At 48.5% G+C, this 268,886-nt stretch overlaps 15 protein-coding genes and 1 long non-coding RNA gene across 55 annotated transcripts; 11 read left to right on the top strand and 5 right to left on the bottom strand.

Moving 5' to 3' along the window:
- MTMR14 (myotubularin related protein 14) lies at nucleotides 30,760-74,743 on the top strand. Of its 3 annotated transcripts, none has more exons than XM_013973422.2 (19): nucleotides 30,760-31,060; nucleotides 32,954-33,102; nucleotides 39,225-39,333; nucleotides 46,463-46,538; nucleotides 46,853-46,913; nucleotides 48,384-48,506; nucleotides 49,471-49,544; nucleotides 54,067-54,137; nucleotides 54,739-54,813; nucleotides 59,506-59,572; nucleotides 60,420-60,505; nucleotides 60,762-60,838; nucleotides 61,061-61,097; nucleotides 63,442-63,512; nucleotides 64,185-64,243; nucleotides 64,413-64,551; nucleotides 65,280-65,459; nucleotides 71,314-71,464; nucleotides 74,153-74,743. In XM_013973422.2, the coding sequence occupies exons 1-18, from the start codon at nucleotides 30,905-30,907 to the stop codon at nucleotides 71,444-71,446; spliced, it is 1,743 nt and encodes a 580-aa protein (XP_013828876.2). In that variant the 5' UTR covers nucleotides 30,760-30,904; the 3' UTR covers nucleotides 71,447-71,464; nucleotides 74,153-74,743. The 3 variants fall into 3 exon arrangements, with proteins under 3 accessions (XP_013828876.2, XP_013828874.2, XP_013828875.2); XM_013973420.2 differs by having other exon boundaries at nucleotides 71,309-71,464; XM_013973421.2 differs by lacking the exon at nucleotides 71,314-71,464.
- CPNE9 (copine family member 9) lies at nucleotides 75,925-95,958 on the top strand. 3 transcript variants are annotated; one of them, XM_018067038.1, is made up of 21 exons: nucleotides 76,020-76,285; nucleotides 76,804-76,844; nucleotides 76,991-77,037; nucleotides 77,133-77,236; nucleotides 77,675-77,711; nucleotides 77,930-77,932; nucleotides 78,205-78,281; nucleotides 81,877-81,940; nucleotides 82,055-82,158; nucleotides 82,353-82,457; nucleotides 84,171-84,212; nucleotides 84,532-84,607; nucleotides 84,717-84,770; nucleotides 85,207-85,268; nucleotides 85,981-86,027; nucleotides 87,188-87,369; nucleotides 87,610-87,737; nucleotides 92,153-92,255; nucleotides 92,937-92,994; nucleotides 93,361-93,434; nucleotides 95,557-95,958. In XM_018067038.1, the coding sequence occupies exons 1-21, from the start codon at nucleotides 76,218-76,220 to the stop codon at nucleotides 95,740-95,742; spliced, it is 1,662 nt and encodes a 553-aa protein (XP_017922527.1). In that variant the 5' UTR covers nucleotides 76,020-76,217; the 3' UTR covers nucleotides 95,743-95,958. The 3 variants fall into 3 exon arrangements, with proteins under 3 accessions (XP_017922529.1, XP_017922528.1, XP_017922527.1); XM_018067039.1 differs by lacking the exon at nucleotides 77,930-77,932 and having other exon boundaries at nucleotides 76,019-76,285; nucleotides 95,557-95,955; XM_018067040.1 differs by lacking the exons at nucleotides 87,610-87,737; nucleotides 92,937-92,994; nucleotides 93,361-93,434; nucleotides 95,557-95,958 and having other exon boundaries at nucleotides 75,925-76,285.
- On the top strand, nucleotides 98,008-113,640 carry BRPF1 (bromodomain and PHD finger containing 1). Of its 6 annotated transcripts, none has more exons than XM_018067035.1 (14): nucleotides 98,008-98,369; nucleotides 100,238-100,846; nucleotides 104,295-105,254; nucleotides 106,080-106,242; nucleotides 106,773-106,904; nucleotides 107,279-107,407; nucleotides 108,202-108,511; nucleotides 108,837-109,157; nucleotides 109,479-109,763; nucleotides 110,252-110,399; nucleotides 111,209-111,345; nucleotides 111,448-111,566; nucleotides 111,914-112,068; nucleotides 112,788-113,640. In XM_018067035.1, the coding sequence occupies exons 2-14, from the start codon at nucleotides 100,248-100,250 to the stop codon at nucleotides 112,969-112,971; spliced, it is 3,642 nt and encodes a 1,213-aa protein (XP_017922524.1). In that variant the 5' UTR covers nucleotides 98,008-98,369; nucleotides 100,238-100,247; the 3' UTR covers nucleotides 112,972-113,640. The 6 variants fall into 6 exon arrangements, with proteins under 6 accessions (XP_017922524.1, XP_005695688.2, XP_017922526.1 ...); XM_005695631.2 differs by having other exon boundaries at nucleotides 107,279-107,425; XM_018067037.1 differs by lacking the exon at nucleotides 109,479-109,763.
- OGG1 (8-oxoguanine DNA glycosylase) lies at nucleotides 114,704-120,866 on the top strand. 4 transcript variants are annotated; one of them, XM_018038319.1, is made up of 8 exons: nucleotides 114,704-114,877; nucleotides 115,634-115,741; nucleotides 116,049-116,296; nucleotides 116,841-117,020; nucleotides 118,729-118,910; nucleotides 119,948-120,098; nucleotides 120,262-120,311; nucleotides 120,536-120,866. In XM_018038319.1, exons 2-8 carry the CDS (start codon nucleotides 115,635-115,637, stop codon nucleotides 120,623-120,625), a joined length of 1,008 nt encoding a protein of 335 aa, XP_017893808.1. In that variant the 5' UTR covers nucleotides 114,704-114,877; nucleotide 115,634; the 3' UTR covers nucleotides 120,626-120,866. The 4 variants fall into 4 exon arrangements, with proteins under 4 accessions (XP_017893808.1, XP_017893807.1, XP_013828891.1 ...); XM_018038318.1 differs by lacking the exon at nucleotides 114,704-114,877 and adding an exon at nucleotides 114,884-115,354; XM_013973437.2 differs by lacking the exon at nucleotides 114,704-114,877 and having other exon boundaries at nucleotides 114,884-115,741.
- On the bottom strand, nucleotides 120,810-131,843 carry CAMK1 (calcium/calmodulin dependent protein kinase I). 3 transcript variants are annotated; one of them, XM_018038316.1, is made up of 12 exons: nucleotides 131,358-131,843; nucleotides 128,974-129,088; nucleotides 126,877-127,008; nucleotides 125,585-125,659; nucleotides 125,337-125,475; nucleotides 124,385-124,511; nucleotides 124,216-124,291; nucleotides 123,414-123,526; nucleotides 122,784-122,862; nucleotides 122,600-122,687; nucleotides 121,197-121,314; nucleotides 120,810-121,089 (listed from the first exon to the last, which is right to left on the bottom strand). In XM_018038316.1, the coding sequence occupies exons 2-12, from the start codon at nucleotides 129,054-129,056 to the stop codon at nucleotides 121,007-121,009; spliced, it is 1,113 nt and encodes a 370-aa protein (XP_017893805.1). In that variant the 5' UTR covers nucleotides 129,057-129,088; nucleotides 131,358-131,843; the 3' UTR covers nucleotides 120,810-121,006. The 3 variants fall into 3 exon arrangements, with proteins under 3 accessions (XP_017893805.1, XP_005695687.2, XP_017893806.1); XM_005695630.3 differs by lacking the exon at nucleotides 131,358-131,843 and adding an exon at nucleotides 131,231-131,312; XM_018038317.1 differs by lacking the exon at nucleotides 131,358-131,843 and adding an exon at nucleotides 131,148-131,164.
- Nucleotides 142,597-153,098, bottom strand: TADA3 (transcriptional adaptor 3). 5 transcript variants are annotated; one of them, XM_005695627.3, is made up of 10 exons: nucleotides 152,924-153,098; nucleotides 152,527-152,584; nucleotides 151,585-151,817; nucleotides 149,999-150,249; nucleotides 149,767-149,872; nucleotides 148,246-148,387; nucleotides 148,051-148,154; nucleotides 146,400-146,509; nucleotides 145,059-145,244; nucleotides 142,597-143,150 (listed from the first exon to the last, which is right to left on the bottom strand). In XM_005695627.3, the coding sequence occupies exons 3-10, from the start codon at nucleotides 151,789-151,791 to the stop codon at nucleotides 142,958-142,960; spliced, it is 1,299 nt and encodes a 432-aa protein (XP_005695684.1). In that variant the 5' UTR covers nucleotides 151,792-151,817; nucleotides 152,527-152,584; nucleotides 152,924-153,098; the 3' UTR covers nucleotides 142,597-142,957. The 5 variants fall into 5 exon arrangements, with proteins under 5 accessions (XP_005695684.1, XP_017922413.1, XP_017922415.1 ...); XM_018066924.1 differs by having other exon boundaries at nucleotides 152,838-153,054; XM_018066926.1 differs by having other exon boundaries at nucleotides 152,842-153,054.
- Nucleotides 153,259-163,085, top strand: ARPC4 (actin related protein 2/3 complex subunit 4). The gene is made up of 6 exons (XM_018066929.1): nucleotides 153,259-153,434; nucleotides 155,916-156,034; nucleotides 157,219-157,330; nucleotides 158,618-158,713; nucleotides 159,675-159,845; nucleotides 162,170-163,085. The coding sequence occupies exons 1-6, from the start codon at nucleotides 153,432-153,434 to the stop codon at nucleotides 162,173-162,175; spliced, it is 507 nt and encodes a 168-aa protein (XP_017922418.1). The 5' UTR covers nucleotides 153,259-153,431; the 3' UTR covers nucleotides 162,176-163,085.
- LOC102184009 (tubulin monoglycylase TTLL3) lies at nucleotides 166,019-187,956 on the top strand. The gene is given in 15 exon segments (XM_018066930.1): nucleotides 166,019-166,431; nucleotides 166,591-166,682; nucleotides 168,496-168,664; nucleotides 168,800-168,897; nucleotides 169,941-170,069; nucleotides 170,790-170,904; nucleotides 171,745-171,837; nucleotides 173,049-173,244; nucleotides 176,470-176,618; nucleotides 179,977-180,220; nucleotides 181,237-181,672; nucleotides 186,100-186,247; nucleotides 187,225-187,465; nucleotides 187,657-187,768; nucleotides 187,771-187,956. Coding segments are annotated over 15 exon segments (2,763 nt in total). The 5' UTR covers nucleotides 166,019-166,067; the 3' UTR covers nucleotides 187,948-187,956.
- On the bottom strand, nucleotides 188,812-198,328 carry RPUSD3 (RNA pseudouridylate synthase domain containing 3). The gene is given in 10 exon segments (XM_018066928.1): nucleotides 188,812-190,249; nucleotides 191,309-191,448; nucleotides 195,151-195,274; nucleotides 195,499-195,583; nucleotides 195,663-195,770; nucleotides 196,575-196,674; nucleotides 196,798-196,842; nucleotides 197,750-197,849; nucleotides 197,851-197,890; nucleotides 198,190-198,328. Coding segments are annotated over 10 exon segments (1,035 nt in total). The 5' UTR covers nucleotides 198,291-198,328; the 3' UTR covers nucleotides 188,812-190,057.
- Nucleotides 198,419-206,437, top strand: LOC108633373. Its single transcript, XR_001917038.1, has 3 exons — nucleotides 198,419-198,490; nucleotides 199,649-199,977; nucleotides 205,782-206,437. It is a non-coding gene; the product is annotated as an uncharacterized LOC108633373 (long non-coding RNA).
- CIDEC (cell death inducing DFFA like effector c) lies at nucleotides 203,817-213,876 on the bottom strand. 4 transcript variants are annotated; one of them, XM_005695622.3, is made up of 7 exons: nucleotides 213,836-213,876; nucleotides 213,015-213,100; nucleotides 211,221-211,298; nucleotides 210,185-210,338; nucleotides 207,440-207,598; nucleotides 207,171-207,355; nucleotides 203,817-204,373 (listed from the first exon to the last, which is right to left on the bottom strand). In XM_005695622.3, coding segments are annotated over exons 2-7 (741 nt in total). In that variant the 5' UTR covers nucleotides 213,017-213,100; nucleotides 213,836-213,876; the 3' UTR covers nucleotides 203,817-204,210. The 4 variants fall into 4 exon arrangements, with proteins under 4 accessions (XP_005695679.1, XP_017893935.1, XP_005695680.1 ...); XM_018038446.1 differs by lacking the exon at nucleotides 213,836-213,876 and having other exon boundaries at nucleotides 213,015-213,187; XM_005695623.3 differs by lacking the exons at nucleotides 213,015-213,100; nucleotides 213,836-213,876 and adding an exon at nucleotides 212,707-212,990.
- On the top strand, nucleotides 217,595-220,546 carry JAGN1 (jagunal homolog 1). The gene is made up of 2 exons (XM_005695621.3): nucleotides 217,595-217,839; nucleotides 219,602-220,546. Exons 1-2 carry the CDS (start codon nucleotides 217,751-217,753, stop codon nucleotides 220,062-220,064), a joined length of 552 nt encoding a protein of 183 aa, XP_005695678.1. The 5' UTR covers nucleotides 217,595-217,750; the 3' UTR covers nucleotides 220,065-220,546.
- Nucleotides 226,008-237,158, top strand: IL17RE (interleukin 17 receptor E). 5 transcript variants are annotated; one of them, XM_018066845.1, is made up of 16 exons: nucleotides 226,008-226,256; nucleotides 226,580-226,595; nucleotides 227,143-227,265; nucleotides 227,869-227,966; nucleotides 228,235-228,394; nucleotides 228,489-228,628; nucleotides 229,531-229,599; nucleotides 230,697-230,763; nucleotides 231,725-231,900; nucleotides 231,981-232,028; nucleotides 232,110-232,158; nucleotides 232,354-232,502; nucleotides 234,143-234,211; nucleotides 234,691-234,742; nucleotides 234,825-234,923; nucleotides 235,410-237,158. In XM_018066845.1, the coding sequence occupies exons 1-16, from the start codon at nucleotides 226,125-226,127 to the stop codon at nucleotides 235,964-235,966; spliced, it is 2,004 nt and encodes a 667-aa protein (XP_017922334.1). In that variant the 5' UTR covers nucleotides 226,008-226,124; the 3' UTR covers nucleotides 235,967-237,158. The 5 variants fall into 5 exon arrangements, with proteins under 5 accessions (XP_017922334.1, XP_017922333.1, XP_017922335.1 ...); XM_018066844.1 differs by having other exon boundaries at nucleotides 232,351-232,502; XM_018066846.1 differs by lacking the exon at nucleotides 227,143-227,265 and having other exon boundaries at nucleotides 232,351-232,502.
- Nucleotides 237,195-248,723, top strand: IL17RC (interleukin 17 receptor C). 13 transcript variants are annotated; one of them, XM_018066842.1, is made up of 19 exons: nucleotides 237,196-237,544; nucleotides 237,816-237,837; nucleotides 238,012-238,164; nucleotides 238,439-238,513; nucleotides 238,604-238,702; nucleotides 239,339-239,450; nucleotides 239,723-239,767; nucleotides 241,270-241,409; nucleotides 241,617-241,676; nucleotides 243,418-243,472; nucleotides 243,558-243,739; nucleotides 243,834-243,884; nucleotides 245,259-245,304; nucleotides 245,445-245,566; nucleotides 245,835-245,894; nucleotides 246,416-246,464; nucleotides 247,737-247,832; nucleotides 247,938-247,976; nucleotides 248,071-248,723. In XM_018066842.1, exons 3-19 carry the CDS (start codon nucleotides 238,108-238,110, stop codon nucleotides 248,697-248,699), a joined length of 1,917 nt encoding a protein of 638 aa, XP_017922331.1. In that variant the 5' UTR covers nucleotides 237,196-237,544; nucleotides 237,816-237,837; nucleotides 238,012-238,107; the 3' UTR covers nucleotides 248,700-248,723. The 13 variants fall into 13 exon arrangements, with proteins under 13 accessions (XP_017922327.1, XP_017922325.1, XP_017922320.1 ...); XM_018066834.1 differs by having other exon boundaries at nucleotides 238,604-238,713; XM_018066838.1 differs by having other exon boundaries at nucleotides 237,195-237,362; nucleotides 241,270-241,676.
- On the top strand, nucleotides 248,751-257,244 carry CRELD1 (cysteine rich with EGF like domains 1). Of its 3 annotated transcripts, none has more exons than XM_018066843.1 (11): nucleotides 248,751-248,984; nucleotides 249,508-249,700; nucleotides 249,940-250,022; nucleotides 252,697-252,807; nucleotides 253,110-253,201; nucleotides 253,873-254,049; nucleotides 254,134-254,229; nucleotides 255,151-255,234; nucleotides 255,416-255,511; nucleotides 255,690-255,824; nucleotides 256,215-256,578. In XM_018066843.1, exons 1-11 carry the CDS (start codon nucleotides 248,857-248,859, stop codon nucleotides 256,373-256,375), a joined length of 1,356 nt encoding a protein of 451 aa, XP_017922332.1. In that variant the 5' UTR covers nucleotides 248,751-248,856; the 3' UTR covers nucleotides 256,376-256,578. The 3 variants fall into 3 exon arrangements, with proteins under 3 accessions (XP_017922332.1, XP_005695677.2, XP_013828804.1); XM_005695620.2 differs by lacking the exon at nucleotides 256,215-256,578 and adding an exon at nucleotides 256,585-257,244 and having other exon boundaries at nucleotides 248,759-248,984; XM_013973350.2 differs by lacking the exon at nucleotides 256,215-256,578 and adding an exon at nucleotides 256,585-257,244 and having other exon boundaries at nucleotides 248,912-248,980.
- PRRT3 (proline rich transmembrane protein 3) lies at nucleotides 258,003-264,861 on the bottom strand. The gene is made up of 4 exons (XM_018066829.1): nucleotides 264,737-264,861; nucleotides 261,093-262,167; nucleotides 260,726-260,881; nucleotides 258,003-260,126 (listed from the first exon to the last, which is right to left on the bottom strand). The coding sequence occupies exons 1-4, from the start codon at nucleotides 264,803-264,805 to the stop codon at nucleotides 258,367-258,369; spliced, it is 3,060 nt and encodes a 1,019-aa protein (XP_017922318.1). The 5' UTR covers nucleotides 264,806-264,861; the 3' UTR covers nucleotides 258,003-258,366.

The following is a 268,886-nucleotide window of genomic DNA, read 5'->3' as shown; positions in this document are numbered from 1 at the left end:
CTGCCTGCCCCCAAATTCATACTTTCAAGTCCTAACTTCCAGTATCTCAGAAGGTGGCTATTTGGAAATACGGCCTTTAAAGAGGTGGTTCGGGTAAAGTGAGATGATATGAGTGGGCTCTAATCCAGTAACACAAGTGTCCTTATAAAAAGAGGAGTTGAGGACAGAGACTAGATGATGACCATGGGAACACAGAAAGGAAGCAGCTGTCTTCTGAGGGGCTTCAGAAGAAACCAAACTTGCTGACACCTTGATCGTGGGACTTCTAGCCTCCAGAACTGTGAGAAGATACATTTCTGTTGTTTAAGCCACCCAGCTTGTAGTATGTTATAATGGCAGCCCTAGCAAACTAATACAAATAGGTGCTATCTTACAGATGAGGACAGTGAGGTATGCCTGTATTACAGATGAGGACAGAGAAGTTAAATTACTTCCCCAAAGTCACACCTCTAGCAAGTGAAACAGCTGGGATTTATGTCGTGCCCACATTCTTAATTACTGTGCCCTATAGATAATTCTTGGAGAAGGCAATGGCACCCCACTCCAGTACTCTTGCCTGGAAAATCCCATGGACAGAGGAGCCTGTAGGCTGCAGTCCATGGGGTCGCAAAGAGTCCGACACGACTGAGCGACTTCACTTTCACTTTTCACTTTCATGCATTGGAGAAGGAAATGGCAACCCACTCCAGTGTTCTTGCCTGGAGAATCCCAGGAATGGTGGAGCCTGATGGGCTACCGTCCATGGGGTCGCACAGAGTCAGACACGACTGAAGCGACTTAGCAGCAGCAGCAGCACAGATAATTCTGTAGAGTGGGTTAAATTCTTCTCAACCACCCGGGTTTCCTTTTTATTTCCATATCATTTGGTTACTGACATCAGACCATCTGGATTCAAGTCTCAGTTTTTCATCCCTTGGATCATAGGCTGTAAGGATGCAGCCTTTAGGCTGTATATGGTCATGTTCACAGTTTCATGACAAAGCCAAGAGGATAAGCCAATGTGTCCTCAGAGAGATGCAGAGGTTCTTAATACTTTTAAGTGAAGTGAGTGAAAGTCACTCAGTCATGTCCAACTCTTTGCGACCCCATGGACTATTCAGTCCATGGAATTCTCCAGGCCAGAATACTGGAGTTGGTAGCCTTTCCCTTCTCCAGGGGATCTTCCCAACCTAGGGATGGAACCCAGGTTTCCCACATTGGAGACGGATTCTTTACCAGCTGAGCCACAAGGGAAGCCCCAATACTTTTAAGAGCCTATGGCAAAAGTTATGCCTGTCTTTCCATGGTTTTCTTGAATCCCACTCTTTTCTTTACAACAGTCTGAATTTGAGGGCAGGGAGGAGGGATACAGTTCAGCCAATAACACAAGCTCACAGGGTTATTGTGAAGATTAAATGAGGCAGCGTATTTAAAGCAATGATTAGGGGAGCTAGAATGTCTAATGTCTCTGAAAGAGTCCCTTTCTTTCTCTTTCCTCCCTCAAACTCTCACATTAAATCTTGCTCTTTGACTAGAGAAATCATTCATTACTTCAACCACTCAGCCAATAGGTATCAGTGGCACCTTTTATATGACAGGACCTTTGCTAGGCAGTGGAGACACATAGATGAGGAAGACCCAGTCCCTGCCCTGAAAGAACTCGCTATCTTGTCTCTCCTAGGAAGCAGATGGAGTAGAATAAGCATGACAGAAGTTCACTCAGAGATTTTCAGAGCCATGTGCAGGGGCTCACTGGAGCTGGAGTCTTGAATGAGTCACTTCAACTTTTGGAATCTCAGTGGTTTCATGAATGATTAAATAATGTGCTTTATACTTGAAGCAAACTAGAAGCGTAAAGAATTGTTCATTCAATAACAAAATGCTTTCACAGCTGTACTGTGTCTCTCCTGGGAAGTACGTGTCTTCTTCAGGACTCTTGTGTTGCAAATGACAGAGACCCAATAAAAACTGGCATAAGCACGAATAGGTTCCAGCATGATCCAGCAGTTCATGTGATGGGAATCATATCTCCCCATGAACCCTGCTTTCCCTTCTGCAGTTAGGTCCATGCCCAGGCAAAATATTCCTAAGCCATGGCAAGGTATGTCTGTTGTCTTTGTGATCAGAGAATATGGTCTCTGTGAAACTCAGACTTTGGAATTTGTGGAAGATCCATTTGAGGCCTAGTACATAGTTCATATTCATAAATGTGCTTGCAAAGAATGTGATTTCCTTGTTAATGGAAGGAAGTTCTTTCTACGTCTATTAGCTCAAGCCCTATTAATTGCATTGTTCACATTTTCTAGATCATTACTCTTTTTTTTTCTATCTACTTGATCCATTCATTTCTAGAAAAATATGTTAAAATCTCCCATTACACTTGACTAGGAAGGGAGATGAGAAATTTTTATGGATTGATGGTAATGTTCTGTGTCTTACCTGGAGTTTAGGTTACATAGATATATACATTTGTCAAAATTCAGCAAACATGCACTTAAGATTTGTGTGTTTCATTGGGTATAAAATTCACTACAAACGAAAAAATTGCAATCAGATAATCAACCTTTCAAATAAAGTCTTTGAAAAGTGACTGAATTTACTTTGAAATGCATACAAAACAAGATGGTATAATAAATGGATAGAAAAGTGCAGAGATTGATAGATATGTGAAGAAGCAAATGCAGAGTAAAAGTGTTATTGGTAGAACTAGACAGTAAGTATTCGGATGTATGCTCTAAGATTCTTCTAGCTTGTGGTACATTTAAAAGTTTTCATTAAAAAATATTGGGGAGGGAAATCTGCCATTGTGATTGATTTGCCAGTTTCTCTTTGTGAGTCTATTGATTTTTTGCGACATGTATTGAGACTAAGTTATTAGATGCATAATAGCTTTCTTTGACCAGTATTTTCCTTCTGTATATTCTTTTATCTTTAGTCTTTCTGTCATCATGTTTTTGGAGTGTCTTTTGTAAAAATCAAAAAGCTTCATAAAAAAATCTAATATGAAAGCTTCTGTCTCATAATAGGTAAACACTGATCTGTTTACATTTATCACAATTGTTGATCAATTTGAACTTATTTCTACCATCTAATTTTGTGTTTTTCCTTTACTATGCTTTTTCTATGATTTTTTTCTCCTTCCAAGACTTCTATTTTTTTTTTCAAGGTTTTTTCAACCATTTTTATTTTAATGGTTTCATTTTCTTTTTTCTTGGTTTTGCTTCTCCTGGTTTGGAAGATCTGTAATTCATACTTTTGTGAGACGTTTCTCAAGAGAATCCTCTTGGTTTTCAATACCAGAACATCATAGAGATTTCTTCTCTCTCAACACAATATTTTCTGGCCAATATTTAGATAAGAAAATTTTAAATTTACATCCCTAAAATTCAGCACACTGTTTTAAACAAAACTCAGTGTAGGAAATAGCTTAAGCTATATTCAAACCACTATTGATATAATATCAGAATTAAGTGTTCTTTGTAAATTGTGCCTCCACACCCACAAAAAGAATGTGTATCTCAAGATGTCTTTGGTGCGGAGAGAGAAATCAGTATATCAAGTTATTGCACACAAAGTTGTTGAAGCTGTTTGCTAACAGCAGTAGCATTTGTTTGGTCGTTAGGAAGCAGAGTTTTTCATTTTGCTTTTTGTGTAGTAAAATATACATAACAAAGTTTATTCTTTCAATGATTTTTAAGTGTTCACTCAGTGGCATCAAATACATCACAGTGTGCAACCATCAACGCTTCCATTTCTAGAACTTTTTAATCATCTCAAACTCTGTATCTATTAAACAATAACCCCTTATTTCCTCTGTGTCCCCCAGCCCCTGGTAACCTCTGTTCTACTTTCTGTCCATTAATTGGCCTATTCTAAGTATCTTATCTAAGTGGATACAATATTTGTCCTTTTGTATCTGACTTATTTCTCTTCGCATAATGTTTCCAAGGTTCATCCATGTTGAAGCCTGTGTCAAAGTTGTATTCTTTTCTCAGGTTACTGTTTCATTGTATTCTGTTTCTAAAGTTACTATATTATCCATTTATCAGTTGATGGACTTCTGTATTGTTTCCACTTTTGGACTATTGGGAATAATGCTGCTGTGAACATTGGTGTTTAAATATCCATTTGAGTCTCTGCTTTCAATTCTTTTGGCTGTATACCTATTAGTGAAATTGCTAGATCATATGGTAATCCTATGTTTATCTTCTTGAGAACCCACCAAACTGTTTCCATAGCAGCTGCACCATTTTACATTCCAACCAGCAATGCCAAGTGTTCTGATTTCTCCACATCCTTGCCAACACTTGTTATTTTCTATTTTGTTTTGTTTTGTTTTATTATAATTGTCATCCTACTTGGTATGAAGTGGTATCTCATTGTGGTTTTAATTTGCATTTCTCTAATGACTAGAGATGTTAAACATCTTTTCATGTGCTTATTGATGGTTCATACATCTTCTCTGAAGAAGTATCTATTCACATTCTTTCCTCATTTTTGGATTGGGATGATTGTTTGTTGTTGAGTTGTAGGAGTTCTTTATATTCTCCGAATATGAATCTCTTATCAGATATATGATTTGTAAATATTTTCTCCCATTCAGTGGTTTGTCTTTGCACTCTCTGGATAGTATCCTTTGATACGCAAATGTTTTAAATTTCGATGAAGTCTGATTTATCATTGTTTTCTTTTATTGCCTGTGCTTTTGTGTTATATCCAAGAAATTATTAACAAATACAATGTTGTGAAGCTTTTTCACTGTGTTTTTCTTAACAGTTTTATAGTTTTAGTTCATATGTTTAGGTCTTTGATCTATTTGAATTAGTTTTTGTATATGGTATAAGGTAAGGGTCAAACTTCCTTGTTTTGCATGTAACTATTCAGCTGTCCCAGCATCATTTATTGAAAAGACTGTCCTTTCCCCCATTGAGTGGTTTTGGCACCCTTGTTGAAAATCAGTTAGCCTATATGTGAGGCTTTAATTCTAGACTTTCTAGGCTATCGTCAATTCTATTCATCTGTATGTCTATCCTTACGGTAGTACTATGCTGTTTGAAGGAAATAGTGGTGTTAATCATATAAAATCTTAATACAATAGACTGTTGCTTATGGCAGGTGTTTCACTGTATTTTATTTATGTTTTAGGAAATTGTTTGGGTTTGGTGTTGACACATCATGCATTATAATTTTTCCCATTTAAAATAATAGGACCCACACTCCCTTCTGCTCTGTGCTTTCACATAGAATGTCTGATTTCTGACACAGATTACTAATGTTAAGCAAGAGATTCTTATATTTTATTTCTGTCCTTTGTTGGTTACCCCACATTTGTAAACAGAAATACTTAACATGATATCTTAAGTAAATTAAGATTTTTATACTCCTTCTATGCCCAAATGGATATTAGAATAATTTTAGCTTAAAATCATATTCTTCCATCTTTGTTGTTGTTGTCTATATATTTTTAGTCCCATCTTCTAGTTCATTTCAGTTCTGTTCAGTCGCTCAGTTGTGTCTGACTCTGTGACCCCTTGGACTGCAAGGAGATCCAACCAGTCCATCCTAAAGGAGATCAGTCCTGGGTGTTCTTTGGAAGGACTGATGCTGAAGCTGAAACTCAGATACTTTGGCCACCTCATGCGGTTCATGGGGTCACAAAGAGTCGGACATGACTGAGCGACTGAACTGAACTGATCCTATTGTTCTGGCACTGTTTATTGAAAAGACTATCTTTCCTCCTTTGAATAGCCTTTGCACCTTTGTCAAAAATCAACTGAATCACATTGAGATACCTCTTCACCACCACTAGGGTGCCTAAAATTAAAAAGAGAGACAATAAGTGTTGATGAGGATGGAAAAATTAGAATCCTCATACATGGGTAGTAAGAATACAAAATGGAAAACTATTTGGAAGTTTCTCAAAATGTTAAACATTGTGGCACCGTATGACCCAGGAATTCCATTCCTCACATAGGAGAACAGTGACTAAGTTACAGTCTTAGATCTTGACACAGGAAGGATATAAGAAACAGAAGTGATTGCTCCTGGGAAATTCTCGAAGACTAGCAAATGCTATAGAAACCTATTCCCACACTGCTTCTAACCTGACCATCTGGAGCTTAGTATACCCTAAATACATATCAGTTCAGTTCAGTTCAGTCGCTCAGTCGTGTCTGACTCTTTGTGACCCCATGAATCGCAGTACGCCAGGCCTCCCCGTCCATCACCAACTCTCAGAGTTCACCCAAACTCATGTCCATCGAGTTGGTGATGCCATCCAGCCAACTCATCCTCTGTCGTCCCCTTCTCCTCCTGCCCCCAATCCCTCCCAGCATCAGGGTCTTTTCCAGTGAGTCAACTCTTCACATGAGGTGTCAAAGTATTGGAGTTTCAGCTTCAGCATCATTCCTTCCAAAGAACACCCAGGATTGATCTCCTTTAGGATGGATTGACTGGATCTCCTTGCAGTCCAAGGGACTCTCAAGAGTCTTCTCCAACACCACAGTTCAAAAGCATCAGTTCTTCGGCGCTCAGCTTTCTTCACAGCCCAACTCTCACATCCATACATGACCACTGGAAAAACCATAGCCTTGACTAGACGGACCTTTGTTGGCAAGTGATGTCTCTGCTTTTGAATATACTATCTAGGTTGGTCATAACTTTCCTTCCAAGGAGTAAGTGTCTTTTAATTTCATGGCTGCAGTCACCATCTGCAGTGATTTTGGAGCCCCCCCAAAATAAAGTCTGACACTGTTTCCACTGTTTCCCTATCTATTTCCCATGAAGTGATGGGACCAGATGCCATGATCTTCGTTTTCTGAATGTTGAGCTTTAAGCCAACTTTTTCACTCTCCTCTTTCACTTTCATCAAGAGGCTTTTTAGTTCCTCTTCACTTTCTGCCATAAGTGTGGTGTCATCTGCATATTTAAGGTCATTGATATTTCTCCTGGCAATCTTGATTCCAGCTTGTGCTTCTTCCAGTCCAGTGTCTCTCATGATGTACTCTACATATAAGTTAAATAAGCAGGGTGACAATATACAGCCTTGACAGACTCCTTTTCCTATTTGGAACCAGTCTGTTGTTCCATGTCCAGTTCTGACTGTTGCTTCCTGACCTGCATATAGGTTTCTCAAGAGGCAGGTCAGGTGGTCTGGTATTCCCATCTCTTTCAGAATTTTTTACAGTTTAATACATATAGTTTATCTTAATTTGGGGACAAGTGAGTGTTCTTCATGTGTTCCAAGCTCAAGTCCTTCCTAAGAGAAATGAAAACATATGCACACACAAAAACTTGTGCATAAATGTTTGTAGTGGTGCTATTCATATTTTTGGCACAATAGCTAGAAAGTAGAAACAACCCTATCAACATATCTATCAATCAATGACTAGATACATAAAATGTGGTATAGCCATGCAATGAAATAGTATTCGGCCATAAAAAGGAATGAAATAATAATACATGCTACAACCAAATGGACTAATGGTATGCTAAGTGAAAAAAAAAAAAAACAGTCACAAAAGATCACTTATTGTGTGGCTCCATTTATATGAAATGTCCAGAATAGGCAAATCTATGGAGAAAAGTAGATTAGTGATTGCCTAAGGCTGGACTGTGGTGTTGGAGAAGACTCTTGAGAGTCCCTTGGACTGCAAGGAAATCCAACCAGTCCATTCTGAAAAAGATCAGTCCTGGGTGTTCATTGGAAGGACTGATGCTAAAGCTGAAACTCCAATACCTCATGTGAAGAGTTGACTCATTGGAAAAGACTCTGATGCTGGGACGGATTGGGGGCAGGAGGAGAAGGGGACGACAGAGGATGAGATAGCTGGATGGCATCACGGACCCAATGGATGTGAGTTTGAGTGGACTCCGGGAGTTGGTGATGGACAGGGAGGCCTGGCATGCTGCAATTCACGGGATCACAAAGAGCTGGACACGACTGAGTGACTGAACTGAACTGAAGGCTGGAGAAATGGGAGAATGAGGAGTAACTGTTAATGGGTATGGAGTTTCTTTTTGAAACTTTTCAAAGTTTTCATTTTGAGAAGATGAAAATATTCTAAACTTGGATTTTGGTAGTTTGCACAACTCTGTGAATATACTAATGTCATTGAATTATATATGGGTAAATGTTATGATGCGTGAATTATCTCAATAATATACTTTAAAAATATATTGGTGACGTATGTTTGTATCTTTTTCTTGTCTGTCCTTTCAACAATACCAGTTTGCCTTGACTACTGTAGCTTCATATTAAGGCTTGAAATTAGGTGGTACATGTCTTATAACTTTGTTCTTCTTTTGAATATTATTTTGACTTTTCTAGTTCCCTTACTTTTCAACATAATTGTTCTCATCAGAATGTTGATGTCTACCAAAATTCCTGCTGGAACTTTTAAATGGATTGGGTTGAATTTATAGATCTATTTAGGGATAATTGACATCTTAATAATATTGAGTCTTTTAATCCATGAACAAGGTATATTTTAACATTTTTCTGTTTTATTTCTTTCATCAATATTTTATAGTTTTCAACATATGAGTCTTACACAATTTTTGTTAAATTTATACCTATTTCATAGAGGGAGTTTGGTGCTCTTGTAAATGGTACTGTTTGCTACATTTCAGTTTCTGATTGCTCATTGCTGCTGCTAAGTAGCTTCAGTTGTGGCCAACTCCGTGAGACCCAATAGACAGCAGCCCACCAGGCTCCCCTGTCCCTGGGATTCTCCAGGCAAGAGCCCTGGAATGGGTTGCCATTTCCTTCTCCAATGCATGAAAAGTGAAAGTGAAGTCACTTCAATCATGTCCAACTCTTAGCGACCCCAGGGACTGCAGCCTACCAGGCTCCTCCGTCCATGGGATTTTCCAGGCAAGAGTACTGGAGTGGGGTGCCATTGCCTTCTCTGTCATTGCTACTATATATATATAAGTACAACTTATCTTTTTATATTGACCATCTATCGAGTTGCCTTGCTAAATTGTTTATCAAGTCTAGTAGTTTTTTAATAGATTTGTTGGGATTTTAATGAACATTGGATCAAAGAGGAAATCAAAAAGGAAATTTTTTGTTTTAATATTGGAACAAATGAAAATGGAAATCCAACATACCAAAATTATTAGATGCAGCAAAAGCAGTCCTAAGAAAGAAGTTACAGTGATAAATGACTACATTAAAAGTAACAAAAGATCTCTAAACAACTTAACTTTACACCTCAAAAAACTAGAAAAACAAGAACAAACTAGCCCAAAGTTAGCAGAAGGAAGGAGATGACAAGATCAAAGTAGAAATAAAATACTCAAAAAACAGTAGAAAAAAAAATCAGTGACACTGAGTTGTTTTTTTTTTTTTAAATAACAGAATTGACAAACATTAGCTAGACTTACTAAGAGAAAAAGAGACGACTCAAATAAAATTAGAAATGAAAGAGCAGATATTACAACTAATACTGCAGAAATGTAAAGGCTCGTAAGAGACTACTATGAACAATTATATGTCTACAAATTGGACAATCTGGAAAAAATGGATAAATTCCTAGAAACATACAATCTGCCAAGACTGAATGATGAAGAAACAGAAGACCTGAACAGACCAATAGTGAATAAGAAGATTGAATAAGTAATCAAAAATGTTCCAACAAAGAAAATGCCAGGACCAGTTGCCTTTATGGGTTAATTCTACCAAACATTTAAAGAAGAACTAATGCCCATCCTCCTCAAACTCTTCCAAAAAATTGAAAGGGCAGGAACACTCCCAAACTCATTTTATGAGTTTACTTACATGTAATGAGTTACGTTACTCTGATACCAAAGCTAAATAAGGATATTACAAGAAAAGAAAATGGCAGACCAATATCCCTGATGAATATGGATGCAAATATTCTCAACAAAATAAATACTAGCAAACTGAATTCAAAAGTTCATTAAAGGGCTCATACATCACGATGAAGTGATATTTATCTCTGGGAGATGGCAAAGACGGCTCAGTATATACAAACCAATAAATATATTATACCATATTAATGTAATAAAAGATCAAAACCATTTAATCATCTCAATAGATACTGAAAAAACATTTGACAGAATTCAACATCTTTGCATGATGAAATCTCTCAACAGATTTAGTATAGAAAAAACATACCTCAATGTAGTAAAAGCCATTTGTGACAAATTCATAGGTGACATAATACTCAATGGTGAACGGTTGTAGCAAAAATTAAGGGTTCTCAGGTTAACTTTGTAACTCCATAATGACAGTGAGGATTGAGATCTTTCCTCTCTGCAATCCATGTTTGTAATACTCTTTATTATGGTCCCAAGATGGCTGCAGCAGACATTGCCATGCCCAGAGTAGAGGAAGAAGGCTTTTCCTCTTACGCAACTCTTTCTACTAGGCAGGAGACTCTTCCCTAGAGTCCCTTTGCAAACTTGCCCTCAGATCCCATTGGCCAGGACTCAGTAACCTGCCTGTATCTTCAAGAGAGGCTGCAAAAGTGACTCTGAGCATGCTCCACTCTCTACATTGGGAAGTGAGCTCTTCCAGTGGTGAAGAAAGGACAAGTTGGAGTTGGAAATAGTTTTTCAGTAGGCAACATTTCCAAAGATTTCTAGGGGTGTACACCAGGAGAAAAAAAAGTTTGTTACCAACTCAGTCTACCATATTGACTGAAATTCAGTATTATTTTTATAATTAGAATAAAATAGGGCTTAAAACTCTGAAACAAGAATTCCAATCATTTCACACAGATGAGTTCCTGCAAACTACCTCTGCTGCAGACCATGGTGTGTACCTTGACCTGTGAGTGAAATCAGTCTTTAACTCAAGGGAGCTGAAACTTCCAGATCATTAACTTCTTTTCAAAAAAATCAAAACTTCTATAAGCTTCCTTATAGCTGATACCTTATGAAGAAAGTGATAATTTACTTTAAAGAAATATTGAGGAGTCAAACTAGTTATTTTTTTCATTTGCAATATAAACTTAACAGCTATAGTTTAATTATGTATAAGATGGACATTTCCAGTAAATGGATTATGTTGAGTTCCCAGGCCTTGGTGACATCACACTGCTTCTCTTCTCTAAATGTCTCTTCTACTTGCCTATGAAAGATAATTCTTATCCCTATAAACAGCCAATGTTGGTTTTTCTCTGAAGTGTCTAATGTCCTGTTTTGAAAAAAATGACCAAAGAGCTATGTAACTAAAAAAAAAAACCAAAAAACCAAAGGTAAATTTTGGTTTACTAATTAAAAAAAAAAAATCCCAACTATTTTAACTAACCTCCCAGCCTCCCAGCCATCCTCCCTAGCAAGAAACCCAACCGATTTAGAAAGCCTAGTTGATTTTAATGTCATTTAGTGCAACAGGAAAAAACAAAGAAAGCATTTGTTCTTGATTCCATGTGTTGGGTCTTTGTAACACATATTGCCGTCAATCTTCATGATGACCAATGTGATAGATGCTCGTGTCCTCACTTTACAGATGAGGAAACTGAGACTTACAGGATAGAAGTGCCTTGCTTGGGAATTTCCTGGTAGTCTATTCACTGCCAGGCCCAGGGTTTGATCCGTAGTCCGGGAACTGAGATCCTGTGCACTGTGGCAGAAAGAAAACAAAAATGCCTTGCTTGAGGTTACACTGCCTGGAAAGCCACCCCAGCCAGGACTGCCTGATTCAATAGTCGATGCATTTTTCTTTGGGGATTCTTCCTCCTCTTTCCCCACCCCAGTTACTTGTAAGGATAGATTTGACACTCAAAAATGGAATTTCCCAGACTTCCTCTGGGCCAAAAAAGTCCATCTTGAAGTCAGAAATCATCATAGTGGGACTTGTTATTAAATAATCCACCAGACAGGTCCTTGATTGGCAACTCTACCTAGAATCTCTCTTGGAATACCATTTAGCTATATTAAATTGAGAGCTTAAGTTAGTCCGAATGAAGAGTTAATTCCCTCTCTGATTCAGGCAGCTGTCCTGGTAGTGAGGTCCACTGGAAACTCAGCATCCTGGTTCAGATTTTCAGCAGATGAGATTCCAGAAGAGCAGGCTTTCCCAGAGCATCTTAACTCTTCTTCCTCAGCACTCTACTGAATTGCTCTTTACCATCTGTCTTTCCTACAGTCTTCCCTTGTGGCTCAGTAAAGAATCTGCCTGCCACTGTAGGATACATGGGTTCTAATCCCTGGGTTGGAAAGATCCCTAGAAAAGGGAATGGCAACCCACTCCAGTATTCTTGCCTGGAGAATTCCATGGACAGAGAAGCTTGGTGGGCTGCACAGTCCATGGAGTCACAAAGAGTAAGACTTGACTGAGCGACTAACACTTTCCCTAGAGGACAGTGAATAGCGAAGCTCAAAGATCCACTACTGACTCCCAGACCCTGCATAGTGCCTAAAGTATAGTAGCACTCTATACAAACTTGGTTAGTTAGTTGACTGATTAACAAATCATCAAAAGTACTAGTGTTCTTCTCCTACCACACTGGTAGGAATGTAAGTTGGTGCAGCCACTGTGGAAAACAGTATGGAGGTTCCTCAGAAAACTGAAAATATGAGATTTCCTTGGTGGTCCAGTGATTAAGACTCCCTGCTTCCACTGCAGAAGGCACAGCTTTGGTCCCTGGTTGGGGAACCAAGATCCTGTATGCTGTGTTGCATGGCCAAAAAATTAAAAATAGAATTACCATATGACCTAGCAGTCCCACTCCTGGGCATATATTCAGACAGAACTACAGTTCAAAAAGATACATGCACCTCTGTGTTCATAGCAGAGACGTGGACTACTCACAATAGCCAAGACATGGAAACAACATAATGTCCATCGACTAATGCACAGATAAAGGAGATGAGGTACATATATACAATGGAATACAGATGTATATATAATGGAATGCTACTCAGGCATAAAAAAGAAGAAGATAATGCCATTAGCAGCAACATGGATACAACTATAGATTATCATAGTATGTGAAGTAGTTCAGAAGGAGAAAGACAAATACCATATGTATCATTTATATGTGGAATCTAAAATATAATACAAATGAACTTATCTACAAAACAGACTCACAAACAGAACAGATTTGTGTTATGTAGGGTAGGAGAGGGATGGGATAGGAATTTGGGGTTGGCAGATGCAAACTATTATATATGAAATGGATAAATAGCAAGATCCTCCTGTATAGCACAGGGAACTATTTCAATATTCTGTGATAAACCGTAATGGAAAAGAATATAAAAAAGAAAGCTCAATAGTATATATGAAGTAGTTCCATTATTTGTAAGTGACTCAATGTAAAGCAGAAATTAACACTAAGATTGTAAGACTGACATGACCCCTACTACTCTGCTCTAGCCTCCCTTACCTGGGTAATCATAGTCTACTAGTTCTCAATCTGAATTGTCCTTCTATTCCAAACAGACTACAAGACCCTTAACAACAGTCTTCCAAGTTGGTGACCTTATAACTGCAACAGTTCCAAGGCCAGAAATATAAAACAGGGGGCATCCTCCATTGCACCCTCTTAGAGGTCTATCATCAAGTCATTGGCCCAGAATTTGATGTCTCTACTGCAGTCAGTTGGGAGACTGGGAGAATGTCTTTGAAAGTTTGTCAAATCCTTCCACACTGTCTCGAATGCTCCTGTTGTAGCCCCGTGTTCCAGGAAACAAACTCACTCAGAAGGACGATGCAGATAGTGAAGTGCAGTTTATCACACCGACTGGCCCAAGGCAGAGTCTCCTCTTAGCCAAGGACCCCGACTAGTTTTTGTGAAAACCTTATATACCCTAAGTGTACATGTTCAAACGCACCTCCCCTAATTCTCTGAAACTAGTCTGAACAAAGGAAAAGAAAGATATAATCAAAGTTAAGCCATGATTCATATGCCTTAAACCCGTGATTTGTATGCCTTAAGCCTAGGTAGTTAACAGTGGACAATTATCAATAGGCCTGTGGTCATACCCCAATAAGCATAATAGAATTTATGATTCTCTCTGGTTACACAGATAATTAGAGTATTCTTTTAGGTGATGGAGAGTCTAGATACGAGCCCTGGGGCTCTTCCATTGGGGGCAGTGGGGGGTGGTCTGGTTTTCCAGTTGGTATGTCATTTCCATAAATACTGGGCATATAGCTCAAAGTCCACAGTCCGGCCCAAGATGGAGTCCTGCTTTCAAGTTGGAGCTTTTTCTGTTTCCTCCTTCATTCCCCACTCTTGGTGCTCTTAACTCATAGTATGAGCATCACTCATAGGAATATATTGCACCCTGGCTCTCCAACCGCCAATCTGGGAGAACGACATCAACCTTTGGGTTACAAAGTTGATAATACATTGTAAAATGCAAGGTCCACAGAACAGAACTATCAAGGCAACTATAACAATGGTAAACTAATTTTCCGCCAATCACACTTCACCCAAGATAGTACCAAAGTCCAGAAAGGGATGTTTTTATTTGACATTGTTTTTACCTGTTTTTTTCATGACATCTAAAGCAGCTGATACATTGTCAGATAAATCAGGAATATATACACAACATTCAATCTTAATTATAGCACAGGTCCCTCCTTGAGCAGCTGTGAGCATGTCCAAAACCATTTTAATTTGAATTACCGCTTCTGTTACTTTTATGAAACTGGTGTTTACATAATATGTAACCCCGTGACCCAAGGCTATTGACTGTAGGTCTGGCAAGAGCAGGGAGAGATTATGATTGTATCCCAGAAAAGAGTAGAGTGGTTTAAAGTCTCCTTGGCAGAGCGGTGACAGCCACCAGGGAAGTCTACCCATCACAGACAGAGGCATAGCCCCACATACACAACAGTTGGAGGTATTGTGGAAGTTGGCATGTCGATGAGGTTGATCATGCGGCTTCATCCTGAAGGGGCTCGTCCGGGATCTTCTTTTCCTTCTTCTTAAGGATGGTCTTAGTCTCTCAAGGGTCACTGGGGTCCCTCTGTGCAATCCACTCAGCATTTTCTGGGTCTGCTCTCTTCACCCTGGTATGATGAATCCAAGGGGCAATACCTGCAACTTTAACTGCTGTAGGGGTAGTTAGAATAATATAAGGGCCCTTCCACCAAGGGGCTAGCATGTCATGTTTTCAGTCTTTGACCCATGCTTAGTCACCAAGTGTAAACTGATGAATCTGTTCCCCAAGGGGGAACGGCACCCTTTCTTGTACAAACTTAGTTACCCAATTTATTACCTTACCCAGTTTCATCTGCTGTGAAATCCCATCCCCACTTACCTGAGTCAAATTTGTTGACACCTGTTTTATTATGGGAGGGGGCCTCCCATACACAATTTCATATGGAGAATAGCCTTGGGACCGTGGGGTCATCCTGAGTCTGAGGAGAGCCGTCGGAAGCAAGTCCACCCAGAAGCAGTCAATCTCTATGATCCATTTGGAGAGTCTCTTTAAATGTCTAGTTGGTTTATTCCACCATCCCAGAACTCTGGGCCTATATGCAGTGTGCAGTTTCCATTTGATGTTTAAAGTTTTGTTTACTTGTACTAAATCAGCTACGAAAGTCAGGCCATTGTCTGATCCAATGCTGGTAGGAAATCCAAATCTGGGAACTATTTTCCTAAGCAGGCACCAGGCTACTTTTGAAGCTTTTTCAGTCCAGGTAGGAAAAGCTTCTACCCATCCCGAGAACGTATATATCATGACCAGCAGGTAACGGTAGTGTTGGTGAGGTTTCATTTCAGTGAAGTCCACTTCCAGGTGTTCAAAGGGCAGTGTGCCTTTTAGCTGAATCCCCAGAGATTTCTGTTTGTGCCAGAGGCAGCATTGACCTGTGAGCAGGCAGTACAGTTCTGCAGGACAGATTCTGTCCTGCATAGGGAAGAGAGGCAGGGAACCAGGAAATATTTTCGAATTAGTTCTTCCAGTTTATCGTGGCCTAGGTGGGTTGCTTGGTGTGTTTGGCCTATCAGAATGGGTGCCAGCTCCTCCGGTACCAATAATTGGCCACTTGGCAATTCCCACCATCCCTTTTCAGTCTTGATGGCCCCTTCTGCTTTGACTAGTTGGTTGTGGGCTTCAGTGTATTTTAGAGTCCAGCGTTAACTCAGGCAGCTCCACCAATACGAGAGCTTTAATAGGAGCTTCACTTGTCACCCCCAAGCCCTCGGCTGCTTGTTTAGCAGTCTTATCAGCCACTCTGTTTCCCCAAGCCGGCGGGGGGGTGGTATCCTCTTTTTTATGTCCTCGGCAGTGTATGACTGCAACCCTTTCTGGTTCCCAGGCAGCATCTAATAGGGTCTTAATTTCTTCCTTATTTAATATCTTTTTCACTAGCTGTCAAAAGGCCTCTCTCCTTATACAGAGCCCTGTGTACATATATTGTGGCAAAAGCATACCTGGAGTCTGTGTAAATGTTTGTCTTCTTATCTTTTGACAGCTGGAGGGCCTGGATTAGAGCATATAGTTCGGCCCATTGAGCAGACCAGTGTGATGGCAGAGAGCTAGCCTCAACGATGGTTTCTTCCGTGACTACTGCATATCCTGACAGTCATTGTCCTTGTTTCACCAGGCTGATGCCATTGGTGTGCAGGACCAAATCTGGGTCTGGGACTGGCTGGTCTCTCAAGTCAGGTCTGCTGGTATATTTCCTGCAATCATGTGAGGGCCCACCTTCTCCCACAGGAAGGAGGGTGGCCAGATTCAGGGCCTGACAAGGCTCAATAGTAACATGGGGGTTTTCACATAACAGTCCCTGGTACTGAGTAATCCAGGATGTTGACAGCCATTTATGGGAGTCCCCTCGCAGGAGAGTGTTGACCTCATGTGCAACGTTCATGATCAAATCTTGGCCCAAAGTCAGTTTGGTTGCCCCCCGGACCAATAAGGCAACTACAACAACTGCCTGCAAGCATCCCAGCCACCCAGTGGCAATATTGTCCAGCCATTTCGGGATAAAGCCACGGGTCTGTCCCATGTCCCCATAGTCTGGGACAACACTCCCGTAAGCCACCTTGTCCTTTTCAGTCAGGTAAAGAATAAACAGTCTGTATAGGTCTGGCAGGCCCAAGGCAGGTGCTGATGTAATTGTACTGCGTTTGAGTTCTATTACCAGTGGGACTTGTTTTGAAAGCCTGGGGTTGAGGGCGGGTGGGAGGTTGTCTTCCTCCCAGACCTCAGGGAATTGTTGAGTTAGCTCTCATTCTCTCAACGGTTTAGTCTGTCTGGTTTCCCTTCTGGGAGATCGTGTAACCTCCATTCATCTTGAGGGGTTACCGAGAGGAAGAGTAAATAGGTGGTTGATCCCACTCGAAGAGTGGGTCTTTCGTGGCAGGGAAGGTCACTTGTGCCTCCAATTTAGCAAGTCTCTTCCCAACAAAGGTACTGGGCATTCAGGGATGTATAAAAATTCATGAGTCACTTGGTGTCTCCCCATCTGACATTTTCGGGATAGGCCTGAGACACAAAGCCTGCATTTATCACCATCTGAGACACAGCAGCCTCTGGATCTATTGGCGTATAAAGTCTACAGGCCTCGCACAGTCTTTCGTAGAACTCAGAGGGTGATTCGGTTTCCCTTTGAATCACTTTGGAGAGTTTTGCCATACTCATAGGTTTTCGGGGGCCCCCTCTTGAGGCCTTGTAAAATAGCTGCCCAATATCTCTCCAGGTGGCCCCTCCCTTCCTCTGTGTTACAGTCCCAGTTGGGCCTCTCATCGGGGGTGGCTAGTTCTGCCCACTGCTGTAGGTTTGCAGTACCCTTAGGTGCCATTTCTCTTAACCATTTTCTGACCTCAGTTAGGATCCTGTGTCTTTGCCAGTTTAATATATCTGTAGAGGAAAATAATAATAGGCTACAGGAGGCTGATGGTAGTGCCCACATGAATCCTGAACCGGAGGCTCTCTGAGGGGCATCTGTAGTGGGGTTCTTTCCCCCTGTTCCTTGGCGGAGCACAGCCTCTGTCTAATTCCTGTGTTTTCTTTCCCCTCTCCATCAGTACTCACCGAGAGAGGTGGATACAATCTAGGAGGTCCAGCTGAGATGGAATTCTGAGGGCGTTGACCAGAGGTCTTCATCGCTGGGATCAGAGCCTGCCGAAATGGCGGCTCTACGGACTCCGGGAGAGCTGGCGGAGGACAGCGGCTGCTGCAGACTTCACCTGGCCCTGGATTCAGCAATAAGGCGGCCTCCAGTCCTGGTAGAGCACTGGGAGGCAGGCACGTCATTATCCAGTATGGGGAGGGGTCAGGTCACTGCCGTCCAAATCCTGTAAAATTACCTTTTTTATCATCAGTCAATTTTTGCGCCATTAGTATTTTTCCCTTTCCCTTCTGGATACAGAACCTTGTCCAAGCAGGAGGGTCTAGAGCTAACCCTAGCCATGAGTCAATATATGGATATTGATCTGGGTGTCCTGGCTCTCCTGTGACTACTGTATACACTGCTTCTGCTATTTTTAAGTTCACGGTGTTCTCTGGTGGCCGTCCTACTCCCACACGGGGCCATTCGACCTCACAGAGTATGTGGAGGCGGTTAGGAATCATCTTCACCCCAAAGTTTCCTCCAAATCCCTTCTTTAAAATTTTAATCATGCACTCCAATACAGTTGCCTTAGATTCACTTCTCCCCATCTTGCTTACCTTCTCGGACCTTCTTCTAGAAGAAGACGACCTTTTTGTTCTGTCTATGAAGTTCTCAGTACCCTATGTACTTCTGATATTTCCACTCAATGAAACAGTTAAATTGCCATTCTGTCTCCTTGCTAATTGGGGTGAGAAAAGCCTTACCTGCTAGATCCCAGACGGAGAAGGAGGATCGGCGTGTCTTCCCCTGCCGGTCAGCACGGCTGAACCAGAACACCACACGGTCCAAGACTGTTTCTCCCTTAACTTTTAAAGTCCATTCTGCCTTGGTGGACTTGATCAGGTGCAGAAGAAAACACAGATGGGTTAAATATCCCACGTCCTAGGCCATCTCCGGAAAAGTTAATTCATACTCACTTACGTATTCCCCTCCTTCTAGCCTGACAATTCCGAGGGGGTCATGAATTTCACAGCAGATGGGACACCTCCTGGGGGAGGGTAGAATCCGAGCACACAAGGACTAAGTTTCTTCTCCTAAAAATCCCCTGGCGATTGCTTGGTAATAATTTTCCCCAAGATGGCATGGACACCACCTCCTAAATGACCTTCACAAATTTCCTTCCTAAGCCGTAAGATGCTCGTCGACCTGTGTACCAAGCAATCGCTGCCATCTGTCTATTCCAGTCTCCTGTGGGTCCGTGCCCCTTGTAGTCCCTCCCAGGGGAGTGATCAGGCCCCCTCTTCTACCCCACTAGGTGGGTTCCTCCTCACCTGAGCGCTCAGTTTGCTTGCTGCCGTTCACTACCTGCCAAAGTGAAGAAACTGGGCGTTGAAAGGCTGAATTCTTCCAGAGGGTCGAGGCGCTTTCCCCTCTCTAGGAGATTCAAGCCACAAAGCCTCAGGGTGGCCTCAAATGAGACCTGTCTCCTCAAAGTGAGGCATTTCCCGGCCAATGCACCAAATGTTGTAGCCACGCGTTCCAGGAAACAAACTCACTCAGAAAGATAATGCAGATAGTGGAGTGCAGTTTATTACACTGGCGGGCCCAAGGCAGAGTCTCCTCTTAGCCAAGGACCCCAACTAGGTTTTGTGAAAACCTTATATTCCCTAAGTGTACACGTTCAAACGCACCTCCCCAAATTCTCTGAAACTAGTCTGAACAAAGGTAAAGAAAGATACAATCAAAGTTAAGCTGTGATTCATATGCCTTAAGCCCAGGTAGTTAACAGTGGACAATTATCAATAGGCCTGTGGTCATACCCCAATAAGCATAATAGAATTTATGATTCTATTTGGTTACACAGATAATTAGTGTATTCTTTTAGGCAATGGAGAGTCTGGATACAAGCCCTGGGGCCCTTCCATTGGGTGAGAGGGGTCTGGTTTTCCAGTTGGTATGTCATTTCCATAAATACTGGGCATATAGCTCAAAGTCCACAGTCTGGCCCAAGATGGAGCCTGTTCTGTCTGTTTCCTCCTTCACTCCCACATTTAACCTTGAAGGATGACCCCTATCTCAGCCCCTCCCACGGGTTGGTGGGACTCTAAGGGGTTTTCTGGTAAACTGCTACCAGTTATTTCCTTAAAAAGCCAAAGGGAAACTAAATTTGAAATTAACGGAAAACTATGTCAGATTTTTGTAGATACCTGGAATGCACTCTCTAAATTTCACTTGCTCTGGAGCCTGAAGATGGGCTGCTGGGAAAACTGGCAGAAGCCTGAGAAAAGTGAAGATCAGTGTCAGCCTCCCTGGATCTCTGTAGTGCCTGGTTGAGGGAGGAAGGCATGATGCTCTTGTGAACTGGTTTCTGGGTACCAATTGGTTATCAGTCCTTTCTTTCTTATTGCTATTGTTTTCTTGTCTGTTTAGTTTTGTGTCTTTAGATCTCGGTTCAGGTTTCTGCCTGCCTGGGGCGTGCAGGTTGCATCACTCACATTTGCAGGTTGGGGGCCCCAAAATTAGGCTGGACCAAAAAATGTGGGTCAGATATGGTCCTACTGACTGTTGCCAAGGTGTCACCTGCCATATGAACAAACAAAGGATGTTGTTGTTCAGTCACTAAGTCGTGTCCGACTCTTTGTGACCCCATGGACTGCAGCACACCAGGCCTCCCTGTCCTCTCTATCTCCCAGAGTTTGCTCAAACTCATGTCCATTGAGTCGGTGATGCCATCCAACCATCTCATCGTCTGTCTTCCCCTTCTCTTCCTGTCTTCAATATTTCCGAGCATCAGGGTCTTTTCCAATGAGTCAGTTCTTCGCATCAGGTGGCCAAAGTATTGGAGTTTCAGCTTCAGCATAAGTCCTTCCAATGAATATTCAGAACTGATTTCCTTTAGTATGGACTGGTTTGATCTCCTTGCTGTCCAAGTGACTCTCAAACGTCCTTTCCAACACCACAGTGCAAAAGCATCAATTCTTCCACGTTCAGCTTTCTTTATAATCCAACTCTCACATCCATACACGACTACTGGAAAAACCATAGCCCTGACTAAATGGACCTTTATTGGCAAAGTGATGTCTCTGTTTTTTAATATGGTGTCTAGGCTTGTCATAGCTTTTCTTCTAAGGAGCAAGCATCTTTTAATTTCATGGCTGCAGTCACCATCCACAGTGATTTTGGAGCCCTTTCTCTTTTTCTTGGGTTCCAAAGGATGTAGCTGCCATCAAGCCAGAAGCCAAGGCAGCCAAGGTGAGGGGGGTGGGGGGGTGGGGGGATTCCAAAAACAGCTCTAAATTTAGAACATAGGAATCTCTTGATTATTTGAACATCTTATCCCTGGTACAAAGAAGCAAATAAAGTAGTTGGGTGGGTGGGTGAGCCTGTGATGTCATTCAGGTTACAACGCAAGTCTTGGAGAAATTGAAGACAACTGTAGAACTGGACATGGAACAACAGACTGGTTCCAAATAGGAAAAGGAGTACGTCAAGGCTGTATATTGTCACCCTGCCTATTTAACTTATATGCACAGTACATCATGAAAAACGCTGGACTGGAAGAAACACAAGCTGGAATCAAGATTGCCGGGAGAAATATCCATAACCTCAGATATGCAGATGTCATGACCCTAATGGCAGAAAGTGAAGAGGAACTGAAGAGCCTCTTGATGAAAGTGAAAGAGGAGAGTGAAAAAGTTGGCTTAAAGCTCAACATTCAGAAAACGAAGATCATGACATCCAGTCCCATCACTTCAAATAGATGGGGAAACAGTGGAAACAGTGTCAGACTTTATTTTGGGGGGCTCCAAAATCACTGCAGATGGTGATTGCAGCCATGAAATTAAAAGAGGCTTACTCCTTGGAAGAAAAGTTATGGTCAACCTAGATAGCATATTCAAAAGCAGAGACATTACCTTGCCGACTAAGGTCTGTCTAGTCAAGGCTATGGTTTTTCCTGTGGTCATGTATGGATGTGAAAGTTGGACTGTGAAGAAGGCCGAAGAATTGATGCTTTTGAACTGTGGTGTTGGAGAAGACTCTTGAGAGTCCCTTGGGCTGCACGGAGATCCAACCAGTCCATTCTGAAGGAGATCAGCCCTGGGATTTCTTTGGAAGGAATGATGCTAAAGCTGAAACTCCAATACTTTGGCCACCTCATGCGAAGAGTTGACTCATTGGAAAAGACTCTGATGCTGGGAGGGATTGGGGGCAGGAGGAGAAGGGGAGGACAGAGGATGAGATGGCTGGATGGAATCACTGACTCGATGGACATGAGTCTGAATGAACTCCAGGAGTTGATGATGGACAGGGAGGCCTGGCGTGCTGCGATTCATGGGGGCGCAAAGAGTTGGACACTACTGAACGACTGAACTGAACTGTCCTTTATTTTCAGAGAAGGTGATGGCACCCCACTCCAGTACTCTTGCCTGGAAAATCCCATGGACGGAGGAGCCTGGTAAGCTGCAGTCCATGGGGTCGTGAAGAGTCGGACACAACTGAGCAACTTCAATTTCTCTTTTCACTTTCATGCATTGAAGAAGGAAATGGCAACCCACTCCATTGTTCTTGCCTGGAGAATCCCAGGGCCGGGGGAGCCTGCTGGGCTGCCGTCTATGGGGTCACACAGAGTCGGACACAACTGAAGCGACTTAGCAGCAGCAGCAGCAGCAGCAGCAGTCCTTTATTTTGCTTCCCAGGTGCTACTAGTGGTAAAGAACCTGCCTGCAATGCAGGAGACATAATGAGACATGAGTTCAATCCTGGGTTGGGAAGATCCCCTGGAGGAGGGCCTGGCAACCCACTCCAGTATTCTTGCTTGGGGAAGTCCATGGACAGGCCCCAGTACATGGGGTTGCAAAGAGTAGGACACAACTGAGTGACTTTCACTTCACTTCACTTCTATTTAATTGGCTTAAAGAAATGAAATATTTATATAAACCAAGTATATTCTCAGAAATATAGAAACTAATTCAAATATTTCTCAAGGTCACATGATCTAGGGTAATCCTGACGGGGGAAGCTAGTTTAAATTTGCTGGTTTGTTTAAAACAGGCATGTATTTAGAGTTATTCACAATAAATACAACTCAGACATACAACTTTATTCCACATAGGATTACTAAAAGTCAAATAAGTGCCTGTCACCTGTTAAAGATTTTGTTAGCCAAAAAGATAACCAAAGATGATGGTCAGTTTAATGTTTCACAAAATTTTCATGAATAATCCAAATATAATTGTTAAAAACAAGAAAATTAAATAGATGTAAGTAAAAGTTTACAAATGAACTTTTTCTTTTCTCTTTTTTTCTTTTTTGACTGTGCAGCTCCACTTATAGGATTTAGTTTCCCAACCAAGGATTGAACCCCAGCCAGGGCAATGAAAGAGTCCTAACCACTGGACTGCCAGGGAACTCCCTACAAATGAAATTTTCAACAATAATTACGCTTTATGGTAGGTCTGGCATCTTTGGTGGTTCAATGGTAAAGAATCTTCCAGCCATTGCAGGAGATGTGGGTTTGATCCCTGGGTATGAAAGAGTCCCTGAAGAGGGAAATAGCAACCCACTCCAGTATTCTTGCTTGGGAAGTCCCATGGACAGAGTAGCCTGGAAGGCTATAGTCCATAAGGTCACGAAAGAGTTGGACACGACTTAGCGACTAAACAACAATGGTATGTCTACTTAAAAACAGTTTCCAAAATCTTTTTGGACAACTTGAAACCCTGAAGTTATACTGAGTTGAGTTAAATGATAGATATTCACTGCATATCTAGATCATTTCCAAATATGATACAATACTGAAACATTAACTTCTGGACATAGGTTTATCCACTTTGGCTTCCTTTACAGAGGAGCTAAAGATACTTGGTTTTGTTAATAAATGTGTTTTGTGCCACAATGAAAAATTTATTATGAGGAAGAATAACTTTCAGAAATTGTAAAATATATTTATAAGTTTACCAGTCCACAAAATACTAATGTAACAGATTGCTTACTTCTTAGTTTTCAATAGGAATTAAGAATGCTAAAACATATGCATAATTTAAATTACTGGAAATAATATAAGGAACATCTTTATAAAAGGAAAGTAGTATGTGTTTATAGGTGAGGAAAGGTACCTTTTAAATAATCTGCCTGGAAAGCAAAGATTTTGTGTCTTACCAAAATAATTTACTGTACTTCATGTTATCTTTATCTTAAGGAAACTCTCAATATTTTTTATCAATGAAAAATTTTATTTAGCTCAAATAAAATCAGACATGGAGCCCATTGCTTATTGAACCAAACCAGCACTGTCTTATCAGCTACAAGAGGGCTTTTTCACTTGATTTTTATTTTTCCAATTTGCCTGACAGTCCAACGAAGTTATCAAAATAAAAAGTAACTTCTCTTTATCAAACCACAAATAATTCATTATTCTATTCTATAATGTAATTGGAACTTAATGCCAGCCACCCTCCTTTTGCCAACTGTACAAAAAATTTTAACTTATTGTCAAATGCTGTTTTATTTATAATGTGTACTTAGATTATAACATTTTAGTTACTAGAGTTATCGTACTTAAATTTGACAGTTTTTAACAACAGCACTGCAAAATTATTAAAGAATGATAGGCACTAGAGGCCAATTATTTTAGACTATGCTTTTGATGAAGAGAAAGAACTCTAAAATTATATGTAATGCCAAAAAATAAACACTTTTGATATGTCAAGGTTTTCGAGATTATTAGCAGTTTTATTTTTTCTCAAAAGCCTAGTCATATTTTTTTTAATAAATCTTTTTTTTTTCAGGCTGCTTGCCACTTTATTTTTTAATTGAAGGGCAATTGCTTTACAGAATTTTGTTGTTTTCTGTCAAACATCAACAAGAAAAGTATGGAATGCTTCATGAATTTGCATATCATCCTTGCACAGGGGCCATGCTAATCTTCTCTGTATTGTTCTAATTTAGTATATGTGCTGCCAAGGCACGCACAAAAGCCTAGTCCTATTTTTTAAGACAGTTAATCTGCAAATAAAAAACCCTGAATATTAAAAGACTAAGGGTTTAGGGTTTTTACAACCCTGTAACTTTCTGTGCTTGCCTTCAAAGTCTTTACATGTTACTTTGGTTGAATGAATATTTTCAACAAATTTACCCAAAATCAAATTCTAAATTAATTTTTTTTGACCTGGAACCAACTCTGGGATTTTCCAAAGGACCCCTAGAATATTTATTCTCTGTCCTTGTAAAAAGAAAAATGTTAAGCTAATTAGGCTTATTTGATATGTTAAATTACAAAGGAAACACTGCCAAGTGATATTTAGCTTATCTTTGTGCTGCTGTTGCTAAGTCACTTCAGTCGTGTCCGACTCTGTGCGACCCCATAGACGGCAGCCCACTAGGCACCTCTGTCCCTGGGATTCTCCAGGCAAGAATACTGGAGTGGGTAGTACATTATTAGCCTAAGTGTTCCAGGAATTATAAACTTTCTATAAATCTGATATGCCTTCTATAAAGTTATCAGCCATAATTCTAGTTATTTTCTTAAAAATATTGGGTGTCACAGAAATAATCAAATTCCTTTGTTGATTCCATTGTAATGAACTCTCATCAGATCTACAGTCGTGGGCATTTTACAGTCCTTTGTCATTTACAGGCATTTCCTTTTTTACTTTGTTGCTTTTACAAAGATGAGATTCCTGGAGAGGACTTTATGGAGTGTTCTTGACCTCTATCATCACTGTCGAATTACAGGGTGTCACAACTTGGGTACACAGTATTTCACAACTGAAGAAGACCCCACCTAACACCCAGCCCTGTGTAAATGTGGAGACCTCAAAATCCAATAGACTATGGAGAGAAGTAGGCAACATTGAGGTAGACTGCTTTCTTCCAAGAAGTCAAATTAAGAATGTTTCTTTCCATTCCTCCTTTCTTCCTTTACCATCTTTTTTCAAATTCTTACATGATTCTTCTCTCCACCTATTTTTGCCTTGCTCTAGCCTGAAACGATAATTGTTCACATGTCTCGGGTCATTACAAAGAAGGGTAAACTGACTCTTGGACTGGCTTTGATGCTGGTGATCTTGTCCTTTCTGGCTGCCATAAACTTCTCCCTGATTTCCAACACCCCTGTTTCTCTGGAACAAGCTCACTGCATAAACATTTCTGGGGAAGGGGGACATAGTTACACAAAATATATAAACAAGTCAACTGGTTTAAAGACGTCCCCAGTTTTCTAGCTGGATTGGATCATGGGGACCCTGGCTCAGGAGTACTCTCCAAACCATGACTATTGTTTTGTTTCTAGTAATTATTATTGCATCCCTAATAATCTGGGGTCTCCCAAAGTTTTAAATGCACGTAGGGAGCCACTGATCAGCCAACAGATGGTTTCTCTCTGACTGAAAGGACAAAAAGAGAATAGAAGAATGGAACCAGCTCCAAGACATCACCTGACATCATCTCTTGTGACTACTACACTGAGAACAGAAGAGGCAAGGGCGACTGAGGGTCATGCTAGTACTGGCACTTTTTAAACATTTTTATTTATTTAATTTTTGGCTGCCCTGGATCTTCATTGCTATGTGTGGCCTTTCTCCAGTTGCAGTGAACCAGGGCTGCACTCAAGCTGCAATGCGTGGGCTTCTGATCGTGGTGGCTTCTCTTGTTGCAAAGCACAAGCTCTAGGGCATGTGGGCTCAGTAGTTGTGGCCCATGGGCTTAGCTGCCCTGCAGCACATGAGATCTTCTTGGACCAGGGATCAAACCCACGTCTCCCACACTGGAAGACAGACTCTTAACCACTGAATCAGCAGGTAAGTCCAGTACTGATATTTTTGACCAAACCTTGTGAACGGTCAAGAGGATGAAAGAGGGAGAGTTACTTCCCTGGTGGCTCAGATGATGAAGAATCTGCCTGCAGTGCAGGAAACCCGAGCTGCATTCCTGGATCAGGAAGATCCCCTGGAGAAGGGCATGGCAACCCACTCCAGTATTCTTGGTTGGGGAATCCCATGGACAGAGGTGGGCTACAGTCCATGGGGTCACAAAGAGTTGGACACGACTGAGCAACTAACACTGACATAAATTTGTATGAAAAATACTGGAACCACTCCTGCCCAGGGTGCCAGAGCAACAGACCAGAACTCAGTAACTTTGGTGTCTCTATTAGTGTTCTGCTTGACCAGAAACACAGTATATCTACTCAGCCAATCCCCAAACACTTAGCCAGCCCTGGGCTCTATACTTACTTCATGGTTTTTCATTCATTTTCTATTTTTCCCTTCCTTGTTCTTTATTCTTTAGTTTCAGCCCCATTCTGCAGTTTTTTAGATCCTTGGGAACAAACACTTGTCACTTCATGAAGAATTAGAGTATATTTAACACTTACATTTTCTTCCTCAATCTTTTTTTTTTTTTTTGACCTGCTGCTCAACTTGTGGGATCTCAGCTCCTAGACTAGGGATTGAACTTGGGTGATGGCAGTGAAAGCATGGAATCCTAACCACTAGGCCACCAGGGAATGCCCCTTAATCATTTTTTTTTTTAACATTACTACTGTGGGCAAGAATCCCTTAGAAGAAATGGAGTAGCCATCATAGTCAACAAAAGAGTCTGAAATGCAGTACTTGGATGCAATCTCAAAAACAACAGAATGATCCCTGTTCATTTCCAAGGCAAACCATTCAATATCACAGTAATCCAAGCCTATGCCCCGACCAGTAATGCTGAAGAAGCTGAAGTTGAACGGTTCTATGAAGACCTACAAGACTTTCTAGAACTAACACCCCCCAAAAGATGTCCTTTTCATCATAGGGGACTGGAATGCAAAAGTAGGAGTCAGGAAATACCTGGAGTAACAGGTTAATTTGGCCTTGGAGTACAGAATGAAGCAGGGCAAAGGCTAAAAGAGTTTTGCCAAGAGAATGCACTGGTCATAGCAAACACCCTCTTCCAACCACACAAGAAAAGACTCTATACCTGGACATCACCAGATGGTCAATACCGAAATCAGATTGATTATATTCTCTGCAGCCCAAGATGGAGAAGCTCTATACAATCAGCAAAAACAAGGATGGGAGCTGACTGTGGCAGTTCATGTGACCATGGACTCCTTATTGCCAAATTCTGACTTAAAGAAAGTAGGGAAAACCACTAGACCATTCAGGTGTGACCTAAATCAAATCCCTTACAATTATACAGTGGAAGTGACAAATAGATTCCAGGAATTAGATCTGATGGACAGTGTCTGAAGAACTATAGAGGGAGGTTTGTGACATTGTACAGGAGGCAGGGATAAGACCATCCCCAAGGAAAAGAAATGCAAAAAGGCAAAATGGTTGTCTGAAGAGGCCTTACAAAAGGCTGTGAATAGAAGAGAAGCGAAAGGCAAAGGAAAAAAGGAAAGATATACCCATTTGAATGCAGAGTTCCAAAGAATAGCAAGGAGAGATAAGAAAGCCTTCCTCAGTCATCAGTGCAAAGAAATAGAGGAAAACGATAGAATGCGAAAGTCTAGAAATCTCTTCAAGAAAGCTAGAGATACCAAGGGAACATTTCATGCAAAGATGGGCACAATAAAGGACAGAAATGGTATGGACCTAACAGAAGCAGAAGATATTAAGAAGAGGTGGCAAGAAAACACAGAAGAACTATATAAAAAAGATCTTCAGAACCCAGATAATCACGATGGTGTGATCACCCAACTAGACCCTACATCCTGGAATGCAGAGTCAAGTGGGCCTTAGGAAGCATCACTACTAACAAAGCTAGCGGAGGTGATGGAATTCCAGTTGAGCTATTTCTAATCCTAAAAGGTGATGCTGTGAAAGTGCTGCACTCAATATACCAGCAAATTTGGAAAACTCAGCAGTGGCCACAGGACTGGAAAATGTCAGTTTTCATTCCAGTCCCAAAGAAAGACAATGCCAAAGAGTGCTCAAACTACCACACAATTGCACTTGTCTCATATGCTAGTAAAGTAACGCTCAAAATTCTCCAAGCCAGGCTTCAACAGTATGTGAACTGTGAACTTCCAGATGTTCAAGCTGGTTTTGGAAAAAGCAGAGGAACCAGAGATCAAATTGCCAACATCCATTGGATCATCAAAAAAGCAAGCGAGTTCCAGAAAAACATCTAAATCTGCTTTATTGACTATGCCAAAGCCTTTGACTGTGTGGACCACAACAAACTATGGAAAAATTCTTAAAGAGATGGGAATACCAGACCATCTGACCTGCCTCTTGAAAAACCTGTATGCAGGTCAGGAAGCAACAGTTAGAACTGGACATGGAACAACAGACTGGTTCCAAATAGGGAAAGGAATATGTCAAGGCTGTATATTGTCATCCTGCTTATTCAACATATATGCAGAGTACATCATGAGAAACGCTGGACTGGATGAAGAACAAGCTGGAATCAAGATTACCAGGAGAAATATCAATAACCTCAGATATGCAGATGACACCACACTTATGGCAGAAAGTGAAGAACTAAAGAGCCTCTTGATGAACGTGAAAGAGGAGACTGAAAAAGCTGGCTGAAAGCTCAACATTCAGAAAACTAATATCATGGTCCCATCACTTCATGGCAAATAAATGGGAAAACAGTGGGAGACTTTATTTTGGGGGGGTTCCAAAATCACTGCAGGTGGTGACTACAGCCATTAAATTAAAAGACTCTTGCTCCTTGAAAGAAAAGCTATGACCAACCTAGACAGCATATTCAAAAGCAGAGACATTACTTTGCCAACAAAGGTCGGTCTAGTCAAGGCTATGGTTTTTCCAGTAGTCATGTATGGATGTGAGAGTTGGACTATAAAGAAAGCTGAGCGCTGAAGAATTGATGCTTTTGAACTGTGGTGTTGGAGAAGGCTCTTGAGAGTCCCTTGGACAGCAAGTAGATCCAACCAGTCCATCCTAAAGGAAATCAGTCTGGAATATTCACTGGAAAGACTGATGCTGAAGCTGAAACTCCAATACTTTGGCCCCCTGATGCGAAGATCTGACTCATTTGAAAAGACCCTGATGCTGGGAAAGATTGAAGGCGGGAGGAGAAGGGGACGACAGAGGATGAGATAGTTGGATGGCATCTGACTCAATGGACATGAGTTTGAATAAAGCCCAGGAGCTGGTGATGGACACGGAGGCCTGGTGTGGTACAGTCCCTGGGGTCGCAGAGTCGGACACGACTGAGTGAACTGAACTGGACAGTACTAATCTGTTATAAATACTGAAGTAGTCACAGATTAAATAATGAGATGTGCTTTAAAACAATCCTATTGGATGGGGAAAGATTGACTAAACAGATTGATAGTATTTATTGTTGACACGAGCTAATGTATACATGAGGGTTCATTATATATTCTCTCCACTTCTGTGAATGTTTGAAACGGTCTGTGAAAAAAAAAAATATGGGGCTTCTTAATCACAGAATTTCAAGCCAGTCATGATCCGCACCCCCTCCCTTTTCCCCCAATAAATTGGGTTGACTATTGCAGCATCCTCCTCTCTCTGTAATGGTTCGTTCCACTCTTCCGCGGTCTTTCCGTGGTTCTTTCCTCCTAGTTCCCGTGCTGTCCACCTCCCCCCACGCAGTCCACCTCCCCCCACGCAGTCCCAATGGTTTAGCCTGGCTTCCCGGAGGAAACCCCGTGGGGCGGAGCAGGAGGTTTCCGCGAGTGGCCGCAGTCCCCTCCTCGGAGACCACTTGGACCGCTCCGCGTCGGGAGTGGGCGGGTAATCTTGGGGCAAGACGCGAGTCTTGGGCTCCGATTGGTCAGTGCCGTAGTAAACATCCGTCTCGGTGGGGCGGGGCCGGAAGTGGAAGGCGAAGGCGGCGGCTGAGACGGCTGTGGAGATTCCGGGCTTGTACTTGGAACCTGCAGGTGCCATGTGCCGGGTTGAGCCACGCTGAGGGGGCCGCGGGGCGCTGAAGGGGACGGGAGGCTGGGCCATGGCTGGCGCTCGGGCCGCCGCTGCTGCCTCGGCGGGGTCCTCGGCTTCTTCGGGCAGCCCACAGCCACAGGAGCCAGGACTCGGGGAGCTGCTGGAGGAGTTCTCCCGGACTCAGTACAGGGCCAAAGACTGCAGTGGGACGGGCGGCTCTAAGGTGAGTACGGAGCAGCAGTGAGCAGAAAGAGAAGGTCCCTGCCTTGGGAAGTAACTGAGGAAAGGCTGAGGTCAGGGGTGAGAGGACGGAGAGAGGGAAGTTACCAGGGTCTGGACTTTGAAAGGAGGAACTGGGGTCAGAGTGAACCAAGGAAGGAAGACATTTTGGTTTGAGACAGAAAGGTTGGAGGTCAGGGATCAGCCCTGAGAGACCGTGTTCAAAGATTAGAGAGGGGGAGCTGAAGGGTGGGGATAATTCTCTTGCATCAGGTATGGGGACAAAGGCCCTCAAGTCTAGACTTTTTAAAGGCTAGAGGATTTCTGCAAGTCAGATAGAGATTAGAGTGAAGGGGCTGGAGGGGTGGTGCAGAATGGAGCAGAGGTAAGCCGAGTTGTGTTGCCTCCTGAAACAGTCTCAGCATGACTTAGAATTAGATCCATCCCTTTCCTTCTCGCGTAGAGTAGGAAGACAGCCCACACTTTCTATTCCTTTATCAAAAGCAAGTCTTAGTTCTTCTGTTTTTCTACCCTTGGGATTCCCTTCAGTCTCTTTATTGCTAGACCTGGAAAGTTTCCAGTCTGGTCACGCCATTTCCATCTTAGGCACTGCCTGGCAGTCTGATGGGAATCTTGCTGACCCTACCATCTTTCATTCCTCACGTGGTTTTGGCAGGTTTAGCATCAGGTTTTCCAATGGAATTCTCTTCCATGCAGGGCCATGAAACTCTGGTTTGGCTCCGGACCATCAGCATCACCTGGGGTGTTTATTAAAAATAAAGCTTCCTTGGTCCCACCCAGTCCTACTGAGTTAGAATTTCTGAGGTTGGGAACCTGGAATTTGTAATTTTTAATAGGCTTCTTAATGATGTTCATGTCCCTTGCAATTTGAGGATTCCTCATTCCTGTAAGTTTTTCCCACCCCATTGATCTTTTGGGTGGTTACAGGTTCAGTGGTTTTCCTGGGCCTCTTCATTTTACACACCCATGAAGATCAGTGTTGTAAAAAGTTATGTCTGACTTTAACTCCAGCTGGCCTTAAACTTTCTGATCTTTTGTAGGTTTGTTGAGATGTTACAGGTTTTCTGCCCTTCTTCTAGGGGGTCTTTCCCAAAATGAGCAAAATAAGAGCAGTTTTAAGGGAGCTGTTCCTTCTATTTCATAAGCAAATTGTAAGGAGACACCTTTGTCTGCAGCTTCTACTCATTACACTAATTAGAGCTTCTAGGTACTGTTCTATGACTGGAGAATTAAGAAGCATCTGGAGCCAAAGGAAGATAATATTTTGATGCTGGTTAAAATAACCTAGAGCAAAGGTTCTTAATACTTAGGGGCTGTGGACCCCTTTGAGAATTTTGTGAAAGGTGTAATCCTCTTTGGATGCCTAAGAAACACAGTTTCACCACAACATTGAGGGCTTCAGAGTCCCTCCCTGCCCCCACCAAAGTTTATTACATGGGTTCATGAACTACACATTTAGGGCCTATGACCTAGCAACAGGTCTCTTCCTTGTATTGAATTATAATTATAGAGGGAACGGTTATTCCCGGAGATTTCTCCAGGGCTGCTGCTGTTGTTGTTGCTAAGTCGCTTCAGTCATGTCCGACTCTGTGCGACCCCATAGACGGCAGCCTACCACGCTCCCCCGTCCCTGGGATTCTCCAGGCAAGAGTACTGGAGTGGGTTGCCATTTCCTTCTCCAGTGCATGAAAATGAAAAGTGAAAGTGAAGTCACTCAGTCATGTCTGACTCTCAGTGACCCCATGGACTGCAGCCCACCAGGCTCCTCCATCCGTGGGATTTTCCAGGCAAGAGTGCTGGAGTGGGGTGCAGGCAGGACCCACCTAATTCTCAATCCCAGAATCTTCTTTATGTTCATATCTCCTCTTCTGTGCAGGTTGAACGCATTGAGAAGAAGTGTCTGGAGCTGTTTGGCCGAGACTACTGTTACAGCGTGATCCAGAATGTGAATGGGGATATCTGCGGCCACTACCCACAGCACATCGTGTTCCTGGAGTATGAGAGTTCGGAGAAGGAGAAAGACACGTGAGCATCATGTCACCAAGGCATGCCCTTCTGGGAAGGCCTTGACATCTCATCCCCAGGGTCAGGAAAGTCTGTCGTTGGGCAAGACAGACTCGCTTTTCCCAGATGTTAAGCCTTTTTGGCATCCTGATAGCACAGCATAGAAGAAGCAGCTGAAAGTCACAGTCCTGGTCTCCTGTCTTACTCCCACCCTATCGGTCATTGTCCTAAGACAGCTGACGTCATGCCCCACCTCCCTAAACCTCAGTGTTTCCTTTTTATAAGAGTGAGTGGGAGGTGTGCTTTGTGGACATGCTTAAGGGCACATACATGCATAGAGCTTAAAAGCCTGAGGTCAGTGTACTTGCTGGCTGCATCGCTAACTTGGGCAAGTTGTTGAACTGCTTTGGCTCTTAGTTTCCTCATCAGTTCCTATCTCTATTTAGAAAAGTGACTAGTGCAATCCCTGGTGATAAATGGGACTATTCCAAGCTCGATGTGTGTGTTCTAAGAGTTAGAAATAAGTGCTGCTATTTATTGAGGACCTACCAAAGCCTGGGTGCTTTCCTGTGAGGTAACAGTTCACCGGGTACTACTGACACAGAGCACCCAGCACAGGATGCAGCCCGTAGGCAGTAAGTAAACGGTAGCAGTTGTTGAACACTGATAAGTAATCACGCTTATTACTTATAAAGCTTATAAGAAATAAGAAGTACTTATAAGAGGCTTATAAGGCTCTAGGAAGTGCTTTATGTTGATCTCAAAGTTTGTTCTGCTAGACTTCCTGCTTGCTGTTGATTTTAAGGGAATTCCAGGAGGTGTTGCCAACAGTATCTGAAACCCTGGCCCCAGGGAAGCACTGTTATGAGAAGGGCTACAGTAGAGTCATTCTACGGGGTGTAGCAGGCCATCATTGCTCACAGCACTGCTCAGAGCTCACTGGCTAGAGATTCTGAGTCCTGGGCTCCAGAGCCACTGAATCAAAATCGCGGCATAACAAGATTGCCCATACATACATAGAGGTTGGAGAAGTGCTGCTGTAGACAAGTTGGGGAGAAAGGTAGATCCTGCATGGTGTGTGAGTGTTTGGGGAGACCCTGTGGTGGAGATGCCTTTCAGCTGGAATTGCACAGACAAGTAGAAATGTCCCTTAAATGTCCCTAGTTAGGGGCTAGCTTGTATAAGGTCTTGATCGTTGGTCCAAGGAGTGCGGACTTGTGGGTGTTAGTGGTTATTGGGCTAGTACCCTCTGAGCACTCATTGAAATCACAGATTCCAGGGGCCCTAAATCAGAATTTCTACATCACAGAGAGCTTCCTAGACGACTCCTTTGCTATAACCTGGAACCACAGGGAGCCAGAGAGGGCTTAGACAAATTTGTTCATGTGTAAGATGTGAGACATATAAGTGTGCCCTCTAACCAGGTCGAGGTGGAGTTCCCTGAGAAAAAGGAACTTACTGGGGGAATTAATTGTATGTAGATCATAGCACGTGTATGCCTGCCTCTTCTTTCTATCACTGCCAGGAAGCTCCCACTTTGCCTAGCAGAGTCTCTCCTTCCAGGCCAGGACCACCACAGTATATCGCTAACCCTAGTGGAGTTATAATCTGTTTTTACTTTTCACTTCTTGCAAGGCCTCAAAGTGATACTAAGTGGGCCATGTCTTAAAGAGAAGGGAATATGTGCATGTGTGGGTGAGAAGAAACAGAACTTTTTGCTTCTTTACATGCCTGGATTTGGTGTTACTATGACACTAGTTAGACTGAGTTGCACAGGGTAGAACTGGATTCAGGAAGTGGTTTGGTTCTATTAATCCACCTCCCCAGTTTAGCCCATCATCTGGGAAGAGAAGCCTGGATGGGCGTCTCTGAATGGCCAAGACATGTGTTTGTCAGCAAGACAAACTGCTGCCATGGGACACATCTCAGGGATCTAGTTGGAGACCCTGCCAGAGATATGAAATCCTTACCTTTAGGTCTGGTTGGTAACACAGACCAATAAATGAGCAATGATCGTAACAAAGGCCAGAATTAGGGCAGGTATAGGTGAGGCATTGGGAGATAGAGTTAAATTCCTGCACTTGATAATTCCTACTGGTGTATGAGCGTAGGATAGGGGGCTTCCCTCATACCACTGATTTTCAGACACCAGCTGTGTGTTCTACAATTCAACTCAACTCTGACACCATCTACCCAGAGATAGCTTCAGATCTTACAGGCTAAGGGCTCAGTCCCACAAGACAAACATAAATACATAGACCACTTTCATTCCTTCAGATAAAATTATCGTGTCAGACACAGCCCAGTGCTTAGCATGGTAAGAGAAAGATCCTAAGGCCAAGAAAAAATAAAAATAAAAACAGGAACCACTGAGAACAGAAACTGAGTTGGTTCTTTGAGTAGGGGACCCAGGACAATAAAGCACCAGGTAGCCTAATGAAAAAAATGTGCTTTCCTCCACATAAGACTGCCCAGAGCCCTGAGGATGGAAATGCTGGTGTGTTCTCTCCTTCGGTTCTGTGGAGCATTTGTTGAATGGAAGTATTCAGCCTGGGAGACTCAAATGCAATTTGAAGGGGTTTAGAGCTGCTGGTGTGAGCCCAGAGTCAGTTAAAGCAGATGGTGCTGGGACTTCCGGGCTCCCAGTACAGGGGGCCTGGGTTTAATCCCTGGTCTGGGAACTAGGTTTTGCATGCCATAACTAAAGATCCCACATACCTCAATTAAGACCTGATGAAGTCAGATAAATAAAAATAATTTTTTTTTTTAACTCAGCAGATAGTGCTGATCTCATCTGTGCAAATGACCTGGGGCCACCAAAAGGTGGGAGGAAGACTAATGTAAGCAGTACTACATGTATTTTGTTTTATATTCTCTTGGCATCTGAGTTTAATTAGGCAGTTATTTTGTACTCAGTTACCTTTTTATTTCACAGAGTGAGGGGAAGGTGGTAGAACTTGGTGGTAGAACTTCCAGGGAGCCATGTTTTTTCTGGGGCCTGACTAATTGGCCTGTGCAGCTTCTCTGAGAACTCAGCTGGAAAAGAGTCTGCCTGCAATGCAGGAGACCCTGGTTTGATTCCTAGGTTGGAAAGATCCCCTGGAAAAGAGATAGGCTACCCACTCTAGTATTCTTGGGCTTCCCTCATGGCTTAGATGGTAAAGAATCCACCTGCAATGCGGGTGACCTGGGTTCCATCCCTGGATTGGGAAGATCCCCTGGAGGAAGGCATGGCAACCCCCTCCAGTATTCTTACCTGGAGAATCCCATGGACAGGGGAGCCTGGCAGGCTACAGTACATGTGATCGCAGAGTCGGAGATAACTGAGCAACAAGCACAGCACTCTGTATGTACCGTGAAGAGGCACTCCAGCCTTCTTCCTTCCTTCAGAAAAGAAAAAAATCTTGGTCGTAAAAATAACATGGGGACTTCCCTTGTGGTCCAGTGGTTAAAACTCTTGAGCTTCCACTGCAGGGGCCACTTACTCCCTGGTCAGGGAGCTAAGATCCTGCATGCTGCACAGTGCAGCTAAAAAAACAGAAAGAAAAGAGAAAAGGAGTCTTATGTAGTCACTTCTCTATTTGAATTATAGTAAAGATGTAATAAATTTGTGATTTAAAACAAAATGCTTAATAAAACTGGGGAAAAAGTCTTAAATCATACCTTACAGAAACATACACCATGGAAAGTTTAAGTCCTCTTCCTTTAACTTCTTATTTTCTTTCTACAGTCACCAAACTGTTGGGCCAAGTTATTTTTTTATTATTAGTTTTTTTTATGCTTCCTGTACCTGCTTTCTCTAACCTGTATCCCCAGATAAGAGGATTTTTTCAGTGATTATTTCTTCAAATAATTTTTCTCTCCCTCTCTCTCTTCTCTTTCTAAGACCCATATAATGCAAATGTTAGTACATTTGATGTTGTCTTAGCGGTCTCTTAAGCTCCTCTCATTAAAAAATTTTTCTTGCTGTACTCTTTGGGTGATTTTTATTTTTTATTTTACTGTCTTTCAGATTGCTCATCTGTTCTTCTGTATCACCTGATTTGATATTGATTCTCTCTACTGTATTTTTTATTTCAGTTATCCTATTATTCAAATCTGATTGATTCTTATTTTTCTGTCTCTTTTTTTTTTTCCTCTCTTTTGGATTGGAGAATAATTGCTTTACAGTGTTCCAGTGGTCTTTGCTTTACATCAGTGCAAATCAGTCATAATTATATATGATGGCGCTAGTGGTAAAAATGGCACCCCACTCCAGTCCTCTTGCCTGGAAAATCCCATGGACGGAGGAGCCTGGTAGGCTGCAGTCCAAAGGGTCGCTAAGAGTTGGACATGACTGAGCAACTTCACTTTCATTTTTCACTTTCATGCATTGGGGAAGGAAATGGCAACCCACTCCAGTGTTCTTGCCTGGAGAATCCCAGGGACAGGGGAGCCTGGTGGGCTGCCGTCTCTGGGGTCGCACAGAGTCGGACACGACTGAAGTGGCTTAGCAGCAGCAGTGGTAAAAAGCCTGCCTGCCAATGCAGGAGACATAAGAGATGCTGATTTAGTCCCTTGGTGGGAAAGATGCCCTGGAGGAGGAAATGGCAATCTGCTCCAATATTCTTGCCTAGAGAATGCCATTGACAGGAGCCTGGTGGGCTACAGTCCATGCGGTCACGAAGAGTCAGGCATGACTGAAGTAACTTCACACACGTGCATGCACAAACATATATATATATACACATATATCCCCTCTCTCTTGAGCCTTTCTTCACTTCTGCATTCCACCCCTCTAGATCGTCATAGAGTCCCAGGCTGTGCTCGCTGTGTTATATAGCAGCTTCCCGCTTGTTATCGTTACGCATGATAGTATATATATGTCAATGCTGCTTTCTCAGTTTGTCCTACACTCTCCTTCCTGCTGTTTCCACCAGATCGTTCTCTATGTCTGTGTCTCCATTTCTTCTCTGTAAATAGGTTCATCAGAACAATTTTTCTAGACTCCATGTATCAGGTTTTTATTTGAAGACCTTGTTTTAACTTCAGTTTCAAATCCTCACTTGATAGTAGTTATTGTATTAGTAACTGGCTTGAGACTATATCTATGAAGGCTACTAAGAAAGCAGCAGTGTTTTCAGAAGACTATTTTTATTAATGCCAACAGAATTTAGATATGCTTAAAAAGGTACCACTGGTATTTAGGAGTCACTGAACTTACTCATTCTGAAACAGTTATTTGTGTGCACATGTCATACAATGACACTAGCAGGACTGGGATGTAGGAGGGATGACGCCCTCTTGGACTCGGCCTGGAAACTCAACCCTTGTAAGAAAGGAGCTTAACTATCTTCCTTCCTTTTCTTCCATTACTCTGCATAGCCGGGAGAGCTTCCCACTGTTGAACTTCCTGCCTCCTGTTTCTCTTAGAACCAGAAGTTCTACTGGCTGATATGGAGCCTTTTGTTAAGAATCGTGGGTGAATCTGTGACAGTAGACCCTTATTTTAAGGGTCTGCTATAGGTGTGACTTGCTTAAACTCATTTCCAAATGTGTTTTTGTGTGTGTGTCCTAGAAGCTCCCTTAGCAAAGCTGGGTGTGTTAACTTCCATGCTTCTCAAGGCCACAAATAGCTTCTCTTTCACCACCTTTGCTCCAGCATTCCCTGCCCTGTGGACATTTTAGACTGTTAGTGTTGGTTGAAATGTTGATGATGTATCAGAGGCTCATAACCATGTGGAATGTGAACTTCATCATATCCTGCCCTCTGAAAGATCACAAAGATGGCCCCATTATTGCCATAGAGGGTCCCCAACATATTTGTCCTACTTTTGGAGTGAAAAACTGAGCACCCTAGATATAATCAACATTCAGTTTGCTTCCTGTGTTTCTTCATTTTCAGTACCATGTCTTCAGAGTAGCTCACTTTTTTGTTTTGATCTTAAAGGGTTTGAAATCAGGATGATTTCAGTTTTAGTACCTATAATCTGGCTTTTTTTTTTTTTTCTTTTCTTGAAAGCTTAAAATGTCTGTGATCTAGAATTTAGGAATCTGAGCATTTATTCAATTTGAAATGAATATTTACACACACACACCCCTAGCATGGGTTACACAGTACTCATGCACAAGCAGCCTGACCTACCTCTCTTGCCTTGTGTTAGGTTTCAGAGCACTGTGCAGGTGACCAAATTGCAGGATCTCGTCAACCGCAGCAAGACAGCCAGGTGCAGAGGACGGTTTGTCTGCCCAGTGATCCTGTTCAAGGGCAAGGTAAGACCTCCCCATAGCCTCTCTCTCCCTCCCTTGGAGGTACCTGGCTTAATGCAGAGTGTACAGTTGTCTCAGCAGTGGCCACAGGACTGGAAAAGGTCAGTTTTTATTCCAATCCCAAAGAAAGGCAATGCCAAAGAATGCTCAAACTACCGAACAATTGCACTCATCTCACATGCTGGTAAAGTAATGCTCAAAATTCTCCAAGGCAGGCTTCACCAGTACATGAACTGAACTTCCAGATGTTCAAGCTGGTTTTAGAAAAAGCAGAGGAACCACAGATCAAATTGCCAACATCCATTGGATCATCAAAAAAGCAAGCGAGTTCCAGAAAAACATCTAAATCTGCTTTATTGACTATGCCAAAGCCTTTGACTGTGTGGACCACAACAAACTATGGAAAAATTCTTAGAGAGATGGGAATACCAGACCACCTGATCTGCCTCTTGAGAAACCTATATGCAGGTCAGGAAGCAAGTTAGAACTGGACATGGAACAACAGACTGGTTCCAAATAGGAAAAGCAGTGCATCAAGGCTGTATATTGTCACCCTGCTTATTTAACTTCTATGCAGAGTATATCATGAGAAACACTGGGCTAGAAGAAGCACAAGCTGGAATTAAGATTGCCAGGAGAAATATCAATAACCTCAGATGCAGATGGCACCACCCTTATGTCAGAAAGTGAAGAAGAACTAAAGAGCCTCTTGATGAACGTGAAAGAGGAGACTGAAAAAGCTGGCTTAAAACTCAACATTCAGGACCATAATATCATGGTCCTATCACTTCATGGCAAATAAATGGGGAAGCAGTGTCAGACTTTATTTTTGGGGGCTTCAAAATCACTGCAGATGGTAACTGCAGCCATGAAATTAAAAGACAGTTACTCCTTGGAAGGAAAGTTATGACCAACCTAGACAGCATATTAAAAAGCAGAGACATTACTTTGCCAACAAAAGCCTGTCTAGTCAAGGCTATGGTTTTTCCAGTAGTCATGTATGGATGTGAAAGTTGGACTATAATGAAAGCTGAGTGCAAAAGAATTGATGCTTTTGAACTGTGGTGTTGGAGAAGACTCTTGAGAGTTCCTTGGACTGCAAGTAGATCCAACCAGTCCATCCTGAAGGAAATCAGTCTTGAATATTCATTGGAAGGACTGATGTTGAAGCTGAAACTCCCAGTACTTTGGCCACCTGATGTGAAGAGCTGACTTATTGGAAAAGACCCTGATGCTGGGAGAGATTGAAGGCGGGAGAAGGAGACGATGGAGAATGAGATGATCAGATGGCATCCGACTCAATGGACATGAGTTTGAGTAATCTCCAGAAGTTAGTGATGGACAGGGAGGCCTGGTGTGCAGCAGTCCATGGGGTCACAAAGAGTCGGACAATGACTGAGCGACTGAACTGAACTAAACTGACAGTTGTCTTGTTGCCAGGCAAGTTTGTGTGGTTAACGGGTGCCTGCTGTGGTGGGAAGCAGGCCAGAGAATCAAACCAATTCCAATACCACTTTTTTCAAGGGTGACTCTAGGTAGGAAAGGGATGGTCACAGCGGAGGACTCCACCCTATGTCCTGGAGCCCTGCTGGCTAGGTTCTGATCGCAGCTCTGCTGCTTCCTGGCTGTGCAAGACCTCCATTTCCTCCTCTGTCAAATGGGAAAAATAATCATGCTTGCATCACAAGTTTATGAATAGATTAGATCAGATAAGTTGTTTGTCCATTCTTTCAGTAGAGTAATTTACCAAGTATTTATTGAATATGTATCATATTCCAGCCTTAAGGTACCTCAGCATATATGATAAACAAAAATTCACACCCTTATCAAGCTTATATTCTATTGAATGTTGTTAATTCGGTACCCAAATAGGGTCTCATTTCACCTATTTTTATAATCCCATTTTGCAGATGAAATGAAGGCTCAAAGTGGTTAAATAACTTACCCAAGTTTATACAACTTGAGAGCTGAGATTTCTGCAAAACGCCCTCAAGTTACTATACTGTAGCTTGGCGTCACATAATGTGGTATCAGAGGAACCCACTAAAGATGGGCAGTGGTGTGGACTGACAGGCATGGCCTCATTAAGTGAGTGGGACTAGGCTACAAGCTTTGGAAGAAGAGTGGGAGGGTATTCCAGGCAGGTGCCTGCCTGGGGGCGTACAGTGAGGCAGGCATGAGAAAGGCTGGGAGACGACCTGATGGGAGTGAGGTAGGTGGCGGAGCTGAGGATGGAAGGGGCTGAATGCAGGAGGCTGGATGCTGGCTGAGGTGTTTGCATTTGCCAGACAAGCCTCTGTGATTTCTGGGCAGGGAAATATAGGATACAGATATCATTTTGAGAAAGGCTAATCTAGTAGAAGCAGACCAATAGCTTGGAGGAGGGGAGGAGAACAGAAATGTCTGCCCTCTCTTCTGTTCATCTGGTAGGTGCCTGCGTGTGCTGTGGTCCTGGCGCCTCTGGGACTTTAGTCCATTCTCCCGGCATGCAGGCAAGGGCTGGGGCACAGCAGTGCGAAACAGAAATGCTAGCCTGATTCCTCTCCTTTTGTGCCTTCATGTGACAGGAGGAGATAGGAAAGGAGAAGCAGCCACAGACTTTCATAGGGTAGGTCTGTTTCTTCTCCTCTGCTTTTCTTTTGTAAATGGAAGCAGGGCGAATGTGACAGGTGAGTCAGGAAGCCGCAGACTTCATAGGGTTGGTCTGTTTTAGGGGAAAGTATGTCTGGGAGTGAAGTTCCAGAAATTGATCATCTTAAAACTTTTATTCCCACTTCCCCTTTGGAAAATTTCATGTTGCTCTAAGCTCTGACAACTCCAGTTTAGATAACTGCTATGTGGATCGTAGTATTTGTCACTAGAAATTATGTAGGAAATACTCAAACCAGTACTTCCCACAGTGTGTTCCATAGAACAGTAGTTTAAGGATATGCTTGTGCGAAGCGTTCCCTCTCAAATAAGATTGAGAGACATCGCACCCTAGATTCACCCTGACCCCTGAGCTCCAGATTCAGGAGGTACATTGGCAAGTGTACGTCAGTGTAGGAAAGGCTCTAAAAAGTCCTGAAGCAGAGGAATCTGTGTGGTGTTGTCCTTTCTCACTCTGCAGACCTTGAGACAGGAGTTTCCAGAATGCACTTGGGAAATTGCAGTGAGACTGAGAGAAAGAGCCCCAAGGCAACACATTTCAGAGGGAGGGTGAAGAGTTGGAGGGATGATTTTTTTATTTTTGCCATACCCCAAGGCTTGTGGGAGGATCAACCCTAGGCCTTGATGGACAGTGAAAGCATGAGTGCCCTAACTGCTGGACTGCCAGCAAATTCCTTTTGCGGGGGCAAGGGTGGTATTATTTTGAGGAGGCTTTGACACTAAGGGCTTTACCATTCATCCTGCTTTCTTCTCCCTTTGCACCTTCTTGTCTGTTGATGTGATCCCATTGTGTTCCCTGTAGCTTCCCCTGACTGAGTCGTGTTCACTGGCTTAATACCTACTTACATACATTTTATTCCTATTGTGTTTGGAAGTCTGCTGTCTCCTCTCTGCCGTAATCCCTATGAGGACAGAAGCTGTGTCTTATTACTGCTATCCTCCCAGTGTCTAGCAGCTGCCTACCCAGCTGGTATGGGCAGGCTCTCTAGGAAGACACTACTCTTGGGTTACACAGTAGTGGGCTCTGTGCTGGGTTCTAGGAGGACAGGTGACTGAGACAGTCCTGTCACCCTGGAGCTCAGTGAGTGGGGAAGGCAGAGCTATGAACTTGAGGATCAAGAGATGGGGAAGAACAGGAGAGGGTCTTCTGTTGTGAGGTGGGCATCTTGTTCTCAGGTGGGTCTCCCAGCAGGCCCTAATGAGTTTGGTGACAGCAGCATTTGCTGTCAACATACTCAGCCAAGCTGGGCCGGGGAATGTATGCTCAGAAGTGCCGACTTCCTGCTTCCTTCCAAACTCAGTCCATTGTGGCTAGTGCAGCTTAGGAACTAAACGTCTGATTTTGTTTCATTTCAATTAATTTCCATTTTCTAATTGAAGCAGTGTAGAATTTTTTTTTTTTTTTAGTTTTTTATTTTTTTAATTTTAGAATCTTTAATTCTTACTAGAATTTTTTTTGATTAAACAATTTTCTTTTGAGGTAGGACTACATTACCCTTTAAACACTGAAAATAAAGCATCCTACTTGCGATGTGCTGTAATTATAAAATACGTATTGGATTTTGAGGACTTAATCCCAAAAATGTAAAATATTAATAATTTTAAAAGTGATTATATGTTGACATAGTAATATCTTGGGACATACAGGCTTAAATAAGATATATTATTTATTTTTTAATAAAACTCAGTTCAAGCATTTAAGAATAAGCTGTTCTCATGTGCCATTTTCTCCCCCATCACTTGTATCTGGTTTCTAGGCAATTAAAATTGGAACAGCTCCTCTTTCTCTCTGTTTCCTCCCTTAAGAAATGGGGAGCAGAGATCAGCTGCTTTTATTCTGCGTGCCAAAGTTGGTACTACATTTACAAATCCTACAGAGCCATCTTCCTCATGGGACATTAGAGGCCACTCCTAATTAGGTAAAAGGATAGCTTTCAGAGTGTATCCTGCTTTTTCAGTCAAGAGCTAAGCTTGAAGTACGGAAATGGTGTGCTGTGCACTGGAGCCGTGAAGCCCAGGAGCAAGGTCAGGCGTGGACCCACCCATGGGCTACAGCTTCCCCCAGACTCCAGCTTTTGGGACCTTCCTGTGGAGGTTGGTGGTTCACTTGGGAAGCCAGCTAGCTCGCCCATCCTTCTCCACCTTATGAGTCCCCTGGGCTGGGTGTGGCTGCCTCTGAGACCAAAAAGACAGGGACAGGTTGAGGGGATTTGGGGAAATTGGGGAGCAGAAAGAAGAATCTGAGCCTTGAAAAGAGCTCAGAGCTCAGCAGCTCAAGAGGGGATGTGTGTCTGCCTGAAAAAGATTTAAAAGAAATAATGGAAAGAAGAGTGAGATTTGGTGCCGCAGCTTGGATGATGGGGGAGGGAGACATGGTAACATGTGCTGTTCAAACTCAAACAACTACCCCCACCCCTGACTTGTTTGCTCATGAATCAGACCTCCCCCAATACCATTGTAATCTTGAGGGTCCTCAACCTGAAAATGGACACTCCGTTGCTGCAACTCCTAATTACTGGGCTGGTCTCTTCTGAGTAGAGGATGTTATTTGAGGCTGGAGAGGGATCTGTGGATGGACTTGGAGATATAAGTAAACTCTGGCATGTACATTTTTATCCGGAGACAGTTTGTCATTATGATCAGATTTGCAAAATCCTTTTGGACCCAGAGAAAGTGAAACATTCCCCCGTAGAGTGCGTCGTCCTCAGGCTAGCAGGACTCTCTGCCCAAGCCCTTCTTTACAGGCTTCCAGGACAGCCCTACCTCAAGTGCGTTCTGCCCCCAGCACTGGAAAAGCACCCCCCGGATTTTAGCAGGTTGCTTTTCTATCATTTGCCCCCTGTCCTAAGCTGCCAGTGATGACCTGCCAGTTCCTACCATGCCCCTTTCCTGTAGCAGCAATAGGTGGAGAAGGAGACGCCCTCTGGCAATATTCTGCAATCTTCCAGGGACCCTCCTTATACTGCCAGGCTGCATGACTCATTCGGAAATGTCCCCCCCAGCCCCCAGTTTAATCTCCCAGCCTGTAGCTAAACCCTGGGGTCACCAGATCCCAGATACCTCTTCCCATTCCCCCACCCCTCTTGGAACTCATCAAACACGATTTATAAAGATTCAGCCTTAGAATCAGATAGTGAGAGGCTTCCCTGGCGGTCTAGTGGTTAAAAATGTGCAGTGCAATGCAGTGGATGTGGGTTCAGTCCCTGGTCGGGAAGTTGAAATCCCACACGCTGCAAAGCAACTGAGACCTAACACAGCCAAATAAACTTAAAAAAAAAAAAATTAGATAATGAAGTTCACACCTGTTGCCTGGTTTCTAGAATTCTAGCTCTTGTAATGCTACTTCAGTGATGAGCAAAGAGTAAAAGCATAGTTAAGCACAGTTACAGTTACTACATTCCTTTAGTACGTAGGAGAGAGAAGGTAAAATTTCTTTAAAAAAAAGCCCCCAAACATTTCTCCCTTAATTGACTCTCCTGCTCCAAAGGTTTCCCTTCCCTGTGCTAAGCAGTTGCAGTGACAGCACAGAAGCTCCGGAGGGATGTGGGCTCGGTCAGATCCCTGCTTATTCCTCACTGTGGTACCTCAGGCCCTACTTCATCTCCCTGCACCTGTTGCTCTTTTCATCTGTGAAGCAGCAGCAGTGCCTGCCCCCAGCCACACTTGCCTTAAGCGCTTGTGAAAACCCGGTGGAAAGGTGGTGTTTGTGTTTCACTGACATGCTGACATACACATGTGATAATCTCCAGGTCTTACCCCAAGTAAGACCACTTATATGTGACAGCCACTGAGTCTACCCATTACCATTAGTGACACTCTGGTGCCTCTCGTTTGGGGGAGAGAACCGCTTGACAGAGGCTGTAGGTTAAAATCTAGGCTTGCTTCAGAGAGACTGCTGTCACAGTGGCCCTGATGCTGAGACTTTGGGCAGTGCTCTTGCACCCATTTCACTGGTCTGGAATGATCAGAAGAGTTCCAGGGCTTCCCCCTACTGTGTGCACTTCAGAAAATCTCCTGACTGTTGGTCAGAGGGTACAAACTTCCAGTTGCAAGATGAATAAGATTTGTGGATCTGATGTACAGCATGGTGGTTATAGTTAATAATACTGTTATGTACCTGAAAGTTGTAGAGAGAGATGGTCTTAAATGTTTCTACCACACAAAAAAAGAAATGGTAATTATGTGACCTGATGCAGGTGTTAGCTAACTCTGTGGTGGTAATGGTTTTGCAGTATGTTAGTGATCTTGCCTGAAGAATCCCAGGGATGGCGGAGCTTGGTGGGCTGCCGTCTATGGGGTTGCACAGAGTCGGACACGACTGAAGTGACGCAGCAGCAGCAGCAGCACTGATACAAATCGGCATGTTGTGCACCTTAAACTTACACAATGTCATGGGTCAATTGTATCTCAAGAAAGCAGGGAAAAGTAGAACCAAAAAACTCCAGAAAACCATCTGACCCTGAAAATGTGGTTTCTCTCCCAGCACATTTGCAGGTCAGCCACACTGGCTGGATGGGGGGAGCTGTATGGACGCACTGGCTACAACTATATTTTCTCAGGTGAGCGTTGAGCTGCAGCCTCTGTGACTAAGAACAGGAGCCCAGTCATGAAGAACAGCTACCCAGGGCCACAACGGTCGTGGTGATTATGGGGTGGGCAGCAACCTGGGGCAGGGGCAAGGGCGTCTAGAGCCCTTCCTCTCATCACCTGAGAAGATGCTTGTGGTGAGAAGAATGCCAGGCATGTGGAACATCAGGTCCTGGGAGAGGGAGGAGCATGGTCCTTGGGGTGGAACCAGGGGTAGACTGGTTAAGCAGCCCTTGCATGGAGCCCCTGCCATGGCCCAAGTGCTGACCACAGTTTCCTCCCACAGGGGGTGCAGACGACGCCTGGGCAGATGCAGAGGATCTCACGGAGGAGGACTATGCTCTTCGGTCAGTGCCAGGCAGTTACGGGTCTGGGCATGGGTGAGGGGCAGGTATCTGACCAGTGATGGCCATTTTCTACTGATGGCCTTGACATCATCAGTGGTCCAGGTGAGTGGATTGGCTTCCTTCGTCCACATCCCTGAAACAGAGTTGTTGAAGTCCACCGCATAGCCTCACCCGCAGCTGACTTTATGAACTGCCTGAGCAGTTTGTCTTTATCCTGGCTGCTCACAAGGACCCCAGGAAGAGTGCCCCAGTCCTGGGGTTCCTGGCACTGCAGGCCCAAGACATGGCGCAGACATCTGTGTGTCTTCAAGCCCTGTGGTTTCCAGGATGTTGATGTCCAGCCTACCAGGTGATGCTGGACACACCTGGCCTGAGGACTGTGGTCAACACATTGGAGATGCGGACACCAGAAGTTCCACAGCTGTGTGATTGGTGCCATAAGGGAGTACAGCATAGGAGTGCTTTAGGTCCCCTGAGAGGGAGGGAGGGGGCTGGCTCCCACTCTCCCTACCTCCTTTCTAAATACTTTTTAGAAAATGACAGTAATGGTATTTTGGAAAAGCTCCTTTGCATGGTCTGTGCCACATGGAAAATCTTTAACTGGCGTCAGGCATCTCTGGAATGCACATCAGCACCCTAGTCAGATCAGCTGCCCAAAATCTCGGCTTGGAGCTTGAAAAAGCATCTCGCTGTGCCCAGCTTCTGCCTGCTGGTTCCACGAGCAGTGGCTCTGGCTTGCACACAGGAATGTTTGGCTCTTCCCCCGAGATCAGACGACCTCTGCTCCAGCCAGGCCAACCTCCACATCGCGCACTGTTCTCGGCGAGGCATCTGCTGGGTTCAGCATAGCGGTGGGCATTAAAAAAATAAATTAACGGTGACTGTTTATTTGTTCTACTTTTGCCTTTATCTCTATGACTGATCAGAAGGCAGCCTAGGGATTAGGAAAATTTCATCTTTCTCCTTGCTTCAGAGGCCGCCTAAGCAGAGGGAATTCACTTGCTAGTATTTCACAATCAGTTGATAAAATAGCTCTAAAAAGTCCATCTCCCAATGAGAATTCCAATCTGTTACATTTTGAGCAAGTCATATGGCTAAAAATGGTCATAAATGGGGGAGAGGGAGGAGGGTAGAGAGAGAGAAACTCTAATGGAAGCTCAGAGACTCGATCAGCCACCAGCCTGCTGCTTTTTAGAACTTGGAGATTATCTTGAGTCTTCTGGCTTAATGTCAAGCAGTACCAGAAAGCCCTTTCCTGCCCCAGCTGCATATTGCTTCTCTTTGAAATGTGTCCCAGAGAGCAGGATAATCTCTTAGAAAGTCACCTTCCCTCACCTTCACTGGGACCGCTGTCCCGTCTGGCCTTCCCAGCCTCCCTCTCCTGGAGAAGGGAAACAAGTGCTCCTGTAGCACCTAGACTTCCGGAAATGGATACTCAGTGCAGCTTCTCTCTCTGGCCGTCTGTTTCAGAAGTTCCGAAACACATCTCTTTGATAAGGTCAGAGGCTATGACATCAAGCTGCTCCGGTACCTGTCAGTCAAGTACATCTGTGACCTGATGGTGGAGAACAAGAAGGTGAAGTTTGGCATGAAGTGAGTGCAGGGCACCCCCTCCAAGTGGGTGGAGGCCATGTGTTCAGAGGCTCGTGGGCTCAGGGATGGTGCAAAGCAGTCACCAGGGCGCACTGGGTGCCAGGCCTTGAGCATCCTCTCCCTGTATCCTCACACAGCCCTCGCTGTGAGGAGGTTCTTGTATCCCCCTCATGCAGGGGAGAAACAAGCCAGAGAGGGTAAGTCACTTGCTTGGGGGAGTCCAATAAGCACCAAGGGAGCCACCAACGTCTTGTGTACTCTGCTGCCGCTCTGCCATCTCTGGTGGATTAGCATCTCTTTTAAAGTGGATCCAAAAAAACAGGGTGGATCCAGAAAATCAGTATTCACTCAATTTTTATATCCCGTATGGACCACATTTTCACAGGACAAAGAAATGAGAAAAAATGGAGCCTGGGTTGGGGTGATGAATTTGGGAAATTTTCCCAAAGTGTAGCTTGTTTATTTTTATAATACTGACCTTTAATTATGCCATGTTTATCTTAGAAAATAAGCCACGCTGAGGCTAAGTTACAGCTCAGCTCTCTGTAGGTCCCCCTGCCCCTCCGTCATCTGTCAGAGTAGTCCTCCGTCTCTCAAATGCTGCTGGGGAGCATCCTCAGCCGATGCTGGAGAAGACAGTGGAGAGGAGAGTCCCCCTTGGGGCCCCTCCTCAACAGTGTCTGTGCTTCCTTCACCTGGGAGGCTTATACAGATTGTGGTTCTGTGGCTTTATGTCCCATCGCAGGTGCTGTGGTATCAGGGAGAGTCAGTGCTCTCACCTGGTGACTTCGGGTAGGCAGCACAGAGGTCCCATTCTTAACTGTTCAAAGTCAGCCTGACAGAAGGGCCTCATCCCAACTCTGAGAGGTTCTATAGCAGGAGGCTTATCTGAGCTGTGGTGATGCCTGTGGGGAATGGCACACATGGGCTGTGGTGCCGTAATACGTTGTGTCCTGTCTTGTAGTGTCACCTCCTCCGAGAAGGTGGACAAAGCCCAGCGATATGCCGACTTCACTCTCCTCTCCATCCCGTATCCAGGTAGGGGCTCCTTCCAGGGTCCGGTCAGGGGACAGGCTTCCCAGGACTGGGGCTCCGAAGGCCACCTGCAGGCCCTGGCCACTTAGGTGCTCAGGTGCCCTGGAGCTCCCCAATAGCATACACTGTTGCTCAGTGTAGGACAGTGTGGTTCCCGGTCCGTGGCTCTCAGCTCTGGGTAGGACACTGTCCTGGCAGGGCTTTGCCCTGGGAGGGGCCTAGGGATGGAGTCTGGACTCACACCCACCCTGCTGTACCCTTGAGCGAGTTCCTTCACCGTGCCAGTCCCAGGTTTTCTCAAGCATCATGGAAGTCGGTGAGGCTTAGCTCAGGGTCTTCTCGGATTAGGTGAAGTCAGGTTGATCAGCGTGCTCTGTGCCACTAACGTGCTGTTCTTGGGGTCAGCCACCAGTCGTGCTGTTCTGGCTGTTACTGTGGTGACGTAAGCACTCTGTTCTCAGTTGTACGTGGTTGGTGGCCTCGTCACGTTGCAGAGTGCTGTGATGAGCATGCAGCTGGCTACATGTGTCTCTGGCACAGACTGTATGTAATCTGTAGCCAGGGCAGCGTTCTCTGCACTGCATGGGTCCATTGGTAGCATTGTAGCCTTCTAGCAACACCTGCTTGTTTAGGGAGGTATGAGAGCCCTAACCTCAGTGCCAGACTTTGTGAACAGACAGCAAAAAGTGAACTCGTTGTCCTTAAAACCTCTCTCCTGCTCCTCAACACTAGCCCTGCCTTCAGTCCTCTGCTGGATCTTGTCTCTTCATCTTGGATCCATAGGGCCAATGGCAAGAGCAGACTGGTGACCCCAGATTGCTGTCAAGCCACAGGCCTTCTCTTTAGAAGCTCAGGTTCATCTGGTGCCTGGTGGGCAGAGGGTATCCTCATCAGTGTGAGCCGGTGGTACCTGAACCATGACCCCCGGTGGCCTGGCCTCCATCACTCTGGCCTCCGTCAGGGACTCTCCTTCCTAATCTCTGCCAGCTCAGCATTTGGTGGCTTGTAGGGCTGGACGTGCATCTCAGCTGCAGCACCATGTCCTTGAACAAGTCCCCTAACCCTTCCGAGGATAAATGAGGATAACGCTGTTTATTTCTGGTTGATGTGCCAGGTCCAGCCCTGACAGGTGCTCGCTGACACTGGGCCGAGTGATGGGTGTGTGGGAGGAAAGGCTTGTTTTGGCCAGCTGCTGAACCATTAACAGTGATGCCTGGGCTCGGCAACATCAGAGCTGTCAAGAAGATGTCCCACCTGGGGGTCTACATGAGGGCTTCCGTAGTGTAGTTTTCAGGTTGGTTTTCAGACCAGGCTCCCCACTCTCAGGAGATGCTTTGGGGTCCGCAGACTGAAGTACTCTGCCTAATGGGAAAGCTCTGTGTTGGCTGAGGACCCAGGTGTCAGCTTTCTGTATTTGTATTCAGGTTCTCAGTAGGACTTGGTTTAGAAAAAATTGTTTTGTGCCAGAACAGTGGCACAATATCCTTTCTGCTGTCATTGGGCAACTTGTTATAAGACTCCTGAAACTAACACCATTTGACCCAGTTATTCATTAGGCTGTAATCCAGCCAGCCTGGGCCTGCAGATGTTCATCATGTGAGTTTTATTTTTTTGGCCACACAGCATGTTAGTTCCCCAAGCAGAGATTGAACCCATGCCCCTGCATTGGAAGGCAGAGTCTTAACCAATGGACCGCCAAGGGAGGTCCTTCATCACGTCCATTTATACCCAGCCCAACATGGGTAATATTTTCTTTAATCAGAATAATGATTATGTAAATAACAGCGCAGCCACCCATAGTATTGTAGAATGAGATACTACACAGTAATAGAAAAATGCTTAAGGTGCTCATAATAAGCACAATACAAAATGAAATAGTAAAATCTCAACTGTGTGAGAGGAAAAGTACTTATATAAAGGATAAGAAAGAAATATGCCAGAATGGTAAGATGATACTATCTATCTCTGAATTTTTTTCTCTTTTCTTCCCAGAATATCATGGACTGGATCTGATAGTTGTGCATGTGTTGAGGGGAGAGTAAGGGGGGTGGGTAATCAATAAAAATTCAGAAGCCTGGGGTCGGGGAGATGCCATGTGAGGGCACAGGAGAAGCACCTTTTACTTCCTGTGCTTATGTTCTTGAATTTCCTCACCTGCCTGTATTCATAACAAAATTAACATTAGCCAGACCAAGTCCTGAAATGCACTCTGCTGCCATTTCGGGGGTCTCCGTTGAGCCCTCTGATGAGTTTGAAGCCCAGACAGGAACTGTGGTGGTATCAGTTCTCTGTCAGACTAACTTAGGCTTCGACTGGCCCTTGAAAATGAGAAGTGTTCTGGGAGCACTTCCCTCAGGCCCCAAAATAGACAGGGCCGAAAACTCCCCAGCACAAGTCTTATTTGTTTCCTTCTCGAGTGAGCGCCTGCTCTCACTTCACTTTTGGTGCCATTCCTTTGCCTCTCAATAGGCTTAGAAGCCTATTGAGGTAATGAATGTCAGGCCTTGCCCTGGGTACCAAGGTTGTTTTAATTCCCTCCATTTCTCACAGTCAGTTGCTCCTGTATCACACGTTGCTTAAGAGCTGGGCCTGGAGCCTGCGGTTTTGATTTGAGCGCTTAAGTCTAAGAAAGCAGAGCACTTCATGGGAGCTCTGAGGAATAATTGGTGTCTCTTCTAAACCTAGGCTGATAAGCTCAGGGCCTCTGTCTGATATTTATATTTCTTCTTTCTCCCAGTGAGGCACCTAGGAATAGGCTGAAGTGTTAGGGCTGAGTATTGTGGCTTGACTTCCCTGTCTACAGAGGGGCCTGGGGACTTAGAGTGAATGAGGGCAGAGGTGGGGGGTGGGTAAGAGCCACGTCTCGGACACAGCGGCTCGGTCTCCAGACTTCCCCCAACCAGAGGAACCTTTCCTTTGTTCCCGGGAGTGACCTCAGGCTGAGGGTGGCCCGAGGAGCTGGAGAGTCCCCTGGGAATGTTGATGGCCTGTGGCTGCCTTGACAGAATTCAGGCAGTTATTCTGTTGTCTTTGGGGACCTCCTCAGACTTGGACCTGTGGCCAAAGGCTTGTGTCCTTCAGAGTTTGTGTTGGCTCTGGCAGAGGACCTGAGAGGAAACCAGGAAGTTCCCCGCCAACCCCCCGGCCCTGGCCGCCCTGGCCGTGTGGTGAGGGCAGGCCTCATTCCACCTGGATCGAGCTGCAGGGCTGCACTGGGGCTCTTGCTTCGGCTTCAGCAGGAAGGTGGCACTGCTATGCTGTCTCCTGAGGGCCGTCAGTGCTCTGCCAGCTGTTTCCTGTGTATTATTTCATCTCGTCCTTAACCACTTCACAGATGAGAAAGTCAAGGCTGAGAGATGTTAACTTGTTCACGGTCCCAGAGCTAAGCTAAAGGCTGAGGTAGGAGGCTGGCAACGTTGGCAAGGCCCTTTTCACTCGTTTTCTCTCGTTTCCTGAGGTCTTAACTTGATGGTGTTTCTTACAGCGTTTCACTTGTCAAGATGGGCGTGTGTCTGGAGCACCTGTGCCGTTCACTGCCCATGGTCCTTTCCTGCATGTTACAATGCTCGGTCCTCACTGAAAGCCTGTGGGCCTGCTATAGGCAGACCTCGTTTTACTGCTCTTCAATTCACTACTGTTTACATATTGCATCTTTTATAAACAGAATGTTTGTGGGAACCCTGCGTCAAGTCTGTTGGTACCGTTTTTCCAGCATTTGTGTACTTCATGTCTCTGTGTCCCGTTTTGATAGCTTTCACAGTACTTCCAAATGTTTCATCATTGCTACACTTGTTATGGTAATGAGCTATCAGCAGTCTCTGACTTTACTGTTCCAGCTCATTGTAGGCCTAGATTTTGGTCAGCAATTTTAAGGAATAAAGCCTTTTTTTTGGCCACACCACGTGGCTTGTAGGTTCTTGGTTCCCCAACCAGTTGTTGAGCCGGGCCCACAGCAGTACTCTTGAGTCCTAGCCACTGAACCTCCAGGAAATTCCCTCAAGTATTTTTTATATTTAAGGTATATTGGTTTTTTAAGACATCATGTAATCTCACATTTAATAGACTATAATACAGTGTAAGCATGGCTTTAATATGTACTGGGAAACCAAAAGATTCACATGGCTTACGTTATTGCAGTATTTGTTTTATTGGAGTAGTAGCAGGGTGATCTTATGTGACTAGATAAGTTGCTGAGAAAGTGCTGCCATGGTTCAAATTGTATGCCACGCTTTTGTTCTCTGATTATTGGCACTTCAGGGGCATATAGAACAGAGGAACTGGAAATGAAAGGAGAGGTGACCAGCAGCCAGTGAGCACAGATGGAGAGAGAGACGTGTGCAGGCAGGCGGCACCTTGTCAGGAAGGGTCTGTGACTGGAAACCAGAGGCGCATTGGAGGTGCCCGCCCGCCCAGTCCAGTCCCCACTTGTGTCGGCTGGTGGCCACTTCCGTCCTCTGGCGCCCAGGGGCGTCTCAGGACTCTGGGCCAGGAAGGGTGATGGTGTAACTCTGCCCTTCTTTTCCAGGCTGTGAATTTTTCAAGGAATATAAGGATCGGGATTACATGGCTGAAGGGCTCATTTTTAACTGGAAGCAGGTATGAACAGTACCAGTTGTCAGCTTGGGTCTTCTGTTCCTTTGTGAAGGGAAACCAGCTAGAAAATTTTGAGGAGAAAACAGCTACCCTTTTCATTTCTTTTCTCTTCCCTGAATGAGTCTCATTTTTTTTCTCTCCCTCTTCTTCTTAGATATACATGTTTAAACTCTTATCACATACTGTTTTCTCTCCCCCTTTAGTTTCTCCCTTTCTTTAAAAAAGTTTTCAGGGACAGGGTAGGAGAAGTGCTTCATCTTTGCTCCACCACCTCCTGTGGGAAGAAGGGGGCAGCCTTCTGGTCCTCCCCAGTGGGTGGGAGCAGCCCAGGAGCTGCTGGAGGCTGAATCCAGTCCATCACCTCCGTCTCAGCAGCAAACACTCAAATGGCCAACTGGAAACTCCACTTGGCAGCAATATCTGGTCCCTTTGATTTTTCAAGCTTTCTCTTTCAGGCTGGCACAGGCATCTGGCTTAGAGAAGGCGAGCACTGTCAGGGGGACACGCTGCCTGCCCATGATAGCGACAACTTCAGGGCCTCCGCCTGTCACCATAGCGTCTCCTGGTGGCCAGCCTGTGTCTCACAGTGTCTTTCTGTCCCCAGGACTACGTCGATGCCCCTCTGAGCATCCCTGACTTCCTGACTTGCTCTCTGAATATTGACTGGAGCCAGTATCAGGTGAGGGGACCCCTGGTGCCCAGCCCACAAGCCCCTCAGGCAGAGGTCTGAAGGCCTGGCTCGCCTCCAACCTCTGACAGCCTAGGAAAGGAGGAGCTGCTAGTCTCTCTGACTCTCTCTCCTGATTTGCTCTTGGCCCAGAAAATCAAAGCTTTCTGAACATGACTCACTGAAAGATTTGCATCCACCAGGGGGTTCTGTTTCCAGAGGAGGACTGCATGGAGTTTGCTTTTCCAGCTCTGGGACTTAGTGACTTTTTTCATTTTACCTTTTAAATGCGTGTTCCATCAGAGGAAGTGCAGCGCTCCCTGACCTGATTTGCTCATAGAAACCTGAAAATTATTTCCATTGTGCGTCTCTCTTATTACTGTCTGCCGTGGAAGGGGCACCAATCTTACTGGATGAACCCATCTGTCTACCACGTCTGACCCACACTGTATAAGCCCATGGCCCATTAGCAGTCTCCTTGCCACCTGCTTCAGCCAGGACAGGGAGCCTCATTCTGCCCACTGCCTTCCCCACACCTATTCCCTCTGCCTGGCTGCCCCCTCCCCCAGGCTCCTTTTGTCTGGCTGACACCATGCCTTCAGGATTTGGCTTGAGTGTCCGTTCCAAGAAGACTTGCCTGATGTGCCTCCTGTCCCCATCCCTGGGGAGTTGGATGCTTGCGTTACATTCCCATTAATCCCTGGGCTTGTCTCTCTTGGAGTTTTCCACTGAGCTCTAGTTACTGATTTATGATAGAGCTGCTTCCCCATCTTCTGTAGACTGAACACCAGGAGGATGGGGAACCACGGCTTGTGCATCCTAGAACTGAAAATGGCCTGGAGCCAGAAGGCTGAGCCCCTGAGTACCCAGAAAACATCCTGCTTCCGTCCTCTTTTCATCTGCTCCCGGGTCTGGACAGTTCCCATTCAGCCTTGAGATCTCCCTCTCCCAGAGGCCCAGCCCCCCCTGTTATGCAGCTCTGTGTTCCAGTATCACCTTGGACTTTGTTATCCTAGTAGCAGATGGTCTGTAAAGGCAGAGGCCATGCTTACCCTGTTTTTTTCTTATATATGTGCCCCCGGATACAAGGCAGATGCTCCATAACTATTGACATGAGCCAGTTATAGGGGTGTTGGGTCTTCCCTGTGTAGGTGTTTTTGCAAGAGAGGCGACTTCAGAAGGAGAGCCGATAGGTTGTTTGTTGTGTCTCAGAAAGATGGAACAAGCTGAGGAGCCTTGTTCCCTACTGTCAGGCCCCAGTCTGTCCCTAGACAGGTGGCATGGCCAGAGAAAGCGGCAGGCCTCCTCTTGAATCTGCTGTGTGCAGAGGCCTCGAGTAGGCCCCACCTAGCTACCACCGCTCTCTCTGCTGGCACCGTTCTTTGCCCTTGTGCATACAGATCTGAGAACCACTTCCTCACCAAATTCCCTATAACTGTACATCAATGCTGTCTACTATGTTGACGGTATTGATGCTGCCAAGAAAGTCTGTCTTTCTGGGAAGGGTCCCTTGTATGTGGAGTTGTGTTTAGTGGATAGAGGCCCTGAGTGTGAGCTCCTTTGGCTGTTCTCAAGGGGCTCTGTGACCTTGAGCAAGTGACCTCACTTCCCTCTGAAAGCAGAATTGACAGCACCTGTTACAGAGTTGTGGCGAGGTTCAGATATGATCACTGCATGAAAGTGTCCTGTTAATGGAAATGCCGGACCAATTTAGTGATGATGATTGGGGGCGACTCCTGGCTTACTAACTCGGGAGTAAGCGCTCATAAAGCCCCAGGCACGAGGGTAGGGGGCAGGTTCCCCCAGCTCTGCCTGCTCTCTGGTGTTGCTCAGCCAGTTGGCCTCACTGTGCTTTGCCATCCTCTTCCTCAGCCAGGTCCTTTCAGCCCCTGCGCTGACTCTTCAGCTCCCAGGTCCACCCATCACCACTCCCTTCACCCTCTGCCAGGCCACCCAGGCCTCACTAGGCGATCCGCACCTACAGTCTTTCCCAAGTGTCCAGTCATGTGGACACCTGAAAAGCTGCCCAAAATGGAATTGTCAAAACCCGGAGCACCCCCAGGCCCTCTACCATTTACCCAGATGCTCAAACTCAGAATGTTGGAGATGGTGGCTCTTATCCCTCACATTGATGGCTAGTTCCCATCAGTTCTCTAAGTCTCTGCCCCAGGGATTTTCTCCAGTCCTTCCTGCTTCCGTCTCATGTCACTGGCCTAATACAGGCTACCATCATCTAATGGCTGAGAGTGGGGCCACACTGAGGGGCAGCCAACTGGAAGTAAGGAACGTAAAGCATGTGAACAGGGCCTGGCAGAGAGCAGTACTTAGGTGACAGGCCAAGATTGTCATTGTCACTCCATCCTTCCAAATTCCATCTGACTTTTCCTGTTATCCTCAGAAGTCCAAGGACTCTCACGTGGTCCACCAGTTCCACGTGGCCCAAGCTTGTTGTGGTGACTCATTGGCTCTCCCCTCCCTCTCTTCCAGCCACCCTGGCCATCTTCCTTAGGGAAGATGCTCTCCAGCTTTGCACATGCTGTTCTCTATGCCAGAAATACTGGGTGCTTTCCTTAAACCCTTTTCTCACATGCATGTCACCATCTCTTAAAAGCCTTACCTAATGGTCCCCGAGGATCGGGCTAGGCTCACCTCCCATTACATGGTTCCACAGCATCTTACAGGGCTTCTTTAGTCAGCACACCTGCAGCAGTTCACTTTGGCTTCTGTTCCCTGCAGCCCCAAGAGCTGGGGTTATTGTGTTCACTGCTATGTCCCAGGGCCAGGCCCACAGTGGTGTCCACAGCAGTGGTCCCAGCGCGCGAGGAGCAGTGCTGCCCTCTGAGTAGCCAAATGGAATCTCCTAGAGCTCTGCTCTTTCATTCTGTGCCCAAAGACCCCTTCCAGTGGCTGCTTCTCCTCACACAGACCCCTGACCATGAACAGGCAGTGAAGGAACTTTCCAAGGGTACCTCCTAGTCCCTAAGCACTAAGCCTTATAGATGCAGAGCCCTCATTGGACTTGGTCTAGGAGAAGAGACAACACATAATTTTCATCTGCGTAGTAAGATTATTGGCCAGTGGCTACAGAAGACTCTGTATGTAGATAATGGGGCTGGGCCTTTGAAGGATGAGTAGGAGTTTGCCAGGCAGGGGAGACTACTCCAGGCATACAGATGTAAGCCAGATATGTGGTACTCGGCTTTGCACCTGGAGGCTTTTTCACGACACACATGGAGTGAATCAGAAATGAGTGTAGATTTTCATGCATTTCCAGGGTCCTCTTCGCATTCTGTACTCTCGTTAGACATTCATTTCTTCACTCTAGTATCTGAGGAAATAGACATCACAGTGTAGCGTGTGACTGACCACAGGCCTGGGTCCAGACCCCAGCTCAGCTTAGCTGTGTGACCTTAGGCTTCCGCCAACCCAGTGCTCCCCAGGCTAGGTTCCTGCCCCCGTCCTAGGCGCCATGGCCAGTAGCATCTGCTGCCACTCCCTGGTCATTGGTGTCCCCTTCAAACAGCTGCTGTGGTTGGGGGCCCCTGCAGGCTCGTCCTTGGTGGCCCCCTGCCCTCTCCTGGCTGCCGCAGCCCTCCCCCCACCCATCCAAGCACCCCGAGCATCTGCCGCAAGTCTCCTGCCTCTCCTGCTCTTTCTCCCCTGGGACTCACAGTGAGGAGGAGATCTGTGGACAGTGGTGTGTCTGACACGTTGAACCAGACAAGCAGAGAGACCCCCAAGCTGCCATGGGTAATAACTTTATTAATGTGGCGCTGCAGCAGCTTTCTCTGGAGCCACTGAAAGTGGGTCAGGACTCTCCAGGGTCTGTGGGAGGGTCAGGTAAATGAGCCTGTTTTGAATTCCTGGGAAAACCATTCCAATTACAGGTGCTGTGTTCACCTTCCCTGTGGGAGCACTCTTGCCGGCATTCACCGCAGCCTCTCTGCACAGCCCAGACACTGAGAAGTAGTTGTGTTGAGAGGCTGTCCCCAGCTCGGGGGGCGGGGCCCACAGAACTGGGTCAGGCCCCTCCATGGAGTTCCAGACTCCAAAGTGGGCTATTTCTCAGAGCATCTGGTTTAGACCTTTTGCTTGGGCTAGAACAGAGGTTCCAATCTCTAATAAGCTTTTGCTTATTTTTTTATCTCCTACCTCATGGGTCTCCTGTTTTAAAAGTTTTGTCTGCCAGACTGCATTTGTTATTCATTGAAAGACAGTATAGTGAGTAGCAGTAAAAAAAGCGATTGATGAGAAGGCTGATATTTTCCTTAGTTTCTATGATATAATGGCAGATGAAGTAGCTCTTGCTGTTTGATGACAATGGCCACAGGCTCGAGGTTCTTTGTTGACTTCTGTTAATTCCCTGGACAGCTGTGCGTGGAGCCCAGGACACAGAGGAGGTTAATATCCAGCTATTGCTAGTGGGTGTGGGGGTGTGGGTTGCCCGGGCCTCTGCATGGCTCCCCTTCCTCGCTCTCACTTTGGGTGAGAGCACACTGAGGGAGGGGCCCATGGGAAAGGGTGCAGGGAAATGTGGGGAATGAAGTCACAGAGAATCTGGGGTTTGGGCCTGTGACCATGAACCTGCGGTACTTTTTGCCCCAAAATAACTTTTATTGGTCTTTTATTTTTTAAATATTGTATAAATTCCCATTCTGAGTTAATACCTTTTCCTGGAATCCTTTTTTTTTTCTTTTCCAACAGAGTTGGGACCTGGTGCAACAAACACAAAACTACCTGAAACTGCTGCTTTCCATAATTAACAATGATGGTGAGTCTGCCTCGGCCTGCCTCAAGCCAGTGGATGTTCGGGGTGTTCCCAGGTCTTGACAGCACCAGTGTGTGATTATTGGAACCTTTTGCTCTATGGGAGAAGGATATGGGGATTCGCTTATCATTGGCCGATTTATTCCATGTTCTCAAAACCCTAGAAAACAAAATTATGAACTTCCTACAGTCTGAAGTACACACAGGGTGTCCTACACTGGCTCAGCTGGCCTTTGAGCTTTGAACCTCAGCCTTTTGTGTGGGGCTACAGTGGCCTCTTCCCATTCAGAAAGTTGAGAGAAAGTCAGTCTTGGCTTCTTCTTGGTCACACACAAGCCCATGGCAGGCCTGTTCTCTGGATGGTGCTCCAGCTGGTCTGACTGTTTTGGTTGAATGAGCCCATGATGCCCAGTGTCCTGGGGCAGTCTGAGTGACTTCTCCTTATCAGTCAGGACTTGTGTGAGGTTGCACTTGCTTGAGCAATATAACCAAGAAGCCCCAAGAGCAGAGCCAGGAGACAAAGAGCAGAAACAGTCTCTCCTTGTCTCATATCCATTGTTTAGTTAGCTCAAAACCAGCAGTCATTTCAGACTTGTCTCCTGCCGCCTTGAATCCTCCATAAGAGAGACACGGTCTCTGTCCCAGAGCTCACACTCATTGTCTCCATTTGGGTCAAGTGCCCATCCTTAAACTGTGGTGGGGTTGGTGGGACATCCCATGCCTGCACCTGGGGCTAGGCTGTGGTTCTGAGGTAGCCTGGATATCACCCTAGACCTGGGCGGTGACACATCCCCTTCTCATCAGCTTGTGTTTGCTTTTCTCCTGGGCCACCTGTCCTGTGTCCTGCGTAGATGACAGCGGGCTGCTGGTACACTGTATCTCAGGCTGGGACCGGACCCCTCTCTTCATCTCTCTCCTGCGCCTTTCCTTGTGGGCTGTGAGTACACATGGGCTGGGCTGAGGGTCAGGGAGCCTTCAGGGCCTTCCAGGGTCTACTTTTGGGGAGCGCTGAGCCTATCCCCAGAAGCAGAGAGGATTTGGCCTGAGGGACCTCAGGTGTCCAGAGCAGGAGATGTGAAGTTTGACCATATTCCTGGGCTGTGGGGCAGCCTGGTGGTTGGGGTTCTATGGGTGTGGTTCAGCCCTTGAGGCCAGGAGGGGGCCTCTCTCTGATCTGGACACGTCTCTTCCAGGACGGGCTCATCCACACGTCCCTGAAGCCCACTGAAATCCTCTACCTCACAGTGGCCTACGACTGGTTCCTCTTTGGGTGAGCCTTCGGGGGACGGACAGCAGGCCGTGGGATGGGGGCAGTGTGTGCGTGGGTGTGGGGGCTCCTGTGACAGGGTCGAAGGTGAAGACAGTCCCACCCCCTTGGGAAGACGGGAGGCGCTGGTCAGGCCCACTGAGGCTGTGAGGCCGGTGCCACGGGCTCTCCCCGTCCTCCTGCCTGCACGCTGCTGGCTTTGACTTCCTTGCCTTCTTGTTTCAGGCACATGTTGGTAGATCGACTCAGCAAAGGAGAGGAGGTGGGTACTGCTCACAGTCCACGAGCATGTGTCAGGGCTCCACAAGCTCTGGCTCCTATACTCCCAAGAGGGACAGGATGACGGTCTGTTCAGTGCCCACACTTTGGGGGCAGCTCTTTGCCTGGTGTGTGCTGGGGCTGGGCAGCGTGGCAGGAAGAAATCCAGCCCAGCAGTCCCCCACGCTGCACCTCAGTCTCCCGCTCTCTCAGGAAGGACAGTTACCTGTGACCTTCCTGTGTCAGTCCTTCTCCCCTCTTTCTCTGCCATCCTTTTTACGGCTGACTTTGTTTTCTGCACTCAGCTTTGGAAGCAATTTACAAGTCGTTCGTGTGCCCCTCACCCTTACAGCTGAAACCCAGAAGCTCTTCCCTGTCCTCTGTCTTCATCACACCCAGTCGGCAACTTTAAGCCCTGGGGCCGTCCGTGCAAGCAGAGGCCTGCCTGCCCCTCACCACTGGCCCAGGCCCAGTCAGGGGCCCTGGGTCCCTTCCTGTCTGGGCACTGTCCCTCCTTCCTCCTCTGTGCCCTGTCCACACAGCATCCTTTTTGTAGCCTTCGCCGTGTTACTCTTTTTTCACCCTGTTTTCCCTACACGCAGACCTAGAGTCAGACTTGAGTGTGAACCCTAGTTGTGCCACCTATACCTGGGTGATCTTGGAAAGTGTTATTAACCTGGAGTCTCCTGGTGTCCGTCCTGCCGCCTCACAAGGAGAACGAGTCCAGATGCCCAGCGTGGGAGTTGCACACAGTGCTGTCTCTCTCCACACCCCCACCCCCCATTTTCCTGAAGCATCCTCCTCCCCTCCTGAGGCTCCCTCTTTCTGGGATCTTATCTTGTGCCTTCTTCTTTTGTTCCTCCCTCTCAGCTGCTCCTCTCCCCTTGTAAATCTCTTCTGAGCACTTATCGCATCTGCCAGAACTGCAGAGCTCATAAGCCTGTTCCTCAGAGGCCTCTGTGAACTCTGTCAGAGGCGGTGACTTTGGCACGGAAAGCTGCACACACAATCCCTTGCAGCCTCTCGTTTTGAAACTTGCCGGGTGCTGATGCCGCAGAACCTATTGCCTGCCCACCGCCGTGCTGTCCCTCACCAGCAGATTTCACCTCAGAGACTGGGTAGGGGATGCAGCTGAGCCCAGTGGGTTCTGGATTCAAACCCTGGCTATGTCTCAGCATAAACAAGAGGGTCTCCTCAGCCAGGAGGGCAGGCAGAAGGTGGGCTTTTCTCTTAGCACCCCCTTCCCTACCTCCTAGTTCACACACTCAAATTACCCATACTTTAAAAACATGCAAAGGGCTAGGACCTGTTAAACAGCATTCTGTACCCTTCCTTTGCCTTTGAGATTCTCTGAGTGCATTAGCATATTAAAATCTGAAAAGTCTGTAATGAAAACATCTGTTTCATTTTATGTAACAGGGAATTTCCTGGCAGTCCAGTGGTTAGAACTCTGTGCTCAGGATTCCATGCCTTCGTTGCTGAGGGCCTAGTGTCAATCCTTGGTCAGGGAACTAAAATCCCACAAGCCAAAAAAAAAAGAAATTATGTAACAAAGTTTTCAAACTGGACTGACCTTGGCACCTTCCCTCCTCTTTTTGAGGAAATCTTACCAGGCTCTGGGATACTCTGTAGGTGTTTCTCCCAAGTGACGGGTGGATGGACCACACCTTTCAGAATCACTGCAGAGACAGAGCATTGTGTGCACTTTGCAGAGGCCCGATGGATGTGGGTGCTGGCTGGAAGGAAAGAGAGCCTTTGCCTACAGAGACGGGGATGTGGATGTGGGGCCAGAATTGAGGGCCTCCCCCTGCCTTGACCTGCCTCAGACTTCATCCTGACCCTGGTCTCTGAGCAGTGCAATCTATGGGCCTGAACCAAACTGTTTCTGTGTATTTCCCCTACGAAATCTGATTCCTTACCCTTCCGTGGTATTCCTGCTGTGTCTTGAGGCCTCCAGATCCTCTCTCTCCCAGCTGTCCTTCCCTGTGACCCTCTCTCCATGGTATTCTCAGGAGAGACTGAGGGGGAGAAGCGGCTGTTATCTTCATCCTTTTCAGTAGCTTGAGAACACATGTGTTGAACTTGAAGATGGTCTTGTGTTCTCAGGAAGGAAACATAGTCCCTTCCTTCCTTGCCCAGCCCCGGCATGCCTGCCCGAACTGCTACGCCCTCTCTAGCACCCATTCTGTTTCCACACCAGAATATCTGACAGGGTCCCCATAGTGGGGCTGCTGTCTGGCAGGGGTGACCAGGGTCGTTGGCTGCCCTCTGGGAGTCTAGCCACCTAGATCCTTCTCCCTGGGGAAGACTATCTTCTCATGTGTGCTGCTTTTTTGTCTGTTTCTTAGATTTTTTTCTTCTGCTTCAATTTTTTGAAGCATATCATCTCTGAGGAGTTCTCTGCTCTGAAGACACAGAGGTAAGGAGAGACCTGCTCTTGCTGAAGGCAGGTGTACTGGGAGGGGCCGTGCTAGGGCAGGTGGTCTTGCTTGCCATCTTCTCCCCACCCTGCTTCCCTGCATGCTGGGCAGGCTGGCCTTCCGTCCCTGCCTTCCCTCTAAGGGCAGGTAGGGATAACTGGGGAGGGCCAGAGGATGAAGAGGCTCATCTTGTGACTAGGGGTGCAGGGCTCGTTGCTGGAGGAAGGGATGGGGAGACCCCCAAGCTGCCCTTGCCATCACCTCTGAGGCCAAAGTTCTCCTCCCTGAGTTGCTGCAGAGGTGTGTCTGTGCAGCCCCCCACCACAGAGCAGAGTCTGCTCCCAGTTTGGCACACACAGGGGTCTTGGCCTGGTGATTGCTTTAGGACCCCTGTGAGGGTTGGTGTCTGTGCCGTGTTCCCTCACCTTCCAAATCCAGGCCCCTAATGTGTTGAGCCAGACTTGGCCTCTGAGGGGCCATGCTGACAGGCAGGAAGCAGGCTTTGCTGGTCTCCCAGAAGTGGGCCTTGGCCTTTTACAACAGGCTAGGTAGGACCTGTCTCCATGAGTTTCCACTGAGCTGGAGCTTCTTTTCCAGGTGGGCAGCATAGTGGGAGACAAAGGATACCCCCAGTCCAATCTGGAGCTCACTGTTCTGGCTTCTGTTTATAGGAGGAAGAGTTTGCCAGCTCGGGATGCAGGCTTCACCGTGGAAGATATCTGCATGCTGAGTGAGTCATGGGCCCCAGCAGACTTTCTCTATGCATCTTTCTGGGTATGGACCACAGAGGGATTGTTTGTTCTAGAATCTTCTGTCCCCGGTCGTATGGCATAGAGGAGGTGGGGAATCCCTCATAGGAGAAGATAATGTGCTAACTGATGGTCCTGGCCTCTTTTCAGGACGGAAGGACCGTGGCAGCACCACCAGCCTTGGCAGTGACTTCTCTCTAGTCATGGAGAGCTCCCCAGGAGCCGCCGGGAGCTTCACCTATGAGACCGTGGAGCTGGTCCCTGCAGGAGCACAGACTCAGGCAGCTTGGTGAGGGCCAGGCTGGCACTGAGCTTGCTAACAGCTGGCAGCCAGGGCTCCAGCTCCAGGGAGCCCCAGGAACAAAGGGGCCCCAACAGTAGGCCTGAGAGCTCAGCTACCTGCCCTGCTGTCTCCGCTGGGCCTCAGAGGCCAGCCATCTGGCTGGGGAGGGATGCTGCCACACTGGCCCAAGAGCATCAAGGGCCAGTGCTCTCCGTGGGACAAAGGAAGAAGCTGCAGGGCTGGGCAGACGGGGTGGGGTGAGGGGAGGGTGTTAAAGGAACTTCATGGGGGCACTCCCTTGTATCAATTGCCTGGGAGGTAAGGCCAAGCTTAGAAAAAGAAAAAAGTACTGAGTACGAAATGAAGGTTGCTGATCGGGAGCTCATTTGAGGTTCAGCTCCTTTGAGAAGCAGATGACTTTTCTCCCTGGACAAAGGGCTCGAGATTTTGTACAACACTTGGAGGGAGGGGCAGTCCTTAAAACTGTTAGTTCAGAATCTGTTGCCCAGCATGTGCACTGAGGCCAGTAGGTCAGTGTGTGTGAACGGCATAGTCCCTCTGTGAAGACCCAGCTCTCGCGGCCCATGGCTAAGCCCAAGGGAGTGCTGGGTGTGCCCACTCCCATGTGGCATTTTTCCAGTGGAAGTAAAAACTGGGCCCAGAGACTCAGCTCAGGTGAGCAGAGGGTGGGCCTGAGGTGGCCTTTCACCAGCAGCCCTGTCTTCACACCACAGGAGGAAGAGCCACTCCTCCTCTCCACAGAGCATGCTCTGGAACCGGCCACAGCCCTCCGAGGACCGCCTGCCTCCCCACCAGGGACTGGTGGAAGCCAAGTCCTCCAGCTCCTCGTCTTCGAACCATTCTGACAACTTTTTCAGGATGGGTAGCAGTCCCCTGGAGGTCCCCAAGCCCAGGTGAGGAGCTCCAAAGTTCTTCCCTCTTGATAAGGCTGGAGTGTGGGATTCCAGGGCACATGGCCTGGTAGGTGGTACATCCAGGAGACCAGAGGGGATTGACAGATTTGCAGGCTCACCCACTTTAGGAGGTACAGAGTGAAAGCAGGTTCACGGAGCAGTCTGAGACTCCTCCTTCCTGAAGCCCTGGCCGATGGGGAGTCGAGAATGTGGGGCAGTTGCGATGTGATGGGCAGGGAGTTGGGGCTGCCACCACCTGCTGCCTTTGCTAGGTCTCAGCCCCTGTGAATGCCACATTCTGATTAAAGAGATGGAGCTGGATCCTCTTGAGTTGCTTCTGGTTCTCCCATTCCTTGTCTGAATTGGTGGGCCATGGAAGAGAATGGCCAGTAGGGCGTCAGGCTAGGTGTGTGTAGCTGGTGCAAACCTCACAAGACTGTACACCCAGCAGGAGAGCATCTCAGCCAGGACGGACAGGTGGGCCTGGAATGTGCTGCAGAAATCATGTTTCTCTGGTGAGATTAAAGCTGAGCACCGGGCAGGCTTAGGATTGAGGGATGGCCTGCCATTTGGGGAAAGGATTTCCTCACTGACCTCATACCTTCCATGTCATAGCCAGGGAAGAAACCCTGTGATTTATTTTGTTTTCTAAAGCCTTGAGAATGTCTGGTTCATCTGGAAAGAACAAAGCAGTGTGAGACTGAAGAGGTCCCCTTAACAAATGCCAGGGAGAAAAGACCTTTAGCAGAAAGATCATAAGTGTTAAAGTCCACTCCAGAGTCGCCCAGCTTTGTCAGGTTTTCCAGAATTTCAGGTCTTTCCTTGTAGCAGACATGTTACCAAAGAGGAAACTGAGCCCAAAGGTGGCAAACTTATTATATAAGGAAAGACCTGAAACTTTGGAAAATCTCTTTCCTTCGCCATCCTCTGGTTTTTCCTTTCTGGGCAAAGACAGACAATGGAGGGAGGTGGGGAAGAGCATCCTCCCCTCGCAGGCTGAGCGGGTCAGCTCTAGGCGAGTAGGAGCTGCACTGTCCAGAGGAGTCACCTAAAGGTGAGCCCTTCAATTTTGAGCACCGCCATGTCAGCCAGTGCTGTAGCTGAGTCTGGTAAGCAAAGGCCACAACCCCTCTATCCCCACGGGTTGGTGGAAGCAGCTGAGCAGAGGTGGCACCCAGCAGATAAGCCCCCTAGCTGTGCTCGCTCGCATCCTTGGTGCCGCCCCATGTCCGTGTCAGCTTTCCTCAGGGCTGCTGTGGGGCTGCTGTGGCACGGTGTGACCCTCTTGCAGGCTGGAGCTCCTGTTCACCATCCCTCCTTTTCTGCCTGTGCAACATTGCTGGACAACTAGGAAGGAAACCAGAAGATTCCCCTAGTCTCCTGGGTCCTCCTGGTCTTAAGTGTCCACTTGTTAGGGCTCCCCTACTGAGGCAGCACCCCACCACTCGCCTTAGCTCTTAATCATTTTCTTCTTCCTGACATTCATTCCAATTTTGTGGTCATTTCCCTCTCTCCCCGGTGGTTATCCACCTGCACTGGGCTCAAATGCTATGGCTGGTCCAGGATGGTCCAGAAGGCTGAGGAGAATCAGGGGTGTCCTCCTGACTTGGGACCCTGTGAACTGGGGCCTGGTGGAGGAGGCTGGAATAACTGGTCCAAAATGGGGCACAAGGCCTTGGAGAGGCATGGGGTGGACTGCTGTGTGGTTTCTGATGGCTCTGCTGGGCTGTTCTGGCAGTGCTTGCTTGTAGCCAGGCTGGACTGGCTACAGGCTGGGCTAGGAGACAGGGTTCCTGATTGGATGCTTGTTTGCCAGGGGTCTTGAAAGACTAGATTCTGATTTAGAGCATTCTAATTATAATTATATATCTCCATTAACATGAAAATTAATTTAGTCCTTCTTATCTTAAAGTGCCTAAGGGATCCTGTCATTAGCTTTCCTGCTACTCTTAGGTAACAGTAACCAATCAGCTTTTTAATGCAGCGGGAGGAACTGTGTGGAAAGCTATGTGTGACAGCTGAAATTCCCCTAATAATATGAATTCTCTGGGTTTCATATGCTGCAGAGTCCTAAATTCTACCAGTGTATCTCTTTTTTTTCATTAATTTTTTTTTGTTTTTAATTGGAGGATAGTTACTTTGCAGTGCTGTGCTGGTGTCTCCCATACTGCCATGTGTGAGCCAGCTGTAAGTGTACACCAGGCTGAGCTCCCTGTGTGATACGGCAGCTTGCCACTAGCTGCCTGTTTTACATGTGGTAATGTATGTGTTTCAGTGTTAGTCTCTCAGTTCATCCCACCCTCTCCTCCCCACCCACCCCCCACCATGTCCATATTAGCATATCTCCTTTAAGGTAGGACTGCTGGCAAAGAAATTGGGGGAGCTTTGTCCAAAGTTAAGAAATAGGTGTCGGGTTAGTAAGAAGGTTCTGTGGGGTGCTGATTCTTATCCAGTCCCAACCCCATACCCCTCACTGGCAAGACTGGTGGCCCTTTTGTGTCCTTAGTTGTCACTACAGTAGCTTCTGAGTTGTGTTTCTGGACCACTGTTAAATCTCTCATCATCTGCAGGGCTGGGCTGGCAAGAGGCAGGACGCCTCCCTGAGGCCTGGTCAGTAAGGTGCCCCTCTCCGTATGGTCTTGGTCTCTGCTCCAGGGTCAGACATCCCGGGGGCCGGGGATTGCTAGCACTGTACATGCCTAGGGTGGGAGGATGCTATCACTGAGCCCAGCTGGAGGCCAAGCTTCCTGAAGAGCAGATGAACTTGCCTGAGTGACATCCAGCAGCCTGGTTGAATAGCTGAGTGACAACATAGGCACCAACTCTGCTACCCAGATAGCTGCCCCTCCCCCATCCTTCCCCACCTACTGACTGCTTGTTACAAGCAATGTGCTGTGTTCCCAGCTGTGTTTAATGAGGTGGGAAAACCAGGTTGCTTTCTGTGACACACAGGGTTCCTGTCCCATGTTTGATGGGTTCTCGCTTGGGGCTACAGGTCCAGACCAGGGATGAGTGGTGAGGAGCGTTAAGGCATTGCCAGCTTGAGACTGAGATGGATAAGAGAAAACTTGGAGCCTCAAAAAACTTCTCCTTGGGTTGCTGCATGAATGCAGAGGTCCCTGGTTCACACACATAGACACACATAGCAATGCTTGAAGTCCAGGCTGGGGGAAACTTAATGATCTTTCAAATCTGATAAATCTTGTCCTAGCTGTTGATGAGGTCAAACACTTCCCTTCTGAGCTCATTTTTTTCATCCCATCGTTAAAGTAGGAATAGTGATCTTTGTCTTCATGAGTTTGGGTTTAAGTGAGGTGACCTTAGAAGCACTGTCAGCTCTACCATTTTCCAGTTTGAGGATGGCTTGGCCCGATGTCCCCTCCAGTCCTGTAGGTAGATGGGTGGAAGTGGATGCTGTGTGTGTACTTGAGTTAAGGTGTAGGGCAGAAGGGCATGGGGCTTATTAAAGCTGCTTGTATTACCTGTGCACTAGGGGTAACTTGAAGGTTTTCCCTCCTTTCACTTGGCAGGTGCAGTTTCTTCCTTCTGGTGACTGTTTCCTGTCATCTTTAGGGTGTCCCCTCTTGCCAGCTAATTTAAATTGGCACTTAGGAGCACCTCTGTGCTTCGTACAGCTCCTTGCTCTCAAACCCAGAAACTCAGTGGTTATGTTACTTTGCAACCCTTTCTTTGACAAAAGCCTCAAATAGAAAGGTTCATTTGGAGCCTGTGTACTCAACTCTTGGAAAAGATGCAGAAGATGGTTGGCTGCTTGCTGAGATTACTTTGTGACCCCTGGGATCATGCGTCCTGTTGCTATTTATGCTGCCTACTCCATGCCACAGCTGTCCCCTGGCTGCTTCAAGCATGGCTCTTGCCTGGTGCTGCTGCCTGCTGGACAGGGCAAGTACAGGGAAGGCAGCCTTAGAAGACCAGGAGCCCTTGCTAGGAACCTGTCTGTAAGCACATTCTACCTGGCTGTCTTTTTCCCATTGGAAATGTGAGTCTGTGATAGCCCTGGGGAGTGGAGTTAGGAACGTGGAAACCCTCACGTTCCCTGTTCTGGAAGTCCCTCATCCTCCCCAGCCTCCTCTACTTCACGTTAGTTTCGTTCCCTCAACACTTTGCTGTTTAACAACTGTTTTCCCAAAAACTGGAAAAGAATGTCTATCTTAAACTTGGAGCAATAGATGAGGTTTGTGGAGCCAGGCTGACCTCAAGAGGGGTTGCACCAACATGAGAACCCCATCATGACCCAGAGGAGGCACAGGACCGGCCCCCAACTGTGGCCTGCAGCTTGCTCTTATGTGTAGTCAGCTGTTTGATTTATAAACGGTTAAGGATCACCAAAGATGCAGCATCTGGCCATCAAGCATCTCCACCTAGGAAGAAGAAAGCCTGCTCCATCATCGCCAGGGCTTCCGGCAGGCAGCCCATCCTGTCCTCATCCACGTCCTGTTGCCACACACCTCCAGGGTAAACCAGGAGCAAGGAATATGGCAAGTCTCTGTTGCAGGAGATTCCATCTGTTTTCCCTGGTCTCAAGGTGATTCTGTTGTATGACAAATCTGTAATCAAACTTGGCTCTAAAAAATAAAAATCTCTTCTTGTACTCACTGACTGTATTGGAGCCTTGGGCGAGTGTCTTCCTCTGCCCGGGCTGCCATTTCCCTGCCTCTAAGATGAAGATGGCTTAGGATCAGCAGAGATGTAGCGCTGGCCAGAGCTGCACTCAGTTTGGCCACTGCTTGCAGATAAAGCTGGCCTGGGGACCCGGGGGTGCTGTCACCTCAGTCTAGGAGCCCTCTACACCAGCCAGCTCGGTGGGCCAAGGTCAGTTCATTTTTCAGTTCTCCACTCCCTATACCACAATTCATGCTTCTGCTCTGTTTCTGGGTCCCTCAGGAACACCTGCTGTTCTTGAATTAAAGGATAAAGGGTCAGGCATCAAACATGATATACCTCTGGGGACAGGGACCTGGTGTCACTGATGGAAGGGCCTTGTTTGATGTTTCCCCATCTCCTCCCCTCCTCCCCCACAAGCTGGGCCACTGTCCATAGACAGCAGAGAAGGCTTGGCTGTGAGTGGGGAGCTGGTGGCAGTGGTATATTCCCAGTGCAGCTTTCCTTTCCCCGCATCCTGCAAACCTCTATTTGAAAAAGGTCTGATGAAGCTGTCAAGTTGGCTGCCGGATTCATCCCTCCCCTCTGGGCATACAGTGAGTTTGCTGGGTTGATGCTTGTGAATACAAACTTTGGCTCCTGGAAGGCACTGCAGAGGAAGAGGGTGGGGCTCAGGGCACCCAACTATGTCACCACGTCCACCATCCCCAGGAGACTCCTCTTCTCATCTCTTTGATAGGACCTCAGTGATCCTGGGCTCCGCGTTGCCCACCCTGCCATTCTCCGTGCCAGGAGTGTGAGGTGATCCTGCCTCGCTGGCTCCTGGAGCATTCAGTCTTGCTCCCCTCCTTGTGGTGCTGTTGAGATCTTGCTTGTTTTGTCAAGCAGAGCAGGCATGCGCTGGTCCCTGGCTTTGGTTGCTTGCTCACCTTTGTCACCATGCTTTGCTCTTGTTCTTTTGTTCCTATAAATCTTTGCATGAAGTATTTATCCTCACAGCTAAGCCTCCCTTATGGTCTTGACTCTTCTTTCTTGGTCATAAGCTGTGCAGCAGTTTTTGCACTTTGGGAGAAAGTGGTTGACTCTACAGATGCTCTTCCAGTAGGCCCCTGTGGCCAGGTCCCAGGGCCACCATAGCCCTACCCCAACCCCGACTCTTCCAGGGCCTCCCCTGTCAGGCATATGACTGACTACATCATCTCCCCTCTCTCTCCTCTTTGCCCCAGATCAGTGGACCATCCCCTGCCCGGATCCTCTCTCTCCACAGACTTTGGCAGCTGGCAGATGGTAACAGGCTGTGGCAGTATTCAGGAACGGGCTGTCCTGCACACAGACTCCTCTCTCCCTTTCAGCTTCCCGGATGAGCTCCCTAACAATTGTCTGTAAGTGTCTTGCTTGAGAAGACAGGATGCCCCTTCCCCCGCCTGTGTCAGAAGCTGGCAAGCAGTCGAGTGCTGGCCAGGAATGAGGTGGCAGCTGGCCCGAGGGAGCTGGCCTGGGCTCCCTGCCCCTCCTGAATGTCTCCACTAAGTATACCTCACTGGTCCTGCACCCTGAGGTGTGAAGGGGGCTGATGGGCTGCTCAGGAAGGGTGCTGGAATGTGTTCACTCTCCCCGGCCTTGGAAACCCATCCATGGATGTCTTGGGGCACACCCTTAGGGAAAGCTGGCTGGACTCTAACTATAGAAGATGCTATTTCAGTCCAAGGCTTTGCCTGACATGAGAATCCTTTGAAAGCGGAACAGTGGGGTAGTGAAGGTAGGTGTATGGTGGAGACAGAGCCAGAATGGAGCTGGGTTAGCCCAAGGGCTGTGCTCCCAAGCAGAACCGAGGGTTCCTTGCTGTTCCCTGCCCCCTTTTGTCATCTGCTTTTGCCTCTGGTCAGGAAAGAAAATTGGACGGGAATACTAAAGCCCACGCCTGTAAACTCCTCTCCCTTCAAGGCTCCAGTACTGGGCCTCCAACTCAAGCAGTACATCTACTTGAGCAGCTGCCTCTCAGGCTGCCCTGCCCCCTTCCTGCTCTGCTGTTTGACGGATGTCAGATGGCAGGGAGCCTCCGGTGGCCTGGGGAGCAGGATCTGCTTCTTGACTGTGGCTGCCTGAGGACCTTCAACTCCCTGCCCACTACTGCCCCCGACATGGACTGAATGAACTTCAGGTGCTGGGTGGTCGTCACCACCTTCAGGATCAGCTCATACCCTCCAGTGCTGACAGGTTGGAGGCAGGTTGCCTTTGGGAGCTGAGACGGATTCTGCCTAGGGCAGGCAGGGGCCAGACCTTGGGATTCCCGGATGATCCTCACAAGCCCTGGCCTTGCAGCTCAGGAGTAGCCCAAGGACTTCAAAGGCCTCTAGGGCTTGGCACAGCTTTCTCTATAGCCACTCCCTTAAGCCAGAAATAAGATCTCTTAGAAAAATTAGATATAGTTCTCTTCGTGTTTCTGTAGGCTCTTGCTGTTTAGAGCTGGAGGAAGCTGACATCTCTGCCCCTGCATAATAGCACCCTCACTTACCTGGCATTAGCCGCTGAAATGGGCAGCTTCAGCCCTGGATCCTGTAATTAATGCCTTAGGTAGTTCTCTGTGCTCCTAGCCATTCCTCAGGTTCTGGGTGGTTCCCAGAGGAGGGCTAGGTTCTCCATGATCCCATGGCCTCTGAGATTGCAGGGTGGGCATGGGCTCAACGTTGATCACTGGTGAGATCACATAGTATGTTGGTTCAGTGCTTTGGCTTTGGTGTCTGAAAGAAATTGAATCCAAATCTCAGCTGTTAGGTTTACAAGTTCTGTCTTGGGGTTGAACCCTTGACTGCGGTGAGCCTGCTAGCTCATGTCTTGAGAGGGAATGACACTGTAGTAGCTCTGCCCACCTTGTGTCCTCAAGCAGATCACATATCCTCTCTGGGCTCCAGGTATCTTGTTTCTAAAAAAGGTTGTGATCTTTCCCCTTTCTGCCTCCCAAAATAGGGGGCAGTGAGAATGGACCTTCAGATAGTCCCTGTGAATATGAACTACTACTCTGAATTTCTCCTGGTTATATGCTCTAAGGGAAAGCTAAAGAGGCACACATGGTCTCCAGCCTATGTGAAAACTAATTAGGAAGTAAAGAAGATCTAGGGCCACGAATCTCCCCCACTTGCCAAGAGAGACTTGGGAGTTGTTCATGGTATTGCAGGAGTCCAGGACCAGCCTCATTTCTTTGTGCTGCCGCTACAGTTATTTGACTTTTCTTCACCCTAGAACCTGCTGCTACTTCTGCTATTGCTGGTATTTCTCTCACACACACACATATAAGCACACATACACACCCCCCACTCCCACCAGTCTGCTTTTCCTGGGTCTGCTGCCTCCATACTTAAGCCCTGGACTGTCATTTATCCTCATACTTCCATGGGCTCCCCAGGCCCCAGGTACAAGTCATTTGGGCTTGGGAACTGGGGATATTGCTGCTGCTTCTGGCAGACTCACAGGAGGAATTACCCAGGCGTTGGTCTCTTAGGGGAAATTTTGGAGGGAGTTGGTGTTCAGGGCTGGTCTTGCTGCTTAGGTGGATAGGAACATGAGGGCTCATCTCATGTAGGTCTGTGACTTTTTCCCTAATTCCATCCCTCCTGCCCCTAGACTTTACAACTTTGAGTCCAGAGGTTGTGTGGTTGGTACCTCAGCCATTTTCTATGACTGACCCTTCAGGTTATCAGATAGCCTCATGTGAAATTCACACTTTTTGTTACCCTTCTTGACTTGTGATAAGTGCCTGTAGAGGCCAGGAAAGGAAAAGCAGATAGAATCAGAACGGAAATCCTGCTAGAAAAGCCAGCCCCTTCCTAGACATTTCCCTGGGGACTGCAGTGACTAAAGGTGAGGGCTCTGGCCTCTCCAGGTAGAAACAGCAGCCTGAGGGAGAGTTTAAGATGGGAACAGGACTGAACCACAAGGGCAACATGGCCAGGGGCAGATGCTGGCCTTGTACTGGCAAATGCAGAAGGATAGGCAGTGAGGGGTAAGGATGAGGATGATGGACCCTGCCCCGGGATAATGCATTAATTCTCTCTTTCCCTCCCTCCCCACAGACTTACAGCCCTGAGTGAACGGGAGACCCGGCTACAGGAGGTGCGCTCAGCCTTCTTGGCTGCGTATAGCAGCACAGTGGGGCTCCGTGCAGCAGCCCCCAGTCCCTCTGGTGCCATCGGTGGCCTGCTGGAGCAGTTTGTCCGTGGCGTTGGACTCCGGGGCACCAGCAGCAGCACCTTATGAAGCAGCCAGCCCACGACAGCTTCCTGATCCTCTCTCACCTGAGCGGAATCAAAGCCATGCCCAGCCAAGGGGTGCTTCAAGGTCGAGGGGAAACTTCCCTTCACCATCACGCACATGGCAGCCCTGAAGCTGAGCAGGACCGAGGATGGGGTTCTCCCACCCCCAGCTTCCTGACTGGTGTCTGCCGACCCACTTGTCACTGCCTCCCACCCATCTTAGTCTTTGCCAGGATTCCTGTCAACTCAGAACTGTGTAGCGTTTCCCTGGGGCTTTGGGGGAGGCTGAGACTTCACAAAAGACCTCCACTTTCCATTCTTGTCTCCTGGGGAGGAGGGGTCACCTGCACTGAAAATGAGGCAGTTTTAACACAGATCACAAAATGAAATCAAAGTCTTTTTGAACAGCTATTTTCTTGCATCATTTGGTTGCTGTCTTTGTGGAGTTAATTAGAAGGTTCTCACTTTCCTTCCTTTTGCTAGAAGAAGGGGTTATTATAGGGGGGATGGAGGAACATAGGAAGCAGGAAGAGATTGGAGACTTGGATATGCCTCTTAATTCATGAGCCATGAGAGTATCCAGTGATATGGCAGCACATAGCAACAGGCTGTTAAGGTGGGAATAGTGGCCCTCAGGCCTGAATGGGCCCCAGTCACTTGGGGAGCCTGTTTATTCATGCAGATTTCCAGGGCTGCCTGAAAGTTAGGACTTGAAGTTGCTGAGATCTTCATTAAACTGGGAAAAGGGGTAGGGGGAATCTTTATTTTTGTTTGTTTTTTGGCCATGCCCTGGGATATTAGTTCCCTGGCTGGGGACTGAACCTGCACCCTCGGCAGTAAAAGCATGGGGATTCCTAACCATTGGACCACCAGGGAATTCCCAAGTAATCTTTATTATTAAAAGTTCAGCAGACAGTCTGGTTCTGGTACAGGTGACCTACAGGCCCTGCATTCGGTGAGGGATTGGCTTCCAGGGCCTTGAAGGCAGTAGGTAATATGGGAAGGGTGAACCTGGCTGACCACCACCCTCATTTACTGTGTGATCTGCAGTGAGTTGCATCCTCACAGAGTGTGTCTTCATCTCTAACACCATGAAGTCATGTGGGTTCAAAGCCATGGACGAAAGGTTTTGCACAGTGCACCATTTACTGACCTCTGACTCAACACAGAAGAGGTCATTAGTGTGAATGCCCAGAAGAGGGAAATAATACCAATGAACACTTTTTGAGTATTTACTGTGTATAATCCCCTATGTTAAATCCTGTTTGTAGGTTATCTTGATGAAATTTTACAACACCCCAAGTCTGTGCTATTATGGCCGTTCTTACCAGTGAACTGACTGAGCCAATGAGATGTTGAGTAACTTGCCCAAGGTCACACAGCTAATGAGAGCAAATGTGTAACTACTATTCAGGGACTGAGGAAGGGCGGGAGTTGCAAGGGGAAGAAGCAGATTGTTGAGGGTGCAGCTCAGGAAGAGCAATCTACCCCAGTGCCCACTAGGTATCCGGGGCCGGTCAGCATCGTGGACAGCTCTCGTAGGGGCAGGCCTGGCTCTCTCCTCGGGGAGATGCACTGGGAGGACTCTCCCACCTAGTGAGTTGGAGTTCTGATCCCGTGTAAGGTTCCTGGCCTACTGGAGGCTGCTCCAATGGGGTGGGGGCCCCCCGCGGGGCCGGGCGGGGCTGCATTGCCATCTGGAGCCGCTGCGCGGCTGGCCACAGTGAAGGCGCCGAGCAGCCAGAGCGCACGCAGGGCTGGAGGGAGCGCAGCCTCCGCCGCCACCGCCGCGGCGGCACATGGGCCGGCCCCGCCGCCGCCGCCGCCGCCGCCCCTAGCAGACCCCGTCTCGCAGCCTCCCGCAGCTCCGGCCACCCGACCAGCCATGTCTTTCAGCGGAGCCTCCGAGTGCAGCGTCCCGGCCACCAAGATTGAAATTACCGTGTCCTGCCGGTGAGCGGGCCGTACCGGGGAGGGCTTAGGCATTGCCCCAGCACCACCCAGCTCAGGGGCTCAGCGCAAGCAGGGGGTAGACCCCAGGAGAAGAAGCATCGGGGCCGGGGAAAATCGCGGATGCAGACTCAGGGGAGTTGCTAACGGACGCGGGGAGGGGGTTTCCTTGAATAGCCCCAACCACAAAAGAGGGCTCAGCCTGCGGCTTGAAGGGATGGGTCGCGGGGATCCAGTAGGATCTGCGCCCCAGGAGGGTAAAGTTCTAGGGGGTTACCCTCTTTCCTGGGCCCTTGGAGGCAGTCTGGACGCGTCCAGTCCGCAGAGAAACAGCTCTAGGACTGAGATTTCCGGTGTTGTCCAGGGTGCTGATAACGCGGGCCCCCAGGAGGGTGTAGTTACAGGGGAGGGAGGTGTGATCTGAACCCCGTGCCTCCCTAGGTGCCCACCTCTGGGTAGGGTACCGGCAGTGGGCTCCAGAATGATCCACTCGCTGTCCGTCTGTTTGTCTCTTTCTCTAGCAACCTGCTGGACCTCGACACCTTCTCCAAGTCCGACCCCAGTAGGCGGCACCAGGGTCGGGAGGGAGGGAACTTGGGGTCTGAGAGCACCTGAGGGGCGAGGGGAGGCGGGGGGGTGGGGGCGAGAGGGAGGCGGGCCGACCTGACGTCCTTCCCTCCCCGCCCCCGCTCCCGCTCCCGCCTGCAGTGGTGGTGCTTTACACGCAGAGCCGGGCCAGCCAGGAGTGGCGGGAGGTAAGTCCTGGAACCCTCACCCAGTCCACCGCCGTGCCTGGGAAGCACCTGCCCCCTTTAGCAGCCCCCGTGCTGATTGTCCACTCCCCATTTAGTTCGGACGGACCGAGGTGATCGACAACACACTGAACCCAGACTTCGTGCGCAAATTCGTCCTCGACTACTTCTTTGAGGAAAAGCAAAATCTGCGCTTCGATGTGTGAGCCCCGCCCAGAAACCTGGCTTGGACCTCCCCCAACCTGGATCCGCCCCCCAGCGGGCCCCCGACCTGGCTCCACCCCCAGGCCCAGTTCAGTGGCACTTTGAAGGACTCCTCTCTAGGCTTAGCGCCGCCCCCAAGTCTAGGTTGGCCACTCCCCAGGCCTAGTCCTGCTGACAACCCTTCTCCTTAATTGGCTCCCCCCCTTTCTAAGTCCCACCTCTGAGGTGACCCTACCCCCAGCAGGCCCCGGACTTGACCTTGCCCAGGTCAGACTCCTTCTGACCCCGACTCCTGCCCAAAGGAGGTCCAGGTTGAATTCCGGTACAAGACTGCCCCACCCTCCACCCACAATTTTAACCTGGACTCGAAATCGGACCCCTTTTCCAGGCTCTCTCCCACCATCCCCGCCCCATGTTGGTCCCACTTTCTTCCCAGGTACAACGTCGACTCCAAAACCAACATCTCCAAACCGGTGAGCTACCGTTCCCTCACGGGCAGGCTGGGCACACAGGCGGCGCTCACTGTGTGTTAAACGACCCTCCTTAGAACCCTCCTACCCCTCAAACCCGACTCGACCTTCTGCCCCGAACCTGCCCTCCCTGCCCTCCTCTCCTGTTCCTGCCTCGGTTTCCCGCCTGTGCCTCTTACTCACTGCTACTCTTCCTTCTCGACTGCTGCTGGGACCCTCAGAAGGTGAGGCTGAATGGGGCTGGGCGGGGTCAGCGTGTGTGGTGTGTGAAAGGTGAGGGGTGGGATGGTATCTTGGCAGGGTAGAGGCAGAGGGCTCCAGATGTCAGGACCAAGAAAGGGCGGCTTGTCTGGGGACCCCGTCCCTCCTCTAAAGCCCTGGCTGGGTGGTTCCACTGCCTCCAGTCGCAGTGGTTAGTGCAGCAGCAGCACCAGGGCTGGGCTGGGACTGCACCACCAGTCGCGCCTGTCCTTGCTGACTCTGTATCCCTGTGCAGGATTTCCTGGGCCAAGCGTTCCTGGCCCTGGGAGAGGTGATCGGAGGCCAGGGCAGCCGAGTTGAGCGACCCCTCACGTGAGCTGAACCTGAAGGGGAAAGGGCGGGGGCGGGCCTCCGATTTCTCCTAAAGATGCAGCTGACTCTAGCTGGGAGGCTGGGATTCCCCTGGTCAGGTGCCTTCAATGGCTCCCATCACCTCCTGGGAAAATTCAATTTTCAGGGCTTTGCTCAAGTTACTCTCAGCCCTGACGTATCTCCTCTCTCTCTCATTCTCTGTCCTCACTCTTTTTCTGAATCTGATTCAACCTTTAAGGTTCACTTCCAAGTCTTCCTCACTAAATCAAGTTCTCTGGAATTTACATTACATTCACACTAAATATTTATTAGTACATTTTGTATGCTATACCCTGGGCTGGGTACCAAGGATTTATCCATTCCACAAACACTACTGGGCATATACTCTATGTAAGCCACTGTTCAAATGGCTTGGGTTGCAGTGGTGAACGAAACAAAGGCTCCTGCCCTCAGGGAGCTTATGTAACAGAAGAGGGAGAGAAATAGTACAAAACTGAAATAATAAATAAGTAAATTACATAATGTGCTAGAAGACACGAAGTGCTGTGGAATGAAAGTAGAACAGAATTAGAGTGACCGGAAGTGCAGGGTGATGGGTGTTGCAGAATTCTACAGAAGGGTTGAGGAGGCCTCATGGAGAGGTAACTTCGGAGCAATAATCTGAAGAAAGTAAGGGAGTGAGCTGTGCTGATATCTGGAGGAGGAATGTTCCAGGAGAGGAAACTGCCTGTGCAGAAGCCTAATGTGTTCAAAGAGCATCACAGAGGCCAGTGTGGGTGGAACTGGGTGAGCAGCAGGGAGAAAGGAGGAGGGGAGCTCGGTGGATTCACGGTTAGGGCCCGGGAGCCACTGTGAGGACTTTAGTTTTTACTCTGAGTTGAGAGTCAGTGGAGGGTTCTGAGCAGATGAATGCTCTAACTTGCTTTCAAAGGTTGCTGCTCGGTTGAGACTACATCTTGGGTGGGCAAAAGTAGAAGTAATCCATGGTGCCAGCAGTGAAGGAGGGGAGAATTAGTTAGATTCTGGATATAAATTGAAGATGGAGCAGCAGATTCCTGTCAGACTGAATATGGACATGAGCAAATAAGAGGAGTCAAGGATGACACCAAGGCCTTTGGCCTGAACAAGTGGAAAGATGGAGTTGCCATAGAGATGACTTTTTTTTTTAGGTGAGGGAGGAGTAAGTTGTGGGAGGAAGTCAATGAGGAGTTCAGTATGACGTACTGAATTTCATAAATTTTTATTAGACAAGTAGATGTGTCAAATAGGCAATAAGAAACATAAATCTTCCACGCTCTTCAAGGACACGAGACTAGATGAGATCACTAAGGGACTGAGGAGAGAGAGAGAAGACGAAAGACCAAAACTCCATGAGTTGGAGCTAGGAAGGGAGACTGAGAAGGAGCATTAATGAAATGGGGGGATAACCGAGAGTGGGTGGTGCTGTCCTGGAAGCAAAAGACATGCATCAATGACAAGAGAGTGGCTGATCATGTCAGATGCTGCTGCAGTCGAGGACGGTGAGGGTTTGGACCTGGATATTGGGTTTAGCAAGATGTCAGTTGCTGGGGACTCTGCTTGTCAGAGTTTTGAAGAAGAGGTTTGGATAACAGCCTGGTTGGGAGATTTAGAAGAGAATGGAAGAGAGAAATGGCAATTAGGAATCTTTCAAGGAATTTTCCTGCAAAGAGGAGAAGAGAAAAGGAGGGGTGGCTGGAGAGAGAAGTGAGATCAAGAAGAGGTTTGTAATATTTTAACCTGAAAAAATTTGTATCACATTGTATGTTGATGGGAATGATCTAGTAGAATCTGAAAATCTGACATAATACCAAGAGGGAAAGAACTTCCCTGGTGGTCCGGTGGTTAAGACTGTGTGTGTCCAGTGCAGAGGGTGTGGTTTTGTCCCTGATCGGGGAACTAAGATCCCACATGCCTAATGGCATGATCAAAAAGAAGGGGGGACAGTTGCTGGAGCGATGTCTCTGCACAGGCAAGAGGGAGGGTGTGGAATGTAGCACACGGGAGGGATAAATAGGCACATGGTAGTCATTTATAGCAACGGTAGGAAGGCCTCGTGTGGGAGAAGATACTGGAGGCAGGGTAGGTGTGTGGTGGGTCTGTGGACAGTGTCTTCTGGTTGCTTCAGCTTTGTCAGTGAAGTAGGAAACAAGGTCATTGGCTGAGAGTGAGGACGGAGGAGGAGGCTTTTTGGGCTGAGGAGAGAGGAGGAGGAGTACAAGTGCCATCTCACACCCAGCACTGGAGAGTGAAGGGACTCAGTGCACAGCATGATTAAGGACCTTCTTGAGGTTTGTGGTCACACATCTAAAATGAAGCCAATTAGCCTGAGTGTGGGTTTTCCTCTGGCCATATCCAGTTGCACAGGTGTGGTATGGGTTAGGCAGAGAATTGGATTTAACTCAGGCTGTGGTTCTGCCAAATAAGTAGACAGAAGTGAGAGAAGGGCTAGGGGAAAGGAGTAGGCTGGAAGGGAATGATTATTATAGTCCAGAGTGACTGGAGGTCACACTGGGTGAGGAGATGAGGGAGAAAATTAAGGAGAGAAAGAGCAGTGAGAAGGCAGTAGCATCAGTGACTCGCTTCTGGGTATGCCGGTGGAGACGCTGCACTCATTACTCGCTATCTTTTTAAAGCACAGAGAGTCAGAGATCAAAAAAGCCAATAAAATGGTTCAAATTCTCATATTAAAGATGACAAACATCACATGGCAAGTTGGAATCAAAACTTGAACTGAGAATACTCCCAACTTAGCTTCCTCTCTGTCACACTTTGGCTCTCCCAGAGTTTAGGGTTGGCAGGCCCATATCCACAAGGCCTCTGACTGCTTGGAGACCCAAAGCAAGTTGGGGATGGGTGTCCAGGCATATGCAAGTGTCTCTTCTTGGATCAGAAGAGGATAAGGCTGCCCTGGTCTTTTAGATCTCACTCTTCACAACCTTCTGAAAGCACAGCATCTTTGACCTAACAAACCAGTCGTTCTGCCCCAGATTTGGGTAGAAATTGCTGCCCCTCATTCAGGACTGTTGCATCACATCACGCTCTACTTGCCTATTGGCCTGGACATCCCACCTGCCCCTGGAAACTCCCTAAAGGCAGGGTCTAACAGAGCTGGAAGGTGCCAACTGGCCAAATTGTACCTAGAACAATGCCTGGCATATACCAGAGTCTGCTTTGAGAAACAGAACCACCTTCATATCTACCAAGCTTACCAACTGCTTTTTATTCCATGCATTCATTCTAATCTTTTCACAACCCTAAGAGGTAGACAAGATTCCCATTACATAAAGAGAAAACCAAGGGCCCAAGGAAAAGGAAGACAACTTGCCAAGAACTCTAAATCCTGTCTTTCCCATGCTACCATTATGAGATGTCTGCACAGGCTAAATTAACCCCTTCCTTCCAGACCAGAGACCCTCCCCAGTCCAAGTCAGGTCCTACCCCACCAGAGACAGAAACACTCGGGACAGTCAGTAAATGACAGATTGAATCCCCTGGCCTACCCAATCCCCGATTGGCCACCCCAATCGTTGTTTCCTACTCTCCCCCCTCACAAAGAGGCTTTTTCTGCTTCCAGGGGTGTACCAGGCAAGAAGTGTGGGACCATATTGCTGACTGCAGAGGAGCTTAGCAATTGTCGGGTCAGTAAGGGCCACATGCTAGACCCAGGAGGCTCTCTTCTCTCCCCAAACTCCCGTTAGTGGGCTGTCTGTCTGGGGGCAATTTGAGTGTCAATAGTCCAACTTCATCCACAGGATATTGCCACCATGCAGCTGTGTGCAAACAAGCTGGACAAGAAGGACTTCTTTGGGAAATCAGACCCCTTCCTTGTGTTCTACAGGAGCAATGAGGATGGCACGTGAGTCACTGCTCCCACTATTGCTGTGGGCCCATTAGGGCTCTTAGGCTGGGACATCTTAGACTCTATCAGGACCTGAGCCCAGAATTCACTTAAGGCAGCGCCCAATATGTGCTTAAACCACGCATATCAGGCCCTGTCTCTGGGCTCAGTCCTACCCCAAAGGCAGGATCCAGTCCTCTTGTCTTCTCCAGGTTCACCATCTGCCACAAGACAGAGGTTGTGAAAAACACACTGAATCCTGTATGGCAGCCCTTCAGCATCCCTGTGCGGGCCTTGTGCAATGGAGACTATGACAGGTCTGCGTCTATATAAGCTAAGGAGTAAGGGGACAAGGGTGTGAGAGTGGGGTTCTTGGGCTGAAGAATGAAGGTAGAAGTGCCATAAAAGTGTTGGAGGATCCTGCTCAGTGAGACAGTTTTGGACATGGATATGGGTGCATGGGAAGGCATATGGATAGCCACATGGATGAATAGGTGGATGGACAGATGGATGGGTGGATGGATGAGTGTATGAAAGGGCAAATGAATAAGTGAATGAGCAGATACATGGATAGATAATCAGATGAATGGATAAACTGGGAATGAATAGATGGGTATGTGGATGGGTGAATAAGAAGACTGGTGGGTGGGATGGATGAATGGATAGCAGATGAATGAGTGAGTGGACTGCTGGGTGGACTAGTGGATGGGTAGATGATGGATGGATTAATGGATGGATGGCTAAATGCTTGAGAGGCTGGATGGGTATATGAAAGATTGGAGGTTGCTTGGAGAGGCAGATGGGTGACTGAAAAAGCAGGAGGATAAGCAGGTGGAATGACTGGTACATTAATAGACAGACAGATGAACGGGTGGTAGAGGGAATGGATGGGTGAGTGTAAAGCAGATGGACAGGCTGACCATATAAATTCACAAGTGGGCAGTATGAAGGTAGGTAAGTGGGCCCATAAGTAGATGGTTATGTAGACGAATGGATGATTAGATGGACAAATACCAGATGGCTGAGTGTTTGGTTGGGTAGATGCGTGGAGATACAGATGGATGCTTGTATCTATCAGTGAGTCATTGAAGGGCTGGATGTATAGTTATATGGGTGATAGAGTTTAATAAGTAATTGAATGGTAAGTTTATATGGGTAAAAGGGTGACTAGATGGCAGGATGGATGGTTGAATGAACTGCCACATAGATCAGTGGCCATTTGAGATGACTTAGGCATAGCTGTTAAGAACATGGTCTTTGGAACCAGGATGTCAGAGTTTAAATCTCAGCTCAGCAATTTACTTGTTATGGTCCTTAGTCAAGTTACTGGTTTTGGGGGCCTCAGTTTCCTTATTCAAAAGTAATAATAGTATTAATACTGCTTTATAGAGTGCTTGTTAAATCAGTCGGTGCAAGTACTGAGAACAATGCCTGGAATACGTGTGTGTGTATTATGCCTGGAACAATGCCTGGAATAGTTGTGTCTGACTGTGACCCTCTGCTCTACAGCCAACCAGGCTCCTCTGTCCGTGGGATTTTTCAGACAAGAATACTGGAGTGGGTTGCCATCTCCTACTCTAAGGGGTCTTCCTGACCCAGGGATCAGATCCACATCTCCTGCATTACATGTGGTCTTTACCTTTCGAGCCATCAGGGAAGCAATGGAATTCCCTGGTGGTACAGTGGTTAGGACTCTGCATTTTCACTGCTGAGGGCCTGGGTTCAGTTCCTGGTAAGGGAAGCAAGATCCCACAAGCCATGCAGCATGGCCAAAGTATTTTTTAAAAATCAGTAGTAAAGAATAGTAATAAAGAGCGGCAGCAGAAGTAATAGTGATAGTGTCAGTAGATAGTTGGGTACATTCGTGGACTGATGAAGGGATAAGACAGATGGGAGGAAGGTTGATAGAAGGACAAACGGATGAATGGAAGGATGATCTGTGTATAGGCAAGATCATCTTGACTATGATGGGTGGGGTTGTCTCAGATTTATCCTGCAAACCGAGCCTATGTTTATCTCCAACATTTCAGAACGGTGAAGATTGACGTGTACGACTGGGACCGGGATGGAAGGTAGAACTGCCCTCTCCTAGAATTAAGCCAAACAGTTCCCTGAAATATGTAGCACACTCACCAGGAGCCCCAGAGTAGCCTTGGGAGCCAGAGAGGGTGACGACAGATGCCAGGACCTTGAACACAACTGGCCCCCTCAGTTGTCTCTCTGGGACACCATCTCTTCCCTTCTTTTCCTCTTAGGTTGGTCTCTCTTCTGACCCAAGGCCCAGTGCCTGGCAGACCAAGTAGGGGCAGGGGATAGTGAGGATAAAAGACTGGTTTCAGGGGTGGCTGCAAGCCAGCAGCAGTCGCTTACCTGCCCCTGGCCTCGTTGCAGCCACGACTTCATCGGTGAGTTCACCACCAGCTACCGAGAGCTGAGCAAGGCCCAGAACCAGTTCACAGTGTATGAGGTGAGAGCTCAGCCCCACCCAGGTTTCCCAGGCCGCCACCCCAGGTGTGCTCAGCCCCGTGCTTCCCTTCCTCTATGTCCCACCGTCACCACTACCTTACTTCACTCAGGTACTTAACCCTCGGAAGAAATGTAAGAAGAAGAAATATGTCAACTCGGGAACTGTGAGTACTACCGAGAGCTCTGGCCCTCTGTAGATCCTTCTGTTTCTGTCCCCAGAATGGGGACACACAGCATGACCACCCGGTGAGGGTGTGGGAGAGCTATGGGTGCAGACTACTTGCACATAGTGATGTTGGATACAAGGTGGCACCATTTCAGTTTTCCTTTTGTTTCTTTTTTTTCTTGTTTTTCCTCTCACCTAAGAAAATTTGTTTGATCTCTAATCTTTTGCAGGTTTTTCTGTGGTGGTGAGGTGGGGGGTGGGTATTTCATGATTTAATATACTTTTGGAAATCCAAGTATGTTTCTGATGGCTTCCCCCTTTGCCCTTTCAGAAATTGGACAGGGTGGGTCAGGGGCTGGAGTCGAGTGCCTCTTTCCCTTTCTCTAGCCCAACCGTCCTTCCCAAGTAGCAGGGCTGCCTCTTCTGTCCCACAGGTGACGCTGCTCTCCTTTTCTGTGGACTCTGAATTCACTTTTGTCGATTACATCAAGGGAGGGTGAGTCAAAGCCAAGCTCCGGACTAAAAGTCCAGCAATGAGTTTCTCCCAGTTCTGAGCCTCAGTTTTACTCCTCATTAATGGTCAGGATCTGATGAGATCGTGAAAACAAACTTGAAAACACTTGGCAGACTATAAAGTACAGGGTGCTGTCCACCGTAGTTCTCTCCATAGGGCTGCCTTTCAGCCCTAGCTTCCAGCCCCCCTGGGGAGATGACAGACCAGTGGTCTCCCGTAGCCTTACTGGAGCCCTGACAGAAGATATGGCGAGGCAAGAGGGAGAGGCCAAGAGAGAAGAAAAAGATAAGCAGGCTGTAGGGGATATTCTCTTTGGTTTAGTGGATGCAAGCAGACCTCAGTAAGGTACTTTTCTTCTCTAAACTTGATTTTAATGTAAAATGGAGATGTTAATTGCTACTTCAGGACTATAGTAAGGGTTAAACTATGCATATTATGTCATGAGGTAGGCATTTAGGGATGAATGGGGCATGTGGGAACACACTCCCCAAAGTGTGTTCCATGGGCCAGCAGCATCTGCCTCACTTGGGATTTTGTTAGAAATGTAGAATCTCAGGCTCCACCCAGACCATCCAGATCATAATTTGCTTTTTAACACAATTCCCAGGTGATTCAGATGCATACAAGTGTTTGAGAAATCCTGGTATAGTAAGTATTAGTCCCTCATTTCTCAATCCATCTATTTCCCCAACAGGACACAGTTGAACTTCACAGTAGCCATTGACTTCACAGCTTCCAATGGTGAGGCATGGATGGGGGAACAGGGTGTGGAGGGATTCTAAAGAAGTCATTAGGGATGGGCCTGAATTAAAACCTGGGAATAAAAGTTAACCGATCCAGGAAGCCCAGGCTTGAGGCAAGGCCCAGTCAGGCTAATACTGGGGCAGGAGTGTTGTGGGGGTAATGGTGGGAGAGAGTACAGAAAAGCAAGTGGGTAAATGGATCAAAAAAAAATCGAAAAGATAAATAGCTCTAGATAGCTTGAGAAGTGGATGAGTAAATGAATGGATGGGAGGGAACAGAAGTATACTAACAGATGAATATGTAAATGAGTGAATAACTGTGTGGGTAGCTAGATGAATAGAGTGGACAAATGGGTCTGAGTGAGTACAATAGGCTGAAGAGGTGGATGCATGAACTGGCATGTGGGTGGGCAAATGGACAGGTGTTTCAATTGGGGAAATAGATGAGTGGAGAGGTGGATGGATCCATATGAGGACAGACAGACAGGTGAATGAATGGAATGGACAGAGAGGGATGAATGAATGAGTAGATGGACAAAAGAATGTGGTTATATGGACAGATGGGAAAGAAAGGGAAATGGCAGGTGAGCAAGTAGATAGATGGCAGGCTGGCTGGCTGGATGCACAGGTGGGTGGCTAGCTGGATAAGAGGATGGAGAAGCAGATGGATAGAGATGAATAGGTAGATGGATTTATGGCCAGTGGAAGGGTGAGTAGATGTATGAGCAGGTGGATGAACTGATGGATAGATATAGGGGTTGATACATGGATAGTTTGAAAATGAACATTTGGATGACTCAGTAAAATAAAAAGGAATACATGGGTAAAGAGGCTTCTCTGGGGGCTCAGTGGTAAAGAACCTGCCTGCCAATACAGGTGACCTGGGTTCGATCCCTGGGTTGGGAAGATCCCCTGGAGAAGAGAATGGCGACCCACTCCATTGTTCTTCCCTGGAGAATTCCATGGACAGAGGAGCCTGGCGGACTACAGTCCATGGGGTCATGAAAGAGTCAGACACGACTTAGAGACAAAACACCAACAACATCTTGGGTTAAGAGTGGATGAATGGATAGGCAGCACATAGATGCACACAAAGACAGGCAGGTGAGCAGACAGATCATCAACTGACCCTGAGGTGGGGCTCCTGTTTCCCTACAGGGAATCCCCTGCAGCCCACCTCCCTGCACTACATGAGTCCTTATCAGCTCAGCGCCTATGCCATGGCCCTCAAGGCAGTGGGAGAAATCATCCAGGACTACGACAGTGACAAGCTCTTCCCAGCTTATGGCTTTGGTGCCAAGCTCCCTCCAGAGGGACGGATCTCCCACCAGTTCCCCCTGGTACGGTATGGGCCAGAGCCTAGACCCCACACTCTGGAATCTGGCCCACCCAAGTGGACAAAATTCTTCTACTTAGGTTTTCTTCTAAGGGTCAAGGACATGCAGAAGAGCAGGATCTAGGGGAGAGTGGCAGAGCAAGGAGGGGAGCTGGGCTGGAGTCTGGAGGGGCGTATGAAAGAGAGTGGTGGAGAAAGGCAAGAGTGAGCTGGGATCAGTCCAGCAGGGCATCTTCCCTGACAGAACAACAATGATGAGGACCCCAACTGCGCGGGCATTGAGGGTGTGCTGGAGAGCTACTTCCAAAGCCTGCGCACAGTGCAGCTCTACGGGCCCACCTACTTCGCCCCTGTCATCAACCAGGTGGCCAGGTAAGGAAACTGGATGCACCTGGGGGAAATTAAGGGGACCAGATAAGGGATTGACTTCCCAAGGATAGTGAATTTAGGCTTTGGGGAGAGGTTGAAGGTTTCAGTGTTGGCCAAGCTCTGGTATAAAGAGGTTACATCAGGCCTTATTCTAAGGTAGAAAGAGTGTCAGTGAACTGCCCCAACCCTACTTCCTGGGAACAACAAACCAGGCCTCAAGTGTGAGGAAGAGAGAAGGACCTACAGAACAGTGGATAAGGAACAAGCTTTGGCATCAAACCTGGGAGTGACCCCTAGGTCCACCACTCACTAACCTCATCTGACCTGAAGCAACTTAACTTCAAGAATACTTAGCACAGTGTCTGGCCCATAGTCAGTGCTCATGGTAGATTAAAATGAGCTCAAGTTGTAGATTAACAATGGAAGAGTAACTTCTAAAAACAGAAGAGTAACTCCAAATTTTCAGAATAAAAACACAAAGCAAAGAAAATCTAACTTACATATCAAATGATTTTTAATGCAAATAAAATAAAATGACTGAACTAAAACCAAACATATGTCAATGAACTTAAGTTGGATAAATTCACCTATTAAAAAGTTTCTCTGATTGGATAAAAAATAATAATTCTACTATATGCTAAGGGCTTCCCTGATAGCTCAGTTGGTAAAGAATCCACCTGAGACCTCGGTTTGATTCTTGGGTCAGGAAGATCCCCTGGAGAAGGGAAAAGCTACCCACTCCAGTATTCTGGCCTGGAGAATTCCATGGACTCTATGGGGTTGCAAACAGCTGGCCACAACTGAGTGACTTTCATATACATACTATATGCTAAATAGAAGAGACCCATGTAAAACAAAATACCTCAGAAAACTTGAAAGTAAAAAGATGAAACAAACAAACAAAAAATAATAAAAGTGGAAGGATTTCAGGGAGATATATATATCCAGAGACTCCCCTTTCCTCTAATAAAGATTAGTTTATCTTCTAATTCATCATGAGATAATAGTTTCTTTAATTACAAAAATAATGTAACATTGCTGTTGAAATTTTAAGGATGAAGAAATTAAATAAGAAATGACCCAGAAAATGGCCCATGAGAATGTGAAGATACATATATATATAATACACATATATATATAATATATATATAGTTAATGATAATCTTTTCCTTATGCAGCCATAATGGCAGTCAAATTTGATGTAACATTTCACTACTGATCTTTTCACTTCATAATGGAACCTGAACACATTTTCTTTTGTTATTGATATTAAACAGACTTAAATATTATCTTGGGCAAATTAGCTGATTCACTCATTCATTTCCTGATTCGATGAACCTTCCATAAAGCAAAATGTAGCATGAATGTGGGCTGTAGAGCTAGACTAAGTTAATACACCCAATCTACTACTTACAGCTGTGTCACTTTGGGCAAGACTCTTAACCTCTCTGTGTCTGTTTCCTCAACTGTAAATGAGGATAATAGTAGCTACATCATAGGGCTGTTGTGAGGACTAACTTAATATTCATCAAGCACATAGAACAGTGCCTGCCACATGGTAAGTGCTATGGGTGTAAGCTATTACTGTTACTATTATTATCACTATTACTATTCAAAGGGCATCTGCGTGTGCTCAGATATCTGCTGGGACACTGGAGACTCAGATGAATCAGATCTAGTCTCTGCCTTTGAGATCTCCCGCCTTGGCGCAGGAGACAGAAATATAAATAAATCATTACCTTCTACAGGCCAGAGCTTCCCAAACTTTTCCAGCAAGTCGCCTGTTGGCAAAGGCAAACAACTGCTTCCCCTAGGGGAAACTGGGGGCCCAGTTGAAAGCAGCCAACCTGAAAATGTCTTTGAAATCCCCGTATTTTATCTTAACAATTCATGCAAATTTTATATGCTTCTGACATTGTGTCCATATTTGCTATAATTTAAGGCGTGGGGAGGTGTGTTTTAAGTATACTTAGAGTCATCTAGCTTTATCCACCAGACCATATAGTGTAATGGGTGCTTCAAGTATCCTGTGACCTTGGGTTCCCCTTGGCATACATGTTGGTACACTCATGGGTGTAAGGACTCATGAAGGGCAGACAATCCATCTTGGTGGGTGGCATCCAAGAGACCCAAGACAGCCTAGTTGTGGAGGGACCTGACTGCTTGGCTGGGTGCAGAGGGCGAACTGGACTTTTATCAGAGGAAGATGTGCAGAGCAGGCCTGGCAGCAGGAACTGCATGTGAAGAGTGCAGAGGCATGAAGGGGCAAGCTCGGTAGACAGTGAACCGTACACCTAGATCAGAATGTGCACCGTGCATGGAGGAGGCCAAAGAGCAGGCGAGAATGAAGCCTAGAGGCATTAAGAGCTCAGGCTTTAGGCTTAGTCGGTCAGGTGTGGACTGGGGCCCCAGCTTCACCACCCCTTTGGAATGTTGTTACTCACACCTGTAAACTTCACTTTGGAATAACAAATGTGCTCACCTCATAGAATGGTAGCGAGGATTCAATCAGATCACGTATGTCAAGTGTGCAGCCATGATTCTGATGACCACAGATGCCTCTTCGTTTTCTGCCATCCCACAGCCAAGTGGGGCGCCGACTGGCTTTCCCCAGCCTGTAACCCAGCTCCAGGTCTAAATGGCCTTGGGAGTGCCAGGCTTCTGCAGGGAGCCACGATGTGCCTCCCAAGTCCCCAAACCCTTCCACGCCCCTCAATGCTCCTGCTCACAAATCCCTTTCTGAAGAGGCCCTTACCCGTTGCTCTGACCTCCTCTCTCTTCTGTAGTCCTACCTGCATCTCCTAGAACACGCTCTCTCTTGGTTTGCACATGCCATTCCTTCTCTCTGGATCATCTTCCCTTTACCCTCCCGTCCTCCCCCGACCCCACCTCTACCTCCAGCTCCTCCTGGCTAACTCCTACTCAGTTTTCAGGTCTTAGGTTAGATGTCATGTCCTCAAAGCCCTCGCCTCACTGCATCGTCGTGCTGTAAGCATCCATCTCCCCCCAGGACAACATCCAATTCTCTGCTGCAGGCTCAGCACCAAACTTGGTGCCTGACCCACAGCAGGTGTGCAGTGATTATATGCAGAATGAGTGAGTGACAGGAAACGGTGCCAGCCCAAGCCTATGAAGAGGCTGCAGCCAGAGAAGAGCAAAGGCTGCTAGGGAGGATCATGGCCCACTCCCACCCTGGGCCCTGGGCAAAAGGAACTGTAGCTGTTTGAATTCTCCACTCTCACTGTGCTTTCCTCTGGATTTTTTATATCAAGCTTAGATATCAGCATTGTCCGATAGAACTCTCTGCAGTGATGGATGCAATGATGGAGATGTTCTGTATCTTGTGATATCCTGTATGGTAGCTCCCAGCCACATACAGATAGTGAGCACCTGGAGTGTTGCTAGGGTGAACAAGGAACTGAGATAATTTTATTTAATTAATTTATATAAATTTCCATAGGACCTGGGGGCTGCCTTACTGGATAGTACAGCTCCATCCTTTCCAATCCTCACAGGGTTTGAGACTGGAAGTCAAGAGACCAAGTCTGCCATGGCCTTTGTGCTGTCTGAGGTCTTGTTTCTCTTATGTATAAAATAAGGGGACTGGACTCAATGACTTCTGAACTCATTTCAGATCAAAAAATCTTGGGAGTCAAAGACTGGTAGTGAGAGAAGGAAAAAGACTCTGGGAGCAGCTGTTAGACTGGCTGAGGACCCAGAAGCCTAGGCAATGGGATGTGATGAGCAGAAGGGAGAAGGAAGGAGGAGAAATGGGTGAGAGATGGGAGAAAGAAGGCCTTCAGTCTTTGGTCTTGTTCTTGTATAAACACCAAGATCATTCTAGGGTCAACAAAGTCCTGGGTGATCTGGGCCCCACCCCATTTCGATCATATGGTCCATGCTGCTCCCCTCACTTTCTGGTCTCCAGACAGGGTAGATTTCCTCTGGTCTCATTACAGGGACTTTGTCCACGCTGTTCCTTCTGTCTGGAATGACCTCCCCCTCCCCTTCACTTAGCCTCCTCTCCCTCCTCTTCTCCTTCATCCTCAAACATTGTTTCCTTAAAGAAGTCTTCATTGACCTGGGCCACGTCACGATCCCTTAGATGCTCTCCTCACAAATGCTATCCTATAGCTATTTCTGTGATTCCTGGTTCAGTGTCCACTCTCAAGAGGACTGGGGGGACTGTTGCTTTCTCACAATGCCTAACAGAGTAGCTACCATAGTAAATGCTCTGTGAGTGTCACTGGAGGGACGGTAGGAGGGGCAGGCAGCCAGCTCTGGGGAAGGAGCATGAGCTTCCGAAGCCCCAGTGCTTGTCCTCTGCTTACAGGGCCGGCTGTGGAAGTTTTAGGGGTAGACATTCCTTTGGACTCTCTGGGCTTTCAGCTGAATTCTGATCTTAGCTTCTTCCCCAGGGCTGCAGCCAAGATCTCTGATGGTTCCCAGTACTATGTTCTGCTCATCATCACTGATGGGGTCATCTCTGACATGACACAGACAAAGGAGGCCATTGTCAGTGTAAGTCTGTGGAGGGTTTGGTAGGAAGAGGTCACTGTTAATAACTGTCCAGGGATTGAGATTTTGCCCTACATGCAAGCTAACAAGTCAGGCTGCCAATTTCATGGATGCTCGCAGTGGACACAAGACTTCTGGATCAAAAGCAAAGGTGTGTGGGACTTCGCTGGTAGTCCAGTGGTTAAGACTCAACACTTCCACTGCAGGGGGCATGAGTTCAATCCCTGGTCGAGGAGTTGAGATTCCACATGCCACTATTCCCAGCAATAGCAACAGCTCAACTATCAGCATTGGCTCTGATTCACTAAGTCCCACTTCCCAGAAGATAATGTGCCAAGGGCCAGATGACCAGTGGGTTGTATTATAGAACACAAACCCTGAGTGTAGAAAACCTGAGCCTTTTATCATGGGCAGTAAGCATGCCTGCCCTTTGTTCCAGCATGAGACATTTTATCGTACTAGACAGTAAACAAACCTGCCCTTTGCTGTATAGGAAGACCCTGTATCTTTCAAGGCTGTTACATATACAGACATACTTGAAAAGATAGTCCGGCACAAAGAGAAATCAGTGCCTCTGCTTGTAAGATGTGCCGAAATATTATACACAGAGAGAATTGTCCCCCAACAGTCACTTCCCTTGCTATGGCTGCTCACCCCAACCATTTACCCTCTTTCCCCTCACAGGCCTCATCACTGCCCATGTCTATCATTATTGTCGGTGTGGGACCAGCCATGTTTGAAGGTGAGTAAGATGGGGAGTTTTCATGAGTGGGACCAAGAACTGGGGAAAACAGAGAAGGATCTGGGAACCCAGGCCTGTCTCATAGAGAAGATAAGATGGATGCCTGTGTCAGACCTTGGCCAAGTCAGACCTTCTCTGAACCATTTCCTCATTATAACTGAGGTTGTTGATACAATTACTTCCCTCCTGGGCTTCCTAGGATGATGGAATGCATGGGAGGGAATAATAACTCCATTACAATGCCTAATATTTGTAGGACTTTGATACAACCAGTCTCTTGATGACTCCAAAGGGGAGCGAAGAGGCAGAGGGCAGCATGGCTTGTTGTGGGAAAGGCCAATCAGCTGAGGGGTGTCTTTTCTGCAGCTATGGAAGAGCTGGACGGTGATGATGTGCGCGTGTCCTCTCGGGGACGCTATGCCGAGCGCGACATCGTTCAGGTAGACCTGATGTCATGAGGTCAAAAGGAAGTCATGGTGTCAAAGGCATGGTGGGAAGGAGGGGCTAAGTTAGCAGCCATTCCCCTTTACTGCCTTCCTTTTATTTTTTTCCAATTTTTATTTACTTATTGGCTCTGCTGGGTCTTCATTGCTGCATGTGGGGCTTTCTCAAATTTGTGCGAGTGGAGGCTACTCTCTAGTTGAGGTGTGTGAGCTTCTCTTTTTCTGGAGGCCGGGCTCTGTGACCCGTGGCCTCTAGACTGTGGGCTCAGTAGTTGTGACGCAAGGTCTTAGGTGCCTCAGGGCATGTGGGATCTTCCTGGACCAGGGATTGAACCTGTGTCCCCTGCATTGGCAGGTGGATTCTTAACCACTGGACCACCAGGGAAGTCCCTTTACTACCTTCTTAATCACTTACCTTTCTTCCCTTCACTCTTTCAGCCTTCCTACATTCATTCAACAAATTCTTTTTGAGAAACAGGCAGGTTGCTGCAGCCATGGTGGATTCATAGTGTAAGAGATCCCCAAGGCACCTGCCCTCTAGTGGAGGCTGCCAATAATAATGGCACAGTTCATTAGATTGTGCTAAGTGCTCCAGAGGGACAGTAAACGCCACAGTGACAGTCTGTAACTGGGATCTGATTAGGCAGGATTGTCAGAGAAGGCTACTATGAGGAAATGACATTGGAACTGAAATCTAAAGCAAGGTATAAGCATAACAGGCAGAGAAGCAGCAGGTGAGAAGGCCCTTAGGTTCAAAATAGCTGGCCCAATCATAGAGAAGGCAAGAGGCCCAGGTGGCAGGATCACAGCAGTGAGTGGAAGAGGAAGGCAAGGCCCTGCCAGTCATGGTGAAGTTTGGGTCTTTGTTCTAAGATTATTAGAAAGCTCTTGAAGGATTTTAGACAGAGAAGTGAGATGGTCAGTCTCGCATTTTGAGACATGCAGAGAGGCTGCAGGAGTGCGGACTGCAGCAGGACGAGGGAGAAGGCAGGGAGCTCTGTTAGTGAGGAAGCCTTCGAAGTAGTCCAGGGATTTGGATGGGAACAGGAACGGTGAGGATGGAGAGGAGAAACAGGTTCAAAAGACAATTTAAGAAAAAATGTATGAGAATTGACTACTTGATTAAATGGTGATAGGGAGTCAGGGCGGCTTCAAGAATGATTCTTAGTTTCCTAGACTGAGCCCCTGGTGAGTGATAGTCTCACTTGCTGGGAAAGGAAAGGCTGGAGGAGGGGCAGATTTGGCAGAAAAGCCTAGAATTCAGCTGTAAACACATTGGACTTGAGTTATCTAAGATGAACGAAAGGGGATGTGATACAGGCAACCAAGTTGTGACTCTGGGCCTTACAGAAAAGAAGGTAGGGATGGATGTATAAATGTAGGAGTTATCAGGGAACAGGGTTGTGTTTTTTTTTTTAATTGAAATACAGTCGATTTACAATACAGTGTTAATTTCAGGTATGCAGAATAGTGATTCAGTGCTTTTAGTTTATACTCCATTTAAAGTTATTACAAGATAAAAGTTACAATACCCTGTTATACAGTTTATCCTTCTTGCTTATTTATTTTGTCTATATTAAGTTTGTACATCTTAATCCAGGGAACAGTTTGTAAATGTGTTGAAAGTGTATGAAATCACCCAGGAAGAGAATTGAGAATGAAAAGGCATCAGATTTAGGGATTAGGCAGACCTAGAGCATTGGGGTTGGTGCAGGGAGGCATCCAGAAAGGTAGAGAAAATCTAGAAGAATGTAATGTGTCAAGAGTGGGAAGTGTTCAGGAAGATCATGGTGAAATGTAATGGAAAGCTCAAGGGGAGTCAGCAAGATGCCTGACAATCATTGCCTGCTGGACTGATTGGGGAACATGGTGCTGTTGACTTCATTAGCAAGAGCAGTTTCAGTAGACTGCATGAAGCCAGATTAGAGTGGTTTGAGGGTGAATAGAAGGTGGAAAAAAAAGTGGGTGGGGAGAAAGCAAATGTAGAAATTTACTCTAGATAAGGTGGGAAAGAGAGTGATACTTAGAGATGTTAGGGGTCAAAGAGGAAGCCTCCGTCCTGCCACCTTCCCCAGTCCTCTCTCTCCTGGCCACCCACATCTGATCGTGCCTGTCACAGTTCGTCCCATTCCGAGACTATGTCGACCGGTCGGGGAACCAGGTGCTGAGCATGGCCCGACTTGCCAAGGATGTGCTGGCGGAGATCCCAGAGCAGCTACTGTCCTATATGCGCACCAGAGACATCCAGCCTCGCCCGCCACCCCCTGCCACCCCCAGCCCAATGCCAGCTCCAAAGCATCCCTAAATAGCCCACCTAACCAATGCCCAGCAGTCTGCCCGCCTGCCCACCCATTGCTTCTGCTCAAAATCAGAGGCACCTGGAACCTTGGACTTCATTGGGAGGGCAGCTTGGAGGATCAGTATTGGCTGGTCGAGCTCTCTGCCCCATCACCCACAGAAGGGCCTGGCACTGTCACCGCCTCCCTGCCTCTTGCCAATAATAAAGCTGATCTTTACTCCACTTCTGTCTCATGGGTCTTGGGGAGGGAGGCTGGGACGCCCAGGGTCTGGGACACACGAAGAAAAAGATGGAGCAAGGACAGCTTCAGCTAGGGATCATCCCCAAGCTAACACACATCCATCTAACCCTTCTTCAGATATTCTTCAAATACTTTAAGAAACAAGTGAATCTTCATGTGTGTACGTTTTTCCTGAGGAGAGGCCCATAGCTTTTATCAGATTCCAAAAGGGTTTCTTGACCTCAAAAGGGGTCAGCTTTAAGATGATTCTGTATAAATCTGCTCTAATCCGTCTAGTTCAAGTTTTTTTGAGTGAGGATAATTTTAAAAGCTGATATTTTCTTTGAGTGAAGTGAAGTCACTCAGTAGTGTCTGACTCTTTGCGACCCCATGGACTGTAGCCTACTATCCTCCTCTGTCCATGGGATTTTCCAGGCAAGAGTACTGGAGTAGGTTGCCATTTCCTTCTCCAGAGGATCTTCCTGACCCAGGGGTCGAACCCAGGTCTCCCGCACTGTAGGCAGATGCTTTACCATCTGAGCCACCAGGGAAGTCCCATTTTTTTTTCTTTTGAGTATTCGCTACATATCCGACATTGATAAGTAATTTACATGCATCATCCTATTTAATCCTCACAGCAATCCTGTGAGACAAGCACTGTTTTATCTTTTGCACATGAAGAATCTGAGGCTCAGAGAGGTTAAGTCACTTATTGAACAGAACCCAACAGTTTGGCTCCAGACGCCAAGATGTTAACCAGCAAACCTCTTCCTGGAGTGTCAATTTTATTAGGATGTTTAGGGGAAGACATTGTATATGAAAACATATACTTTATAGTGGGTCAAATGCAAAGTTTATACTAAGATAAATTACAAGTTTCCAGATGTTTTAGGCTTTGCCCCAGAACCCTGGCAGACCCTTTCACGCTCCCCATTGATGGCAAAACTGGACAGGCTAGCAACAAGTACTGTTTTACAAGTAGACTCTTCTTGGCACCCAAGTTCTCAAAAGCCCACCAAAACTGACAATAGAGTTGTCCAGGTCAGCTTTACAAATACGTAATACGAGATAGGAAGAATTAAACAAATTGCCCAAGTTCACATGGCTATAAGTGACCCAGTCACATTAAAAGTTGCTGTTTTGACATCATGAAGCCTTTCCCCTACTACCTACAAGGTTCCGTCCAGCATCTGAATCTTATTTTACTTACACAATTTTACACCCAACCAGCATTTTGCACCGCCCCCAATCAGGCGGCTACTTTCAGATCCACATCTTTCCTCCAGCCCTGCCCTTTTACCTTTTCCAAGCCCCGCCCTTTCCCTTCAGCCTCGCCTGGCTTTTCCCAGCTCTATCCTCTCCCCAGCCCAGCTCCAAGTTCCAGGCCCATCCAAAGCCCCGCCCTTTCTTTTCCGAGGCCCCCTCTTCTGTTTAGTCCCACCCCTCACCCCCGGTTCAGTCCCTATTCTCCTTACTGGGGCCAGCTTTACAGATGGCCCCGCCCACTCCCCGCAAACCCCGCCCCGTAGATTGGTTTATTCTCTTCCAGCCCCGCCCCGCCCCTACCCATAACTCCCGGTGCCCCTTAGGCTGCAGTCCGCGTCCCTCTTGCTCCTGGCCCTGCCCCCAGCCCCGCCCCGAGGCTCCGGCCCCGCCTCGCCGCCTTCCTCGGAGACCAAAGCCAGGTCCCTACCGCAGCCGCGGCGCCAGCAGGAGGGAGGGAGGCGGGGGGAGAGGCAGAGGGGGAAGGGAGAAGGGCGGGCTCCTTACGCCCAGTCCCGCGCTCACCGTCCGTGCCGGCAGATTCGCTACAAACGGCCTGACCACTCCGGATCCCGAGTATCGCAACTTCTGTCTCCAGAAACTCAACTCTAAGATGGAGGCGCTAGAAAAGCCCTGTAAGGTGTCCAGGGGCCCTTCCGAATCCCAGAGAATGGCCTCTCGAACCTCAGCGGGCGGGCGGGGATCTGTGGCGAAAGTGCAGCTCGGCAGCGCCGCGGCGCCAAGTTTACCCTGCGCAGACGCCGTCGCCGCTGCTGCTGCCGCCGCCGCTGCCACTGCCTTTGCCGCCAGCGTCTCCGCCGCCGCCGTCCCCGCGCTGCCTCCGGGAGCCTCCATTGTTCCGGCGGCGCCGGGTCCCGAGACCCGGCAACCTAGGGGCCTTCGAAAGGGGCGGCGGCCGCCGGAATTGAGACGCTCGGGCGCCGGCGGGACTGGGAGCGGCAGGGGTCAGCGCGGGAATCCCAGGGAGCCGGGCCAGAGCGTGGGGCGGCAGGGGGTCGGGGTGGCGTGGTCTGCAGTCTCCGGAATTGGGGCTCTCCCTCCCCGCCCCGTCTTTCCCCGCCGGCCTCCTTAAGTGGGGTCGGAGCCCCGGCGGGCGTCCCCGGCGATGAGCCCGGACTCGAGGTGGCCGGTGAGTACGAGCCAGGGACCAGGGCGGGAGTGGCAAGTCGGGAAGGGGTAGGCTAGTTTCGTGGGGCACGCACTGAAACTGCCCGGCCCGAGGGTCGGGCCACTCTAGCTAGAAGAACTGACAGTGCCTTCGCCCCCAGCCCGCATCCCTGGGCAACAGTGTATCCCTTCGGGGCTGCCTGGGTCATTGGCAGAAGGAGAGCCTAGTTCAACTTGTACACTTTGATCAAGGGGAAACGTCGCCGCATCCGGGAGAGGGCTGCGGGCACCGCCTGGGCCTGGTCTGATCCCTCTGGCCTCCGCCCCCTACTTCCTCCAGTCCCCTGAGAGCCTTGGGCAGATGCGGTCGTCATACCCCAGGGCCTGGGGCCCTCCCCACGGACTTTCGGGTCTAAGTTTCCGTGTCTCTTCTCTGTGCATCTGCTGCTGAGTCCCAGCGGAACGTTTGCCGGGGGCTCTGTGCTGCTTAGGGAGCTAGGGCAGCAGAGTTGCAGCCTTCACCAGGGACTCATTGAAACAGTAGAGTTTGTTTGTGCTTCTGATTGGTTTGTTCAAAGATAGCCACAGGTAGGAAGTAAGGGCAGTTTAAGTAGTTTTAATGAAATGGCAATCAGGGCCTTGGACAGAGTGGCTAGAGCTGTTCACTGGCTGGGTTAAGTCACAGGAGAAGAACTCTTGTTAGTCAGGGAGCTCAGGGTGGCTTTGTTTGGAATGGTGCCCAGCCCATGGTTAAATTGTTGAATTCAGCTAGGCCTGGAGAAATTGGGGCAGTCTCTGACCAAGCTGGGCTTCCTGGGGGCTGGTGCCATCTGCTGTCTCCACTCACCCAGGAACACTGGAGAGAAGGAAGGGAGGGCTCTAAGGACCAGCGTGGAGCTGAGTGCGCTGGACTGCCATGCTCCTGTTTGTACTCTTAAGGCCTGGTGGCATCCCCAGAGCTAGGGCATAGGCTTACCCCAGAGGCCTCAGAAAGTCACCGATTCTTTCTGTCATCCATTTATTTCTGTTGGAGTCCAGGACCAAATGATTTTGGCCACCGATTCAAACTTCTGCATGGGCTGACACTAGCCTTCATCCATCTCAGTCCCTAATCTGGTGATCCCTTCATTTAGCTATTCATTCAACAAATTATTTATTCATTTGCCAAAACAATATTGCATGCCAGGTTCTGGGGCTATGAAAGTAGGTAGGCTCTGGTGTCTGCACTGTACAGCTCCCAGTCTAGTGGAAGGAGAGAGAGAACTTTCAGTGTGGTGAGTGCTGTGGTGGAGGTGAGGATGAAATGCTGTGGAAACACAGCTCTCTGTGAGATAGACGAAGAAATCATAACAGAAGTGACATTTGAGCCATGTTTTGAAGAATGAGTAGGAGCTCACTAATCAGGGAGGGTGGAAGGCATTCTAAATAGAGATCATTTTGGGGGAATGAGAGCTGGTAACATTCAGAGAATGGCAAGTTGCCCTGTTTAGACAGAAATACAGCTATAACTGGTGAAAAGAAGGATCTAGAAAGGAAGACTAAGGCCACAGAATGAAAGGAACACCCTGACTGTCATCATAAGGAATGTGGATATTATCCTGAAATCAGTGGGGGGCATCAGGAGGCTTCTAATCAAAACACTGATATGATTAATGCTACTTGGTAGAAAGACCATTATGGATACATTTATGTGAGAAAAAGCTAGAACTGAGACATAGGGCAGGATGATCAGACAGGAGGTAATAATGCCAAGACCATGGCCATGGTGTGGACGAGATGGCATTTGGATCTGCTTTAGAGGCTGGCTGGCCAGGACCCTTAGGGAAAGGGAGGGCTGGAGAGAGCGGAGTGGGTGGCCCGGGCCTACGCTAACTGATCTGTACATTCTAGATGTGACAGCATGGGGGTGGACTTTGACGTGAAGACTTTCTGCCACAACCTGCGGGCAACTAAGCCACCCTATGAGTGCCCCGTGGAGACCTGCCGCAAGGTCTACAAGAGTTACAGTGGTATTGAGTACCATCTGTACCACTATGACCATGACAACCCACCGCCCCCACAGCAGACTCCACTCCGAAAGCACAAGAAGAAGGGGCGCCAGTCACGCCCAGCCAACAAGCAGTCACCCAGCCCCTCAGAGGTATCCCAGTCACCCAGCCGTGAGGTGATGAGTTACGCACAGGCCCAGCGCATGGTGGAAGTGGACTTGCACGGCCGCGTGCACCGCATCAGCATCTTTGACAACCTGGATGTGGTGTCTGAGGATGAGGAGGCCCCCGAGGAGGCGCCTGAGAACGGCAGCAATAAGGAGAACACTGAGACACCGGCCGCTACTCCCAAGTCAGGCAAGCATAAGAACAAGGAGAAACGCAAGGACTCCAACCATCACCACCACCACAATGCTTCTGCGAGCACCACTCCCAAGCTGCCAGAGGTGGTCTACCGGGAGTTGGAGCAGGATACCCCCGATGCCCCGCCCCGGCCAACTTCCTATTACCGGTAAGGCCACCTCCGCCTCCCAACTCTGGAAAACTGGTCAAGCAGGGCTTAGGAGCCAAAGACAGGTGACAAGCAACAGATAGGAAATGGCAGAGGTAAAGCATAGCAGCAACACACTGGCCCTGCCAAGGCAGACATGCCCCAGCTAGCGGTGATGGCTGTTCCTGTACACTGCCACAAGCTGGACCCTGCCCTGGGCGCTTTATAGCCATTCTCTTATCTTATTCTCACAACTCGCTCAGGTAGGTTTTGTTCACAGGTGAGGAAACCACAGTCCAGAAGAAGGACCAGACTTATGAGTAGTCACGTGCCAGTAGATAGCTGAACTGGGATTCAAACCCATATTCCTCTGACTCCAGAGTGGCTACAGTATCAAAGGGTCCCATCTGTTGTTCTTGACCCTTTCTACTCCATCACTGTGACCTTGGGAAAGGCATCTCTTAGGCTTTTGGTGTTCCAGTGACGCCATCTGCAGTGCAGATATAATTTTCCTCTGCTAGCCTCAATGTGGAAGACTAGGGACACTGACTTCATAGAGTCCTAAAAGCTGTTTGTAAATCTGTATAAGTAATTTCCCCATTACTTGTCCAGTTATTATCACCTATCCTTTAGCATGCAGAAGCAGTGTTTTCATCACCTATGTTTCACACTCCTCTAAGAACCCTTTTATTTCATTTAACTGTTTCTTGGTATCCCACTTCCTTCCAAAAATTTGTCACAGTGGCTCCTAATAAAAATCACAGTCAAAAGGCTAAATTTCTTTCAACGTGAGGTAAAAAAAATGGAGTGGGGGAAGTATGGTGGTGAAACTACATTCAGAAACCCTAGCTAAAGGATGGAACAAACACCAAGTGTGAGACTTCTTTCTGAGAGTCTTGGCATCCAAGTCAAAGAGGGCACTTTGGTGAGGCAGTTAAGCAGCTGTCTTTGGTATCAGCTAATCAGAAGGCCTGATCTCTGACAAGGACTTAGAAAGGTTTTAATGTGAAAGGTAGTTTTTACCAAATGTAGGTACTAAATCTCAGTTCTTTACAAGCAGATTTTGGGGAACTCAAGTGGTTTTCTTTCCTTTCACCCCTGTCCACATGCCAGCCTGTCTTTTCCTCCTCTCTTCCATCCTTCCATCTGTCCAGCCCAGCTCCATGTCCTTCTGGCTTTTCACTGTCTCTCTTATCTGTTAGTGCTCACTGCCATGCCCACCTCCCAACACACAGACTCCTCTCCGGGGCTGCCCTCTCCCCTCATGATTCTTCAGCACTCTCTGCTCCCTTAGGCAGCACAGCTTAGCTCCTGCTCATTTTCTTCATCCTTCCACTCAGAGTCACTCTTTCCTCCTGTGGATCAGATCTGTTCTCCAGGCAGCAGCTCTCAGCTGGTCCCCTACAATCAGTTGGGAGGTGTGTTGCATGTAATTTGTTACTACTCTTAGCAGAACTGCCTGTTTTGGAAATGATTTACTTTTTATGTAAATGTGACAAGATTCGAGGTCATCTCTCTAACAACACCACTGGCTCTTGCTCCCATCTGATAAACTTTCTCAAGGGGGAGAGGGAGGGTGGAGTGTCAGCTGGCGCATCAGGAATCGCACATGACACGCAGCCTACCGTATCTGCGCCACAGCCTGTAATCTGAGTACTGTGGGCGTGTGCTGTGCACCATCACGTAATGTTACGCGTGTCAGGGCAGAGAAGAGGTTGAGAGCTGGTGCCAAGGCCTGGAATGGGCCAGATGGTTCACACTAGCCCTGAGCCACACCCTTTCTCAAGGATGAAGATGTTGCAGTCACCTTGGGGACGAGGTGAAGGGCTAAGCAAGAAGGTGCTTCTGACAGACACAGCACTTTAGTCTGTCCTCCCTTCCACTCTCAAAATGTCCTTCAGGTGAACAACACTGACTGCCTCTTTCTGTGTGGTTAATCAGATATGGTCCTTGCCTCTATCCACGTAGTGCAGGGGTTAAGACACAAAAACAGTTATAATGCAAGACAGGGTCGGGCAGAGCTATACCAAAGCTAATAATCAAGCTAACATTTATTGAGTACTTGCTCCAGGTACGTTTCTGAGCACTTTACCTATATTAACTCATCTAATGTTCCCAACAGCTGTGTGAAAGAGGTTCAAGTTAGTATCCCCACTTTACAGATGTGGAAACCAAGACCCTGAGAGGTTAGCTCACTTGCCTGCTGTCACCCAGAGCACAGCTCTGGAGCCTATGCTTGCCTGGCCTGCTGTGGCTTGCAGAGTTGCATTTTCCTTATGGAGAGCAGAGTGGAGGCCTGGGAACTAACATTTATCTAGGGCCTGCTACGTACCACTTGATTCAGCCCATTCATTTTTAATTAATTGCATTTAATTCTGACGCCTTAGGAAATGAAGGGTATTCTCCTCATTCTCTCATCAATAAAACTGAGGTTTAGGAAAGAGCAGGGATGTCCTGGATGTCCTACAGTAACAGAGCCAGGACCTAACTGACTGTTAGGTGTGTGTCCAGGTGTGTTAGAGGCCAAAGCTGTGTTCTTTGCTGTCGTTGCTCCCTGTAGCTTTACATAGCAGAGTCAGGCCACCTGGAGTGCGCACGGCAGGGGAGTGGGGAGCCTGCTCTGTACCCCAGGTGCCTGGAGCTGCCCCTGGCTGCAGTCCCGCGGGCCCAGTGAGTGCTGTGGAGTGGAGTTTGAATCCTAGGTCTGCCACTTCCTGGTTGTGTGAACCACCTGTGTGGGGCACTTAACTTCCCAAAGCTTCCGGTTTCCTCCTCTATAAAGTGAGGGCAAGAAGAACATTGACCCAAGGACTGTGGGGAAGATAACTGTGATGACTTAGCACAATGCCCGGTCATAGTAAATGCTCAGTAAATATTAGCTATCCTGACTGTTACCTCCCAAGGCTTTCCAGAGAGCAAAGAGTACCTAGATTCTGAGGGAGCCCTGAGCTGCTGCTGCACCAGCTGAGAGAAGACCTACAGCAGCTCCATTCAGGATACAGCCAGCTGGTACTCAAACAAATGTAAATTGGCAAGTGAAAACCGAGGACCTTCCTGCCCCTGACTCTTTGTGCCGTCACCCAGACCACAGCAATCAGGGGTCCTAGCCGCCCCATCCTTCTCCCTTCAGGATCTTGCTGAGCCTCTGCATCTCAAAGGAGGCAGTGTGGCAGCTAGGACTTGAGCTTTGAGCTCGGCATGCCTTGGTTCACATCCCAGCTCTTCCACTTTCTCACAAGAGAGCTGGGCCAGGTGAATTCACTGCCCCAAACGTTAGGTTTCCTTTTCGGCACAACAAGAATGATGACAGGCCTTATGGTGCCTGGAGTAAAGGTGAGGCTAGAATGAGACAACATATACATCAAGGCACGGGCCTGGAACAGGGTGAGTGCTCCACAGATGTAACCCACGTTCTGTAAGGGAGGGAAATCCCAACCTTCTGATGCCGAGCTGCCTGTGTGCACTGCAGGTATATTGAGAAGTCGGCGGAGGAGCTGGATGAGGAGGTTGAGTACGACATGGATGAGGAGGACTACATCTGGCTAGATATCATGAACGAGCGGCGGAAGACGGAGGGCGTGAGTCCCATTCCGCAGGAGATCTTTGAGTACTTAATGGACCGGCTGGAGAAGGAGTCGTACTTTGAGAGCCACAATAAAGGCGACCCCAATGCGCTCGTAGACGAGGATGCTGTGTGCTGTATCTGCAATGACGGCGAGTGCCAGAACAGCAACGTCATCCTTTTCTGCGACATGTGCAACCTGGCGGTGCACCAGGAGTGCTACGGTGTCCCCTACATCCCCGAGGGCCAGTGGCTGTGCCGCCGCTGCCTGCAGTCACCCTCCCGCGCTGTGGACTGCGCCCTGTGCCCCAACAAGGGTGGTGCCTTCAAGCAGACAGATGATGGGCGCTGGGCCCATGTGGTGTGTGCCCTTTGGATCCCCGAGGTCTGCTTTGCCAACACAGTCTTCCTGGAGCCCATTGACAGCATTGAGCACATCCCGCCCGCGCGCTGGAAGCTGACCTGCTACATTTGCAAACAGCGAGGCTCAGGGGCCTGCATCCAGTGCCATAAGGCCAACTGCTACACGGCCTTCCACGTGACGTGTGCCCAACAGGCTGGCCTTTACATGAAGATGGAGCCTGTGCGGGAGACGGGTGCCAATGGCACCTCCTTCAGCGTCCGCAAGACCGCCTACTGCGACATCCACACACCCCCAGGTTCAGCGCGTCGCCTGCCTGCCCTGTCCCACAGTGAAGGGGAGGAGGAGGAGGAGGAGGAAGAAGATGAGGGTAAGAGTTGGAGCTCAGAGAAGGTCAAGAAGGCCAAGGCCAAGTCCCGGATCAAGATGAAGAAGGCGCGGAAGATCCTGGCAGAGAAACGGGCAGCGGCCCCTATGGTGTCTGTGCCTTGCATTCCACCACACAGGTACGGGGGAGCAGATGGGCGGGCCGGGCAGGGAAGAAGCCCTGTTGGAGACCGGCAGTCCCCTGAGTGGAGGGAGAGGCTTGGGCTGTCTTCCTGTCAGGAGCTCCCTAGAGGTGGTGGTGGTTTTTAGTATCTAAAGAGATTAGCTCTAGCAGGTCACCTGACTTTTACGTTAGGAACCAGAGACTTCAGCTCTTCTCTGACCAACTTGGCAGGTGTATTTGAAACTGCCCTCCATATTGCTGGGGTGGTGTAAGTTAGGAAGTAAGACGATGGAGTAGCCACCAGCCACAGTGGAAGAAATAGTCTGACTCTGAAGGGAGAACAGAATGGAAAAGAGGGAAGGAAATGCTCAAGGAATTGTGTTATGGCCACAGATGAGGGCTGTGAGCATCAGTTACTTTTTACTCTCTCTTCTGCTACCTAGACAATTTCCTGTAGTTGACTGCTGTGTTACAGTACTTCATCTTAAAACCTTCCCAGGCTCAGCCCGAGTTGGGTGTCCCAGGGTCAGTTAGTACTCAGGGCTGCAGTGACAATAAGCAGGCTGCAGTGACAATAAGCAGTCTTCAGGGCCAGGCTCGCTCACCCACCCTGTGAACAGGGTTAGTACTGGGAGCTTGGCTTCCTGTCTCCTGAGGTGCCCTTGACAGCCAGCTGTGTTTGTTCTTCTTTGCCCTAGCCCAGTGTCACAGGCCTTCTTGACAATAGATTTATTCCCTATTCAGCCCCACTCAGAAACCCTCATGGGCCAAAGACCCCTGTTCTTTGTGAGAAAATCAGAGCCCAAGAGGTTTTTCTTCTCTTTGCTCTCCTGTTTCCCAGGCTCAGTAAAATCACTAACCGCCTGACCATCCAAAGGAAGAGCCAGTTCATGCAGAGACTGCACAGCTATTGGACGCTGAAGAGGCAGTCGCGGAATGGGGTCCCGCTGCTGCGTCGCCTACAGACCCACCTGCAATCTCAGAGGAACTGTGACCAAGTCGGGGTACTATGTCAGATTCCCTGTGGGCTCTGGAAACTAATGCCAGGGGGTCGAGGGCAGAGATTTTTCATTGGTTTGTTTTTCTGTACCATCCAGCATGTGGGATCTCAGTTCCCCAACCAGGGATCGAACCCGTGCTCCCTGCATTGGAAGCACAGAGTCTTAACCACTGGACCACCAGGGAGGTCCTGAGAATAGAGATTTGCGACTGCAGTTTCCAATCCCTGAGGGCTTGGGCTGTTTGTTCCTTTAAACTAGACCTCAAATCAGGCTAAGGATGAGATCCTTACACATTCTCCTTCAGGCATTATTCCTTGTGTTCATCCTTTCATTCACAACAAGCATATACAGAGTACCAACTCCACTGGGCTCAACAGCCACAGTGGGTTGCAGAGCTCCCGCTTTGGCTGGTAAGCCTACCAAGCGATCACTGTGCTCCCAGCTTTGGTTTTCTTGCCCTTGACCCAAGTTTCCTGGGCTCTTGTTGCCTCTGGCTCTCTCATCATCTCCTGATCCCCCTTTTGCCTCTTCAGAGAGATTCCGAGGATAAGAACTGGGCCCTCAAAGAACAGCTTAAGTCCTGGCAGCGGCTTCGGCATGACCTGGAGCGAGCACGGCTGCTGGTGGAGCTGATTCGCAAGCGGGAGAAACTCAAAAGGGAGACGGTGAGTGCTCCTCAACCAGCTCTTTTTTACAGTGGAGAAAACAGACCCAGGAAAACAGAAAACACAGAAAAGTATGTGTCCCCTGGCCAGGAAGCAACAGAGCTAATGTGAGAGTAAGGTAACCTGGAGCTCAGTTTGCTCTCAGGCTCTTCAGAAGCAGAATGTCACAGGAGAGTTTTATGAATGGACTCCTAAGTGATGTGATGCAGGTAGCTGGTGCTGGATGTTCAAGGAAGGGGAAGTCCACGGTAGTGAAGTGCACCCAGTGTGGGGTAGGAAGGAAGGCGAGTTCCCACGCCAGCTACAGCTACCTCCCCAGACCTCTCCGCCAGGGACCAGCCTCGGCCTGGCTGACAGGCTTTTATGTGTGCCAGATCAAGGTCCAGCAGATCGCCATGGAGATGCAGCTGACCCCCTTTCTCATCCTCCTTCGAAAAACCTTGGAGCAGCTCCAGGAGAAGGACACGGGCAACATCTTCAGCGAGCCGGTCCCTCTGTCTGAGGTAACCGAATTGGACGAAGTAAGAATCCCTTCCCCTCACTCCACCTTCTTTCTGTTCCTCTCCCAGATGGACCCTTGCCGCAGGTCTGGGCCAGGGGCTAGGAGGGGACCATGAAGAGAGGGGCTGGTGGCTCTGGGGCTCCGGGATGAACCGGAACCACAGGCATCACCTGGACTCTGTCTTGTCCCTGTCGTACCTCAAGGGCCCAGAATGGGAGGCAGTCTGCACTCCTTCCCCAGAGGCAGGGACTGAGTCTGCCAAGTGAATAAGCCCAGGGCAGGAAGACACTTTCCGGGTGCTGAACCCTAGAACGGAGAATTTAGAAGGCTCAGCACCTAAAGAACCATCTCTGAAGCCCTAGGTCCTGACTGGCAGACTCTTCTCTCTAAAAGGTATAAAATGAGAGACCTGAGGCAGCTGCCTCCTTATATGGCTTACTGATAAGTAAAAAGAGCTATAGGAATGCAGGGTGGTGTTACTTCCAGAGGCTCCCCCTAGCCATTTTGGTATTAAAACCTCATGTGGCTCTAGGATTCGGCTGTAATTGCACTGCTGTTTTCCAAGCAAGGAAAAGAAGGCCCAGGGAGGCTAAGAGGCTTGCCAAGGTCACACAGCTTGTGACTACTAAAGTCCAGACTAAAATCCAGCTTTCTTTTCCCCTGTGCTGTATGCCTGCCTCTGACTGTAGTAGGAGGAGGTTGCTGGATGCATTTCAAGGGAGGTTGTTAGGAACAGGGGTTCAGGGGGAATGAGGAACATACCTCCACTTAGCTACACCTCCCGTGTTCTCCCAGGTACCTGACTACCTCGACCACATCAAAAAGCCTATGGACTTTTTCACCATGAAGCAGAACTTGGAGGCTTACCGCTACCTGAACTTTGATGATTTTGAGGAGGACTTCAACCTCATCGTCAGCAACTGCCTCAAGTATAATGCCAAGGATACCATCTTCTACCGGGCAGCAGTGCGGCTCCGTGAGCAGGGTGGCGCGGTGCTCCGCCAGGCCCGGCGCCAGGCAGAAAAAATGGGCATTGACTTTGAGACGGGCATGCATATCCCCCACAGCCTGACTGGAGACGAAGCCCCACACCACACCGAAGATGGTGGGTGATAAGTCACACATACACGTAGAGGCCAATGCCAGGGATGAACAGCTTTCCAAAAGTCCCCTCCTGGGAGCAGGCAGTATAGGCAGGAAGCAGCTAGTCTGAGCAGTGGCACGCTAGCCCCAGGAATGCTCTCGAAGCCAGACTTGGTGAATGGAGAGCAATCCCCGCCTTTCTGCATCTTGGTGCTACTGTTTTACAGCCGCTCCCGGTGAGAAGCGCAGGGGAGAAGAGTGACTTTCTGGTTGCCTGCCCAGGTTCACGGGGCCCAGAGGGCTGCCCTGAGACTGACCTCTCATCCCCTGTTCCCACCCCCCTGCAGCAGAGGAAGAGCGGCTGGTCCTGCTAGAGAACCAGAAGCACCTGCCAGTGGAAGAGCAGCTAAAGTTGCTGCTTGAACGGCTGGATGAGGTGAACTCCAGCAAGCAGAGCGTGGGCCGCTCTCGGCGCGCCAAGATGATCAAGAAAGAGATGACAGCGCTGCGGAGGAAGCTTGCCCACCAGCGGGAGACTGGACGGGATGGGCCTGAACGACACGGCCCCTCCAGCCGGGGCAGCCTGACACCCCACCCAGCGGCCTGTGACAAGGACGGGCAGACAGACAGTGCCGCCGAGGAGAGCAGCAGCCAGGAGACAAGCAAAGGTCTGAACCCCATGGCATGATGGACCCCAAGGCCAGCCAGACTTGGACTCTGCAGCACACACTCAGCCCCTGCCAGCCCCCCAGGCAGAGGTCCCTCCTACTCAGCCAGCTGTACTTTCTCCCTCCTTCCCCTTTCAGGGGCCTCTTAGCTGCCTCTCTGGCTATTTGTGTGAGAGACAGTGTTCCCAACTCCCTGCCCCCCAAACGATCTCCCCTACTCTAGCTGAAGTTATGTCCTATATCCCCAGGGCCTACTGTAGACAGATGCCCTTCCCACTTCAGGCCCCTCACCGACTCTCCTTCTCTCTTTCTCTGCTCCAGGCCTGGGTCCCAACATGTCCTCAACCCCCGCACTTGAGGTGGGCAGGAGAACCTCAGTTCTGTTCTCCAAAAAGAACCCGAAGACAGCTGGACCGCCCAAGAGGCCGGGCCGGCCCCCCAAAAACCGGGAGAGCCAGATGACCCCCAGCCACGGAGGCAGTCCTGTGGGGCCCCCCCAGCTCCCCATCATGGGCTCCCTACGTCAGCGCAAGCGGGGTAGGAGCCCTCGGCCCAGTTCGAGTTCAGACAGCGACAGTGATAAATCCACAGAAGACCCCCCAATGGGTGAGCCTCACCATCACCCAGCCCCTCCAATAGAGTGAGCGAAGCTGCCATCCTTCCCAGTATAACTCCCACCTAGCCCTTCATTTGCCCATAATATATCAGAGCTAGAAGGGCCCTTAGGAAGTCTGTCATTCAACCCCCTCACTTTATAGATGGGGAACCCGAAGCCCAGAGCCACTAACCCACCCAGATTCCCATCCAGGGTGCCCTGCATTTTATCACTTCACCTTTCCTCTTCTCATTCTCCTTGGGGAATCTCCTTTAAGCCACTGTGTCCTAAGGCTAGTAACTGCCAAGGGAAGTGCAAGGGGTGGGGCAGGGCTGTGGCCAGCTGTGGTGGACACTGCCCAGAGCTGGCTCTGCTGGCCGAGGTTGGAGGAATTTTCCAGCACAGAATGGAAAGCCAAGCTCTGAGTCCCCCCCAGTAGATCTCTGATCTGCATCTTACTGACTGATTCCTTCCCTCCCGCCCCCCACCCACAACCAAGACTTACCAGCCAATGGCTTCAGCGGTGGAAACCAGCCAGTAAAGAAGAGTTTCTTGGTGTATCGTAACGACTGCAGCCTTCCTCGGAGCAGCTCAGACTCGGAATCCAGCAGCAGTAGCAGCAGCAGTGCTGCCTCCGACCGGACCAGGTACCAGCCCTCTTGGTTTAAACCTGCCTCCAGGATGGCCTTCCAAATTTCCCTGTGAGGAGTCTGGTGGCAGCCACCTCCATCTAGATTAAGATGGCTCAGACCAAAGGTTCTCTGCAAAATAAATAGAACAGATGAGACTGTCACCATAATGAAATAGAGGGGACCATCCTTGGTTAAGTTCATGCTTTAGAACAGAGGGCTTCCCTGGTAGCTCAGATGGTAAAGAATCCACCTGCAATGTGAGAGGCCCGGGTTCGATCCCTGGGTCAGAAAGATCCCCTGGAAAAGGGAATGGCAACCCACTCCAGTATTCTTGCCTAGGAAATCCCACTGACAGAGAAGCCTGGCAGGCTACAGTCCATGGGGTTGCAAAGAATTGGACATGATTGAGCAACTAACACTTTCACTTTTCACTTAGAACAGAGTGCATAAACTGATTCGTGGTGACCTGGATTTGACTTACAGACATATTTTGTTTGGCCAGCATGATATTAAAAAAAAAAAAAAAAAAAAAAACCCAGAAGTGGCACATAAAATTTCCAGTTTCTGTATTCCCTTTAAAAATCAGACCTAGCATTTCTGGCCACTGTTGCCTTAAGATAGGGCATACACTCATCACTACTGCTGTATCCAGCCCACTTCAGTCAGATCACCCCCAAATCCCTGAGGGCACTTGAGTCTGAAATTATTCAATTAGCCTCTGCTTTCCAAAAGTCTTAGACCACTTAGGGGCCAAGAGAAGACACCCACCATGCCATTCCCCACTCTTGTCCTCCTCTTGAGTTGAGCATCCCTTTTGTCCACAGTACAACGCCTTCAAAACAAGGCCGGGGCAAGCCCTCCTTCTCTCGGGGCACATTCCCAGAGGACAGCAGTGAAGATACCTCAGGCACTGAGAATGAGGCCTACTCCGTGGGCACTGGCCGCGGCGTGGGCCACAGCAGTAAGTACGCCCACCCAAAGCCAGGGATGCTGGGGGCCTGGTGTCAGGGCCTTGCCAGACCCCTGGCTGCTGATCCGTCCCCTCTCTCCCATTCCTGTGAAGTTGTAAGGAAGAGTCTGGGCCGGGGAGCTGGCTGGCTATCAGAGGATGAGGATTCCCCTCTGGACGCTCTGGACCTGGTGTGGGCCAAATGCCGAGGGTATCCATCGTACCCAGCTCTGGTAGGCTTTTGCTTTTCTCGTCATACCCCTTGTCTTCCAGCCCCAAGACATACACTCAAAAGCAGCAGACCTCCTACTCTCTGCTGAGCTGCAGAGCACACTAGTCTTTAGCAGATAATCACTTAGAGGTCCCTCGTTAGTTTCTCCATCTGTCCCTTTCTCTTCCCTTTACCTCTTGGGCTCAGAAATAGTTCAGCGTGGGAAGAAGCTGAGGGTCAGCCCTGCAACCCTAGTTAGATGATTATGTTTTTCTGTCCCCACTTTAGAGGTAGTCTCCAAATTCTTAGATAGGGTAAGCCTGGGGGAAGGAGGAGACTGAACTAACCAAGGTCTTATTACACCCTTAGATCATTGATCCAAAGATGCCCCGGGAAGGTATGTTCCACCATGGGGTTCCCATCCCTGTGCCCCCATTGGAGGTGCTGAAACTTGGAGAACAGATGACCCAAGAAGCCCGAGAGCATCTCTACCTCGTCCTCTTCTTTGACAACAAGAGAACTTGGTAAGGAAGGAGGGGAGCAGTCGATGTGACTCAGAGCCACAGACGCAGCCCCGGCTCCTGAAGGCAGGCTGCCAGGAAACTCCAGCACTGCCGCCTGGGCAATCATAAATCAGTGGGGGAGGGACTTAGATCGCTGAGCAAAAGGGTTGTGTTGACCAAGAGTCTGAGAGACTGAGTGGGTAGCAGCTGACAAACAGCTGTAGCTAGAAAACAGGACCACGAGTGACTGTGAAAAATGTAGGGGTGGCTCCGCACCCAGACTAAGGTGGCTTCTAGATTTAGTTTTCCCACCTCTGCCTCCATGGTGACAAGATGTGGGGAATAGAGCAGACATAATCACTGGGTCTCTGCATCCCTGTTCTGTCACACTTACAAGTGTAGTCCTTTGTTGTTGTTGTTTCTAATGTCAGTTAAGTCTGCCTGGAGCCCATGGGACAAGGTATCTATTTCAGGCTAGGTCAGGGCTTCTTTTTGCACTCATAAATGTCCTGTGGTTATCCCCCAGTGTGACTGTCAACTGGGCTATTTTCATCACTAGCCTGTGAGCAGTTCCTGGAGGGCAGGGACTGCATCTCTGGGTTTCTGTAACTCCCACCAGAGCCTGGCTCAGAATGGGCACTTAGGAGTTTCTGAAGGAAGCAACAAGTGAGGGAGGCTGGTTCTTGTTGCCCTCCCTAGAGATAAGAGATGACTTACTTGATCCTTGTCTCATCCTACAGGCAGTGGCTGCCCAGGACTAAGCTGGTTCCTCTGGGCGTGAACCAGGACCTTGACAAGGAGAAGATGCTGGAGGGCCGGAAATCTAACATCCGCAAGTCAGTTCAGATAGCCTACCACAGGGCCCTGCAGCACCGCAGCAAGGTGCAGGGCGAGCAGAGCAGCGAGACCAGCGACAGCGACTGATGCTGCCCAGCGCAGCCCAGCCTTCAGTGCCCTGCCGCCTTTCTCCTCCCCTTGGCTCACTGTCCTGGAGTGGCACCGGCCTCTGCACTGACTCATTCCTGGTCTTGGGGCCAGTCTCAGGGGAAGCTGGGTGGGGGAGGTCCCTCCCGCCCTGAGTGCAGCTGGACTGTACAGAACACTCCAAGGGCCCCTGGGGGCTCTGCGCAATGAGAGGGGAGGTCCCACAGGCCAGAAAGCTCCAGAGACCTCACGGCATTGTAGCTCAGGGTGGTGGGCCCAGGTTAGGACACTGTGTAAAACAGGCCATCCCACCACCCCTGCCTACTCGTGCCGGGAGAATCCCTAACTGCCTAGTGGCCTGAGGCCCCTGAGGTGGTGTGGTGAGCGGGCATCCGCCCAGCCTAGCAGTGGGACTGATGTCTGTCCAGCCCGGAAGAGGGGCACTAGGTGACCCCCCTCCCCTGCTGTTGTAAATAATGTAATTAGTGGAGAATTTAAATTATTCTCATTTGTAACTGCGTTTCCGGGTCGCGCCAGAGTCATTTGGTACTAAAAAAAAAAAGACTGGGGCCTGTCCCCACTTCCCTTCTTCCCATAGATTCCCCCACCTTTCAAACTGGTTTGTATTTATTTCAAAGGAAGAAAATATATTGATTCTTAGAAAATAAATGGTCTGTTTGGAATTCTTGGTTCTTGCCTTCTGCCAGGGCAAAGGGATGAAAAGGGAAGCTCTATCCCTCAGGGATGGGAAATAATTGGGCTCAAGTGGTTGCTGGCTGTTGCATTTGTAAGACAAAGATACTATGACAGCTCCCATTCCCCAAGTATGTCACTGAGTGGTAGACTGTGCTGAAACACCTTAAGATCCACACTTTTGTATAATCCTTGCAATAACTATGGGGAAAGTTAATAGGATAGTTAATTCCATAAAGACACCAAGGTTTAGAAAAATTATGTAACTTGCCTAAGTTCCCACAACTAGGAAGTTGCAGAGCTAGAATTTGAATAAAAGCCTGTCTGCAAAGCAGGTTCTGTAACTAGTATGCCAATCTGCTGGAAGGAAAGAGTTTAGTGCCCATGCCTTCTTGAACTACAGATGCTTCAAGTCCTTTGCCAGTTGGATGGTCCAAATACTTCTTCAGAGTCAATATAGCTGTGACCTTCCCCTGTTTAGCTAGGGACTAGGCAGGAATATGGAGTGACACTTCATTCATTCCTCACCTTGACACCTCTTCAGACTGAAACATTTACTGGAGGAATGCCCTCTTCAGTGCTAGGCATCTGAGGGCTGGTGTCCCACGGAAGAGAGAAGCACAGGAAGCAGCCCCAGGGTCTTGTGACTAGTGAGCAGTGGGCTGAAATGCCCCCAGGTTTACAGCCCTCTGCTAGATACTGTGTGGGAGAGACAGACAAATCAGCTGCCAGTCTGTCCCTTAAGGAATCTGCAGACTGATCATTGAGATACAGTAACCAAGAGTCACTATGCTAGAAGGGGAGAAACCGTCGAAACACAGTTCTTGTCTCTGGTTTTTGTGTCTTTCTCCAGGAGGGAGGTTTTGCCACATCTTTCCTGGACTAGGCAGCCGGCCCTGGCAACGGGGCTGCCCTGGGGCCACAGAGTTGGTGGTCCTAAGGCCTCTCTGGAGGCTCACAGAGGCCCCTTTCGGTAGGGCTTTCAGGTGGCGGGTGACGCCAGATGGGGCAGTCTGCGCAGAATCCCAGGAGGCAGGCCTCAGATGAGGAAGTCAGTGAGGCCTAAGGTTGCTCGGTGTCGAGGCTCTGGGACAAGCCTTTGGAGGGCAGAAACTCAAGAGAGCGAGGGAGTAGGCAGATTCCTCGGGATCCAGACGCTGTAGAGACATCTCGGGCTCGGCTGGCCCGGAGCTACGATCCGGCACGATTCTCGGTGAGGGAGGAGTTCAGGGTAGCCAGACTGATGAAGGTGAGGATCAGCCCGAAGAGGCTCGTTGAGAAAGGCCCCAAGGATGCCGGGGGACAGCACTTGGTTCTGCGGGCAGGTAGGCCCTGAGGCATCGCAGGGCTCTGAGGAAAGCAGGCGGTGAGGACTGTGGCTTGAGGGCGCACTGTGCGTCTTGGCAGCGGAGCGCTGGGATGGGACGCGCCGGCGTGCCGAGTGCAGACAAATCCCACAGAGGAAAGGCCAACAGCGGGCAGCGAGCCCAGCTCGCACCAACCGCTGCGGCGCCTAGAAAGGCCCGCCCCCTCCCCTCCACGCCCGATTCTCATTGGCGCCTCCCAACTCTCTGCGGATTGGTTACCTCTGGGTCCAATTAGCCTGGCCTGAGCCCTCCTTCCGGTGAGAGAGACATCGGCCCCCAGAGAAAGCGGAAGAGCGCGCAAGCGCGCGCTTCACAAAGTCAAGGTAGCTTGAGGGGCTGGGTTTGCGTGCCCAAAGGCTATGAAGTGCGGGAGACAGAGTGAAAGGGAAAAAGCGTTGAGAGAGCAGAGCCTGCGGGGAGTGGAGAAATTAAATAAAACTGCGGGCCTTAAATTAAGAGGCTAGGATTTGGTGGGTGAGGCCTTGAGGGGCGTGGTCTGTGGGGCCAGGTCTTTTGACAGGTAGAGCCCCTTCCGAGTGGGCAGGACCATCGAGGGGCGGGTACTGACTGGAAATGTCAGTGGTCTCCCTTCTGCTGGGTAGCATGGGCCATCGCACTCTAGCCTCCTTCCCGGCCCTATGGGCCTCCATCCCCTGTCCACGCTCTGAGCTGCGCCTGGACCTGGTTCTGGCTTCTGGACAGTCTTTCCGGTGAGTGACCCTGAGTCTTGGCTCCTCAGCACCGCAGGCCCTGGGTGCAAAGGAACGTTGGGGGTGAAGGAAGGGTACCAAAGAGACCGAAGCACGAGTGGTGATCCTGTTAACTCCTTTATAAGGTGGAAAAGCCTGCGCGGTGCTGTTGCGAGAATTACATAGTATAATTGGTGTAAAAGAAAGCACTTGTGTTTTGCAGTTCGTGAGTCAGTTTTGTATGTGAAGCAGTTATAGGATAGGAGGGCCCCAAAGGGTGCAGAAAGGGGCATTGAGTGCTAGGGCTGCCATATGCCTGGGAGCGCAGGTGGAGGGAGCAAAGCCCTGCGCACTGGAGTGGCGTGCTGGCCGACCAGGTATGGACCCTGACCCAGACTGAGGAGCATCTTTACTGCACTGTGTACCGAGGGGACAAGGGCAGGGTTGGCAGGCCCACACTGGAAGAGCTAAAGGCCGTGCAACAGTACTTCCAGCTGGATGTCAGCCTTGCTCCACTGTATCACCATTGGAGTTCCGTGGACCCCCACTTTAAAGAGGTGGCTCAGAAATTCAAGGGTGAGTACAGAGCCTGAGGCAGAGGTTGGGTTGCTTGTGATTTGGTTAAGTTACTCGGTTTCACCATCTGTAAAGAGATTATATTTATCTGAGAATTTTATGAGGATTAAAGAAGATAATACATATAAAGTGCCTAGAATAGTGCCTGACACACAGTAATTATTATTACTACTGTTAATGTCCTGCTGGCAACCATAGTGAAGTGACAGGGATATTGAGCCAAATCCTGGCTGTGTGATCTGGGGCTGGTGACATCGTTCATTCTGTAAATGTTGCAGAGCATCATCTATGTGACTGGGAATACCACAGTGAACGAAACAAATCCCCAACCTTGTACTGCTTACATTGTGCGTTATTTGTCTGTGGAATGGGATAACACAAACCTCACAAGGTGCTACAAAGAATGAGAGCTCCAGTGTTACTGTCTTTAACAACACTGTCCCTTATTCCCCTAGGATCCCATTGGAGCCTAGGATCTGAGGGTAAGAAGAGGTCACTACCAACAGCAGGTGATTTCTCATTTCCCTACCTTTCTGGTCCCCAGGTGTGCGACTCCTGCGACTGGACCCCATCGAATGCCTTTTCTCTTTCATCTGTTCCTCCAACAACAACATTGCTCGCATCACTGGCATAGTGGAACGGCTCTGCCAGACCTTTGGACCTCGGCTCATCCAGCTTGATGATGTCACCTACCATGGCTTCCCCAGCTTGCAGGCCCTGGCTGGTGAGTAGCTGGGTCCCTGGCTCCAGGCCTTACAACCGCTTTCAGGGTCTGTTGAGTTCTCCCCTGATGCCTTTCTTCCATCTCAACGCTTTCTGCCTTTTTAAATACTGCTCTCATCCAGAACCACCCTGCCTGGTCTGGTCAGCCCCAGTTATACCTCATCTTCCTTGTCCCTGAATTGTCAGCACTTCAGTGGTCTGTGCTTTTTGCCCATGAGTTCAATGGCTCATCAGAAGACATCTATATACAGTGTACAGTAGTTTGGGCTTAAGATACATGTTCTAGAGATAGCCTCCCTGGGACTGAATTTCAACTCTGGCACTTGACTTCTGTCTATATGACCTTGAGCTCATTATATAGCCTCTCTGTGCCTCAGGTTCTTAATCCATTGAATGGGATAACAATAGCTCCAACCTGTCAGAGTTTCAAGAGGGTTGAGTAAAAGAATGCACACGGTGCACCTAGCATAGTGTTTGGCATACAGGAAGTAAGCAGAAAATTCAAATTATTATCTCTGCTGTGAACCCAACAATTCTGCATCCAAAAACACACATGTTCTTCATGGGAGCGCTGTGAGGGATGTATTTTACAGAGGCAAGTACATCAGTTGGCAGATGTGAGAACAAGCTGGAAAAAGTGCTTAGTGCCTGCATAGCAAAGACACAGCCCCCGCTAGAGAAAACAGAATGTTTTGGGTGCTTAGAAAGCCCATCTTGGGTCTCAGCTCCCAGCTTAGTTGTCATAATACCTCTGGGAATTCATTCACTTCTCCAAGCTTCTCTTGTTTGTGGAATAGGAATGACAGTTTCTATCCAGAAGGGTTTGAGGCATGAATAAGGCAGTCGTGAGGTAGTGCAGTGCAGTGGGTTAAGAGCACCGGCTTGGTGTCCTAGACCTCAGTGCAAGGTCCCATCTGTGTCCTTTCTTGAGCAAGTTACTTAATCTCCTCTAAGCACTCATTTTCTTCATCTGTAAAGTGGGAAGAACAGTAGTATTGTCATCAAGGTCCTTGAGAAAAGCATGTAATAGAAACTGCTACTGTTATTATGACTATTACTTTATTTATTTTTTAGATTATTTGTCTGCTCTGGGTCTTCATTGCTATGCATGGGCTTTCTCTAGTTGTGGCAAGCAGGGCCTACTCTTCATTGGGGTGGTTGGGCTTCTTATTGCGGTGGCTTCTCTTATTGTGGAGCACAGGCTCTAGGACTCGTGGACTTCAGTAGCTGCAGCTCTAGAGCACAGGCTCAGTCGTGTGGCACACAGGTTTAGTTCCTCTGAGGCATGTGAGATCTTTTAGGACCAGGGGTTGAACCCATGTCCCCTGCATTGGCAGGTAGACTCAACCACTAGACCACCAGGGAAGTCCTATGTATTATTTTAGATCATGAATGTGAATTCATAAATTCACACCCTTTGGAAAGGTTAAAGAACTCAACTGAGGAGTTCTTCCACTAGCAAGTCCTTCTCAATCCCTGCTCCAGTGCACAGCACATAGTGCTCAGAAAACATTTGTAGAGGGGCAGAACCCAGGCTTCACTCTTTCCTTTGTATATGCAAGTGTCCTGGGGTCTCCCAGAGGATGGCAAGGTAGGAGAAGGGTACTTAGGAAAAGCATACGTGTCATTTACAGGGCTCACACACTAGCCTGGTGACAGGAAGGATTTGAGAATGTCTGACTCCTGTTCTCCTCCTCACTCCCCCACAGGGCCAGAGGTGGAAGCTCAGCTCAGGAACCTGGGCCTGGGGTACCGTGCCCGCTTTGTGAGTGCCAGTGCCCGAGCCATCCTGGAAGAACGGGGTGGACTTCCCTGGCTGCAGCAGCTGCGCAAGGCCCCCTATGAGGAGGCTCACAAGGCCCTCTGCACCCTGCCTGGAGTAGGCACCAAGGTGAGGCCCGGCGTTGGGAGGGGGGCAGGTAGAAGCTACTCTCACTCCCCATGCAGAGAGTAGCAGAGGAGGAGACAAGGCAGTCCTGAGAGCTGGGTGTGGGCTTGGCTTCTGGAGGCAGAGTGGGAGGGAGAAAGGATACCAGCAGATGTTTTATTAGAGAAAATGTAGAATGCAGAAAGTGTATAAAAGACATTGCTCTTTGAATGCATTTTTAGAAAAACCATTTGTCCAGGTACATACGTACACTGCTGTATGTGTGCAGAAACTTCTGAAAGGAATCATAGGGAACTCAATAGTGGTTACCTTTTGGAAGACAAATAAGATGTTTCCAACTTTTTTTTTTAAACACCGTACTGTGTGACATGCAAGATCTTAGTTCCCTGACCAAGGATTGAACCCATTCTCCCTGCATTGGGAGCTCAGAGTCTTAACCTCTGGATCACCAGGGAAGCTTTCCACTTTTCATTTTGTTCTTCCCTTAAAATTATATGTACTTACAGAACTTTTAAAAAAATTTTATTAAAGGATAATTGCTTTACAGAATTTTGGGGTTTTTAATTTTTTTTATTAAAGGATAATAGACCTTCTTGTTTAATATCAAGAATGGTTAGGTATCAGAAAGATGATTGGGAATTTGGTATTTATTGTTTTATTTTTTATATTTCTCTGTACTTTAAAAATAAATTTTTATTTAAATTACTCTTTTTAATGGGCTCTGAACTCCAGCCTAACATTAAATCTTGGTTCTGAGTCTCCCTATCTGTGTAACTTTGTCCAAATCACTTCACCTTCAGGACTTGTTTTCTTGTCTACAATAAACCTTCTTCTCAGGTTATGATGAAACTGGCACACATAAGATGTTTACCCAGTAGCACTCTTGTCACAGCTGTTTTTTAAATTATTAATAGAAAATACAGTAAGAGTGTCCTCAGAGTGGAGAAGGAAGCATTTGGCTTTGGGACTAGAAGCAGGTTGCTGACTGGACCCTGCCATTCCTTTGTGGCTTACTGTGGCTTACTCTTTGTCTGTCAAAGGTGGCTGACTGCATCTGCCTAATGGCACTGGAGAAACCCCAGGCTGTGCCCGTGGATGTCCACGTGTGGCAGATTGCCCAGCGTGACTACAGCTGGCACCCCACCACCAGCCATGCCAAGGGCCCGAGCCCCCAGGCCAACAAGGAACTGGGTAAGGAGAAAGAGTGGGATGTCAGGGCTGGTATGTGTGGGCTGAGGTGGTAGAAATACACTCTCCCTAAAACCCCACCCTTGTGGACAGAGAGCACAAGGGGCCATTTAACATCACCTCACCACTTCTGGTTTAGGTAATTTTTTTTTTTTTTTTGGTTTAGGTAACTTTTTCCGGAACCTGTGGGGACCTTATGCTGGCTGGGCCCAAGCAGTGAGTGTACCTAGGCTTCCCCTCCAACTCCAGCCCAGACCCCATATGACTTCTCCCTGGCCCTGACCTATTTTCTTCTGCCTCCATTGCTGTCCCAGTCGAGCCTAAAGGACTCTCTACCCCAGCCCTGCCACCCATGAGCCCTTACAGCTCCCCACACTGCCCCACCAGTCCTGACTGCAGTGTGCCCTCTCCCCACTCAGACTCCCACCCCTCTTCCCCAGGTGCTGTTCAGCGCTGATTTGCGCCAACTCCAGCGAGCTCAGGAGCCACCAGCAAAGCGCAGAAAAAGGTGCACAGGGCCGGAAGGCTAGGTGGGGGCACAGAGAAAGGGATTCCCCAAACACCCCTCCCTACTGCTCCCTCCTACTCTCACCCGTCCAGTCTCATGTTGGAAAGGGGACTTCCTATAGCTATCTCAGGGGCCAGACACCCTCAAATCAAGCAGTTTGCACAACCATGTGGGGTATAGGTTGTCTGAGGAGACAGAGCTGCCTGTGGTTTTAATCTCTTATCTTTATTGTAAGAAGGAACAATAAAATAGAAATATTTGTATGGAAAATGCAGTGGAGGGGTGATACGGAAAGGGGTGTGGAGGGGGTGGGGCAGGGTACCTCCCCAGTTCAGGGAGGGAGGGAGAGTAGGCCATCCCCAACCCTTCCTGCATAGCAGATCCTGACCCTGGATCCAGGCCCCTAGAGCTGGGGGTGCAGAGAGGGGGACAGTTCTGGGCTGGGCTCCACACAGCAGTCACGACAGCAGCAGCCAGCCACCGGCCCTACATGGGAAGAGAGAGCAGAGCTGATCACAGGAGCAGACCCTCCACTCCAGCCTGGGCCACTCTCCATGGACCTCCCATGCCCTTGCACAGAGCCCTCTTCTCACCCCCGGCTGCTGGTGCCAGGAGCTCCCCACGACTCGCTGTCTGTCCCTGCCCCTCCTGGCTGGTGCCCAGCTGTAGCTTCCTCATGTGCCGCACCACGGCTGTGGCATTGAAGGCTTGCTGTGGAGAAAGGCAGAAGAAGGGACTTTTGAGAGAGTAGGAGATCGTGGGGCAGGGTCTGTTGGTAGAATTCTTAATAGCAGTTCTGTTATTTTCATTCAAGTGATATTGGTTGATCCCCAAAACCCCCTGAAACCTCTACAAGACTTCATTATATTCAGTCACATTATATAGTTACACACACATACACACACGTATAAAATATATGTAGATGTATAATTTTTCATATAATTCACATTCACATAATAGTAAACACTTTGTATAGCATTGTGTGTCAGGTAGTGTTCTAAACACTTATCATAATAGATCATTTAATCTTCCTGAAAGTCTTTGAGGTGGGCAGTATTAGTGTCAGCACTGTCAAAGGAGGAAAACAGGCACAGAGAGGTTAAATGACCTGCACAGCTGTATGTGTATCATTCTCTATTCAACCTGTCCACTGAAATGCCCCTTGAATTTACCATGTCCTAAATCAAAATCTCCCCCAAAACAAGTTTCTGGCCCCAGGATCTCCATCTAAGTGATGGCACCATCATCCACCTTGTCCCCAACCAAAGTCTTGGGCGAGCCCTGGTCACCCCCGCTCTCTTCCAGTATCCATTCTAACATCACTTCTTGTTGGTTCTGCCTCCCAAACAACTCCTGGTCCAGTGTTCTCTGTTCACACTGTCACTGCTCTGATTCAAGCCCTCACTGTCTCCTGACCGCATCTCTGCCACAGTCCCCTAAAGGGTCTCCCAGCCTTCACTCTGCCTTTAAGCATCTTGAGAGCCCCTTGTAAAGGTCAGGTTTCAGCTGAAAATCCTGCCGGAGCTCCTCAGCATCCTCACCATCAAGTCAGTGCTCTACTGTGGGACCCAAGCCCCCAGGCAGCCTGGCCCTAACCTGTCTTCAGCCCAGTTTCCTGCCTGCAGCCCCTTCAGTCCTGCCAGGCACTGCCCAGATGGCTGTACTTTCTTCTTCTGGGCCTTTGCACCCTGGTTCCCTCGGCCTCAGACCTTATCCTGCTGTGCCAGACTAATTCCTACTCAGCTCTCAGGCCTGACCAGTCTGTCAGGCCATGACCACTTTAGGCCCCTTCCAGGACCCCATAACTTGGATTATGTCTCCTTGAGAAGAATACACTGTTCTCCCTCTGGTCTTGAAGATCAGGGACCATCACCGGAATAAAGTAGGTGTCACAGCATTGCATGAATGAATGAGACCCTTCAGTAAGCATCCCTGAGCATTTACTGTGTGCCCCACTTGGTGTGAGCTGGAGGCTAGATGGGGGTCGTGGGCTCACCTTCCACTTGCTTTTGGCAAAGTTCTTCTTGATCTGCTCGCTCACGGACTGGTGAATATTCTTATCTAGGGCAGTATCTCCTGCAATCCTAGGACAGGTGTGTATAGAGGGCTGTCGGTGAAGGAAGAGGCAGGCCTAGGGACCCCAGACCCCATCCTAGCCCAAGGCTTGTGGGAGCTCTCACCAGGGGTGCTGCAAGGCCTGCTCACAGGTGAACCTCTTCTCTGGATCCTTCTCCATCAAGTGCTGGATGAAGTCTTTGGCTGAGCCCCCCAGACAAGAGCAAAGACAGCATGGCGGTGCCTGAGAACACCCCCAAGATAGAACCCCCCCCCTCAGGTCTGGCCTGGCATCAAAGCCAGATCTGTCCATGCACTGCCCCACACCACCTGTACTCTTTCTCTAAGTCCCCCGACCCAACCCAGCTCTCCAGCTTTCTCCCTTAAGAATAACTTGTTCTTAGAGAAGATTCACACTGACGTGTAAATGATCAATAATGCCTTCACAGCTTTGCTGCCTAACTGGAGGCACAAAAGGACAGATGAAAACATTAGTGGTGTTGTTTTAGGTACTAGGAAGTCAGTGTGGGGAGGTAGTCTGAAATATACTATGTCTGACCAGGGGCCAGGCAGAGAAAAGCATCCAGGGTGAGGTGTCTGGTCTTAAAGACAGTGCTTAATCTGGGGCTGGGGAATCTGGTGAAGCGAAGAGACCTTCCCTAACTCCCACTCTGCAACCCCCACTCCCCCTCACCCAAGCAGATGAAGCAGGGACTGGAGGTAGGATCAGGGGATGAAAGCAAAGCCCCAAATACCAGAGTCAGAGATGTCGTCCCAGTAAGGAGAGTCAAACTCGTACTCGGCCTTCAAAATCTGTTCAAAGAGTTTGGCATCATTCTCGTCATAGAAGGGAGGATAACCACAGAGCCTGGGCAGGGAGAAACTCATTCTCATTTCTACCGTCAGTGTACACACTGGCTTCCAGAGGGAGCTTTGGTGCGATGTTGAGGTTCAGACAGGACCCCGAGGAAGGAGTTCCCCTTCTACAAAGTGGGGAAATCTAGCTTTCTGCCTTGCTCACTCCTGTCCGACTCCACCGGCTTTCTATTCTGTATTGTGCCACCATCTGTCGTTCCTCAGGGCCTTCGCGCTTGCTCTGTGCTCTCTCTAAGCCACTCTCCCCGAACACTTTGAGTGTCTGGCTCCATCACTTCATTCTGGATGCCACTCATGCCACCTCCTCAGAGCGGCTCCTGACCTCCTTATCTAAAACAGCATCCATCCCATCTCCCTACCTTGCTTTATTTTTCTTCATACATGTCTCACCACTTGCCATTATTTTACAGGTTTATTTACTTGTTTATTTTCTGTCTCCTCTGCTACTAGCATGTCTGCTCCCTGAGGGCAAGCACTTTGTCGTTTTTGTTCTCTGCTAAATCCTCAGCGCTTGGCCACAGTGGTCAGAAACATAGTCTCTATTGAGTGAAATAATACAGTCATTAACTGGTAGAGATAAATATGGATGGCAGGAAGGAAGAAATAGCACAGAGGAAAAAGAGAGCAAAGTAGGGGAGAGAAGTCCAGAGCCACATCCATAACAGCCAGGCCCCCACTCACAGGATATAGGCGATGACCCCGATGGACCAGCAATCCACGGCCTTGCTGTAGGGCTTCTGGGCCAGCACCTCAGGGGCTATGGAGGGAAGGGGACACGGTGTTGACAAATCTCTGCCCGGCAGCTCCCGCTTCTTCCCTGCCCACAGCGCCAGACCAGGGCCCTCCGCACCCACGTATCCTGGGGTCCCACAGGCCGTGGAGAGCACACTGCTGGGGTCTTCCATCTTGGAGAGGCCAAAGTCGGAGATCATGATCTTAGAGTCTTCATCCAGGCTGTAGTACAGCAGATTCTCTGGCTTGGAGGGCGGGAGGGAGGAAAAGGAAAGTTGGAAATGGCCAGAGGCTAACAGAAGCTTCTGCCTCCATAAACACCCCAATGAGCCCCCCTCCCCAAAAGCCACTGTAGTTTTACAGCTACCATCTTGGTTGGAGGCACAAGAAACTCAGGGAAGTTCTCAAGGAAGTTAGAAGTTCCAAAAAGGACAAGGACCTCGGGAGTCTGGGGGGGGCGGAATCTCCTATAAACCTCAGGTATGTATTGTGAAGCCCTGAAGAATTTTTGAGCACCTACTGTATGCCAGATCCTGTGCTGTGCTTCATTTCAGTTCATCCTTACCACATCCCTGCCAGGCCACTGTGAATAATCCCTCTTTACAGATGAGTAAACGGATGCCTTGAGAGGCAAAGTGACTTGCAGTTGGGGATCTATAGTTAGGGAGTGGCTAGGCCAGAATTCAAAGTCAGCTCTATTTCACCCCAGTGCTCTCCTCCTAAAACAGAGTGTGATGTACCACCAAACATGCACCTCATCATCATCTCTGAGGTGTAGGGCTTTGGGGGTTTCTGGCTGTCTTCTTTGTGTTTTGCTGTCATCCAAGTTTTCTACAAAGAGCAAGTGGGAGTTTTATTATCAGAAAAAACCTAAGATGTTACTGAGATAATCACCTTTGTGTTCATTTGAGTTTCAGAACTGGAATGGGGAGGAAGCAGTTTAGGGCTTAAGAGGTCAGACAGAAAGGCAAGGCTTAGCAAGGGGGTGAGAGGTACCCAAGGTCACAGTGGGGAGTTTGCAGAGGTCCCACTCTTGGGTGCCCTAGCTTCCCACACATCTTCATACCCACCTTGAGGTCTCGGTGTACGATGCCCAGGTCGTGTAGGTACTTGACAGCATCCAGCACCTGGAAGATGAGGCGGCTGGCATCCCGTTCCGTGTAGAAGCCTTTTTCCACAATTCGGTCAAACAGCTCACCGCCTGACACCCTGCAGCCAGGGACAGGGCAGTCTGGCCAAGAGAGCAGTGGATGCAGAGAGACCAGGGAGGGGGCAGCAGGGACGGGTGTGAGAAAGGGGTTGACACAAGGCCACTCACAGCTGCATGATGAGATAGAGGTGTCCCCCACTCTCGTAGATGTCATCCAGGGCTACAATGTTGGGGTGCTTGATCCTGAAAGGAGAAATGAGGTGGTTCAGAGCCGAGGACAGTTCAGCCACCTCCCTACCCTCATCTTAAGGAAGCACTGCCTGCAAACCAGGGCAGGATGAGCCAAAGATCTGGGTCCCAAAGGGAAAAGCTGCTTTACCATGATGTGTTATAGTGTCACGGAGGTTAACACTGGGCTCTGGCATCTCACAGACCTGAGTCCTCATTTGCCTCTGCCATGTGCTATTGAGGGCAAGTCTCACCTCACAGTGCTGACTACTATAGGATTTTAACACTTGTCTGGGTTTATAAATTTGCCAGCCTCTCCCACCAGCATGTCATTTCTACAAGACCGGCAGCTTTATCTTGCTGACCACTGTTCCTCCACACCTAGTGCAGACTGAATACTCACTAATATTCACTGAATTGAGTAACCTCTCCAGACCTCAGTTTTTTAAAATCTGTATTATGAAGCCAGTGATAGTACTTCCCTCCAAGTACTGAGGTGAGGATCACGTGAAGAAATGCAGGGAAGAATCTTGGCACAGTGCCTGGCGCACAGTGCCTGGCACACAGTAAACACTCCAGAAATGAACCAATGATGGTGAGTGAATTTGATGGAAGGCTTGGCTCTGCCACAGACTTGCTGTGTGACCTTAGGCAAGTCCTTTGTCCTCTCTGGGCCTCAGTCTTCCCAACCCAGTGGTAGAAATGATTATTTTGTCCCTGCTCAGGGTGGTGAGAAAGCTCAGGTGGGAGGCTCGAAGTGGAGATTCTATATGAGCTTTCCAGTGGGAACAGCAGGTTTCCCATCAGCATGAGGAGTTCAGAGACCATCTGGTTGTTGTCAGGGTATCAGCAGATGGGTGTTTTTAAACTTGTGAGGTGGTGTAATACGTGAGGCAACTTGAGGTAGGTCTAGAGATAGCATCAGCAGAGATACATGGGTTCAAGACGTGTTCAAGGATTGACCTTTAGATATGACTGGACATTAAACCATTGTAAAGAAGCAGTGGCATGTTAATCACATCAGTCGTGTTTGCTCTCGTGCCAGGCACTTGAAGTAAAGGACCTCTAATCCCCCCCACATCCTACCAAGTGGAGATAATTACCCCTATTTACAAATGAGCAGTTTGAGGCTCAGAGAGGTTAGGTGATTTGCCCAAAGCAGAGAGAGGAGGGGAGTGGGATGGGTCAAGGCAGGGTTAACCCACAGCAGGAACAGAATTTGCTCCACGCACTTGTGTAGGACAGCGATCTCGTTCTCCATGCTGCCCTCCTTGCCCTCCAGAGCCTTCTTGGCGATACATTTGATGGCTACCAGCTTCTGAGTCCTCTTATCTTCTGCCAGGATGACCTCAGAGAAGGCTCCTCTGCGGGGAGAGGGGATTCATGAGATGGAGAGCAGGAACCTCAGCTTGCCTCCAGCCTCTCCATCCCCCTATGGGTTACATGACCATCCCCAGGACAAGGAGGTGGAATGAGCCTCCCTCTATCACCCGTTCACCTCTGGTGCCAGAGGTGCCCCAGCCCCTCCCTGGCCACAGTAACTGGGTCCTGTGATGTGATGTAAGCCAGGTTACTGGCACTTTGAGAATGAGGTGTTCTTTCCTGCTAAGTTGGTAGGATGTAAGCCTGGAGCTAATGGTGGTCATCTTTGCCACCACTTGGGGAGAGCCTGCTTGAGAATGAAACCAACACAAAGGAAATCAGAGCAGAGAAACAGTCAAAGACAGTTTCCTAATAATATCATGTGAGCCCCTGTATCCCATACCTGAAGTTTACTCCCTAGGCTTTTTGATTATGTGCATGACTGATTCATTCCTTTTTCTGCAAAAGCCAATTTGAGTCATGGCTTATTTAACACCCTTTAGAACCATGAAGAACATCAGCATCACCTGCTAGCTTTTCAGAACTGTGGAATCTTGGGCCCCACCTTAGACCTACTAAAATCAGAAGCTGCATTTTAACCAGATCCAATACTTAGGCCACCTAATGCAAAGAGCCAACTCACTGGAAAAGACCCTGATGCTGGGAAAGGATTGAAGGCAAAAGGAGAAGGGGGCAGCGGAGGATGAGATGGTTCGACAACATCACCAACTCAATGGAGGTGAATATGAGCAAACTCCAGGAGATAGTGGAGGACAGAGGAGCCTGGCAGGCTACCTACAGTCCATATAGGGTCACAAAGAATCAGACATGACTTAGAGACTGAACAACAGGTGATGTGTATGTTCACTGAAGTTTGAGAAGCAGTGCTTTTGAAGTCTTAGAAAGGAGCATACTCATTTTCACTAAAGTTCACTGGTTAAGGAATGAGTGTTGACTAGTGCTCTCTAGAACTATTTGCTTTTCCTGGGATAAGTCATAGTCAATGAACAGCATCTCATGGTGAAATCTCAATCATCAGACTAACTAGTGACTACAATAGCCTCATTGCAGGCTTCCAGTCTTGTCCCTCTTCAATGTACCCTCTATACTGTGGCCAGAATGACTATCCTGAATTGCAAATCTGCCACAAAGTCTTAAATGTTACCCTGTGGCTCATGAGATTACTTCCAGCCTCTATATCTTGGCTTCGAGGCCTTACCTGACCTGTTCCTCTCTTTCCTCAGTGTCTTCCACTCTTCCCCCAGCCTCTGATTATAAGCTCCACCAGACTCTGTCTCTTTCCACACATAACATACCTCTGAGCCTTTGTTTATGCCATTCCTCCTGCCTGGAATGCCTTCTCCCTGTCTGACAAGTACTCTCCTACCCATCCTTCAATCCCCAGCTCTAATGCCCCCTTCTCCAGAAAGTTATTCCCCACACAGAAGCCGCTGCTCTCTGGGCTCAACAAGTCCTCTTTTGCGAACTTAGCTAGAGCACAGCACACACCCGGTTGTCATTTTCCGTGGGTCTGTCTCCCTCACAGGTTTGGGATCAACTTGAGGGGCAGAGATCAGGTTTGAGTTATTTTTGGATTCTCACCATGGAGAACAGAGCCATGCCCAGCTTCAGTTCCAAAACCTAGGCCAGAACCCCCAGTTCTTGGCAGTCAGTTTAAAAAACTGGCTCCTTCATTCTCGCCTACTTTCTTGTCACAGGAACCCAGAGCAAGAACAGCCTCTGTTCCACCCCGTCAGCCAGAAGTGAAAACTCCGGGCCACTCGGGCCATACAAGGCCACCACAGGGCCTGGGATGTAGGAAACAGGAAGCAGTGATCAACTGGCCAGAGGAAGCACCACCCTGGACCCAGCCTCCCTAGCCAGGCAGGCCCACGAGTGAGGACCCGCCGCACCCTACCCCCCAGCTCAGGGACAGCTCCCCCTTCTCTCCTGCCACGGAGACTCACGTTCCCAGAACATCTCGGAAGTCGTAAATGTCTCTAATGTCCTCCGCCTGCTTCCAGCTGGGGCCTTCCACTGCCCCCGGCATGGCCCACTGCCCTCCGGCCACAGCCAGGGCTCCTGGGAAAGGGAATCGAAGAAGACTCAGCAGGGCTCAGACTTAGCGAAGTCTGGGGAACTTAGCAAAGGCCCCATTGAGCATGCAGTTATTCATCCTTGATTCATTCATTTGACAAAATCATCCAACATTCATTCACAGGCCATTTGTTCATTCAGCAACATCCATTCATTATATCCTTAAGCCTAGAGGAAAATCCTTCAGGTGGCAGCAAAATTCTTTATTCAATAAAGTCACTCATTCAGCTCACCTCCCAATTTCTCCCTCTCTAAATCCAAACACACGAGGGGATACTGAACTCTAGGAGGACAGCAAAGAAGACCCCAGAACAATTTGTAGAAACACACAGCCCCGGAGAATCCCCTGTCCCCAGAACCGGGAATGTCACTGCCCCACCCTGGGAATCTCTGGGGTGTCTCCTCTCCCTCCTCCTCCTCCCTTGCCAAGCCTCTCGGAAATCAGGTTTCCGGCAGCCTGGGCTTCCAGCAATATCTCAGCCACGTTTTTAAATAGCTCCTTCTGCACTGTTACCACAGCAACAGCAGGCACAGCTGGAGTTACCCAGGCCTCCCGTTACCCCTCTCAGTCCTGACTCCCCATCTGGGTCCCAGCAGCCTGAGAAAGGGTCCCCCCCTAACCTGTCCCCTACTGGCTTCATCTCAGCCTGATCCAGCCTATACTTTTACTCTCTTGAGCCCTTTGTCACAACCAGCAGTAGCGGGTAAGCACTCTCTCCCCAGTTATCAGATGGGGAATGGGGAGCTGAAGTTGGAGATGGATAGGATTTGGTTGGAGATGGACAGCTGCCCAATGAGGCCCCAGCTAAGCTTGCTGAAAGCAAAGGCCTTGGAGGGCACTGCAGGCAGACTAGGACCCATCCAGAAAACACAGCTTCTCAATGCCATCATAAGCCCACGGAAAGGGAGGTCAAAACTCAGCCCAGTGTGCTGTGTGACCTCAGGGAGGGCACTTTCCTTCTCTGTTTCTTCTGCTGGAAAAAGAGGGGAAGGTGCCCTAACTAGAGCCCATGGTATGAGAGTCCAATCTGGATGAGACTTTGTTCCAGGGGGCCTGACCACTCATCCCAGGGGCAGAAACTTCTAGGAAAAGAGACTTGATGGTAAGCTTCAGAGGGCAGGATTTTAAAATCCATTTGGAGGCCTGGCCGAAAAAAAAAAAAACAACCAAACTGACAGTTCCATACATATCCCTGCACCAAGACCCACCCACAACCCTGAAACCAGACACCTGCCCCCAGATCCACACACTCCATCTCCAGATGAGTCTCTGATCACACATGTACACCTAGACATCAGCCCACATCAACTCACCCCCCCAGACACCCTCACACCCAGACATCCTTCCCACACCCCAAAACACATCCACACACACCAGGACAAGATGACACCCAGACAGAACAGATACACACACACATACCTACCTCACCTGTATACCAGACACCCTGGATTCCACACACCTATCACCCTGCAGCTCCTGCACACCCTGTTCAGTGGCTCAAATCATGTCTGACTCTTGTGACCCCATGGACTGTAGCCCACCAGGCTCCTCTCTCCATGGGATTTCCCAGCCAAGAATACTTGAGTGGGTTGCCATTTCCTTTTCCAGGGGATTTTTCCCACCCAGGGATTGATCCTGTGTCTCCTGCTTGGCAGGCGAATTCTTTACCACTAAGCTACCACAGAAGCCCTCCTATACACTCTAGAAGCTCTTAAACTCCAAAATCTTATACATCTAACTCCAAACATCCTCAGGACACAACTATATACCCCCCAACTCTGACTCACTACCCGTTGAGCCAGACCCCAGCACACACAACACTTGGATACAGTCTGTAACAAAAACACGGATTCCCAGACATCCCCACCCAGACGGATACCCTACACACCAACATGCCTGCAACTTCACATTTGATCCACTTGCCTGTGCTAAGACATTCGCACACCCCAATACGGCCGCCACACATCTGTACCTCCAAATGCCCAGTCCTTCCACACTCAGGCCCAGCTGAAGGCAGACACATACACACACATCCCTCCTCACCTTCCCCTTTTACCCGCTCAGTTTCCCACTGGCCACCTGGCACCTGCTGGGCCTGGGGCAGAGCTGGGGAAGAAAGGCCCTACCCTGCCCAAGTAGAGTCCAGCACGCCCAGGCACCCCCTCCCATCTTTGGGAGAGGGTACCCAGCGGATGGGGGTCCCGCCGCCCTCTGGCGCCCAGGGTCGTGGGCGGGGCGGCTCCGGGGCGGTACCTGCGGCTGCCCCGCCGCGGGGCTGGCTGGGAGGCCCGACTTGGCTGGGGCCGAGCTCCGGCCGCCGTCCGCCGCTGCTGCGCTCCTGGCCCGCCAGCCCGCTCTCTCACTGGGGCTCGGTTCGGGCTCCGCTGGCTCCCTCCTCCCGCCTGCGGCTCTGATGTCAATGGAGGAGGAGCCTGCGGCGGAGGGACTGGGGAGGTGAGGCCCCGCTCCGGGGCTGAGGAAGGGGCGCCCGGGGCGGGGTGGGCGCGCGGAGGAGCCCCTCAGTTCAGTCAGAGCATCCGCTGGACTCGTTCTGTCTTTCGTTTCCCGCCGGGGTCCCCGTTTCGCAAAAGGAACCACTGAGGCATAGGGAGATGAAGGGTTCAGAATCAATTGGTCAGAAGCAGAGCTGAATTCGAACCCAAGTCTGTCCGATGCCGGAAGCTGACCTTTTCCACCCTGTCTCTAGAAGTTTCTTTCAGACCAGTTCTGTGAGCTTCCTTAGGGTTGAGCTCTGTCCTCCTCCCCTCCCCGCCACTCCCCACCCCTCCCCACCCAGCCCCGGGAATTAGTCCCTGGGAAGGGCTTGGGAGACTGATGGGAGTGGAGGAATGGGGCCGTAAGGAAAGGCCCACGCAAAAGTAAGCAATGAAGAGAACAGAGGCAGTCGTAGGCTGGGGGCCGCATTCTACTGGCGGGAAAACTAAAAGATCCTTCTCTGAGGAAGAGCTGATGCTCTAATTCCCTACACCTGCCAGGCAGAACAGGTGTGGTGCCCGGAGGGCCTGGGGCGGGGAGGGAAGGGGGAGGAGGGAGAGTTAAATCAGGATCCTGGGGGAAGGCGGCCAAAGAGGATCACGTGATGGGGCCGGCGCTTGGGGCCCGTGGCTCAGGGCCAGGTTGGGGAGGGGAAGCCCGAAACCGCTCCGGGCCGGCAGGCAGGGGGCCAAAGGACCTGACTGACGTCATCTTGTGCAAGGCCTTCCTTGGGAAGACGGTGGGGCGGGGAGGAGCAACTCCCAGGAAGTAGGGGTGGGCCTGGACAGGAGCCAGCCTGAAGGCCCCCGACTCCACCTCCATCACGACTGAGTGCTACCCCGAACTTTTGAATTCCCGCTTTTTCCATCTGGAAATGGGGAGTTGTGCGTTAGTCACTCAGCCAGTCGTGTCCGACTCTTTTTGATCCCATGATTTGTAGCCCGCCAGGCTCCTCTGTCCATGGAATTCTCCAAAGAATACTGAAGTTGGTAGCCATTCCTTTCTTCAGGGGATCTTCCCCACCCAGAGATGGAAGCCAGGTCTCCTGCATTGCAGGCAGATTCTTTACTGTCTCAGCCATGGGGAGAGGAGGAGGCTTAACCCCAAGTCAGTTTCAACTGGCTTTTCCCTCTCTTATCCTCAAGACTGTGTTCTAGGGTAGTCAGTTTGTTATGCCTATTTTACAGGTGAGAAAGGAAGATGGCTGAGGTTTCTAGGACGACTTAACCTGGGTCACACTTTGTCTCCCTGAGTCTCACTTTCTCCATTTGGAATATGGGAATATTGATGACTGACTCAGAGTTCTCCCAAGAATTCTATGAGCTGATGAATGTGAAGTGCCTGGAATACCATTGGGATTTAAAATATGACAGCTAAAATTTACTTTTACTTTAGTATAAACAGAGGCTAAGAGAAGGGACCTGATTTGTCTGGGAATAGGGGCCTAAGTGGCAACTTCCTTTCCCTATATCTCCTTTCCACTGGTTAGATTCTTTCACTTGTCAAGTGACAGAATACCCAGTTAAGCCAGCTTCACCAAAAAGAAACCTAGGGCTTAACATAGCTGAGGCAAGGCTAAAGGAAGAACACCATGGCTCAGCGTCTGAGACTGGAACTGGAGACACAGTACTTGTAGGATTTGCTTCCTCTCATCTCTCCTTGTCTTGATTTTTCTTTACATTTTGGTTTCCTTTCCTCTGCAGAGTGATTTCCTCTGGCTGGAAGCAAGCATGGTGTGACAGCCCCATCTTTTCAACTGAACCCAGCAAAAGAGGAGCTACACCCGGTTTCGTGTATCAGTCTCAGGGAAGGACTATGATGGGCTCTGCTGAACTGACACGCCTATGCCTTTACCCCTGAACCTGTTGGCAGAGGATTAAGGTACTTACAGGGTAAATGTACTGTCATGGGCAACTCCACCAGAGTCACAAGGAGTGAAGACGGCTATATTGCCCAAAGGAATAGCAGTGCTGGGCAGGCACAACCAAAATCCATCCCAGTCCTGCTCCCATCAGAAAAAAAATCAAGTTAATATGTTTTGTTTCTTACTCCTCCAGACTTTTTATAATGTGTATACATATACCCATTTACTCCTATAGCCCCCATCTCCAATGAGCCCCCATATTCAATGAGCATATTTCAAGGTACTAAAAAAGTAAGTCAAGGAAAGTAAAAATATATGGAAAAAAGAAAAGAAAAAAGTAAAGGAAGTAACTCCCTTCTCTCCTTTGTAACTGAAAAAGGACAAAACAGCTCAGACATCGCCATCAGTTCTTGAATCCAACAGAAAATTAACCGTTAGATGTGTGGTCTTTTGAGATTAGAGAAAAATGGAAGAAATCACAAGGAAAAGATGGACAGGCTTATGTACAAACATAACAACCTTTTTTGTTGAGGTATAGTTGATTTACAGTGTGTTCATTTCTGCTGTACAGCAAACTGATTTAGTTCAGTTCAGTTGCTCAGTCATGTCCAACTCTTTGCGACCCCATGGACTGCAGCACGCCAGGCTTCCCTGTCCATCACCAACTCCCGGAGCTTACTCAAACTCACATCCATTGAGTTGGTGATGCCATCCAACCATCTCATCCTTTGTCGTCCCCTTCTCCTCCTGCCTTCAATCTTTCCCAGCATCAGAGTCTTTTCCAGTGAGTCAGCTCTTTCCATCAGGTGGCCAAAGTATTGGAGTTTCAGCTTCAGTGTCAGTCCTTCCAATGAATATTCAGGACTGATTTTTTCTTTAGGATGGACTGGTTGGATCTCCTTGAAGTCCAAGGTACTCTCAAGAGTCTTCTCCAACACCACAGTTCAAAAGCATCAATTCTTCAGCACTCAGCTTTCTTTGTAGTCTAACTCTCACGTACACACATGACTACTGGGAAAACCTTATATGTATACATACACACACACATATATATATATATATTCTTTTTTATATCCTTTTCCATTATTTTTATATTCTTATCCATTTTATCATAGGATACTAAATACAGTTCTCTGTGCTATACAGTAGGACCTTGCTGTTTATCCATTCTATACATAATAACTTACATCTGCTAACCCCAGCCTCCACTCCACCCTTCCCCTCCCTGCCTCCCCCTTGGCAACCACGTCTGTACCCTGTGTCCGTGAATCTGTTTCTGTTTCATAGATAGGTTCATTTGTGTCATATTTTATTTATTTATTTATTGGCTGTGCTGTGGCACAGTTTGCATGATTTTAGTTCCCGACCAGGGTTTGAACCTGAACCACAGCAGTGAAAGTGCCAGTTCCTAACCACTGGACCAGGGAATGACCAGGAAATTCCCTGTGTCATATTTTAGATTCTACCTATAAGTGATACCATACGTATTTGTCCTTCTTGGTCTTAATTAACTTACTGTAACAATCTCTAGTTGCATCCATGTTGCTGCAAATAGCATTATTTTGTTCTTTTTATGGCTGAATAGTATTCCATTGTATATATGTACCATGTCTTCTTTATCCATTCATCTGTTGTTGGACATTTAGCTCGTTTGCATGTCTTGGCTATTGTGAATGGTGACATAGGGATGCATGTATCTTTTGGGATTAGCTTTTCATCTGGGTATATGCTCAGGAGTGGGATTTCTGCATCTTACGGTAATTCTATTTTTAGTTTTCTGAGGACCTTCCATATTTTTTCCATAGTAGCTGTACCAGCTTATTTTGGAGGTTCACTTTTGTCCACATCCTCTCCAAAATTTATTATTTGTAGAGTTTTAATGATGGCCATTCTGACCGGAATGAGGTAGTACCTTGTAGTTTTTATTGTATTTCTCTAATAATAAGAGATGTTGAGCATCTTTTCATGTGCCTGTTGACCATCTGTATTTCTTTTTTGGGAAAATGTCTATTTAGGTCTTCTGCTCATTTTTCAATTGGATTGTTTTTTGTTGTTGAGTTGCATGAGCTGTTTGTATATGTTGGAAATTAAGCCCTTGTCAGTTGCATCACAATTATAAAAACATTCTTAACCTCTGTTGTTGGAAACAAACAAACCCAAAACTCTACCTTATTCCAAGAGCATAGCTAACAGTAAAAGGCAAACTTCCAACTGAGGAAATGTTTTAGTGACAATGGATTAATATTTCTATTATGTAAAGAATACACGAAATTGATAACTAAGAACCCAATAAATGGTCAAAGGAGACAGACAAGACACAATGAACATGGAATATTCTCTACCTTGAAAGTAGTCAAGGAAGTACAGATTAAAAGAAGAAACCATTTATAGCTGATGTTAGTGTGAGCAATGGGTACTTCAGTATTTCTGGTGGAAAAATAACTTGCTAAAAATCTTTCTTTTGGAAAGCAATTTGGCAGTACGCATCAAAAGCTTAAATAATGTCCAGCCTTTTGACCCAGGAATTTCTTTTCTGGGAATCAATTTCAGGGAAATAATCCTAAATTAGGGCAATGGCAAACCACTCCAGTACTCTTGGCTGGAAAATCCCATGGATGGAGGAGCCTGGTAGGCTGCAGTCCACGGGGTTGCGAAGAGTCGGGCACGACTGAGCTACTTCACTTTCACTTTTCACTTTCATGCACTGGAGAAGGAAATGGCAACCCACTCCAGTATTCTTGCCTGGAGAATCCCAGGGACAGGGGAGCCTGGTGGGCTGCCGTCTATGGGGTCGCACAGAGTCAGGCACGACTGAAGCGACTTAGCAGCAACAACAGCAGCAGTGCAAAGCTATACGCTCCAAGATGTTTGAAGAAATATTTTTATAACAACAAAATTTAGAAGAAATTACCACGAAGAGAATGACTAAAACATAGAAGGTACATCTCCCAGATGTACTACTTCACAGCTTGTAAATTGATGGTTACTGCAGCCTACTTAAGAGAGTTTTCCTCTCCTTTTCTAGACATTAGGTCCCCAAGGACAGCACTTTCAATATTATTTCTCCTTCCATTCTTGAAGGCCCACAAGTTCTAGTCGAGCCCCACATTTGGGGTTTTCCCTCTGCCTCTGTGGTGCCTACCCCTATTTTCTCACTCAGGAACAGCCTATCTTTAGAGGCTCAGAGGTCCATCTACTGTTTACCAGATCTCACTAATTTCTCTTGGCTAACACAGGCACATTCTAGGGCACATATTCTTGGCCTTTCGCTGATTCTCATCCCACAGTACCTACAATTTTGTATGTGATGGTGCTGGCCAGCCCAGAGAGGGACGTTTAGAATAAGGCCTCTAAGGTCTAAGACTTGGCTTACAACACTGGCTCACCACCAGCTATCTGATCTGGCCCTTCTCCTTTCTGTATCCTAGTTTCCTCATCTGTAAAATAAAGGTAATAGTATCGCCTGCTCTGACATAGGGTTGTTGAGAGGAGCAAATTCATGTACTGTGCTTGGCACCACCCTAGCTTGGGGGTCCCTTGCATAACCATTGTCCCAGAGTTGTTTTAACAATATGTCCTGAGCTTTCATCAGAGGGTGTGATAAGAAATCACCATGTGAAACTCAGTCTCCTTTTCCTGTCAAATTTATGGAGAATATTATCTACATATGACTCTAGTTGAGAAATTTCACCAGCATGACAAATTATTAGAATTTTTGTCAGTAAAACTGGGAGATGCCCTTTACTCTGATATCAAATGTTGTGAGACTGATGCATCATATTTCCATTTTTCACCTTAGCTTCCAGGAAGCTTAGAGCTAAATCTAATGGTTAATGACCATGACTCCATTAAACCAGAAGGGCTTAACTTTATGAAACTCATTAGACACACCCTCAGTTATGTTTTCCCAAATTCTTTTGAAAAAGAAAGAGACGAAGGGAAGAGAAGGAAGCAGGTATACTTTGAAAAGAGGGCTTGGCATGCCACTTACTTTATCAACTAGAACATAGGTTTGGTTTCCCTAGGAGACACCCAAAATAATTGTGACTTAAAATAGAAATGTATAACAATCTGGTTACAGCAGTCTCAGGCTGGTACCATGACTACAGGTAAGAGGAACCCTAGCTTTTTGTCTTTTTACTCACCTGTTTCTATGTTGTCTTGGACCACATGTTTTGAGAAGCGTGGCCACCATGCCTCATCCCAGCCATGGGGAGAAGGGAACATGGAGGGCACACCCCTTGGGACTCAAGACCTCATAGTAACACACATCTCTTCCACTCACATCTGTCAGCCAAAACTTGATCACATGATCATACCTAATTGCAAAGGAAGCTAGGATATTTAGTCTTTCAGATGCACATGTCCAGCTAAAGATCAGGAGTTCTATTACTATAGAAGAAAGGGAGAATATATTTGGGAGGACATCTGCCAGTTTCTGCAATATCCTCCATCTCAGATGTGTTTCTCTGCACACAATTGCACTCCTGTCTGCTGCCGGTTCACCCTCACCCTTTCTTTTCAGTGCAGCCTCCCTGCTGCTATCAGAGTACTTCCCATTTTAGAGTGCTGTTATGGCACTCCCCTGTTCGCAAACCACCCCTGACTCCCTAGTGCCTAGAAGAGTGATGCCCAGACTAAAATGCATCAGGAATCGCCTCAGGGCCTGCTGAAACAGACATCTGGGCCCCCCCCTGGAGCCCTGCTGATTGGGTAGATCTGGACTCTGAGAATTTGCATCTTTATTAAGTTCCCAGATGATGCTGATGTTGCTGGTTCAGGAACCACATTTTGAGAACAACCACTGACCTTAGGAATAAAACCAGTGAACCTTAACCTGCCGTTCAAAGTCTGTCCCAGCCTGGTCTCAACCTACTTTCCACCTCATCTCTCATCTTTCCCTCCCCCTCCACACATCCAGGGCTCCAGTCACACTGAAGTTCTCACCTCTCTCTAAGCAAACCAGCTGTTCGCACCTCTGTGCCTTGCTGTTCCTTTTGTCTGGAGTGTCTTCTGACCCGCAACTTCCTTTCCACATTCTCCCTGACCCTCTAAATGAAATGGAAGTGTTAACTGCTCAGTTGTGTCCGACTCTTTGTGCCCTCTTGGACTGTAGCCTGCCAGGCTCCTCTGTCCATGGAATTCTCCAGACAAGAATACTGGAGAGGGTTCCCTTCTCCAGGGGATCTTCCCTGACCCAGGGATCAAACCTGGGTCTCCCAACATGGCAGGCAGATTCTTTACTGTCTGAGCCACCAGGGAAGCCCTCTGACCCTCTGAGCTGTTATAAACCAGTCTCTGTCCCAAGTCCGTGCAGATTTTATACATTCTTCTATCTTCTTTTATTGACTTGTGTTTTGGTTGTCTGCTCAGCTGCCTCCCATTGTCACCCACATAGTTTTTAGCCAGGGTAACGGGATCACTGAGTAAGGAAACAAAAATATGATTGAGGAAATAGAGGCAAGTAGATGGAGCGATCGGAGAAGGCAATGCCAACCCACTCCAGTACTCTTGCCTGGAAAATCCCATGGGCGGAGGAGCCCTGCTAGGCTGCAGTCCACGGGGTTGCGAAGAGTCGGGCATGACTGAGCGACTTCACTTTCACTTTTCACTTTCCTACATTGGAGAAGGAAATGGTAACCCACTCCAGCGTTCTTGCCTGGATAATCCCAGGGACAGGGGAGCCTGGTGGGCTGCCGTCTGTGGGGTTGCACAGAGTTGGACACGACTGAAGTGACTTAGCAGCAGCAGCAGCAGCAGATGGAGCGATAAATGTTTTTATGAAGTGAATAAAGAGAAAAGGCAATGAGTGAATTAATACATGAACAAGTGAATTATGGTCTGTTTATGCTTAGTTCTCTCCTTTGAGTCCTGAGCCACTCATCAGGAAAGGAATTAATTCTCTGACCATTTTTCCACAAACTTCCAGCCATTGCCTCCTTCTTTTTTTTCTTTAGCTACACCCTGTGGCTTACAAGATCTCAGGTCCCCCGTTAGCAATTGAACCCTGAGGTCACAGCTGTGAAAGCCCAGAATCCTAACCACTAGGCCACCAGGGAATTCCTCATTGCTTCCTTCTTAGCAGAAGTCACGTGCGACCTTGCATCCCCCAGTTAGTTCCCCAGAGTGCTCAGGAGCTAAGAAGGCCTGGCGACCCACGCTAGGTCATGGGTGGGTTAAGCCCACCTACGCCAGGGCTTAACCTCTACCCAATCCTGTTCTCACTCACCCTGGTGTTTCTGAAAGTTAGTTGTAAGGCACTAGGGACTCAGGGTAAACAATGTTAGTGGATGATTTTCTGGGCCAACACAGAAAAGACTTTTTTTTTTTTTTTTTTTACCAAATTGGTGATAAGGGGTTAATGAAGTGAAGTGAAGTCACTCAGTCGTGTCTGACTCTTTGTGACCCCATGGACTATAGCCCGCCAGGCTCCTTCGTCCCTGGGATTCTCCAGGCAAGAATACTGAAGTGGGTTGCCATTTCCTTCTCCAGGGGATCTTCCCAACCCAGGGATCAAACCCAGGTCTCCCGCATTGCAGGCAGACGCTTTAATCTCTGAGCCACCAGGGAAGCCTATATCATAAGGGGTCAATATCATTTCCAATTAAAACTGTAGCCTAGGGAATTCCCTGGCAGTCCAGTGGTTAGAATTCCACACTTTCACTGTTGGGGCCTGGGTTCAGTTCCTAGTCAGGGAACTAAGATCCCACAAAAAATAAAAACATTGGAGCCTTGAGGTGTCAAAACTAATCTCCCCCTCCTCAAAGGGAACCCAGCTTTCCCCAAACCCCATAAAGGAGGCCTTCTTTGGCTCTAATGGACATGGGTAGGCCATAAGAAGGGACTCCCTGTCCTGTTGTGGTTGTCACCTCTGTCAGGGATGGTACTAGCAGGGCTGTAAACGTTCTTGCACTGAGGCTGTGCAACCTGTTTGAGCCTGGATGTACTCCTCTGCAAGGTAAATGTTACTCCTTGCCTTGTAGGTGTGTAATGAGCATCAAATAAGACATGGGAGCAAAGGGCCAGCACAGTACCAGGCAGAAGGTAGATGCACAATAGAGAATAACTAGAATTCTCACAACCAATCCTTGAAAGTTCCGTTTTTTCCCTAGTGAACTAGGCCCAGTCAGTCTTCTAGGGTTTTTCCTTCTATTTATAATGTCTACCTTCCTCTCTCACAATTCTACCTAATCTTGGGACCTTGGCTGCCATCCTTCCTCCTCCACAAAACTGTCGCTGTTCCTGGAACACTGTGCTAACGACGCCTACTATACTTATGGTCTGGTCTAATGGACAGGGAAATGAGTAGTAACTAAGAACAGGGGGTCTGTAGGAAGGGCTTGCATGTATTGCTGTACAGGTTGTGCACCACCTAAAGCTGAAGCACCATACGCAGACTCTAAGGAAGTGGGGCCCTGATGTGTTGTGTCATAAAGAGACTCAGTGTGCAAGTCAAATTGACTGAGCTTGAAACCATGCTCAACCACTAATCCACTACTTGAGCAGGCAAGGTATATCAATTCCTAAGACTTACGTTTCCTCATCTGTGACTGGGGTATTATTAGTACCTACATGAGGGATGTTTGAGAAGATTCAGTAGCTTAAAAAGTTTAGCAGTGCCTTGTACAAGGCCGAATTTATTGAGCACTTAATTTTAGAAATTAAGTGTGGGTGTTTCTCTCTGAGAAGGCTGTACAGAACCGCGGGGCAGTGAATCACTGAAAAGCTGCAGCAGCACCTCCCCCGGCCCTCCACTGCCACATAGCAGGAGGCAGAGCCTCCCTCACGCTTTCCTTTCTCTCAGGACCGCACACCGCCCTTCTTTTTGCCAAAATACACTTTCATTAGTCACATCTTTTCTAGTTGACAAATGACAAAGCTCCAAAGTAGACTAGCGTAAGCCGAAATAAACATTTGTGGGCGAATATAACTGAACTCCAGTGGAGGATCCAGGGCATCAGCTATATCATTCGAGAGCTCTGTCTTCCATCTCCTGGCTCTGCTTCCTAAATTGGCTGTATTCTCAGGCAGACTTTTCCATGTGGCTGGAAAATGGGTTACTGGGTGGTTCAAGCTTATATTCTGTGGTTTTTCGCTCAAAAGAGAAGTCCTCCCTTCTTTCAGCATCCATAGAGCAGGCTTACGGAAGGCCTCTGATTGGCCCAGCTCGGGTCACTTGCCCACTCTTTGGACCAATCATTGTGGCTAGAGGGATGGCAGACTGAGATTGGCCATGCTGGTGTCATGTGTCCACCCTCTTTTGACAGCCCACAGAGCTAGGTGGAATGGGAAAAAGGCAGTTCTCTAACAGGAGACGTGTTGGCCGTGTAAGAATGTTGGCTATCCTGGCCATCCTCCTTTAACACTCGGTTCATAGGTCACTTCCTCAGGGAATCTCTGCCCCCCGCACCTCCCCACTCCGCCTCCATGTGGACCTCAACCTTCCCACAGTAAATTGCAAAATATTCTCTGACTCTCTGACACCACAGTTTAGGAACAGTTGGAGACAGAAACAAGAGTGTTTATTCATCTGTTCTACCCTGTCTCCCCACTGCCTTAGGCTTAGTGGGGAAGCAGACTCCTTTCTCATGGAGAGTGGTCTAAACCCATTAGAGTCATCCCTTGCTAGTGGCTTGTTCAGGAATGGGCATGTAGGACCAAGATTGGGCTGGTGAGACCTAAGGGTGTCTGAGAAAGGCTTCTTATTCTTTGGGGTGGGCTGTGGAAGCCAGCTGGTGCCTTCCTGCCCTCTTGTGCTGGACAGAAATAAGGAAGCATTTGGCCTCCATCAGCTGCTACTGGCTGCCACTGCACAGCAGGAAGGGAACCTACTTCAGGCAAAAGCTGACACCATGGGAGAGTGGAGATCTCTGGCCCTTGGGTCAACCCTGGTGGATGCCACCCTGCCCCCGGAACACCAGACCCCTAGCTAACACAATGTCCTTATTGTCAAACCACCTTGAGCTGAGATGTTGTTACCTGTGGCCACAGATATCTTGAGAAAGTTCTCCCTGAATGAGTGACCTGGGTGAGTGGCCACAGGCTGACAGCCATCGAGCATGCCCTAGTCAACTCTGCCACTCACACCAGTTCCTTTCTACCCCACAGTAACAGACATGCAGAGATTCCGGATACTTTTTAAAAAAACCATGTTTCAGTCACTTTATTCTTAAGTCTGCACTTTACAAAACCACAAGGGAGAAGTCCTTGAGGGTGAAAGGGGTAGGGAGGGTAGGGGGTGAGGATGACCCAAAAATGAAGCCCACCCCTCATCTGGGGGACCAAGCAGAGTCTGGGCCCCAGGCCAGCCCAGCAGGGCCTCTCATGTCCTAGCTGTACAGTTTCGCCAGAACATGTCAGGGAAGGGCCCAGCCTCTAGAGACTGCTGCCATTTGACACTAGCTAGGCAGCCACAGGCCAAACTTCTGGAAGCCCGAAGGAAGTGGGCCTCCTGTCCCAGGCCAGGGGAAGGTGGCCTGAGCAGGGGTGAGAGCTACCCGTCTAGCAGCTTCAGGATGCTCTCGCGCTCCTTCAGAGTCTTCCAGGCCTGGTCTTTCTCCTTCTTGGTGGGGGTCCGTTTCTTCTGCCGGGCAGCCATGATCTTGCGGAAGGCATCCATGACCTCATTGTCTGCCATGCGGACCCGCTGCCTCAGCTCCTGCCGGCTCACCTCCTCCTTCGCCAGCCTATGGGGACCAGCCAACCAGATGCTGTGGGAAGCCCACCATGGGAGGGGCTCCTCGCTCTTCCAGACTGAGCCCGTCTGCTACCCAGGGACCGTGGGCCTTTCCATACCAAAAAGCAAAGTTACTGAGCCACACTTAGGTGTCCCTGTGCCAAATACTGCCTCTTCAAAAACAGTAGTTCAATTAATCCTCATAACAACCTTGTGAAGTAGGTACTACTATTATTCTTGTTACCAGTGAGGAAACTGAGGCTCAAGGAGGGTAAGAAATGCCCCAGGATCCCGCAACTAGTGAACAGGAGATCTGAATCAAGGCAGGCTGGCTTCCCACTATCTTTAAAAGGTGCCCTGGTGCCAGCAGAAGACCTGCTTGCTTCAGCATCCAAATTCCAGAGCCACCTAAGGGTCCAGGCAGCCTGAGTCTACAGGAGGCGAGTGAGACGCCCAACTGATGCCTCTGAACGGAACCTGACCTATCAACTCAATTGATGGTGGAGCTGGAAGGTCACTAAAGAGATCCATAGTCTAACCTGTTGATTTTTCAGAAGGGGAAGCTGCTGCTTGGGGCAGGAGATGCCTTGCAGCCTGTCCATGCAGGACTGAGGGGTACATGTGGGCCTTCTGACAGCCAAGCTAGTTCCTTCACTGCCCCTGACTTCCACATCTGCATAGCCCTACTTCTCTCTCTCTCCCCCTCTGCCCTTGCCCTCCCTTCCTCTGTACTCTTTCATCTGTATTCTCCTCTTCTTGCCCTTGAGAGGGAACTAGAATGAGGCTTTGGACTCAGCCTTGGGCTTGAGTCACAGCTTGGCTGTTTGCTGGCTGTGTGGCCTTCGGCAGAGCACTCATTTCACTGGGCCTTTATTTCCTCATTTGGTGCACAGGGAAAACTACCAGCTACTCTCTGGGCTGTAGTGGAGATTAAGTAAGAGGGCAGACATAAAACCCATGGTACATGGTAGACACTCAGTACACCCGCATCCTCAAATACCCCAGCAACTCGTCAGCAACTTTCGTTCCTACTGGTGCGTGTCTTTGCCAACCACTCATGCAATGACCGTAAGCCCTTTGCCCTGCCTCTCCTAACCCACAGCACCAGGTCTAAGAGATAGGCAACCTGGCCAAATGGATGAGCGTGCCCTGCTCTGCTGGGGCTCTGTGAGGTGAAGACACAGCACCCACCAGAAGCAAGGAGACTTAGTTGGGCTATTTGTCTATCTCCCCAATAAAATGGCAGTGCCTCCCGTGATCTCCCTCTGGTTACCACCTGCATCCTTGTGACCGATGCAGGGCAAGATGTATGGGAATGAATACAAAATGAGTGACATTGCACTTCAACACTGGTCAGTTCCTGGTGAGAGACTGATAATCACAGATGCCCAACTAAATGTTAACAGTTGCTAATCTGAGGTAGAGAGTATATTGGTGTTTACTGTGCTAGTCCGTCAGATTTTCTGCATGTATGAAATTTTCACTATAAAACTTGGGTGAAACAAAAGGTCCCTGGTTCAATCCTGAGTTTTGGCACCAAAAACAAAGATCAAGAATTTTTAAAAAAAGCACACTTTGGGAGAAAAAGAAAATCAGCATGGAGAGAATTAAAAAATAAGCCACACAACAATGTGAGTATAATTAACACTACTAAACTGTACACTTAAAAATGGTTTAGAGGGTAAAATTTTGTGTTATTTGTTTTTACCACAGTTTGAGGTAAATAAATAACTCACAGATGCTCAGCTCTAGTCAGTGGAATTAGACTGTTTGAGATATAACCAGTGGGGTGGTGCCCAGCAATGACTTCTTTTTTCAAAGCTCCTCAGGTCTTCAGAGGCCCTGCCAGGTTTGGAAAGCCTGTCGTCAAGCTCCCAGAAGGGGACCATTGTGGCTGAGGCCTCCCGTCCACACTCACCTCAGCAGGTCGTGCTTCTTGGTGCGGTTGTGGGCACTGAGCGCCTTCAGCTCAGCCTGCCGCTTGCGCAGCTCCGCCAGAACCTCGTCCTCTGAGTCCTCTGCAGGGCGGTCCTCAGACTCCAGCAGGCCCTGGGCGATCAGCTCCTCCTTAATGCGGCTCTCCAGGGACTTGGTATGCGGCACGCTGCAGGGGAGGGCAGTGCTCAGCTCAAGGCCAGCCCGTGGGGGCCCCTCTGAGGCACCCAAGCTAGCAAACACCTTCCCTTCTCTTTGGGACACCCTCTCTGTCTCTCTACATATCAAAATACAGAGACAGACATCTGATCTTGTTTCAGACACAAGCAACAGATATCAATATATTATGTAATATAAAATACAGGAAAACCTATAATGCTAACAACCTAGAGAGAATTATGATGTTATCTGTTATTATTACTTACCATTTTCTTTCCAGTGGTATATACATAAAAATATGTATTTTATGTTAAGGCTTCCCTTGTAGCTCAGTCGGTAAAGAATTTGCCTGCAGTGCAGGAGACCTGGGTTCGATCCCTGGGTTGGGAAGATCCCCTGGAGAAGGAAATGGCAACCCACTCCAGTATCCTTGCCTGGAAAATCTCATGGACAGAGGAACCTGGTGGATTGCAGTCCATGGGGTCGCAAAGAGTCGGGCACGACTGAGTGACTAACACACACATTATATAAACACTATACGTATTCTAGATTGTGTTACATATTAGTCTCACTTTTTTTTTTAAATCTTTTGGCTACACCTCATGGCCCTGTGGGATCCTAGTTCTCTGACCAGGGATTGAACTCACACCCCCTGCATTGGTAGTGTGGAGTCTTAACCACTGGACAACCCAGGAAGTCCCTCTTCCCACTTTTATTATGTATTATTTTAACTTCTTACCCGCTATGTGCACACATTTAAATATATCTTAAGTAAAAATAGGGTCATATTGTTCATATTGTGCTACAACTGATGTTTTCCACTTATCACTCTACTGATCCCATCTTTTCATATCAATTAATTATATTTCTCTAATATGATTGATAATTACAAGTTATTTCATCATATGGAGTTACAATGAGTTAGCCGGCCAGTCCCCTCTAGTTGGACATTTAGGTTTACAGTGAGAACAGGGCCATAATGAAAACCCTGAAGTAAGTCTGTGTATGTGGAAGTGCTGAGCCAGCATGCACATCTGACTTCTATTGGGCTTTATCAAAATGTCCTCGGTCTCTCTATGAATATAAAGACCACCCCACGTTGGGATTGACAGAAGTCAACAGAAGCAGAGGCCAGACTGTGGAGTGTGGACACGATGTCACTCACCTGAAGGGCTTGTTCTGATTGCGGGGAGAGGTGCTTGCCCCATCCGCCCCCGATTCTTTTCCAGACATGTCTGGAATAGGAGAGTCCTCCATGGGGGAAATAATATTTTCCTAGAAGAGCACAGAGATGGTCAGAGGAAGAAAGAGATGTAGTATTACCATTTCCTGCTTCCCTCTGACCTACATGGACAGTCTTCACATACCAGAAATAATCTTTTCTTCTTCGCATTCCACCCACTCTGGGAAGTTTTCCCAAACTGGCTCCAAAAAGCTTTGATCATTTTATAAATTCTTGTTTTTGTACTGATACAAAAGGGAGCACAGAAGAGTGATGGTAACATTCAACAGCAGTAATGAGAAGAACGAGGGCTCGTTAAGCATTTGCAGTGCACCAGGGGCTGTGCTAGGCACACGGTACTGAGCACAGGGGCTGTACCATAGCAGAGGTTGCTGGCTGTCCGAAAGCCATTCTCGCCTTTCCTCCACAGGAGCTGGGCTAATGGCTGCCCAGATGAACCCCACTTCCCAGCCTCCCCTGTGGTCGGGGTGGTCATGTGACAAATACTCTCCAATGGAAAGTGATTAGAAGAGATAAGAGCCATAGCCAGCGGGATCTTCACACACTCCTCCTCGCTCTTCTTCTGTGGGCTGGAGTGCCAGTCACATTTGGAGTGACCCTGTGCAGAGCACATGTTTACAACAGCAAAGTGGGCTTCCCTGGTGGCTCAGTGGAATGCAGGAGACATAGGTTTGATCCCTGAACCAGGAAGATCCCACATGCCGCAGAGCAACGAAGCCTGGGCACCACAACTACTGAGCCTGTGCTCTAGAGCCCGGGAGCTGCAACTACTGAGCCTGTGCGCCCCAGAGCCCCTGCTCCACAACAAAAGAAGCCACTGCAATTACAAGCCTGAGCACCCCAACTAGAGAGTAGCCCCTGATCGCCACAACTAGAGAAAAACCTAAGCAGTAACGAAGACCCAGCACAGCCAAAAATACATATATACATTTTTTTAAACAATTAAAAAGCCAGCAAACCTGGGGTCCCTGTCTGATGGTGTGGAACAGAGATCTCCCCCAACCTCCACTGATCTGGAACATGTGCCCAGAATGCTACATGGGAGAGAAAGAGGCTATTGTGTTTGAGCCAGAGGGAAAACTGAGGCTCACAGGTGAAGAGACATGGCTTGGGATAGCCAGTGGGCATAAAGAAAGGGCACCTGAACCTGGTGTTTGAAACCTGCTTCCGCTTGTTAGCTGTGTGATGTCAAGCAAACAGTTCCCTTTTTTGAGCCTCAACCTTGTTTGGTGTAATGTGGGGTTAACCACTATCTGCCTTTAACAAGAGGATGTGTAGAAAGCCCTTTGCACAGGGCCTTTCACTAATGCTCCACAAAAGTAACTGTGGAGTAGTGGCTACCCTGGAGGTGGGAGAGGTTAAACACTGGGAGGGGCATGAGAGGGCCTTCAAGGATACTGATGATGTTTTATTTTGTGATCTTGGGACTAGTTGTACAAGGCTGCTCATTTGTGAAAATCGATCAAGCTGTACATTTATGACCTATGTACCTTTCTAAATATATAATATACTTCAATAAACAAACATTGAAACAGAGTGATAGTGGTTTCTATTTTGCACTGGGGGTACTCACCTCCACCAAGGCCTGCAGCAGACGCTGTGTCAGGGCACCAAAGGGACACCCGTCTTCTGGCTGCTCATGCTGGGCCTCAGACTTCTTCAGCAGGGCATCCACATCTGAATTGGGCAGAGACATGGTAGACTCGTGGGCTGAAGTTCTGGGAACTCAAGTCCTAGCCTGGGGTGGGCAGGGAGGTGAGGGACTTACCTTTAGTGTCCAGTTCGGTCAGGGGCCCCAAGAGGCCCTTCTTCTTGTCAGCCACAGCTGCTGCCCGGGCCCCGTCCTTCTGCTCCTCCAGCAGGTCCTCCTGTGCCCAGCGCTGGGAGTAGTGCTTCCCTAGGGGCGGGATCTGTGGGAGACATCCCACCCAGCCCCAAAGAGATAAATACAGCCAGCAATGCCTGGGGTGTGGCAGGGTCTCTTTGTGCACTTGGAAGTGCCAACAGGCTCTTCGCTCACCCTCCTTCCTTCATTTATCTGTCTCCCAAGTATCTAGTCCAGGGCTGAGGCCTGAGGCTTAGGTGAGAAGAGATACAGAAGAGAAAAATCTCTACACTCACAGTTTAGTAGAGAAGCCAGGTACATAAACAACTAAAACACACAGAAGGCAATACAGGAAAATTTCCATGATGTAAGGTGCAGAATGGTGTGTGTACACAGACAATTTCAGTTGAGAGCTATTATCTCTCGAGAGAACTACAGGCCTTCAGGTCAGAAATGAGAGAAATAGCTTATGCACTGCTTGAACTTGTGACTGCCCGTATAGATTACCTTTTCAAATAAGTTTTTTAAAAACTCAGACAAGTGGAGTGACAGAGTAGGTTAAGGGGTTGTGGCAGTGCAACAGACAGACCAACCTTCTGCTGGAAAACCTGCAAAACCATTTTGGTTCAGGTAACGTGCAATAAGGGACTTGAAGGGTGTTAGTTTGCCAAGGGGAGATTGGCATGTATAGAGGCCCAGAGACCAGAAAGGACCTTGTGTGAGCCTGGAGTGAGGGTAAGGTGCTTGGTGGGGCTGGCAAATAATAGCAGTAAAGAGGTGGCGTGGCCAAGGACACTGTGCTACCAAGGACTGAAGCTTGGACCTGAGTCTGTGGGCAATGGGAGCCACACAAGGCTGTTATAAGCACCTCTGATCATGATAGCGGACCTATGGGAGAATTCCCCTCCAATATTTTTCTGTATTTTCTACATTTTCTTTAATGGAACCTCTTTTATTTTCATCATAAAAACTAAAAATAAAAAAACTTCTATACATTAAAAAAAAAAAGAGAGGAACTTCCATGGCGGTTCAGTGGTGAAGACTGCTCACTTCTACTGCAAGGGGTGCAGGATCGATCCCTGGTCAGGGAACTAAGATCCCACATGCCACCTGGTGCATCCAATAAAAAAAGGAGAGAAGAGAATCCCTCTAGAGGCAAGCAAGTGTTAAGAGGCTATAAAGGGAAAAGCTGATGAATGTTTGAGCCAAAACAAAGGGGATGACAGAGACAAAGGGAGGACCGCACTGAAGAAGATGCCTTAGGACGTAGCAGGGTAGAAGGGAGGAAGCTGAAAGCTAGAACCTGGGCGTCTAAGTAAGTTAATGGAACTGTCAGGAGGCTGGGGAGAGAGAAAAAGGAAGATGATATATAGCTCTGTTAATTGTGAGGCATCTCTGAGCCCTCTTGTTCTCCATCATGTCCAAGATGTTTCCATCTTGTCTCATCATGCCTGGGATCTTCACCTTGTAATGTTCAGCCTCATCTTCTGGGGGTTTCAGTAGCTCCTCTAGTGTGCGCACTTCCTCACTGGTGATATCAGCACAGTATGGCTCCACCGAAGCCCAGAATCTGCAGGGAGAAGCAGAGCCTGAGGGGGTGCCCCCTGCCCCCTGCCCCACCAGCCTCAGCCCCAGGCCTCTCCACAGCCTCCAGTGCCCAAATCCCAAGGCCCATCTATGTTCCCGGGCCCAGAACCTGTTGGGGGCGTCATTCTTGGGGATACGTGGCACATCAATTGGGTCATCAGTGAATTCATATTCCTGGATCTTGGGCTGAAGGTTTTTGGATTTGGGTCGCCCAGGGCCAGGGCCAGGCCCATGGCCCGCCTTCCCTTCCAGTTTCTGCTTCTTGGGCTTCCCATGTTTGGGGGGAGCTCCAAGCTCATGGTCTCGACCCAGCTTCAGGAATCGTCGGTCACCTTTCTTATCCTGCCAGTCAGTGAGGATCTGAAATTCAAAGACTGTCACTGAGGATGAGAAGGGAAGACACAGGACAACTCCATCTCCCCATGAAAAATTAGGATCTGGAACTCAAGAAGGCTCTAAGTCTCTCCCCTTCCTCTTTTCATCTACCAAACTTCTACTCATACTGCAAAAATCAGCTCCTTTTCTGTGCCCATCTCACAAGACTTTTTCATATACTTGTCATCATTCCATTCACTTGTCTGTATTGATTCACCTCTGCAGCGCCCAACCTGGTCACACAGTGTTTAGCAGGTCAAACAGGTAGATGACAACGCAGTGCATGATAGCCCGAGGAAAATATGCTGGCAATAACTTTCTATTGAAGGCATGCATGCCTCCCAGCAAACCTTCACTTCAAATGTCACCATGACTAGGAAGCCTTTTCTGTATCAGCTATCTAGCTTCTTAGATGCTGTCTGCTACAGCCCTACTCGAAAAGCTTCCATGGGTTCCCAGGGACCACAAGTTAATTTTATTCATCTTATGAGGTTCAGTTAAAATGGCATCTTCTTTCTATAGGAGTCTCTGGTACCTTGCACCCCTAGGCCCAATCATGTCATCTGGTCATAACTAGAATAAACGGAGTACCTAGTCTCTTCAACAGGATTATAAGCTATTGGCGACCAGGAAGTTCATCTCAGCCATCTCTGGTCCCCAAGTTCTGGCAGAGCACCTGGCACACAGGGCTCAGAGGATGTTTATGCCATAAATAGAAATAATGAGAGTCAGACCAATAAATAACATTTGACATGCTTACTTAAGTGTCAGACGTTGGGCTGAGCCTTTGCAAAAAATCTCTTAATCCTCACAAAAGCTGAGGGTAGGTCCTATTATCTAGCCCACTTTTCAGATGGAGGACTGATCTGCAGAAGCAGGCAGTAAGTTTTGCAACGTCACACAACTCAGAAACTGCAGGATTCAAATCCAGGCCTCCCATTCCAGTTCCCCCAGTACTCCTAACCAGAACAGCAATTCACCTGATACGTGTCTGACCTCCCTTTCCTTTAGTTGGCACACTCCCCAAAGGCTGGAATTGTCCTAATTAACTCTACAGACTCAGAACATTGGGGGGGGGGGGTCCCTAGATGCTTAGTGAATAAGAAATCTCACATTTTAGAAGGATCATGCACATTCTTGCATATTTTATGTGTTGCACAAGCAATGTTTGGATCTCTCTCTTCAAACCCTGAGATCCTATAACCTGGGCCTCAGCAGCTGAGGCTAACTCAGTGACACATCCCATAACTTGTCATAGTCCATCCCTGCAGTGGACTGTAGTGACATCCATGTAGTGATGTCCCCTCTGTAGGGTATAACCTGGGTTTCAGCCTCAAGCACCCGCAGGCGTCGGCTGGCAGAGGAAAGCAGGGTCTCAAGCTCCAGCTGCAGAGTGTCCAGCTCCTCGATACCGATGCCGTCATCCTCAGAGCGGGCCAACACCGCTGTGTAGCGAGGACAGACCTTCAAGTGGTCCACTGACTTGAAGTCGTGGAACTGCAAGGGGCAGTCCTTCAGCTCACTCATGGCTCAGGATAGGGCACCCTGTGGAACTGGAGAGGAAAGGACCATTGATGGGGGTAAAAGCGGCACTAGAAAAGTCCAAGGGCTCCTTCCATCCACCGACAGCTTCGGGGAGAGTCAGGCTTCAGCACCCTACTGACAAGGATGATGGCTTAGCTACTATTCTCACAGCACCTACTGTGTGCCAAGTGAGGGGCAGACATTCTACTGGCTACTCACTGAATTCCTCACTCAACCCCAAGAGCAGGGACCATGCTCATCCTCATCTTACAGATGAGGAAACAGACTTTGTAAGCATGCAGCAGGTCCAAGCTTACCAACATGAATCCAGGTAGTTTTGAATTTGTTCAACTAACTGCCATGATATACTATACTACTATGCTTGTCTTTCTGATGCTCTTCTGGGTTCTGCTTCCACTCTTCCTGGGTTCTGCTGAGCCCAGAGTTCCAAGCATCCGGTACTTAGGCTAACGTTCTTCATGCCTCCCAGCCTCTTCTTGTCTCACCCCTCCCCACCTCTGCCCCTTCTCTTTGCCCCACATAGTAAAGAGATACCTGGATCTCTGGACAGCCAGATATACCTGGATTCAAGCCCAGGCTTGACCAATGTCTATGTAGCCCTGAACATGTTAATTAATTCGGAGTCGGTTTTTCCATGCGTAAAATGGGGACAAAAGAAGCCTGAATCTGTTTTCCCTTAAGTCTGAATCTGTAAAATGGGGTAATAATGGTACCTACCTCCCTGGGATGTTCTGAGGATTTAGAGTTGATGCCAGTCAAGAGCTCAGTTCAGTGCCTGGCACAGGAAAAGTGGGGCTGGTTAATGGCTGGCCCCACCCATGGATCGCCCCAATGTCCCGCCTTCAGGGTCCCAGTTCTCTAAGGACACCCTATCGCGGCCCCCGCCCCCTCTACCTTCTCCTTGCTGCCTCCAGCGGCCCCGGGGCCGCGGGAGGGGCGGAGAGTTCCGGTCGGTGAGAGCAACCGCCCCGGAACTGGCTATGTGAGGGCCCCCTGCAGTTGACAAGGGGGCGGGAAGACGCGCGTACCAACCCCAGTCTTTTGGTGGGGGAGGGTTGCGGGCAGCGAGCTAGCCCGCTGCAGGTGGGGTGCAGAAGGTATGCCACGGGCGTACCCTAGGGAACAGCCCGGCGCTGGAGGGAGGGGCTCGGCAGCCAGGTTTTCGGCCCGGCAGTTAGTCTCGCCGAGCCCCAAAGGCTGCAGGTAGGAGGGGCCTGAAAATAGGATGGGGGCGCAGAACCGGAAGGATCGAAAGGCTCCTCCGCCTTGCCTTGCCCTAATATGGTGCCAACCTGAGGTCGGACTGCACCATTGCATGACTATGAGGGAAGGCGGCGGAAAAAAGACGAGAAAGCCAAAGTCACAAGCAAGAGCTCCATGGGGAACGGGAGAATCTTGAGTAGTGATTTTAAGCTACAGAAGCCTAAAGCTACTAAGACAGTCCTAACGGGAAAACTTACGAGGGACCAAATGTTCTTAGCCTTCCCCTCCCCCGCTCGGAACACAGATGGTACAGTCCGGACGTCCGGGCGGAGACTGCGGCTGCGCTTCTGGAGAAAGGGCTGGCGTCGCGGGGCGGGCCACTTCCGCACTTCCGCTTTCCGGCCCAGCCAGCGCCCGCGATGGTGAGAGAGCCGGGCCTCGGGCCAGGGACCCCCGTTTTCTGCCTCTAGGCTCTGGGTCTGGGGGAGATGCGACTTTGGAGCGGAGAGGCCCTGGGCCGAGGGATGCTGGGGGTGCGGGGGTACCCTGAGGCTGGAAGAAAGAGGGCGGGGCAGGGGCTGAGGTGAGGAAGGGGCGAGCGGGGGACGCCTTCGTAAGAAGCAGGCTTTGAGGCTTCCTAGTCTGTCCTTTGAAGCTGGTGGGGGATACTGAGGCAAGAAGGAAGCCGGAAGTGGCTCCTCCTCGGTTTGTGGTAGCGCCTCGAAGGCACGTAGTACACCTTATAGCCCGTAGTAGGGCCGCTGAGGCATGTAGTAGGGATACCTCCCTACCCAGAGTAGACAGACGTTCACTAAATAAACTTTTCTTTCTCGCTTGCTTGATCCCACAGTTCTCTGAGGGAAGTCTCCATACTTCCTTATCCCACTCCTCATGTTGCCACCAGCTCTTACTTTTACCTCACTGAAGGATCTCTCTTTTGCTGCCTCCACGCAGACCCCTTCCTGGTCAGAATTCAACCGTATCAGCCTTAATATGGAATGTTAAGCTCTGATGCCTCTGACCTTTGCCTTTCCGGAAGTCGTCCCTTTTGATCATTGTGGGTGTTTCTGAACGTCAATTGAGAGTTTGGGTCACTGCCTTCCCCTTCTTTATCTTCTTCCTGTCGATACCTATTTAATGCACAGGTCTTCATGACCATATAATTTATGATGACTCCTAAATCTGCCTTCCTAGCTCTCTTTCAAGGTTTACCTGGATATCTTGAAGACACCTTGAAATTAGATGTCTGGATTAAAACTCACCTCTCCCTAAATTTGCTTGTTCTCTTGTATTCCTTATTCTTGCTCTGTGTTTTCTTACCTCAGCTAGAAACCTGGGATATTCTTTTGTTGTTGTTAAACTGAGGGGATGCCTCTTGATTTTTTTAAACATCATACTTGTTGAAGTATTACACAAGAAGGTGCTTACTCCATTTGTGAAAGGGCAGACGTCATAGGGTTGACCACCTAAAATGTACCTTTTTCAGATTTGCTATGAACTTTGACAGATACAATCTTGCTTGTCCCTCATTGCCCCAGGCCAGGCTCTTATTACCCTACTTAAATAACCCTCTCTGCTGGCTCTGTCACTTCCCTCTCCTCCAATCCATTCTCCACAAAGTCTCCATGCAGCTGTAGTTGTGTAACTTCCTCCTCAGAAAGCCCCAGAAGTTCCTTACCACTTTTAACAGAAGAGCTAAACTCAGTAGCCTAGCATTTGAGATTCCTCATGAATCTCTGGACCCCATCTGCAACCTCATCCATTGAATCTAAAAAAATGCTTCCTGGCAACATTGTACTCATTACTACTTTAATGCCCCTATTTGTTACTCTAATCTTGTTATTTTTTCATTCATTCACTTATTGTACAGAAACTGAGTAAGATGATGTGTAGGAAAGGTCCTGACTGAGCAAGTTGCAGGGTATGTAAATTTGAGTAGAATAGATACGGTCTGTTAACCATGGAGCTTTCAGTTTAGTAAAGGAGAAAATTACTTTTCTTGGAGTTATTTGAAGGGTGTATCATTGTAAATTATAAGTGCTATGAAAAGGGAAGTCAAGAATGACCTCTGAGGAAAGAAGAGGCCTTCTCTGAATAAGCCAAGATCTAAAGGATGACTTAGGCAAAGAAGGGGGAGAAAACCCTGCAAGATAGATGGTTTGGCATGTGTGAAGGCCTGGGGTGAGAAAGAACTTTTAGCTAATACAAGGAATTGAAGATAGTCCTTTGTTGCTAGATGCCATTTCCTCTACCAGGAATATCATTTTTGTTTTTATCATTGTAAAATCCTAATCCTATTTCCATCTTCAAATCAAAACCAGTTTCTTCTGCAAATATGATTTGTAAATCTTAACTATTTCACATTTTATGCATTGTATCATAGTTACTGTCTGTCTCCCTGACCTGGTTGAACTATTTAAGGGTAGAAATGGTCTTGGTCATTGAATTCCCAACCCCTTGTGTGCCTGGCACACTATAGATATATACATTTGTTGACTCAAAGGGCAGATTGAAGACAGTTATTCACCTGTGTGCCTCTAGACCAGAGTTTCTCAACTTCAGCACTGTTTGGGGCTGAATAATTCTGTTGTACATTGTAAGCTATGTAGCAGTATCCGTGACTTCTGTCTATTCAGTGCCAGTAACTCCTACCCAACCTCAGTTGTGAAAATAAAGAATGTCTTGCCATTGCCATATGTCCCCTGGTAGGCAAAACGGTCCCCTTTTGAGAACCACTGTTCTAGTCTTAAAATGAAAGACATCTTGAAGGCCTAGTCTGTTCTGTTCACTGCAGTGTCTGAGAGCCAAGGACCTCAGTACTGCCTGGCTCCTGTGTAGCTGGACTATGGGATCAGCGGATTTTGTGAGACAGATTTTGATTGTCCCTTGGGGTTTTCCTCCAGACTGCCACTCTCCGCCCCTACCTGAGTGCCGTGCGGGCCACACTGCAGGCTGCCCTCTGCTTGGAGAATTTCTCCTCCCAAGTCGTGGAACGACACAACAAGCCGGAAGTAGAAGTCAGGTATGGGAGGAAAGGGGGTAGGGGGTGATGGATGTAGCACCCAGAGAGGACTGTTATCGGAGAGGGCCGTGAACTTCCATCCTGGAGTTGTCAGAACAACTACAATTCACATTTTTTGTCTTGCTGCCAGGTAAATGATGGTCTCCAATTTGAAGTTCAGAAAATTGGGTCTCAGTGGGTTGACAGGACAAAACTCAGGGGAGAAGCTACTCTGGAGCCAAGATTTGCTTGACACAAGTTGTGACTTTTCAACATAGTGCCATTTGGGAAATATCTCCCAAGGAGGTACTGAACCCTCTAGCAATTTAAGGAGAAGACTTGAGAACTGAATTATCTGAGATGCCATCTCTGCTCTTCTCAAATTTGAAGATCAAGGATCCCTCCCCTCAAAAAACAAATAAACAACTGGACTCCCATCCCCTACTACAAATATTCTATACTTTGGATTATTTTATCTGATTTATGTTTTGTAAAAAAGTTTTTCTTTTTCCCCTTTGATGTTTAATCTGGTACATATACAACTGAGATAAGGATTGTTACCACAGTAAATTGATATGATTTGAATGTAAGAAAGCTGACACGATGTTAAAATGTGCCCTGTTATGCTACTTAATGTATATGGTTTCCACTAGGCATTTTAAAGGATAATAGCTCACAGACACCACCAATACAATTAACTACCGTCTGAGGGATCCAGAGGCATCAAAATGGGAACTGAGTTGAGAGGGGTCATAATTTTGATTATTAAAGGAGGCCAAACTGTTTGATTTTAGCTTGTCCTTATCTCTAAGGCAGGCTTTCATTCCCTAAACAGTATATGGGTTTGCCTATAGTTAATGAAAATAGGAGCTGTCATTTGTAAAGCTCCTACAATGTGCCAGGCTCACTGTTACACACTTGACCCTTGTTGATCTGTTTCCAAATGAGGAAGTTGAAATTCCAACAGGGTAACTTGCCCAATGGAAGTAACAAAGGAGGCTGAATTTCAGAACCTTTCACCCTGACTCCAGAGCCTGTGCTCTTTCTGCTGGAGAACATGCTCTCTGGCCCCCATCTTGGAGCACCCCTGCTTGTGAGTCTCATTCCTTGGACTCTGTGGTCCCAGATAGTGATTCTAGAACCTGCCATGGAGCCTCCTGACCATTCTGTTCTTTTATAGTACCTCTGTCATTTTGTGTTCTCAGGAGTAGCAAAGAGCTCCTGCTACAACCCGTGACCATCAGCAGGAATGAAAAGGAAAAGGTTCTGATTGAAGGTTCCATCAACTCTGTCAGGGTCAGCATTGCTGTGAAACAGGTGAGCTCACCCCAGATCCCCTGCCTCCCCGGGGAGGCCAGGGATCCCCTATGTAAGAGGTCAACATGCCAGATTCAGGGTGCAAAGAAACCCAGGTTCTCTTTCCAGGAAATGATTTGCTAAACCTACCAGATCAGTAGAATAAAGGGAAATCAGCCTTATCTTCTAGGCTTGCTCTGGATTAGACAGCAGGTAATGTAGCAGCCAGGGCTGTGGGCCAGTTTGGTGTCAGGTCATAAAACTCTTCCTAATGAGTGAAGAATAAGTTCAGTTCAGACAAACAAGTAGTAATGGTATCAGTTTGATAGCCATAAACTCCAAAAGTGAGATTTAGGGTAAGAAAATGAAGTGTAGTTTCATGTTTCTTCATTGTTTCACAAATGTCTGACATTCCCACTACCCCCATCGTTTCTTCCATGTTTATGGACCACTTGGCTACTTCTTTACTTAATATTTTCTTTCAATTAACTTTTTTTTTTTTTTTACTTAAATTTACCATAAAAAGAAAAGCAATATGCCTTGCCAAATTGAGGACAACACTAAAATACAAGCACATTGAAAATAAAGCAGAGTTAAGACTTTTGCCTCCAGAAAGCTCTATCCCTAGTGCCTGCTCTTTGTTAAAAGGGGAGATGAATAAATATTGGGGGCTGTTAAGGTCTTGCCAGCCCGTAATACAAAATTCTTTCATCAGGAATGTTGAGAGTTCATTCGGGAAAAACTTTGGGAATTGTTTGATGTTCATTGTTACTAAAGTGGAGACCATCTAAGGTTATCTGATATACTTCATAGTGTGTATCACTGACTGGAAGATGTAGCATTAATGAAATGAGACTGGAAAGGGCAGATTTGAATCTAGATATGGGTTCTGGAAGGATTGGATAAAAGATTGGGGCTTGCCAGGACTTCCCTAGTGGTTCAGTGGTTAAGATTCTGGGCTTCTACTACAGGGGACTTGGGTTTGATCCCTGGTCTGGGAACTAAGATCCTGCATGCCACACGATGTAGCCAAAATGTGTTTTTAAGTTAAAAAAAAATAAGATTTGGGTTTGTCAGAGTTACCTTTCTGGAATGGGTAAAGGCAAGATCATGATGACGCCCCATTAAGTTGGAGGGCTCTCTTCCTTTTAGCTGGCAACCAGTTACTCATGATTCAGACTTCAATACCCAACCCCAGTGTCTCCAGCGAGCATGGGGGAAATTGGGCTCCGAAGACCAGGCTACAAATTTCTGTTGGCCTTTAGGGAATGACTTTAGGGAAACACATTTCTTCTTTGTTCTTACCAGGCTGATGAAATCGAGAAGATTCTGTGTCACAAGTTCATGCGCTTCATGATGATGCGAGCAGAGAACTTCTTTATCCTCCGAAGGAAACCAGTGGAGGTGTGTGATCCATGTGTTGGTAATACCCAGAATTCCACTACTGAGTCCACTGTCAGTGGCCTGGGATTGTTTCTAAAACTGGGATTGCTTGCTCCCCACGCTGTAGGGCACCCACAGCCTGAGTTGAGAGTTGGTCTTCATTTCGGCTGGAGTAAGAATAAGGGGAATCAGCTTAGGAGGTTGAGTCTGTCTCAGCTGTGGAAAAGGCCAAAAAAGATGAGGTGCATTGCTCACCTTCCCAGAGCCTATAGTGTAGTGGCAGAAAGGGCATGATGAATCAGAATTCTAAACTCTGCCACCAATTGAGTCAGTCTCTCAAGGCCACAGTTGATACGGGGTCACTTGTTGCCTGCCTTTGTACTTGAGCGCTCACTACAGATTCTCTGCCTGCTCAACTCCCTGCCGGTCAGTGACTAAGCAAATACCATGCAGAGCAGCGGACACCATTGTCAGACACATTAGTTGTTGGCCAAACTCACCCTCATCCTGAGCAAAAATCTCTCCTGTTCCTAGATCTAACCTCCAGGGCCACCAAGAATAAACAAAATTGCTCTTCTACACACAGTCTGAAAAAGTGAAAAACCATAGTTAAAAACCTCAATACCTCCTCCCACAGCATCTTCATTTCTCCCTGGACTAAATGTTCCTGTTGTTTGATGAGATTCTTCTGTAACAAGATTTAAAGTCCTTTCACTCTCCCTTGATTCATTCTGAACACAACTGTTTATACCACAGAGAATCTGCCAGACAAAATTCTCAATTGGGATCAGTTGATCCACCTGTTAATTCCTTGGATCCAGCATACACACCGCCACCAGAGCAGATGGGCTGCTGCCTGAAGGGTGTGTCACTTGGGAGAAGGTCAGCTGGAAGCATGTGGCTGAGTGACATAGAGGGCTGGCCAGTGAAGTTCCCCAGGATGTTGATTCTCTCCCTCCTCTCCACTGTCTTTCTTCCCTAGGGGTATGACATCAGCTTTCTGATCACCAACTTCCACACAGAGCAGATGTATAAGCACAAGTTGGTGGACTTTGTGATCCACTTCATGGAGGAAATTGACAAAGAAATTAGTGAGATGAAGCTGTCTGTCAATGCCCGTGCACGCATTGTGGCTGAGGAGTTCCTCAAGAATGTAAGTGGAGTGGCCTTCTTGGTTTCCTTTCAGAAGTAGAAAGACCTAAATAAAGGTTGTGCTGAGAACTTAGCATCTGTTGGGGAAATGGTGCCAACCGTGCGTAAATATTTTCTGAGGCCTCTAGGAACTCTGGTGGGCAGCAGGTCAGCCCCATGCCTTGGTGTGGGAAGGGCCTGAGGTTCATCTTGGAGAGCTGTAGAGCATCTCCAGGGCCCTGGGCAGTGCCTCTCTTAGTCGTTCACTTCTACGTCTCAGAATATATAGAGTCCTTCCGTGTATCTAGTTCCATCCCCGAGTGAGTCACGTTAAAGCCACATGTGAATTTTCTGGGAATATAGGGCGGTTAATCATAGTGTAATTCCACTTCTCAAACAGACTCGAATAGTTTCCTTCAGCGTCTGTTTCTCAGGCTTAAAGTCACGATTTCTTGACTCTGTTTTCCATCATTTTCATGGCTTAAGTCCTACAGATCCCTCTTCAGTTGTTTGTGCCTTCCTGACAGAAAGCACTGCCGCCCTCTGAGGAGGACAGATTGTTTACATTGATGAACTGATGACACAGTTCTTTTTTAGACATTCACAGCGTGCCGCCTTTTTTTTTTTCTTCTTTTTCCAAACAGTCTTTGGTTTGTTGACATGTTCCACTCAGAATTGACTATGATCCCTAGATGGTAGAATTAGTGTTTACTCCTACCAGTGCATACAGGTCCAGCCCAGAAGGAGCTCAGGCTCCTAAAAATGGAAATTAAACCCACTTCCCCTGGGCTTTAATTATACTGAGGGCAGCCAGTGTATAGAGTAGCTGTGCTGTGCACCCAGGGGAGCACGCTTGTTCAGGTCACAGAGATGATGGAGTCAGACCACCTTTGCATCCGGGTCCACTGCCTCCTCAGGCATCTTACAGAACTTCTTGACTAAGCCTCAAGTTTCCTCGACCCTGAAATGAGACCGTTAATTAATATATACCTTTTCAGTGTAGTTGAACGTTAAATGAGGAAATGTGTATAAAAGCATATCACTTGGTACATAGTAAACTCTCCCTGTATTATAGCACAAAGGTTATGTGGCCAGGGCACGGGGAGGCCTCTAAATTCAACTGAAGAAAATGAAAAATAGTTTTTGTCCCAATTTAGTATTTGGTTCATTCATTCAGTAGTCATTTAGTTGTTACACTAATTGCACTTCTATAGTAATACAGCTGAAAAAGCACATATGAGTATCTCAGGGGGAAAAAAAAAAAGACTTCCCGTGTGGTCCACTGGTTAAGACCCTGCACTTCCAGTGCAGTGGCACGGGTTCCAGCCCTGATCAGTGAACCAAGATTGCACATGCCGCATGGCACTGCCAAAAGAAACATCCAAAAAGCCAAGTATTGGCAATATCTCATTTAACACCTAAAACAATCTTTGAATCTTTATCCTCATTTCATGGATGTATCAGCCAGGCTCTCGAAGTTGTCACATATTTCAAGTGCCTCAGCCAGTAAGTAAGTGAAGGAGCCAGGACTCAGTTAGTTTGTCTGACTCAAAAATCTGAGATAGTATCATGGCATCTGGCAGGGATGACACAGTCAGGTGCATGGAAGGCTCAGGCCATTATGTTCATGAGTGAGGTGGGTTGTGTGGGGACCTAGGGATCACATGCCTTATCCTAGGTGGGTCACCACTGCACAGCTCCAGCCCTCTGGCTTCATCAAAAGAATCTCAGTGTGCAGTGTCTTCTGTGTTTTTAAGGTTGTCTAATTCATATTCATAGCAACTAGTTCATAATCTTTGAAACACTGTGAGCCAGACAGTGCTCATCTTTGGGCTGAGTTCAGCAAGTGGGCCAGTAGTCCACAGCGTCTGGTCTGTAAAATGTCCAGGGCGGGTCTGGGCACTATGGGGGATATTTGAGGGCACAAAGCATGTCCAGGGCCTATCCTGCTTGGCAGACCCCTCAGAGCTTGACGCAAAGCACCAGCTCCTGAGTCCCTTTCTGAATCCCCAGGCATTTGCACATGAGCCCCCATTTCTACAGAAGGCAACCTCAGTTCAGCAAGCAAGGTACTGTGACAAGGCTTTTTGGCTGTCTCCATGGCAAAGCCAAGGGGAGCTGTGAAAGAGCCCGTAATTTTTTTGCCTTGTCTAATGCTAAGTTTTACGGCCAGTGCCTGCTGATTTGGGAGCAACTAGCGCATGTCCGCGGGGTGTCCTGAGACCCAGTCCTGCCCCCCAGAAATGTGAGTATAGCTACAGCTCACAGACCAGCCCCCCTCCCCAGAACAGGCCTGCCAGGATACAGTAATAACTATCATTCTCCGCCTCTTGGTTCTCTTAACAGTTTTAAACCACCTGGCTGGATCTCGTGGCCTTCCCCCTCAGGATCCCCCGTGTCTCTGTGAAGTCGTCCTGGAGTTAACTTCCCGGAGCAGCAGCGGCGACGGCAGTGGCGGCAGCAGCGGAGGGGAGCTGGGTCAGGGTGGGCATTAGATGCGGGAGGGGGGTGGTGTGCTTGCTCGCTGGGCCACAAAGCAGCAGTGGACCTGCCCCGAGGCCACATGTGCCTGGTCAGGCTGGCTTCTGATGTACAGTCCCCTGAGCCGGGACAGATTTTTTTTTTAACGTCTTGAAACTTAAAACTCTGTGCTTGTAGGAGACTGTAACCTTTTTGTCTTTTTTTTTTTTTTTTAAAAAAAAAAAAAAAACAATCTCCACCTCCAGTGGCTGTGACTGGTCCCAGTGATTGTACCTTATTGGTCGCTGTGGGTCTGGGCGGGCCTGGAGCCAAAAGGCGACTACTGTTCCTCCCTGGAGCCATCCCAGGTGGGGAGGGAGGGGGGTTTCAGACTTGTGTTCCTCTCCCTCGTCCTCCTATCTCCTTAGGCTCAGTAGAAGCGGTGGGGACCCTCTACCAGCTTCCTGAGCCCTGTCTGCAGTTGGCCACCCAGCACTGGTTGGGGACAAGGGCTGAACTGGTGGCCACCAGCCACACCTAGGAGCCGGGGCCTGGAAGCTGGCAGCCTTCAGCCTCAGGGGCCACTTTGTGCCCTCCCAGCTGGGAGGGGTCGCTGTTTCGCCTTGTCTGTCAGTGCAGTGCCTGTGCTAGAGGTGGAGAGGTGAGTCCTCCAGAGCGTCCCTGCCAGGGCCTCCTGCCTGCTCTGGCTCCTCTGCTCCCTCGCTCGCTGTACCTTTTCTTATTCTGGTGGATCCTCCCTCCCCTAATTAAAGTCTCTTTTTGCCCCTCTGGGGCTGCATGAGGTCTGTGCTCTGTGTGTATATGTGATGAAAGGAGGTAGAGCTGTTCCTTAAGACCATGTGGCAGGCACTTGGGCCTGGGGGTCCCCACCAGAGACAGCCTTGTGATTGGCCTCTGACAGTAGCCCTGCTGCTGCTGCTGCTAAATCGCTTCAGTTGTGTCTGACTCTGGGCGACCCCATAGATGGCAGCCCACCAGGCACCCCTGTCCCTGGGATTCTCCAGGCAAGAATACTGGAGTGGGTTGCCATTTCCTTCTCCAGTGCATGAAAGTGAAAAGTGAAAGTGAAGTTGCTCAGTTGTGCCCGACTCTTTGCGACCCCGTGGACTGCAGCCTACCAGGCTCCTCTGTCCATGGGATTTTCCAGGCAGGAGTACTGGAGTGGGGTGCCATTGCCTTCTCCGAGTAGCCCTGCTGGAGGGCCCTAACCCGAGAGACCCATTACAGTCCAGGTTCCACCCATTTCTGAAACTGCTCTCTACCTGTATAGAGCTTTGACCCTTTTCACATAGTGAGCTCATATGGGCTAGAATGTAACAGAAATAATCCCATTTCATGGCTAAGAAACCCGAGGTTATCATGAGATAGAGCAGCTTGCCCCAAATCTCCCAGCTAGTGAGCAAGAGGGTGCAATTCAGATGTAAGACATCGGCCTCTACCTATGCTATGATACTGATCACTAGCCACATGTGGCTATGTAAATTATTACAGTTAAAAAGTTTCAAATTTATTGCCTCAGTCCCACCAGTGCTCAACACTTACATGCTACTAATGCCTATCACATCACATGGTCATAGATAAAACATTTCCATCATTGCAGGAAATTCTGTTGGACAGGATTAAACCCTCTCAGTGACACCTTGAAGTGAAGTAAAAAAAAAAAAAAACAACTTACATTTGGGTCCTATTATTATGAATTTGAGCAAACTTTATATTCTGTGCCTCAGTTTTTAATCTATAAAGTGGAGATAATGTCAGTCTGACACAGTACCTGCCATTACAAGTAGTGAATAAACAATGACTGATCTTTCCACCAGCCCAGTATCCAAGCTGTTGGTAACTTCCATTGTGCTGGTTGTTGGGGGGTGACATTATCCCTGTCTCAGAGAGACTTGGGGGCCAGTGGAAGTGTTGCATATATAAATAGGTGCATTGAAGTGTTTCACGCTCACTAATGGAAGTAAGTGGGAGCCCACAGCGGGGTGTCTTTATGAAAGAGGAGGCCAAGAAAAGTTTGAGAAGGGTTGGGCTTTGCTGAGTTTTGAAGAGTCTTCCATATGGCCAAACGGGGTCTCTTGAAACGGGATAAGGTACTGTTTAAAGGAGGGGTTGGGGGTAGGGACAACTTGGGCTGCTATCATCCCCTTTATGACATTACCTCTGTGACCTCCCCCTCCTGTCTTGCAGAATTAGGTGTGCCCTTCTGTGGGGCACACAGCCGTAGCCTAGCTTTGCAGTGATTGTTGCTCACGTGAAGGTGCGGTGAGGCTGGACATCCAGTAGAGTATGGCAGCTGCTCACTCAACCCTCACAGGACAGCAATGCCTGGGTGAGCCAGCCAGAATTCTAATTTGTCGTGGATCCATCCCCCAGGGTTCAGAGCTAAAACCAAATTTGCTGGCTGATCAGAACAGACTGGATGGTCTCCAATCAGCCAGTCCTCTCCTGAAGGCATACCTTTTGGGAAGCCCAGTCATCAGCCACAGGGTTGAGAAGGGTGATCTTAGTGGTTGGGGTTGACTAGGGAGGTCTGTGGAGGACGCACCTTCACTTGTATGAGCCAATGTATCAGTGACTGACAGAGCTGGGTTCCTGGAATCTGCTTGAGAGGGCATTGCTAGAGTTTGCCTCTCACACTGTCCATTTGGTACTTGCATGACTGATAGGCAACCCTTATGAGAGATGATATGGACTTGTCTTTAATAGTGTTTCTGTTTAAGAGTGGGGCTTTGGAGTCAGACCTGGGTTCCAGGGCTCTGCTATGCGATTTAAGGCAAATAATTTAACATCTTGGAACCTTATTTGTCTCACCTGTGACATTTGAGGGTGTAAGTTTTCATACTACCTCCAAAAAGGTTGCCTAGTCTTGTCTTGAGGGCTGTTGCATAACTTGGTTTTTTGGTAGATTGAAACGATACTTATTTTCTATTTCCAAGTGCTGTCTTTTTTTCGGAGGCGGGGGGAGGGGTGGGGGTGGGGGTGGGGGGGGCTCTGGGAGTTCTGCCCTTTTATTTTCCCCATAATACTGTCCTGGCTTTCAAATCTACCCCCAGGGACCTTACCCAAGCTCCATCTGCCAGGAGCTGCAGATCTGGTCAGCTTCCTTTTAGTTCCCCCAGAAAAGTTCTTACCCTTTCAGGGCTGTTGCAGAGGCTCCTCTCCCTGGAATGCTGTTCCTCCCTTGGCCAACTCCTCACTTGCATTCAGTAGGTTTCAGTTTAAATGTCACCCCTTCAGAGAGGACATCATTGACCATTTTATCTAACGCATAAAACACCTGTTATTTCTCTGTTGCTTGCTTTTTGTTTCCCCTCCACCGGGCAGTAAGCGCCATGAAATCAGGGACCATCTGTAGCTTGTTCTGATCCCCAGCACCTAGCCCACTACTAGCACGTGGTCTTCGCTGAATACTGTGGAATAACTGAAGCCCAGGAAGCGCTGGATAAGGAATCAGGGCCCTATTAGAAACTGGTAGGGCAGCCCGTGCTCTATGCTTCCAGCTTCAGTGCCCCATTCGTGACGGGTCTAGGGCAGGCAAGGCCCCGAGTTTGGCCCCGCTGGAAGTAGACCCCCGAACCGCCACCCGAGGCCTGATTGTGCCAGGGGAATCGTTTCTAAGGCGACAAAAAACAGAGGGCGGGGCCTCAGAACGGAGGGTTCAGCTCTGGCCCCCGCAGGGCGCTCCCGCGAGACGCGGCTGCGCGCGGAGGGGAGGCGGGCTCTGGGGCTCCGGGAATGCGCGCGCGGGCGCGGCGAGGGTCTTATGCAGGGGCCCACGGCAGCGCTGCTCCTGAGGGCGGGGGAGTTGGGGGCCACACAGCCGGACTCCACCTCCTGGTACCGCCAGGAGGGTGGCCCAGTGTGCAGCTGGCCGCGGAAGCCGCAGCCGCTCGAGTGCCGCGCAACTTCCCCCGCCCCATGGCCCAAGGCGCGCCACTCAGAGTTCCGGCTTCCAGAGAAGGGTCCGGCGCACGGCCAAGACTGGGTCTGCAGCCCAGCCTCAGCGCGCCGGCTAAACTGCGCCCTCCAGCCCTCGACCCACGACAGCCACGCCCAGGGCGCCGAGGATCCCCGCCCTCCTGGGCCCTCGCTTACCCCGGCCCAGGAGGACGCCCCGCCCCAGGACGGTGAGGCCACTTGCGGCTCGCCCCTCCTGGCCCAAGGCTGTCTTGGGGCGGACGTGAGAATCCGGGGAACCGGAGAAGAGCGGTAGAGGATAGGCATCGCGATGCAGGGTGGAGAGAGAAGGGGTGCCTACCCCACCCCCACTCCGCATCTTTCTGCAGGTTCTCTTGTCCTTTGGCGAGGATTCTCCAAGGCGTCTCAACACATGGGCCGGCTCAGAAACGCCAAGATCCACGTGGAGAGAGCTGTCAAGGTCGGAGGGGGTTGGGGGAAGGGCTAAAAAAGGCCTGGAGGGTGGCTCACCCTGCCTCCTTGCACTATATTCTCCCCTCCTTAGAAAATAAAGAAGAAAAAACCTTGATCCCACGCCTGTCTTCAAATACTTCTCCAGTTTTCAACACCCCGTTCACAACCAAAATTCTTGGCAGAATTCAACTTCTTTATCTGGGTTTCAGTCAGCCCCCACCACTCTGGGTCCCTGTCCTTCACCACTCTCATCAGGAACCTCTCTAGTTAAGGTCACTGGTGACCGCTAAGGAGCCAGATCCACCAGTCAGTCCCTTTTCTGTCCTGACCTTGGTTTGGCACCTTGCGTCATTCTGCACCAGCACACCTTTCCTCTTGGCCGTCTGCACACTCCTGCTTTTCCTTTCTCCCTCCCAGGCAGCTACTTTTCGGTTGATTCTGAAGACTTCTCAGGACATTCTTGTTTCCCTGGATCCCTCTCTACACTTGTCTCCTTGGCTGTGAGTTCAATCCATCCTGCGCCCTTTTCATTCCCTCTCCAGCCCAGCCTGGCCTCTGACTGCAGCGCTCTGTGGTTCCGGTCCCTCACTTGACATCTCCATCGAGGGAACATCAAAGCATTTCAAACCCATGTCTTAAACCATACTCGTCATTTTCCTGCCCAAACCCATTATTCTCCCTGCTCTTTGGTCTTTTCCATCTCCCAGTTGCTTGAGCCAGGAAATTTGATCTTTCTGTTCCCTCACCCACACATCTAATCCTAATAGCACAACTAGTCTCTATTTCCAAAAGGAATGTCAGCTCCCACCTTGTTCCCATCTCTGCTGGAGGCACCTAGAGAAACCACAACAGCCTTCTCACTAGTCTCCTTTCTTCCATCCTTGCCCTCTGTTTTCCATAGGACAACAAGCCACACTTAACAGCCTCCAACCACATCACTCCCTCCCTTCACTTTATTGCTTCACGCTGCTCTTAATATAAAATCCAAGTTCATTCCACAGCCGTCAGTGCCTTGCACACACCTCTTAGGAGGTCTCCCTGCATTTTCCACACTCCATATACCGTGGCTCCCTTCCAGTTCCTTCTGACCCCTCCAGCCTCAAGACCTTTGCACGTGCTTTTCCCTCTGCCTTAACTGCCATTTGCCCAGCTCTGTACATTTCTGGCTCCTTCTCAGCTTCCCTTGATTGATTCTCTAGATCCCCATTAAAATCCTGTTTCTTGAGCTTCCCAGCCTGGATGTTAATTCCTGCTCTTTCACTTAACCACTGGGTGGCCAAGCTACTCAGTGTCTTGATGCCTCTGTTTCATAACCAGTTAAGTAGAGACTGGTTGCATGAGGGTGCTCAGCTATGTCTGACTCTTTTGTGACCCCATGGACTGTAGCCAGCCAGGCTCCTCTGTCCATGGGATTCCCAGGCAAGAATACTGGGAGTGGGTTGCCATTTCCTCCTCTAGGAGGTCTTCTCAACCCAAGGTTTGAACCCATGTCTCTAGCGTCTCCTGCATTGGCAGGCGGATTCTTAACCACTGCACCACCTTGGAATCCCCAAGTGGGGATAATAGTGTCTATTAAAAATACACGTTGTTAGTAGTAATGTATTTAAGCGCTTAACACATAGTAAATGCTCAATATATAGTTGCTGTTATGATTATTACTATGCAGATTATTTTTCTACTTTTTTACAGTCTGTCTCTCCTATTAGAATATATAAATTTCATGAAGGCAGAGACCATAGCTGTCTGGCTCACCATTATCTCCCCTGTGACCAGCACGTAGGCTATACTTACTGAAAAAGTATTCTTCTGTCACCTTATAGCAGAAGAAGATCTTTATGATCCAAGGTCGCTACCCTGTGATCCGTTGCCTCTTGCGCCAAAGGGGCTGGGTGGAGAAGAAGATGGTTCATCACTTGGGTACCACTTTGCCACAACCACATAAGGATCTGGACAGCTCAGTAATGGGTGACAGTGACACGACGGAGGAAGGTGAGAAATCCCTCCCTTCCCACAAGCTGCCTGAGTCCCTTTTCTTTGTTTCCCACTGTCCCAGGGTTGAGGCTTTGATGTGGGGCTGAGGGGCGGGGACTGGGGCCTTCCCACACCTGGGCTCTACATCTACAGAGGATGAAGATGAGGAGGAGGCATTCCGGCCACCACAGCTGTTTGACTTTGATGAGTTATTGGAATTTGATGACCTACATGGGAAACACGCTCTGATGGTGAGGACCCAGGGGGCTGGATAGGGGGCTGCTTCTTTCAAGAGAAAGCACTAGAGTCCAGCTTGGTGACCCCAGACAAGCCGTTTTCTAAATCTCAGTTTCCCTATCTGTGGTAAAAACGATCGGTTCTCTAAAGCCTAGGTAGGCCAGTGGAGTGGTGAGTGACACAGATGAGGCTGGCCTGGGATCAGGACTCTTTGCCAGGTTGTATCAGAAGCTGGCACAATCTCCACACCTGGTAATTCCCCTTTCCAAATAAAACCCCATAGTTCATCTTCCTCCATCCTTGGCAAGTGAAGGTTAGAAGGAAGGACTTAAAAATTTTTGAAAAAGGCTGATATGTTGGGGAGGATGTGTGTGTTGAGATCAAGACACTTGGCTTTGAATCTTCATACCACCACTTTCTGAGTTGAACTATGCCAAACTGCCATTATCATCTCTCAGGTGAGGTTGAGGACTGGCAGTTCCACATGGCCCAACATTGTGAACCTGGAACAAGTCCCTGAGCCTCAGTTCCCTCATCTGTGAAATGGGGATAATGGTAGCACCTACCACATAGGGTTATGGTGAGGATTAAATGAATTGACATGGAAAGCTTAAGCACAGGCCCTGGCACATGGTGTTACTGGTTATCAGTAATCCTTCTTCCCAGAGTTCTAGGAAGGATGGGGAGAAGTGGAGCTCACGAGAAAACCTTTGTCACATGCTCTGTGACCATCAGCTTAGAGTCACTGCCCTGCCACTAAGTCACTAATGACCAAGACCCAGAACAAGGTGTGGCATTCAGTTGTGGGCTTTAGTCACAGCCTAGGGGCACCTGGTTGAAAGAGCTGCAAGCCTGCCTGCTCTCTGCTCACCAGCGTGTGCCCCAAAGGGAAGAGATGTCTTTTCTTAACTTACAAAAAGATGACATGTGAGCTAGAGGACCCCTTGGAAAGATATTTTCCCTCCATTCACCCACCTTGCTCAGCATGGCGGGGAGAAGCTTCCTCAGACCTCGTGGTGCCCACATCAACCTTCCCTGTCTCCTCCCCTCTCCCCAGTCACGTATGGTTCGGAACGAGATCCCCTACTTCATCTGGACTACTCGTCGGGACATCCTAGACTGTCGCTTCCTCTCCAAGGATCAGATGATAAACCACTATGCTCGGGCAGGCTCCTTTACCACAAAGGTGAGCTCTTCAGAGTGCAGGCATGGCAACTGCCAACCCCCCCCCCCCCCCAGCTCTTGGGCTGGCAGTCCCTTTTTCTGCTCTCCTTGTCAGTGAGAGTTCTCAGGAGGTGGGGAGGTACGTGATTCAGTGGGATTTGGACACACCTGGGTTCAAATCCAACCTGTGCAGCATGTCGGGCACATATAGACATGGTGACTAAAATAGACTCCAGGAGCCAAATGGGCTCTGGAGTAAGAACAAACACCATGGCCAATGATTGTGAGCAGGAGGACCCTTCTCTCCTAAGCAGAGACTGTCTGGCTGATGGTTCTATTATATCTTGTCTTGGTTAACTGACTTCACCTCTCTGTGCCTCAGGCTCCTCTTCTTTAAGTGAGAATTCCAGTAAGACCTATCCTCTAGGGTTACAGCAAGAATGATAGGCTTTATAATTGGGACCTGCTGCTCTATTATTAGTGTGGACTGGAAAGGATTCCTCAAAGAGGCAGGTTTTTAAGGATCCAAAGGGTGGCTTGGAAGGATGCGGGGCATTCTGGACAGAGGGAGCCACATGAGCAGCACTTGGAGGTGAACATGAGCCTAGCAAGTGGGGCAGAGGCTCTGAGCCTGTCCATGCAGCATCCCCTTGAGCTCTCTGGGTGGGTGCCCAGTGTGGAGAGTCCCTTGGAGGCCCCCTGGGCAAGTCCCACCCAGCCCCCTCAGCGGCTGACTCCATAGGTGGGTCTGTGTCTCAATCTCCGGAATTTGCCGTGGTTTGATGAGGCTGATGCCGACTCCTTCTTCCCGCGCTGCTACCGCCTGGGGGCTGAGGATGACAAAAAGGCCTTCATAGGTAAGGAGATACCAGCCCCACGCCTAGCCCCTCAAGCCAAAGGAGGAGGGCTAAAGCCCTGGCTGGTGTTGGAGAGCAAAGGGCCTCTCTCATGCCCTCATGTGTCCCAGCAGATTTCTGTCTCCATCCCCAACCCTCATCTTTCCCTTATGTGCCTCTCTTAATGAGGCCCCTACCTTGGTCACCCCAGACCTCCAGAAGAGCTGATGTAGTTTATCTTATTTTCTAGAGCAGGTTCTAAAAGTTGGTCACCTAGTTGAGTTTGGAATCCAGAATAAGTTCCAACCCCCTGTCAGATTCCACTGACTAGATCGGGTTCCAAGTCTAGTTCCAAGAAAAGTTTCTAGACTTTGGGGCTCACAGACAGAGTAGGCTCCAACTCCAGCACACGCTCTAAATTCAGGTCAGAATTTGGATCCACATTAGATGCTAGGTTTAAATTAGTCTCCAAATCATTTATAGATTTGGGGCCAAAGTCTGGTTCTCAGGCTACAATAAGTATTAAAAGTGGATCAGGACATTGTAAATCAACTATACTTCAAATTAAAAAAATAGAAAATCACACACACATTTAAAAAAAAAAAAAGTGGATCAGGAACAGAGGAGGAGAAATCAGACAGCAGAACCAAGCAAGATTCTGAAGGTGGAATATGAGCCAAGTCAGGTCAGATTCTGGGGCTCGTTCCACAGTTGAAACAGAAGCCAGGTTCTAAGTGGGGTAGAGCCAGAAACGGTAGTCAGGTTCCGGATCCAGAGTGGGACAGGTCATGATCAGGTTCCGGAACCAGAACAGGCCTGGAGCCTAGGGGCTGAGGAGGGTATCCCCTGCCCCGGGAGCAGAGGACTTCTGGCTGACAGCTGCCCGCAACGTTCTCAAGCTGGTGGTAAAGTGCGAGTGGAAGTCAAACTCTGTCGATGAAGGAGAGGCCCCAAGTAAGTACTGTGGTCACTTCTGCTCCCCTAACCATCGATCCTCCCACCCAGCACACCTCACCCATCTGTCGTGGTATTTTTCTCATCCGTCTGCCCACCCACTACCCCTTCCTACCCACTCTTCCATACATCTCCCCTTCTCTCTGTCCACAGTCTGTTCATCCATCTGCTTACCTACTTACCCACCCATCTCACATTCACCTACCCATCCACCCATCCACCCATTCATCCTTCCCCCGACTGTCAATCTGTTCATTCACCTACTTTTGTCAACTCCACACTGCCTATCCATCCACTCCACCTTGCTGCCTATCTACCTACTTATGCTTCCACAGACCCGCCTCCCCATCCATGTACTTCTTTTCCATCCTGCCATCCACCACTTAATCTATCTTCTGGCCCATCCACTCATCATTCTTCTGTCACGCCCACCCACTTACCCACATGTCTTCCTATCTGTTTGTTAATTGGCCTACTGCCTCGCTCAGTCCTCCGATGGGCCTGGCATGTGGCAGAGTGCTCTAGAGAGGACAGACTTCAGAGGACATGGTCCATCCCTGCCTGTGGGGAGCTCAGATCTGTGAGGAGAGGCAGCAGTAAAACCATGTAGTTTCATGTGGTCTGAGGACCCCTCGTGCCATGTGAAGGGGGACCCAGAGAGTCTCTCCCTACTTGTCGGCTCAACCAGTTGCTGGCCCTTTCCCTTTCTGGACTTAGCTCCTACCTCAGAGCTTCCATCCTGTATCCCAGAGTCCTATCAGCCAGAGTTCCCAGAATTCTTCAGGGATTTGGTGAAATGAGAGGCAGCTCTGCTGTGAGCAGAAAGTCCCTGGCTCTTCCAGAGGGAGACCTCCCCATGGCTGTCTCCTGGGTGTGTCAGGAGCAGGGGCTCAAGGGGCCTCAGGTGTGTCAGAGCTCCCAAAACAGAGAGGCTGCAGGTGTGTCTCCTGGGACTCTAGGTGCTGAGATGCTTTGGGGACATTTAGGGTGGAGCCCAAATGAATGACAGGTCCTGCGCAGTGAGGGGCAAGGACGCGCACTGAGGCCACAGGTGAATTTAGAACAAAGCCCCAGGTGAGTGGCAGGTCCCACAGCAGTAGGGGCTGCAGGTGTATTTCAGGTGAAGTCACGGGTAAGTGACAGGCCTTGGGGCAGTGGGAGCTGTGGAGTGTGGGATAGTGACAGCCCCCACCTCTACCCCATCTTTTCAGGAGACAAGCAGCCGAAGAAACAGGAGAAGAAGCCAGTGTTGGTGTCCCCAGAGTTTGTGGATGAGGCTCTGTGTGCCTGCGAGGAGCACCTTAACAACCTGGCGCATATGGACATCGACAAGGATGTGGAGGCCCCGCTCCACCTGAGCCCTGAGGGCTGGTCCCTCTTTCTCCAACGCTACTACCAAGTGGTCCAGTGAGTGCCTCTGCAGCCCAGGCCATGGGGCGTGCTCTCGGGCAGCTTTCATGCTCCTAGCTGAGGGTCAGGGACAGAAGCTCTCTGTTGAATGCCCACCGCCCCCAGCTTCTCCCCAGTCTCGCCATTTTCATTCGCCCTACTATTCTCCTCTAGAACCCTCAGGAGTTCTCACTGGCTTCATATTAGGGTCCAAACTACTCTTCCCCAGATCTCGGTGTAGCATAATCACTAAAATCATGGCCTGTGCTGTCAGACAGATCTGAGTTCAAGTTCTGCTTTGCTCTTTCCAAGCTCTGTGACCTTGGGAATCTCACTAACCTATCTGATCTTTGCTTTTCTCAAATGCAGAATAGGTTTAAAAATAATGTTCTGCCTCAAAGGTGGGATTAGACAGGATAATTTTTATGATGTGCTCAGCATTGACTCATAGTATTCATTCACAAAGTAAGACTCTGTTAAGTCATTTAGATTTTATCCTGGAAACCAGCATTTTGCAAAGCCTATTATATAGCATGCTAGTTCTATATGCTGAAATGGAGTTTATGAAAAAAGGGTTTTGTGGTCAGTCACATTTGGAAAACACTGGGTTGAACAAAGTTAAAATAGGTTTCCTTGATGCAGGACTTTTCAGAAGATGGTGTAAACTCCCAAGAGGGACAGAGTGTGCAGTGTATCCTGTACTTATGTGACCCCAGCCCCCTGCCCCAAGAATGCATAGTGGTTGTATTTGCAGGACACATTTTGGGGAAAGGTTCTTGAGCAGAGGAAAGGAGTATTGAGATGGGCCTGGGCCTGTTGTAGGGAGATGCTGTTCAGTACAGTGTGCAGGAAAAACTGGCAGGAAGAGGGCCTGAAGGCAAGAAAACACTCAGCATTTACTGAGCCCTTCCTATGTGGCAGGCATTGTGCCAGACCCCAGAAATGAAGCAAAATCCTTGCCCTCAGGAGCAGACAGCTCAAGGTGGGAGACTTGGAGCAAGTCAGGGGGAGGACTAAAGGCCTCAGGTGGCGTGGTGTTAGAATAGAAAGGAACAGACAGATTTAATGATTGATAGGGGAGACTGAAGAACTAGTAAATGAACTGTGAAACCCACATCACTGATGAATAATTCATTTGTATCTTTTTTTAAACATTAGAGAATGAAAACTAGGTGATCCCATACTTTCCCCTTAGCTGCCAGAAAACATAAAGCTGCCCTTCTGAAATTAAGAATCACTGGGGGACTTCCCTGGTGATCCGGTGGCTAAGACTCCAAGCTCCTAATACAGGGGGCCATGGTTCAGCCCCTGGTTAGGGAACTAGATTGCACATGCTGCCGCTAAGAGAGCCCACATGCCACAGTGAAAGCTAGTAAAACCGAGTACAGCCAGATAAATTTAAAATATTAATAAAAGGAAAAAAGAATCGTCAGGACTGAGTTATAAGAGTCGGTGGAAATCATGTCAGTCCTTTGCATTTCTGGATGTGGGGCAAGTCGAGGGCTGAAGGAACCTCTCAAGAGCAGGATTAGGAAATTTCCCTGGTCATCCAGTGGTTAAAACTCTGCTTCCAATGCATGGGGTGCAGGTTCAATCCTTGCTTGGGGAACTAAGATCCCACATGCTACATGAAGCAGTCAAAAAAAAAAGTTAATTAAAAAATCAGGATTACATAAAATATTACCTCATGTAACATTGCACTGAATTGTTAGATCATTAACATTAATTATTAAGTCAATATTTATTGCTACTTCTCAGCTTTTAAAAACAAATCCACAACTCACCAGCCAGGCTTTTTTTTTTTTCCGTCCCCTGACCACCAGGTCCACTTTCCACAGAACTACTGGGTTTTTTTTTCACTAAATATAAAATCATCCTGTCGTGTTGAATATGCTTTTTCAAATTGCATGTGTCCCTGCCACTGCCATGTGACACTTTCCTGGGCCAGATCACAGATTTGCTCAGTATATTCTTTATGGCCATGGCCACAGAAACGTTTCCAGCAAACCTTGTGGAAATAGAAGAGCCAGGATTCATATGTGACAAGGAGGCCTTGCCAAGACTCCTCCATCTGATTGTCCTTGTTCCCAGCACTGCCCAGCTGCCACTGCTATGCCAGCCTTAGTAACAGAGATAAGTTCTCTGTGGCTGGAGACATCCAAGAGGCTCCAGCCTCTTTAACATCCGAGAGATGTTAAAAGAGAGGTTACCATCTAGCGGAGGCTTCCTTCCTGTTCAGTCAAAAGAAAAGAAATGGAGAGTTTGGCTGAGGCTGCCACCTGGGATATTTTGTGACTTGGTTTAGTTGAGGACATTTCATGTCATGTAGGGATCAGGTTCCTCTTTGTCCCTGAACTCTATCCATACAGCCCAGTCGCTGCCAGAGACTTCCTTATCCAATCATTCATTCATTTAACAAACTTCTAGGGAGAACCTAATAAGTGCTGGGGTACTACTTGGGGACAGGAGTATAACAGAGAATAACAACTATAGAAAGTGTTCCTGGTCTCATGGAGCTTGCATTCCAGTGAGCAGAGACAGGCAATGACCAAATAAGTGTAGGTGTCAGGTGGTAAGTGACGGGAAGAGAAATCTAGGAGATGTATGATATAGTTGTGCAAGAAAAGAATTAGATGAGGAAGGGGCCTGCCTATCCACCAGTGTTAGGTTAAAGATTAAGAGAGGAGTGAACCACCAAAAGCACTTGTGGATGAAAGATTCAGGCAGGCTAGAGTTTGCATCCTGGCTCAGCCTCTTAAATCAGTGTGTGGCCTTGGGCACATCATTTAACCCTGCAAGCTTCAGTTTATACTTCTCTAAGATGGGATCAATAACATATCCCTAAAGATGGATTAGTGATAATGTATGTAAAGCCCTTGGCAGAGTGCCTGGCATGTAGAGGTGTCTCATCATTTGATGCTGGTGTGATTAAATTCTGCCAAAGAGCAGTTTTAATATAATAGAGAGAGAGGTGGTGGCAGGAGGTGGAGTATTGGAGTGGGAGGGGTTACGGTAGGTAGAAGGCCCGTTCCAGCAGTTGGGGACGATGCCCTGGGCAGGGTGGATCTGGGGCACAGCCTGAGGGTGGGGGTGGAGGATTGGGAGAGCCCTGTCTGGGTCTCAAGGGGAAGGGTGTGACCAAAGCTGGTGGGACCATGGCCAGGGGGCTTGTGTCTCCCCTTGCCTTGTTCACCAGGATGCCCCCAGGCCCAGCCCTGTCCAAGTCCCATCATCTCCCCACAGCGAGGGGGCAGAACTCAGGTACCTCGACACTCAGGTCCAGCGCTGTGAGGACATCCTGCAGCAGCTGCGGGCTGTGGTGCCCCAGATGGACATGGAAGGAGATCGCAACATCTGGATCGTGAAGCCGGGAGCCAAGTCCCGTGGACGAGGTGGGGGTCTGCCCCTGCTACCTGTACCAGCACCCTACACCCTCCCCAACCAGAGGCTTGGGAGGTTAATAGTACAGCCTCTGTTGGAGCCAAACTGCCTAGGTTCGAATCCCAGCTCTTCTACTGATGAGCTGTGTGACCTTGAGGAAGTCATATCACCTCTTTGAACCTCAGTTCCCTCATCTGTGAGAGTTGATGATAATACCTCCTATGAGGCCAGGATTAAATGAGGAAGTGCATGTACTGCTCAGCACGGTGCCAGGCACAGTAGCCACCCCATGAATGTTGGCTGCTGTGATGATGATAGGGCTTCCCTGGCAGCTCAGCAGTAAAGAATCCGCCTGCCAATTCAGGAGATATGGGTTCAATCCTTGGGTTGGGGAAATCTGCTGGAGAGGGAAGTGGCAACCCACTCCAGTATTCTTGCCTGGGAAATCCCATGGACAGAAAAGCCTGGCGGGCTACAGTCCATGGCTTCGCAAAAGAGTTCGGACATGACTTAGCAACTAAACAACGTGATGATACCAGCGCCTCCTCTCCTGCCCTGAGAGTTTAGGTTAATGCTTTAGGCAGGCCTGGTGGTACTCACTGCAGTTACTTGCCGTCTAAGGGCTCTCCGATTTGACTTATGCATCCTTGTGAGGTGTAGAACAGTGGTTAAGGGTGTGGATGCTGAGAGCCAGACTTCCTTGGTTCAAACCCAAGCTCTGCTCCCTAATATTTGAAAGACCTGGGGCAGGTCAGTTAACCTCTTCTGTGCCTCATTTTCATCCTTGGTGAAATGAAGCCAATAATACCTACCCAAGAGGATTACATGAGTACAATATGGAAAGTGCTTTGACCCTATACTTTTAGAGTAACTGCTATGTAAGTGCTATAATTTTTAGCCACTATTTTGACTGCTCAGCATGAATGGAATTTGAACAGGTCACCCAGCAGGCTGGGATGGTGCATCAGCCCAGCCTTTAAAAGATCGTTAAGGACTTCTAAGATGTAAAAAACAGATTTTTGGCAGCGGATCACCCCACATACTGCCCTTGGGAGAATTTGTTCATGTCCTAGTGAAGCTGTCGCAGCTTCACACACTGTGGGACACTCTCGGGATGTCTCTCTAAAACTAGCATCATAGTCTTTTCTTCTTCTACCTTGGAATTGTTTTGTTGGTCTTTTCCAGGTTTGAAAATACATATTTGTTATTAAAACAAGACCAGACAGTACAGAAACGTGGAAGAAACTAAGGGCACCTTTGATTTCACTGAGATAACTACTGTTTACCTTGTGGTGTGTTTCTATACTCTCGTCTATGCGTGTTGGGTGTATGTGTGTTTTATTCTAAATAAGAGCATACTATGTAGCTTCCTTTTTTCATTATTTATCTTTTCATATCAGTGAGTATTACTTACTGTTTTTCACCTTTATTTTTTCTTAATAGATCTTAGAGGTCACTCCATTTCCATACATCTAGATCTGCTTCCCCCTGCCCCCCATTTTTAGTTTATTGTTAGAGTCATTTTCAAACATACACAAAAGCAAAGAAAACAGTACAGTGAGTTCCAATGTATTTCAACATTTCCTCTCCATTTTTAGTAAAACTTAATTGAAATATGTATACAGTCCCCTTCATTGACAAGGGCACACATTGTGAATATACAACTCAGTGAATTGTCACATAGGGAACACACTCGTGGAAACAGCATCCAGATTACAAAGTAAAACATTACCTTTACCCTAGAGGGCCCTGTGCTACCTCCTGGTCTCTGCCTCCCTGCAGTGGAAGCCCTTATTCTGACATACAATACCATAGATTAGTGTTGCCTGTTTTTGAATTTTATATAAAAGTACAGTATATACTTTCCGACCTCATTCTGTCTTACAGCTGCACAGTCTAATCTTGTTTATATGTACTCTCATGGTTTTACTTAATCCTTTTCTGATGGATATTTAGATGGCTATCAGTTTTTTCCCTATTTACTTGATTATTTATTGGTTAATTGCTGTTAACAACACTGATGAATATCTTGTGCACATATCTTTCCATTTATAGTAGTTTTTCCACTTATTTCTTTACGATAAATTCCTAAAAGTGAAATTGCTGGGTCAGAGGTCATGAACAGTCTCAATCTGTGGCTACACAAGTCATCATCATATTGGGAATATTAGTCATCAGTCTGGGCTTTTGGGAAAGAATCTGGCCTGGGCACCAAGCATAAGTTGTTCTGTGCCATTGGCAGGCAGTCAGACTGTTTGGAGGACCAAGCAGTGAAGAAATAAGATTGATTTTTGAGTGTAGGTGTCTGTCTGCAGTGTGATTCTCACTGTAGACCCTTGAACAGCATGAACGAACTGCATGAATGGGTCCACATGTAAGCAGATCCTTTCACTTTGTACCTACTTTAGTACTGCATGACCTATGGTTGAACCTGTGGATGCAGAACCATGGATACAGAGGACCTACTGTAAAGTTATACAATAATTTTCAACTGTTCAGAGGGTTGGCACTCCTAATCCCTGCATTGTTCAGCTGTATTTATCAGCATTAAAACGCCTCAATTAGCGTAAGATGCTTAACTTCACTTGTTATAAAACAGTTAAAATTAAGAGATACCATTCTACCTAGGAGAATGGCAAAAATAAATCATCAACAGTGTCGGTAGTATGTGGGCAAACACACAATCTCATACACTCTTACTCGGAGTGCAAGTTGGTAGAACATCTTTGTTCTGTAAAGTGAAAAAATGTACATACCCTTTTAGCCAACAAATCTATAATGAGAGATGTTTTTCACAGGTGACTAATAATGATGATGAGTTAACATTTACTGAATGCTCACCAAGTGCCAGGCACTGTTCCAGTTCCTTAGGATGTTTAAATGCATAGAATGCTGTGCAACTGAGGCACACACAGACTCTGCCATAACTTGGGTGCCCATCCATACGACCTGGAAGCAGCACCTGGCTTCTTTGGATCAGGAGATGTGTGTTGTTGTTGTTGTTGTTGTTGTTTTTAAATTGTGTACCCTTTTGTACTGCCTGCTTTTGCCTCTGCTCTTTTATATTCTGTTATTATGAAAAACTAATCAAAGTCATATCTGTATATGGTTTTAAAAAGACCCAATACTGTTTAAATTTTCATATGTACATATATTCCTTTCCATCATCAAAATTGGTTAATTTAAAAAAAAAAAATCCTTGGCAGATTCTCAGCTTTCCCAAAGAGAACATGGAGAAAGGCAGACTTACCCACTCAGGCCTGTCAGTCCTTAGGGAATGTGAGCTTAGGATGAACTGTTCATAATCCCCTAGCCCATCTCCCAGCCGAAGCCTGGCCTGATCCCTAACCAGCCCTGTTTCCCCCTTAGGTATCATGTGCATGGACCACCTGGAGGAAATGCTGAAGCTGGTGGACTGCAACCCCATGATGATGAAGGACGGCAAGTGGGTGGTGCAGAAGTATATCGAGCGGCCCTTGCTCATCTTTGGCACCAAATTTGATCTGAGGCAGTGGTTCCTGGTGACTGACTGGAACCCACTTACTGTGTGGTTCTACCGTGACAGCTACATCCGCTTCTCCACACAGCCCTTCTCCCTGAAGAACCTGGACAAGTGAGCCCCGCCCCGCCCTCAGCCCCCTCAGTCCCATGAGCTCCTAATCTAATCTGGGAGCTGGAAAGGAACAGTGCTTCCAGTGCAGTGCTGGTCTCCGAACACAGCCTCTGCAGGCAGGCAGGCCCATCCATCCACCCTTCCTTCCACCCAGCAGATGCCTATAGCACGTGTACCCTGAGCCATTCACCATTCTAGGTGCTTGGACACAGTAGTGAATGAAACAAACCCAGCCCTCAAGAGTTCACATTCCAGCAGGGAGAAACAGACAAGCCGTGAACATAACCAGTAAAATCATCAATGGGTTAAAAGGCGATATGTGTTATGAGAGAAAAGATGTAGAGCAGAGTAAAGGGGGATCCGGAGAAACAGAGAGGCAGCATTCACTTGGGGGTGAGAGGAAGCCTGTGGAGCCCTGGATTCAAATTCCTGTTTTGCAGTTTCCAAGCTCTGTGACTTGGGTCAAGTGGAACCCTGTTTAAGCATCAGTCACCACCATCTATAGAATGGAGCCAGTGACACGGAGCTCAGAGCTGTTGGTTAACTGAATGCTTGCATGTGACGAACGCCAAGCACTTCATGTATATTATCTCAGACGTTCATGAAAACCTGGCCAAGTGGGTACTGTTACTACCCCCATCTTTTACATGTTGAAAGAAGCATGCAGGTTAAATGAATTATATAGGATTTTACCAGTCAGCAATGAAGCCAGGACTTGAGTGCATGTCTTGGTGATTACAGGCCCTGTACTCTGAGCTACCTTCTTCCAGGCACTGGGAGAGTTAACTGTGACACTGTCACAAAGCACTTGGCACTGTGGCCCCATATTTAGTACCCTCAGAGAGGGCCTGAGCACAGACTGGCAGTAGCCCTAAAAGATGGTGATGAGGATTTTGCCAACTCAAGCTGCACAGTTTGGTATGGGCAGGACTGGTTCCGGGGTTTGCCTGCCCTCCCCATGTCTGGGTGGGTGGGGCGAAGGGAGCCAGCCCTCAGCTTCCTGCTCTCTGTCCCAGCTCTGTGCACCTGTGCAACAACTCCATCCAGAAGCACCTGGAGAATTCATGCCACCGGCACCCACTGCTGCCCGCAGACAACATGTGGTCAAGCCAGAAATTCCAGGCCCACCTGCAGGAGACGGGGGCCCCGAACGCCTGGTCCACTGTCATCGTGCCCGGCATGAAGGCCGCAGTGATCCACGCCCTGCAGACCTCCCAGGACACCGTGCAGTGTCGGAAGGCCAGCTTCGAGCTCTACGGTGCTGACTTTGTTTTTGGTGAGGACTTCCAGCCCTGGCTGATCGAGATCAATGCCAGCCCCACCATGGCACCCTCCACAGCTGTCACCGCCAGGCTCTGTGCCGGTGTGCAGGCAGACACCCTGCGTGTGGTCATCGACCGGCGACTGGACCGCAACTGTGACACGGGGGCCTTCGAGCTCATCTACAAGCAGGTGAGGTGGCCAGGCCCAGGTGGGACCCAGGGAGGCCTCCCTGTAGTAAAGCTCAGGGCTCTGCAGTCACACAAACCCAGTTTGGGTCCTGGTCTTGCTGCAGTGACTGGATACAGCCACTCCACCCTCTTGAGCCCCCATTTCCCTGTCTGTAAGATGGTCATGCTGTTACCATCTTTTTCCTGGGGTTTGGGGGATGAAATGAGTCAGTGTGTTGGATAATACTTCTAGAGGCTGGTAGCATACTGTTAGAAGGATAGACTCTGAAGCCTCCCTGGATTCAAATCCCTGCTCAAATAAATAACTTCCTCTTCCATGAGGTTCCAGTAAAACAGAAGCCCTCAAAATTATAGAAGCTCTACTGTTAACCAAAAGGCCTTGCAGGTCTGTCTTTTCACTCAAAATGTGTTCAAGACTGAATCTTGAGACCTATAGGTATACTCTTGGGATGTTTAAAAGATGTGTAGCTGCCTTAAAGGGCCTAATAGGCATGGCTTGGATTTCTCTGAAGTTTTCTGTTTGTTTTTGTGTGTGTCTTTTTAGATATCATTGACATACAACATTTTTAGTTTTAGATGTACAACATAAACAGTATTTACAAATTTGAAAAGATCACCACCATAGGTCTAGTTAACATATATCATCAAACAGTTACAAGAATTTTTTTCTTGCATGAGAACTTTTAAGATCTACTTTCTCGGCAACTTTCAAATATACAACATTATTAACTATAGTCGTGATTCTATACATGACTTATATATTTGTAACTGCAAGTTTGTAATTTTTTATTCCCTTCACCCATTTTGCCCCCCAATCAGCTATCTGTTCTCTGTATCAGTGAGTTCAGTTTGTTTTTTATTTTAGATTCCGCATATAATTGAGATCATACGGTATTTGTTTTTCTCTGACTTGTTTAACTTAGCATAAGACACCCATGGTCTGTCCATGTTGTCACAAATGTCAAGATTTCATTATTTTTGTTTATTTTTTTGGCCGCTCCACAGGGGATCTTAGTTCCCCAACCAGGGACCAAACCAGTGCCCCTGCAGTTCCCCAACCAGGGGGCAAATCTATGCTCCCTGTAGTGGAAGCGTAGGACTGCCAGGGAAGTCCTGAGATTTTCTTCTTTTTAATGGCTGAGTAATATTCCGTCATATATTTACAGGTACACATTTTCTCTGTTCATCTGTCAGTGGATGCTTAGGTCACTTCCGTATGTCGGTCATTATAAATAGAGCTGCCATGAACATGGGCTTGCAGATATCTTTTCAAATGGCTTTTCATTTCTTTTGGGTAAATACCCATAAGTGGAATTGCTGGATTGTATGGTAGCTCTGACATTAACTTTTTGAAGAACATCCATACTGTTTTCCATAGTGGGCACACCAATTTACCTTCCCACCAACCTGCAAAAAAGTTCCCTTTTCTTTACATCCTTGCCAACCCTTGTAATTTTTTGCCTTTAGGATGATAGCCATTCTGCCAGGTGAGAGTGATATCTCATTGTGGTTTTGATTTGCATTTCCCTGATGATTAGTGACATTGAGTACCTTTTAATGCACCTGTTGCATGTATCTGTATGTCTTCTTTTGAAAAATGTTTATTCAGATCCTCTGTCCATTTTTTAATCAGATTGTCTTTATATATTTTGGGGACCTCCGTGGCAATCCAGTGGTTAAGACTTCACACTTCAGTGCAGGGTGTGTGGGTTTGATCCCCAATTGGGAAAACTAAGATCCTGCATGCCTCATGGCATGGGGGGGGGGCGGGGAAAGATTGTCTTTATATCTTTGTGTTATTAACCTCTTACAAGTGATTTGCATTTTCTTCCATTTGGTAGGTTGTCTTTTGATTTTGTTGATTTCCTTTGATGTTCAGAAGATTTTTAGTTTATTTGTGCTTTTGTTGCCAAATCCAAAAAATCATTGCCAAGACTGAGTTAAGGAACTTCCTGGCTGTTTTCTTCTAGAAGTTTTATGGTTTAAGGTCTTATGTTCAAATCTTCACTCCATTTGAGTTGATTTTTCTATATGGTGTAAGATAGTGGTTCAGGTTCTTTCTTTTGCATGTGGCTGTCCTGTTTTCCCAACACCACATATTAAGAGACTGTATATTCATGCCTCCTTTATCATGACTTAATTGACCACAATGTATGGATTGATTTCTGGGGTTTTAATTTTGTTCCATTGATCTGTGTGTCTGTTTTTATGCCAATATCATACTGTTTTGATCACTATAACTGTGTAATACATTGGTTTGGCCAAAAAGTTCATTTGAGTTTCCATGTATGCTTGCAGGAAAAAAAAAAAAACAAATGAACTTTTTGGCCAACTCAATAGTCTGAAATCAGGAAGTGTGATGCCCCCAGCTTTGTGCTTTCTCAAGACTTCTTCAGCTATCAGGAAGTCTTTAAGTGATTCCGTACATCTTTGGGGATTGATTTCTCTATTTTTGTGAAAAATGTCATTGGAATTTTGATAGGGATTGCATTGAGTCTATAGATTCCCTTGGGTGTTATAGACATTTTAATAATATTAATTCTTCCATTCCATGAGTACAGAATATTTTTCTATTTATTTGTGTCATCTTCAGTTTCTTTCATTAGTAGTGTACAGGTCTTTCACCTCCTTGGTTAAATTTACTCCTGGTATTTTATTTTCTCTGATGTCCTTTAATCTCCTTAAGTTAGAACAGCTCCACTGCTTTTTTCCCCACCCATGTTTGGATCTTTTGAAGGCCCCAGACTGGTTGTTTTATGGAACTGTCCCACATTCTGGATTTATCTGATTGTTTCCTCATGGTGGTGTTTAACTTCTGTTATCTGAATGTCCTATAAACTAGAAGTTAGGTCACACAGCTTGATGAGGTTCAGATTACACATTTTTGTCAAGAACACTTGAGAGGTGATACTGGGGGCCTCATACAGCATCACGAGGCACCCATTGTCAGAGTGTCTCGTGATTGGTGATGCTAAGTCTGACTGTGCAGGTAAGGTCATGCTACGAGACCTCTGCATGGTAAGTTGCATCCTTCCCTTTGCAGTGATCATTTTCTTTGTAAGGTGATTCTTTGGCAGCATGCAGATGACACATTTTCCTGTCATCCTTTTCACCTACTTGTTTTGATATCCAGTTTTGATTCTTGCCTGTTCTGTTAGAGTCGCAGAATGGTACATTGCTATTTCTATCATTCTTTCTGCATTTATGAGCTGAGATTCTTCCATAAAGATGAGTTTTTCTGTATCAACTGGGCTTCCCATGAGCTCTGATATCTGTATTTTTGTAAATTGAAGTATAGCTGATTTACAGTGTTGTATTAGTTTTTCTATATAGAGTGATTCAGTTATATATATACATACATTCTTTTTCATATTCTTTTCCATTATGATCTGTCCAAGGATATTTACTGAATGTAGTTCCCTGTGCTATACAGTAGGACGTTAATATCTGTAAATTTTTAAAGCATTTATTCATTCATTAGGCTGCATCATGTCTTAGTTGTGGCATGTGGGACCTCCATCATCTCCGTTATGTCTTGCGGATCTTTCGCTGCAGGGCACGGATTCTCTAGTTGTGGCGTGCAGGCTCAGGAGTTGCAGTGCAGGGGCTTAGTTGTTCCATGGCGTGTGGAATCTTAATTCCTTGACCAGGGATTGGGCCCACGTCCCTTGAATTGCAAAGCAGATTCTTAACCACTGGACCACCAGGGAAGTCTCTCGATATCTGTATTTTTAACAAGCTCCAAATGACACTGATGTTTAGATAGGTTCTAATCAGGATCTGTTGATGACATGGAAAACCCCTCAGCCTAGCCCTAGGTTAACCAGGAGTGTTCCTAACAAGATGCAGGGGCTCTTCTGTGTCCAGTGCAGGAAGCACAGCTTGGCTTAATAAGAACTGAACATGGTCCAGGAGCTCCTTTCTTGGATCTTTCTCTCTGCCTCCCTCTGTATATTTGCAACGTCATTCTCTCCACAGAAAGCCTTCTTTAAGGTTCTGCTTCCCTTGGTTCAGATGAGAATTTAGGCAGGCTCCAGGCCTCTTATCTGTCTGGGTGTTGTAATTCACATGCTTTCAGCAGGGAATCTGGCTCATCTCAGGAAGCTGTCCATTGACAGCAGCCGGTGGAGGAGCATTTCCCGGCCAGGGAGTTGAGGAAGGCAGGCGGGTGGAGGGGTGAAGGTGGGGGCCTGGCTAAGACTACCCCCCATTCCTCTGGTTTATTCATCTCAGGGGCTCTGTGACCCTCCAGGTACTGATTCAGACCCCTTAGAGGACAGAGACGGGCTTTGCATTTCTCAGCCCAGAAATGTCTCCTGACCAGGTGTCCCAGAAGTTAATTCCATCTACCCCTTCCCTAAGTCTTTCTAGACCTAGGATTCTAGCACCATGGTCTGAGCAGGCCTTGTCTCCCCTTCTTCCCCACAGCCTGCCGTGGAGGTGCCCCAGTATGTGGGTATCCGGCTTCTAGTAGAGGGCTCCACCATCAAGAAGCCCCTGGCGATGATGAGTCACCGGCGGATGGCCGTCCGCCCAGCCCTCCCTCACCTGCTGGCCCCGAGAGGCTCTGGGGAAAGCAAGGACTCAGGAAGCCCCATCCACAGGTCAGCTTCTAGGAAAGTTGCTGGGGCCAGAAGCCTGGGGCACACTGAGAAGCCAGATTCCACTGCCACCACCTCAGCCCCTGGAAAGGGGAAGAAAGGCAAGGCGAAAAGTGCCACAGCCCAGGTCCGCCCCAATCTCCGGAAGTGGGACACCCCCAGCACGAGGATGAGCTGCATTTTTACCATGACCTTAGCTAGCAGGGACAGGCATCCCCACTCTTTGAACAGATTGCCATTGAGTCTGAAGAACCCCCAGGCCCTGGGTAAGACCCTTCCCTCCAAACACCCCAGGCCCTCAAGACAACTTCTTCCTGTTCTCCAAGCCGCTCCTAACCACCTGGGTTTGCCCCCACCCACAGCCCCACCAGAGAGTCACCGGTAGTAAGTAAAAGCCACCACTTACAAAGTATTTTTAAAAACTGCACGACTGAATGACTGTGATCCACCCCCCGCAAAGTAGTCACGTGGTGAGGCAGTTGTACTCATTTGGAAGATGCCAGGACTCAGTCCCAGTTTGGTCTCATGCCAGAGCCCCTTTTCCTGCTGTAGTATTCTGTCTTTGCTGCCGTGCAAAGTTGCCTCTGGGGAAAAGGAACTAATATCTGTACAGCACATAACAGTTGAAACTGTGTCACTACCTGACCAGCTCCTTTAGTTCTCACAGCCTAGCGAGGGAGGTGCTATGATCCCCATTTTCCAGCCGAGGTATCAGGAAGTGTAAGGAAGTTGCCCGAGGTTGCACAGCTCAGAAGGGGCAGAGCTGGGATGCAGACCCAGGTCTGTTGGACTTCAAACCCTGTGTCCTTCCCATGGCCTCTGGAGAAGGAACTGGGTGGGCTCCATCTGCCCTCGTCTCCCCCTGCCTCCCCACCCTCCACTCACACCTTGAGGGGGAGCTGGTGAGCCTTAGCCCCTCCCCACCCCCTCACGGCCCCTCTTGCTCCCACAGCCCCTTACCATTTCCCAAGCCTTCACAGCAAGGCCCGGCTGCCTTCTCCCCATGTGCCCTGGCCCCAGGGGCAGGTCCTCAGACTACAGCACAGCAAGCTGGCGGGCACTAAGGCCCTGTCAACTACAGACAAGGCCTTGATGACTCTACCAACTGCCAAGGTTTTGATTTCCCTCCCACCTAACCCTGAGCTCAAGCTGGCACCCAACGCCCTGAAACCAAGAAAGGTGGGCCTCAAACTGTGACCAGTACCCCGCTGGGCAGTGCTGACTACCGGGGTCAGGGCTGGAGGGCACAGGTAGAGGGTAGCCCCCAGGCTGGCCTGTGCCCCAAGGGAAGGGCTTGCATCCCTCAGGACCCCCCTCCTGAACAGATTCCTGATCATCTCTCCTCCTTCTCCCCTCCTTTCACACGGAGGCTCTTGCTCCCCAGCACCTTCATGGTCCCCACTTTGGAAGTAATGTGTGGTCTCAACCCTTTGAAGACGGAAATCTTCCTAGCATCTGTAGGAAGAGCAAGACCAAAGGCAAATGCAAGGCCAGACTCTGTGACAGACCAAAGGCCGAGACACACCTCATGACAACACTGAGCCTTCCAGGGCCTCTGACCCTTATCACAGACCGGGGTTTGGAGGGCACAAGGGACATGTGGCCACAGAAGCTCTTGCTTCCATCACCACTACCCTTATCCTGGATGCAGCGCCAAATAAAAAAGAGCAAATGAGGTCTTCGAGGTTTGGCTCCTTTTCTGTTGGGAGGGTGAAGAGAGGGTATAGTGTGACCCTGTACTCCAAGGCCCAGGACTAGAGCCAGAGGCTGTCAGCAACTCCCCCCAAAGCACAGCCCCGCACTCCCACCCAGCGACGACAGGAGACTCAGCGGAGAAGAGTGGACCTTGCTAAACCCCAGTCCTCTCCTGAGGGAGTGGGCCCGTCCCTTCCTTTGCAAGGGGCCAAGGTCACCTCAAAAGGAAATATCCAACAAGGCCCTCTCATCTGAAAAAAGCTCAACATTCCTTAGTTATAATGGGTTGAATGTTGGTATGTCTTCCTAGAACCTGTGGATATGTCTATTTGGAAAAAAAGGTCTTTGCAGATGTAAGTTAAAGTACAGATTTTGAGATGAGATCATCCAGATGGAGCCTCAATCCAATAACAGTTGTCCTTACAAGAGACTGAAGACAATCGAGGAGGAGGCTGTGTGGAGACAGAGGCAGAGGCTGGCGTGATACGGCCACAAGTCAGAGGGTGCTTGAGCCACCAGAAGCTGGAAGAGGTAAGGAAAGATTCTCCCGTAGAGCCTTTGGGTAGAGTACAGCCCTGTCAACACCTTGATTTTGGACTTCCGGCCTCCAAAACTGGGAGAGAGAATCCATTTTGTGCTATTTTAAACCATTCAGGTTGTGGTAAATTTTTTCTTCCCCTAATTTTTGGTCGTACCATGTGGCACATGGGATCTTAATTCCCCAGCCGGGAACTGAACCCATGCCCCCTACCATGGAAGTGCACTGAACCTCCAGGGAAGGCCCCAGGTTGTGGTTAATTCATTGCAGCGGCCCTAGGAAACACACTAGTCAAATCAAGATAAATACACTGATCCAGAAATTATTGCACAGCTGAATGAGAAAACGCAGACAGGCAGACCCACAGCAGCACTGTGGTCACAGCCGATGAACTAAGTGTCCATTAACGTTGGGTGGATAGACTGCAAGCCCCAGCATTCCAACTCCGTGCCATACAACAGATGCATTTCCCAGGGTGGAGAACAAGTCACAAAAGGATATATATAGCACAGTTCCATTCCACAGGAGTTTGAGAAGCAAGCAAAACAAAATACATTGTTTAGGGATGCACGTATATGTGGTAACACTTAAAAAAAACACACAAGGAAAGAATTCTCTCAAGTTAGGGGAGTGGTTTCCAATTGTGACTCTACACTAGTGCCCATTCTGGAGCTTTTAAAAAAGATGTCTCTGTCCCAGACTGGTAAAAGTGTCTTAGGGGTGTAGTCAGGGGAGGCATGGGGATCTTTTTTTAAGCTTTCTGAGGGGGCAGGGTAGGGGATTTTAGTATGGGGCCAGGGTTGAGAACGGCTTTGTTCTAAGATAGGAGAAGGCTGCTTCTGTTTTGTGCCAAGTGGTGGTCATGTGAGTGTCACCTTACAGTTATTCTTTAAATCACACAGATGTTTTATGCACTGTTTGATATGTTACATGGTTTTTTTAAGTAAAAGATCTAACATCTAAATGAGCAGTCAAATTCTTGGAGACAGAACAGTGGCTCCTGGGGCTGAGATGGGTAGGGGATGGGCAGTTGGTGTTTAATGAGAACAGAGTTTCAGTTTGGGTGGATGAGAAAGTTCTGGAGTTAGATGCAGAAGATGGTTGCACCACCGTGTGAATGTACTTAATGCCACTGAACTATACACTTAAAAATAGTGAAGATGGTAAAGTCTACGAAGCATATTTTAGCACAAATTTAAGAAAAAACACTCTTACATTTTCCCTCAGCTAGAATTGGGCCAGGAACAGCCAAACATAAAGACCACATATTGAACTTGACAGAAAGCACAGTCCATGATAAACATTTTCTTCCTCAGCAAATCCTGAAAACAATCCTGTGAGGTAGGTACTTTTATTATTTCAAGCCCAGAGAGGTGAGGTCATTTGCCCAACACCACACAGCAAATGGCCTTAGGATGCGATCTCAGGTCTATCCCACTAGAGCGCCCAGCATCTTACACAGTGGCCTGACTACATGCTGAGCACTGACCACACTCATCTTGGGCCTGACTGCAGCCCATTCGCCTCCCACCCCAACTGCTTTCCAGCAGGACTATTGGTAGTGGAGCCCGAGGCACTGCAGGGTCCTGGAGAAGTAAGAGGGCAGAGGAGCCAGAAGCTCAGTGGGTGGGTCCCTGGGCCTGGTGCCTGGGAGGCGAAGACAGTGCAAATGGAGGTGCAGGGGCAACCGGGCAGCCTGGGAGGCAGTCAGGCAGAGGCGGCCAAGGAGGGCTTCATCCAGGACCTGGGGCGGAGAGACATATCAGCATTCAGCCGGGGGAGTTCCCAGCAGCGCTCAGCAAAACAGAGCAAGGCAAATACTTTGTCCTCCCTCTGCATCCGTGTTCTGCGTGCCTCTGCACACGTAAATACCGTCACACTCACACACACACTCCAGCATAGACCAGCTGCTGCTGCTGCTTCTGCTAAGTCACTTCAGTCGTGTCCGACTCTGTGCGACCCCATAGACTGCAGCCCACCAGGCTCCCCCGTCCCTGGGGTTCTCCAGGCAAGAACAATGGAGTGGGTTGCCATTTCCTTCTCCAATGCATGAAAGTGAAAAGTCAAAGTGAAGTTACTTGGTCGTGTCTGACTCTTAGTGACCCCATGGATTGCAGCCTACCAGGCTCCTCTGCCCATGGGATTTTCCAAGCAAGAGTACTGGAGTGGGGTGCCATTGCCTTCTCCAACAGACCAGCTAGGGTTCACCAAATCAACCTCCTAGGCATCTTGCTAAACTGCATTCCCCAGCACCTCCGGCAGGTTGGGGATGCCGTGATTGAGCTCCACTCAGCACAACAGGAGTGTTGAGTGTGTGTCCCGCTTCCTGACCTGGCCCAAGAAACCAACACCCAGCCCCCCTGCCCCATGAACCTGCCCTGTCTCCTCTGCTGACCAGATGGCAGCAGCCAGGGGCCCCCCCAAGTGACTTGTTTGGAGCAAAGCCTGCTCCTACCCCATCCCATTAACTGGACTTCACACAGAAGGAAACTGTTGTGTTAATACTCTGGTACTTGAGGTTTTTCTGTTAAAGCACATAGTGTTACCAGAATACACAACCTCTTACACCCGTTATAGAATGGCAGATTTAGAAGGACCTTTAGAAATCGTCTGGCTTGATTTCCTTATTGAACAGAAGAGACCCATAAGAGAGGGTGTCACTTAGGGCCACACAGCAAGACAAGGCTACTGGTAGCTTTGGAAGCCTAAGTTGCGTAGCTGACGTCTGGAGATGCTAGCCATCCCTCCAACCCCACAAGCCCCAGCCCACCCCAGAAGGCCACAGGCAGGTGGGCTTGGGTACCTGTCTTTGGGGCTTGGTGCTCTCGACTGGCAGAAGAAAGCGCTGGCCAAGGACAGTGCCCACACGGGCAGAGTATGTGTGATCCCCAAGCACAGGGCAGAGCTGCAGGGCCATGTGTGCCTGTAGCTGGTTGGGAAACACTAGAAGACAGGAGAGATGGGACAGATGGCAGGCAAGCAGTTCATTCTGTCCCACCCAGTACTGCCGTGCCTCCCCACCCCATTCTCAGATGGTGTGGTTTCAGTGAGGTGGACACTACCACCCCAGCCTCTGGAGCGAGGTTGGGGCAGGCAGAGCTGTCAAGCCACCAGCCCTGAGGGACTCATCCATGAAGAGACGCAACCCTGAATTTTTTGTGATGCTTCTGGGAATGAAGAGCACTCTTTCCTGCTGTGGAGTGAGCCTGGAGCTGCTGGAGCACCTGCATCTCTGCCTCCATGGGGGACAGCTGCTGTTCCTATGGGAGGAAGAAGCCAGCACGCAGGAGGTGGAAAGAGAGGGGGAAATTGCTTTCTGATGACATCCTCCAAGCCCGGACTATTATTGTTTTGGCTGCACTGGGTCTTCATTGCTGCATGCGGCCTTTCTCTAGTTGTGGAGAGTGGGGGCTACTCTCTAGTTGCGGCATATGGGCTTCTCATTGAGGTGGCTTCTGTTGTGGAGCACGGGCTCTAGGGTCTGCAGGCTTTCAGGAGCTGCAGCAGGCAGGCTTGGTAGTTGCGACTTGCTGGCTCAAAGGGGGAGGGCTTCAATAGTTGCAGCACAGGGGCTCCTTAGTTGTGGCTGGTGGGCCCCAGAGCATGCACAAGCCTGAACTTGTAAGTTATATGAGTCATTAAATTGCTCTTTTGGGTGATACCAACTTGAACTTGTTTTGGGGAAACGTAATGGTATGAAATGGTTCACACATGCAAACTTATTAATACTCCTGAAAACCCTATAATGTGAGACCTAGCATCATTCCACCTTATAGACAGGAAAACCGCAGCTCAAGAAGTAACTAGCCCACCACAGACTGGGATTCAAGCCCAGGAGCTGTCCCATCTACTTTCATGTCCAGCAATATGGTGGGCTGGGCAATCTAAAACCCATCTTTTATTAACCACCTAGAAACACTGGAAAACTAGCAATCAGCCTTTCAAATACACAGCTGGACACGGGGGAAAGTAAAGTCCCCTGGATGAACATACAAAAAGAAAACAAATCCAGAGCACAAGAGAGTCGACATTTCACCTCTTCTAGGGGTACTTCCAATCTTGGGGCCAAGGGGGCTTGGGTTTAAGTAGTGACAAGGGGCCAGGGATGAGGCTGTGGTGCCCAAATGAAATCCTGAGAGGCTACATCTTCCATGCAAGGGTGGAATAGGAGAAAAAGCCAGCCACCAAGGAAGGCAGATGAGCTCTGTAGGTATGGATGAGGGGAATGAAGATGAATTCCCAACTGTGAGCTGCTCTCACACAGGCTTGGGGTTCTAATACCACTTGAGTGATCTGTGAACTTCCAACTGAGGTGTTAATCTCTAGGTCCTGAAGCAGTGATGTGAGCCCACTCAGCAGAAGCAAGGCAGAACCTCTCAAGTCCCCACTGCCAATGAGGCAGTAAAGGATTTCCACAGATGAAGACCCAGCATAACCTGAACCACAGAGCAATAAGGAGACATTCCACCAAGGGGAGCAAGTCTGCAGAAATCACAACAGAATTAGACACTTAGAATCTCAAAAGAATTATAGAAAGACCATACAGGTGTGCTTTAAATGAGTAAAGACAAACAAGAACAAGTAATGAGAGAAAAAAACAGATGCCATCACTAACTGGGTTCAAGGCTAGGAGAATGGATGGACAACAAGCACAGGGAAGGAGGTGATCAATAGAGAGGCTTGCCCAGAGCATGGACCGTCAGCTGATGTGTGTTCTTGGCCGTTTGGGATTTATAGGTAAAGAAAAAGCTGACAGATCAGCAAGAGAAGGCGCGAAGCAATCTGCAGACTAACCAGGTCATTTAATTCCTGGAAAAACTTGAATCAGTGGCTGTTGGTCACCTTTACTTACTGGTGTGAAAAATAAAACCACAGGATGGACCACAGCAATCGGTGAGCAGACAAAACTTTAATCAGAAAGGCAGGGTGGGGGTCCACGGTATGTGCAGCAAAAGTGGTTAGATGTGTAATGACTTGAATATCCTTTGAGATCTGAGATTTTAGCATCATGCTCTATTGGGTGTGAATACTGTTCTCATTAGTTTTATTGCAGTCTAGACAAAAATGTTAGGACTTTGGGAGTTCCCTGGCGGTCCAGTGGTTAGGACTCTGCTCTTCCATTTCTGTGGGCCCAGCTTTAATCCCTGGTCAGGGAACGATCCCTCAAGCCATGCCATGCAGCCAGGGAAAAAAAAAAAAAGAGGCTGATTTAATAAGAATGAGCAAAACATTGGTTAAAAAATGCAGGCAAGGGCTTCCCTGGTGGTCCAGTGGTTAAGAATCTGCCTTGCAATGCAATGGACACAGGTTCCTGGTCAGGGAAGAGCCCACACGCAGCAGAGCAACTGAGCCCATGCGCCACAACTACTGAGCTGCAACTAGAGCCCATGCTTCGCAAGGAGAAGCCACCGCGATGGGAAACTCGCCACCACAACAAAGAGAAGCCCTCACTCTGCGCAGCAGGAAAAGCCCACGTGCAGCAACAGAGACCCATCACAGCCGAAAACTAAAAGTAAACAAACAAATCTTAAAAAAAAATACAGGCAATAAGTCTAGAAGTATTCTAAAAGTTCATTTACTTTGCAGTTGGCTGGATTGAATCATGATTTTCAGGCTGACTTGTGCCTTTGTGTGGACTGGAGGAAAGCACCGCTCCTTTGCTGGGTGCAGTCCTGCCAGGGCCCACACCTCAGCAGAGAGAATATGGGCTGCTCGGTAACAGAGCTACCTGCACGTGGGCAGCCCTGGCTGCTTGACTGTTAGATAGGAACACTCACAACTTTTGAAGACCAAACATTGTAAATAAATGTTTTAAAATTTTTTGGGGGGAGGCTATTTTTGTTAAAAGCATTATGCTAATTAAAAACAGTTTGACGTAAAAGAAAAAACAGATGCCTTATTTTTTTAAAAGGCCATCTGTATTTGTAAAACAGTCAACTTGAATTTGCAGACGTAAACAACACAATCAATGGGTAGGTTAAACTAGCAGGTTAGATCCAACTGAAGAGAAAATTACTCAGCTGGAAGGTATGTCTGAAGATTACCCAGACAGGCAGCAAAGATAAAGACGTGAAAAACGTGGAAGGTGAGAGAGACACAGCTTGTGAATAAGAAACTCAGACGCTACCAGGCATTCAAAAGGGAGGATGCAAGAGGCACAGCATTTCAAGAACTTTTCAGAATGGATTAAACAGGTTAATCTTCAGATTCAGCAAACACACTGAATCCCGAGAAATAAAACTAAACCTACACACCTCGATTCATCACAGTGAAACTAGAGATCATTGAAGGTAAAGAGAAGATGCTGAGAACAGTAAGAAAAAAAATAGGTGACCTGCAAAGGGGTGACCTTCAGACTGACCGGAGAAGCACTGCCCCCTGCGGGTGGAGCTGATCACATACACCCTTACAGTCCATCAAAGACTCCCCAGGCCACCACTGAAACTACCACCTACCTCCCATTCCTTGCCTCCCCAACCAAATACAGTTTGTCAAGTCTGGCTGGGGCTCCAGACCCACCTGTCAGTGGCTGCAGCTGGACCAGGGCACAGCCAGAGGCCGCCACTGAAACTGCCACCTACCTCCCATTCCCTGCCTCCCCAACCAAATACAGTTTGTCAAGTCTGGCTGGGGCTCCAGACCCACCTGTCAGTGGCTGCAGCTGGACCAGGGCACAGCCAGAGCCCGTGGCAACCACACGAAAGTGGCTAAGGGTCCTCTTGACACCTTCCATGATGTCCTTTCGAGATGGGGACTGCACTGGAACAACCTGTGGTGTCAGCCCCCAAGGGTGAACAAGCTTCACACATACATGGGAGCTGCCCCCAAACCCTACCTGTTCCCACCAGACCCAGGACAAGGGCCACAGTATAGGCAGTGGTCACTCACCTGTTTTAGGGGAATGAAGGGCCAGCCACCCCATATCTATACCCTTCACTCTTCTTGAGGGGTATGTCTGAGGGTCCCCTCTTCCCCACCCAGGCCCTGACTCACGAGATTGACCCCATCAATGTGTTCCAGTTTCAGAGCTGCTTGGATCTTCCCTTCAGAAGTAACTGGGATCCCATCAGTGACAGCACTGAGAAAGAGGCAGGAGGACGTCACAGAGTTGATTGCAGGACCTCCCCGCTGCCCTGGAGCTTCCCAGACCTTCTCACCAGTACGTGGCTGTGGGTCTCCTGGCTCTCTGTGAGTGAGCGAAGAACTTCTGGAGGCGGCTTGCTGTCTGGGGACAACTGGAGAGGAGCACAAGCCCCGAGGCCTCCCTGGAGAAAGACAAATCACAGAAGTTAAAATCCCCTGAGATCACCCGCAAAAAGAGGAGACCCTGAGGAAGAAACATGGACCCGCTGAAGGCCGAGGAGTAACATCTGGACTACAACACAGACCTCCTCCTGAGAAACAAGTAAGTCTTCCCCGTGTTTGATAATAAGAGTACATAGCTTAAACATGTTTCTCATTTTGCTCTGGCTCCCAGGGAGCTCAGAGCCAAACATCATAACAATTACTACCAACTGCTGACTGTCTACCAATAGGCACTCTACTAGGAATTTCATATATACTAGCTATTAAATGGGCTTCCCTGGTGGCTCAGATGGTAAAGAATCTGCCTGTAATGTCAGAGATCTGGGTTTGATTCCTGGGTTGGGAAGATCCCTTGGAGAAGGGAATGGCTCAATTCCCCATAAACAAGCTTATGAGTTTGTGGAACTGCAGAAACATCTCATCTCAAGCACCATCTCTAACGATGGCTATTAGAGGAAAGAGTATCACAGATGAGTTAACAATGCCGGCTATGAATACTGGACTGGAGAAGTGACTATACACTGAGCACAAATGTTATGAGTTCTGTTTCATGGTTAAAGAAACTAAGGCTCAGTGACACCTAAGATCAGTTTGTACATAAGGATTTGAACCCAGATCTGTCCACTTCCTCCTCTTTTTCTTTGTTTCCTACCTCTGTGATCCCAAAGCAGCCGGTGGAAAATGTCTGTTTATTCCTAAGTGGCTCTGCCCCCATCCCAAATAGATGCTTATCTTCCTACCTTTCTATCACTCCCACCACTTACTTCCCAGATGCTCGGACAACCTGGAGCTCCTGCTCCCCAAGCCCCAGGGACCGGCTCAGTTCTGGCAGCACTGACAACAACGTCAGCTCTCCTGGTTTTCCTAGGTGAAAAAAAAAAGGAAGCATACAAGTTGCTCTCAGAGGCAACATCCCTTCTCTTTGATACTGTCTGCTCTCAGACACATCAAAACCCCTTTCACTGCATCTCTTTTCCCTGCCCATACCTGTCACTGGCAGACCCTGTGGCTTGTTCAGTGTCACCAGAGGTCCTGAAACATGTAATACATAAGCATCAGCAACAGCAAAAGCAATTTACAAAGACTTTCTCAATTCATATTATCATGTGGTCCCAGTACAACTCTCATACAGGAGTTATCAACCACGCCCTGAAATGAACTTCTTTCTGAACCTTGCATATGCTCAGCTTGCTGCCTCAACCTCAGGACCTTTGCACTTGTTGCTTTCCATGTCTCAGATTTTCACGTGGCTTGCTCCTTATATCATCATGGCTCAAATGTGATTGTCGCAAAGAGGCCTGAGTCTCCAATCTGATGTCTGCGCCTTTCTTGCAGATCCTTACCACTGCTGTTTTATTAACAGTACTGATCACTAGTAAGTATTTATTTCATTTATATTCTGGTTAATCATTTTCTCCCACTGAAAGGTTGGCTCCCTGAAGGCAGGAACCATATTTATTTTGTTCAGTACCGGACAGCCCTGTTCTAGAGCAGTGCCTGGAACACAGCCTGTGCTCAATAAATAGCTGAGAAAATTCTTAAGTCACTTGAGACTGAGGCACAGAGACATTGTTATTTTCCTAAAGCCACACAGCAAGCTGATCACAGAGCTAGATATGACTCCAAAGCCCGTTTTGTCCCCCAATACATTAACACTTTACTGAGAGCCTACTAGTGCAAAGCTCTCTGGTTATTTACACTCTCCCTCCCCACAGCTGCATCCCATGATGCTGAGGCATAGAGAGTACGTGGCTGGTCCCACGTAGTACGTGGTTAGTACGTGGCTAGCTGGTCCCACGTAGCCGTGAGGTTCGTGAGTGGGAGAACCAGGATTTGACCCCACAGGTTTTAGTACTGTACCGAACCAGATCCTCAGAAGGCTCGGGTTAAGACTCCTCCCCTTCCAGGTCTCTCGGCACCTGTCCCTCCCACCCCTCACCTTTACGGTCCACCACAGCCGCCCTTAATACATCGACCAGTTCTTCCCGACTGAAGGTCCCCGGTCTCAGCAGTCCTGGGAAAGACTGGTCACCCGGGGTGATCCGACGGTTTGCTGGCGCCTCGACGTTGCAGCTGATGCCTGGGAAAGGTTAGGTAAACAGAGGAATCACTGCTTCCCGAGGTGCCGCCCACTCTTATCTCCACACACATCTTCCCAAACCCTGCGGCTTCTTATGAATGCTTCAGGAAGCCTGGATTGAGCTTCCCGAAATCTCAGGTTCTATTGGCCCCAATGTACAGAAGAGAGAGGCTCAGAGAGGTCTACTAGTTTAGGGGCACACAGCAGAGATGAATTAGAACCCATATCTAGATCTCTACCCTCCCCCAGCCCCAGTCTCCTCCCTTCTACACAAAGCGGGGCGGAGGTTGTGTAATCACCGGGCCTTGGTGCCAAAGCCTGCGGCTGTGGGCGTTGCACGGATCCCCAGACCCCGCCGCCAGCCACCCCAGGCCTGACCCAAAACCCGACAGCCACCCATCTGCGGAGCGAAGACAGTGCGCTTGTGTCCGGAAGGACTGCCCCAGGATCTCCCACAGCACGCTGATTGGTCAGATTGACTGTCAATCGGAATAGCTAGGCACCGAGTGGTGAGAAAGCGGAGCTTTGCTTTTAACCGGGAAGGAAATGCAGAAGTTCACGATCTGTGACTTTGAGAAACCGAAGCACAGAGCCGAGCAGGTATTTACTGCAGGTCAGAGGACCGGTCTTAGGACAAAGCCAGGTTTTCTGCTCCTCATTGCAATTCTTCGGAGTCTTTTGACTTAAAAAAAAAAAAAAAACCGCCACTGTGCACAATTTTGTAAGGCAAATTGGGAAAAACAAAATCCGCACTCGTTTGTTCAGTGAACCGGCTTCAAAGCATACAGCCTGGTGCATAATCCAAAAGGGGGAAAAAAAAAAAGGCCCAAGGCAGAAACAGGTTCACTACAGCATTATTTATAAAGGTAGAAATAAATCTCAAAACTGTAAACAAATTGTCCTGTGATTAGATGCATAAGGACATAAATTCACCCATTCAACATTTTTTGAATGCTAACTCTATGCTATGTCTTGGCATCTGTGAACTGGAAACAGAGTAACAAAGAGGCAACTAAGATCCCTCATGCCAGGTTACGCAGCCAAAATAACAACAAAAAAATTAAGCGAAAATATAAAAGACTATGATTCATTTAAAAAAATAAATAATAAAAATAAGTAGAAGTAAAAGATTTTAGAAGACTGATTTCTGATTTTAGTTACATGACCTTTTGGGAAAGTCAGTGGTTGACAATGACAAGGGCTGGAGTGGGTGAGGGAATGAGAATCTACTAAAAATGGGCATAAGGGAACTTTTTGGTATACAATGATTACATATCTGTATGAATCTGCCAAAAACTTACTGAACTAAATACCTTAAAAGGGTAGATTTTATTGTATGTAAATTATACCTCAAGAAACTTAATTTTTTTAATTCAAAGATTTAAGTAGTCAATTTTTAAAAATAATTTTTAAGTTAGTGTGTTGTATTTTCATTTTTTTTTAGTTCAAGAAGTTTTCTTTTTTTTTCCCTTTGGCACTACCGCATGAAGGATCTTAGTTCCCTGAGCGGGGATCAAACACACCCCACTGCAGTGGAAGTGTGGACTCTTTTAACCACTGGACTGCTGAGGAAGTTCCTAAACAGTCAATTTTTAAATAAATCTGCACAAATTCAGACAGGACTGGCAAGAAATTTGGCAAGGATGCAAGTGATTTTATCATGTTTGGGGCTCAGACATGAGTGTGCTGTGTCAAAAGGCCCCACGGTATTTTAGAACCTCTCTTCTGAAAGATCTCCTGTGCATTCATAATTTGCAGCCTGTATAAAGACGGAGGGACAGGACACAACCTACTTTGCCGACAGCAGCCCTCTCCTCCACTGGCCCCGCTTGGCCCCAGGAAGAGCCATTCTCTGACTTGGACTGGCCCCTGGCCTGCTTGAGGCTTGAGCTCCCTCCACATGCCCCAGCCTCATCAAAGTCTGCCTTCTACTGTTCACTGCCTAAAACTGATGTGACTGTTAATCTCCAAGCTTCCAGAAGGAAAGAAAGAAACCTGGTTTTCTCTAGGCTGAGAGGGCTCAGTGCAAAGAAACAATGATCAGCCATTTAAGACTCACATGTGAAACTCAGATTGTCAGGAGGAAGGTAAGTTGGGACAAATTCCAAACTTTAGCCACTCCCAGCCCAACTCAGTTTATGACTAACTGCACAAGAAGAGCTGGGAGGCCACAGCCTCAGCAACAGTCGGAAGGGAATAGTTTCTGTGCTGATGTAAACATCGTGCCTCATGCCAAAGGCCCACCCCCATGGACCCAGGACAGCACTGAGCCAGCCCTCCTACCATAAGTGCAAGAGCAGGAAAGCCCAGAATAAAAATGTTCTTTGCTAGCTCTGGCAGCTTCTCCTACACACGGCTGCAAGGTGTGGGTCGGCTGCAGGAAATGGGTCAGCTGCCAGAAATAACCCTTACACTTTAACTTTGGTAACATAGGCCTTTGTCTTAGTATTTAATAAACCCAGGTAGTCAGAAATGACATGTATTTGAATCTGAGAGGCACAGACTAAAGCACGTTCACCTACAAACCTAGTCTTTCATGCTTATCTTGTTTGAGTTGCCCAATACTGAAAAATGCGAGCTTACACTGAGAAACTAATACTTCGTGGCTACCCCAGAGTGCATTTTGAAATCCTAAGATTGAGTGTTCTAAACACAAAAGAAAACTGTCTAGCAAGGTAGGGAAGGCTTTGATGGAGAGTTGCATTGCAGCTTGACTAGTCCTGTCCCACTTAGACACTTAAAAGATTGTAATAAAATGTAACATTGAGAAATTAGAAGAGTGCCTTCATCCTACCCTCCCAATCAAAGCCCTTCTTTTTCTAAATTTTTTTTAAAACTTGAAGTATAGTTGACTTCCAGGTGGCTCAGGGGTAAAGAATCTGGTTGCCAATGCAGGAGACATGGGTTCTATCCCTGAGTGGGAAAGATCTCCTGGAGCAGGAAATGGCCACCCACTCCCGTATTCACAACCTGGAAAATTCCATGGACAGAGGAGCCTGGGGGCCCTCTGGGGCCCACAGGATCACAAAGATTTGGACACGATTGAGCACAAGCACATAGTTGATTTACAGTGTTGTGTTAGATTCTGCTATACAGCAAAGTTACTCAATTATATATATTTTGAAGAATACATATCTAATATATATATCAGATTCTTTTCCATTATATGTTGTTACAAGATATTAAATATAGTTCCCTGTGTCGTAGGACCTTGTCATTTATCTATTTTATATATCTGTATATATGTATCTGTTAATCCCAAACTTTGCATTTATCCCTTCCCGCCTTTACCCTAACCATATATGTGTTTTCTTTTTCTTTTTTAAAATTTCATTTATTTATTTTTGGTGACACTGGGTCTTTGTTGCTGTGTGCCATCTTTCTCTAGTTGCCGTGCAAGGTATTCTAACTGTGATGGCTTCCCTTGTTGCAGGGCACAGGCTGTAGGGTACTCTGTCTCAGTAGTTTCAGCTTTTGGTCTCTAGAGGGGCTAGCTCAGTAGTTGTGGCACAGGGGCTTAGTTGCCCCTAGCCTGTGGAATCTTCCTGAACCAGATTCCAGCCCATGTCCCCTGCATTGGCAGGCGGATTCTTAACCACTGGATCACCAGGAAAGTCCATAAGTGTGTTTTCCACGCCTATAGATCTGTTTCTGTTTTGTAAATAAGTTCATTTATATTATGTTTTTAGATTTCACATATAAATGATATCATAATATTTGTTTTTCTCTGTCTGACTTACTTCGCTTAGTATGGTAATCTCTAGGTCCATCCATGTGGCTACAAATGGCATTATTTCATTCTTTTTTATGGCCGAGTAGTATTCCATTTTATGTGTATACTACATCTTTATCCATTCATCTACTGATAGTTACTTAGGTTGCTTCCATCCCTTGGCTATTGTAAACAGTGCTGTTATGAGCATAGGGGTACATGTATCTTTTCAAATTTTCTATCTTTTCCAGATGTATGCCCAAGTGGGATTGCTGGATGATATGGTAACTTTATTTTTAGTTTTTTACAGTGAAGTGAAGTGAAAGTTACTCAGTCGTGTCCAACTTTTTGTGACCCCATGAACTATACAGTCTATGGAATTCTCCAAGCCAGAATACTGGAGTGGGTAGCCTTTGCCTTCTCCAGGGGATCTTCCCAATCCAGAGATCGAACCCAGGACTCCTGCATTGCAGGCAGATTCTTTACCAGCTGAGCCACAAGGGAAGCCCAAGAATACTGGAGTGGGGAGCCTATCCCTTCTCCAGCAGATCTTCCTGACCCAGGAATCGAACCCTGGGAATCCCTTAGTAAGAAAACCTCCATGCTGTTCTCCATAATGGCTGCACAATTTACATTCCCACCAACATTGTAGGTGTTTTTCTCCATACTCTCTCCAGCATTTATATTTGTAAACTGTTTGATGATGGCTATTCTGACTGGTGTGAGGTGATACCTCATTGTAGTTTTGATTTGCATTTCTCTAATAGTTAGCGATGTTGAGGATCTTTTCATGTGCCTATTTGCCATATGTATGTCTTCTTTGGAGAAATGTTTGTTTAGATCTTCTCAGTTTTTGATTTTTTTTTATGTTGAACTGTATAAACTGTTTGTATATTTTGGAGATTAAGCCTTTGTTGGCCTCATTGTTTGCAAATACTTTCTCCCATTCCAGAGGTTGTCTTTTCATTTTGTTTATTGTTTCTTTTGCTGTGCAAAAGCTTTTGAGTTTAATTAGGTCCCATTTGTTTATTTTTGCTTTTATTTTCGTTACTCTAGTGTTATGCCCAAGTCTCGAAATCTCCCAATGACCACCAGGGAGCCGGTATCCGATGCAAAAGCAAGAGAGTTTTTATTACCAAGCTCGAGCTAGGGCTCCCACTGTTATCGACGCAGCGGTTAAGGAGAGGAGCCCCGAGTTTTGGGTTACACTGCTTATATAGGGAATATTCAGGTGAAAGGGTAACAAAGGGGGTGTTCAGGCTGAAGGACTACTGATTGGTTACCCTCTTCTATAGGGTTGTGTGTGGATTTCTGATTTTTTTTTTTTTACTTCCACGGTAGATCATTACTTCCAAGGTAAATCACAAATTCTTGAACTTAAAGTCAGGAGGTTTAACCTAAGGGCTGATTGGCTCATGCACAGTGGGGCAAGTTTAGGCAATATCCAAAGTCTAAGTCTGTTTGCCCGGTACCTTTGCAAAATGGAGTTCTTTTACAAGATGGAGTAGCTCAGGCTCTTCACTAGGAGATGGATCCAAAGAAAATATTGCTGTGTTTTATGTCAAGGAGTGTTCTGCCTATGTTCTCCTCTAGAAGTTTTATAATGTCTAGTCTTATATTTAGGTCTTTAATCCATTTTGAGTTGACTTTTGGGTATAGTATTAGAGCATGCTCGAATTTTGTTCTTTTACATGGAGCTGTCTAGTTTTCCTAACACCACTTACTGAAGACACTGTCTTTTCTCCATTTATATTCTTACTTCCTTTGTTAAAGATTCATTGACTGTAGGTGTGCAGGTTTATTTCTGGGCTTTTTATTCTGTTCCGTTGATCCCTATGTCTGTTTTTGTGCCAGTGCTGTGCTGTTTTGATTTCTGTAGCTTTGTAGCATTGTCTGAAGTCTGGGAGGGTTATGCCTCCAGCTTTATTCTTTTATTGCTTTGGCAATTCTAGGTCTTCTGTTGTTCCCAATCAAAGCCCTTCTGGTAGGCAGATTTGTTTGGAAACTGTCACTTACCATCTTGGTTATACAGTCTACTTAAGTTTAGTACTAGTTTCAGAATTAACTGCAACTTTGTTTTTGTTTTTTAGTGGGAAAAGTGCTGTTTCCTAATCCACATTATGGAGAATGATTTGACAACAGAGTTCTCTCTTCCCTTAGACCTTTCCAGATAGAACCCTACTCTCACCTTGCAAAGAACAGAAGCACAGAAAATGTATCAGCATATATAGTTTATTGTGACCTCTCTAATGTCTTACACAAGTGGGTTGACTGTTCATTTGGGATGGGAGGCCGGGAGGCAGGCAGTGTAATGAAAGTGTAGCACGTGAAGATAGCTTGCTGAGCGGCAGCCTTCCTGCCATTGCCTGCTGGTGACTAGTCTTAGTCCGCTAAGCTACCTGGGACAGGAAGGAGCCAGGCCAGGCCAAGAGCCCTCCGTTCTCTTTTGGCTGGCCCAGCCCAGGTTTCAGGCCCTTCCCCCCACTTCCTCATTCATGGTCCCATAGAGCTGAGGGAGATGTGGGAAGGTAAGAAGCTCACTAGCTGCCAGGCTTGTGGGTGCTACCGGCTGAGCATGGGGTCCCCAGTCAGGTCCTTGGCTGGGCTTTCACTGCAGCACCTTCAGACTGGTTGGGATGAGGGATGTGGCTTTGCTCTTGGGGGGCTGTCCCCGCTCTGTGGCATCCAGGAGCTGCTGCAGGTAACAGGAGGTGCCAAGCAGCAGATGGCCGGTGGCCCGCATGCTGAAGAGGGCCCAGCGGAGAGCTTCCCTGGGTGGAATGCAAAGGCATTAGGGTCAAAACACCAAGAAAACCCCCTCCTGCCTCTTCTAAATGCCTGCTCCCCCAGGCTCCGTTTCATAAACTGTAGAGTGATATGCAAATAGAACAGATGTTGCCTTCCCTCAGCAGATGGGACAGGGTCTGCCTTAACTGAGATGTCTGCATATTCTCCTGCAAAATTCAAGCTCCTTTAGTCTTTCTAATACTGTTGGTAACTTTGGATCAGCCAGATGGATCTGCGTCACATAACTCTGCCCATTCACCACCTCTGTTCTAGACAGAAGTGTTACCAAGACGTTTGCAATCTAGGTAGTTTTCAGAGTGCAGGATGTGAAGATCTCCCACTGAGAGCAGGACTCCAGTCAGACAGGCTTGAGTTCTCATCCAGTCTCATTAGCTGTGACAAGCTTGACAAACTACTATAGCTCTGAGCTGCAGCGCCCTCATCTGCGTCACACCACTTTGATCCCCAACAGGGTTAAGGAGGCTGAAATAATATAAATCATTTAATACAGGGCCTGATGTTTAGAAGAACAGGGGAGACATGGGGTCAAGACTAGGTGGTTGAATGCTTGACTAACCAAATTCTTATCCGAATCTGTTTGAAAGAGGGTCATATGGGTGTCTAGTCCTAGTGAGGAGAAGAAAACACAAGGAAAATGAATTCTTCCTGGCTGATATTAAAATCTGTCTTCTGTTAACCTTCACTCAATAAATGAACTTATGATTGAGGTGGAGGGGGACAGAAAGTTCGAACCATGAACATCTGTACATGAAAATCCTTCAGAAATTTAAAGGCTGTACCTGAGAAGAATACCCATTTCTCAGATTAGAGATCTGAGGCTTCAAACTAGCCATCTAGACATAGATAGGAATGAAATTCTGACATATGCTACAACATGGACTTTGAAAACATGATGCTAAGTGAAATAAGCCAGACACCAAAGGGCAAGTATTGGATGATGCCACTTACATGAGTTACCTAGAATAAGAAAATTAACAGAGACAGGAGAACAGAGGTAAGTATGGCTGGGCGGGGCAGACATAGAGAGTTAGTATTTAATGGGTACAGAGTTATAGTTTGGGATGATGAAAAGTTCTGGAAATGTATGTACAAATGACCATTGCACAATATTATGAATGTACTTAATGTCACTGAATTTTATACTTAAAAAAAGTGGTTAAAATGGTAAACTTTATGGTATGTATATTTTACCTCCATTAAAGAAAAAACACTTGCTGACACCCCTAAATCATTCCAGGGATTCCAGCTTGCTATCATTCTTGTTTTTCAGTACCAGTACGCCTACTGTGTTTAGGTCAGAGAGTCCCACTTGCCCTAGATGGACTGAGTTTAAAGACTGAAACTTCTTGCTCTAGATTTTGCAACCTGCAGTCTGTTGGCAGGAAGCCCAGGTCAAGAGCGGACATGATACGGGACAGGAGGAAAATGGAACTTCTTGCCACAGAACCAGGCCTGAGCCCACCACTGAGTGTCGTCTGTGGCAGGCGGACCGCAGCCTCAGGTCCTTCATGTGGAGACTGGAAATGCAGAGAAGAAACTCGGGAAGCCACAAAGGTCTGGTATGCTCTAGCCTCATACATTCTGGCAGAACTCTGGAGACCCAGAGTAGGATTTCTCAGAAGCCCACTGTGAATGACAATTCATATGTATCTTCATTGCTTCTCCCATTATTTGAATTACTGCTGTGGTACCAGCTGATACAGCATTCGGCAAGGAACTGGAGGCTACAAAAATTCTTGCCCCCTTGGAGCTTGCTCTGACATTTTGTTTATCCCTGCGTCTCTAGCTCACAGCATAGGGTCAGGCACATAGAGAGTGCTCAGTAAACACTAAATGAAGCAACTGGGAGAAGTGGCATCTGTCAGAACTAACTGGCAAGAGGCCAGCTTTGTGGTTTTGAACTAGTTGGCTACATTTGCTTAATGGGGTAAGAGTTCTCTAGAGCACTACTTGTAGCAACTGAATTTGGGAACCACCACCATAACTGTACTTTAATAACAGAGGAGCCTGGTAGGCTGCAGTCCATGGGGTCGCAAAGAGTTGGAAACGGCTGAGCGACTTCCTTTCACTTTTCACTTTCATGCATTGGAGAAGGAAATGGCAACCCACTCCAGTGTTCTTGCCTGGAGAATCCCAGGGACGTGGGAGCCTGGTGGGCTGCCATCTAGGGGGTTGCACAGAGTCAGACATGACTGAAGTGACTTAGCAGCAGCAGTAGCAGACATATAAGTGACTATTACCTATAAACTGCAGATTAATTCTGATCTATGGAAGGACACTTATTTCATCCCTTCCACACCCATGGAAAAATCAAAGTTTGTATTTATAAATTTAGCTCAGCATTCTTGATGAATCTATACATGGGTAGGATTTTGAACTGATTGTAACTTCTTGCTGGTTCTCTCCTTAACTGGGTTCAATAAAATTTTTGACACGTTCACTTTTTAAAAGTTGATTAGAAGATTTCTTAGGAAAAGTTACTACTTTAGCTGAAAAATAGTTGTTATAGTGGAAGCTGATGAGGAAAGCTAAATGTATCCAGATTCCACCAGCAGGAGTGTATGAATCCCTTTGGTATACACTACTATAAACTAAAACACGAGCGCAGCCATGAAGTCCTAGACAAATGCTAACTGTCATGGTTGGTCAGCATCAACACCAGTCCCAGGCTCCCAGAAGGCTGAGGGTGCATGGGAGAAGACAGGGCCACTCCCATTGCTGTGTACCCACCCCAGCCCCAGCTAATCCCAGTTCACTCACTTCATGATGCGCTTGGCCCCGGAGCAGTGCAGATCATAGGAGAGGGAGTATGTGCCATAGAGAGTTGCCTTCACGTTCAGGCAGCCAATGAAGTCCTGTGGATTCACCTTGTATAGGTCGAAGGTTACTCGGGCCACATCGATCTTGGCAGGCTTGCGGGAGAGGGTGAGCTGGTACTGAGTGCTCTGCATCAAGACAAGTATGTGGTTAGCATCCCTCCAGGATTTCTCCTAAGCTCCCGATATTCTCCCACCCAGGTGGGATATCACCTGTTCTGATGGGGGCTGCCATTTCTGCCCCTTGTGGAGGACCATGAATACGGTGTCATCTGCCAGGGATTGGAAATACCCTTCTGTCTCTACAGTTGTGCCATCTTCCTCCAGCACCAGGAAGAAAGGCTTGTACGCCAGCATCAGGGTATCCCGGACCTGGAGAATAAGGTAAGTGATGCTCTTGCCGTCATATGTAGCCACAGAGACCCAAACCAGCTGTCAGGGACAGAATGAGTGGGCCGGGTTTTATGGGATGGGACTGAAACCCAGGGCTCTTGATGTGGGGTCACCATCCAAAGAACCTATGTTGTGGTATTCCTTATCTGACTTCATGGGTAATATTCTAGAATAGTGCTGTCCAATAAAAATATAATGGGAGTCACATATGTAATTTTTAATTGAGATAAGTTTTAATTCACATGAAAACTCACTGTTGGAAAAGTACACAATCCAGTGGTTTTTACTATATTCATAAAATTCTGCAGCTATCACCACCATCTAATTTCAAAATATTTTCAATCCCATTTTTACTCAAAGAGAAACCTAGTACCCATTAACTGTTACTCCTCATTTCCTCACCCTTGGCAACCTCTCCTCTTCTTTCTGTCTCTATGGATCTGTCTGTTCTGGACATTTCATATAAATGGCTTCCTTCACTTAGCAAGTTTTCAAAGTTAATCTGTGTTTCAGCATGATTATTTACTTTTTTATGGCTGAATAATATTCTACTAAATAAATATGCTACATTTTTAGTCCATTCTTCAATTGATGAACATAGAGGTTGTTTCTACTTTTTGAGTATCATAAATAATGGTGCTTTGCACCTTCATGTACACATTTTTGTGTGACATATCTTCTCAATTTTCCTGGATATATATCTAGGGTTGGAATTTCTGGGTCATGTAATAACTCTTATGTTTACTCTTCTTAGAGAACTACCAACCTGTTCTTCAAAGCAGTTGCATGATCTAATATTCCCACTAGCAACTTCTCCACATCCCTATCAACACTTTTTATTGTCTGTCTTCATTTTAGCCATTCTAATGTTATGTAGTGTTTTTTATTTGCATTTTCCTAATGACTAAGGATGTTGAGCATCTTTTCATGTGTTATTAGCCATTTGTACATCTTCTTTGGAAAAACATCTATTCTGATTTTTTGGCCATTTTCAAGTAGATCCTCCTTTAAGAGTTCTTTATATATTCTTGATACTAGACCCTTATCAGATATGTGTTTTACAAATATTTTCACCCGTTCTGTGGATTATCTTCTCATTTTTTTGTTAGTGTCCTTTGATGCACAAAAGTTCTTAATATTGATAAAGTCCAACTTTTTCCCTTTGGTTACTTCGAGGTTTGGTGCCATATCTAAGAAACCAAGGTTATGTACTCTTATTCCTATGTTTTCTTCTAAGGATTTTATAGTTTTAGCTCTGCATTTAGGTATTTGATCCACTTTGAATTAATTTTATACATAATATGAGGGAGGGATCCAACTAGATTCTTTGGCATTTGCATAGCCCATTGACTTGGTCATTTGTTGAAAAGACTACCCTTTCTCCATTGAATAACCTTGGCATTCTGTCGAAAATCAATTGACCACAGATACATGGATTTACTTCTGGACCTTCAGTTATATTCACTTGATTTGTATGTATTATGGGCCAAATGGTATCCCTGTGAATTTCATATATTGAAGTCCTAATCCCAGTACCTCAGAATGTGACTATCATTGGAGATAGAGTCTTTACAGATGTAGTTACATTAAAGTGAGGCATTAGAGTGGGCCCTAATCCTAATGTGGCTTTAAGAAGGAAAGGTGTCTTTATAAGAAGGAGCTATTAGGGGCTTCCCTGGTGCCTCAGTGGTAAAGAATCCGCCTGCCAGTGCAGGAGGCATAAGTTTGATCCCTGGTCCGGGAAGATCCCACATGCTGTGGAGCAGCTAAGCCCATGCACCACAGCTATCAGCCTCGGCTCTTGAGCCTGGAAGCTGCAACTGCTGAGTCCGTGTGCCGCAGCTACTGAAACCCAAGCACCCTAGAGCCCGTGCTCTGCAGCGAGAGAAGCCGTCACAACAAGAAGCCTGCACGTCACAGCTGGTGAGTACCTCCTGCTTGCCTCAATTAGAGAAACGCCTGCGCAGCAATGAAAACCCAGCACAGCCAAAGGTGAATAAATAAAAAATTTAAAAAAAGAGAAGGAACGACTAGGGCAAGTTACTCCCAACCACGTGGAGGGGGAGCGTGGAAATGGGGAAGGATGTCATTCGTGCCCACTGTTACTCCCACCCACAAGTATTATGTGTCCGTGGTTTCCTCTCTGGAACCTTACTGATCAATAGTTTTAATTTTTTTTTCAATTTACAAAAGTTTTTTTTTTCTCCACACCAAGGGGCATGTGGGATCTTCCCCTTCCAGAGATTGAACCCAGGCCCCCTGCATTGGAAGCACAGTCTTAACCACTGGACCACCAGGGAAGTCCAAGATTTCCTTTCTGATGGCAAGTTCAATAGGCTGGTGGTGCCCGTCTGGAGTCTTGTCTGTCTGGTGACAGGAGGGTGGCAGTACATTACCATCTGATACTAACAATAGGCCAGAGGTATTGTTCAGGGCATATTTTTCTTATGAACTCCATCCCTACTGAAGTTCTACCTCATGACACCAAGGCCAGAGGCAGCTGTCAGGGCCAGCTGTCAACCAAGGTCCCCATGGTGAGCTGTGAGAAGGCAGGCCCGTCCCTACCTTGACATGGAGGTCCTCAAGACTGTGCGCCATGATGCCCTTCCTCACACTCCGGTCAGCAGTGGTTACTCTACAGGGCCGGGCCCTGGGGGCCTCTGCACTGGGCTCTGACAGCTGCTGCTGGGTCACCACCGAAGTGCTCACTGCCATGTACCTGGGAGCCATATGGAGCATCAGCATGAGCTGTCTGCTGCCTTCCAGCTCTCACCCCACCACAGGGTAACTCACTCCCCAGTTCTCTAGGCTCAGCTCAGCATGCTCCTCTTCCCCTACTATCCACCTAGTCTACTCTGGATAGTCTTCCTTAAAAGCCTGCTGGATCAGTGCATCTTAAACTTTAGTGGACATATATGTCCCCTGGGGATCTTGTTAAAATGCAGGCTCTTCTGATTCAGTAGGTCTGGGTGAAGTCTGAGATGTTACATATGTAATGAGTTCCCAAGTGACATTGATGCTGCCAGGTCTCAGACTGTGACAAGTAGCCAGTGACAGAAGATGGCCCAACCTCTGCCCAATTACCACTTTCCTCTCTTTGCCTCCTTATCATCTGTAATGAGAGATGAAATGGCAAAGCTGAGATCAGTATAAGAGAGTTTGAACTCAGATACACAATGGAGAACCAAAGGCCTGCAGGGAACCTAGGTTTTGGAGTCAGGCAAACCCAAGTTCAAATCTTGGCTTCACTAAACATTTGCTCCAACAGAGTGCCCACCCTGTGCCTCAGTTTCCGTGACTATTAATCTGGCAAAATAATCCCCACTTCTCAAAGTTGTGGTGAATTTTAAGTGAGATCAAGAATCAAAATCTCAAGCAGTATCTCCCTGTTTCTACTTAGGGTGTGATATGGGGATTGGGAAGAGGCAGCAGCCTTAATATCTCCTGGGGAATTGTGGAAGGATCCCACTCCAGACCTCCTGAATCAGCATCCACATTTGAACAAGATGCCGAGGTGACTTACATGGCCATCGAGGTTGCAGAAGTTCTGCCCTACAGAGCACATTAGGTCCCCTTCCCTTCCCCAGCTGGCTTTCCTTACCTGGAGAGGGACTTAGGATAGAGAAGGCTGAGGGACTTCTTGGCGTATTCCATCCTCGTCAACTGGATAGTTTTGGGCCTGGAAAGCAAGCAGAGATAGCCCATTGTGAGGGATGAGCGGCTTCTCTCTCTTGTCTTTTTCTTTTTTAATGTTATTTTGGCCACCCCACTGGGCATGTGGGATCTTAGCTTCCTGTTTAGGGATCGAACCCCACCCCCTCTGCAGTGGAAGTTGGGAGTCTTAAACAATGGATGCCAGAGAAGTCCCCTCTTGTTTTTTGAAACCGTGCAACCCCACCTCCATCCATCAGGCCTCCACTCTGGTTTCCCCTCTCAGCTCATACACATCTCCCCCAGCCCTTCTTCTGTTCAACCCCAGTAGACCACCGTGACCAAGTTGGAGACCCTCTCAGTGCCCAGGCTCAGCCCCCCTCAGCAGCCACGCCTCACTCCCCGGCACCACTCACTCCATGTTTCTCTGACCCCTGGTTCCAGTCACACTGATCAGGGATCCCAAGTCGAAGTGAAGAGGCCCTGCTCAGTTAGTTTCCACCCTTGGGGACAGAGTCCACTTTATGCTGGCAGGAGGCTAGTCACACCACCTCACAGTGCTGGAGACTTTCCCTCACCTGTCGTCCAGAGACCTCCCAGGCCAGGCACCCCATAGACTAAGGCTGCTCTTTCCAATGGGTCCTTGAACAATCCAAACCCCTCCTGAGGCTTCCCACTGGCCAAAGGGACTTTCTACCATGGTGGGTTCTATATCCGTTCTAATACTGGAGCTGCTACCCTAACATGGCTATTGAGCACTTGAAGTGTGGCTAGTATGACTGAGAAGCTGGATTTTTAATTTTATTGAATGTTTACTGGTTTAGATGTACACAACCACCAGGGCTGCGGGCTGCTGGCGGCCATCCTGGGCAGCACAGTGCTAGCCACCAGCCCTGGGATGACCTGCCAGCCCTTCTCTCCTGAGGCTGGCCCATCCAGGCCTTCCTGAAGCCAGTTCCTCCACCAGCATTGCCTCCCTCCAGCCCAGGGCTAAAGCTTTGCAGCCTTGAAGCCTGAGTTTCACTGCATTCTGTGATCACTCACAGAATTTCCCCTCCATCCTGCTACTTCCTTCTCCCCAGCCAGGTGGGCCTTAGTGTCCGCTTCTGCCCGTCCCTCTAACCTCTCCCTGGGTGCCTCACCCTGAAATGTTCTCCTGTTCCCACCCCAGCGCAGACCGGGCCTGGTGCAGAGCAAGGGGCTCGAGGAGTATATGGTGCACAGGCCCCTCCCTAGTCTCCTTTTGACAATATGGGGGTCTCTCCAGGCCAGCCTGACTGTGAAAGCCCTCTGCCCTGACTTAGCACTTTCCCCTTCAGCTTGCTCCAGCCTCACTCCTCACCCCCAATGACAAAGCTGCCAAGCCCCACCTCACCTGTTCTCTAGGAGCCAAAACCAAATCCAAATGAAAAAACCCAGAATATAAAACTTCTTACCTCCAGCTCACAGCCTCCTAACCTTCCAATCCTGTCCTGCTCAGCCCAACCCTCCCTCTACTTTATTTCCAGCTCCCAGGGCAGCCCCTCCCCTGGCCTTCAGCCCCAGCTGGAAGAGAGCATGGGCACTGAGCGTGCAGCTCTTACCCTTGGGATGGCAGGCCAGCCTCACTTCCAGAAAAAGCCAAAAAGGAAGGGTGTAGGCGTGTTTTGAAAGCTTTGGGGCAGGGTATGGCCCAGAACATGGCATTGGGCACAGAGGGCACAGGAAACAGGCCAATGTGAATTGTGATCCCCGCTCTACTCACATTAGCTGTTTGAGTGTAGACAAGTTGCCTTAACCTCCCGGAGCCCCAGTCTCTCTCACCCGTTCAACAGGGATGATGATTCCTATCTTAAAGGGTTAAGGTAAGGATTTGTATTAATACAAGTGAAGGGCTTTGCAACAGAGATACTTAATAGATATAAACAAATATTGGTGTTACGGATAACATAATTATTTAATAATAGCAGAGGATTTAATAATAATAATTAACACCAGCTGAAATGTGTAGTGCTTAAGAATAAGATCCGTGACCCAGCAGTTCTATGTATACATAATATTTGGAGTTATATTTGAAGTTCCAAGGGAAATGAAAATCTGTATCCACACAAAAACTTATACATGAATGTTCATAGTGTTATTCATAACAGGCAAAATGTAGAAACAACCCAAATGTTTGCATTAAAAAGTCTTCAAAGAAATTTGGTGTTTCCATAAATGGAATATTATTTGTCAGTCAAAAGGATATATGCTGCTACAGTACATTGATGAACATTGAACATGTTGTGCAAAGTGGAAGAAGCCAATCACAAAAGATCACATATTAATATTTGTTTGTATCATCTCATTTGTATGAAATGTCCAGAATAGCAAAATCATAAAGACAAAAAATTAATCAGTGGTTGTTTAGAGCTGTGGCTGGGGAATGCAAAGGGAATGGGGACTGTTAGTGGGGAGACTCTTAAGGGAGACAAAAAATGTTTTAATTTATTAATCTAATCCAAGTCTATTTTGGTGATTGCACCAAATCTATTTGGAGGTTACACAGCCCTGAAAATATAATAAAAACCAATAGACTGTACTCACCTAAGTTTGTGTGGTATATGAATTCTCTCTCAATAAAGCAGTTTTTAAAAAAGAGGTTCAACCTCATCTTTCTTTTAACGATAGATTTTTCACACTAGTGAGTCAGAATCACATGGAAGGTTTGTAAAAAATCAGATTGCTGGGCTTCATCGCAGAGTTTCTGACTCAGTATGTCTGGGGTGGGGCCTAAGAACGTGTATTTCTGATTACACAGTGATGTTCCAAGGTTCCAAGGTGATGCTGAAGCTGTGGCTACTTAGGGACCCCATTTTGAAAACCAGCAGCCAGCACTAGCTGTGTGATATAACTCATCTAAGCATCAGTTGGATCTGACCAATAGGGATTAAAAATACCTCCTACCCCATTGGGTTGTCATGAAGAATAATCATGAAAAGTATTTGATACAAAGCTTAATGCACCCTTCAGGCTTAAAAAATAGCTATCATCATCATCATTTTATTACTTAACATCTAAATCCTTCCCTAGAGAAGCTTGCAGACAACCATTATTCATTCATTCACCAAATACTTACTAGGCATTTACTGTATACTGCCCCTCCTTGGGGCTGAGAATACAGCAGGAAACAAGACAACCTTGTCACATTCTTAAAGGAGCTGACATTCCTGGAGGAAGGGGGCACTCAGACCATGAACAAATATGCAGATAATCAAGATGGTTTCAGAGAATGATGTTCTCGGAAGAAAACAACACAAAGTGATGTGACAGCAACTGGATGGAGAGCTAGATTGGCCTATGGGCTCAGGAAAGACTGCAGAGGTGGGCTTTCAGCTAAATGATGACTGGTGAGAAGTCACTCTTTTGAAGATCTGAAGTGTCTTGGTCTGTTTGGGCTGCTAGTCAGAAAACCATTAATTGGTGACTTATAAACACCAGAAGTTAACTTCTTGTAGTTCTGGAGGCTGACAAGTCCAAGATCAAGGTGTTGGTAGTTCAGTGTCTGGTGAGGACCCTCTTCCTGGTTCCCAGACACTGTCTTCTCTCCGTGTCCTCACCTGGTAGAAGGAGCAAGGGAATCTCTTTCATAAGGACACTAATCCCACCTCCTGCGGCTTCCCTGTTGGCTAGTGGTAAAGACTCTGCCTGCCAGATTCCAGAGATCCTGGTGGGCTACAGTCCATGTGGTCACAAAAGAGTTGGATACCATTTAGCAACTAAAGGACAATCCCACCTCCCCCAAATCCCACCTCCAAATACCATCATATTGGGGATTAGGTTTCAAGATACAAATGGGTGTGGAGCAGGGGGTCACAAACACTCAGTCTATTGTGTTCCTGCGACTGGAAGCCAGTCTTTTGAAGTGCTGGGGTGGGGTGGGAGCATTCAAGCAAAGGAAACATCAGTGCAAAGGATTTGAGAAGGGAATGGGCAGGGTGAGAGGACAGGAACACAAATCACTAAACTTTAAGGCAGACTAAGAGCAGAAGAAAAGTACTGACACTTCAGGGAAGAAGTTCTGGGGAAACCGTTAGGGCCCCTCCCTAGAACATTCATGCCTCAAATATTTATTGAACATCCAGCATGTGCTTAGTGTCTCATGATAAGCCAATGGATGACTCAGAGGCAGTCTGACGACGTGGAAATCACACACAGAAAAGACAAAGATAAGCACAAGCTAAAGCCAGAGGGGTGGGGTGAGGGTGGTGAAGAATTGCTGAGTGACCCTGAGGAGTCTTCATGGTGCTTAGAAGAGGATGATTTTGGATCATTTATGTACTCAGCAAGTATTTCTTGAGTTTACCCTTTGCCAAATACATGGGTTGACTCAGTTCATATCTGTCTCTTTAGAGCTCACCTCTAGTTGTAGAGGCAGATTTCTGAGCATGGTTCTGTCACGCGAGTGTTCCTCGGTTCTTTGTCTCGTCACAACAAAGATTTGGAGCGACGGACATTAAAGCCCTCGGTGCGTCACAGCTCTCGGGTCTTGGACAAACCATGTTATAGCTCTTAAGCAAGTCAGTGTTACAGCTCTATTTTAGTTAGAAGATAGCAGGAGAATCCATCCTCGAAGTGTGAGGGTATGCCAACCCAAAGACTTGAAGAGAAGAGAGTGGAGGAGCACGTGGGGGCGGGAGAGAGAGAGAAAGAGCGCACGCCCTGGGGGGTAGGGGGAAGCGCTTTGGCTTCTCCTTTTATATGTTTTTTCTCCCACCTGGGCCTGCCCTATGCAAATTGGGCTTAGCCAGGAGTGCTGTTTGTTCTACCTGAGGTCTTCACTCTGGTCCTTGGACCTTCTTTGTTATTTTAGCCACCGCCATATTGGACTCCTTTTCCCTTTCTACCTAACAGTTCTCAAATGCTGAAATGCATAAAATTATTTGAACACCTTGGAGGACTCTAGTTATGACTCAAAATTGAGAAGCAAGAAAAAGAGAAAAGATTATATATTCAACCATATTAAAAAACTATTCTGCATCTTAAACTTGTAACACCATGAGTAAAGTCAAAAGACATACAATACATAGGAAAAATATACGGCAACTAATATTAAAGATAAGAGACTCTCTCTCTCTGCTATCTATATATATAAATCAACAAGACCAACAGTACAGTAGAAAAAATGGACAAAGAATATGAACACAGTTCAGGGAAATGAAATGCCAACGACTCAACATATGAAAAGATGCTTCAGTTTTTTCAGTAAATGTAATTTTGAAATTCTTATTTTATGTATTTTTTCTTGTGGTAAAATGTACATAACATAAAATTAACAATTTTTAAGTGTATAGTTAAGTGGCATGAAGTTTATTTACACAGTCGTGCAACCATCACCTCATTCACCTTCAGAACTTTTTCCATCTTTCTCATGTCTGTATCCATGAAGCAAGTCCCCATTCCTTCGCCTCCCCGCCTCCCCCAAGTCCTTGGCTACCACTGTTCTGCTTTCTGCCTCTACCTTATTTCTTTAATGGCCTTGACATTTTTTAAAAGTATAGTCCAGTTACTTTGTAGAATGTCTCTCAATTTGAACTTATCTGCCCGTCTCTTCATGATTAGATTCTGGCCAAGTATTTTGGGCAGAAATATCAAATAAGCTATCAGCTTCCCTGATAGCTCAGTTGATAAAGAATCCGCCTGCAATCAGGAGACCCCTGTTCGATTCCTGAGTTGGGAAGATCCGCTGGAAAAGGGATAGGGTACACTGTAGTATTCTTGGGCTTCCCTTGTGGCTCAGCTGGTAAAGAATCTGCCCGCGATGAGGGAGACCTGGGTTTGATCCCTGGGTTGGGAAGATTCTCTGGAGAAGAGAAAGGCTACCCCCAAAAAGCCGGACTCGACTGAGCGACTTTCACTATCAACACGTAAGTAATGTTGGTCCTCAGTTGTATCAGGAGGCATAAGGAATCTGTCTCACTCGTGGGCAAGTATTTCGTTAACGGGGTGCCTGCCAAGTTTCTCTACTGTAAAGTTACCATTTCTTCTTGCAGAGATTACTCTGTGGGGAGATACTTTGAAACAAATGTGGCAGTTGCATGCGCTTGAGAAAGTCACAGACCCCTTCCATGCATCAGTTTCCCCATCTGAGAAGTGGAGACAGAGACGTCTGAAACTTGAATTCGAGCTTAAGGAAGTGAAAGTGCTCGAGATACTGGAGAATCAGCTTCAGCCCTTGGCAAAACCCCCAAACGCTAGGAGTTAATTTTCTGAGCGCTCCAAAGGATGGGGAGAGAGGCCCAGGGCGGAGCCGAGACGGGAAACGCTCGCGTACGCGTGCGCAGGGACGTGACCACAGAGTTGGTCCTCCAGAGACAGAGAGGCCGGAAGTTGTCTTCAAAGAAGCGCTAGACTGTTGGGTTGGCTGAGCTGAAGCAATACGAACAGGGTCGGCAGGCAGTTCCGAGCAGAAGTCGCGGCAGTTTGTCGGCTTGAGGGGCTCCAGGAATCTGGGCGGGGAAGATGGCGTCTCGGGCAGGCCCGCGAGCGGCCGGCACTGACGGCAGCGACTTTCAGCATCGGGAGCGCGTCGCCATGCACTACCAGATGAGGTATGAAGTGAGGCGAGGAGCCCGCAGGGCCACAGACGCAACGCCGGCCTGGTCTCAGGGTTTTGCTCCTCAGCCCGCCCTCGGGCACCTCCCAAATCCCCTCCACCTGGCACGGCCCAGGACCCCCACCCCACCCCACCCCACCCCGCCCCGCCCCGCCAATCCCGGGAAGCCCCGTCACTCTTGTGAGTTCCACCCCTTGATCCCCCTGTACCTCGAGGGAGTCCGGGCCCTGGGTCGTGGTTATATTGGCCCGGCTCTCCGACCTCGGGAACCTAACTCCTAATTGAGCCTCAGTTTAAGCTGCCTTTTTGGTCTTGAGGAAGAATTGGTGAGCCAATAATCTCGTGAGAATGTAACATAAAATCTAGTACAGAAGTCTGCCCAGTACGCGGTAGCTTTTAAATTTTGGGTCGTTTTGGGGTGTGGACCCTAACGTCGAGACTTTGCCTCAAACGAATTTTACGGAACACCCCTCCCCATCTCCCGATCATGTAAGGGATAGTTCTGCGTTCGTTTATTCGTTCAACAAATATTTATCTTCCTTCTACTCATCATGCATTGTGTTAGGCACTGAGGATATAATAGCGAAAGCAGCCCTGGTCTTCGTATTCATGTTATACCTTCAGTAAAAATTTATTGACAAACAACAAATCTGGTCCCTGCCTTCATGGAGCTTGAAGTCTACCGGTGACTGATCCCCCTCCCACCACACACACACACACACACCCCTTTCTGCACTTTCTATGATATATATATTTTTTAATTTAGAGATTTTCGTTCCTTAAATCCACTGAAGTTTCTCAGAATCTTTTCCACATCTTTCTTCCCAGAGTTTTAAAGAATGACAAGCTCTTTGGAACCTCACTTTATTCTTATGCTTAGACCCTTGTTCAAGGGAACCTCACAACCGACGCTAGCATTTTCATGCCTGTCTAGAGCAGAAACTCTGCCCTCTGGAGATGTGAAGGGGATATATCTAGGACCTAAGAAAATTCAAAGAATAAGAGAAAATTTGCTTACTTTAGAAGAAAAAGGTTTGCTTTACCTGAAGAAGTATGGACGGCCTGAGTTGGTTTCTTTGCTGCCAATACCTCGTTCCATAGGCCCTACTCTTATGCTACAGTCAGAGTTCTCTTTCTTTTTTTAATGGCCGCGCAGTGCAGATTACAGGATCTTAGTTCCCTGACCAGGGGTTGACCCTGGGTCCTTGGCACGAAAGCGCAGATTTCTAACCCCTGGATCGCCAGGAAATTCCCAGAGTTTTCTTTGTGAACACAGCCCTGAGATACTGTTCTGTCTTTAAAATGACTGAGTCAGAGTCTTTGCAACTTCATATCCTGATACTCCCCTCCCTGCCACAGTGGAGGCCTTCCACACCCAGCTGTTTACTCTCCTGGAACACAAATGTTTATGCCTTTTTGCCTGCATGCTATTACCTCTGCTCAGAATGTCTATCTCCACCTACCTCTCAACCTAGCTCAGATATCACCCTTGTCTAGATAGCCTTCTCAGTCAACTCATTTCAGTCGGAATTGATTACTCCTTCCTGTGATCCCATATATTTTGCAACATAGATTTACAAGAGTTTTTCCACTTCGTTTGTAATTACTTTTTCTTCCTCTGCCTTGTTCCCAGTCTCCAGGCAGGAACTATACCGTATTTATATCCGTATCCCTGTGTCCAGTACAATTGCTTGACATACAGCTGGTGTCAGAAAACTCTGAATGAAAGATACTTCTCCCTCTGCTCTGCCCCACAGTGTGACCCTCAAGTATGAAATCAAGAAGCTGATCTACGTGCATCTGGTCTTATGGCTGCTGCTGGTTGCCAAGATGAGCGTGGGACACCTGAGGCTCTTGTCTCATGATCAGGTGGCCATGCCCTATCAGTGGGAGTACCCCTATTTGCTAAGCATTGTACCCTCCCTCCTGGGCCTCCTCTCCTTCCCCCGCAACAACATTAGCTACCTGGTGCTCTCCATGATCAGCATGGGGCTCTTCTCCATCGCTCCCCTCATTTATGGCAGCATGGAGATGTTCCCTGCTGCACAGCAGCTCTACCGCCATGGCAAGGCCTACCGCTTCCTCTTTGGTTTTTCTGCCGTCTCTGTCATGTATCTGGTGTTGGTGCTGGCGGTCCAAGTGCACGCCTGGCAGTTATACTACAGCAAGAAGCTCCTAGACTCTTGGTTCACGAGCACACAGGAGAAGAAGCGTAAATGAAGCCTGCTTGATGGACTGCTGTGTGAGGTGACGCCTGGGCCTCTTACCCAGTGAACTGAGAGGGTAAAGGAGTTGCTCTAAAATCTCCTTTGGTGATTTTGGCAGCTGCAATGTTGGCGACTAGTGCAAACGAAGCCTGAATTCTGCAGAGCCCCTTCTGTTACCATCAGCTGGTGGTGGAACTAATTTATTCCTGGTTGGTGGAACTGGGTTATCAACAGCTGTGAAACAAACTTTGGCTGGTTGAAGTTGAGGTCCTTCTGAGTTTTTCATCCTGACGTCTTCTTGGTCATTCTCTCCACTTCCCTCCATCACCCCTTCCCATCAAAACTGAAGGAGATGGGAAATCAGTCAAATTCTCCTTCAATCAGTAGGTCGTGGAGCAGGAAACATCTGGGACGCTGCTCCCCCTGTAGGCGTTGGTCTCTACTGTGAAACCTTTTAATTAAAAAGAACCTCAATAAAGTTACAACTGCCTAGTCCCCCCTGTGCCTTGTGTTGGGGATTTGATAGAATGTGAAAAGTGTGTTGTTTGATGGCCTTGGACACTTGGAGGTAGGTAGAGGCTCCCTGAGAAACCTGGCAGTGGCCACAGGGAAGTGAACTGGGCATAGGGAACCTAAAGCATGGTTGAAACCCTGCAACTGATGGGCAGGAGCTACCATGCGCCATAAGGTCAACCTCCCCCTATAAAATGGTCCATTCTCATTTATGCAGCTTGGGTTATGGGCTTGTCTTTTGACTGGATATTCATGTTTATCATTCAGTATTAACAGTGTCAGTTACGTGTGTAATACTGTTTCATGGTTTCCAAATGAATTTTAAAGTATCCTATATATAGGGAATCTGCAATCTCCATGAAGTGTAACATCCTTGTGAAACATCCAGTGAACACAGTATGTAATGGTGTGGAGCAGATAAGTGTAAAAGGGATGTGGGAAAGAGATCTGTGAACTAAACCCCCTAAAGTCTGACACGTTGTAAATGTTTATTGCTTGAAGGACGAGTGTCCCTTTGCTCTTACTTGCTTGACTTTATCATGTCTGGATGACGCCCAGATTCTAACTGTGGATCCCTGCCCTCCAGTCATTCTGTTCTATAAACATTCTATGTACTCAGTCTCTATTAGGTACTGGCAGTAGTTCTGTGTACCTAAGTTTTAGATGTCCTGATTATCTTTTCAAACTCGGTGTGTCCTGAACTTAACTCTTTGCCTTTTACCTCATATCCATTTCTCTTTCTGCCTCCCTGTGTGCAGATGAGTATACCAAGAGCACAGCTGTGAATCATCAAGTCCCTTACTATGTGCTCTTGTTTTCTGAACAGCCAAAATTCCTTAATCCCTTTCAGCATGTCCAAAGTGTGGTCCCAGTGCATCACTCCTGGTTTATCTCCTGATAACCACACACTGTATGTCTGTCAGGAGAACCTCTCATGAATCTCCATATCAGTTCCATGTTTTCCCAATTTCCTTCAAAATTTTCCTTTCAAAAAACAAAAGTTTTCCTCTTCTACTTCTTTATTACTTCTCTTTCGAGACCTAGTTTATATGGTAATTCTGGAACCTTCTGGTTACTTCAAGGAGTAAGGGTTCCTTCTTTGAATTTACATGTCACTTTAATTTTATCTTCTCTATTGACAGAACTACTAACATTTTTTCTCACCCCTAGTAGCTAATGTATAGTGTGCTTTCTGAATTTATTGAGTGGAATAATATGTCCTACTGTAGACTAAAGTCATAACAAAGAACTAGACTGATGCATGGGTAGGATTTGGAGAGCAGAGAGGTGCAGACGTAAATGAGTGGCTAATGGAGTTATGTGCACAGGCAGTGATTGCTAATTTTCAAAGAAGCAGGATATAAATAATTTATTAGTTTTTAAAAGTTTAAAATTTATTTGAATATTAGAATGGTACTTTACAGTCTTGGAGCACTTCTCAAGACTCATGAAAATTAGTGTCAACAACCAAAAAAAAAACCCATTTGGTTAATTTAGTTTTCTGCTTGTGGAGTTATTGGGATTCTAACTTTTCTGGCCTCTCCAATCACTTTTTCCCCCTTGCCTCATGGTTGTAGTATTCCCTGAACTAAACAAGATTCCCTTTGAAAAGGATCTTGATTTAGTGGAAAGAGGACTGTATTTGGATCAAAAGGCAGGTTCACATACCAAGATCAGCCCTGCCTAATTCACAAGAATGTTTTGAAGATCAAATAAAGTCTTGTAAAAGTGCTTAAAGAACTCTATAACACTATATAAATGTGAGGGATGGTTATTAATCCCTGATCTTACGGAGCTAGAGGGTGTAGGCATTGGAAGTACCCTTAGTGAGCATCTAGTCTGTGGGAAAGGCAGTGTGCTGTAGTGGAGAAACAGTTTCTGATACTACACTGACTCAAATCTAGCCAGACATTTTGCTTCCTTTTGCCTTGATTGAGCCCCAGTGTTTGATCTAATATATGGGGGATCATAGTATCTACCACACATGGTGGTTGTGTGGGTTCAATAATGTATGTAAGTTATGCTCATGCTTAGTCGCTGAGTCATGTCCGACTCTGTGACCCCATGGACTGTAGCCTGCCAGGCTCCTTCTGGCAACAGTACTGGAGTAGGTTGCCCTGTCCCCCTCCAGGGGCTTATCCTGATCCAAGGATCAAACTTAGGTCTCTTGTGTCTCCTGCATCGCAGGCAGATTCTTCACTGCTGAGTCATTGGGAAAACTCTGTGTAAGCTGTAGTATGTGCTTAGCTTAATAAATATCAAAATCCCTTCCAGTGATGAGCAGTGTTGGTGCTTCCCTCTCATGGTGGGAGTTCCAGCCACTTCTCTTAAGCATAATCTCTTGCCTCCATATTCTGGAGTTTGATTCCTTCTGGAAGAGCAGGAGTAAGAAAGGGACACTTGTGTACTCTTGGTTTTTGTTGGTCTAATTTGTTGGGCCTTCTTGCCCAGGGTGCCCTGATAGTAGGCACAGTTGCCTCAACAGATCTTGGGAATCTGCCATTATAGGAAAAGCCTAGAGACCCTGCTGTAGTTGTCTGACCAGAGTCCACGCATGGATAAGGCTTTGTCAGGAAAAATGGCTGTCCAAGGCCCCCACAGTGTACTCTGTACCTAAGCACGTGTCAAGGCCTCCATGACCTCCTGAGGGCCTGGCTTGGTCCCCAAGTAAAGGTTATTGGAACATGAAGCCTGGATCAGCTCATTCAGACACAAACCACAGGTGAGACAGGCCTTGGCTACTTCCTAAAAGTAGCCAAGTGCTGCAGGCCTGCCACACACCACTGTTGCCATTACTCCTGTTGGCCACCTCCTTTTCCAGCCAGAGAAGTATTCCTGCTCCTCCCTTGTTGACACTTGCCAGACAATCCCTACTGCCCTAGTAATCTGATCACTGTTAACTCACTCCCATAAGACATACGTATCCTTTATTCTTTTCACCTATTATGATTTCTTCCCCCACATTGTTAACCCTGCCAACTCATCACATCGTTCAGTCTAGTACTTCTGTGGATTACAGGGCCCAGAAAGCACAGATCTCCCTTAAGCAGTGTGTTGTGACAGAAAGAGCTAGAAAGACATGAGGGTGAGTCTCCTCCGTTTTGTATTTGGTTAAGTTACCTAATCTTCCTGGTGTTCCCAAGTCTGTAAGATGGTTTGGTAAGACTGACCTCAGGGGTTATAGACCAGTGGGCCAAGCCCATAGCCCAGAATCTGATGGTAGGAGTTCAGCAAAATGCTGGTCTTGCCCAGGGTGTACTGGAATTCACCCACTGTACTTTTTACTTTAAGCTCCATTTTGGGAAAGGCTCCACAATAAATGAACTAGCAAAACAAACTTTGTTTTCTCCCTCCCTTCCCCTATTCCTTCTGTCTCTTCTGCCTTTTATACATGTTCTTTTTCTTCCCTTTCTTTCTTATGTATGTATATGTGTCTCTGTCATTTCTTTTCCACTTCTCCTCCCATACTTTAGCCAGAGTCAGGGAACAATTAACCAAATGTTAAATGTTTTCATTGTGAGAATCAGAAGATGAAAGTGTTAGGCTCTCAATTGTGTCCGACTCTGACCCCATGGACTGTAGCCTGCCAGCCTCCTTCTGTGCATGGAATTCTTTAGGCAAGAATACTGGAGTGGGTAGCCATTCCCTTCTCCAGGGAATCTTTCTGACCCAGGGATGAAACCCGGGTCTCCTGCATTGCAAGCAGATTCTTTACCATCTGAGCCAACTGGAAAGCCTAGAAGATAAAAGGAGCCAAAAGAGAAAAGTGTTTGAGAATGAAACCAACTTTCTCACTTGGTGTCCCCAGCATTAGAAAACACGTTATCGGTATAGATCTAAACCATTGTGGGCTAAGTGAAAAATTAGGGGGAAGACTCCGTAATCTATCTGAGCTACCAGGGAAGCCCAAGAATACTGGAGTGAGTAGCCTATGCCTTCTCCAGGGGATCTTCCAAGCCCAGGAATTGAACCAGGGTTTCCTACATTGCAGGCAGATTCTTTACCAACAGAGCTATCAGGGAAGCCTTAGTATGGCCAGACCACCCTTTTCTCCCTTCACATCTTAGCAGTTTGTTTGCAGTGGTGGGCTCCAAGGCCAAAAGAACTTAGTCAGGTAGGCCCTTAGAAGCTCTCAGGAGCAGAGGGGCATGAGGCAGTGCAGGGAGAGGCCGTAAGGATGGGAGAAAACAGAAAGGAGCCGTGAGAGGCTGGCCGAATTGGAGCTCCTTGGGCTTAGAGACCTTGACCAAATCATTCTCCTTTCTGCTTCTTATTTCTCTCCTTAATTCACCTGTCTTGTAAGATAGTTAAGAGAATCAACTCTGAAAGTGATTCACATACGAAATGTGAAATAAACTGCTTAGATGAAACATCAGTTTACATTTACCCAACTACAAAGCACCTATTTCATGACATCTACTTCTAGGCACTGGAGAAACATAAAGAATAAGAAAAGATCTTTCTAAGGAACTCAAGAGTTAGTATTTTTAGGATAATGGGTACAATGGGATCTTCAGACAGTGGACCTGAAGACTTAGAAACTGTTGATGGAATTGGCCTAAAGATAGCTATGGTCAAGCTACTGAAAAGTACAGAGGGCTAATAACAGTGTCAAGGTACCTTCACCCAGTAGGTGTACCCCCAACTTTTTCCATTGTGTGTGTCACCAAGGTGAGAGCTGAAGCGGCTCAAATGCTCCATGAGCAGGAGGAAGCTGTGGGACGACGGGGAGGGTCCCCACAGAGAACGGAGCCTCGTCAGCATCGGAAACCACAGGAAACCAGGTCAGTGCGTGGGGCCTGCTCCCTCTGCTCCAGCACTCAGCTCTGAGCTCTAGGGCCTCCTGAGCAGACTACTGATTAGTGGATCCTTGAAGCTGGAGGCCCTTTGGCAGAAGAGCTAGAAGAACTGGCCAGTGGGTCATCAGAAAGCTACTCTATAATCCCAAGAGTCAGCCAGGTAGGGCCAGGGTGCGCTGGGGGACATGTGAGCTTTGTGTGCCTCCTACAGTGCGTTCTTGTTCCACTCTAGATAGTGCTCAGTCACCTCTGTCTCCAGCACCCAGTGCACAGAAGTGCTTGACAGCTCTGTCGGCCCTCTAAGTGAGAGGATGAAGCATGTGTCCAGGGGAGATCCAAGTCAGGAGCTGCTAAGGGGCGGGTCCCATCTACAGGGTGTTGCAGGAGTAGGAGGGGTTAAGTAGATGCAACCTGCCATCCATCCCCCTCGCCCTGTACCCGCCTCTTTCCTGTTCTTTGCCAGAGCAAGAGCCCCCTTGCCCTTTAGGTAGGGGAGCGGGGTTTTCTGAGGGGCAGATGTCCCCCCCCCCCCCCCCCCCCCCCCCCCCCCCCCGTCCCTGCGCTTGGGGAAGGAATGTGGCTTGGCCGGCTGGTTGGGATCGAGGAGGAGCTCTGGGGCAGGGCGGGGCAGGGGCAGGCCGAGGCGAGGGCTCCTGCTGGCACTGCACTCCCAGCTGCTGCGCAGCTAGCCAGCCCAGGCCCTGCCGCCCTCCTTCGGGCCGTGCAGCCATGCACTGGGCGCCTTGACCCCACGGAAGCCCATGGGGAGCCCCAGACTGGCAGCCCTGCTCCTGCCTCTTCTCCAGCTGCTCACTGGCCTGTCTGCCTCTGCTGGGATTGGCTGCCCCTTCCTTCCCCGCTGGAGCACCCGCTGTCTACTGGCCTCTTGCATGGTAAGGTGCGCCTGCCACTGCTGGTGGGGACACCTGGCGCGCACAGGCTCATTCATAAAACTCCCCACTCTGCTGCCTGTCCTTTCCTATCACCCAGGTCCCTAAGCTCTGATGGCAGCATCAGCGTGTCCTCTACACCATCTTGAAGGGATAGCCATAGTCCCAGGGCACTGAGGGCCTGGGCAGGGTGGACCTGGGAAGAAGAGAGCCAGAGTGGATGGACTATTGGTTAATAGGTCTCGAGCAGGGAGAACACCCCTGTGAGAACCTCTGCTAATTATACTTCTGTCCTTTCTTTTCCCTACCCGGCCCTGTGCTTTCAGGATGGCAGTTTCACTGGTGAGTCTCATTCCCTGCCGTGCTCCCCTTCCCTGTTTCCTCCATTCTAATTTTTTGTTCTCTACCTAAGAAGTGGCATAGTATCAAGGGAAAAGCACAGGCTTTAGAGTGAGGACAAGCCTGGATTTGCGTTGCAACACTGCCACATACTCCACACATGGCTTCGGGCAGTGCATGGTGTCTGAGGGGTACAGCAGCAGAGTAGAAATGATTGTACAATGAAAACTGTTGTCCCTGAGCTGCGGGGAGGATTGAATGAGAGCCAGGTAAATCTCTAGGCACTCCGCCTTGACTAGTCCCTCACTAGTCAGTCGCACAACAATGATCCTTCCTATTTTACGGTACCTTCTACTTTACAAGGTATTTTCCTACGCATTATCTTACTTAAGCTTGACAGCAGGCCCACTTTATGAATGAGGAAGCTGAGGCTTACAGGAGTCTGTAACTTGCCTCAAGTCACTTGGCCGGGGTGTAAGTGGCAGTGCTCAGCCTCAAGTCCAACTTGTCCTGGGAACTTACCGTCTGATTTCCTTTTCTTCTGTCACAGGAAGGTCTGCCCAGATTCCTCACCATACCCAGCCGGCCCCTCCCCTCTCCCCAAAGCCTTGGTGTGCTTGCTGCTGCCACCGTCCCCACTGCTGGTGCTTGCATCTGGTGTCAGGTCCCTTGGGTATGAGAAACAGCGCTTTGGGCCATTCTTAGAGGAGATGGGAATTGGGGGAATTGGGGGTAAGCCAAGTAAAATGTATCATACTAAAAGAGATGTTGGTCCTGTTATCAACCTCAGCAGAGACTTCGGCCATCCTGAAATAGCACACTGTGACTACTGATGAGTTCTGGGGTATCATTTTGTGAACGTGTTTCTCCTTTCAGCTGGTACCAATTCTTGGGATTAAAATTGTTTCAGTTCTATGAATTTACTATTACTATGTTCTAGTTGTAAGGCAAGTTCTTATAAGAAAGAACAGACAGATCTTATTCAACTTTACATTTTTCTTGCCTACCTCAGTGCCTGGGACATACTAAATTCCCACACACTACTTAAGAATTGACGGTTTATAATTGTTCACTGTTATAAATAATGCTACTATGAATGTTTGTATACACATAGATTTTTCTCTCTTTGATTGTATCATAACTTGCAGGACTATAGACGTTTGGGATCATTACCCTCCCTGATGTAAAATGATTGACTGTCCAACACCAGGTCACATCTTCAGATAGGGGAGGGACTGTGAAGGACTGCATAGTAAATATGTTGTTCCCTGTGCAGATCTTCAATGGGGTTGGCTCCACCTCCCAGTGCAGAAATCCGAAAAGTCTTACAAGTTCTGGTTCTGTAGGAGACACAGGATGCCAGTGTCTGCTCAGGTACTCTCCCTGCCAATGCCAGCCCTGCCCTATGCCCCACAGTCCTTCCCTTTCTGGCCTCTCCTTCTGTTCTCCAGTCACCCAAGAGAAAGGGAAAGCGTGGAGCTCAAGTAGACTATTCTTGAGCTCTGTCCATTACACAGCTAGGGACACTAAAGCTTAAATGTTGGGCAGCTTCCCTGATGTACCTCGGGCTGCTCCATAGACAGGAATAGAAGCCAAAGTTCCTGATTTCTGTCCTGAGGCCAACCTTGCTGTCTGCCTGCAGATGAAATTGCTGAGTAGCTGCTGCCTGTCTGAGAAGGGCCATCACAACTCCAGCCTCTCCCCAGATACCTCCCACAAGGGGCTGCGCTCCAAAAGAACCCAGCCAGTGGATCCAGAGGCAGGGGAAGATCTCTCCAGATCCGGCTCACAAAAGCTTGGAGGTAGGCACATCATGTGACTGGAGATGGTGGAGCCAAGTAGTGGTGCCTGTGCTAAGGCCAAGAGACAAGGCCACCAAATCCCCCTTCTCCCCAGGACCTGAGTTCTCCTTTGACTTGCTGCCTGAGACAAGGGCTATTCAAGTGACCATTCCTCCAGGCCCAGAGGTCAGTGTGCGTCTTTGCCACCAGTGGGCACTGGAGTGTGAGGACCTGAGCAATCCCTTTGATGCCCAGGTATGGAGTGCCATCTGCCTATAAAGCCAAATCACACAGGGCTGGAGCCAAAGTACCCACCCATTGTACAGATGAGGAAACTGAGGCCCAGAAAGGAATGGTAATTGCCCAAGACTTCTTACAAGTCTGAAGTGCCTATCATGAAGACTTTGAACTAGAGAGAGAAGATAGGGGGCTGTGTCTCCTGGCAGGAGAGGAAGGGAAGAGGGGGTAGAGACCTGGGACAACCATGAATGCCTTGCAAAGTGAGGAATATGGCACTTAACCTCAGTGCGATGACCCTCAGTGAGATTCAGGTTGCCTTTTCAGTTCCACCAAGAAGTTGTTTTCCCTGAGAAAGTAATAAATTGGTCACATCTGTCTTGATACCCTTTGATCTCTCTCTCTCTTGTCACTGCTCCTCAGAGAATGAGATGTCTGCTGTTCTCCCAGCCTATGGCCTGACATCCCACCTCAACCTCCAGTTATCACGGATACTCTTGTATACAGTTGGAGCCATTTGCAGGGACTGATGCTGTACCCAAGTCCCTCAGCTCTCCACATTTAAAATGATGATGATGCCTCTCGACATCATCGTGATGCTAGCATTTAATGCACTGAGTTGGTGCTTCTAGCACCTAGCACCCTCCCTAGCATACAGTAGGGGCTCAATAAATGTATATTCCTTTCCCCAGCTCCTCCCTCCCCCTATTCCATGTATTGAGACACTTAGAACAGATGGTCAGACTACAGGACAGAGACCCCCTGAGAATAAATTTGTCAGTGAAACAAATAAGCCTCAGATAAGAGGAAAAGCAGGCTGTATGGTGGGTAAGTTCCCAGCTTCTTCCTGCCCTTGTCCAGGGTGCCTCTGCTCTTTCTCAGCCCCCTCTTCATCTTTCCCTTTGCTGAACTGTCCACAGAAAATTGTGCCTGGGAGCCGCACTGTAGACCTGCCTTATGAATTCCTTCTGCCCTGTCTGTGCATCGAGGTAAGCAGAGGAAAAGGTGTGGGTGGTCCATTGGTCCATGGCTCCACTCCTAGGCCACCCAGACAGCACAGTTGGTCAAGTGTATCTCCACTGAGTCTGGTTTTAAAAGGGCTGGTGTTAATGAGATGCTGGTGGAGACTGGTGCCAGGTAACAGTGAGCCTCACACTGGGTCCGAGGTGGAGGTGTACTGCTGATCATGGGATATTCCGGGGGGTGATTCCAACCTCAGCCCCACCCAAACCCAGCTTGCTTTTGTTGAGATCCAGCCTCAGCCTACCCACAGAGCAGAATAGACAGCTGCCTTCACTGGGTGTCCTGAGCCGTTAGGATGAGGGCTCATGGCTACTGCAAGGTTGCATATGGCTCCAGAAGTGTCATTCCCACTAGCCCTACATGGCAGTCCTCCTTCTCTGCCTGTAGGGCTGGGGGCGCCTAGCATTAAGACTCCTTTTAAGGGACTTCCCTGGTGGTCCAGTGGCTAAGACTTCACACCCCCAATGCAGGGGGGCCAGGGTTTGATCTGTTGTCAAGGAACTAGATCCTACATGCTGCAACTGAAGATCTCATGTGCTGTAACTAAGACCCAGCACAGCCAAAGAAATAAATATATTTTTGAAAAAAGGCTCCTCTGGGCTAGACAGAAAAGTCTGGGGGCCGTGTTACCAGGAAGGAGATGAAAGGAAAGGTACAGGCAGAGACATGTAATGAGGAGCGCCTGCCAGGGGTACAACCACTGGATGTTGTGGGGAGAGGCCTGGCAGGGCACTTGGCAGCTTGGGAATTGCTGAGAATGGATACCTGGGAAGGCAGAAGTTGAGGAACATGGACCTCATGATTTGTCTCTTTCTGGGGCTAGGTTCTCCTCTCCCAGAGAAGAGGACTCAACCCCTCCCTCACTGACCTCGCTGCTATAGTCTGGAGTTCCTCCCCAAGTGCTTCCACCCTGGCCTGCACCCCACACGGCTCCCCCTCCTTGGTGCCCACCCAGCTCAGGCAGCTTGTGTCCAGGCAAAGTCAAGCCAGAATGAGATTCAAGTCTGAGTGATGTCGGGAAAGCCAGTCCTCTGACTTCCATTCCTGTTCCTTTCTCCCACAGGCATCCTACCTGCAAGAGGACACCGTGAGGCGCAAAAAATGTCCCTTCCAGGGCCAGCCTGAAGCCTGTGAGTGCTGCTCATGTGACTCCTGTGCACGCACACCTTCTCTCTGTCTCTCTCCCACACACACATACATACACACAAACGCACGCACATGCACACCCTCTACACTGGTATGGGAGGAAGTCCGCAGAAAGCATGAGGCACTTTCTTTGGAATCAGTGCGGAGGCAAGTCATGGACTACCGTGTCTGCTAAATCGGGCTGTTGAACATTGTCCTGGGCACTATGGGAGGTTCAGAAATATCCACCCCAGGAGGCAGTGTACTAAGAGGGCGGATCAGAAGACCTGGGCTCACTTCCCAGCTCTGCTACTCATTCTTCTCCGAGCCTCCTCTGTGAAATAATGATACTTGCCCTGCCTCACTTTCCAACTCCTTATGAGACTGGAATTCAATATTATATGTGAAAGTGGTTGGTGACATCTATGCATATTGTTGAGCCCAAATTGCAGAGACAGGATGGTCAAACATGACAGATGAGTAGCACCAAGCAGCCTATGGTCCAGGGCAGGATTGTAACTAAGGAATAGGCTATAGGGCATGACCTGTGGGGACAGAGAAGCCCATGATGGTTGTCTTAGGGGAGGGAGAAGCCCATGGTGGTTGGATAGAAAAGGTCTCCTAAAGGAGGTGACACCTGAGTTGGGCTCAGAAAAAGGGCAGGATTTAGAAAGAAGAGAACAGAGGATAAAGCATTCCTAATTCTGAGAGGAATGTAAGAAAAGATACGAAGATTTTGAGTTTGGGGAGCAGCAAGGAGTTGGCCAGAAGGGAGGTGCAAGAAGGAGAGGAGGTAGCTAAATATAAAAGGTAACAGGAGGGGCTGGAAGCGGCATGCTCCTTTATCACCTAGGCAGACCATGGCTGTACCAAGCTCCTTCAGAAATATCATCTCCTGATGCCCTGGGGATTGGGATCAGTTTCAGGCCTCCTGGGCCTCACTCTTTGCCCCTGCTGCCTGCCCAGATGGCTCAGACTTCTGGGAGTCAATGAACTTCACTGACCACAGCCAGCACAATCAGATGGTAATGGCCGTGACACTCCGCTGTCCACTGAAGCTGGAGGCCTCCCTGTGCCAGAGGAGGGGCTGGCCCCCCCTCTGCGAAGACCTCCCCAATGCCGTGGCTCGAGAGTCAGAGGGGGTGAGTCAGGCCTTCCTAGGGCCTGGGCAAGCAGGGCTAGGGCCTGGGGCCCTGCTCTCAACTCTCTTCTCCCCCAACAGTGGTACATCTTGGAAAAAGTGGACTTGCATCCCCAGCTCTGCTTCAAGGTACCAGCATGGGCAACAGGGACCGGGAAGGGTGTGCATGGTGCCTGGAGCTTGCTGACGTGCCCTTCTTGGATTTCTCAGTTCTCTTTTAGAAACAGCAGCCACGTTGAATGCCCCCACCGGATATTCGGTGAGCCAATAAGTGACCCTGGCTGGGACCCCTCTCCCACCATTTCACCCTCACACAACTGTGGTGAAGCCAAACTCTGTCCCTGCCCTAGACTTCTCTGTCAACTGCAGCCCAGCTCCTATAACCTCCCACAAAAACATCATCTCTCACCTGATGCTCTCCGCCCCTCCCCGCCCCCCCCCCCCCCCACAGCAGCTCCATCCTGGAATGTGAGCATGGATACCCAGGCCCAGCAGGTGGTCCTTCACTTCTCTTCAAGGACGCATGTCACCTTCAGTGCTGCCTGGAACTACCCAGGCTTGGGGCAGGACAGTGTGGTGCCCCCCGTGTACAGCGTCAGCCAGGTATGGCCTAACCAGGGTTTGTCTCCCACTGGGACCTATTGATTAGACACATCAGGGAGAGGCAACCAAATATCTGACTTACAGCATCTGCTGATTTAATGACTTGATAAGCCTGTATTCAGCTGCCTCCTCTGCCAGTCAGTGGAGTCTTCGATGGAGCAGTTTCTAGGCCTTTCCATTTCTGAACCAACAGGGATAAACAGGCAAGAGGCTGGCCCTCCCACTCCCAGCTGCTCTCTGACCCACTCCAGCTGCCACCACATTTTGTACTGATGCCCTCTCCTGAACCAGCTGTTCTCCACACACCCCTGCCTGCCTCCACAAGGCATCGGCCAGGAGTTCTCTGTCTCTGGGAGACAGAGCCCCAGGAAGCTGAAGTGCTCTTTGCAGAACACGGGGAACCACTGACAGATTTAACTCTATCATGTGAACTAAAAACAGCTAACTAGCAGACTCTCTCCTGTGTATCTGACATAAAAACCACCATCAAATATATCCGCAAAACCACAGCACCAAGCTGACTAAGCATGGCTCGCTCTTTTCAGTTCTTTCTTACTCACATGCAGCTTGTTTATTTGTTTTATAGTTTTTGAGGGCTCCCAAGCAGACAGATGGTAGTAAATGCTATAGATTTAAGACCAAATCATGTGTGATGACCTAAAATAGGGAGCTATATCCAAGGACTCCTTTATTGCTGTGAGCTGGGAACATCATTGAGTTTAACCATGGTTTGAGAGCCACTGTATTATACCCGCTCACAGCTGGCTGGAGAATGGAGGCTGAGGAAGGGCTGGGACAGGGTGGAGGGTGTTTCCAAAGAATGGAGGTTGATCCACCCTAACTAACCCCCAGAACGCAGGGTGAAGCCACATCCTGCCTGTAGATGGAGGGCCGTCAGTTCAGCGTGCATTTATTCAGTGCCCACTATGTTCCCACTCTGTAATAGGCCCTGGGAGATAAAAGAAAAGCATGTAACACAGCCTCTGCCCGTAAGGAGCCTATCGTGTAATAAATAAGCACTACTACTAAATGAATACACACTGCACTGTGTACTGTAAACGGCATCCACCTGCACATTCCCATCTGAGGCTTTCAGTAGCCCAATAACATAAGGATTATTATCCATTATACACAGATGAAGAAACTGAGGCTCAAGGAGGAAGGTAGTCTATCTCGATGCAAAGATCCCACTGCTAGGAACAACAAAGGCAGTGTTAAGCCTGACTTTGCTAGCTGTGGTCTCCTGATTCTACAACTTACATTCTTTCCAATGGACAAGCTGTCCCTCCAGGTTTGCAGGGCAGAGATTAACGATCTGGTTTGTGAGCTGCTAGAGGACAGAACCAATGTCTGTGCCCACCTTGTTTCCTCAGGGCTTGGTGCAGAGTCAGTACCTAGAGTATGTTTGTTGATGAGTGCCTGATTAATGTGTATTTGTGCCACAGTTCAGATCTGGGAATGATCAGCAGGATCTGGGAATGAAGCCTAGGAAGGCTTCTTGTTCAGGTGGCACTTGGCCCTAAGCCTGGTAGGATTGGGGGTGGCGTGGAGAAGGGAAGACCACCGCATGGGCAAAGGCTCAGGGGCTGCACGGAGCCAAATTTGCCTCTATGGGGACATTCTGCTCTTCGTTCCCACAGACTCGGGGCTCAACCCCAGTGACCCTAGACCTCATCGTTCCTTTCCTGAGGCCAGGAGGCTGTGTCCTGGTAAGAAATTCTGCCCTCACTCTGCATACACACCCCTGGCATCTACGCCACAGGTGGCACATGGAACAAATCCAGTCGGTAAAAATGTTTGATTTGGCCAGCACAGTGTTTGAAATTGGAATTAGTTGCCACCATTTAATTAGTGGGAGACGTCATATTTTTAAAAGTTGATTTCCAGCGTTTCTTGAAAACTCAGAAAACCTGGTGCTTTGTGTCCACATTCAGACATGGTAATTGGGGTGGGAGCTCAGCGGCGTCTGATTACTTCAGTCAGGACTTGTGCCCCTCCAGCTCCTCGTGGGTGCCCTGGTCCACTTTGGGTTTACTTTCTGAGTTTGCCAAAGCTGGCCCAGGCGCAAACCCTGTGCTAGAGGAATGCCCTCTCCAGGGTCCCCCTCTCCATCCTCCCACCTCATTCAGCTTCCCCCGGGAGAAGGGTTTACCTTGGCTCACAAGGGTGGGGGGCTCTCTGCCCTCAGGTGTGGAGGTCAGATGTCCAGTTTGCCTGGAAGCGCCTCTTGTGTCCAGATGGTGAGTTCTGGGGAGGGGATGGGGAGTGAGAGGGAGGCTGGGCACAGAGGAGCTGGGCTTCGCCTCACCCTGCTTGACTCAGTCTCTCACAGACGCCTGGGGCTCCTGATCCTGGCACTGCTGGCCTTCACCACCCTGCTGGGAGTTGTTTTGATTCTCACGTGCCGGCGCCCACTGTCAGGTAAGTTCACTCGGAGGTAACCTGGGGACTTTTTTGGCTCCTAGGCCAGTTGCCCTCCCATTGCTCCCCTGCCCAGGATGCCTTCCCAAAGAGCCTCCTCCCTGCTGTGGGCACCCATCCTGTGTTACCAAGGCTTTTAGCCTTAGGCCCCCTAGTGGTCAGAGATGGTTAAAGCAGGACAAAGGTCCCTCTGCAGGTAGTTCTCTGCGGCGTCTCTAGGCAAGAGGCAAGTGCGGTGGAAATGCAGCTTGCGCTGCACCTGTCGCCCTGGCCCTTGCCTCTTCCGGGGCACCTTTATCTAAATTAGCCCAAAGGTGCCCTGTAGACTAAAACTGCCTTGAGTACCCAACCCTGGCGCAGATGAGGAACAGGGAAGGTGGAGGCGGGGTGACGTTCAACTCTATCAGGTAGCCCCGAGGCCTGGGAGGAGAGGGCTGCGTTTTCCTTTAGCCCCGCACCCTGCTCATCTGTTGCTCCCGCCCCCAGGCCCGGGCCGAGCGCCGCCGGTGCTCCTGCTGCACGTGGCGGAGTCTGAGGCGCAGCGGCGCCTGGTGGGAGCACTTGCTGAACTGTTGCGAGCCGCGCTGGGCGGTGGGCGCGACGTGATCGTGGACCTTTGGGAGGGCACGCGGGTGGCGCGCGTCGGCCCCCTGCCGTGGCTCTGGGAGGCTCGGGCGCGTGTGGCGCGGGAGCGGGGCACTGTGGTACTTCTGTGGAGCAGCGCCGGCCCCAGCCCCACCGGCGGCCCGGATCCTCGCGCTGCGCCCCTGCGCGCCCTGCTTCACGCCGTTCCGCGCCCGCTGCTGCTGCTGGTTTACTTTGGTCGTCTCTGCGCCAAGGGCGACATTCCCCCGCCCCTGCGCGCCCTGCCCCGCTACCGCCTGCTGCACGACCTGCCGCGCCTGCTGCGCGCCCTGGACGCTCGGGCTTCTACTGAAGCCGCCACCCGGGGCTGCTTCGTCGCCCGGCCGCGCCTCCGGGGTCGCGTGGAGCTGTGCCGCAGGCTGGAACTGGAGGCCGCCAAACTTGCCGACCACGGCTGAACAGAGCTCAGCGCAGTCAGGATGTCTGTGACTGCAGGCCTAGGGCCACTGGCTGGAACCCCCTCACTCAGCGTCCCCGCCCACTCCCCGCGTTCCCCCAGTGCCCAGCCTCTTCCTCCTGCTCATGCTTCCTCAGAACCCTCAGGGAGAGTCTCTCTTTACCAAGGACGCCCTTGACCTCTGTCCTGTGGTGGGTGGGGATCATCACACTTCCTCTTTCCAAAAGTTCCAGAGAATAGTGCACGTAGGCTCCAGTCCACACGGAGAGCTTAGGGCTTGGGGAGGCAGGAGAGATGGCAGTTCTGACTGGGAGGCGCCTCCAGACGGAGTGGGGGGCGGAGGGGGCAGGGGGAGAGGGCAGAACACCCCTTTGGGGCTAAGGATCCACCTTTTTCAGAAGGGGGCCCTGCCCACAGTTGGAGGGAGGGAGGGCTCTGGATCCAGGGAAAGTCTTTGACCCTGGGTAGCGGGGGCAGAGGTGGGACAGTGGAGACTGAGAGAAAGATGAATAAAAGAAAACATGATGGGTAAGCTAAGAAACACAAGGTGCCTCTTCAGTGTGCCCAGGGTGCTGAGCTGGGGGAAGGATCAGCATTACCCTACCCAGGGGTGGTTATACATCATTCTGTGGGCCCAGATCCTCTGTGCCCACATCCATATCCACATTTGTCATGTTCTCACAAGCAGTGCCACTGAAAAGGCAAAGAGGGATCTGGAGATCTTGATCCTCACTGTGATTCTTCAGAGAGAAAAAAGAAAAACAGGTGGTGTGGGTCCATGGTCACGAAGCTAGCCTGTGGCAACAGCGCAATTAGGACCCTGTCTTCCTGCCGCTGGGTCCTGGGTTCCTCCCCCCGACGCCACACTTCAGCATAAGCCAAGCAGTGATGAGAAGCCCACTTTCTCGTGCCTTTAGTGCTCCTGTCCCACAGTGAGGCCCAAGGAGAATGTGGGAAGGGACCCGGAGTCCCAGAGTCATATGGGAAGTGAAAATGACCCAGGATTGCCCAGAATCCTCCTCCTTAGGGACTCCCAGAGTGAGTAAGAGCTCCCTTACTCACCCATTAGGCCACCACCCTCTCCAGGGGCCCCTCCCAGCCAGGTGTCCGCAGAGAAGGAGGAGGAGGAGGGGAAGAGGAGGAGGGACTGAGCCACCACTCCAATCCAGGGCTGCTGGCTCCCAAGTCTGGTGTCGGTGGGAGGGACCGGGAGGGGGGGTGGGCGGGAACAGACGGCTGCCTGCCGGGAGCCAAAACGAAAGCACTCTGACCGGGACTGGCCTGGAGTCAGGACTCCCGGGAGAGGAGAGCGCGAGCGGGCCAGCGCCGGGACCCCAAGGCTGAGGAACGATTCCAGCCTCGCCTACCTCGAGGCCCGCGGCTGAGTGGGAGAAGAGGTGTGGTGTCTGCCCCCCCTCGGGGGGGGGGGCGCAGGACAGGGCCTCAGGCCTGGGTGCTGCCTGGCACCTGGAAGATGCCTGTGCCCTGGTTCCTTCTGTCCTTGGCTCTGGGCCGGAACCCCGTGGTCCTCTCTCTTGAGAGGGTTGTGGGGCCTCAGGACACGGCCCGCTGCTCTCCGGTGAGTCTGGGGCCCCGGGCGGGCTGAGGAAGACTCCGGGTTCGGTCTGGGGCTGTCGAGGCCCTAGCCTGGCTCCTGTCACTGCCATCCCTGTCAGAACCGCCCTGGCTGGTCTGTCGGGTGCTGATGGGGTAGGAGAAGAATGGGGAGGGGGCAAGAGCTAGATCTGAGTTCTTCTGGGAGGGACTCGAAAAAGGGAGAAAGAGTCGGCGGCAGAGGGAATGTTAGATTCAGAAGCATGAACTCTGACTTGTCTTTACCTCTCTCCCAGGGCCTGTCCTGTCACCTCTGGGGTGAGTAGCTCTACTTTTAGAGAGGAAAGATCTTTCTGGGTTGGCAGCAGGGAAGAGGGTGGGAGCTGTTCAGCCTAGGGAGAGCCCAAAGCTCCTTGGCCCTCCGGGGGTGTCAGGTGCAACCAGACTCTGGGTCTGAGAGGCTTCAGCACCTACCCCGCCCTTCACACACAGATGGTGACGTGCTCTGCCTGCCTGGGAGCCTCGTGTCCGCCCCAGGCCCCGTGCTGGTGCCCACACGCTTGCAGACAGAGCTGGTGCTGAGGTGCCATGAGGAGACTGACTGTGACCTCTGTGTGCGTGTGGCCGTCCACTTGGCCGTGCACGGTGAGCCTGTCATCCTGTGACTGGGCATTGGGTGCACGTGAGTGTGTCTGATGTGGACACGAGGACAGGGCGGGGGGAGTCTGTCAGGTAGCCTGAGCATCCTCAGATTCTCCTGGAAGACACTGGCCAGTGCACACCCCCCAAGTCAGCCTGGTCTCACCGCCCACCCCCCAGGCCCCAGGCCTGGCCTCTGCTTCCAAGCACCGAGCTTCCTGGAAGGAAGCCAAACCCAGAGCCGAGGCTGGAGCTGTGCCTTGCTCTCGGGCCCTTCCAGGGTACTGGGAAGATCCTGAAGATGAAGAGAAGTTTAGAAGAGCAGCTGACCCAGAGCTTGAGGAGCCTAGGAATGGTGAGGAGAAGCTGGCCGACCCAGCTGTCCCTGCCCAGAGCCTTGCCCTCCCTCCTGGGCCTGACCACCTCCCCGCCCTGTTGTTCACAGCCTCTCTCCAGGCCCACATCGTGCTCTCCTTCCAGGCCTACCCTACTGCCCACTGCGTCCTGCTGGAGGTGCAAGTGCCCGCTGCCCTCGTGCAGCCTGGTCAGTCTGTGGTATGCAAAATAATAAAAATGCTAACCACTTCCTAAAGATGAAATTCATGAAGTACTTTCATGTGCATTATCTCAAGTCCTAATCTCGGCAGGGCTGTGGGCAAGTCGTTTCAGTCCTTCATGCTTCAGTTTGCTTGTCTGTAAAGTGGGAATAAGAGTAGTCCCACCTCGGGAATTCCCTGGCAGTCCAGTGGTTGGGACTTCCAGCTTTCACTGCTGAGGTCTCATCTCTGGTCAGGGATCTAAGATCCCACAAGCCATGAGATGTGCCTCCCCTACCAAAAAAAAAAAGAATAGTCCTATCTCATATGGCTGTTGTGAGAATTAAATGAGTTGATATATGTAAAATACCTGGTATAATGCCCAGCTCGGAAGAGTCTCAGAAAGTTTAATTTTTCTCTTGTAATCCCTTAACTGAGTGGGTGGCTGTAATCCCTTACTGGCCCTGCTGCCATTCCTCCTGAAGGTGTGTATCTTAGCACTAGAGTCCTTGAGGACATGATGGAATTTGGGGCCATACAGTATAGTCATTGGTTGGGAACAGGGCAGAGGGCAAGTGGAGAGGGGTCCATGGAGAGGATTCTGAGCCTTATACCACCAGCCTTCCGCCACCCTCTCCTCACAGGGCTCTATAGTATTTGACTGCTTCGAGGCTGCCCTGGGGGCTGAGGTGCAAATCTGGTCCTACACTCAGCCCAGGTACCAGAAGGAACTCAATCTCACGCAGCAGCTCCCTGGTAAGTGACCCCAGAGCCTGAGGGGCCCCAAGTCTGGCCCCTTGTCTCTCTCCCCACTGGCCACTGCCCCTCTGCACTTGCCCCCTTCCTTGTCCCAACTTCACTCAGGCACTCTCACCCCCAGCCTCCCCAGGTGACATTGCTCCCCAGTGGGCACTGAAGTAGATATGGGTGATATTGAGGGGACAGGGAGTCTTCCCAGGGGTTGGTTTGCTCCCCTCTTTTCTTTGGCCCCTCACCCCACTGGAGGCTTTTCTGTGATCTCTCCCCAGACTGCAGGGGTCTGGAAGTCCAGGACAACATTCAGAGCTGCTGGGGTAGGAGCTAGGTCCACCAGGCTGGGAGGAGGGAGGGGCTTGTTCTGGAGTGGGAGGGACCCTGGGAGTCAACTTCAGGTCTGGCTGCCACACCCCACAGGCTCACAGAGCTCATTCATTCATTTATCACACATGATCTACAGTAGCTCCTACTCAGTGCCAGGCATTCAAAGGTGAATTCTCACTCCTTAGAACAAATATTTGTTCATACCAGAGACATCCAGAGGCCCAAAGCATGGTCAGGATTATGATGTAACCCCCACCCCGCCCCAATATATCAACATAAAAATAGCTTTAAACCATAAAATAAGGGCTAAGGATCTCAAGGTTCTGATGATGTTTTTCACATGGACTATTTGGACTTTTGTTTTGTTCCTTTAAAAAAAATACTTTATTATGGTGTACCATACATACAGAAAACTGTAAAGTGCACTAATTTTAATTCCAGTTCAATTAATTTTTACATATGTGTACCCTTGTGTAACTATCAGCACATCAAGACAGAAACAGTGTGGGGCTTCTGAACTCTTAAGTTATTTCAGCTTCATTTTCTGCTTAGTTTCTAAGCTTGATGCCTCTTTGGTAATTCATTTAAGACTGCTCAGCACCAGGGCTTTGATATGCAGCTACACATCATGGATTTCATGTCTTTATTCATTCAGTAGACCTTGATTCACTTAGTCATCAGATATTTATTGAGTAATTATTCTGCCCAAGGAATATCCCTTGGCACTGGAGATAAACCAATTAAAAAAAAAAATCCCTGCCCTCACAGAGCTGACATTCTAGCTGGGAGTCAGGGTCATAGTAGACGTGACAGAGGACACTTCCAAGTGTGAAATATACAGTAAGTTAGATGGTAATTAATGCTACAGAGAAAATTCAGGGAAGAGGGATATGGAGGTTGGGAGTGGCAGTGGTCAGTCAGCAAAAGACCTGAAAGAGGCGAGGGAGGAGCCATATGCGTATCTGAGGGGAGAGGGTTCCATATGGAGGGAAGAGCCAGTGCGAAGGGCCTGGGGCAGCAGTGTGTCTGGTATGTTTAAGTGTTAGTAAGAAGGACAGTGTGTCTGCAGCAGGTTAATTAAGGACATGAGTACTAGGAAATGAGATTAGAGGGGTCACAGCAGCCAGATGAGAGGGACTTGCAGGCATTGTAAGGACCCTGACTTTTACTGTGGGAGTGAGGTGGTGGGGGCAGGCATCAGAAGGTTCTGAGCAGAGGAGAATGCTTTATTTTAGTGGCTACAGGGTACTTTTCTGGCTGCAGAGGGAGAAGCAAGGAGAAGAGCCATCTCCAGACCCCCTACTGGGATCTACACAGGCTCCATCCTGGGGTGCGGCCAAAGTTTGGCTTGCAATGGAGACAGGCTCTGCCCTCCAGGGCCCCCCTAGTCTAAGGGGTTTGAAGGAAACTCCAAAGGGCAGTGGTTGGGTATGACCCAGGCTTGGGTGTGCGGAAGCGGTGAGGGAAGACTGTCTGTCTCCGCATCCCCCTGCAGCCCTGCCCTGGCTCAACGTGTCTGCAGATGGCGAGGACGTGCGCCTGGTGCTGGACGTCTCTGAGGAGCAGCACTTTGGCCTCTCCCTGTACTGGAACCAGGACCAGGGCCCTATAAAACCCTGGTGGCACAGTAACCTGGTGAGGCCTCCCCCTCCCCAAGTCCATTCCCATGCTAAAGTTGCAAGTGCCTTATCACAGGGGACCCTTGAAAAGGACACAGCCACCCACGGTCAAAGCAAGGATCATCGGTGGGGAAATAGCTGCCTGCTGAGTGTCCTTAACTTTGGCCTGCAGCCTTCCTCCTACTCATCTTATCCAGCTTCTCCCCTTCTACTTGTCCCACAGACTGGGCCACAGACCATTACCTTGAACCACACAGACCTGGTCCCCTGCCTCTGTATTCAGGTAGGGGCAGAATCCGGCTGGGGGCCCAGGGAAGGGGATCAGGGAATTGGTGAGAGGGTTAGTCTTCACCTGCCTGGTGGAATCTATGGCTCCTAGGGGGGCTGGCCCCCCTTGACCTTTGCTGTCCTGTGTCTTCTGCTTGTGTACGCCCTGAACACTCTTTCTGCCCTTTGAAGGCTTCTGCCACTCCTCTAGTTCCCTCTCTGGGCTTCCCTGGAGAGCAGAGCCTGTGTTATGAACTTGGAGTCATTTGAATCCTGATTCTTGCCATTTCCTAGCTCTGTGACCTTGAGCAATTCACTTCACCTCTCTGAGCTTGTTTCCTATAAATAAAATGAGAATAACAGTACCAGCCTAAGAGGGCTGTTACAAGGAAGTGTGTTACTTCCAGCTTATATATGCTATAATAATACATTCTCCCTCTGTACATTTAATTGGTCATCAGGTCCCATGTGTTACCTCTGATATTAACATCTCTCATTCTCACTACCTGAAATGCCCTCACTTCTTTTTCACACACCCTAATCCTTCCAGTTCAAATGTTACCTCTTTCCCAAAGCTTTTGGTCAAACTCCTGGCCTCTCCTATCTCCAAATCTTCTTGTATTTCTCTCTTTTCTGTTCATTATTTATCATTGCTTTTGTTATTTGGGCACCTGTCTCTTCTTGCACAAGACAAATCCTCAATAAATGGAGTGCTTGATTTATTAATTTGTATACGTTTTATTCTTACTACAACTGTGAATCTGTAATTTCCCTGAAGGCAAGGAAATAATAATCTATTCAAAGTTAGTAATTTCCCTGGAGCTTTGCATAATGCTTGGCATGTAGTGGGTGCTAATCAAGTTTGTTAAGTTAATGAATGAATGAACGTGTGAAACTCTACTGCTTAGCACAGTGTTAGGACATAAAACAGACATTCATGAAATGTTTGCTGTGACATAAATGTTCTGATTGCCAAGCACAATGCCTGCTACATAGTAGGTGCTCTTAAAGGTTTACTGAATAAATTATTCTATTTCTCCTGTGCTTAGAACAAGGCTAAGCCACGAATGGGTACACTTAAAAAGTCTATTGGAAGAATAAATGGAGAATAAATGGATGTGTCCTTCACACTTAGCACAGTGACTGGCAAGTAGTGTGTTCTCACAAAGTGATTGTGGATTTAATTGTCGAACATCCCTATGCCTACCATAGTGCTAAGACACATAGTACGTACTCATTAAAAATTTGTCGAGTGAAGATGTTGCCAGATGTTGGCATGGGGATTGCTGAAAGAATAAATGTGTGCAATTTTCAGGCTTTGCAGAGAACAAGAAGACCATATATTTGTAAAATACCTCCTCCCTCTATATTCAGTATCCTAGAGGGATTAGTTCCAGGACTTCTGTGGATACCAAAGTCTGTGATCCTCAAGTCCTTTATATGATATAAAATGCTGCAGTATTTACATACAACTTACTCTCATACTCCCATATACTTTAAATCATTTCCAGATTGTTCATAATACCGAATACAACCTAAATGCCATGTAAACAATTTCGTGTAGACAAATTCAAGTTTTGCTTTTTGCAACTTTCTGGAATTTTCTCCCCAAATATTTCTAATCTGAGGATGAGGGAAAGTGGATAAGGAGGGCCAAGGAGGGCTGACTGTTTGGGGCTGAATGAATGCATCCTCAGGGCTTTCAGCAGAGGGTTGGCTGGGTTGAACTGACCTGCGGAGCTCTCTTTCCTTTCTAGGTGTGGCCTCTGGAGCCCGACTCTGTCAGGACCAGCATTTGCCCCTTTAGGGAGGGTGAGTGAACAGGTCCTGCCAGGGCGGGAGCAGTGCGGGAGGGACCTGCTGGTGAGCAGTGCAGTGACCTGTCCTCTGCCTGCAGACCCCCGCGCACACCGAAACCTCTGGCGCGCTGCCCGGTTGCATCTGCTTCCCTCGCGGGGCTGGCGGCTAGACGCGCCGTGCTCGCTGCCCGCTGAGGCCACTCTGTGCTGGCAGGCACTGGATGGCGGCCCCTGCCTGCCGCTGGTCCCGCCGCTGCCCCGAGAAAACGTTACAGTGAATGTAAGTGAAGCGGCAGGAGGTTCCTGGGGTTGGGGAAGGAATGGGAGCCCAGGAGCCCACTTTCATGACCTCATGCATTACCCTCTTTCCACAGAAGGTTCTTGAGTTCCCCTTGCGGAAAGGCCACCCCAACGTCTGTGTCCAGGCAAGAAGGGGGCGCCAGAGAGCTGAGCTGGGGACAGGACCTGCACGGACCCCTAGTCTTCTGGATCCACTTTATCCTTGGGTCCCTGGAACAAAGTGGTTACCGACTCCCTCTTTAGGAGTTCCACTGTTTACCTTAGCAGTGCATGGCATGCGAGCCTGGGCACTTCACCTGTCTGAATGTCAGTCTCCTCATGTATTTAATTGGGATGGTAACAGTAACTACTTCATAGATGAAGATTAAATAAGTGCTTCACCTTGGTGACTGGCACAAACTAAATGTTCAGCAAACCTTAGCTGCTTTGATACTTGTTATAATTATCCCATTTCCCTACCTGGAGAAATGGGTTGCTTTACAACTTCAAAGGGTGGTTATAAAAATACTAATTCAAGATTTATTGAGCGCCTACTATACACCAAGCACTGTTTTAAGCTCTTGGGATAGCTGTATCAGTGAATAAAACCAATAAATATTCCCACCTTTAGATAGCTTATGTTCTAATGGAAAAAGACAGACAGTAGACATAATGAGTAAATTACATAGTCTGTTATAATTGTGTATAATTGCTATAGAAAAAGAGGGGGAGGGATAAAGGAGGGTTGTAGTTGCAGTTTCAAGAGGGGCAGTCAGATGAGTCTTCTTTGAAAAGGTGGTTAGACGAGAAAGGAGTATATAAAGCGCTATCAGAAATGAAAAGAGTAGGGACTTCCTGGTAGTCCAGTGGTTCAGACTTTGCCTTCCAGTGGAGGGGTGCAAGTTTGATCCCTGGCTGGGGAGCTAAGATTCCACATGCCTTGCAGCTGAAAAACCAAAACATGAAACAGAAGCAATACTGTAACATTCAAGAAAAACTTTTAAAATAGTCCACCTCAAAAACAAATTTTATTTTTTTAAAGAAATGAAAAGAGCTAATTTAGGCTGGGCTTCCCAGGTGGCTCAGTGGTAAAGAATCCACCTGCCAATGCAGGAGACATAGGTTTGATCTCTGGATTAGGAAGATCCCCTGGAGAAGGAAATAAACCCACTCCACTATTTTTGCCTGGGAAATCCTACGGGTAGAGGAGCCTGGTGGGCTACAATCTATGGGATCACAAAAAAGTTCAGACACAGCTTAGAGATTAAACAGGGAAGCAATTTAGGGCCGTTAGACCTGTTAGCACAGATAACCTCACAAGGCTGAGGCTGAGACAGATGGAGTGATTCCTCATTAACCAGCTTTGAACGTAGATCTGCCCAAGTTCAGGTCCAGAGTCCAGACCGCCTCCTCCCCCAACCCGACAGGCCTCCCCTTTGTCTCTCTTTCCTTCTCTTCTGATTTTTCTGGCCTCAGCTTCTCTTTTCCTCATGTCTCTAACTCTGGCCTCTTCTGAGCAGGTGAGCACCTGGGAGAAGCTACAGATGCAAGAGTGCTTGTGGGCTGGTGAGTGGGACCTCGGGGGAGGCTGGGGCAAGGCCACTGCAATGGGGTGAGCCCAGGAAGTGCCAGCCCGTGGGGTGAAGGTCAGGCATGGAGCAGGGTTGGGTTGGGTCTAACTCAGAGTGGGCTCTCACCCTTTCCAGACTCCCTGGGGCCCCTCAAGGATGACATGCTGTTGGTGGAGACACGAGGCCCCCAGGACAATGGTTCCCTCTGTGCCTTGGAACCCAGTGGCTGCACCCCACTGCTCAGCAGGGCATCCACGGTGAGGGATGGTGGGCCCTCCTCCATGTCCCTTTCTAGCTCCATCTCACACCTGACCTCAAATTTTCATTCTCTTCACATTCCGCTCCTCCAAGCCAAGCCCTGTGCTGGTCTCTGGGATGTGGGGGTGACTTAGACTTGGACCTTGTTCTCAGTGGCCTCTCAGAAGTCTCCCAGCCCCCCTCCCCAACTATTCTGCCCACCTGTAGCCTGGTGGTCTCCTAGGTGTGTTGCCTCTAGGTGACAGCCCCCACTCCTTGGCTTGGCAGAGGGCAGCTCGCCTTGGAGAGCAGTTACTACAAGACGTGCAGTCGGGCCAGTGTCTACAGGTAAGTAGGTGGCAGGAGGGCCCTTCCCAGTGCCAAAAGGCAACAGGCTTCAAACCCTGTCTTAAACTTTTTCTACCTCTTCCTGTGCCCAGCAGGAAAGAGTGAGAACCCTTCTGGGTCAGGGTCCTCCTCACTGTCCTCCAGCAGCCATCCATCCATGTGCTTGTTTTCTGTCCAGCCCAGGGGAAGCTAAGGGTTGAGCCACTGTCCCCAAGTTGCTTGCTGCTGGGTACCAGCAAACAGATAACCACTGGGTTAAGACAGTCAATAACCAATGTGTTAAGCTTTGGGTTCCAGGGGACATTCAAGTAAGGGTCTCTTCCTGTGGGCCAGTTCTGGCACCAGGAGGAAGGCACAGTCCAGAAAACAGGCACAGCATGAGCAAAGCAGAGCAACTTGTGGCAACCTGCTGTGTGTAGGGGGAAATATGCATGGTCAAGGCTGCAGATTTGGGACCGGAACTTGGTGGGTGTGGAACACCAAGCTGGGGCCCTGGATTTGCTTTTGTTTGTATCTTACAGCTGTGGGACAGTGACCTGGGAGCACTCTGGGCCTGCCCCATGGACAAGTGTGAGTATTACAAGAACTGCCCTTATCTGTACCGGGAGCTGGAATCTTGACAGGGACCATTCCCAGGGAAGCACACACAATGGCCTTGTCCTTTCCTGGCTAAGATCAACCAGAGGGTAATTCCTTCATTAATTCACAAACTAATCTGGTGATCCCAGCATCACCAGAGACACAATCCTTGTCCTCATGCCAGTGTCCAAAGCCCTGAATGCTTATAGAGGGGAGCTGATCTAGGTCAGGCAAGTTCAGGGGAAAGTTTGGAAGTGAACTCTGAAGGCTGAGCTAGATGAAGGGGGTAGGTAAAGATGCATTTTTGTGAAGACCCTGGGTGATTTTTTGAGGAACTCCAAGGTGGCCAGTGTGAATGTGTTTTAAGAGGTAGACCTCTGTAATGAGATGACATGAGGGCCATTGTAGGGCCTTGGGAACCAATGTAACCAATTTGGATTTTATATTAAGAATAGCAGGAACTTCCTGAAAGGCTATAATCAGATTTGCATTTAAAAAGATCTCGGGCTGCCATGTGGTAGTGAAAGTGAAAGTCAGTCAGTTGTGTCAGACTCTTTGGGACCCCATGGACTGTATAGTCTATGGAATTCTCCAGCCAGAATACTGGAGTGGGTAGCCTTTCCCTTCTCCAGGGGATCTTCCCAATCGAGGGATCAAACCCAGGTCTCTGCACTGCAGGTGGATTCTTTACCAGCTGAACCACAAGGGAAGCCCAAGAAGACTGGAGTAGGGTAGCCTATCCCTTCTCCAGGGGCTCTTCCCAACCCAGGAATTAACCGGGGTCTCCTGCATTGCAGGTGGATTCTTTACCAACTGAGCTATGTGGTAATGAGTTAGAGGCAAAAAAGAAAGAGGTCAGGGACACCGCATAGAAGGCTGCTGCAGTCATCCAAGAGAGTGAGGTCAAGAGTCCAGCAACCCTAGCCTTGGAGTGGGGGCAAAAATCTTAGCTGACATCTGAGCACTTATGTCCATCCAGCATTGTGTTCAGTGCTTTACGTGGATCAATACATATAGTCCTCACAAGAATCCTGTGAAGTAGATACCACTGTTATCTCAGTTTTACAGAGGTGAAAACTGAAGCAGAAGGTGAAATCACTTATCCAAGGTCACCCAAGTAGATTGATCTGTGTTCATATCCTGTATTCTGACCCTATGAGCTCTGACTTTGGGCAACTCTCTTCATTTCTCTGAGCCTCAGTTTTTCTCCTTCATGAAGTGGGGGTCTCTTAATAAGCCCATCTTCTCCCTTCATTCTCCTAGATATCCACCAGCGCTGGGCCCTGGTCTGGCTGGCCTGCTTACTCTTGGCCGCTGTGCTTTTCCTTCTCCTTCTTCTCAAAATGAACCCTGTGAAAGGTGAGCGCTTCCTAGCTCCCCATTCCCCAGGGGCAGGACTGGAAGTTGGCCAGGAGAAAGCGGGGACAGGGCTGACTGGCTGCCTCCGCTCCTCTCCCCTCGCAGGGTGGCTGAGGCTCTTGAAGGAGAACATCCGCGCGGGGGGTGAGTGTGAGCAAGAGCGGGGCGGGGGGCCGCCCCCAGCGGGCCGGGCCTCGGGCCAGCTCACGTCTCCCTCCCGCTCTGTTCTCTCCCACAGCGGCCTCCCGGAGCCGCGCGGCTCTGCTCCTCTACTCCGCCGACGACGCGAGCTTCGAGCGCCTGGTGGGCGCCCTGGCCTCGGCGCTGTGCCAGCTGCCGCTGCGCGTGGCCGTGGACCTGTGGAGCCGCCGCGATCTGAGCGCGCAGGGAGCGCTGGCCTGGTTCCACGCGCAGCGGCGCCAGACCCTGCAGGAGGGCGGCGTGGTGGTCCTGCTCTTTTCGCCCGGGGCCGTGGCGCTGTGCCGCGAGTGGCTGCAGGATGCCACTTCGGCGCCCAGGGCGCACGGCCCGCACGATGCCTTCGCCGCCTCGCTCAGCTGCGTGCTGCCAGACTTCTTGCAGGGCCGCGCGCCCGGCCGCTACGTCGGGGCCTACTTTGACAAACTGCTGCCCGCGGACGCCGTGCCCGCCCTGTTCCGCAGCGTGCCAGTCTTCTCTTTGCCCTCACAGCTGCCCGACTTTCTGGGGATTTTGCAGGGGCCCGCCGCCCCCCGCTCCCGACGGCTCGCGGAGAGAGCGGAGCAAGTGTCCCGGGCCCTGCAGCCCGCCCTGGATAGCTGTTTCCGGCCCCCGGGGGCCCTGGGGACAGGACGCGGGATGGGGCCTGAGGCAGGAGTCAGAACTTGAATAAAGTAGGACGCTATTTTTCTACCCGTGTCTCCAGTGTGTCTCCTCAGCTACTGTCCGCCGAACTACCACCAGCTTCCCGTATCCCCGCGCCCCTTTAACTCCCGGACAGGTGCAGCCCGGAGGCGTCTCTGGTTGGCTGGCATGGGGTGACGCAATGGCACATGGCCCACTGCCATTGGCTGTGGCGTGGGTTCCGCCCCTCCCGGCTGCGGAGTCGGCGGCGGGTGCACGTTTTACGCAGCCGCGGAGTTGGGAAGACGGCTGCTGGCGACCGCGGGGTGGGTGGGTCGTCTCTTCCTCCTCCGCGGCCTATGTGGATCTGGATCCTTGCTTGCCCGCTAGTGGGCCATGCCTTTGCCATCTGAAGGCCCTGGACCTGACCTCTTCGTATCTGGATCCGGGCTCCTCCCCCCTCCCCCACATCGGGGTTCCGGACTCCTCCCCCCAAGACCGTCCGTCCATCCGGAGTCTTCTCCCGCAGTATTTAGGAATCTGACCAGTTCTCCATAATTCCGCTGATTCAGCCTTTTAGAACCGTATTCCGACACTAAAACGATGGGCTGACTCCTACCTCCTTGCCGAGGATCCTGACCATCTCCTCCCGCAGCGACGAGGATAACAGTACCATCCTGGAATTTTAGAATAGCTTCCTTTCCCTGCTTCCCCTCCCTCGGACTTAACCGAGTCTGGCCTTCTTTTCTTATAACACAGATCTCGGCTCCCAGACCCGCAGCACCGCAGAACCCACCCTTTTCTTTCCCACTTGGCTTCCCTAGTGAACCCTCCCCATATCCTCTGTCTACAGGTCCCCAGCCTGGGAAACGATGGCCCCAAGATCCTCAAGGGGCATAGCCCCAGCTCTGCTCTGTGGTCTGAGCCTCTTCCTTGGCTTCCCAGGCCTGGTCTGGGTCCAAATTTCTGTGCCTCCCCAATCTTCTCCCCACACTGAGGCCCATCCGTGTCACACCTGCCGGGGACTGGTTGACAGCTTCAACAAGGTGGGTGCATCAGCAGTATAAAGAGGAAGGGGCCAGCTACTGTAGCACAGGGGTTGAGAGTTGGGAGCTCTGGGATACAGGTCTGTATGAACTCATGTCCCAGCTTGGTTCCTTGCTGTTTGAATAGACTTGGGCAGGTTGCCTCTCTGCCTCAGTTTCCTGGTTTGTGAAATACAAGTGCTAGAATGTGCCAGGCAGTGTACTTAGCTACTAATATTGCTAATTTTCTCCATTTCCAGGGCCTGGAGAGAACCATCCGGGACAACTTTGGAGGTGGAAACACTGCTTGGGAGGAAGAGAAGTTGTCCAAATATAAAGACAGGTAAGAAAGAGGCTGGAGGGGTGAGTTTGTATACCTAAAATCCCAGTCTCTGCTATGCTGGTAGAGGCCTAGAGACACGTGGAGAGGACTTATTCAACCAATGTCACTGAATATAGGAGAGCACTAAACAAGCCAATCAGAATCCCTCCTTCAGGGAGCTTGCATTCTAGTAGAGGAGATAGTGAATAGATAAGTTGTTATTGTTTAATCACTGAGTCACCTCTGACCTTTTTGCAAGCCCGTGGACTGTAGCCCGCAGGCTTCTCTGCACATGGGATTTCCAGGCAAGAATATTAGAGTAGGTTGCCATTTCTTCTCCAGGGGATCTTCCCGACCCAGGGATCGAATCCACATCTCCTGTATTAGCAAGTGGATTCTTCACCACTGAGCCACCAGGGAAGCCCAAATAAATTAATAATGTCATGTCAGGTGAAGAACGGTAAAGCAGGATGGACTGCAGATTGGGGGGAGGCATGGCATTCTGTGTATGACATTTGAACAGAGACCTGAGGTACAGAAGCAGACAGGCAACGGTTCAGGAAAGGATTTGGACAGAGCAGGACTGAGCTTGATGTATTTGAGAAGTGGTTGGATTTGGAGTGAACTGAAGGGAGAGTGGCAGAAGACGAAGGCAGAGGTCCTGGAAAGTCACAGAAAGACATTTAGATTTTGTTCTGAGTATATCAGGAAGTCATTGGAAGTTTTGGAGCCGGGAAGTGATAACAGTTTTATTTAAACCTACAAAAGGTCTCTCACACAGACAAACTATAGGGGGTGGTGGTGGAGGAGCAGGAAGACCAGTTGGGAGGCTAGGTCATAGACTAGGCATGTTGGCAGTGGTGGATGTGGTGAGAAAGGGTCAGATTCTGGGTTTACTTTGCAGATAGGATAGGACGTGATGATGGAATCATTATGAGGTGTGAGAGGAAAAGAATAAAAAGTGCTCACTTGGTTTGGGGCCTGAGCAACTGGGTGAATAGTGGGACGGTTTTCTGAGATGAGATAAATGGGTCTAGGGGAGGCATGGAATCAGGTGTTCTCATTGAACATGTTGGGCTGAAACGTCCATTAAAGAGTCAAATAAAGTTAGATGTAGGAGTCAGGAGTTCAGGGGAGAAATAGAGCTGGAAACATGAATTTGACAGTCATCAACATATAGTTAGTTTATAAAGCCAGGGAATAAGATGAGATTATAATGAGAGGAGAGGCCGAGTCCTAGACCCTTTAGCTTTTCAAAGTCTGATTGGGAAGAGGAATCGCCATGCTTGAAATTTGACCATGTTGTCAGTTGTGATCCTTTGTACCTTCAGGAAGGTCACTTCACCTTTGATCCTCTATTTCTGTATTGGTAAATTGGGAGTATTAATGTCAATCCAATTTTATATGATGTGGTAAAGATTAAACTGTGATTAAACCACTAGAAAGAAAAGTTTTGTTACTATGTAACACTGGTCATTTTCCCTTCCCTCAGTGGGCCTCATTTTCCTCATTTGGAAATGAAGGGATTGACCAAGGTAACCCTAAGGGCAATGCTAGTTCTATAATGGTTCCTGTTTTTCGGTTTTATTTTAAATCACTACGTCCTATATGCCAGGCACTGGCATATACTGGCACTATGTCCTATGTGCCAGACCCTTTAAGCATAATACATTTTTTGTATTGTATATACATTAAAATTTTTTAAATTGTTGTAGAATGCAATAACATAAAATTTACCATTAGATAAATTTACCATTAGATATACCAATGTATATTAAATATACATTTAGTATGTTCAGTGTTTTGCAACTATAACCATCATATCTAGTTCCCAAACAATTTCATCCCCCAGAAGAGAAACTCCATCTCCATGGAGCATCATTCTCTCTTCCCCTAGCTGCTGGAAACCCCTAATCTGCTATCTGTCTCTGAGGATTTGCTGATTCTGTTGGAATCATACAATATGGCCTTTTATGTCTGGCTTCTTGCACTCAGCATAATGTTTTCAGGGTTCATCCACTTTGTAGCAAATATCAGTACTTTATTACTTTTTAAGGCTTAGTTATATTCTGTTCCATTAATAAACCACATTTGTTTATCCATGTATCAGTTGATGGACATTTGGTTGTTTCTACCTTTTGGCTACTGTGTATAGTATTGCTGTGAACGTTTGTGTACAAGTTTTTGTTTGAACACCTGTTTCGCATTCTTTTGGCGAAGTATCCAGGAGTGGAATTACTGAGTCATATGGTGATTCCACGTTTAACTTATGGAGAAACTGCCGAACGGTTTCCACAGTGGCTGCACCATTTTTCACTCGCATCTGCTATGTAGGAGGGTTCCAGTTTCTCCACATCCTTGCCAACACTTGTTATATGATATGTTTTTAACTACATCTACTGAACAAGGCTATTATATTCTGTTGTGCAGATTCAGGGACTGAGCTATCTTCCAGCAAACCTGCAGGGGAGCCATTGTCCCCATTTTACAGATAAGAAAACATGTTCAGGAGAGGTTAAATGACCTGCCCAAGGTCACACCACTAGATTGGAACCCAGATCTGTCTGACTCCCAAAACTAGCACCCCTTGGCCTGTAGCCTTTGACATTGTCTGGCACCAGGTGGGGGAAGGGATTATAAGGAGGGTAGTAGGTGGGCTGGAGTGTGTTCCTACCACCCCTACTTGTCCCGTCAGTGAGACCCGCCTGGTAGAGGTGCTTGAGGGCGTGTGCAGCAAGTCGGACTTCGAGTGCCACCGCCTGCTGGAGCTGAGTGAGGAGCTGGTGGAGAGCTGGTGGTTTCACAAGTGAGTGAGAGGGGCCTTCCTGGGAGGGGTTCAGGCCAGGCTGGCTGGTAATGCAGGGGGTGGCGAGCTAGCAGCTATGTCCTCCTTTGGCTCCTTCCTCCAAACCCAGGTGTGCCAAGGACTGCTGGGGAACCCAAGCTCCCACTCTGAGCTGCAGTCTGCAACTCTGCCAGTCAAGAAGAGGGTGGCCTTATGGGTCCTGTGCCCACAATGGCTTTATCACAGATGCTGTGGGCGGTTGGGGGTGGGGTGGGCAGCGCCTATGACACTGTCTCAGCCCCCTCACTGTCCCCCCACCTCAGGCAGCAGGAAGCCCCGGACCTCTTCCAGTGGCTCTGCTCAGATTCCCTGAAGCTCTGCTGCCCCTCAGGCACCTTCGGGCCCTCCTGCCTTCGTGAGTTTTTCCAGGTCCTCTTGGGGGCTGGAAGGGAACTTCTGGGGCCAGGGGTCCAGTTGTGGCCTTGTCCCTGGCTGGCTCTGTGAGCTCAGGCTCCTCAGATCACTTCTCCGGACCTTGGTTCTCACCTACCTCACAGAGCTGGTTGGTGAGATGAGCAAATCAATGGGGAATGACTCTGAAAAGAGATATGGGGCTAGACTGAGTCAGATGGGACCATGGTTTCTATCATGTATTTGAGAAAGCTACCCCCCACCCCCAGCCCCACATTTCCCATGCCTGGACTAAGGGACTAAGGTATGACCGTGTTAGGGACAGGCAGGTGTTGCCCTGAAGCCCCTGGTGTCACCAGTTCTTTTTCCACACAGTCCTGAGACAGGAGCTGAACTTACTCCCAGCCGCTTTTAGAAAAATCTCTCTTGCAGCTGCACATATAAAGAGTTAGCAACAAAGATGGTCAATTCAGTCTTCCTAAAAGAAAAGATTTGTAAATAACCTAACCATTCCACAATGGAATGGTTAAGTAAATTTCATAAAATTTTATGACAGAATATTATGGCATTGTTAAAATGGTTTCCTCTCCAAAAATGTTTACTGACATGGGAGAAAATACTCTCTACATACAAAGTTGTATTTATGACCCCACCTGGTTCGGTGTCTGCCCACAGCCTGTCCTGGGGGTGCGGAGCGGCCCTGCGGTGGCTACGGCCATTGTGAAGGGGAAGGGACTCGAGGGGGCAGCGGGCACTGTGACTGCCAAGCTGGCTACGGGGGTGAGGCCTGTGGCCAGTGCGGCCTCGGCTACTTTGAGGCGGAGCGCAACGCCAGCCATCTGGTATGTTCGGGTAGGTAGCCCAGAGGCGCGGGGCCGGGCAGGGGTGTGTGGGATACCTGTCTGCCCACCCTCAAACTTACCCCGTTCTGCCCAGCTTGTTTTGGCCCCTGTGCACGCTGCTCAGGACCTGAGGAATCACATTGTTTACAGTGCAAGAAGGGCTGGGCCCTGCATCACCTCAAGTGTGTAGGTGAGTGGCACCCTGTCTGGGAGGGCAGGCAAAGTCTCGGGCTTGGTGCCCCATCAGCGTACATATCTCTAGGTTCAACCAGTCCAGTCTGCATCTTCACAGAGAAATACCAACCTGGAAAAGCGAGAAAGTAACCAGGCACTTTCAGTACAGACCAATTGTTGTACAGCAGGAAATGTGTCTCATCCAATTTGGTGGTGGTGGGGAATCAGGAAAGGGCTCTTGGAGGAGGTGTCACTTGGGTCTGGTCTTGAAGATTGGAGAAGGGTTAGCCAGGGGAATGAAGATACTGAACTTGGGGTCAGGAAACCTGTGTTCTAGACTTAGTTTGGTCCCTGTCTAGTCATTTAGATACACGAGGGTAAAGGCTAAGCTGCTGTAACAGAAAGATCCCCAAAGACTGTGGCTTAGTGAATGTAGAGGTTTATTTTCATCTCAAATCAGTCTTGAAGCCAGTGGTCCAGGCTAACAGAAAAGCTCTGCTTATCACGGTCATTAGGACCTGGATTCCTTCTGTCGTACTGTGCAGTCCTGCCCTGAAGTGTTGTCTTCCTGGCTGAGGCTGGATCATGGGCACCTCTTTGTTTCACTGTCTTGCACTGAGGAGGTGAGGTAGAGAAGAAGGGGCACAGAGGATCTAAGTCCGTTGTTTTAAGGCCAAGCAAAAAGTGCAGCACGTCACTTTTGTCTGCATCCCATTGGCCAAAACTCAGTCCCAAGGCCAGTTAGCTGCAAAGTTGAAAACCAGTAGTCTCCAGTTGGCCAGCCTGAGTCCAGTTCCACCCCTGTATCAGTGGTGGCGGACAGCCTGCTGTCTCAGCCACACTCTTTGAGCCCGGGGAAGTCCTTTGCAACCCTGGCCTCAGCTTCCCTGTGAGTGAAATGGAGATTGAAGTCCCCACTCTGCTGGCCTCTTCGCAGACATTGATGAATGCGGCACGGAGCGAGCCAGCTGTGGAGCCGACCAGTTTTGTGTGAACACGGAGGGCTCCTACGAGTGCCGGGGTGAGTGTCTGCCCCTGTCTTCTGGGGACAGCTATGGGGAGGGTGGGAGGGGCTGTCCCACGCCTTTCCCCACAAACTGCCGCTGTGCCAGGTGCCCCAACCCCTCCACCCTAGGTCCCTTCCGGAGCAGGGCACCCCCAGGCCTACGGGCAGCTCGCCCTCATCTCTCTCCCTACTCCAGACTGTGCCAAGGCCTGCCTGGGCTGCATGGGGGCGGGACCTGGCCGCTGTAAGAAGTGTAGCCCTGGCTACCAGCAGGTGGGCTCCAAGTGTCTCGGTGAGTGTCCTGCCACCCAGGAGCGCCTCGCCCACCATGAATTGACGGGCTGGACTGTGGACGGGGTGTGGGAAGGAAGGGTGGAATGTTGCCTGGGCCAGGGCAGAGGGGTGTCAGGGTGTGAGTGAGATGGGACCCTGGTGGTCAGGGCTCTGAGCCCTCCTTGCCCTCCCTCAAGATGTGGACGAGTGTGAGACGGCGGTATGTCCAGGAGAGAACCAACAATGTGAGAACACCGAGGGCAGTTACCGTTGCGTCTGTGCCGATGGCTACAAACAGATGGAGGGCATCTGTGTGAAGGAGCAGATCCCAGGTGAGCCCTAGGAACCTGGGGAGGGGAGTTCCTCATACAGGGGGAGGGTTGGCAAGCCCCTTGTCTAGGCAGCTGTGGACCTTCCCTTCCCCACCCTTTCACCAGGCTGCCCTAGCACAAGAACCCCCCCTCCCAGGCTGGCTTTCGGTGGCCTCACCCTTCCCAGGGTAGAAAGGAAATCTGACTTGGCATCAAATCATTCTGCCTCCCCAACCCTCTTTCCCCGTCTATCCTTGCCTTGCTGCTGAGGGCTGTTGTAGGCCGTGGGTGTGATGAGACGAAGGACAATCACAGTGATGGTGATAGGGACCACTTCCATGTTTTCGAACTGTGTGTCACATGCTGTTCCAGGCATGTTGTACATATTGACTGATTTCACCCCTAAAATAGGGTGTGATAGGTCCTATCCTCATCCCCACTCTGCATCGTGGAAACGGACACAGAGAGATGAAACAGCACACCCAGGGCCCCATGGTAAGCAGGTGGCAGAGCTGGGTGTCACATCCAGGTGCTCTGACTCGAGCTGGGCTTGTACACATGCTCTGACGTGACAGTCTCACATGGCCTCGGGCAAACCTCTCTGCACCTCAGTTTTCCATTTAGTGAAACACGGATGATAACTGCCCATCTGGGAGTTGTTCTCAGTGGTGAATGACGCCGTGTGCTGGCATGCCCAGCGGGCATGTATGTGGCAGTGACGCTCAGGCATGTAGGAGGCTCCAGAAAGAGGAAATGAGTGACAGGCGCTTCTCTTGCTCAGAGTCAGCGGGCTTCTTCTCGGAGATGACGGAGGACGAGCTGGTGGTGCTGCAGCAGATGTTCTTTGGTGTCATCATCTGCGCGCTGGCCACGCTGGCCGCCAAGGGCGACTTGGTCTTTACCGCCATCTTCATCGGAGCTGTGGCAGCCATGACTGGCTACTGGTTGTCAGAGCGCAGTGACCGTGTGCTGGAGGGCTTCATCAAGGGCAGATAATCGCTGCCACACCTGCATCATCTCCCGCCCAGGCTGCCCCTGAGGTCGGGGCTCTCCCATCTGGACACTTGAGGCACTTGCTTTATTTTTGAGAGTGGGGTAAGCACCCCCTCTGCACTTTATAGAGCAGCCCAGACACTAGGCCCCTGGGGTGAAAAAGTAGCCCCAAGGGTAGGTGCCTTGAGATCTTGACCTTGGGGCACTGGGCCAGCTTCACAATGTGTGAAATTTTTTTAAACAGTATCTCCTCGTTGTGGCTGCTGGTGAGCTTTGGCCCTTGCCCAGAGTGAGGTTGGGGGAAGGTGTCCCTGCAGGGGTGGGCCCTTCACAGCCCCCTCCTGCCAGCTGCATGCTGCCAGCTCCTGTTCTGTACTCACCCCCCTGCCCCTCAGCCACTGATTTATTTATTCATCTCAGGAAATAAAGAAAGGTCTTAGAAAATGGAGAAGCTTGTCTTCCTACCTGTTCCCACCTGCCATGGGTTGGCTTAAACTACTGAGAGCCCTCCACCCTTGGGGAAGTTTCCTAAAACCCTGGGAAACTGAGGGCTCTCTTGATGGGAGGAGTAGAGGGAAGGCAAAGGAGAGCCTTGGCCCTGAAATATGTTAAGAGAAGGGGGATGGTGTAACCAAGCTTAGGAATGAAACTTTCTCAGTTCAGTACTACCTATCATTTGCCAAAGGACCCTGACCAATGACTCTTCTGTAAAATGGGCATGATAATGCTTCCCATCTAGGCTTAATGTGAGAAATAAGGTGATGTAAAGAGCTGAAAGTGTACAGCAGATAGATGTCCCATGAAACATTGGTAGCCATTATTTCTGAAGCCTCCCGGGGGCCTCCCTGGCGGAGCCAGTGCAGGGGACACGGGCTCGATTCCTGGTCCGGGGAGATTCCGTGTGCCAGCAGGCAGCTAAGCCCATTCGCCACAACTACTGAAGCCCCCGTGACCTTGAGCCATAGCTGGTTGGTCCACAACCGAAGTAGCTCTCCCTGGCCACTGGCTAAGACTAGAGAAAACCCACACACAGCAAGGAAGACCCGATGCAGACCAAAAAACAAAAAAGCCTTGGGAAGTTGAGTGCCCTTTCCTTTGAATTCCTCCCTTCCACTGTACACACAGGACTTGGAATTACTAGGTGGGTGGGTGAAGGGGGCCATCTCCTCTAAACAGGATCCTGGCGAGGGCAGAAGGAGGCATGAGCCAAGTCCTAAGGGTTTATTTCTTTGGCACAAAGAGGACAGTCTGGACAAGCAAGACTCATCTCCACCCTGGGGAATCTGGAGGGGATGTTTCGGGCACCTGCACCCTGTTCCCCATTCTCAAATCCGTGCATGTCCACCCTGTATTCCGCATAAGTCTCGGCCTCTGTGCAAAATACCCGCTGAAAAAAATAGAGATATTTTAAAAAACAAAAATCCTGGGCTGGGGGTGGGTTCATGTCTGGCTGTCTCCGGAGGTTGCATTCAGTTGGAGGCCCAGGAATACTCCTGGAATGTCTTTCAAATGCTCAGAGTCCCAGAAGGTCTGCTGCGCTCGGGGCCCCGGTCCTGAGTTTCTGGACCTCTCAGAGCTCGATGGTGTCACTGGAGGCGCTGCGTGAGTCTCCCGTCTTGCAGCGAGGCTGGACTCCATTCTGGGGCTCCCCAGGCCGCGCGGGAGTCGGGGCGGGAGCTGGGGTAGACAGTAGCTGCACTGTGCTGGGCAGCTCATCCAGGGGCAGACTGTCCACCGACGACAGCCCGTGGCGCCACGGGTTCCAGCTGATCTTGAGCGAGCCCCGGGAGAAGCTGTCCACGGAGCTGCCGGTAGCCGCCGCGTCAGCTTCGTCCACCACGTGTGGCGGGACCGGGCCGCGCACGCGCACATCGCTGAGCGACCGGCAGCGGCCTCGGAGGAGCGAAGAGCCCAAGCCGTCGAGCTCGGCGTCGGGGTGGCTGCCCCGGCGCGACCGCAGCGCGCCCCCGGGCGGCGGGGAGGCCAGGCAGCGGAGGCCGCAGCGTCGGAAGACGCTGTCTTGGACCAAGTGCTCTCGGAAGAGCGCGGCATCGATGCTGCGGCTCAGGTTGATGGGTGATGGCGGCCGCAGGTCCAGCTCGCTTATTGATGGCGCCGGCCCCACGCTGCTGCGGGACAGTCCGGGGCCACCCTGGGGACCGCGGCTCAGCGACGCAGCCGAACCCCAGGCGCCGGAGCTGGGCGTGGCTGGAGGCCCACCCTCCGCTGGATTGCGGATAAGGCTCTTGCTGATGTCCAGGGTACCTGCGCTGACGCCACTGGGCCCCGCATAGCAGTTGTTGGGCCGCTCCGGCACCTCGCTCTTGCTAGAGGGCGTGGGGCACGCCAGGCGCAGCAGCTTAGCCCAGCAAGCGTGCTCTGTGGGCGGCCTGGGCCGCGCGGCGGCCAGAGCGGCCAGCGCCAGGGTGAGTGCCCATGTCAGCTCTAGCAGGCGCAGCCAGAAATGGACGCCCCACCAAGCCCACGAGAAGCGGCCCACCCGGCCCGGGCCCGGGTACAGCCAGAGCGCCGCCGCCAACTGCAAGCCGCTGGCCAGCAGCCCCAGCGCGCCGGCCACGGCCAGCAGCCTCGGGCCCGGGCTGGCATCCCAGCCCCTCGGCCCATCCAACAGGCGGCGACGGCACAGACAGAGAGTGCCCAGAGCCACGGCCGCGCCCCAGGCGCACGATAAGCCCTGGGCCAGGAGGTTGAGCGCAGGCCTCACCGACAGCAGGTCTGCGGCGAGCAGCCCCAAGCCGTGCGCCAACGCTAGTGCTCCCAGGAGGAGTGGGTTCTGCAGCTGCTGTGGCAGCCCCGCGCCCAGGCCCAGCAAGGTCAGGGCCGCCAGCGCGGTGAGCAGCAAGGGGAAGGGCAGATTGTAGAGCACCAGGCCGGCGCGTAAACCCAGCCGTGCCTGCGAGCCATACGGGTCGGTGAGCATGTAGGCGGATCGCAGCCCCGCCGCTACCAGCACCAGCACCGCTGCTACCAGCGCCAGCCGGGGCCCAGCAGGGGCAGCTGCCAGTGAGGCCAGTGCCAACAATGCGGGCAGCAGGAAGAGCACCCCCACCCCGTAAACGTGCAGCTCCCAGGAAAAACTCAGCACCCGTCGCAGGGGACCCCAGCGCAGAGGGGGTGCCGTGGCGTTGGCTGGGGGGCTGGAGGCAGGGACTGATGCCACGGAGCTGGCTGAGGGCTCCGGAGGGGGTGGCTGGCCCAGGGCGCGCTGCGTGGTGACCCGAATGAGGCCCCGGCGAGACGTCGAGGGGGCCTGGACAGGGGGTGCTGGGGGATGGCTTTGGGGGCGCCCCGGCCACTCCTCGGCTTCATCTGCAATAATAACAATATTAAAATAGCCCTTTGAAAAGTGCTTTTGATTTCCCATCATGCTCCGGTGTGGTGAACAAGTTATATAACTTTGCCAAGCACATCTGTAAAATGGGGATGGTAACAGCACCCCCCTCCTTGGGTTGCGGTGAGAATTAAACGTTTAGCATAGTCCCCAACACCCACTAAGGGTTAAATGGATGTGTCCTGCCATTTTTATTGAGATATCAGCAGTTCTCCTTAGGGGCTGCATATCAGAATCACCTGGAGATCAACTCAATCAGAATTCCTCTTGCTGGGGCCTGTGCTTTGGAATTTTTTCAAAGCTCCTCCAGTGAATTGTGGGAGTTGGAGAATCCCTTGCACTAAACAAACCCATGTTAATTTAATTTAAGACTTTTCTAGTCACCAGAGTGCAAATGACTTCTCCCAGAGTACCCAGTGAGTAGTAGTTTATTATCCTAAGTTGTTTGAAGTTGTTGGTCAGTTCCTTTAAGGAGGCATTCATCCCCATTCATTCCCCACCCCTCCCCTGTATGCTTCACACAGGTTCTTTTATTCCAGAGTACCCACTCTCGCCAACCCCCCAGCCATGCCCTCACCTGGCTTCAGGGATCCCACAGGGCTCTCTGTTCGGTTTGCAGTTGGGCCAAGGTCCAAGGGGCCAGGGATGAGGGACTTGGGGGTACCTGGGGCCTCCACTGCACCTCTCACCCGCTGAGGAGAGATGGGATCTGCTCCATTAATTGCTGCCAACTCTGAAATAAAAAAAGCAGTCATCGCTTTGCCTGACCCTCTAGCATTCCCCCAAATCTAATCCTCCAGGAGAGAGGCATGATCACCCTCATTTGCCAGAATGAGGTAAATGGGACCCAGAGGGACCAGAGGTCACACAGAAATGGGGACATCCAGCCGCCCTGGAACACTGTCCCTCCCAGCCCTGATCAGCACCCTCACTTTGATACCTACCTGGTTTGGGCTGCCCATCAGAAGTCTCTGAGGCTGGGAGATCTGACGGCTGGGGTCCTGGTGAGCCCCTGACATCAGGGAGGTGAGCCTCTTTGGGGGAGGGACTTGAAAAACTGACCTCCCAGGCCTCCCCACCTCCAGCCGTCTTGGGCAGCTCCATGGGCTGCTCCTCAGCAGGAGGAAGGCTTCTGGCCAGTGCCAGGTCTGGCTGGGACTCAGGCTCCTGAGAGGATGCCCCCTCAGCTGGTGATACTGAGCCAGTATCAGGGGCTGCTGGACCCTGCTGGGTGGAAAGGGGGCCTTGAGCTGCCTCCTGGAAGTCCTCCTCACCCCCACCCTGTTCTTCCAGCTCTGGCCTCGCCACAATACCCGGGTGGGGCACAAGAGTTGGGGAAGGGCCCCTGTGGTCCCAGGGAAATGTCTCCGAGACCCTGGTCTTGCCTTTGGCCAGTAGACCCTCATCGCTAGGTGGTAGCTGTCCCACTTCGCCTCTGGGTTCCGCCGATGTGGGAGGAACTGTGACTAGCCCGAGTTGGAGTCTGGGAGTCGTGGGGAAGAAAGGGAGGTGAGGGGGCCCCACTGGATAGGGGACTGGTGCTTCTTGCTCCATAGGCTCCTGTGAGTCAGGAGGTCCTGTCCAGCCCTGAGAAATTGGCCCTTGAGCCACCTGGAGGTCATCGGTCACTGGGAGTCCTTCTCTCTGAGCCCCATGGGCTGCTTTAGGTCCATGCAGGGCTGGGCCAAGGGCGTCTTCGGGCCTCTCTGGCATCTTCTCAGCAGGGACCTGGGGGACACTGGCATTCCAGGGGCTCTCGTCTAGGGGCTTCTCCCAGAAGAAGTCGAAGGCCCGACGCTCCGTGTCAAGAAGGCCCTTTTCGTGGGCTCCAGGGGTCAAGTGTGGTTCTGAGTCTTCAAGGGGTCTGGGAAGGCCCCGGCCCAGGGCAGGGCTGGTCCCCAGGGACAGCAAGGGCAACAGCAGCAGGAGGCCATCCACACAGCCCCAGGGGCTGGGGGCCATGCTCCACGCTGATGCCTGGGCCTTGAGCCCTCCGCTTCCCGTCCTCACCGGATGAGCCTGAAAAAAGGAGAGGGGGATGGCGCACGAGAGGGTGGTCTTCCACGGCTACCCACCGGGGGCTGGTGGGAAAGAAAGAAGCAGCTTCCTCTCTACCCATTCCTTCCTGTTCAGCCTCTGCATGCTACCCAGAGTCCTTTAACACTACCTCTCTGGTCATGCCACTTGCCATAATTCAGAACCTTCAATGGTTCCCCATTGCCCTCAGGAGAGAATATAAGGTCCTCTCCTGGCCTCCCAAGGCCACACCAGGCTGCTCACCTATCCCTCAGCACCCACAGAACTGCCTGACACTCCACGCCTTCGATACTGCTCTTCCCTCAGGCTGGAATGCCATCTCCCTTCTCCTTCACTTGCTGAAATCCTTTATATATATAAATATAAATATAAATATAAATAAATAAATAAATATATATATATATATTTTAATCCTATTCTTGAAGGCCCAGCTCAAAAATTACAGAAGTGGAGAGGGAGAGGAATATGCCCCTGCCTTTGAGGAGGGACCTGGGTTTGAATCCCAGCTTCACCAGTTTCTGGGTGACTGACTTTTCCCCTCCACATCATGGTTTTCCTATCCGTAAAATGGGTGTAATAATAGTACCTAACTCCAAGGGCTTCTTATAAGACATAACAAAACACATGATGGGCCAGGCGCATAAACGGAGCTGAATAAGCATTAGAGCCCTCTGACTTTTCCTTTTGCCCAGAAAGCTTTCTTTCTCACCAACCCTCTAACCATGTCAACAAATAATTGGAGCACATACTGTGTGCCAAGCCTGGGGGATAAAGCAGTGAACAAGACTGGCAAGATCTCTGCCCGCATGGAGCTGGTGTTCTAGGTAAAAGACAATGAATACTTTTAAAAAAGATGGGCTGTGGAGAACATAAAACAGGGGTAAGAAATAGAAGAATGGGGGACGATTTTACACAGGAGTGCAAGAAAGGCCACTCAGGTGACATTTGAGCTAAATACAGAATGGGAAGGAGTCACCCATTAGATGATATCCAGGAAAAGCATTTGCTGGAGGAAACAGCAAGTGCAAAGGCCCTTCGGCAGGCAGAGGGAGCAGATGCAGGAGAAAGGAGCAGAGGGAGATAAAGTCAGGGAGGCAGGGCTTTCTCAAAACCCACAAAAAGGCACCTGGACTTTATTCCCACCCGGGAAGCCAAGGGAGATGACAAGCAGAGAAGTTACAAGGGAGATCTGAGAAGTCTTTTAAAAGGGGGGGGGGGGAGAGGCCAGTACAGAAATCCAGGTAGGATATGACAGTGGCTTGTTTCAGCTTGAGTATTTCTTTCCCTGACACCTTCTCCACCCCTTCCCATCACACCGGTCACATAGCATAGTAACCTCTGTCTCCCCCACCCTCCTGGGGCTTCTCAAGGGCTGTGTCTTTTATTTCTTGTCTCCAGTCACTGCATATGCCTAGCCCAAGTATATTCCCTTACAGTTCCCCTTCCTGAGAGTCCCTAATGTAGGCGGGAGGCAGGAAGGAACCCCACAGCCAGCAGAGGGGGACAGTGCCTGGGTGAGTTTAAGCGCAGAGACCCTGTTGATTCCTCTCTGGGGGCCAGTTGTGCTCAAAGCTCCCAAGTTCCTAATACTTGGTGGCTTGCAGACACCTTGAGAAGCTGAAGAAAATGCCAGGTGGCCTCCCCAGGGAAATGTCCAGGTTCACCAAAGCTTGTGGGTAATTTTAGGGGGAATCAAAGATCGCTTAAACCCATCCCCCAAACTGAGTTTAGTCTCTGCCTCGTTAGTTCATTGCTCAAACCTGGCCCAGGCTAGGTGCTGGGGACCCCAAGAGAAGGCTCAGTTCCAGGGTCCAGAGTGGGGTCGAGCTGAGGGGGAAGAACTGGAAGGCCACGGACACAGGCGCTGGTTAATAACAGTTCTCCTTTGTCGAGCTCGTCCCCACTTAGGCTTCTGTGCTAAGCTTAGCTGCATGTCCCCGATTTCATCCACCCCTCCCGGTACAAGCAGGTGTGGGTATATCCATTCATAGGGGAAAAAAGCAAGGTTCAGAGAGGCTGAGCAACTCAGCCAAGGTCACACAGGCTGCCAATGGCTATAGCAGGGGCTGTGGAACCCGCACTGGCTCAGTTTACACGGGGGGTCCGAGAAGGTTTTGCAGAGGAGGAGGCAATAGAGTTGGGCCTTCAAGGATAAACATATGCCATCTGCTCACCACCCCCGATCCAAGAGATGTAGTCATCTCCGGATGAGCAGGGGGCTGCCCAGATCTGGGTTCCAACTGCTGAAGAGATTTTTTTTTTTTTTCCTTTTTTTAAGTGGGGAGGGTGTTCTCCCTACCCCGGGGACTGGGGAGAGGCCGTCCTGGGGGGAGGGTGCCGCCGGCCGCAGGGCAGCCTCAGGAGCCGGTCCATCTCGGGTTACCTCTCCTTTTCCTTCATCTCCTCTCCCCTGGCTCCGCGCCTTCCCGCAGTGTCCTGGGTGGGGGTAGGCGCTAGTGCAGACCCTGCCGCTCGCACCTGAGACGGGGGCTGCAGGCCATGCTCCCTGCCGGGGCCCCTCCACTGCCCCCTCCCTAGTCCAGCTCCTCACCTGGGGGCCAAGCTGGCAGCCCCCGCGTTCACCTTGCGCCCGTCCCTGAAGCTGCTCTCCACGCCGCATCCTCCGAGATGCTCAGACTTGGCTAACAGAGCCCAGCGCTGCCGATCGGGGAGCCCGCCCACAAGAGTGCCGTCCCAGCTTAACCCTTTCCCCTTAGGGGTGGCTTCTTCTCCCAGTCCCAACCTCCCCTCTCTGAGAGAGTCTCAGGGCTAAGAAGTGAAGACAGGCCACCTCGGAAGGATGTGGAAATCACTTCAGCAGCATCCCTGAAAACAGGGCAGTCAGTCTCTGTTTGCATGCCTCCTGGGACGGGGAGCTCATTCCCTTTGTAGCTCCTTATAATACACACATACATACTAGGGACCTCCTACAGGTAAATCCTACCTACAGCGTGATGTATAGCCTTCTGCTTTTTGAAGGCACAACCACATACACATTTTAAATAGAAATGAGATCATACTGTACATATTGTTCTCTAACTCTCCTCCTTCACTTCCCAATATATCCTGGCATATTCACCATGTACATTTCTACAGATCCATCTGATTTTTTGTATTCAGCATGGAGAGTTGCAGCATATGATCAGCCTGTCATTTTTACTTAGCCAGTTTGTGAAGTCGGACATGTAGGTTGTTCCCAGCTATTTGTTAGCAAGAATAACAAGGCACCAGCACTCCCGTGCAGACATCTTTGTGCACACGCACTGGTTTGCCTATCAGATAATCTCTGCCCGAGGCATGGGTAGGTCAGTGTCTCTGCACATTTTCAGGCTGGTCTGCCAGAATGCTCCAGGTCCCTCTTTGGACAGTTCCTGATGTATTAAATGGCCACCGTAAGGCTCAGCACATTAAGGAAGATCCATAGAAGGAATACATGTGGTCATTAAATATGATGTGGGATCTTTAATGGCAAGGAGACACGTCGAGAGTAGACTTGTTTATGTATTTAAATCGCAGTCATTTGGGTTATAATATATGCTGAAATTGTCCTAATTCAAGCAACATACAAATGTTCAAAGAATACGGGAACTGTCTTACCTTTGGTCTCTCCAGCTCTGCCGCACCCCCCCCCCCCCGAGATGTACCCACTGTTAGCATCATACTGTTTTCTTTGCATCATATAAAAATATATATGCGCATGCATTTCTACAAAAATGGGATCATACTATGTGCATTATTCCATAACCTTATTTTGTTTTAAGCAGATATATGTTGGAAACATTGTGAAGGCAATACATACTAGCTCTGCCCTTTCTTTTAATTAGCTGTAAGTCTTGCATGGTGTGGATGTTCTGTCAGTTTGTCAGACAGTCCCAGTATTCCCCTACTGATGAGTAATCAGGTGATTAGCAGCTTTTTTCCCCCTAGAAACAATACAGCAATAAGCATCCTTACATACTAATATATATATTATTATGTGCTGATACTCTCATTTCTCTCAGATAACTATTTGTATGATCCCATTTTTGTTAATATCCATCAATCAGTCCACCACCTATCCTATCCCTAAATATTAGAAGGTAAACAGTGATTGATGTTGTGTGTGTGTGCTCCGTCGTGTCCGACTCTTTGCAACCCCATGGGCTGTAGCCCGCCAGGCTCCTCTGTCCATGGGATTTCCCAGGCAAGAATACTGGAGTGGGTTGCCATTTCCTTCTCCAGAGGATCTTCCCAACCCAGGAATTGAACCTGTATCTCCTGCATTGGCAGGCAGATTCTTTACCACCAGGACATGACTCAGTAACTCAGCACTCATGCAGATAGTGGTTGATATAATTTTTACCTAATTTTGCTTTTCTGTTTACCAGTGTTTTATACAACCATGTATTTCTTTTGTAATCAGAGGTAAGAATGATAATATCATTTTAAAAAGAAAGAAAGAAACTCCTTCCTAGGGTTGAGCTGAAGTATCTGTCAGTGTTTTCCTATCTTTAGCTCTCACAGAAAACCAATACTCAGGCCTTAGATGTGTCTGACATGTTATAGTGTGAAGAGTGGTCAGTCTCTAGTAGCTGGTAAACAGCGGAGCCTGAATCTAGCTTTTCTGACTCTGGGGGAGAGTTCAGGCTTCTCCCATTTCACCATATCATCCGACCAGCTTTACTATTTTTTCTTGTCGGAACCCCTTCAGGATTGTAAAGTCATCTGTTATTTCTCTAGGATTTTCTTTTCCAGGCCAAACCTTTCCAGTTCTCTAGCCTTCCCTTGAGAGACAAGGTTCTGAGAGCTCACCATGGTGACATCTCTCCTCTGTTTGCTTCTTACCAGGTCAACAATATTCTCTTTAAAGTATGACTCTTGGAACTGAGAGAATAAAACTGAATGTTCACCTCCCCTATTAATATGACCCTACCTATTAATATGCTGAAGTGATGTTTCTGGCAGCCGCATCACTTTATTCTCAATGTTGACCAGGTCTCCCCCATCTCATTGTGTGCAGCTGGTTTCTTTTTTCTTCTCTTGGACATATCCCATGGCATGTGGGGTCTTAGCTCTCCACCCAGGGATGGAACCTGTGCCGCTGCAGTAGAAGTGCACAGCCTTAACCACTGGACCACCAGGGAAATCCCCGCAGTTAATGTTTTGATCCTCACTAGAGGATTCTACATTTGTTTGTTGCTTATCTTGTTAGATCTAGCCAGTTCTGATTTTGTGGGAAATTATCTAGATCCTGATTCTATGTATAACAGATAGTGGGCATTTTTTGGCTTTGTCCAAGATCTCTCTTCTGACAGTATCCTCATGTCCTTTGAGGGGCCTCTGACTTTTCCCCTTGGGGCAGTCTTGGTGGGAGGGCAGTTCTAGGGGCCCATTATGGAAGCTGTGGGATCCAGGCCCCTCCTTTCAGTGCCTTATGGGAGAACTCAGTGATGAGTCTCCTTTGGAAATGTCAAGATTCTCTCAGCAGGTTCGGGGCTGGCTTGGTTCCTTTCCTCAGTTTCCTCCAAAGAGGGCAGGGTTTGTGTGCTTGGACCCCAATTCATGCCCCTGCAGAGTCTCACTGGCTTGGCAGTGCCCAAACCCCCAGTTCCCTCAGAATCATCAGGCTGCTGCTCCCTGGCTGCCTCTCTGGAGCCCCAATCCCACTGTGTTTCCAAACCGTGGATTGGTAGGGGCTTTGAGATTCCAGACAAAAGCAAGGAGATTATGATCCCTTTGGCCAGAACCCACGATGAAAGCTGATCCAAAGGAAAGAGGAGACTGGCTAGGGGTGGAGGTGAATGTTAAGTGGGGGGCATGGGGTGCCAGTTATAGGTGGGGAGTATTCTGGCTCTAAAAGGAGCTCCTGGCCTCATCCTGGAGAGGCTGGGACAGCAAGGATGGGTGGGGGATGATCCCAAGCATAGCATATGGGGTATGGTCAGTAGCTCTGTTTATCAAGCTCTTCGTTTGCCAGGAGCTGTGCTACACGCCTTACATGCATGATTCTTTCTAAGTCCTGACAACAACCCTATATATTATTTATTTTTCCAGTTAGGTTTTGTAAAAAATATGTGTTTATTTGTGGCTGTGCTGGGTCTTTGTTGCTGCACAGTCTTATTCTCGTGGCAGTGAGTGGGGGCGACTCTCAAGTTGTGACGCACACGCTTCTCAGTGCAGCGCCTTCTTTTGTTGCGGAGCACAGGCTCCAGGGTGCGTGAGCTTCAGCAGTTGCAGCACGTGGGCTCAGTAGTTGTGGCACACAGGCTCTGTTGCCTGGCAGCATGTGGAATCTTCCCACATCAGGGATCAAACCTGTGTCCCTTGCATTGGCAGGTAATTTCTTAATCCTGGACCACTAGGGAAGTCCCCATAACCTTATATTATTATTATTTTTAATTGGAGGGCAATTGCTTTATAATATTGCGTTGGTTTCTGCCATATCAACATGAATCAGTCATAGGCTTACATATGTCCCCTCTCTTGAACCTGCCTCCCACCCCATCCCACCCCTCTAGGTTGTTACAGAGCACCAGTTTGAGCTCCCTGAGTCATACAGCGAGTTCCCACTGGCTATCTATTTTATATATGGTAATGTATGTGTTTCCATGCTACCCTCTCAATTTGTCCCAGCTTCCCCTTCCCCCACTGTGCGCACAAGTCTGTTCTCTGCCAACAGCTTGATATATTATTATGCTTTCCATTTTACAGCCAGCAAGCTC

This window comes from Capra hircus, chromosome 22 (genome assembly GCF_001704415.2).
Source record: "Capra hircus breed San Clemente chromosome 22, ASM170441v1, whole genome shotgun sequence".
In the NCBI taxonomy this organism is placed as follows: Eukaryota; Metazoa; Chordata; class Mammalia; order Artiodactyla; family Bovidae; genus Capra; species Capra hircus.
Note: the sequence above shows the minus strand (reverse complement) of the source record. Positions and strands in the feature narration are given on the sequence as shown.

Bases quoted from the DNA above. Each gene is read 5' to 3' on its own strand.
- CAMK1 (XM_005695630.3), bottom strand. From the start codon at position 131,273: ATGGGAGGGGGTGCCTGGGCGTGCTGGACTCTACTTGGGCAGG. The intron at 124,292-124,384 runs GTGCGGAGGGCC...TTCCCTCCATAG, and splicing joins TGGGACCCCAGGATACGTGG to CCCCTGAGGTGCTGGCCCAG. The intron at 122,863-123,413 runs GTATTTGGGGCT...TGGGGGGCTCAG, and splicing joins GGACGACATCTCTGACTCTG to CCAAAGACTTCATCCAGCAC.
- TADA3 (XM_005695627.3), bottom strand. From the start codon at position 151,791: ATGAGTGAGCTGAAGGACTGCCCCTTGCAGTTCCACGACTTCAAGTCA. The intron at 150,250-151,584 runs GTTATACCCTAC...TTTGAATTTCAG, and splicing joins TGCTTGAGGCTGAAACCCAG to ATCCTCACTGACTGGCAGGA. The intron at 148,388-149,766 runs GTGAAGATCCCA...TGTCTCCCACAG, and splicing joins ATGAGGCTGAACATTACAAG to ATCCCGCCCCTAGGGAAGCA.
- OGG1 (XM_013973437.2), top strand. From the start codon at position 115,605: ATGTCAGTGGTCTCCCTTCTGCTGGGTAGCATGGGCCATCGCACTCTA. The intron at 115,742-116,048 runs GTGAGTGACCCT...CTGGGAGCGCAG, and splicing joins GCTTCTGGACAGTCTTTCCG to GTGGAGGGAGCAAAGCCCTG. The intron at 120,099-120,261 runs GTAAGGAGAAAG...TTTTTGGTTTAG, and splicing joins CCAGGCCAACAAGGAACTGG to GTAACTTTTTCCGGAACCTG.
- IL17RC (XM_018066830.1), top strand. From the start codon at position 237,687: ATGGGGAGGGGGCAAGAGCTAGATCTGAGTTCTTCTGGGAGGGACTCG. The intron at 243,740-243,833 runs GTAAGTGAAGCG...CTCTTTCCACAG, and splicing joins GAGAAAACGTTACAGTGAAT to AAGGTTCTTGAGTTCCCCTT. The intron at 245,895-246,415 runs GTAAGTAGGTGG...TGTATCTTACAG, and splicing joins AGTCGGGCCAGTGTCTACAG to CTGTGGGACAGTGACCTGGG.
- CPNE9 (XM_018067038.1), top strand. From the start codon at position 76,218: ATGTCTTTCAGCGGAGCCTCCGAGTGCAGCGTCCCGGCCACCAAGATT. The intron at 76,845-76,990 runs GTAGGCGGCACC...TCCCGCCTGCAG, and splicing joins CTTCTCCAAGTCCGACCCCA to TGGTGGTGCTTTACACGCAG. The intron at 82,159-82,352 runs GTGAGTCACTGC...TGTCTTCTCCAG, and splicing joins AGGAGCAATGAGGATGGCAC to GTTCACCATCTGCCACAAGA.
- JAGN1 (XM_005695621.3), top strand. From the start codon at position 217,751: ATGGCGTCTCGGGCAGGCCCGCGAGCGGCCGGCACTGACGGCAGCGAC. The intron at 217,840-219,601 runs GTATGAAGTGAG...TCTGCCCCACAG, and splicing joins GCCATGCACTACCAGATGAG to TGTGACCCTCAAGTATGAAA.
- CIDEC (XM_005695622.3), bottom strand. The intron at 207,599-210,184 runs GTAGGGACGGGC...CTTATTCTCCAG, and splicing joins TTGAGGACCTCCATGTCAAG to GTCCGGGATACCCTGATGCT. The intron at 204,374-207,170 runs GTGAGTGAACTG...CATTCCACCCAG, and splicing joins GGGGCCAAGCGCATCATGAA to GGAAGCTCTCCGCTGGGCCC.
- MTMR14 (XM_013973420.2), top strand. From the start codon at position 30,905: ATGGCTGGCGCTCGGGCCGCCGCTGCTGCCTCGGCGGGGTCCTCGGCT. The intron at 31,061-32,953 runs GTGAGTACGGAG...TCTTCTGTGCAG, and splicing joins GTGGGACGGGCGGCTCTAAG to GTTGAACGCATTGAGAAGAA. The intron at 49,545-54,066 runs GTAGGGGCTCCT...CTTCTTTTCCAG, and splicing joins CCTCTCCATCCCGTATCCAG to GCTGTGAATTTTTCAAGGAA.
- CRELD1 (XM_005695620.2), top strand. From the start codon at position 248,857: ATGGCACATGGCCCACTGCCATTGGCTGTGGCGTGGGTTCCGCCCCTC. The intron at 250,023-252,696 runs GTAAGAAAGAGG...TTGTCCCGTCAG, and splicing joins TTGTCCAAATATAAAGACAG to TGAGACCCGCCTGGTAGAGG. The intron at 255,512-255,689 runs GTGAGTGTCCTG...CCCTCCCTCAAG, and splicing joins GGTGGGCTCCAAGTGTCTCG to ATGTGGACGAGTGTGAGACG.
- PRRT3 (XM_018066829.1), bottom strand. From the start codon at position 264,805: ATGCGGCGTGGAGAGCAGCTTCAGGGACGGGCGCAAGGTGAACGCGGG. The intron at 262,168-264,736 runs GTGAGGAGCTGG...TCCTTTTTTCAG, and splicing joins GCTGCCAGCTTGGCCCCCAG to GCTCATCCGGTGAGGACGGG. The intron at 260,127-260,725 runs GTGAGGGCATGG...TTATTATTGCAG, and splicing joins TGTGGGATCCCTGAAGCCAG to ATGAAGCCGAGGAGTGGCCG.
- ARPC4 (XM_018066929.1), top strand. The intron at 156,035-157,218 runs GTATGGGAGGAA...TTGTGTTCTCAG, and splicing joins AAGCCGGAAGTAGAAGTCAG to GAGTAGCAAAGAGCTCCTGC. The intron at 158,714-159,674 runs GTGTGTGATCCA...TTTCTTCCCTAG, and splicing joins TCCGAAGGAAACCAGTGGAG to GGGTATGACATCAGCTTTCT.
- BRPF1 (XM_018067033.1), top strand. From the start codon at position 100,248: ATGGGGGTGGACTTTGACGTGAAGACTTTCTGCCACAACCTGCGGGCA. The intron at 100,847-104,294 runs GTAAGGCCACCT...TGTGCACTGCAG, and splicing joins CGGCCAACTTCCTATTACCG to GTATATTGAGAAGTCGGCGG. The intron at 110,400-111,208 runs GTACCAGCCCTC...TTTTGTCCACAG, and splicing joins GCTGCCTCCGACCGGACCAG to TACAACGCCTTCAAAACAAG.
- IL17RE (XM_018066844.1), top strand. From the start codon at position 226,125: ATGGGGAGCCCCAGACTGGCAGCCCTGCTCCTGCCTCTTCTCCAGCTG. The intron at 229,600-230,696 runs GTAAGCAGAGGA...TTTCTCCCACAG, and splicing joins TGCCCTGTCTGTGCATCGAG to GCATCCTACCTGCAAGAGGA. The intron at 232,503-234,142 runs GTATGGCCTAAC...TCGTTCCCACAG, and splicing joins CCGTGTACAGCGTCAGCCAG to ACTCGGGGCTCAACCCCAGT.